Below are 270823 nucleotides of genomic sequence, written 5' to 3'. Positions count from 1 at the left end.
CTAACCTCAGTGTGCCCATGCTGAAAAGTTAATGTCACTTCCCCCCTTCTGCCAGACCAACAATTTGTTGTAAATTCAGACGAGGCAGAGGAGAGGCCCCCCAGGGAATGAGTGAGGGGCCCTGTGCCTGCCACGTGGTCCCCCTCGTGCCCTGCCCCCAGCCCAGCCACCCTTTCCTAACAACCAACATGAGCAAAGTGTTTACCAACACATTCCTTCATTCTCACTTGAGTTCTGTGGTTACCCCATGTCACCACGAGGAAAACGGGGCCCAGAGAAATAGATGGTTTCCCTGCCGGAGGCTACTGCCTGAAGGTCTTGAGCTAGGCGCCCAGTCATGGGCTTTGCAACCTCAGTGGTTTCTTGGCACAGAGAGCCATTTCCTATAAGATGGAAATAGGAAGGCTCTAGAGATACAGACTTACTAGAAGGCATGACAAAAATATTGAATCTCATATCTGGTTCCCTTTAAGAAACTGCTAAGCATGTTAAATAGAACTCTAAAAACAGAAGTAGATCTTAGGATATTTAGATTGTATTCACACTTATTCCTGTGGATCTGTAAGCTTCCTTTGAGATGCGGTGGAGTTCCCAGGTGGGGCTAGTGGTAAAGGCTGGCCGATGCAGGAGATACAGGAGGTGCGGGTTCTAGCCCTGGGTAGGGAAGATCCCCTGGAGAAGGGAATGGCAACCCACCACAGTACTCTTGCCTGGGGAAACCCATGGACAGAGGAGCCTGGCAGGCTGTAGTCTGTGGGGTCGCAAAGAGTTGGACACGACTGAGCGTCTGAGCGCAGCACAGAGATGGAGTATCAAGGACCCTTGCATTCAATGATTGTCTGACTTGAAAGCATCCACCTCTATTTTTGGAACATGATCCAGGGTCAAAGTTCCTTCCACATGTCACTGACATGACCAAATATACAGGTTTTTTTTTGTTTTAAGAATTTTTTGGGGGGGGGTACCATTTTCAAAACCTTTATTGAATTTGTCACAATATTGCTTATGTTCTATGTTTTGGTTTTTTGGCGTAGAGGCATGTGGGATCTTAGCTTCCTGACCAGGATTTGAACCTGTACCCCTGCATTGGAAGCATGGAGTCTTAACTACTGGACTGCCAGGGAAGTCCCTATATGTGGTTTTAAACTCCCATCTTCGCCTAGCTTCAGGCTCCCAAGAGTGCGTATTTTACTAATAGGAAATCAATACACACCTACCGGAGAATGCAGCAGGGGATGGGTTCTGAGATCTGAAATGTGTGCTTGGCCAACCCATTTAATTAACTGCTTAGTAGAAAAGAAAAGTCCAGGCCCCGTGGTGGCCTGGGGCGTGAGGAAGGAGGAGATGAAACCCCTGCCTGTGGCAAGGATGCCCTCAGAGACCTTGGGTGTCTTCTCCAGCGCCCGCCTGCAGATCCCTGCACTCGAGGGCCTGCGAGGCCCCAGCCACCCCTGTGGGGGATGCCCTGCGACCCTGGGCTTCGCTTGGAGCTGCGAGCATTTCAGACTTTACTCCCCGAGTGACCTGCCAGGGGTCTGCCAAGCTCAGGGAGCGAGGATCTGCTTTGCCGCCCTCTTAACATTATGTCTCAGAAGGACCTGGACCAGAGCCGTCAACAGAGAAGGTTGGCCAGGTGAGGACCGCAAGGCACGTGGTCCCCCTTAGGCCCCGGTCACCGCTCGGTGTGGCGGTAACTCAGAAGAGGCTCAAATGCCCCTCTAAGAAGGATGGATGGCGCTCTGATGGAGCAAGCGCGTAGTGAAGGCACACGGAGTCAAGACGGGCCTGGGGGCGCACTCATGTGAACTCTGCCCGGGAGGCGACTTGCTCCCTCCACGGCTCGTGGAGGCCCAAGGCGCGTTCAGTCCCTGCGCTCAGCCTTATGCTTACGATGCTCCCCATCTTATCCCTCGAAGAGGGTCGATAAAGCTGCCTCCTGGGACGTGGGGGAAATAACCTGGGGCAAAACCGAGAACGAGTAACAGGAATGATGACAGTGGACGGCCACGGCCTGCCCCGCTGGCTCAGAAGATCAGGAACCCGCCTGCCAGTGCAGGAGACCTGGGTTCGAAACCTGGAATGGGAAGATCCCCTGGAGAAAGGAATGGCAGCCCACTCCAGTATTCTTGCCTGGACAATTCCACGGGCCGAGGAGCCTGGCGGGCTACAGTCCATGGGGTCGCAAAGAGTCAGATACACTGAGCAACTAACACTTCCACTTTCATATTTGCCAAACACTCGCAGCCACGATGCGTTTGGCCTTTTAGCTGGACTGTGAGATGGGGAGGTTTCCCTGGTGGGAAGATGGAGCTTAGGAGGCTCTCGGACCCGCGTTTACAGGCTCGCTGGGGCGAGCGGGGGTGGGCCGGGGTCTCTGAGGGCAAACCCAGGGCACACCCTCTGGAGGGCGGCCCTGTACCCCGCCCTCCCCTCAGTCATGCGTCTCCTTTCTTCCAACCTCAAATCTGCGGACCTCCCCTAAGACACCAACCAATAATTAACACCTCACGGAAGCCTCACTAGGAGCTGGAAAATTCCAGGTGGTTGAAAAACGAGCCACTGTATCTCCTTTCCCCCAAGGGAAAGTGAATAATTGAGCATCTGCCTGCCCCCGGAGCCCTACTCTGCACCATGGAACCAGCATGTTGCTGCCAAGCGTCCCTCTCGGGTATCGGAGGTTCTAACTCAGTGGAAAGGAGGGTCTGTGTTCTGGGGCCGTCCCAGCACCTGGCATGCCGCCTGGCCGTGCTGGACAGAGCGGCTCTCTGAGGCCCAGGGTGCCTCGTCCCACTGCCCTGGACGCACGTGGTGGGAGCAGGGAGGGTCCCTCGCCCAGGGCAGCCCGTCGCGGCCGTGGCCGTGTCAGAGCCAGACAGAGACCAGGCCCACGCAGCCCACCTTGGCTGTCTGGGCCCTGGGCCTGGGCGATTGGGGCAGAGGGGTCGTGCCCCTTCCTGGACGTGTTTGGCAGCCAGCGAGTGCGTTTTGGTTGGTTTGCACGTGACAGGCTCACTGGCAGGTGGGTTGTTTACTGTCTCTAGGCACCGCTGACCCTGGGAGGGGTGGTCGCGCCAGGGTTATCAAGGTCTCAGAAAGCAAAGCGTCACATAGAGGATTAAAAGACACGATTAGTAAGAGACAGCTGCTGCTTCGTCTGCTCAGGGCTTTCTTCCCTTGAGGAGGGTCTTCCCTTCTCTGTCTTATGACGTGTCTTCTCAGATAATTGTCCACATGGTTTCAGTCATTGGCTAAGCGGCCTGACCTTAGGTGGGCAAGGTCCGTTTTCAGGATCTTCTAGCAGAGCTGGGGACCCGCTCTTAGGGGGCAGCAGGACAGCATGGGTCTACAGGTGGAGAGATCGGAGACGTGCAGAGAAGCAGAGAGGAGGGGAAGGAGAGAGCCTGGGGCTTGTGAACCCTGAACCAGCCGTCCTGAAGCCGACTCCATCTCTGTCCTCCGTTACAAGAGTCAGTCACTTGCTTTTTCACCTAAAATAGTTTGAATTGTATTTTCTTCATTTGAATTTTGTATTTTTAAAAGAGAAACTGTATGTGTTTTCATTTATTCTTGGAATGTTTCTTGCTTCCTTTCTAGTGATGCTTATACCCCCAAACAGTTCCTCTCGTGTAAGGTGGCATTTCGGTGATCTAATAACTAATAGGTTATGTTTTTTCTGAGGCACCCAGACAGAAATGAAGAGTAAACTCACAAGGCAAAGGATAAAACGGGCAGATTTTGTTAGACGCAGTCATCCCTATTTTACGAGTTTTTAACATAGCGGTGGGGGCTCGTCAGGTACGAATCCACACTTCACAGGACGGGGGTGTGACAAGGCACGTTCGCTGAGGTCCTCGGCCATCAGGGTAGTTTCAAGAGAGTGGCATTGCCAGCAATTAGGCAGATCATCTTCCGGCAAATGCCACTGTCGGGGAGCGCTTGGAGGGAGACGGGGTCACGGGAGGCGGTGTGTGCGGTCTGCTGAGGCTGGTAATTGAGACGCGGGGGGCCTGGGGGTGGAACAGAGGACTCCGTCAGCACTTGAACAGGACAGGCTGGCTGTCCGGTTTTCCAGTTCAAAGTCCGAGGCTATGGGCTGGCCCTCCCCACGCGGCCAGGCCCCACCTTCTCACCCGCTTACGTTTATCTTGCTTCTAATCTTGCTTGCTTAACTTTTGATGCCTCCTTCGCAGCTTGAAACGTTCAAGATTTTTAAAAAATATACACATTGTAGGCACTATGGCCCATGGGCCTCTTTCACAAAGGAACTTAATCTCCAAATAAAAGGCAGAAGGCTGCCCAGAGCCCTGGCCTCTTTGCAAAGAGGAGAACCTTCTATGCTTCCCTGTGATTCTAACCTGGAGGGCAGGGGAGGGTGGGTACCATCACTCAGCATAAACCAAGCTCTGTGTTCACTATTGACTTTAAAAGCACCACGTTGGAAATCCTTCTCCAAATATTTATGGGCTGAAAGAACAGCAGCGTCGCCAAACCAAGCCTCATTCTTTTCCTTGTTCTTTTCCTTCTTCTGAATGCCTGACGTCTTCCTGTGGCTTTTTTTTCTAACCCCTGACCAAACCCGTCCTTGGAACACAGGTGTTCCTATTTACACTTCTCAACCCACTTCCTGGAACCCTTCTGGGGAAAAGACAAATATTTAGAAAACTGCCAAGCAAATAAGGATCTCCTTTGATTTCCACATGCGTGGGTCCAGTTTGTGCCCAAAACTCTGCCCCTAGGCAGCAGTAGCCCTTTTTATTAACTATTTATTCATTCCTCCACTCAGCCACTCTTTCAACGAACATTTTTATCAAGTGCAATTACCTGTGAACAGGGCATTGTCTCTGCATTCCTGATGCTCTGTCTGTGTCCCCCTGAAATGTGAGTTCTAATCACAGAGATGGCTGGGAACACGTAGAGTGGGGTGCTGGTTTGCTGACTGTGTCTGGTCACCTCTGCTTATGTGAGGCTGTGAGAACGTCCTCTCCAGGAGGAGCAGACCTCAGGGAGGCCCACTGGTTCACACCCACCAGCTTGTGGGATCTCTCAACAAGCCTCTGGGGTGGTGGCGGGCTGGCAGGTCCTCATTTCCTCACGAGGACACTGGACTGATGGGGGCTAAGTCACATGCAAGATTGCTTGGGTAGGGATCGGACCCCTCGTCTACACTTGTGTTGTGACGGCATCTCCGCTGTTTGGGAAAAACAACAGCAACACCCTCTCTAGGTTTGGCATCTGCGACCCCACCCTCTCTGGTGTTTTCCTCTGGTTCCTTTCTGGCCTGGGAGGCTGCTCCAAGCCCCTCAGGGGCTTGCCCTTGGCCTTCATCTCAGTTTGCATGTTTTACTGGGTGAACGACTGCAATGCACACACTCCAAGAGCGCGCGGCGGAAAGGTGGGCTTATTCCCCCTTAATGTTTCTAAATTTGCCAAACGTGTAAACAAGGGCATCGTTGGGTTTTGCAGAATTTCCAGGCAGAATAGACTCTAACCCACGCTCTAGGCTCCATACATCACATGCACGGGGGCCAGCATAGTACACATCGGAGACGCCCACGTTCCAAGAAAAAGGACATCGGCTTTTGCAACGAAAGGCCTAAGTGCATGTTACGTCAGGGGAGAAGAGTCTTTGGCCGGGTCATGGGGCAGCATGGCCAGCAGAGGGCGTGACATCACAGGCACGCGTCCGAGGTCGGGAGAGCTTCCCGCACCTCCGGCGAAGGGTCGGTGTGCTGTGGTCCATGTTCTCTTTCGGGTTTAGCTACGTGTTTGGTCTGCCTTCCTTCAGGGAAGGGCCTGGGTTTTTGTTTTATTTTGTAACATATTTCTATAAACTCTGCAGTAGCCAGAATCGTGTTGTATATTTTCAGTGACTTGTCTGACCACCCACTCATCTCTTTTGCAAAATATCCCGTAGATCCTCACCTGCCACCCCTTCGGGCACTTTGTGGGGTTTCTCCGATAGCAGGGCACCCAGGGTCCCGCCAGGCAGCCCTGGGGTGGAGGTGGCCTCTCACGTCGGGTGGTGGGAAGCACCCCAGATCCCTGACGGCCGGCCCCAGACGGGCTGGATCGGGTGCACCAGGTGTGTTCTGGTGTTTCTCCCAAGACTGGCCCCGGGGACCCCTCAGCTCCTAGGACTTCTCTCCAGCCCCTGAGGGTCCCTCTTCACTTAGGCCAACACGGTGATGAGCTGGCTAAAAGACGGGCATTCTTGATGAGAAACACCCTTCTCTCCTGCTGGGCTGGCAGCTACCTTTCCAGGGCGGCGGGGGGCCACTCCCTCTCCAGGGCCAGGTACGGGGGGACTTTGTACCAGACTAGAGAGACAGGCAGAAAGGGTCGACCTCCCGGTGTCCCCAGGGCCACCACGGTTCCCAGTGCTCCGTTTCTGTCTGTTTTTATGGAAGACTGCAGGGTAGGGACAGGAGGGAGCAAGGAGGCTGGCCTCTGTTGTGGGGCTGCAGGTACAACGCAGGCTGCCCAGGTCGTTCTGAATTTTAGATAAACAGCAAAAGCATTTTAGCATTCGTGTATCCCCAGTGCCACCTGCATTCTTGTTTACTAAGCTTGGCAACCCTATGTGAGTACCCTAAGCTTCCTGCATCTCTCATCAAGGGGACCACTCCCCTCGCACAGCTTCCAGCAGTGACCCCACACCTCCCCAGAGTCTGGGGGCCTGCCGTCCCCCTGGCTCAGCTCCATCTGCACCTTAAACAAATCTGAGAGCAGCCCAGCCTGGCTGGTTTTCCCTGGGGGGTGATTTCAGAGTTGTTTCACTGGCATAGGGTTGTGAAAGTCCTGCGGGCTCCACTGGGAAGCCGTTTAAATCAGTGCTTCTTGAGTGTGAATCGTGTGTGAGTCATCTGGGGACCTGGGCAAAACCCAGATGCTGAGTCAGCGGTCTCTGGTGGGGCCTGCGGGTCTTTGTCTCTGACAGGCTCCCAGGGGACATCCACCAGCCGCTTAGAAATGGAGATAAGATGCGGTCAGACCTGGTCGTAGGGAATGGCCAGGCTCAGTTTTATCCCGTGGTCCCGGGAGGCTGGAGTCGCTTCAGACGGTGGGTTGTGACCCATCAGTGACTCATGAAATCTGGTTCATAGGTTGTGAGCTGTTTAAATTCCTGGACACTGTTTTTTAATAATAATCCAACATTTATTTAGAAGTGGTGGCAATTTTTACAAATAAATGTCATATGTTAATAACTTTTATGACCAAAATAAGGGATTTGTTACATGCATTCATTAGCGGTCATCTTCCAAGCCACATGATTCATTGGCACTCATAAGTAAGTTAAACTGCCTAAAATGTGGATAATAAAATAAATCACGTGTTTCAATAAAAAGCAAGAGGCTGTGCTGCCCTCGTCATTTTCATAATTCTTGCTGACTCGCACTGTCGACTCATGCGCCTGTCGACTGCCTGATCTCAGAGTCAGGGGCTGGCCGTGAACCCTGGTCTCACCCTAATTAGTCAGCGGAGAGAGACTCGGGGGACCACACCTTAGGAGGGGAGAGGGGCCTGAGAGTCAGCCTGGAACACCCAGGATCCCTGCCCAGCCTCGAGAGGAGCTGGGAGCCCCCAGGGAAGCAGCAAGGAGAGTGTCTTGATGTGCGGCCAACTCTTTCCCGCACCCTCGCCTCCGAAGAAACATGGGCACCTCCATGGATCCCAAAGGCCCAGGGGGCCCTGGACTCTGGCCAAGCCAGCCTGTTCTCCTGTCCTGGAGGCTGTCAGAGGGTGGGGAGGTGTGTACTTGCCTGGACTTTGGGTGAATCTCCATGGATCGTGGCTGCCTCGGCAGCAGTGGGCCCAGCATCTGTAGCACAGGAGTCCTCGTGGAAAGTGGCGGCTGACGCACGACCTCCGTGTCTCCCAGCGAGGCCTTGGCCGTCCCGGCACCTGGAAGCTCCCGGATGGACGGCCCTTGGTTCTGAGTCTGAAGCCATCACGGCAAGGCCTTAGGGTCTCTCCAGAGCGGCCCCTTGAAGATGTCCCTCCCAGGGCCCTCCCGTGCCAGCCTTGCTCTTTCCTCCTTCAGACGTGATGGGGAGCAGGGAGACCTCGGGGTCCCCGGTGTCAGGGGACACCCAGGCAGGCATCTCTCTCCCCAGCTCACTCAAAGCTTCCAAACAGTGACCCGAGGCTGAGACCCTGCCTCTGTGCTGAGAGGTTTGGCGAGAGCAACCCTCTGTGCGTGAAGACGAGAGAGCCGTCAGGCTAGACGCCGTTCTGACAACGAAGGAGGGCTCCCATCTGCTCTTCCATCGGGTTGTTTAAGGGCAAGAAGCCTAAACTCCGTTTTGTTAAAGCAGACGAGAAGCTAGAGCCTTTCTTCTCTTTCTTCTTCCTGAACAAGTAGGCACTAAGGGGGAACTTGTGAACTCGCCTCCCTCGAGACCTGCTTGTGTGTGAGAGCAGTGTGCCTTGGTACATTTCTGCTCACCGTCGCCTGTGTGGGGATCACACACTCGGCGGGCACACGGGCCCCGCTCTGCAGAGGCTCTGCTTGCTCATTTTTAAATGTTTTACTTGGGGTAGAGTTGATTTACAGTGTTGTGTTAGTTTCTGCTGCATGGCGAAGTGGGCCAACCATACGCGTAGGAACATCCACTCTCTTTTGACTCTGTTCCCATGCAGGTCCTGACAGAGCACCATACAGGGTTGCCCGTGCTCTGCGGTGTCGCCTCTGACCCTGACTTGTGGGATGGCAAAACCCAAGAAAATGAATGCTGAAGGAGCAAGTGTGCGGGAAACACCGGCTGCGCACGGCATCGCCCAGCTCCTGACCACAGCTCCCCTGTAAACGTCCTTGTCTTCTCAGCGGCCACGTCACAGCAGGGGGAGGGGCCACAGCAGGACCACGCTGTCCCCGCGTCAGTGATCCCCTCCAGCTGGTAGCCCGGACTCAGCCCCTTCCCTGGGCCCAGGTCCAGAACCTCCCTCCGGGTGCTCTGAGGCTGGTCGAGCTGGTTTCTCTGCTCCGGCTCCTCACAGCCCCATCTTTTGCTGTAGGGCAGTTGCGCCCACTTTTGGGTAATCCGGGTATTTAGGGAACTAGTCCTGAAGCCAGGCAGTGCTGCGGCTTTACCCCCGTCTACACGCCTTGGAATGAGCCTAAAGGCCCTTCCCGTCCTTCACTTTCTCTCCCTCTAGTCCTCAACGCTGAGCTCCTGCTGTTGCAGGTACCGCGTTGGGTGCTGGAAAATCACAGACAAGACACGGCTCTGGCCTCAGAGGACCCTTGGGTACCGGGAACACCACAGACCGTGGTCCTCAGTCAGCGCTTGGCCCAGCACGAGCCCGAGCCCCGCCCTTTAGCCGAGCTTGTGCAGGCGGGGCCTCGCATGGGAGGGCACCCCGTGCTTAGTCAGTGGGTGCCCCAGCAGCGGCCAGCTGCACTGGGAGGGACACAGCTGGCTTCAAGCTGAGGGATTAACCCGCTCATCCCAGGAGAGCAGCCTGGAGCCTGGGCACCACGGATTCAGGGTGCCCCCTAGGAAAGGCCGGAGGAGGCCTGGGAACGCTCCCCTTCTGCGTGTGCCCTGCAAGGCCCCGCAGCCACACTGCTGCTGGGCTGGGGGCCAGTGAATGTAGGGAGCTGCCTGGAGGTGTCCCGAGGAGGGACCTGGGGTCCAGGGCCAGGCTCGGTGGACAGGCCGGCTGAGGGTGTCAAGAACGTTCAGGGAGCTTCCGGCTTTGCCTTCTTTCTCCTCTCTCTTATTTCCCTATAACATCTCTTCACCCTCATTTTAATTTTATATCAAACTAATTCCCCCCCTCAAAAAAATCCACTCTTTTGTGGATACGAAATATTTTACGCTTAATTTTTTCCAAGATATGTTTCCTGAGTGTAAATCTTCTTTCCTTTCCCTTTTGCAGCTTCCAGCAAGTTCTTTCTCCTCCCCTCCGGTTCTTCTACAAGAGAAAGACAGGGCCTCAACCCTCTTCCCCTAAAACCTGGGACCCTTCCCCCTGAACTTTCCTCACCCAGGAAACGGCGGGCCCCCAGCACTCCCTGCCCTCCTCCGCAGAGGCTAGCGCCCACTTTGACGTCTGCCTCCTCTCCGGCCCCAGGGATGGAGCAGAGCCCAGAGCACCTCGGGTGAGGCAGTGGCCTCGCAGGCTGATGGGTCTGCGGCCCAGCCGGCTCTCGGAGGATAAGCTGCGGGCGCAGCCGGCGGTGCCCCCCCGCCCTCTTCGTCCCCCATGCTTTGACCGGGCTAAACAGGACACTGCAGGCATCATTAAAGAAGAAAAGCCAAGAGCTGCATTGGGAGGGGCTGCCCTCTCCCTGCTTAGCAGGAAGAGGGTGCCGGGCCGGCTCAGGGTGGGGCTGACTGTGGTCTCTTTGAGGTTCTTTCCTCAAGTGCCGCCCCCTTACTCTAGCCCATGCCCATGCCCCCACACCCTGCAGCTCGTCCTGGTGTGAGGATCCCCACGTGGAGACTGAGGACAGGTTTCCCGCATTTCAGGAGCTCCGGGGGTGACCCTAAGTGAGGACCAGAAAGCTCCAAGCGGGAGAGGTCACAGTACTTTTTAGAAGTGTGTCTGTCATGACTTCAAGCCAGAGGACGCGGGGTGGTGGGGGAACTGGGGCGTGGGACAGATGAAAGTGGAAAGGAGGCACGGGCAGCAGCCAGGAGGGAAGACTTCAGGGCTGGGCGCTCGCTGACCACGCACGTGCTCGCGTGGTGAGTGAGCGCCTGGTTTGCCAGAGGCTGCCCAATGGAGTGAGTTTCTGGCTGAAAGTGGTTGAATAAGTGCCCTGATGCGCTTGATGGCAGTGTCTCTGCTTTCATCCTGGAATGATTCACTGACAGTGTCCTGCCCGAGCGCTGGCCCGTCCTCTCCTGGAGGTCAGGCCCTGGGGTGAGTGACTGTGTAGATGCCACTGCGATGGGACCTGGCGATGAACAGAAGAGCCGGCCTCCCAGCTCAGGGCCCAGGGCGGCCCCCACGGCCCCCACCCCTTCCCACGGCCACGGCCACAGCGCCTCCTGTTGCCACAGCCCGTCTGGGTCTGGGTTCCGACCCGGCCCCCTTCCAGGGCGCTGACTCCAGCCCCGCTCTGAACCGAGCCCCCCTGGGGCTCAGTGACCCTCCTGGGGGCTCCCCAACCCGCTGCCCCTGTCGGCTCCCTCTGTTGCTCCTGCTGGCTCGAGGCCCGGCTTCCTTCCGCCACCATGGGCCACGCTTCTGGCCGGTGTGAAAGTCAGGCGTCAGCGCTCGGCCTCCCCGAGGCTCCCCAAGGACGGGCAGAAGGTGGGACCAGCACGCCACTGAGGGGCGCTCAGGCCAGCGGCCGGCCCCTGCTCTCCGCGGACGCTGAAGACCCCTCGCTCCAGGCTCACTCTTCCAGGGATGAGAGCGTCTGCTAACGACCAGACAGTGATGCGGTCCCTGGTTCTTTCTTAAAACCAGATACATGTCCCTAATCAAGGAAGATATTGAACCCATGAATGTCAAGTGCTTCTGAAATGGAGTTTTGCAGATTGTTGCCTCTCTTTACAAAAGAAGTTACATGTACGTTATAGAAACATCAGAAAATATAGGCGAGCAAATGAACCTTGTCCAACAGCTATCATGTAAATTATCTAGAGAAGATTGCTGAACTCTTGGAGAGTTCATTCTACGTCTGTCCACAGGCACCTAAGCATTTACACGTACACAGGGGTCTCTCGTATGCATACAAATATTTGAATGCATTGTATGTGCTTGCCTGTGCCTGCAGACATGCACATTCTCTGTGTCTTGTATATAAGCATATAAACACCTGCATCGTGTCTTCCACATGTGTGCAAACGTGTACATACCTCTGATGCTTCTTTCATATGCTTGCGGGTACACATGTACATTATGCGTGTCCTTCCCATGTACACACACACATGCATCACATGTGACTTTTACAGACACGAGCACAGGCATGTGATGTGTTTTAAAATACATACACAAGCACATATGAACACACACGCCTATCGTGTGAACCTCTGTGTGTGCATCTGTTATTTTTTAGAACATGATGCATAACTAACCTTCTGTGACTGACGTTTTCAGCTCTGTTTCTCACTTCTGGAGGGTTCCGCGTCTTTCCAGGCAATAGGTCCCCCTCTGCTGCGGCATCATCCGCCGTCGCTGTCTACTTTAATACCAGGCTGTGCAGGTGATTAGCAGTCTATCTAATTGCTCCCAGTGCCAGACATTCAGGTCACTCTCTGCACTGTTTCAGGGCAGCGTCCTCAGGTTTGCTGAAGTCTCGTCCAGAATTAATTGCTCACTTTACCAGCCGCTCAGGGAAGAGTCAGCTGTCATTTCTGCGGCACGTTTTGGCCCCAGAGTCTCTTGTGAGCAGTTCTGTCCACCCTCCTGTCTCTGTGGGGACGGGGATTTCACCCAGAGGGAGGGGCACCTGGGCCCCCCTGCCTCCTCTGCTCCACCAGCAACTCAGACCCTTCAGTTTAGCCCACGTTTCCTGGCCTTTGTCCCACAGTTTGTACATGGTCAGTTCTCAAGTAAAGTGTCGAATGGAAAGACGTTTCTACAGATGGAGCCTGGGAGAGAACCCGCGGCTACCACCCCCTTATCTGTGTTAGAGGCACTGCAGACCCAGGGTCAAGACGCACAAGACTTAAGATCTTGTAACTTAGCTCCTCAGGCCTTTGTCCCCTTGGATGGAGGTTAGGATGGCAGCTAATAAAACACGAAGGAGATTAACCACAAGCCCTTCCCCACGGGGCTGTGAAGACCGTCAGCACCACCGTCAAAGGCCCAGGGCCAGTGCGCACTCAGCGTCAGCTCTCATTACCCTTATGGGCTATGGTTTCCTGAATAAAATAAATGAAGGTTATAATTAAGTGCTAAGCTCTTAATGGGTGCCAAGTTGAATTGAATTAATTTCTCAGTTAGTATAACACAGAGATAAGCTCCAATACCTTGGCCACCTGATTTGAAAACCTGACTCATTGGAAAAGACCCTGATGCTGGGAAAGATTGAAGGCAGGAGGAGAAGGGGGCAGCAGAGGATGAGATGGTTGAATGGCATCACTGACTCAATGGACATGAGTTTGAGCAAGCTCCAGGAGCTGGTGATGGACAGGGAAGCCTGGCGCGCTGCAGTCCATGGGGTCGCAAGGAGTCGGACACGACTGCGCGACAGAACTGAACTGAACTGATAAGAAAGAGAAAAAAAGAACAAGAATTTCTTACTAATACAGTTTCCTGAGCCTCCGCAGGGCCTGTGCGTCCAAGATCACTGGCCTGGGTGTCTGGGGAACGAGTCTGAGAAACCTTCCCAGGGCCCGGGCTGTGACGGTGACCCGGGCCTCACTGACCACACTGTGTGCCGTGTCGAGGGGCTTGGACCAGGACTGTGTGGCCTGTGTGTGTGACTCTGATTTCCAGGTGGAGAAATTGCGAACCGTTTAAAAGTGCTGACTGGGTATTGCAGGAGGGACTGTACCCAGCCAGGAGCCAGCCCCAGGTCACTCTGGAAAACTGAGGAGGATCCCGCCGGGTGTGCTCAAAGCCACCACCCTTCTCCTCCGGCTGTTGCTACGCCTCCCCATCCGTGTCTGAGCAAGAATGTCCTCTGCCATGGGGCTCCGCGCTCCAGAAGTACCTCAGGAGATGTTTAAATGCATGCTCCCCAGCCCCCCTGGCCCCCAGACACTGACCTGAGGCACTGCAAGCAAGGGATCAGAAGTTTCCCGCTGCCTGGGGGCTTCTGACTTAGCTTTTCACGGAGCACACATTGAGAAGACATTTCCATGGGAGCCACACAGGTTCTCCATGTGAGACGGGATGCCTCCTGTTCCTTGAATCCAGTCTTTAATCACTGAGCTACACCCTCTTTTTAAACTCAACTAATTACATGATGTGAGGACACATCCGAGCTGGGGAAGCCCACATTTCAATAAAACCGCCTGTCCCAGCTCTGAAAAGCCAACCACTGGCTTCCCTCACTCCCTTTGTTCATCTTAGAGATTCCAGAGCTCCGAGAGATATGCAATTATTTTATTTAAGGCTTCAGACTACTCCTGCTGCCAAAATGTTTTGAAAATCACAAATCGCTGTCTGAGCTCTCAGTGGTGGTGTTGTACTAGATTTCCTGACAATAAAAATAAGGCTTTTCATTTTCATCATTTATAGTACGTGCAGCTAATATTAAGCATAATAAAAAGGCACTTCATTTTCTCAGAAAGAAAAGTTACTCAAGACCTGCTCAGGGAAGCTATTGAAAAATAAAAGAACAATGTTTTTCATCATTTGTGTTTACTATCAATTGCATTTTTCAGCCTGTGACACATTGCTAGTTGTAAGTTCATTTTATTTCCCATGGCTTATCTCGAGCAATTTTTATCAGTTATTTCTAATTAGCATAATGAAACTGATTGCTTGTTTTGAGTTATTCATCTCATTGAATGAAATGGCATGTAACCACCTTGCTGCCTTGTGTCAAAAAGGTTACAAGAACGCCAGCTGCTCCGGGGGCTACGCCTCACTTGCACACAAGTTCTAACACCCGTGTGGACATGTGTACACGTGTGCGCAGACTCAGAACAAGCCAGCGCTAACCCGAACCTTCAGCATGACCCTTCAGCACAAGGCCCAGAGCTTTGGACGCCAGGTCAACGCTGCGCAGAGGACAGAGGGCAGTGGGCTGGAGACTGTCCCAAAGGGAGAAACGAGGCCTGGGACCCACAGGGTCTCAGAACAGGCTCAGGGTACCCCGCCATCCCCAGCCTCCACAGGCAGGACCCAGCTCGCCTGGCTCAATGGTGGAGCTGACTTTGTAAGTCAAGGATGTCAAAGAAATGCATGAATAAAAACCCAATATCCTCACAACTTTCCAGGACTGTGTCTCCAGGCAGTGATTAAACTTGGAATTCAAAATCAAAAGAGAAGGCACTTCCATTACTGTCAAACCTGCGTTCTGAATCTCTTTGATGTGAACCAAGTGCATTTCCTGTCTCATTCATCACCGTGATGTTTCCTAAGAACTTTGCGAGCCACGCAGCGGAAGACAAGAGTCTAACGGGACGTGAGACACCCTCTGGGCTTTTCCCATCAACCGCAGGAATTTCTTAAAGCACATCTTTCAAGTCAGGCACAGTGGAGAGCCAAGCTCTGAGCATCTGTTTTCCCACCTGTGATGACATTAAGGCCCCATGGTGACTGGAGCTTGACAGAACAGCCTGGTGTCCACACCCGTGGGTAGGCGCACCCCCAGGCCACAGGCGTGTGAAGTCACCCTTCTCCTTTGTGTGACCACCTGGGCGTCTGTGGGCCCGGCCAAGAGGCATGAAGAAAGCAGGACATGGAAAGGGGTGTGGCCTCCAGCCACATGGGAAAGAGAGACCTCCATGAACCTTGGTGCCCAGCCCCAAGGTCCCACCCCTGTGTCCCCACCCCAGGGTCACGGTGGTGCCAGGCAGCTGTCCCCGAGGCTGACTTCCTGCGGATGAAGCACCGCCCGCCTGACCCAGCAGGACGCAGACCCGCAGCATCTGTGTGTGTTTCGACATTGAGCTTACAGCGTGACCCTTCTCATGAAAACAGACTCTGCCTGTAGTGTCTCCATCTTCAGGACAGATCGGATCCCAGGAGCCTGCTCTGCCGCACGGAGGCTCCAGGCGATTGGGCGGCCGGGGCGTCTTCCCCCAGGTGTGTCTGCTGGCTTCTCCTGCTTCTCGCTGGTCTTCCTCCTCCTCTGTCTCCGCAGATCGGGGCCTGGTCCCCAGTCCTGCCGGCAGTGAGGCATGGCTGGGGAGGCTGCCCTGGCAGGAACAGCCACCACGCCTGCAGCAGCCTCTCCTGCCCCCTGCTCTGACTTCAGGGAGACCAGTGTCCCTGTCACCCCGGCAGCGTGGTCGTAAGTCCCAGGAGGGCGTGGGTCACCTCAGGAAGGCCGTGTTTCTAAACCCATCACGCGTTAGCAGCTGATGTCAGCGGGGCCACCATGAAGGAGAACTTGTAGATGCTTTGCTGAGCAAGAAGCCTCAGCCCACTGCTGCTGCAGGAGCTGTTCCCTGTGAGTCAGAGGGGAACCCCCTGGGGGGCATCTGCCCTCCCACCCATTTCAGAAGATCCCACCAGGTTCCTCCTTCCATGCTCTCCATGGAGGGAGGCTGGCCAGACACCCCGCCCCAGCCCCAGCACGTACTCACTCGCCGCCCAGCCCCTCCTCCTCTGCTTCCTCCTTTCACGCTTTTTTACCTTAAAAATGTCCTTATTCAACAAAGCCCGCTGCTCAGCAGCCGCCTGGCTCCTGCTGCAGTGGAGTCTGTTTATCCCCTGATGGTCCTGACGACCCACAGCCACGCCTGCCCCCGAGCGCTCAGACAGACAGAAAGGGAAATGTGATGGGGCTTTTTTTCCCCCCTAGATTTTAAAAAGATAACATACCCAAACAGAAGCATGAGATCACATCCCGTTTTATCCTCTTTTAATGAACCGTTTACTTATTCAGACTCTACATCATGCAGACGCTATTCTGGGCACAAGGGAAAAAAGAGAGGAATGGTGTGTGAGTGGGGGGTGGGGGATGGTGACGAAAGTGAAAAAGGCAAAAGTGTTAGTCGCTCAGTCGTGTCTGACTCTTTGCGGCCCTGCCAGGCTCCTCTGTCCGTGGGATTTTCCAGGCAAGAACACTGGAGTGGGTTGCCATTACCTTCTCCAGGGGATCTTCCCCACCCAGGGATCGAACCTGCGTCTCCTGCATTGGCTGGCAGATTCTTTACCATCTGAGCCCCCAGGGAAGCCCTGGAGGGCAAATCTGGAAGGCAGACCTCTTCCTGTGACCCGTGAGTCCAAGGTGGCTCTGTTGGGGTCAGTCCTATCTGTGCAGTGTTAAGGCCCCTTCCCTGTCTACTGACGCCCTGAAAGCCCTCCCTGGGGTTCTGGAATAGCCCCCAAACCGGAGTCACCGTGTACCACGCATTATTTGGTCCATAAAAATAAACTCTCTAGGGGCAGGGCCCTCAACAGATTCTTTGTCATCTCTGCCTTACAGAAGGCGTCACCATGCAACGAGTGAGAAGACTCGTGTGAAGTCACAGGCTACGGTGGGAACACGGGAGGGGGTTCTCCCCGGCGACACTTTCCTTTCTCATTTTATGAAAGGTAAAAATTTCATCTTACCAAAAAAAGGCCTGTGTGAAGAAATTAAATCATTTTAATGTGCAGTACTTCTTTGGTATATTAAATATCATTTATTAAAATGCTTTTAATTCAAGAAATGTTAAAATGAAATGTGAGACCCCTTGCAAATAAAATTTAGGTAATTAATTCTGACGTTAGCGGAGAAGAATTGCCAGGGAGACGGTGTCATGTAACGTTTTTATCGCAAGAAGGGGCAGCAGCTGCGAGTGGAAGCAGGGAGGCTGAGAGAAGAGGTGGAAGACGGTCGGTGGAGGGGGTGGTCTCTGGGCAGAGAGAAAGCAGGCGGGCTGACCAGAGTGAGGGATACGCTCTGAACTCCTGCTGGCATCCGAGTGACCCACGGATGAGTCCTGGGTGCGGGAGGCTGCAGGGGACGAGGGTGGTGAGCGGCAAGCTGGAGGCCGAGCCGGTCTCCTCTTCCATGTTGCTGCCCCCAAATCACCCTCCAGGCCCAGCCGGACCACCCTGCAAACCCGAATGTCCCTCCTTATGTCACATGGCGGGTGACATCCTTATGAGCCAAATGGCCACTGGCCCGCTCCAGGCCTCTCTCAGCTCCATCCCCATCTGCTGGCTTCTCGGACCGTAGCCGCCCTGGGTTCTCTAAGGACCATGACCGCCACGGGCCCTGCCCTGGGAGTGCCTGGCCCGCAGCCTCCCTTCTCGCCAATGCCCCCTGCTTCTTTTCTGTCCTCCTCCTCCTCCTCCTCCTCCTAAGATTTCAGCTCTGACTCTGCTCCTCCAGACATAACTGCTTAGAGTGGGTCAACCCCCTGCCCTCGCGCCTCAGTCATCGCGACCTGGGGGTGAGGTGCATCTCTGGATCAACAGTGAGCCCCCGAGGGGAGGCATGTGCTCTCTGCTGGCTCCCCATCACCCCGGGCGTCCAGGCAGGACCTGGGTCCCGGCAGGTGCCCAGGCTGCGTTGAAGGAAGGCGGGGAGGAGCAGAGGAAGCCCCCTGGGTCCAGCCCCGTCCCCTGCCCTCGCAGCCCACACTTGCCCCGGGGCTGCAGCCCCAGCTTGAGAGGCAGGTGTCGCCTCCGCAATGGACTGGGCTTCTGGTGTCAGAATCCCAAGATTCCGGTCTTCTGCTTCCACCTGCTACCCGGTGACCTTGGTCTAGGAACAGAATTTCGTCCAAATTCAACTCACCGTCTGTGAAAAGGGATCCCAGTGCCTCCCTCACCTGGGCTCCATGCAAAACACTTAGCCACACAGACAAGCAACGTGGATGTTTACTGAGAATGCGCTATGTGCCAGGAACAGTTGTGGGTTTTCTAATGTATCGGCCCGTTCAATTCTCACCACACCAACCCCAGTAAGCACCTGGTAAAGGAATGAACAGGCAGGCAGCCCGAAGCTGCTCAGGGGGCCGTCTCTAACCCCGTGGGATCAGCGGGACTGCCCTGGGCGCCCGCACGCTCCTGCCCGAGGATGAGGCTCGCACACGGGTGCCTTTTCTGCTTTTCTTGGTGGGTCCTTCTCCATGAAGTTTACTTGCAACACGTCTTGCCTGACCCAGCGTCGTTTGTTAGCCAAATTCTGGTGACAGCTGGTCTTATTGGCTTAGTTTATACTCACCAGCATCAGGCTTATCAAGAGGAGAGTAGGATTTTCTTAAAAAAGCATCTGTGTGGCTTAGACTTATCTTTGAAGCTTGTTCTGGGAGGTAAACACACTTCAAGTGGAAGAAAGGCCAGTGTGCGGTCATCTTCCCTGAAACATTAAATGGTAGAAAGGCCAGTGCGCAGTCATCTTCCCTGAAACATTAAATGGTAAAAGACCCCACTCGCCAAAAGCGATCCTTGAGCAGCTGTCAGTCATTTCTCATATCAGGCTTTATTAAGCTCTATAATTCAGTGCCGTTTTCTCCTGAAGGAAGACTTACATTTTGTAGACTATGATGGATAAGGCAGTGGTTAAGAGACCCAAGCCCCGCACGGTACACTTACAACCTCGGGCAAATTACTTTACGTCCCTTACTCTTGGGTCTGCATCACCATGAGATATGAAACGAAGAAGTGTATCCGCGTCCCAGCGCCGTGTCGAGCATGTGAGAGACACACAGTAAATGGTGCTTGTTGTTATTTAACATCAGCTTTATTTTTCCATAAATTGGAAAACAGTGGGGAAATGATGGGGAATTTTTTATATCAACCTGATCGTGAAAATACTTTGGGTTTTTCTTCTTTTCTGGTCTCAGGAATTAAGAACTCATGGAGAACAAAGAAGTTAGGAGAGGAGATAACACTTTCCTTCAAATCTATAAATGCACCGATTCTCAGTAGATGGCTGTTGAAGTTAGGTTTACCATTTTCCCCAAGAAGTTCTGCTTCAGCTTTCTGAGAACGCAGAAGTCAAGGGCTCTGTGTCAATCCGCATGGAACGGTGTGGGTGTGACCGTGAGGGCGGTCGTTCTCCGATGGTGCCTCATCTTTCTGTGGGGTTTTGAACAGAATCCGCATCTATTACGGTACTCAGGCGGGAAACAGTCAGCTGGAGTCTCCCCAGACCCTCCCCAGACACTTCATTGTATTCTATGTGGGCTCAAGCCTAACTTCATGAATACAAATGAGAACAACTGAAAATCAGGGAAAAAATCTGCAGCATTTATTATGCTCATTAGGAAATATTTCTGCTTATGCCTTATCCTCAGGAGTATTTTGATTCCAGCTTCTGTTGAGTGCCCAGCATCTCTTTACCATCCACAGACCTCTGTGGGTACCTCCCACTGAATCAGCCCCATGCCTAATACGGCCGTGAAAAGACATGCATGACTCGGCCTCTCAGAGGAGGGTTATGGGCGCCAGTCTCCGAGGAGGTGACCCTCCCTGAGGCTGCTCCGGGTGTCTGCACGCCCGGGTGGTCCTTCCCACTCTGAGCTGGGGTTGGCCTGTGTGACCAACGGTGCAGAAGTGATGGTGAGTCAGAGGCCGGGTACTAGACGTGTCGGCTCTGTCTTGCTCTCTCGCTCTCACTCGTGGAAGGGGCTGCAGGGTACCCCATGGAGACCTCCACATCGTCAGGAACGGGGAGGATCTGAGGTCGTTGTGTCTCCCGTCGCATCCCGGGGACTGACCTGGGGAGCAGCTTCTCCAGCCCCCGGGGAGCCTTCAGACGATACAGTCTTGCTGACGGCTTGACGGCAACCTCGAGAGAAGCCGTGGGCCAGACTGTTTTCAGAGAGAGAGAGAACGCTGAGTACTAATAATTCTCCTTCCTCAGGGCTGACCCATGGGTTTCTTTTTGCAAATACATTTTGAGGTATCCTTTTCTGGCCCTGCCTTCACGACACATAGAGTTACACCGTGATTTTAAACAAAAAGTATTTACAAACGCATGCTCAAAAACAGAACCACGTCTGGCCCTCTGCCTGTCCTCAGCGGGGAATGAGAGTGGACATGCGGTCACAATAGCAGTTATGAAAACGAGGGAAAGATTGACTATGGAAAATAAAACGGAGAACAAACTGCAAATCGTCCCAAATCATTAAAGCTATTAACTCTGAGCAATTGAGATTTCTCTTAATTAAAAAGAAAAAAAGCCTGCTCAAGGAGGACCATGTCGAGCTGCCTTCTCAAGGAATCCAGCTCGAGGCCTAATACTGATGTCCTCCACGCGTGCATGGTGGCTCAGTCGCTGAGTCATGTCCGACTCTTTGCGACCCTTTGGACTGGAACCTGCCAGGCTCCTCTGTCCATGGAGTTTTCCAGACAGGAATACTGGAGTGGGTTGCCATTTCCTCCTCTAGGGGAACTTCCTGACCCAGGGACCGGACTCACGTCTCCTGTGTCCCCTGCATTGCAGGCAGATTCTTTACCAGCTGAGCCATCAGGGAGGCTCTGACATCCCCGGAGGCTGCTCTAAGCAGCAGAGAACGGTAGGTTTCCATGAGCCGCCCGCAGCTCAGATGGAGACGGGCGCTGAGACTAGGAGTGTTTCGTGGTTCCCGCGGTGGCTCTTGCATCGAGATGCGGGGGTGTTGTAAGGACACCTTCTCGGCCTGCCTGGCGGCGTCACCCCTGCCCCACACAACCGACAGCTCCTAACGTGTCACGGGAAACGGAAAGACCACGTTTGTAACCAAAATGAGGGCAGGCAGGCTCTGAGTGAGGCCCTCCCCTTGTACTGTCAGCCCTCAGAATCCGATGGGATTCCCACGTGTGCCGCAGTGGCCTTGGCAGCGCCTTCAGGCAGGTGGGCTGTGTGTACACAGAGCAGCCAGCCCCTGGGTCCTCAGTCTCCTCTGCCCTGGTGACCCGTCCTCCCCACACCTGCCCGTCCAGCTGCCGTCTGATGCTTGGGGAGGTGACGCTAGGGCTTCAGCCACAGAAGTCTGTTGACAGCCTGGCGTCAGCAGTAAGATCTGGTGAGACAGAAGCCTGCCTCAGCATCACACTGTACAAAGCTAGTTGATAAAAAAAAAGCAAAAGTTCACATTCATTCATTTGACAGCTATCTGGTGACCCCCCCACTGTGTGCAAATCCTTGAAAAGCAGAGATAAAATAAGCCTGGAGCCCGTCCCAGAAAAATGACGCGTGACGGGAACTTAGATACTAGAGATGGAAACACGCCAGGAAGAAGCAGAGGACCCTCCGTTACTCAGCCTCGCCCACCTGGTCTTGGGCCACTCATCCCGATGGGGTGTCTGTGTGTCCAGGAGGCCTTGGTCTTGTCCAAACCCCGCTGCGTGACTGTGGGCTGGGGAGAGGCGCCCCCAGCCCCGCTGACATCCTTTAAGGAACAGGAGTGTCCACTGGCTTCTTTTTTGGACTTCAGGTTTTGTTTTATAAAACACACACGTACGTACACATGCTCACCACTTCTCTGAATAGCAGCTGAATCTGTTAACCTGCTCCATGTGGGGAAAAAGAGGAAAAAAGCCGGGTTCACTGGCGTCTGCAGATCATAGAGCTGGGCTAACGGGGCTGCTTTCACCACTAGAGCAAAAATCGAGGGTCACCCATGGCGCTCCCACAGAGGAGGCCTTTAGCTTCCCAGCAGCGCCTAGAGCCCAGCAGCCTCCAGCTTCCTTCAAGGCTGGGAAACATCTCTGAATACAATTACCTGCATTCTGCCGAGCAGGGAAAGGTCACAGACAGTCGGACTGTGAATTCAGCATAACATCTTTTTAATGATGAGGATAAAGCAGACCACACGTCAGGGAACGGGAGAAGCCTGCAGATTTCAGCATCAGGTCATTGTTGCTGTTGTTCTGTCGTTAAGTCGTGTCCAACTCTGTGTGACCCCATGGATTGTGGCCCACCAGGCTCCTCTGTCCAAGGGATTCTCCAGGCAAGAAAACTGGAGTGGGTTGCCATTTCCTTCTCCAGGGAATCTTCCTGACACAAGGATCAAATCCACATCTTCTGCATTGGCAGGAGAATTCTTTACCACTGAGGCACCAGGGAAGCCCACCATGGATCTTAGATCCCACAAAAATATAGTAGTTAGAGCATAATAAGAGGAGATGAGCCTTCTTAAGACCCAAAAAGAGGAGATGGGTTTAGAAATTTGCATGTGTCTTCTCTAGGCCACTTAACGCCGATGGAGGGGTTTGTGCAGGAGAACAGGCTCTGGACATACCAGTGGCAATGGCGATGCAGCCTCTGGAGTCCTGCTGACAGGGTGGGGTCCCGACTCCACTCCTTACCAACTGGATGACATTTGAAATTACGTACTTTCTCTGTGACCCACATTCCCCTGTTAAGCGGGCATATCAGTCATGTTGTACAATGGTAGTGTTATGAGAAGTAAATGATGCCGTTTCTGGCAAGCACAGTACTGACTTTTATCAACTATGATGGAAGCAGAGTCCTCCCCATTCTCCCAGGTCCTTCCCCTCGCCTGGGTTATGTTTCGGAAGACAGCCATGCCACGTCTCCCCTCCTAAATGCTTTTTTGCCCTCTGACTACATTGCTAATTATTGCAGAGAACCAAATCGCCCTTTCCAAGCATTGTTTAGAAAAGCTACTCTCACTCCAACTTGGGATGCCAGGAAAACACTCATCCTGGTGCAGCGTCGGCAATAAATCCCGGACTCCCCCACCCGCTGCCCTCCAGGAACCCGGAGCAGCGGTGGTGGGGGGGGCGGCCAGGTGTTCTAGGAGTTGCCGAGAGGGGAGCGGATTTGCACATCTTGCACAGCTGTTCCCAGGTAGTAAGAATTTGTCCCAAGTGCCTCCAGAGGATTTGGGGAAGTCAGCTGAAGTAAGCATGGTAACAAAATGTAGGGTAGAAAAGCCACAGCACGAAAAATTCCGCTGCACATAGCTTAGAGGTGGCGTCTGACAGTCCAGGAGGACCGTGTCCTGAGCGACATAGCTTATTTCCAGCAGTGGCCACAGTGCAACCCAGGAAGTGATGACTGCAGGTGTGAAAGGTGAAACCACCTTACTCTGTATTAGTAATGCCAGCCTTGCCCTGGGTACTCCCTAGACAAGCCAGTGCCTTGACTTGATCACCCTGCCTGCCTGCCTGGGCACGACCCCACCTTGACCATGCCAACCTCCACCCGAGATGCAGTGGAACCGCTGAGCTGGCTCTGTTGGACTGATGGCGCCTACTACCTAATTAGAAACACATTCTTATAAATGTTAGCTTCTGAAGGCCATGTGTTACCAGCGGAATCTGCACTGAGATTTTCAGTGGCCATTCCTAACTCAAGAGCCATGGATTGGAAGAGCCATGTAGAGGCAGTTGCCAAGAGCAACCAGGTGAGGCTGGGAGAGGAGCCGGCTGCAGCTCTCTACCGGCCGCAGACAGCAGCTCAGTATTAAGCGCTTTAAAAGAAACTGCAGATGGGGCTTTCCTGGTGGTGCAGTGGTTAAGAATCTGCCTACCGATGCAGGAGATGTGGGTTCGATCTCTGGTCCAGGAAGACCCCACGTGCTGTGGGGTAACAAACCCGTGAGCCACAACCACTGAGCCCGAGCTCTACAGCCCGGGAGCCGAACGACTTAGCCCGGAGGCACAGCTGCTGAAGCCCGTGCGCCCTGGAGCCTGTGCTTCACAACACGAGACGCCACCACGGTGAGAGGCTGCCGCACCACAACTCCAGAGTAGCCTCTGCTCCCCGCAACTACAGAAGAAGCCTCGCAGCAACGAAGACCCAGCACAGCCAAAAACAAATAAGTAAATAAAAATTTTAAAACAGAATGATTAGATACTGCATTTACAAAGAGCAGCTGCAGATCGAGAAAATATGCACAGTGGGCAAGGCAACTTCTCAAAATACAGGGTGATTGACAGTGAAGACGTTTATCACCTGCTGAGTCATCCGCACCCAACCCCGAACACGATGCCCCGTGCTCACCGGCCGGTGAGGAGGATCTGGATTACTCACAGGACTTCTTTCTAATCACCTGGGCTTTCCATCCAGAAGACACGTGCTGGGACAGCTGTGACCCGAACACCAGCTCTGTGCCAGGCCCGGTCACTCCCTCCTCGTGAGATGGAGAGGAAACCAACCCTTGCATGAACCGAGGCTGTAGGCCAGCCCGAGTCCTGAGCAAGCTGCCTGGAGGAGGAAGTCCGCGTCTCCCAAGACAAACAGTGCTCCACCACGGGCCAGCCTTCATCCGGATGAACAAGTACCTACTGACCGGAACAAAACCCTTGTCATCAGTTCGAAGCAGCTGCACTTGGTTTAGTCCCCCTAATGAGCAGATGCTTTTCTCACACGACTAAGCGGCCTGAGTCTCTCAGTCGTGTCTGTCCATGGGATTGCCTGGCAAGAACACTGGAGCGGGTTGCCATTTCCTCCTCCAGGGAATTTTCCCAACCTTGGAACTGAACGCAAGTCTCCTGTGTCTCTTGCATTTCAGGCGGACGTTGTACCCGCTGAGCCATCAGGGAAGCCAACATGGCTAGAGGGTTCATTAAAACATACTTCCTGGATAAACAGCGGCACACACTCCAAAACCCTTTTCTTCCCAATCGTAAAACGTTGAAACAAACGCAATTGCCCCTCTTCACCATCACATGTAATGTTCACAGTTAATGAGTCTTAAACTATTTTTAAAGGAATGAATAAGAGAAGGAGAAATCTGAAGAAAATCCCGGAGTACTTAACAATAACCAGGTGATAAGAAGGGGGAGAGGGAAGTGAATGCATATTCAAATTCTTGGCAATGTGAAGGCTGGCGGTTATGAACAATGTCCAATTCTTCACTTTGATAGAAGAGTGCAGGATGAAAAATGTTTGTAATAATTTCAGGGTAACCACTATTGGGATAACATTTAGATGCGATTTTTCATACTCCTGGAGGAGAAAAGAAGACATAAAATGATCAAACGACAAAGAAGCAGGAAAGGCGAAAGAAAGGAAGTGACAAGAAATCACAATGAACATAAAGCATAAAATAAGGCAGCAGGAGGAAGACTGAACGTACCATTGATCACAGTGTGGGATGTGCACGATGGAATGATTCCCCTCGTCGTGTCTCACATTTGAGGAGAAAAGAATAGATTAAGTAAAAGAGCAAAAAATCAGCCAGATGCTACTTCTAAGGCACATTCCTGCAACTAATTATAGAGGGAAGGTGGAAATAGACTCGAGCAGGAGGAGCGGCCCCAGCCATCCAGAGGTTAAGACATCACCTTCCAGCGCAGGGGGTGCAGGTCTGATCCTGGTCGGGGAGCCAAGATCCCACCTGCTTCTCCACCAACAAACAAGCAAACAGGACTGAGCGAGAGTCTACCAGGAAAGTGCCAACCGTGACAGACGGCCAAAGTCCTTTAAAGTCAAGATATCAAATAAGGCTCAGAGGAATGTTACTGGAGAAAGATATCATCACCAAATTGCAGCAATCATCAACATTTCCACGCAGACTACATTGTGTGGAAATACTTGAAGCAAAAAAAGAAAAAAATTTAGGAATTCAAGGTAATTTTCACAACTTCACAATGAGCCCTAAAAATTTATATTTTTAAATTTAACAAATCCAGTAGAAAAAGAATATGACTATTCAAATTACAGAATAGGCTTTATTTAACACACATACTATTTTTGTATAAAACAAAATCTTTTTAACGTGTCCATGGACTGTTTGCAGAAACTACTTAGCGAGTCTCCTGGTGACCTACTGGTCAGGATTCCAGGCTGTCTCTGTGGTGGCCTGGGTTCAGTCGCTGGTTGGGGCACTGAGGGTGACGTGGCCAAGAGAAGAAAAGAGATTATAGACTGTGCCATAAAGCGAACCCTGGCAGACTCATATTCTGTCCCCTTTTCGAAAATCCATGCTGATGTCCTAGCACTCAGGACCTCAGAATGTCACTGTGATGGGACACAGAACCTTTAAGAGTTCAAGTTCAATGAGTCGGTCAGGGTGGTTTTTAAGCCGTTCTGACTGGTGTCCTTAGAAGAGGAGGTTCAGACACCACCTCCAGAGGGACGGCCATCGGAGGACACAGAGGCCTCGGAGAAACTGGCCCTGTGACACCTCGACCTTGGACGTCCGGCGCCTCGGCAGCGTCTTGGGCCGTGTGAGCCTCTCCCCAAACCCGCGGGGCTGCTGGAAGGTGCGTGTGGTTTACACAACTCTGCCCCCACAGAGAGCCACCCCTCCCCAGCACCCAGGCGGATGCCCGGACGTGAGGCCTGACAACAGAGGAAAGCGGTGTGTGTGGAGCTCACAGAGCCGGCGCTCTGCTCACTGCGCTCACGGGCCATTTCAGGGGCTTCCCGCGGACAGTTTCTCTGCGTGCGCTTTCAGAGCCTCATCTCCACCTCAGCCGCCGCTCGACGGCGGCCAGGGCATCGAGCTTGGAGCGGACAGAGAGGTGCACGCAAAGGTCCCCCAGAAACAGAAGTACACGCTCCATGCGTGTGCCGCGTGTGCGCTGTCGGCGCTCCATGCGTGTGCCGCGTGTGCGCTGTCGGCGCTCCATGCGTGTGCCGCGTGTGCGCTGTCGGCGCTCCCAGCCCCACCACTCGGCCCGGCTTCCCGGAGCTTCCTCCCCTCCCCCACCCCCAAATCTACACCCAGCTACTGAAGAAGCAAGCATCGCTAACCGAGTAAGGGGGGCTTGGTCCTCCTGCTGGCAGCCCTACCGGAGAGCCCACTGGACGGGGTCCACCTCGGCGATGCACAGCGCTGACCCCTGAGGACCACCTGCGAGCTGTTGCCCCCTCCCCAGGATGCTCGCGGACTGCCAGAGTGGAGACAGGGAGGGGAGGGGATGAGAGAGGGCCCGGAGCCCAGGAGGGAAGCCATGGCGGTGCTGGACCTGCAGATCCTGCCTACAAGAGCAGGACGGCTCAGCCAGGGGAGGGCCTGCAAGAGGCTCTTCCGTTGGTTCTCTTCCCCCCGGGGTTCTCTTACTGGCGCAGAAGAGGCACCTCTGCTCTCCCACCCACGAGGGCCGCGCCGTGAGCTCAGTGGTGAGACGGGTCTGATGTAGGAGGGGAGGGGGACAAGGGGAGAGGGGACCCCAGGGGTCAGAAGAGAGGTCTCACTTCTCTCTCCATCTTGGCTTCGGACCAGAGAGGAAGGCCGGCCTCGGGTCCAGGCAGCAGCCCAGAGCATGGTGGGCTTTGGCTCCTGCTGCCCTCTCGGTCTCCGGAAAGCGCTCAGGGCCTAGCTGCCACTGCCAACCTCGGGGAGGCCACATCTGCACGTGGACAGCCAGGCACGGCAGAGGTGGCCCTGGGTGGTCCAGTGTCAGAGGGCCATGGACACTGTAGGCCCGACCCCCCCAGGCCAGCCGCAGGCTGGTCACAGCCATGTACCATGACCCACCACAGAGCCCAGCTGCACGGCTGAGAGCCCAGGTGCAGAGAGAGCTCTGGGTCTGCAGACCTGGGTGCAGGCGAGGCTCCTCTGCCAGGCGGGCACCAGCGGGAGACTAGACGAGCCCGACCCCATGACAGTGTCCCCCGAGAGCAGCCACAGGAGGGGCGTGGGACGGCCCCCAGCAGATGACACGGTCCGGGAGTGCCAGGTCAACGCCAGCATCACCGGTGCCCCACTTTGCACCCGTCAGACAAGAGGAGAGGCAGGACGCGGGAGGGGAGGCAGCCAGTGTCTGGGCGTGTTTGCCCAGAAAAAGAGAATTATCCCAAGAAATTGTTTACATTTTAGGTCAAAATCTGAATCACAGTGGATGTGAATTTACACTTTTAATTAAAAATATAGCATAATTAAAAATGCTTCCCCTGATAACCAGTGGGCAGGGCTCGGAAGGAAGACCGAATTAGATGTGGATAAAGCCAAGAACCTAATTTTCTCAGCACCGCTGAGTTGCAGTATGATGCCCAGGCCTTTCCCTCTGGCAAGCAGGCCAGGTCCCAGGGAAGAAAGGCCCGAGGGCATGTGAGCTGAGGGCTGTTTTCCTTCCTACTTTGAATACCTTATTCTCTTTTTAAAAATTGTTTTATTTTATATTGAAGATAGATGGTTAGACGGCATTACCAACTTAACGGACATGAATTTGAGCAAACTCCTAGGAGACAGTGCGGGATGGGGAGCCTGGCGGCTGTAGTCCACGGGGCCACAGGGAGTTGGACACAACTTAGCAACTGAATAACAACATATCCGATTAATGCTGTGATATGTTCAGGTGAACAGTGAGAGAACTCAAACATATGTATGCGTATATCCAATCTCCCCCCGATTCCCCTCCCATCTAGGCTGCCACATAGCATTGGGCAGAGTCCCATGCGCCATACGTGGTTACTCGTGAATGCAGCAACTGTACACCATATACTCTTAAAATCACCGTCCAGATCCGGAGCCGTGACAAGAACCCCTGACGGCGGCTTGGGCAGGCGGGCTCACGCGCCTCCCTCGTTGCACACGTCCTGAGGCCTTACCAGTGCACCCTTCCACAGCCCTGTGATCACCAACCAAGGTCCAGTTTCCAGCTTTTTTCTCATTGATCAGTTAGACAAGAGACTGAAATTTCCGTTTTCCTCTCTTTATTTTTAAACTTTAATGTCTCCTTACTTTGAAAGTTTAAAAGTTTCTTGGAAAGTTCCTTTTGCACAAGAAACATCAGTTTTCCATGGCATTTCCTGATGTCTATCAGCCGTCTTCACCGGCAGCTGGTAACCGCGGAAAAGGCAGGGGAGTGTATTCCTGGCGGGAGGAGAAGGGGACGCAGAGGATGAGATGGCTGGATGGCATCACCGACTCGATGGACATGAGTCTGGGTGAACTCTGGGAGTTGGTGACGGACAGGGAGGCCTGGCGTGCTGCAGTCCATGGGGTCACAAAGAGTCAGACACGACTGAGCAACTGAACTGAGCTGATTCCTGTGTTGTCTGTACCCATTTTTTTGCCCCTGGCAATTGTTTATAGGGGAGAAAGCTTATTTAAAATGTATTTGGTGTAAAGGATGAAAATGAACAAGCGGGCCTCCCAGGCTCCCTGCCGCCCCACCTCCTGTCCTGGGTTTGGGCTGTGAGCCTGTGCCCTGCCCACTCTGGGGCTCCCTAGGAATTATGCAAGTCCGAGTGAGGAGGCTTCACACCCCACCCTGACCTTGGGTTCCAGAGGCCACTTGCTGAGAGGAAGGAAGACCAGCTGCTGCGGGACCTTGCCTTCTGCGCCCTCGCAGTCCTGAGTGCCCACGCCCCGCCAGCGCCAGCCTTGCCACATCCTCAGTGCTGCCCTAGGGCTGGGGCCCTTGGCGCACCCTCAGGTGGGGTCCTGAGGACCCTCTGGAATGGGGGGCTCCCCACTCTTGTCTGGAACCTCACGGACACCTCTGAGGACCATGGCTTCCCCTGGCCGTTTCACGTGGAGCTTTGGGATGATTCTACCTGTGTCTGAATGCCTCACTGATTCATTCATTCATTCACCTAGCACTCTGAACCCTTTATTCATTCAGCACATTTATGGAATCCCCAAGACTTCCCTGATGGCTTAGCGGGTAAAGAATCTGCCTGTCAGTAAAGGAAATGCGGGTTCAATCCCTGGGTCGGGAAGATCCTCTGGATGAGAAAGTAGCAACCCACTCCAGTATTCTTGCCTGGGAAACCCCATGGACAGAGGAGCCTGGTGGGCTATAGTCCACGGGGCCGCAGAGAGTCAGACATGACTGAGCACACACACGCACACACACACACATCACACACCAAGGTGCCCCTCTGTGTTTTGTTCTCTGCCCTCCGTAGATACTGCTCCAACGCCAAGGGTTAGACGTTAGGAAGAAGATGGGACATAGAAAAATATAAAACAACACATTTCCTCAAAGAGGCCAGAGAAGGGTTGTACTGTAAAAATCTGTATACACCCTGTAGAGAGAATGAGGAGCATTCTTCCTGCTCCTGCCTTTGAAAAAGGACCGCAAAGGAGTGAGGACCAAGACTCCCGGTTAGGACGAAGTCGTCCAGGCCAACCCTGTGGTCCAGGTGGTGAGGAGCAAGTTTCCCCGCGGCTGGGGAGGACACGGGTGCTCTGGAGCCCTGGGGCACCCAAAGTGGGTGTCTCCAGCAGTCTCCCGGGTCTGACAAGTGTCAGCCTCCACGGTGACAAGGGGTGCTCAGGAACCTGCCTTTTTACAACAGCTGTAAACATTTCACTTTGAAAATAAAGAAAAGGTGATTGTCACGACCCCTGAGCTCTAGTCTGGATCTGGCGCTGATACCGCAACCAGCTCCCCTGAGGCTAGCGTGCTCCCCACCCCGCAGCGGGGATGATGGTAACAGCAGCTAAGTGTGTGGGATCCCCCCATGTGCTAGTCCCAGCTTTCTGAGCTAGAAGCCACTGCTGCTCCCGTTAGACAGGAGGAGCCCAAGGCACAGAGAGGTGCGTTATCTTGCCGACGGTCCCACGGCAGGGCCAGGATTCTAACCCAGACGGGTTGTGTGCCTCTAAGAAAGAAAAAGGGCACTCAGTCGCCAGCTTCGGGCCCCTCTAAGATGCTCATAGGCCCCCGTGACCTGTGAGGTTGGGTTAATGGTAGAATAAAGCGCTACTCTGCAAGCCTGACCAAAGACTTCAGAATAGTTCTTGAGCTCACCTCCCAGATTTGCATGGAGGGACAGATTGGGTTGCAGCCATGGGAACCCTGGTGGCCGCCAGTAAGACGCGCACCTTACGAAGAGGGCGAACAGGGCACAATGAGTGTTAACGCACCTCCCATAAGCCAACTGCCTCCATAAGGCCTCTCGCAACGAGGAGGGTTCAGAGCAGTTGGTACAAAGCCTAGTTACTCTGAACTGAAACAAAATGAAGACTAAATTTTAGATCACCAAATAATGCTGACTGCTGGTAGAATTGGGGCCTGCCAGGGCAGAAGGTCATAAGCCCACCAAGTTCACGGCCACAGAGAGGAACGCAGGGCCGAGAGGGCTGTCTGTGGGCCTCTGGCAGTCTCCTGTGCCTGCAAACATTGGAGATGAAATGAGTTGCCTCTCGATGCTCCTAGCCTGTGGCCGCTCCAGAGCCAGGCTGACGTTCAGGTCATGCCGTGGGAAGAACTGATTCCTAGGCTTCAGAGTCTAACCTTTCTCAGCTGAATCCCCCGAAGACAGAGCCCCTACCTGGGTCGCCTCCAGGAACTGCCCACCGCTAAAGAAAGCAGCGTTGGCTGAGGTCACACCACGTCCTGGGGCAGCTGTGTACCACAGCTGGTCTCACCAACAGCTACCAAGGGCCGTGGGCTCCGGAGTCCCCGTGGGAACTAAGCATCCTGCAGTAACAGACACTCCTCACCACACACCGCCAGACTCTTCAGACTGTAGCTCTCTTTGTGACTCCATGGACTGTAGCCCTTGGGGCTCCTCTGTCCATGGGATTTCCCAGGCAATGGAGGGGGTTGCCATTCCCTTCTCTAGGGTATCACCCTTACCCAAGGGTCAAACGCAGGTCTCCTGCATCGCAGGCAGATTCTTTACCGTCTGAGCCACCAGGGATGCTTGTCAAGTCTGGCACTTTTCATAAAGACACAAGACAGTTTTGGCAGAAGTCAGAACTTCCATCATCCCTGTGTAACTCTGCTGGTGGCCTTCCACCGGGGACAACCTGTGGACGGCCAGTGACAGAAGCAGCCCAAACAGAGGCATCCTTGGAGGACAGCGACCTCGGACTCAGATACGCTTGCAAGACAAACCACCATGGTGTTGAGACTTTACTGCAGCCGTCCTTCAGTGAATTTCCCTGGCAAAAAAAAAATCTCCGTTTAGAATTGCCTTTGAAATTTACTTGGAATATTGGCAGTGCTATGAAACCATCATCCTTTGAATACGAATTAATTCACTGATCCGGGTCAGCTCTGCAAGTGTGGACTGCACAGCCGCACGTTCGGGGGGAACGCGGGGGCGGGGCGCGGGGGCGTGTGGGGGGCGGGGCCAGAGAGACAGCGCGGCAGCCTCTGCACCTGCTAGACCAGTGGGGACCAGACCGGTGGGTGTGGCCGGTGGGTGTGGCCGGTGGGTGTGGCTGGCAGAGGGCGTGGCCAGGAGGAGAGGGCTGGAGTTAAAAGCCACAAAGCTATTTCCTTAGAAAACGCCGTATTAAAATGAGAGACATTCAAACCACATTGTCAAACAGCCTATTCCCTGCCTGAGGGTTCCTGCTCCCCTGGCTTTGGGTGGGTGCCCACCATGTTCCCTGGGTCGGGAAGATCTCCTGGAGGAGGAAATAGCAACCTACTCCAGGATCCTTGCCTGGGGAATCCCATGGGCAGAGGAGCCTGGAGGGCTACAGTCCACAGGGTCACAGAGAGTCAGACACGACTCTCACGAGCGCACACCTGAGCACGGAGCACCGCAGACAGGCCGTGCAGCCCACGGGGGAACGTGGCGGCCCTAGACCCTTCCCGTCCCAGGAGGGCGTCTGCCGCCGAGCTGTTGGAACATGCAGTCGCTGGGCGGACGTTGGCCATGTTCGTGCCTCGGTTTCCCCGTGGCCGGGCCAAAGAGGAGGACAACCCACTTTCCGCTGTGTCATCAGGCCACGTAAGGGTACGATGGAGGGATGTCAGGTGAGGGCTCTGGGCTCAGAGGTTTGCTGTGATGAATAAATCATGGTGAGTATCGACGCCCTGACGGATGATGGCTGAGCTCCCAGCACTCACCGAACCGATTTTAAAAAAAATTCCTCCCAGCGAAGGTCATATTTATTTATTTATTTATTTAAGTGAATCTGTTTCTTTTATGTTTTTAAAAATATTGCTGCTAGAAGATTTAAAAGTACAGTTATAGCTGATTATTTTTATTGGACAGTGCTGGCCTAGATGATTCCAGTTTTTTTTTAATTTTATTTTGTATTGGGATATACCAGAGTCAGACCTGACTGAGCATGCATGCATCGCACGCATAGCCGATTATCAATGCTGTGATAGTTTCAGGTAAACAATGAAGGGACTCAGCCATGCATGTACATGTATCCATTTCCCCCCAAACTCCCTCCCAGATGGGCTGCCACGGAATATTGAACAGAGTTCCCTGTGCTGTTCTGTAGGTCAAAGGCCATATTTAGTATGAGCAAAAGATAAAACTCATAGTGAAATGGGGACACGTGAAAGCATAAACAAAACAGTTTACACAAGTAGAAAAACCCAGTGACCTCAGAGCCTGCTGTAGACGTGGCCCGAGGCAGCATGGCAGGCCCCGATGGCCAAGCAAGTGGACTGGCCCGGCTCTCTGTCTCACAAAGGCTCCTGCACATGGTGAGATCTGTAATCTCATAACTCCCGTTCTGGCCGCCAGGCGCCAACGCCATTCCCCTGCCCTCTCCCTGGAGGCAGGCAAGCTGAGACTTTCCGAGTTCCAGTCTCCTTGTTCCATGCAATATTTACATAAGAAAGGAGCAGACTGACCCTGAGTTTCCTTCCAGCTTAAGCATTCTAAAACTCCAGTCTTAAAGCTTGTAACTTTCACTCGCAATCACCTGTCAGCCTCACAGCCGGTTCTCCTTTCATTTCCATCTTACAGATGAGGAAACCATGGCACAGAGAGGTCAGGGGAGCCGAGAGGAGGCCACACAGCGTGTAAATAGCAGGAAAATTCAAACCTGTGTCTGAGTCCAGGATCTAAATTCTTGGCTATTATGCTGAATATTGGCTATGATGGTTCATCTGATCTGTCAACTTGACTGGGTCGCAAGTCGCCCCGGTATCTGGTTAAATGTTATTCTCAGTGTTTCTGTGAAGGTGTCTCCAGAAGAGGCTGGCATTTGAATCCATAAACTGAGTGGAGAAGGTAGTCCTCCCAGCGTGGGTGGGCCTCATCCAAACCTTTGGAGGCCTGAAGAGAAAAAACGGGGTGGGAGGAGGAGGAAGGGGTGTTCTCTCTCTCTCTGCCTGACTGTTGAGCTGGGACGTGCATCGTCTCCTGTCCTGGGACTTGGAAGGGGACTCACAGCACTTGTATCTCCCATTCTTAGGCCTTTGAGTTTATAGCACTTCTCCGTCTCCATCATCAGATGAGCTATTTTTTTTCATAATAAATCACTCTATAGACGATAGAACAAAAGAAGGAAGGAAAGAGAAAGAAAGGAAGGAAGAAAAGAAAGAGGGAAGGAGGGAGGGAGATAGAGAAAGAGGTATAGAGAAAATAGATACAGGTGTAGATTGTATAAAGATATAGACATAGATATAGACGTTGAAGCTGAAACTCTAATATTTTGGCCACCTGATGCGAAGAGTCAACTCATTGGAAAAGACCCTGATGCTGGGAAAGATTGAGGGCAGGAGGAGAAGGGGACGACAGAGGATGAGATGGTTGGATGGCATCACGGACTCAATGGACATGAGTTTGAGTAAACTCCGGGAGTTGGTGATGGACAGGGAGGCCTGGCGTGTTGCAGTCCGTGGGGTCGCAAGGAGTTGGACACGACTTAGCAACTGAAAACCAGCAACAACATAGACATTGACAAATAGATCTATAGATCCTATTGGTTCTGTTTCCCCAGAGACTCCTACTCCACTGCCTCTCCAGCAAAAATCATCCTTGGCGACCCTGTTCCTCTTTGCCACGTCCCTAGAATAAGGATGAGGGGATTGGAAGTCTGAGTGGCGGTGTCTTCATCCACGTACCCCATCAACATCGTTACTATTATTATCGTATTAGCTGCTATTTTATCAAACATCAGTTTAACATAAATTCACTATTAAAATGAGATGGACTTACAGAATTTCCCTTCCCAATTTTCAATACAAATAAGGAAAAAAAATTTAAACGGGCAAAAAACATAGGATTTCCCAACAGCCACCAAGGAGGAAAGAATATAACCCGAAAAAGTGCATTTAAAAACCAGAAACCAAGGGCAAGGGAAGATTCCAGGACAGAGTCCAGGGCACGGCCAGTCTTTGAGGCCCAGAAGCCACAAGGGAGGGTCCCCCCACCTGAGATGGGGGCTGTCTCTCTCCCTGACTGAGTGGGTGGAATCCCTTATGAGAAAGGGTAACGGACTGAGGAGGTGGGCGAGGGCTGCAGTCAGACTGCCACAGGGGAAGGCCCTGAATCCCGGAGCGTTTCCTGCAGGAGGCGGGTGCACCTGCTGTGAGGTGGAGCAGGTCCTGGTTCATGAAACAAAGTCCAGATTGCGTGACACGTAAACCCGATCAAGTCAAGTCCTTCCCTCTGCCGGGGCCATACTCTAAGGCACCAGGAAAACAGACTTTAAGCTGCTTGCAGAGAAAAACAACCCGGTTTCAAGGACGGAAGGAGTCATGTCAAGTTACCTCTTTCATTCAGAGCAGAGTGTTTGGAAGGAGCTCCTTAAGCAGGTGTCAGATGAAAAGAAAGGAGTGAGCAGCTAAGCAAGCATCCAGCACAGTGGGGGTGGGGGGAGGGCGCGTGGGAGGAGGGTGGGAAGGAAGCTGGGAAGTGGGATGGACTAGGGAGGAGGGAGGGGGAAGAAAGGGGGAGGGTAAGGGCAGGGGAGTGGGGAGGAGGGCCGGACCGCACCAAGAGTCCCAAGATGAGACGAAGTAACCGCTGAGAAAGGGAGCATGTGTGACCAAAGGCACAGGTAGTGAAGAGGGAGTCTGTTTAAAGATAAAGCGCAGGCCACACATCATCAGGGACCACTGTCACCAAGCAGACTGTGATTAACATAAAGCTGGACGGTGCATGACTGCACGGGTCGGCCGAGGCTGCTGTAACAAAGCACCCCAAATGGGGGGCGGCAGAGCTGAAGCCCACAGCCAAGGTGACGGCAGGGTGGGCTCCTTCTGGGGGCTCGCAGGGGGAACTGTTCCAGGCCCTCTCCCAGCTTCCAGGGTGTTCCAAGGCTTTAACCGTCCCACCTGAGTCTCAGTCTCTGTGTGTCTGTGTCAGAGTGTCCGTCTCCCTGTAAGGAGAGCAATCCCTGTCACCAGTATGGCCTCTTTCTAACCTGATCACACCTGCGAAGACCCTGTCTCAGAAGGCCTGTAGTCACAGGGCCCACGGTAGGAACATGCCTTGGGGGAAGCTCCATTCAAGCAGCAGTAGGACCCCAACAAGGTGAAGAGGAAGCAGGGAGGAAACGCAGGCGGCACGAGCACCCCGACATCCTCGTCTTCACTCGGAAGAGACAACTGATCTGTTCTCAAGTGGAGACAGGCAGTATCGATGTGGGCGTGTGTGTACGCTTACGTGCGTGTGTAAAATCCTGGCCCACTCATTTCTCTGTAGGGCTTCCCAGGTGGCCCAGTGGTAAAGAATCCGTCTGCCAATGCAGGAGACGTGTGTTCAGTGCCCGGGTGGGGAAGATGCCCTGGAGGAGGGCATGGCAACCCGCTCCAGTGTTCTTGCCTGGAGAATCCCATGCACAGAGAAGCCTGGTGGGCTACAGTCCATGGGGTCGCACAGAGTCAGACACGACTGAGTGACTAAATAACAATAACTCACTTTTCTGTAATCTCTGACACTAAGAGGAATAATCACTTTTATGGTAAAGAGACACTTGTCTCAAGAGTATAAAGTATAAAAATAAAGAGACACTTTATTTTTATCCTTCTATAAAATAAGTAAATGTTCAATGTAAAGATTCCTATTCTTTTAAAGACCCTGGTGACTACTTACAAGGTTGTTCCTTAAGCAGTTCTGATACTAACTTCCTCCCTGATGATCACCAGCAGCATCAGAAGTGCATGAATAAACCAGAGACCTGGTTATATTGAAAGTCCTGGCAGATAGCAGCATGCCCACTACAGAGCTGCTGCTTAATGTCGGCTAAATTGGATTATTTTGTTTCTAATTGCACAGGGTTGTACCAGATAACATACAACCAAGCTGGAGCTGATAAGCCCTCTGGGATCCTGCCCCACAGGAGGTGCATGGTGTCCAGTTTTCAAGGACTACATCTTTCGTTTCTCTTTCACACCCGGCAGCCTGACTCTGGGAGGTTATTTCCAGACAAAGCTGCGGGGGAGAGGGCACAGCAGTCTGCAGTTGGGCTGACCGTGTAAAGAATGGGAAGATGAGTCCCTTCTTTTTCTCTGGAGTGTATTTTACGCCCTTTGATCTAAAGTCACATTCTCCGGCTACACAGAGATCCCATCCTTGGACCACAGAATCCGCCGGTGGAAAGCCTGGGGTGACGCCGCCAGCTCTTGGGGCCCAGCCCCATTCCTGCACTCGTGTTGTTACACTTGGGGCCCAGCCCTGTTCCTGCACATGCATTGTTGTTCTTGGGGCCCAGCTCCTTCCCTGCACACGAGTTGTACTCTTGGGGCCCAGCCCCATTTCTGCACACGCGGCTTTGCCCTTGGGGCCCACCCCTTCCCTGCACACGAGTCGTTGCTCTGACAGACGCAGCTGCTCAGCAGTGAGCGGATGCTGGTGCAGACAGATGCTGCGGGGCGTGCAGGACGTCCACACTCCATCACCCACAGAGAGTCTGACGTCCCCCGCCCCCCGGCATGGCCCCCTCCAACCTGTTGGGAGGCCGCACAGAGGACTCAGGTTTAGCCCAGACCTGGCCTCTGCCTTCACTAACAGGCCCTTGGGGAGGCAGCAGGGGCTGCATCCATCCAGCCGGAGTGGCTCCCTCCCTCCCTCCGTGTGGTCGGCATTCCGCTCAGTCCAGACCTGGGGTCTCGCAGGGGCCCCCACTGTCCAGTCCTGTCCTGACCCATCATGGAGCCGGTCAGGGGCAGAAGCCACCCGTGGGGACGTCCGGCTCTGGGACCTTGGCTCTGGCTGCCCAGCTGGGCTGCTCTTTAATCTGGGCTGCCAAGAGCTAGGGATAATGACCTCGTGGAACTCGGGTCTAGTCCTGGCACCAGCAGGAACCCAGATGGGCCCCATTCCCAACTGCTCATGGTCTCTGTCAGACACACACACACACACACACACACACAGCACAGATGCACGCACACACTCCAGTTGCCTTCTGAGCACAGCACCAGAGCAGTCAGCAACGCTGGACCCCACTCACCAGGACTCTGGCCCAGATGGGGCCCCCGCCCCCTACTCGGGCCCACACCCTGTGCACATGGCCTCCCCCACCTCCCCCCGCAACCTCCCTCCTGTTCCTTCCGGCTCCCACCTCAGCGCCTCTGGGACCGACTGAAGAACAGCATCCGTTTTCTGAGCCCCATTTCCTTCTGTCCCTGACCCGAGCCTTCCTCTGCGCCCACAGGATGTATTTCTGTGTCCTTCCCAGAGCAGCGCTGTCTGTGTACAAACTCCCCAGAACCCCTGGCGGGGTTCTGGAGGCTGGGTTCTCGACCACCGAGGACTCCAGCTCCCTGAAGCCCTGGGCCGTGCTCTGTGAGGCCAGGAGTTATCCAGTCCCCAAGGCTGCTGCTGTTTCTCCCAGTTTTACTGTGGCCAGAGGCTGGTGGCCGGCGGGCACCTCACGAGCCCCAGCCAAGCAGCACCCACTGTTGTGGGGATGCCGTGGGGAGGAATCTGAGGACCACGTTCCAGGAGCCGCGCCAGCATCCAGCTGTAAGAACAGTACCAAGAATTCCCACATATTCTTTACCCAGTTCTCCATTGTTAACAATGACCACATTTACTTTACAACTCCTCCTGACAGTTATATGCATACCTATTTTTTGTGTGTGTGAACAATTTTAGAGTCAGTAGCAGGACGTTCTTTTCCCCTAAATGTTCCATCGTGCGTTTTACAAGAACAGGAGAGTTCCCTGACACACCGACAGTACGATGATGAGGTCAGATGATTTGACCTTGAAGAATACTGTGATCTAACCCACCGTGCGGACTCCGCCCTCAGTGGTCCCCTTTCCCGGACCCACACAGGGCGGCGCGGTGCCGTGGGTTAAAGGTCCTTGTCGTCTCTCTTCAGCTGGAGAAGGTGGCCATCCCTTCTTTGTCCGTAAGGACACTGAGCATCTTCAGTGCTATTGACGGAGAGTTGACGACCCTGGCATTGGTGAAGAGGACAGGCCCCTCTCTTGGGGATGCTCTCAGTTTGACTTTGCAGGCATGCCCTCTCACGGGATGAGATGTGGGATTTGCATTTTGGCGGGAGCAGCGCCTGAGAGATGTGGTCTCTGTGCATCCCCTAGGCTGTCGGTCTGCCTCATCACTGCCAGCAAAGGCTTTCCTCACCTGGCCACGTAGCGTCTGCCAGGTGTCTTTCTTTGCTTGTTTGTTCTCAGTGACAAAACCCAGGAACAAACTTGCTTCTTTAAAAATCTTTTTTTTTTTTTTTTCGGCCACACCGCATGGCTTGTGGGTTCTTGGTTCCCTGACCAGGCAGGGAACCCGTGCCCTTGGCGGTGAAAACACAGAGCCCCAGCCCCCAGACTGCCAGGGAAGCCCCAGATCGCTACGTGCTAAAGATGTGAGTCATCTATTAATAAGTGCATAGGTTTAATATAATCTCCCCAAATGACCTAAAGAGTTTCCTTCCTTCACAAACAGACAAGCAGATTCACTCAAAATAAACAAGTAAGCACAGTCCAGCAAGACTCTAAAGCAGGAGAGACAAACACAGAGGCATTTGTCTCCCCGGTCTTAAAACCTTCACAAGGCCTCGGTGATTAATACAGAATATGAATAGACACACGGCCCACTGGAACAGCAGAGAAAGTCCAGAAATAGCCCCGCGTGCCCATGGGACATTAATATATGACAAATGGGGGCAAAAGGGGATTTTGTGGCAAACAGCATAGGGAACAGTGGCTAGTTGTTGGGGGAAGGGAAGTGGTGACCACCCAGAGTCCATCCAGAGAGACCCCATGGCAAAGTTGTCAATGTGAAAATAAGCCCCGGCAAGTGCTGCCAGAGGGTCTGTAAGCGGGCCTGATCTATGCCCCCCGCGTCCACCACACAGAGTTCAGGCCCCTTGCTGCCTCATTCTGGGCCCTGGGCTGCTGCCCACGGGGACACTACCCGAGGCAGGCTTCTCCCAGCATGGAGCTACGGCCAGACAGGGGGTTGTGAGGAAAGTGAGGGTGGGGTGCTTGCTCCTGGTCCCCCCAGATGGGGGCCCCTCTCGGGCAGCCTGGTCTACAAGGCTCCCTCCCTCCAGGCTGCATGACTCCTCCCTCCCTGGGGGCCCAGGGTGATGGCCTCTCTGCTGCTGTGGGGTCCCCGTTCTCACCCTGCCCTTGGGCCCCCCCAAAACTTGCCCAAGCCCTTGTCATTAGTCCCTTGGTATGTAACCCCTCCTTGAGTCACCAGACTTTGGGTGTCCCCTGTAATTCCTGTTGGGACTCTGAATAGAATAACCTTGGAATTGACGGACATATGGAACTATGTCTCAAAATCCAGCAGCCAAAACACAGAGATGAATAATTGCAAGCATAGGGGCTCCTGGGTGGCCCGGTGGTTAAGGCTTTGCCTTCTAATGCTGAAGGTGCCTGTTCCATCCCCAGTCGGGGAGCTAAGACCCCATGATCCTCTCAGCCAAAGAGCCAAGAAACAGAAGCAATATTGTAACAGATTCAATAGGGACTTTGAAAATGGCCCACAGTTTTAAAAACCTGCAAATGTGAGCAACAGCCACTTCCATACAGAAAACCAAACCAAAGCAGAACACAGAAGGGAAAGCGCAGAGGGCAAGACCTGGGGAAAATAATGGCACCTCACGACACAGAGAAGTGTTTTTCTCCAAAATACACAAAGAGCTCTCGGAGATGAAAGCAAGAAAGACCACAAGACCAACAGAAAAACAGGCCGAGGTCACAGGCGGGTCACAGAACAAGAAATACACATGGTTCAAAACACGTGCAAGCCTGACAGTCAGAGACCCCTGCGGTAACAGTGCAGCAGGATCCAGGCTCTCATTGGCCAGCTGGGAGGACGGTGGGCGTCTGACTGAACTCTCTGGCATTGGGGGGCCGGGGTGCCCAGGCTGTTGTCCTTTCTTGGTGGATGTGCCTGCTTGCCTGTGAGGGGTATGGCCAGCAAGACGTCCAATGGCCTTTCCCTGACTCCGTGATCTGCTCCCGGGGCTACCCCTGACGCAGGGGCACTGACCTCTGACCAGGTGGCTCCCCGCAGGATCGTCTGTGATTCTAAAACATGTGCAAACCAGCAAGTGGCTGAACCCAAGGGCCAGGCTAGGCCACCTGATGACTTACCAGGGCCTTTCTCTGCGAGGGGGAAGAGGACGCTCCCTTGGAGCTAAAAGCCAAATATTCCCTGGGCACTTGGCTAGGGGAAAACAGAGTAAGTGCAAAAAGCATGGTGCATTTGGTGTGCCAACTCTGGGGTAAGAAGGTAGGAAATAAGAACATGCATGTCTTTCGTCTTGAGTTTGCACAGAGAAGGGAGACCGAAGGCACGAGGAAGTTGGGATGGACACAGGTGCAGGGTGAGGCCCAGGCCGGGTAGGAAGGAGGTGTCTCAGCACCGGCCTTCCCTACTGCTTCAGTCCATGAACGGGGTGCTTATGCCCAAGGATGGAGAATAAAGGTGACGAGGATGAAGGGGAGATGGAGAAATCGACCACGCTGCAGAGTTTGAGAGCACGGTGACTTCTCCTTGAGGGTGGCAGGGTCGCAGCCTCCAAGGCCAGTGGTGAAGAGCATGGGACTCAGGATAAAAGGGACCTCGGCTTGGATCTTGGTGTTTCTGCCTTCCTGCTGGACGCTGACCTGACCTCCCTGAGCTCAGTGTGCATGGCTGGGCAACGGGTCTCTCAGCCCTGATGTGACCGAGTTCTGAGCATGCATTATGTCATCAACGTCCTTGCAAAGTGCTGGCTCATAGGAAATACAAGACACTATTTTTTCTATAGCTTTTAGCAGATGTGTCAAGAGGTTAGAATTTAATTGCCCATGTAAACTCTTTTTACCAAAAATTCTCCCTCGAAAATGAAATTATCGTCTTCCAAATATACACTGAGACTTCTATTTTGAGAAGCGTGGCTGGGGGCTCTTTCCTCACTGTGGCTCCAACATTTAACAAGTGCACCCAGCATGGAAACATATACATGACCATGTGTAAAACAGACAGCTGGTGGGAAGTTGCAGTATGACACTGGGAGCTCAGACAGTGTGGGCGCCCGTGGTGGCTCAGCTGGTAAAGAATCCACCTGCAATGCAGGAGACCCCAGGTTGATTCCTGGGTCGGGAAAATCCACTGGAGAAGGGATAGGCTACCCACTCCAGTATTCTTGGGCTTCCCTTGTGGCTCAGCTGGTAAAAGAATCCTCCCTCAATGTGGGAGACCTGGGTTCGATCCCTGGGTTGGGAAGATCCCCTGGAGAAGGGAAAGGCTACCCACTCCAGTATTCTGGCCTGGAGAATTCCATGGACTCTATAGTCCATGGGGTCGCAAAGCTTCAGACACAACTGAACGACTTTCACTTCACTTTCACGGTTGATTCACATTGTTGCATGGCAGGAATCAACCCAACATTGTAAAGGAATTATCCTCGAATTGAAAATAAAATAATTATTAAAAAAAAAAACACCAAAAAAAAAAACCCACAAGCATGTCCTGGAGGCAGGAGGGGGCATACGGTGCCGGGCTCCCCTCCCCGCTCCCGCCCCCCAGGGTCCCCTCTTCACTTCATCCTCTCCTGTTTCTCCTGTCCTTTCCTCCCTCACGTCTGCCTCCCTTCCCCCAGGCCTCTGCGCCCACAGATAACCCGGCTCACGAGGCCTTCTGGTTGCCTGAGAGGTAGATGTGATTATCTCCGTTTCGCTAATGAGAACTTTTAAGTAACTTCCCTAAGGCTTCCCCAGTGGCTTAGATGGTAAGGAATCCGCCTGCAATGAGGGAGGACCTGGGTTTGATCCCTGGGTCAGGAAGATCCCCTGGAGAAGGGAATGACAACCCGCTCCAGTGTTCTTGCCTGGAGAATCCCATGGACGGAGGAGCCTGGCGGGCTGCAGTCCATGGGGTCACAGAGTCGGATGCGACTGAGGAATAACACTGAGACCCAGTAACTCTGACTTGAAGCCACTGAGGAGTCGTGCCTGACCACAGGGCTTACCGCCTTCTTCGTGAGGCTCGAGGGCCTCCCTGGGGACTTACCCGCCGACAGGGAGGAAAAAAGGAAGAACAGACGGCCGGCCAGGTCTTCCCAGGGGACCTCTGTGCGCCTCCAGCAAATCAGGACTCCAGACTGTCTGCTTTTTATTTTCTCTTTCTCTTCCTTAGGGAGAAGGTGAGTCCCCCGGGTAGATATGAATAAAAATCCAAGCTCCCTGAGGCCAGAGAACAGCATTTGAAGATCCTTTGGTTCCTCGGTGGAACCCAGTAAAGATGAGTGATGTGTAGAATGCATCCTGAAGGGACCGTGAGGGACTTCCTTCTCCTCGCGTGGTTCCAAGGTTGTATTTCAACTGCCCCGGGCACATGCCCACAGCCTCAGAGGCAGAAGGTACCCTGCTGGCCCCTTTGCTTTTGAAAAACAGATTTCTTTCTCTCTCTTTTAAAAATACTTCAAATATAGTTGATTTACAGTGTTGTGCCAATCTCTGCTGTGCAGCAAAGTGACTCAGTGATACATACATGCGTTCTTTTTTCATGTTCTTTTCCGTTATGGTTTATCACAGGATGTTGAGTTTCAATGTAACACAGGTGGACCTAGAGGTGTATCCATTCTATATGTAACAGTCTGCATCTGTCAACCCCAAATTCCCTGGCTCTCTCGATCTGCACCGCCCTCCCCCGGCATCTAGAGTCTGTTCTCTATGCCGATGGGTCTGTTTCAAAGACGGATTTCTTTTGAGGGTGACCTTGGCTTCCTTCATAGAAATCAAGGGGTAAGAAAGTCAACTGGGCCCTGTAGGTTTTCCCTTCAGACTGGGCATCCTTCTAGAGGACCCCAGCTCATCTGCCCACTGTGCATCCTTCTAGCGGACCCCAGCTCATCTGCCCACTGGGCATCCTTCTAGCGGACCCCAGCTCATCTGCGCATTTCCTTCCCAGTTTGACAGTGCGAAGGTGAATGAAGCGTTCCTGTTTCTGCGGTGATGCTGGTCCTCAGTGAAGAGAACTGTTCATGGCTGGAACAGAAATCTGCAGAGCAGAGGTAAATATTTCCCTGACAGAGACAGTCTTCAGTGGGATTCTCTTTCTGCAATGATGTTTTCTAGTTTAATGTCCTGGTTTTGCAACATAGTGATTAATACATTAAACCAATTAAGCTCTGAGTAACTGCTCACACTTGTTTGCATATGTTTTTTAGAAGCAAACACACAGAATTAGTCTGTAATTTATTTGTCTGAAATCTGAGTCACTAAGTTCCCTCAGGGTATCTTTGAACTTGTTCTATCTCCATTGAGTACTTTTTTTTCTCTTCCAAACATGTGGTTTCTTGAGACATTGAAAACAAATTCATGGTTACCAAAGGGGAAAGAGGGGAGGGATAAATTAGAAGTTAGGGATTAACAGATATACACTGCTGTTGCTGCTGCTAAGTCGCTTCAGTCGTGTCTGACTCTTGGCGACCCCGTGGACTGCAGCCTACCAGGCTCCTCCATCCATGGGATTTTCCAGGCAAGAGTACTGGAGTGGGGTGCCATTGCCTCCTAGATAAACACTACTATGTATAAAATAAACAACCGTCCTACCGTGTGGTACAGGGAACTACATTCAATATCTCGTAATAATCTATCAAGGAGAAGAACCTGTGTGTGTGAGTCACTTAGTCATGTCTGACTCTTTGCAAGCCCACCAGGCTGCTCTGTCCATGGAATTGTCCAGGCAAGAAAACTGGAGTGGTTGCCATTTCCTTCTCCAGGGGTTCTTCCGAACCCAGGGATTAAATCTGGGTCTCCTGCATTGCAGGCAGATCCTTTACTCTCTGAGCCACCAGGGAAGCCCATATATACATACATATTTGCATATATATGTGTGTATAACGGAATCACTTTGTTGTATACCTGAAACATTGTAAATTAAATATATTTCAATAAAAAATAAATACATAAATAATTAAAAGATTAAAAAAAAAAAAAAAAAACCCATGTGATTTGTTTAGAATCAGGCTCCCCAGCCCAGAACCCAGCCTGTTCTATGTTCTCTGTTTCAGAATTTGATCACATTACTTCAGAAATACTCAAACCGTGCGCTCTGTGCCTCTCCGGCTCTGAATCCGTGTGCAACAGTGGATATTGCTACCATGGCTGTTTATCGCATAAATTGGAAACAACCACCCTCCCTAGATACTGTCAATATTGGAGGGTTAGAGCAAGGAGAGAAGCATCGTTGGTGTCTCAGATGGTAAAGAATCTGCCTGCAATGCAGGAGACCCAGGTTCAATTCCTGGGTCAGTAAGATCCCCTGGAGAAGGAAATGGCAACCCACCCCAGTATTCTTGCCTGGAGAATCCCATGGACAGAGGAGCCCGGAGGGCTACAGTCCAGGGGGTCGCAGCGAGTCAGACACGACGGAGTGACTTTTATCTGTCTATCTAGAGCAAGGCGACAGCAGAGAGTGCTCACACACACCTTTCACCTCTCTTAAGCTCTAAGGCACTTATAGCGCCGCATGACGTTTTACCAACAACTCAAAAGAAATTCTCCTCCTAAACATTTTACATAGCTTTTAGCCTTTAGCTGAAAGATTTTCAGAGATCTATACAATTATTAGAACCCAGGTACAAGACTACAATTTTTTCAGGCCAATGACCCTTCTAGAATATTCGCGAAGCTCTGTGGTATGTGGTCAAGAAGACCACAGAGCCCAAGCTGCAAGCCGGCGACGTAGACCCAGGGACAGGGGCGGCTGACCTCCCTGGGCCTCGGCTTCCGCAGGCGCCACTCGGGGAAGCACCTGGTCGGCCCTCAGGAACTGTGTGTTTGCTTTCAGATGATGTCACGCCTGTGGAAGCCCTTTGTGGGCAGTGTGCGAGGCAGCCCTCCCACAGCGCCTCCTGCACGGCCCTTGCCTGGTCTCCACGGAGAAGTCTGCGAAGGGACCCGTGGTGGGGCGGGAAGGAAACGAGAGCGCCCGGGAGGCTCACTCCCCAGCTTTCGTCCCGTTTCTCCTCTGGGGGCATTTTGCAGGGGGTGCTGTGTGTCTGAGGGGACCCCGGCCGGCGCTGTCCCAGTCACCTTCCAGCGTGACTTCCATGCCTGCAGAGGCTGGAAGCCTCCGAACCCCCACTTCCCAGGCGCCTGGGGCTCGCTCCCAGTGGAGATGCTGCGTATTGATCGCGTTCAAGCTGCTGCCGGCTGGGAGCTGCTGTGTCCATCCTGATGCAGGGACCCAGGGACGTGCCTGAGTCGCCCGGCCTGGGCCTCCTGCCCGCCTCTGCCACCCCACCCCTCCTCCGTCACCCCCTCCCACTGCTGCCGGGGAAGCTTCCCATGAGCTGCCAGGCCTCCGGCTGGGGGATCAGCCCCGGATCCCGGGAGGGCAGCCCCTTCGTCAGGCCCAGGGCATTGCCCTGGTCTGGTGAGGAGAGAGGACCGAACAGCAGTTTGGAACAAGTGAACTTGCATAAAGCCCCTGCATCCACCACCAGACACGGTCATTAGTTCTAAAGTCACAGTCCCGCTGAATATTCTGTCACCGGAAGACTAAACGGTAAAGTCAGTCTGCGTGTGAGTTAACAGTGGAAAGAGAAGGGAAACGCTCCCGTCCGCACGCACGTCTGCACGCACGCACGCACAGAGACACAGGGAGGACGCACTCACATCCGAGCAGGGGGGACGCAGGCCAGGTTCTCGGCCTCCTGTGAGTGGCCGGGCGGGGACTTCCTTCCGCCCAGCGCCCACTCCAGGCTCCCGAGCCCCCAGTCAGAACGTCCACCGTCATTTGGGTCCCGAAGTGGTGAAACTACCCAAACCTTTATGTGCACAGTGGCCTGAGCCCTGAATCATCCGGCCTTTTCCTGTTTTTCTGGTTGCTGTAGTTTTCCATCGACCTTCCTATCAGGCAGGGAATACGCCGAGTTACCCTAGGAGCCCCCCGGGTTCCAGACGCAGTCTTTGCTGCCCGATTCACACTCTCCCCTGGGTTACCAGGGTTCGTCACTCCAGCCAGTGGCCTGACCCCTTTTTCTGCCCAGTGGTTCCGAGGCGTCAAGAGCCCAAGAGAGCCAGGTGGCAGGGTCATCTTCCAACTCCATGAGGCCATTGTTTTGCCTGGGGTGGGGAAGGTTGTCCCTGCTAAGATGTCCGGACCGGTGAGTTCAGAGCTGCTAGTTCAGAGCTGCTGGGAGCGAGCAGCAGCTCTGCGAGGGGTTGCTGCTGCTGATAGAGTGGGCCCTGCCCGCTGCCACCCCTGGCCTCCCAGATCCGAGGTCCTGGCACAGGAAGGGAGGGAGGAGGCAGGGAGGAGGGGCGATGCAGAGAGGGTGGGAAGGAGGAAAGAAGGAAGGAAGGAAACAGAAACGAAGGAGAGAGAAGAGGAAAAGGAGACACAAGCCCCTGGCACTGGAGCCCGCTGGGTTTCGCCACCTCGTGCAGAGCCCCTTCCCTCCCACAGACACAGCCTCCATCCAGGAAGCCTTTTCCAGCAGAGATCTATTGCTCTCGGGCTCGCTTTATGTAGAAGCAAGTAATTTAGGAGCACCATAAAAGCTTATTGATTACCAGTGGTCGGCCCTGTGGTAGGTACTTGGCAAGAGGGAAAAGGAAAGATAGAAATAAGCCCCGAGCTTCCTTCTGCAGAAATAGACCAAACATCAGCATGGCATCCTCCCAGCCCAGACCATTTCTTGAGCTCATTAAAATTCAACAGCAGTGACCGCATGTGTCCTGGAGGAGTCGTCCCAGCCTCCCCCAGACCTCTCGTATGCCTCTCCACCTCCAGCAAAGGCCTCCGTGGGACGAGGGGACAGGAAGGCAGTGGTTCTCAGGCCTGGGCACCAGGACCCGCTGGAGGGCCTGTGGGGTCCACCCAGAAGGTCTGGGCCAGCTCCCCGCAGGGCCAGGGGCTGCTCTCTGAGAACCAGTAGTTTTGAGGTGGTAAAGCAGAGAGGTGAAGAACATGGACTCTGAAAGTCAGACTGCCTGGGTCTAAATCCTGCTCCACCTTCACTGTGGGACCCTGGATGACCACTTACGGGTGCCTCGGTTTTCCCATCTCTAGAATGGGCATCATGGCAGTAGGTGCTTCACAGGGTTATCAAAGGGTTAACAAAACAAAGCACTGAGCCCAGCACTTGTCTCGGGCCAAGTGGGAGCCAATGCAAGCTGCTAGTTAGACGCTGTCTGTCTGGTGACCCAAGTCACGCCCTAGTGTCCTGTCCGGGAGCCGCTCCCCCCGCTGCCGAGACCCCTGCTCACAACTCGGCCTCAGTTTCCTCCCCGTGAGATAGGAGGACTGGCTAGTTGATGCTTAAGGTTCCTTCTCATAGAAGGACGAGGCGACCTCTGCAACTCGCAGGAAGCCCTCTGAGTCTCTGCGGGCTGTGACCACGCCCGGCACGTCTTCTGTTTTAACTTTCCAGTGTAGCAAGCATGTGAGCCCCAGCAGCTTGCTGAGTCAGAGCTGACGGTGTGACCTTGCCCTCCTCCCCACTCCGTCAGGGCTGGGCCGGGGGCTGCCCCCCCACTCACCTGGTCCTTGGGGCGGCCCTGGAGGGCCGTGACCTTGTCCCAATTTCCAGGCGAGGGAACCAAGCGCAGGAAGGTGACGAAACCTGCCCAAGGTGGGCGATGCAGTGGGACCTGAGCCCCACGCAGAGGTCACTGTGAGGCGCTGGGGGCCGAGGTCGGGGCACCAACAGACAGACCCAGGCCAGAAACCCCCAGCCAGAGGGGGTCCGAGGAGGCAGAGGGGCTTCTCCAAGTGAAGGGGCTGCCAAGCCGGGTCCCAGTCTGCCCAACATGAGCCCCAGGATTGCCCACCTCTGCTAGGACAGGCAGCCTGTCTCTGCCCAAAGCTGCCCAGGAGGGCGGGGCGGCCCACTGCCCCTCTGAGCTCCTCCACCCGGCCCTGGGCCCTTGGGAGAGCCTGCTCACCTGCAGAGGCCCAGCCTGCACTGCTGCGGGGCCCCTGGGACTCCTGCCCACCCTGCAGTGACCGCAACTCCAGGCCAACAGGTTTCTACCACGGCCTCTGGGGCATGGAAGCAACCTTTCACACCACGACCTGACCCCCTGTCGTGGGCTGAACTGTGTCCCCCGACCCGAAGATTCCCATGTTGAAGCGCCAACCCAGGAGGTTAAATGAGGTCACTGGGGTAGGACCTAGTCCAACATGATAGGTATCTTTACTTTTTTATTTTTCAATTTATGAAAATATAATAATACCCGTATAAGAGACTTGGAAAATACAGAACAAAGTTACATATAGTTCCACTATATATTATAATTATTCTTTTAAGTAGATAAATTAAGAGTCTTAGTTGGAGTTTCAATATCAAATTCTTAAAAATAGAACAAATAGAAAAGTAGAAGGACACAGTAGACCTGAAAAGCACCATGAACCAATTCAACATAAACAGTTAGTTGCTCACTCGTGTCCAACTCTTCTTGACCCTATGGGCTATAGCCCGCCAGACTCCTCTGTCCATGAGATTTTTCAGGTAAGAATACCGGAGTGGGTTGTCATTTCCTCCTCCAGGGGATCTTCCCGACCCAGGGATCAAATCTGTGTCTTCTGCATTGACAGGCAGGTTCTTTATTCAGTGCCCCGGCTCACCACTGAAAAATGCCTTTAAGAACCCTTGCTGCCATGGGAGGTTGGCCTGACTGCTGCTCACTGGACACCAGCCCCCAGCGTCACGGTAAGATGACTCAGAGCAAGAGCAAGACCATTTTATAATTTCATCTGTGCAGACAAAAACAAGGTCACTGTAACACCCACAAAAAACTTTTTTTTTGCTAAAATGAGTAACTGCTACTTTGCCAATTACAACTTTATCTTCGGTCTCTCCTTATTTATTGAGATGCCTGGTCGGGGAAGTGCCCCCATCTTCTGACAGCATCCAATTTCCCATCTAGACCCATGCCAGCTTCCTTAGGCCCTCCCCCAAGTCATCCAACCAAAGCCTGCATCTATAACAGGTGCTTCCCATGCCCCCTCCCCAGATACCCACAGTTCCCATGGTAATATGCTCCCTCCAGGCAGTGGGTCACGACTCCACCTGTCCAAGCACAGATGTGGCTGGGGGTCTCCAGCCACAACCCCTGGACAATGCTGTCCCCAGCTGCTGTTTGATGGAGCAGACTACAAACTGGATGTGAGAGCTGGATCATAAAGAAGGCTGAGCACCAAAAAACCGATGCTTTAGAACTGTGGTGCTGAGGAGAATCTTGAGAGTCCCCTGGACTGCAAGGAAGTCCAACCAGTCAATCCTAAAGGAAATCAACCCTGAATTCATTGGAAGGACTGATGCTGATGTTGAAGCTCCAATACTTTGGCCACCTGATGCGAAGAACCAACTTGTTGGAAAAGACCCTGATGCTGGGAAAGATTGAAGGCAGGAGAAGGGGACGACAGAGGATGAGATGGTTGGATGGCATTACCAGCTTGATGGACATGAGTTTGAGCAAGCTCCAGGAGATGGCGAAAGACAGGGAAGTCTGGCGTGCTGCAGTCCACGGGGTCACAGACTTAGACTTATTCCTTAGCTCCTGAATGACAGTGCCGACTGCCAGATCTGGGGGAGGGATGCCGAGAGGAGGATGAGGTGGGTGTTGAAGACTGAGAAGAGGCTTGGCAGTTTCCAAAGGGGAGAGGGGTTCACAGGTTCCAGTTGGCTGCCTCTGTGGGGGCAACGCAAGCCTCTCCTCCACCCCCAACAGAACCTTTAGTAACGACCGTGTCATTCACTGAGCTGTCCAAGTTGGGTTTGGGTCTGGGTTTGGGGCTGAGTGGGTCGGATCTCTAACTGGCTGAAGAGACTGGGCTGTGAGCAGACCCTCAGGAGAGGCGGGCTACCCCGCGGGACTCGCTGACCATCCTCGGGGGTTCCCTGAGTCCCGGGAGCTCAAGGCAGCGGTTCCGCACCCACCCAGCCGTTAAAACTCCCCAGGGTGCTCGAGAAAGGTCCTCAGGGCCCAGGTGAGTGTCACCACTTCCGCCTTCGGGAACCCTTCCCTGGGGTCCTGGAACCACATTCCAACAGGTGCGCTTGTGTAAAAAGTGGCTCGACTGTGAGAATCTCAACCATCAGTTTCGATGGTGGGAAAGTATTTGTGAACAGACACGTCTTTCGTTCTCTAAATAACAACAGAATGAGGTCACCTGGGGGCTCTGTAAGATCTTACCAGGAAGTGTGTGCGTGGGGCCATGGGCCGGGACATTCCTTACCGAGGACAGGGGACTGCTCCAGGGGAACCCCGTCCCACCCCGGTGACCCCTGGAGCCCTCAGGGGGCTCGTCATCAGGGCTTCTGCTGAACAAGGGCATCTAGAGCCGTCCTTCCGCCCCAGTCCTCTGCGTCCACACCCAGCAGGACATTCCCAAGAGCAGGTGCTTGAGAACCCTTGGGTCCATCCAGGAGGGAAGCAATCTGCTGGCTCCCGTGTGACCCCGAGGGCAAGACGCCTGGGAGCCTGCAAAACCAGAGACCGGCCTTCCTGTGATTCTACAAAGAGAGCTGTTTTTAAATCATAAAGAACTGGAAAAAGCCATCAGTTCAGTTCAGTTGCTCAGTCATGTCTAACTCTTTGTGATCCCATGAATCGCAGCACTCCAGGCCTCCCTGTCCATCACCAACTCCAGGAGTTCACCCAAACCCACGTCCATCGAGTCAGTGATGCCATCCAACCATCTCATCCTCTGTCGTCCCCTTCTCCTCCTGCCCACAATCCTTCCCAGCATCAGGGTCTTTCCCAATGAGTCAACTCTTCGCATGAGGTGGCCAAAGTATTGGAGTTTCAGCTTCAGTATCAGTCCTCCAGTGAACACCCAGGACTGATCTCCTTCAGAATGGACTGGTTGGATCTCCTTGCAGTCCAAGGGACTCTCAAGAATCTTCTCCAACACCGCAGTTCAAAAGCATCAATTCTTCGGCGCTCAGCTTTCTTCACCGTCCAACTCTCACATCCATATATGACTACTGGAAAAACCATAGCCTTGACTAGATGGACCTTTGTTGGCAAAGTAATGTCTCTGCTTTTCAATATGCTCCGGGAGTTGGTGATGGACAGGGAGGCCTGTCGTGCTGCGATTCATGGGGTCGCAAAGAGTCAGACACGACTGAGCGACTGATCTGATCTGATCTGATCAGATCTAGCTTGGTCATAACTTTCCTTCCAAGGAGTAAGCGTCTTTTAATTTCATGGCTGCAATCACCATCTGCAGTGATTTTGGAGCCCCCAAAAATAAAGTCTGACACTGTTTCCACTGTTTCCCCATCTATTTCCCATGAAGTGGTGGGACCGGAAGCCATGATCTTCGTTTTCTGAATGTTGAGCTTTAAGCCAACTTTTTCACTCTCCTCTTTCACTTTCATCAAGAGGCTCTTTAGCTCCTCTTCACTTTCTGCCAGAAGGGTGGTGTCATCTGCATATCTGAGATTATTGATATTTCTCCCGGCAATCTTGATTCCGGCTTGTGCTTCTTCCAGTCCAGCGTTTCTCATGATGTACTCTGCATATAAGTTAATTAAGCAGGGTGACAATATACAGCCTTGACGTACTCCTTTTCCTATTTGGAACCAGTCTGTTGTTCCATGTCCAGTTCTAACTGTTGCTTCCCGACCTGCATATAGGTTTCTCAAGAGGCAGGTCATGTGCCCCCATTAAAGAGGTTCTCGTTCCTCTGCTCAGGTATAACAGGTGAACCCCGGGTCCTCGGCACCTTGCTATCCGGAAAGCATGTCACACACCTTGATTGTCCCTGTCTGCGGTCCCCTCCCCCCACGCGAGCCCCTCCCCCACGCCAGCCCCTCCCCCACGCCAGCCCCTCCCCCAACACGAGCCCTTGCCTGCGCATCAGGGCCGGTCGGGGTCTAGACCAGGCCCTGCACACGGCGACATCACCGGTATGAGACATGGCATCAGCCCTGGGAGGGCTGGGAGCCTGGTCTGAAGGACTCACTCTCCCCCAGCACTTGGCACAGAGGGGCTCAAGCGCGGGTGATGTAAGAGCTTCAGAGCGGTGAGGATGGGCAAGTGAGGTTCCCCCCACCAAGGGACACGCCTGTGCCTTTTCAGACTTCCATCCCCCCAGACGGATGCAGCTTTAGTAGGAGGGGATGGGGACGGTGAGGGGGCCGTGGCAGGCCGGGGCATCTTTGACCTTGACCTTTCCTCCGTCCTGGAGACAGGCCGCCCCTGGCAACCCCTGCACCGCTGAGGTCTGAGAGCAGGATCCAAGCTGCCCTCATGCGGAGGCCGCTTCTTGGAGGTGGCAGACCTCTCTGCGCAGCACCCCTCTGTCTCACACCCTTCGGCTCCTTCCCACGCGGTTGCCAGGGGCCCCCAGCCCTGCCCTCAGGTGACCCGGGAGCTGCCTCCTCCCAAACACGGAGGCCTCGATCCTTTCTGCCTCTGGCAGATACCGCGGGCAGGACTGCACATCCTAAATAGCTTTAAAATAGCACAGCTGACATTTTGGAGACTGATTAGCAACCTGATGTTTGCTCGGCTCAGCTGCCTGAGTTGAAATCTATTCGTATCAATCGATTGGTGGCGGTGGAGCACCTGCTGGGAGCCGAAGGCAAAAACGGCGCAAAGTGGGCCTCGAGGGGATGCACTTCCTGCCTGCAGGGAGTCTCCGGGGATGCTGAGCGTGGCCACTGGGCTTCCAGGTGTGAGGGGTGCTGAAGGTGCAGCGGCGGGAGGCAGCTGTGGGCGGAGGCGGAGGGGGCACGGAGCGTGGGGTGACTGCGCGAGCAGAAGCTGCAGCAGCTGAGGGCCCAGGCAGGGGGCTGTGTGCAGGGACCACCGACAGACAGGGTCAAACAGTGGGCGGCTGCCGAGGGAGGCAGGTGATTCAGAGCTCAGCCTGTCGCAGCAGAACAGAACCCAGAGCAGAGGCTGTAGCAAAGCCGACAGAGAGGAGCTGGGGCACATGAGGTGTGGGCTGGCCTGGGGTCGCAGGATGTGGTCGGGAGAGGAAGGACAATCCCGGGGAAGATGGGCAGGAGGTGGGGACAGGCGGGAAGCAGATGGTGAAGAGCGGGCCTTTCAGGCCCCAGGAGGTGAGAAATATAAAAGGTTCAGGGCATGGGATTCACTGGAGAGCTTTCTTCTTTCTTTTCTCTTTTCTTAAAAAAATATTTTTATTATTAAAAAAAAAAAAACACTGTGAAATGTACACCACGACGTTCACCATTTTAACCATTTACGGGTCCCGTGCAGACCATCACATTCACAGGCGCCTCCACAGGGAGGTATGATGGTCCCCAGCAACCATCTCCCAAAGTGAGGCTCCGTCCCCGTTAAACCCTGACTCCGCCTTCCCGACCCTCGGCCCCGGGGGCCCCATGCTGCTTCCTGCTTCTGTGAACCGGATGGCTCGGGGAACCTCGCCTACGTGGACGTGTGAAGCATTTGTCCTTCTGTATCTGGCTTATTTCACCAGGCATCACGTCCTCAAGGTTCATCCACCATGTGGCCTGTGTCAGAATTTCCTTCCTCTTGTTGGGTAGACCATACTTCATTGTATATATGGACCACATCTGTTTATCCACCATCCATCAATGGCCACTTGGGTTGCTTCCACCTCTCAGCCACTGTGAAGGATGTGGCTGTGAGCACAGGTGTGCAAATCGTTGTTCCAGGCCCTGCTTTTTAATTTCTCTCGCTCTTCTCTCATTTTACACTAAGCAAATCGAGCTGCTCCTTCAAACTTGGGTTAGACATCGCCTGAGCTAAATATTCAAGTTCATCACACACAAGTTCCACCTTCTACTCAACCCTAGAACATAGTCAAGTTATTGTTTAACCAGGATTGCTTTCCTCCAGTTTCCAGTAACACACGCCTCATTTCCACATGAGCACCCACATTTGCACCACCTTCCCGAACACACGAAGCTTGTTCCCCCGCTCCACCCGGGCAGCGTGGCCCCCAGCCCGCCGTGTGGGCGGCTGCGATTCCTGGCATGAGCACGGGTCTCAGTCCCCCCACCCTGCCCCCATCCTGGCCCTGCCTCCCGGGGAAGCTGTCCCACCACGATGGTCTCAGCACTGTCGTGGGGGCTGGGGAGGGGCTCACAGGACCTTTCCGCAGGCTCCTCCCAAGGGTTAAACCAGCCGCCAGTGTGCAGGCCTCTCGGTGTCCTCACACCTAAGGATTTCCTGGCCGTAGCACTGACCTGTCGCCTGCTTGTAAGTGTGGGAGGCTGACGTTCTTTTTCTGGGGTGGCAGGCACTTTTAGAACAGAGACGTGTGCTCAGTCACTTCGGTCGTGTCTGACTCTTTGAAACCCCATGGACTGCAACCCACCAGGTTCCTCTGTCCACAGGATTCTCCAGGCAAGAATACTGGGGTGGGTTGCCATTTTCTCCTCCAGGGGATCTTCCCGACACAGAGAGCGAACCCCCATCCCCTGTGTCTCTTGCATCGCGGGTGGATTCGTTACCCGCTGAGCCACCACCAATGATGGCACATATTGGGCTCCAAAGGAGTCTCAGCTGCATCTGCTCTCGGGCTGAGAGGGTGATGGTGTCTACCAAGGGCAGGGGGTCAGGCCAGGCTGAACCCAGACCCCGGGGGTTCCAGAGACGGGTTCCAGGCTCTTGTTTTTCAGTTTTCTAAGCTCCGAGTAACGCGACCTCCCCCTCCAGTGTGGGAATCTGTTATCCAAAGACATGGAGCCAAGATGTCAGGAGGTGGTAAGGACCGTTTAATGATGAAACCAAACCCCACCACACCATCAATTCTCAGCATCCGCAGAAACGAGCAGGGACACCTCAGCAGGTGAGTGTTTGATGAGTGAATTCCTGCCCGCACGCACGAAGCACGCAGACCTCAGGCCTCCAGTGTCGTGCCCCGAATTACAAAGCAAACAGCACAGGAGACGGCCACAGCTCAGCCAAGACAAAGGCCACAATAATTAAACCGGTGACCAGCAGGCTGCCTGTGTCCCCCGAGTCTCCCACGCTGTGCTCTCATGGCCTGCCTTCTTCGGCACTGAGTCCTCCCCGCGTCGCAGTGACATTAATTCTGTTTCCCTCCCTGGAGAGTGAAGTCCTCGGGGTCCAGGCGCCCTGTTCAGTCTGTGCCGCCAGAGCGTGGCGTGTCCTCTGCAGACCTTGGAGATGCGTGTGGTCGAGCCCCCGGGCGGGAGGTGCCAGCCGTGCCATCCTGCTCTTGTTCCTTCCTCCCGCATCTCATCACCTGCGGGGACCAAAGCAGGCCCCCTTGATTTATTTTGGTCTCTGTGTCTGCAAACGCATACATTAGCTGGCTTGTGAGAAAGAGGTTGCTCTTCCACGGGCTGGAATTAGATGCTGTATTCGGCGTTTGCACAGCGACTTGGAGGATTAGAAAAACGCCTTGTCCCAAACAGGAACCGTGATGCTTCCCATTTTTTTGTGTGTAAAACATGAAGTAAACATAATTCACAGCCATTTTCAATGTCCTGGTGCATTCCAGAGACCCATTTCAGATAAATGACTCTCCAATGCCCTATGAGTCTAGTTTGATGGGCTATAACATGTCCAGATTGTTTTAAACCCAGGCCCTGCTTTGATATTTGTTTCTTGTGGTCACCATGGATGGAAAACAAAGACACCAGGAGCAGAAGCGGGGGATGAGGGAGAAGCGGGAAGGGAGGGTGCCTCTTTAAAAAATTCACAAGGCAGATACGCTGACGTCTGTAACATTGAGGTGGTACCGGCTTATATTATTGCCTGCACTTTTCTGAAGGTTTAAAACATTTCAGAGAGAGAGACTCTTCCAGCTGTCTGTACCCTGCTGTGCATCCCTGCCACCCTGAGCTACTCAAAGTGGGGTCACCAGCAGCTTCTCACAAATGCGGCTTCTCAGGCCCTGCCCGCCCTGGAGATTCAGAATCTGCATTTTAAGGAGACCCAGATGATTCCACCATGCGTGAAACTGGCCTCTTCCCTCCTGAGAAGCAACCCTGTGCATCACCTCCCGAACTCCTAAAGCACGGAAGCAGTTCAAGGATATTTTAAGATCTCTTTGAGCCCCTATCTGGGTCAGGAGTTCCCCAATGCCATGCACCCGCTTTTCCCAAAACATTCTGCGTTATTGCCAGATGCCCCCTGGACCATGAGCTCCCCATCCGGGCCTTCAGCCTCTGGGCGGTTGTCCTAACACAGTACCTCATGGCACGTGGCGTGAGGGTCAATGGAGGCTTTAAGCTCAAACAAGAATCCACATTTTTAGATACCTGTCAGGCCACCACTCACACTGACATTTCATCCGGGGAAGGGATGTACCTGGTTCTGGAGCACATTAATGCATGGGATGGCTTTCTCACTGTCTTTTATGGTTCTAGACCTAAAATAAATTAATTCACTGTAAAATTATCCACATTTTTTACAATTGCATGTTTAAAATTTTGTAGCAAAGTGGGATTGTTGATGGCACATGTCAGTGAATTGACATTAAAAAAATATCCCCACTTCATAAAGAATCCGCCTGCCAAATACAGGAGACACAGGTTTGATCCCTGACTGGGAACACCCCACATGCCTCGGAGCAGCTAAGCCTGTGGACCACAGCTACGGAGCCTGTGCTTAGAGCCTGGAAGCTATGACTGCAGAGTCCACGCGCTGCAACCACTGAAGCCCACAGCCCTGGAGGCTGTGCTCCACAGCCAGAGAGGCCACCGCAGTGAGGAGCGTGCACCACAGCGGGAGCATGGGCCCACTCACTGCAACCAGAGGAAAGCGTGCACAGCCACGAAGACCCTGCACAGCCACGAAGACCCAGCTCAGCCAAAACAAAGGAAAAATAAACTTTAAAAATTCAGGAATTTCAACTTTCAAGACAACTTGACCCCATATAAAAGCCCTAGGAGAGATGAGAACGTCTCCCCCAGATAGAGGAACACAATTGGTGTGTAACTCCAGGGGCACAGACCCCAAGCAAAGAGCCTCCACCCTAAGTCGGCAAGGCCGTGTATACTGCTCACCCGGCGTTGTCCTGAAGTTTCCCACAATCGTTGGACGCATCGGTGGACACTCTCCCCACGTGGCACTCGGGGCAGCCACCTCGTCTCTCTTATTATAAAAACAACCCCAGCAACACGCTGGAAACCACGACCACCTTGAAAATTCGTGTCATCATTGGCTGATTATATGATGTTTTGAAGGGTTTTAAGTTTGCAATAGGACTTCCCTGGTGGCTCAGTGGTAAAGAATCCACCTGTAATGCTGGAGACCTGGATTCGATCTCTGGGTTGGGAAGATCCCCTGGAGAAGGGAACAGCTACCCACTACTGTATTCTGGCCTAGAGAATTCCACGGACAAAGGAGCCCGGCAGGGTACAGTCTATGGGGTCGCAAAGAGTCGGACAGGACTGAGCGACTAAACAAATGTGCATTAATCCCACCAGTTCTCCTCATAGGTCTAGGAGGCAGGAAGCAGTCACAGGAATCAACTTACTGGGCAGACGCCGCCTTGGGGACCAGACAGTATTTTATCAAGTGGATTTTTTTTTTTTTTCTCCTTTAAGACAGAAAACGACCTTGGAAGCAGTCAGCAAAGCAGTGGAAATATTTTCCTCTATTCACAAGCGCCATCTAACCAGCACATGGTCTATGCGTGCAGAACAAGTAACGCCTGGAGGAACCGAGAGATGGGAGGAGCCATCCGCAGGAAGCCCTGGTGACGTGGGGAGCCCGGATCTCAGGGCTGCCCACGCCAGGGCAGCATGCATCCCCCAAAGAAAAGCCCAGTGCCCACCCCTCTTAGCAAGAGTCCCTTCAGGAGAAACACTGGCTTTTAGCAGCCATCTCCCCTGGCATTCAGTCACTGCACCCACGAGAATAACATTAATAGTTTAGTGGAATAATAGTGAGCAGTAATTCAGTGATAATTGAATGATATTCACCAAGAATGATAGCTTTGCATGGAAAGACCTGGACAAACTTTCTGGCCAACCCAGAAGTATGATGGGTATTTGCACTGCTTTTAACTTTGCAAAGCTCTTTCACTTTACATTGGTCCAGCAATTTAATTATGTTGCCAGAAAGAAAGAGGAACTTCCTCCTCCGTTCAGACCCATGGCCCCTGATGTGTCCACACACCCCTAAAAGCACCCACAGAAACCATGGAGCCTCAAGGCTGTGAGTGAGTGCTGAGCCTCGGAGGCTCTTCTTGCCTTATGAGTGTCTCCGGTGTTTGCAAAATGATTCGCCGTAAACAGAAGTCAGCTCCTCCTGGACTAAGTGCTTAGCAAGAGGTTGATTGAAAAAGACTCAGAAATTTTGAAAAAGGCTTAGAAATCTCAAGGAGGGCAAAGTGCATAAGAGAAGCTGGCCTTCCAGAAGAATCACCTTTCTTTGGGAGGCCTCATTTAATTAGGTTCAGGAGATAAAGTGAAACTTTGGGTGAGTGGCATTTTTATTTTGGATTTTAATTTATTTTAAATATTGCATTAATGTTTTTAAAAGAAGCCAACTTCTTCAAAATAATAGAGGGAAAGATGGTGAAAGTTGCTTAATGGCTGGTTAACCAAACTCATTGGCACCATCAGAAGGGTCAAAGGGGATTTGGGAGGTGATGCTTTGCCTGGTTTTATTCATCCCTTCATCCCCATTTATTGAGCCCCTGATACTGCTAAGTTGATTCAGTTGTGTCTGACTCTGTGCGACCCCAGAGACGGCAGCCCAACAGGCTCCCACATCCCTGGGATTCTCCAGGCAAGAGTACTGGAGTGGGGTGCCATTGCCTTCTCCAAATTGAGTCCCTACAAGGTTCAAAAGATGAAGGATACACAGTCATATCTTCAGAGAGCTTCATGCTTAAGAGAGCAACTCAGAAAGAACGTATTTGTTTCCGGAAAGCTGAGGTTGGAATGACGTGAGGGAAAGAGCCCCGTGGACTGTTTGCATGGCTGACCCTGGTCGTCCTCCACAGACACGGTTTCTGGGGAGCGGCATCCAGGGTGTGTTAACTGGGCTCCAGACCTGAGCTCTCGCCCTGGGCTGGCCTCCGATAGAATCTTTCCTTTAGGAGGAAGGATTGGATTTCCCTGGCCCTCAGGTTCCTCTCCCAGAAAGTGAGAGGCTGTCAGACAATGAGAGGGTCCGCTTAGCTTCCTCGTGTGTTACCAACAAAAACGGCATTTGCCCCCCGGGAAAGGGAGAAGTTACTGATTTTTTTGTTGTCTTGGAAGAAAACCAGCCACGAAGTCCAAGCAAACACACTAACCAGCTTGCCCCAGACTGGCCTCCAGGCCCAGGAGAGACAGTCCCTCCTTGCTGGGGGCAGGGGCCGGGGTGGCTGTTTACAAAACTTCTGAGAAAGGCCTTAATTAGTGAGTCTGCACTTGGGTTTAAAACAAAACAGCCTCTCTTGGCAACAGAGAGCTTCAAACGGTGAGCCCCGCGCCAGTGTAGACGCCACGGAGTCGATATGGATTCCAGAACCCCCAGGGTCTGGTGCCCAGAGAAGGGATGGACGCCACCTGATCCGTCTGCCCTCCCAGCCTGGCCAGGTGAGCCTGGAGCCACCGCAGGCCTCTCTCCTGCAGCCTTGATGAAGGCCATGTGTGTGGATCCTCTCCACGGCGGGACCGGCGGGACCTCACACCTGGAGATCTGATTGGGTGGGAACGGACGGGCGCCTGGCACATGCATTCTCCTTTGAAAGGGAGAAAACTAAAAATCAGAGGAGAGAGACCCCAGAGGAACCTTTCATCTCACCAGCCGGAAAGCGCAGCTGAGCGGGAGCAGCTGAGAAGCTGTCTTTCCATGGAGGACGCGGGGTGGGGAATGGGGGAAGGGGGAGGATGACGTTCTTTCCAGGGCGCCTCGGGGCCTGGACATGTTTCCGTCCTCATTAAATGGAAACGTGTGGGATGAACGCTCAGCTGAGATCAGAAGGGAGCGTGGTGCTTTCGAGTGAGCTCGGAACAGACGGGAGCCCAGCCTGTCACTCACTGTTACCGGCGCCGGTGTGAGGCCTCCTCTCCCCACAGCCTCCTGGGCCGCAGAAGAAATTCAGGACCCTCAGAGCCACGCAGGACAAGAAACCCACCTCCTTAAGCCATATGCAAGCTTATTTCAAGTCCCAGGTCATGCTTCTCAGCAACTTGGTTTCAACAGACTTTTAGCCGCTGAGAGTCAAGAGTCTAAAAAAATTTTTTTGCAACTGAGGAAATTCAAAGAATGTGGTGCAAACTCCAAAGGCAGTTTCAGGAGGCTGAAAGTTTTGAAGCGTAGCGATGCCGTCCTCACAGGCCCATTGTCTCCTGGGAAGAGGAGGAGCTCCTGGGCTCATATTCCGATCACTTAAACATACCTGTTCTCAGTGGGACCTGACTCAGCAAAAGCTCTTGTGCAGCAAAGGAAGCCACAAACAAAACTAAAAGACAACCCATAGAATGGGAGAAATATTTGCTTAGGGTATGACCTACAAGGGGTTAAATTTTCCAAATTTTCCAAAGTGCTCAACAACACTAATTTTTGGAGAAATGCAAATCAAAACTACAATGAGCATCCCCTCACGTCAGTCAGAACGGCCATCGTTAAGAAGCCCACAAACAAGAAATGCTGGAGAGGGAGTGGAGAAGAGGGAAGCCTCCTACACTCCCGGTGGGAATGGAAACGGGCGTGGCCACCGTGGAGAACAGCAAGAGGTTCCTTAAAAAACTGAAAACAGAATTACCATAGGTCCCAGCAATCCCACTACTGGGCATGTACTCTGAGAAAACCAAATTCAAAAAGACACTTACACCCAATGTTCACAGAAGTACACTTTACAGTCTATCCACAGACAGATGAATAGATAAAACGCACAGAGTGGGACACGACTGAAGCAACTTGGCGGCAGCAGCAGCAGCAGTACATATTTGCAATGAATATTACTCAGCCATTAAAAAAATGAAATAATGCTATTTGCGGCAACATGAATGGACCTGGAAATTATCATACTAAGTAAAGTCAGACACAGAAAGACAAATATGTATATCACTTACATGTGGGATCCAAAAAAAATTATACAAGTGAACTTAATTACCAAACAAACAGACTCACAGGCTTAGAGAACGAACTCGCGGTTACCAGCGGGCAAGGATGGGGTTGAAGGTAGATTGGGAGTTTGGGATGGACATGTATACACTACTACTACATTTAAAATGGATAACCATCAAGGACCTACTGTATAGCACAGGGAACTCTGCTCAATATTCTGCAATAACTTACATGGGAAAAGAATTTGAAAAAGAAGAGATACGTGTATATGTACAACTGAATCACTTTGCTATACGCCTGAAACTATCATAGCATTAGTAATCAGCTATACTTTTGGGGCTCCAAAATCACTGCAGATGGTGACTGCAGCCATGAAATTAAAAGACGCTTACTCCTTGGAAGGAAAGTTATGACCAACCTAGATAGCAAACACCCTCTTCCAACAACACAAGAGAAGACTCCACACATGGACATCACCAGATGGTCAACACCGAAATCAGATTGATTATATTCTTTGCAGCCAAAGATGGAGAAGCTCTATACAGTCAACAAAAACAAGACCAGGAGCTGACTGTGGCTCAGATCATGAACTCCTTATTGCCAAATTCAGACTGAAATTGAAGAAACTAGGGAAAACCACTAGACCATTCAGGTATGACCTAAATCAAATCCCTTATGATTATACAGTGGAAGTGAGAAATAGATTTAAGGGCCTAGATCTGATAGAGTGTTTGATGAACTGTGGTCGGAGGTTCGTGACATTGTATAGGAGACAGGGATCAAGACCATCCCCATGGAAAAGAAATGCAAAAAAGCAAAATGGCTGTCTGAGGAGGCCTTACAAATAGCTGTGAAAAGAAGAGAAGCAAAAAGCAAAGGAGAAAAGGAAAGATATAAGCATCTGAATGCAGAGTTCCAAAGAATAGCCAGAAGAGATAAGAAAGCCTTCCTCAGTGATCAATGCAAAGAGATAGAGGAAAACAACAGAATGGGAAAGACTAGAGATCTCTTCAAGAAAATGAGAGATACCAAGGGAACATTTCATGCAAAGATGGGCTCGATAAAGGACAGAAATCGTATGGACCTAACAGAAGCAGAAGATATTAAGAAGAGGTGGCAGGAATACACAGAACTATACAAAAAAGATCTTCACGACCAAGATAATCACAATGGTGTGGTCATTCACCTAGAGCCAGGCATCCTGGAATGTGAAGTCAAGTCGGCCTTAGAAAGCATCACTATGAACAAAGCTAGTGGAGGTGACAGAATTCCAGTTGAGCTATTTCAAATCCTGAAAGATGATGCTGTGAAAGTGCTGCACTCAATATGCCAGCAAATTTGGAAAACTCAGCAGTGGCCACAGGACTGGAAAAGGTCAGTTTTCATTCCAATCCCAAAGAAAGGCAATGCCAAAGAATACTCAAACTACCACACAATTGCACTCATCTCACACGCTAGTAAAGTAATGCTCAAAATTCTCCAAGCCAGGCTTCAGCAATACGTGAACTGTGAACTTCCAGATGTTTAAGCTGGTTTTAGAAAAGGCAGAGGAAGCAGAGATCAAATTGCCAACATCCGCTGGATCATCGAAAAATCAAGAGAGTTCCAGAAAAACATCTATTTCTGCTGTATTGACTATGCCAAAGCCTTTGACTGTGTGGATCACAATAAACTGTGGAAAATTCTGAAAGAGATGGGAATACCAGACCACCTGACCTGCCTCTTGAGAAACCTATATGCAGGTCGGGAAGCAACAGTTAGAACTGGACATGGAACAACAGACTGGTTCCAAATAGGAAAAGGTGTACATCAAGGCTGTATATTGTCACCCTGTTTATTTAACTTATGCAGAGTACATCATGAGAAACGCTGGGCTGGAAGAAGCACAAGCTGGAATCAGGATTGCTGGGAGAAATATCAATAATCTCAGATATGCAGATGACACCACCCTTCTGGCAGAAAGTGAAGAGGAACTAAAGAGCCTCTTGATGAAAGTGAAAGAGGAGAGTGAAAAAGTTGGCTTAAAGCTCAACATTCAGAAAACGAAGATCATGGCATCCGGTCCCACCACTTCATGGGAAATAGATGGGGAAACAGTGGAAACAGTGTCAGACTTTATTTTGGGGGGCTCCAAAATCACTGCAGATGGTGACTGCAGCCATGAAATTAAAAGACGCTTACTCCTTGGAAGAAAAGTTATGACCAACCTAGATAGCATATTGAAAAGCAGAGACATTACTTTGCCAACAAAGATCCGTCTAGTCAAGGCTATGGTTTTTCCAGTAGTCATGTATGGATGCGAGTTGGACTGTGAAGAAAGCTGAGCGCCGAAGAATTGATGCTTTTGAACTGTGGTGTTGGAGAAGACTCTTGAGAGTCCCTTGGACTGCAAGGAGGTCCAAACCAGTCCATCCTAAAGGAGATCAGTCCTGGGTGTTCATTGGAAGGACTGATGCTGAAGCTGAAACTCCAATACTTTGGCCACCTTATGAGTAGAGTTGACTCATTGGAAAAGACTCTGATGCTGGGAGGGATTGGGGGCAGGAGGAGAAGGGGACGACAGAGGATGAGATGGCTGGATGGCATCACCGACTCAATGGACGTGAGTTTGAGTGAACTCTGGGAGTTGGTGATGGACAGAGAGGCCTGGCGTGCTGTGATTCATGGGGTCACAAAGAGTCGGACACGACTGAGCAACTGAACTGAACTGATACTCCAAAATAAAATTAAAGCTTTTTAAATAAAATAAAAATGTCTATTTCTCTATGTAAAAGTCTCATCTGATACAAGGCATCAAGGTTGAGTTTTTTTTTTCTTTAATGATCTACGTGAAAAAAAAGGTAAACACGTAAAATAGAATCCTAGACAATGGAGTCTAGATTCTCACTTTTTGGATCTGTCTGCAGAAAGTGCCCCTGCACACCAGGGTGATCCCGGCTCCCATGACCACTCAGACCAGTTCAGGCTCCAGCCCAAGAGGGCCAGTCCCTCCGGGAGTGGGGAGGGGCTGAAGTTCCCCTGTGCTTCTCCGTAGCGCAGTGTCCGACAGGAAGACAGAAGGGACAACACAGAATTTTAGACTCCAGAGCCTTCTTGGTGGGAAAACAGTTCTGAGCCCAACACAAAGGGCCATCAAATCGGGCAGGTTTCCAAGAAGCCTTCCCTGTCTGGGGCTCTGTGTTGTTCACTGACCAAGGGATGCAGAGGTGAGTCTCCTGATTAGGTAGAGGACTCCAGAGAGCGTACAGGCTCAGTGGTGTCCCCGGGAGGGCAGGAGTCACAGAGCTGGCCTCAGGAGCTGGAGGTGCGTGCTTCCCTATGGGGAAGCACTTGGGTTTCCCAAGGTCTCCAGCCTTGGGGCAGAGAGCTAGGGGATGCAGGAGCGAGGCATTCTCGGAGTGAAGGAGCCCCCGGCACGACCTTCTGCTGGGAGGACGGGGTGGGCAGAGCCGCGCTGCAGGGCGGGCTGGTGTCCTGAGGCTGGCAGGGGACCCGGCCGAGGTCCGTCTGCGTCCTGGGCCAGGTACCATGCACCTTCGGGCGGGTGACTCAGCGCCGCCAAAGCTGCCCTCCTCACCTCCACCGTAGCCATCATGGGTGTGCAGGCACTTCAGGGAGCGACGCACCGGGCAGATCTGGGGGCCGGAATGGCTCTTGAGACGGTCAGGAGCATGGCCCATCCCTGGTTCTGCCAGAGATGCGGAGCGATGTGTTTGCACCAGGAGAGGGCGGGCAGAGGGCGATGGGGTCAGCTCAGCTGTTAGCTCCTCTGGGTGTCAAATCAGGGCTGGGGAAACCTGCCTGGGACTGCTCCAGGGCGCGACTGAGTCTGGCGGATGGGACACCGGACTGCAGGGTGTGGCGGTCCTTCACTCTTGATGTGGATTCAGCTCCGTAGATAAGATAGAGGGCTGTCTGGCCTGCCCCTGGGCAAAGGGGCCACCGGGGATTCGGGATGAAGAACAGAGGTCAAGGCCAGAGTGACTGCTACCAGGAAATCTGACCACAGGCAGCAAAGTCCAGCTCTGCGTCTGTTGGGGCTGGCTGCGGAATCACTTAGCAGAGCTAATAGAGTGGAACGTCCGGGGGATTCCAGCCTCTTTCCTCTGTTTGACTGATGCTGGAAGCTGACCCTGGTTGGCGGGGATGAGGAATCCTTTAAGCTCAGTCTGGGTCTCTTGAAGGGCTGGGGCTGGGACAACCACTTCTGACGGCACCTGAATGACCCTGGATATTGTACAGCTGTTCACCCACCCGAGTCCCCAGCTACCACGATCTCACGTTCCTCACAGCCGCCCCGTGTGCCGGGCGGTCGGTACTAAGGCAGGTGTGAAGATTATCTCCGCTTTACTGATGAGGAAGGGCTTCCCTGGTGGCTCAGTGGTCAAGAATCTGCCTGCCAATGGAGGCAATCTGTGGGTCGGGAAGATCCCCTGGAGGAGGAAATGGCAACCCACTCCAGTATTCAGGCCTGGGAAATCCCACTGACAGAGGAGCCTGGTGGGCTGCAGGCCATGGGGTCCCAAGGAGTTGGACACGACTTATCAACCAAACAACAACGACAACTCAAGAGGACAATAAGGTTCCAGAGCTAACGGGGCCAGTCCAAGGTCACAGAGCCGGAAGAAATCAGGAGGTCTGCCTCTAGACGCTCTGCTCTCCTTGACGACATCCTGCTGAGTGTTTGGGGGGCTTGAAATACTTCTCCTCCTGGACTTGGGCTGTGGTGTCTGGGAGCAGACTCTGGAATGAGGAAGCCGGCGAGGGGGCAGGGGCCTCCCTGTCCCAGGTGAAGGGGCACTGAATTCCAGGGCCTCCTGCTGCCCTGTCCGTGACCTCTCGGAATCCAGCGCTCTGAGACGTCTCCACTGGGGGCTGACGGGCTGAACGCCCCGTGGAGCTGGCCTCCATTTCCCAGCCCCCGGCCCTGGCCTCCCCACAGCGACAGCTGCTTGTGCCCTTCGGGGTCTGGGCAAAGCCGGGCTGCAGCCAGCAGGCCTGGAAGGTCCTGAGTCTTCACCTTGGGGTGACGACCTCGTGAGCAGCCCTCCCACCCCTGCTTCGGGGAAACGTGGAGTTCAGTACCTGAGCGTCACCGCTGTTTCATGGGCAGCAAGTCCTTCTTGTGTGTTTGCTGAGTTATCCCGAAAAGCGGAGGATTCCCTCCTGACAGCTTGTCACCAGTGTCTCATCTGTTTTCTCTCTGAGAGGAAGGGCCCTGGGTGACGTCGACATGGCACAGTTTGCACGACGTGTCTAACGAGCACAGAAATGGACGACATCGTTTCTGCTTCAGGAACCGCACCAGGGGACTCTGCTACCTGCCTCCCGCCCCACCAGGCTCGTGGTTCAGACCAGCCTTGGGCCCCCTCCCTGCACGTGACCAGGCCAGGACACAGCATCACAGCCCAGATGCCATGGTGACAGGCTCACAAGAGCACGGGGCCCTCCAGCCACCGTGAGAGCCGTGGAAACTGGCGGGGGACGCTGTTGGGAACTTTCGAGAAGAGCTGCTTCCTTCTGTGGGAGCTGCCAGGGTGGGTGAGCAGGGGACCCACCACGGGAGCCTGAGAACGAGGGCAGAGAAGACAGCAGCTCCGGGGAGAGAGGAAGGCTGCAGCGTGTCAGAAGCCAGCCCAGCCCTGCTCTCTCTGGTTACATAAGCTAGGGAAGTCCCTTTTTTTTTTTTTTGTATAAGTCAGTTTGCCTTAGGTCTATACTTTCTGTATGAAAAAAATACTAACGTACTCTCGGTATTGGTAACTTCCTGCCGACGTCTTGCTGTGTCAGCAAGTATGAGACCGTGCTATGCTGCCTAAAATAAGTCCATCTCCAGATACTGACGTGCCAATCACTCACGTCAGCTCAGACCACCAGCCGGCTTGTTCGGTGCCGTCTCCCCACGGCCACTTGTGTCCTCAAAGAATACGGGCATTGTCCGCATCTCCTGAGAACGCAAGCTGTTACGTGCCCGCTTGGATGACGCTCCACCCGGCCAGGGGCCTCTGCTCACACAGTGGCCGTTGGGACAGTTTTTGTGGGTTGGTGACCCAAAGTGTACTGTTTTCATGATGCTGCTCCTAGATCGTTACCCTAGAGAAACGAAAGAGAGTGTCTACACAGAGGACGTCTGTGGGACGTATCAGAGGGACCAGAGCAGCCTTATCCCAAGTGGCCAGTGAGCAGGGGGATGGATAACACGGTCACCAACAGAGCACCACTCAGCAGCAGACACAAAGGAGTGAGATACGGATGCGTGCAAAGATGCGGGGCCTCTCACGGGCGTCCTGCTGAGTGAAGGCAGACGGACACCGGGCCGCGGTGTCTGGCTCCACTTACACGCTGAGAACAGGAACGGAACGGGCCACTCACTGTCCGGGTGGGTTGGAGGGTGCGAACTGTTTGCAAAGAGGCACTGTGGAGCTTTTCCGGGTGACGGACGTGTCTGTACCTTGATGGGGGCGAGGGCTTCGCAGGTGTGTGCATCCTTCTTTAAATTTAAAACGTGCATGTATAAAATAGACCTCAATAAAGTCACTTTAAATTTATTATTGGAGCGTAAAGTCATTTTCTAAAGTGAGGATTTCCCCAGAATTCTCAAAACTCCTAATGTTTATATTTAACATAGTCTTTTGAAGAGTGCGCTTTCTCCTTCCCACGTCCCTCTGCCCCTGTGTCTTTCTGGCCTATGGATGGGTCTCCTCTGCTGCTCATGGAAAACACTTCGCTTCTGGTCACCACGTGCAGAGGGCTCTCAACCAGCAAGTCTCTGGGACGCCAGCATGGTGTCCTGAAATTTAATCCAGCTCTGACACCGTTGTCCCGGAGTTATATCAAAGCCCACGGATCAGGACTCAGTCCCACAAGACTGCCGTCCCCACTCCCACAGCAGACGCTTGTTACAAACCCAGCATCACTGGCGCTTCTGACCCAACAGCTGCAGCGCAGAGGTTGCAATGCCCTTTCTTGAGTGTGATTCACTCGATAGAGGGGCTCACAGAAGTGGTGGGAATGTTTACTCCCCTTTATCTGTTTATTACAGAGTGCATTACCAGCCCCTTCCCCCCACTGGAGATCTGGGGAGAGAGGTGCTGGCTTGTATTCTGGCCCCTCGCCTGCCTCCGGGAGCCACCCAGACTCGCCCCATTAGAACCAGGGATGCTCCTGGTGCTCTCTGCTTGCTTGGTGGTAAGATTTTTTTTCTTTTTGGATGTGGATCATTTTTAAACTCTTTGCTGAATTTGTTACAATATTATTTCTGCTTTATGTTTTGGTCTTTTGGCTACAAAGCATGTGAGATCGCCCACCAGCGATCAACCCCTCACCCCCTGTGTTGGAAGAGAAAGTCCCAACCACTGGACCACCGGGGAAGGCCCACCCCTGCTGCTGCTGCTGCTAAGTCACTTCAGTCGTGTCTGACTCTGTGCGACCCCTGAGACGGCAGCCCACCAGGCTCCCCCATCCCTGGGATTCTCCAGGCAAGAACACTGGAGTGGGTTGCCATTTCCTTCTCCAATGCACGAAAGTGAAAAGTGAAAGTGAAGTCGCTCAGTGGTGTCCGACTCTTAGTGACCCCATGGACTGCAGCCTACCAGGCTCCTCCATCCATGGGATTTTCCAGGCAAGAGTACTGGAGTGGGGTGCCAGTGCCTTCTCCTCACCTGGAAATCCCAAGCGATGTAGGAGCTCTGTGCCAGGAACCAGCGACGGAGGCTCACGTATATGTTTTTTGTTGATGTTGTTGTTGTTTAGTCGCTCAGTCGGGTCCGACTCTTTGCGACCGCATGGACTATAGCCTACCAGGCTCCTCTGTCCATGGGATCTCCCTGGCAAGAACACTGGAGAGGATTGCAATTTCCTCCTCTAATATATTTCTTATTATTTCACAACAGTGTTCTTCTTTACATGCCATAATTAAATCATCATGTAGAAATGCCATGAGGTTCCTAAACTTTCACGAACGGTGATTCTCCTTGTACCTCAGGGCCTTCCCCCCTGCTGTTCCTTCTACTGTTCCCTCTTCTCTTTCTGGCAAAATCCTTCCTACTGCCCCAGTCTTCCTCCATTCCAAAAATATTTATTGAGTGCCGGGCAGCGTGGCTACTGAGACATATAACCAGGGCTCTGCTCTGGCCTTCAGACATATACACTAGAAAAATGGAGTTTTCCTCGAACACCCTTAGATTTATATCCCAGCATTTTCTGAATGATGAAAAGATTCTGTCAAAGCCCATTAACCTGGAGGCTACAGCCGCTCCATCTCATCACCAAACAGCGGCTACTTCCTCCACACATGTATTCCCATCCTCCCCGAAGGCTCTGTTAACTCTAAAGAAATGGAGTCTTTGAGAAGGTTACCAAAGCAGGAGGAAAAAACTGCCAAAATGAAGGGAAAACTTGGGACAAGCACACTTCTGGGCTGATGACCAAAACACGGTACAAGATGGAAATGTAAACAAACGAGACGGGAGAATTTGAACACTGAGTTTGCTGGACTCTCAGGCTACCTTGAGGCTCACGCCCCACCCCCCAGCCTTTCGGACGGACCACAGCGGGAACCACAGCAGGCAGGTTTACTGCTGCTGGGGTCTTTGATATTTTGGAGTAGTTTAAACAATGTTCCTGGAACAGGCTTTTATTAAAATTTATTTTTCAGGCTTCCCTGGTGGCTCAGTGGTAAAGAATCCACCCATCAATGCAGAGGACCTGGGTTTGATACCTGTTCGGGAAGATCCCACAGGCCGTGGAGCAACTAAGCCTGTCTAAGCCCGTGCTCCCCAGCTGTTGAGTTTGTGCCCTGGATCCCGGGAGCCGCAACTCCTGAGCCACATGCTGGAGCTACTAAGGCCGGTGCGCCCTAGTGCCTGCGCTCTGCAGCAAGAGACGCTGCTGCAGTGAGAAGCCCTCGTGATGAAGAGGGGCCCCCGATTGCTGCAACCAGAGAAAAGTCCGTGCGGCAGCGAAGACGCAGCACAGCCAAAAGCAAATCAATAAAATTTATTCTTAAAGGTTTTATTTTTTTTCTGCTCCCCCATAAGCTTTGAGTTCTAAAACCAAATATTTACTTGATTAAAAATATCACACACTGTAAATCAACTATCAGTTCAGTTCAGTTCAGTCGCTCATTTGTGTCCAACTCTTTGCGACCCCATGAATTGCAGCACGCCAGGCCTCCCTGTCCATCACCAACTCCCAGAGTTCACCCAAACCCACGTCCATCGAGTCCATCCAGCCATTTCATCCTCTGTCGTCCCCTTCTCCTCCTGCCCCCAATCCCTCCCAGCATCAGAGTCTTTTCCAATGAGTCAACTCTTCGCATGAGGTCGCCAAAGTATTGGAGTTTCAGCTTCAGCATCAGTCCTTCCAAAGAAATCCCAGGGCTGATCTCCTTCAGAATGGACTGGTTGGATCTCCTTGCAGTCCAAGGGACTCTCAAGAGTCTTCTCCAACACCACAGTTCAAAAGCATCAATTCTTCGGTGCTCAGCTTTCTTCATAGTCCAACTCTCACATCCATACATGACTACTGGAAAAACCATAGCCTTGACTAGATGGACCTTTGTTGGCAAAGTAATGTCTCTGCTTTTCAATATGCTATCTAGGTTGGTCATAACTTTCCTTCCAAGGAGTAAGCGTCTTTTAATTTCATGGCTGCAATCACCATCTGCAGTGATTTTGGAGCCCCAAAAATAAAGTCTGACACTGTTTCCACTGTTTCCCCATCTATTTGCCATGAAGTGATGGGACCGGATGCCATGATCTTCGTTTTCTGAATGTTGAGCTTTAAGCCAACTTTTTCACTCTCCTCTTTCACTTTCATCAAGAGGCTCTTTAGTTCCTCTTCACTTTCTGCCAGAAGGGTGGTGTCATCTGCATATCTGAGATTATTGATATTTCTCCCAGCAATCCTGATTCCAGCTTGTGCTTCTTCCAGCCCAGCGTTTCTCATGATGTACTCTGCATATAAGTTAAATAAGCAGGGTGACAATATACAGCCTTGATGTACACCTTTTCCTATTTGGAACCAGTCTGTTGTTCCATGTCCAGTTCTAACTGTTGCTTCCCGACCTGCATATAGGTTTCTCAAGAGGCAGGTCAGGTGGTCTGGTATCCCCATCTCTTTCAGAATTTTTCATAGTTTATTGTGATCCACACAGTCAAAGGCTTTGGCATAGTCAATAAAGCAGAAATAGATGTTTTTCTGGAACTCTCTTGATTTTTTGATGATCCAGCGGATGTTGGCAATTTGTTCTCTGGTTCCTCTGCGTTTTCTAAAACCAGCCTGAAGATCTGGAAGTTCACGGTTCATGTATTGCTGAAGCCTGAAATTTTTTTTTTAATTTTAGAATATTTTGACACATAGAAAACAATTCCAAGGATAGTACAGTTTCCATATACCCTACACCTAACGCCCCTGCTGTTAACACCTTGCATTAGCATGGTATATGTGTCAGAATGAATGAGCCAATATTGATACATTTTTAACCACTAAAGTCTCTAGTTTGCTCAGTCCGGAAGTCCTTCTCTTCCAGGATCCCATCAGTTGTCACATGATGCTTGATCCTCACCTCTCCTTGGCTCCTCTGAGCTGTGACATCTCTCACACTTCCCTTGCTTTGGATGAGCCGGGCAGTTTTCTGTTCTGGTCAGGTATTTTGTAGGATCCCTCAGCCAGGATGTGCCTGTATTTCCCTCCTGGTTAGACAGGTTTTGGGTTTGGGGGAGGAAGATTCCAGAGGTAAGGGTCCTTCTCATCACACCAGGTCAAGGTTACATGCTCTCCGGCTGATCTGTCCTTGTTGTTGTTGAAGTGATGACCTTTGCTCTTCAGAAGGAAACACCATGGCCAGACGACACTCGACACTCGACTGAGTTACGCTCCACCTTCTCGAGGGCCATGTACCTACATGTACTGTCTGCAGTTCTTCCACGGGAGAGATTTCTCTCTTCTCCGTTTCTTTCTTGCTTCATTCAATCATTTTCTATATCACCATGGAACTGGGGATAGTTCTTTGATGTACTCAGGACTCAGTCGTGTCTGGCTGTTTTTCGACCCCATGGACTGCAGCCTGCCTGGTTCCTATGTCAGTGAGATTTCCCAGGCAAGAATACTGGAGTGGGTTGCCATTTCCTCCTCCAGGGCATCTTCCCAACCCAGGGATAGAACCTGCGTCTCCTGCATCTCCTGCCTCAGCAGGCAGATTCGTTACCACTGTGCTATCTGGAAAGCCCATAGTTCTTTTATACTTTGGGTTATTAACCAACATGACTTTATTTTGTTGCTCAAATCAGGAGCTTGTCTCTTTGACATATAGTTCTGCTGCTGTGTGTGTGACAATGAACATTCTGACATTCCATTCATTCCTTTTAAATTTTATTGAAGTATCTGCTGCTGCTAAGTCGCTTCAGTTGTGTCCGACTCTGTGCGACCCCATAGACGGCAGCCCACCAGGCTCCCCCGTCCCTGGGATTCTCCAGGCAAGAACACTGGAGTGGGTTGCCACTGCCTTCTCCAATGCATGAAAGTGAAACGGAAGTCGCTCAGTCATGTCCAACTCTTCGCGACCCCATGGACTGCAGCCTACCAGGCTCCTCCGTCCATGGGATTTTCCAGGCAAGAGTACTGGAGTGGGTTGCCGTGGCCTTCTTGATTTAAAATGTTGTGTTCATTTCTGTTGTAGAGCAGTGATGTGTTATATACATTCTTTTTCATATTATTTCCCATTGTAATTTAATCACAGGATCTTGAGTATAGTTCCCTGTCCTATCCAGTAGGACCTTGTTTGTTCATCCCATATATGATGGTTTTCACCTGCTCATCCCAGACTCCCAGACTCCCCTCCCCTAACACACGCCCACCCCCTTGGTAACCACCGGTCTGTTCTGTAGGCTGTGAGTCTCTTTCTTTTGTAGATATGTTGATCTGTATCATGTGTTAGTTTCTACATGTAAGTGATATCACACACTTAACCACAGGAAGGCAAACGTGACATCTGTGAGTTTTAGCAAACAATAGTAGCCCCCAGTTCTAGATCAATTTGTTATACTAATTGTTTTTAAACTCAATAAGAGTTCAAAATTAAATTTTAACCAAGCTTTTAATTGGGCCCTATCAATCAGATTTATAATTGAATTGCTTTTTGCATAGAAGTCTTATCTTCACTTTGCTACTTCTTTTCACTTCCCTTGATCAGGAACAATAAATTGGCATGTACTCCTCCAGTTTTTCTCAAGATATTCCCTGTAGGTTTTTTAAAGGATAGATTTTGTGACATTTTTATTACTTCCACAGAACAAAAGTAGCTGTTGCACTTTCATTTATGATAGGTTTTGTAAATGTCAAATTCCTTGTTAGTCAAAAGTTAACATTTCAAAAGTCAAAGGATGATGTAAATAAAGTTCAAATGTACACAGTAGACTTTGAAGTAATTTCATATCACTTTCTCCCATGCTCTAAAAATCAAGATAACCTACCTTTCAAATAGCTATTTGAAAGAAAGAAATCAGACAGTAGTAAAAAAAAAAAAAAAAAATTAGGACACGATGTTTTAAAATATATCTACCTGCATTTCAAGTATAAATAAAAAGCATGAACATACAGGTTCAAAAAAAAAAAAAAACAATGTGAAATCCATGTGGTATGATTGCTTTGTACATTTTAAGTTTATTAACCCTGATACCAATTCCTTGAAACTAACTCTTCCAGAATTTTGGAGGATTTAAAATTAGACTTTTATCAACTTTAGAAGTAAGCTAAATATTTTTTTTCCTCTTGCTATCTCCAAGGAAATAAAATTGTTCAAGTGTATTGGTGATTCAGTTGTGTCTTTTATTTCTTCTCATTATTTTCTCAATTTTAATAAAATTACAGACATTTTTGACATGCTTTCAAAGGAAGAGAAATGGAGATCAGAGAGCTCAGGATACTAACATAAATTTAGGGTCACAACCTCAGACGTTCTCTGGGGCCAGACAAGTGACGTGCACACACACATTGCAGTGTGCCCAGCAGAAACAAGATAAGCTGGAGAACCCCTGTCTGTTCACCGTCTTTCAAGGAAACGAGGATCACAAGGGCCAGGGCCTCTGCCATGTGCTTAAAAAATCTCCTGATTTTTCAGTTAGTAGTTATTTTTCTGGAAGCACAGTGTGTGGTCTGTGAGCTGCTTTTAACCCACAAATCATCGTCTGCAAACCCATTTGTTGTTGTCTCATTGCAAAGTCGTGTCCAACTCTTTGTGATTCCCTGGACTTCCCTGTTCTTCACTATCTCCCAGAGCTACTCAAACTCATGTCCATTGAGTCAGTGATGCCATCCAACCATCTCATCCTCTGTCATCCCCTTCTCCTCCTGCCCTCAATCTTTCCCAACATCAGGGTCTTTTCCAATGAGTCAGCTCTCCGCATCAGGTGGCCAAATTATTGGAGCTTCAGCTTCAGCATCAGTCCTTCCAATGAATATTCAGGACCGATTTCCTTTAGGATGGACTGGTTGATTCTTCTTGCAGTCCAAGGGACTCTCAAGAGTCTTCTCCAACACCACAGTTCAAAAGCATCAATTCCTCAGTACTCAGCTTTCTTTAGGGTCCAACTCTCACAACCCTACATGACAACTGGAAAAACCATAGCTTGGACTATACGGACCTTTCTCGGCAAAGCGGCGTCTCTGCTTTTTAATACTCCATCTAGGTTTCTCACAGCTTTTCTTCCAAGGAGCAAGCGTCTTTTAACTGCCCGGAAGAACTTTACACTGGGAGCTAACTGACTTAACCACAATAACTTAGCATAAGACATAGAATTGTCAGGACCATTTGAATTCTCCTACTGGCTGATCTGGGCACTATATTTGAGAGATTCAACAAACATGAAAAGGTTGCTGGGTGACTGAAGAATCAGAGAAAACAGAGACGAGGATCCTAGCAGACGACATCACCAACCGATGACCACGGGACACACTCATTTATTCAACGATACATCCTGTCTTGGGTATGCCAGGCAGCAGAAATACAGCTGAGTACAGGAATGTCTAGAGTCAGGCGGCAATAAATAAATAAGCAAACGAGAAAACTAGCCCTTAGTGATAACTACGGTGCAGGAAAGTAGAATTCAGTAATGTGATCGCAGGTGTCTGATAGGCTGCCCCAGACCAGCTAGTGATCCCGAACACTTCCACTTCTTTCTCCTGACTCATTTTGTTCTAGGTCCCTCTGTGAGGTCACTTGTGATATGTCTTAATAAATTAAAGAGGACTTTAATTGTTAACTTTTATTCTTCTTGACTAGATTTGGGGGGGGAGCATGTCGATCCAAGATGAATTTAGGAAAATCCTAATCTAATCGGTAACTTAATTACAACAACCAGGTCAGTGTGGTGCTGGCTAATTCCAAACATCTCAGGTGACTTCCTTTTAGTTTGATTTTTTTTTAATTTTAAATTTATTTTTCAATTGAAGAATAATTGCTTTACAGAGTTGTGTTGGTTTCTGCCAACCATCAACATGAATCAGCCACAGGCACATGTATGTCCCTCCCTGTTGGATCTCACTCCCCCCCCACCTCCCCTCGCCTCCCCTCTAGGTTGTTATAGAGCCGGGGTTTGAGTTCCCTGAGTCAAACAGCAAATTCCCGTTGGCTATCTATTCTATATATGGCAGCGTAAGTTTCCATGTTACTCTCTCCATATAGCTTGAATTTTAAGGGGTACCATTTCAAGTATGTCCCCCAATTCTGGAAATGTACCACTTGAGGGGTTTTGCTACCATTTTGAAACAAGAGCTAACAACAGTTGGCAATGAAACTCCTCCCCAAGGCCAGGGATTCTCCCACTTAAAAATCAGTTCAGTTCAGTCGCTTAGTCGCGTCTGACTCTTTGCCACCCCATGCATATTGACAAATATCTTTTAAAAGTCTTTCCTATGATTTTTTTTTCTTGATTTCCTTTTTGTTTGCTTTGTTGAGGTTTTGTTGTTTACCCTGCCTGTTGAAATGGAGGAAACCCCAGAGTGTAAAGTCAGAAGATCTGGTTCCAAGCTAGACGTTTGGCTCTGCCTGGCCTGGTATTCACCTAAGCCTGCAGCTTCATCTTGAGAACCTACCTCTTGGGGGTCCCAAGAGGACTGAGTGACCGGGTGTATCTGAAAGCCAACACTGCCAGGTTCAGTCTTTACTGAAACACTGAACACTAAGGAAGTGCTTGGTGTTTAGATATGTGCAGGGTTTGAGACCCATTTCTCCGAGGTCTGGCATTTCCTGCGGGCCCCTTGCTTATCTAATCTCCCCTTCTCAGGCTCACAGGAGACTCCAGGAGCTCCCTGCCCCCAAGGTCCCTGGAAGCCTTTAAAGAATTCTCACTCTCTCTCCGGGCAGGCGTGCTAGTATTTTATATAGAAAGTACGTATTGCCCATAACAAAGAGGAACCCAGGTTAAAAATGCAAGCAAATAATGGAAATCCAAGAGTACATTCTGTAAGCACAGCTTCTCTTGGAAAGCAAAAGCATTTCTTCCACTTTTTCCTCCCTAAACAAGGGTGGAAATTGACTACTCTATTTGAGACACTCATTAATAAACTTCCCAGAATGTCAAGTCAAGGGTCTGTATCATTGGGCAAGCCGGGTGCGGGAGGAAATGTGTGAATGCGGCCGTTTGCCGCAGGGCGGTGTTCTGTGTACCGCGCTGGCTACACCGGCGGCCCGGGAGCGCGGGAGGGGAGGGGAGGCCGGCCCCGCGGTGCCCCGTGCGCTCCGCCGGGATCGGAGTGCACCTCGGGGAGGGGGTGGGGGACGCCAGCACCTTCGCGATCCGGTGTTTATATTTACATGTAACTCCAGGTTGGCAATATATCCGTCCGGCATCGTGTTTAGACAGCATTCCTTTGGGAGTAGGGCGAGAAATGGCGACTCGGGAGTGGGTGCTGCGGTCTGTCTCGGGAGACCTGACGCTGCAGAAGACCCACGACCTGAAATGGGCAAATGCGCCCACTCCTGTCGTGTCTGCACCTCGAAACAGCGCCGGGGGGTGGGTTGCTCCCGAACGCTGGCGACCCTTGGGCTCGGGGCAGGGCGTGGGGTGCAGGTAGCTTGTGGCGGGCACTTGGGAAACGGATAGAGGTCACCGACAGCCGGCGCCCGCCGGAGCCGAGCCGAGGACCACCCGATCACCCGCCCGGCGCGCGCCGCCCCCTCCGAGCCTCGGACCCCACGCGCCCGCGGCGGCGCGCGCCGCCCCCTCGCCCTGCCGGGCGCCGAGCTGAGCCGGGCGGGGATCTTCGAGCCGGCGGCCGGGCGCCCGAGTCCCCGCCCCTCCCGCGGCGGCCGCGGCGGGCCGGAGGGGGCGCTCGCGCGCAGGAGCGGGCGCAGCAGGTGCCGCGTTACCTCCACCGCGCGGGGGGAGAGGGGGCGGGCCGGGGCGCGGGAGGCGGGGGGAAGCCGGGGAGCCGAGCCGGGGAGCGCGGCCGGCGCGGCAGGCTGGCACCGGGCTCGCGGCTTCCGGGAGGCGCCGGGGTGGGATAAATACATCCCGGGCGCGCGGGGATCGCCGAGCCGCCTGCACCGCTCGCGCCGCGCCCCGCAGAGCTCCACCGGCCGACCCCGGCACCGCGCCGCTCCTCCTCCTCGAGCGCGCCGCGCGCGGAGCCACGGAGAGCGGCGGGCTCGGCCGCCGGCGTCCGGGCCGCTGAGCCGATGAGCGGCAGCGGCTGAGGGCCGCGGCCTCCGCCCGCCCTCCGCCCGGCGCCCGCCGGGGCCGCAGCCGGGGCGCGGGTGGCCGGCCATGGGGGCGCAGTGACGCGCGCGGCGGCCGATCGTTCCTGCGAGCGGCGGGCCCTGCTCGGCGGCGGCGGCGGCGGCGGCGCCGGGCCCGCGCGCTCTGCCCGGGGCCCCGCGGGAGCCTCCGCCGCGCTCTATGCGCCTCTGCGGGCGCCGCGGGCCCGGGCCATGGCTATAGACCGGCGGCGCGAGGCGGCGGGCGGCGGGCCCGGGAGGCTGCCGCCCGCGGCCGAGGAGAACGGCGCCCTGCCGCCCGGGGACGCGGCGGCCTCGGCGCCCCTCGGGGGACGCGCGGGCCCCGGCAGCGGCGGTGACATCCAGCCGCTGCCCGCGCCGCACGCCGCCGGCGGCCCGCACCCGAGCCTCCTGTTGCTGGACTACGACGGGTCGGTGCTGCCCTTCCTCGGGGGCCTGGGCGGCGGCTACCAGAAGACCCTCGTGCTGCTCACCTGGATCCCCGCGCTGTTCATCGGCTTCAGCCAGTTCTCGGACTCCTTCCTCCTGGACCAGCCCAACTTCTGGTGCCGCGGGGCCGGCAAGGGCGCCGAGTCGGCGGGGGTCACGGCCACGGGCCGGTGGGGCGGCGGCGACCTGGCCAACGGCACCAGCCCCCCGACCACCCTCTTCCCCACCGCCGCCTGGGGGACAGCGGGCCCCCTCAGCAACGGCAGCGGCGCGGACGGGGGCGAGGCGCCGCCCCTCCCGTCCCCCCCGGACAAGGGGGACAACGCCTCCAACTGCGACTGCCACGCTTGGGACTACGGCATCCGCACAGGCCTGGTGCAAAACGTGGTCAGCAAGGTAAGGGCAGCGACCGCGCCGGCCCCGCGTCCCCCTCCCGAGCAAGCGCTGTGCCCTCCGCGGTCCCCGCGCACTCCCCCGCGCGCTCTGCAGACGGGGTCCTGCGGTGGTGCGCGCCCGCGTGTCCACGGCTTCCTGTGGGCTCGCCCTCCTTGCGTCCCCCAGACAGAGGTGCGGGTCCGGTTGCGCGGCCGGACTCCCGCAGCCCTCCGCGGTGACGCTGCCTCCCGACTCCAAGGGTCACCCAAACTCGTGTCCCTGCTGGCACACAGGAAAGGGGCGCCCCTCCCTCTGCGAGGGAGCGAGCTTCCCTCCCCCACCCTGGAGCTGTCACTTCGTCCGGGCAGGGATGGCCCGCGGAGGGCGAGAGGCTGATCTGTGAGCCACTGGCCCTAAGGACGCGCCTCTCTCAAGGTCTGCCCGCTGGATCCAGGCCCCGGGCTCAGCCCTTTGCCGGCCGACTGCCCCGAGTCTCCCACAGAGAACCAGCCCCTCCAGAATCGCTCCTATGCCCAGGCGTTCTTCCTGGCAGACCGCAGCCATCCCCCGCTGGCTCTGAAAACTGACTAAAGCTGAGGGAAGAGCCCAAGCGGTGGCCAGAGTAGCAAAAGGCTTTTGATATTTCCCTTTCCCTGTCCCCAAGTTCAGTCCTCCCCAGAGGCTGGGGTATTTATTTCCCGTTGGAGTTTGCCAGCCCCAGTGTTCCTGAGAAAGCAGACACCTCTGGAGTATAGGAAGGGTGCTGAGTTTGTGCTGTTCGGGGACAACCGGGCTCTCACACAGCAGCCCTCTTGTCCCAGCTTTGAGATCAGATCCTGGCCAGCCTCAGCTCAACATGGACTTGCTCCAGCCCAGGGGTCCCCTCTAGCCGAGGTCCTGCATCCTGGGAGACGGAACAGGAGTGTCTGCAAGAGATGCGTGGCCTGCACAAAGACAGAGAATGGGCACTGCTAGGAAATTAACACCCAAGACACCTACGTATTGTCTGGATTTCTTAACATGTCAGAGAGGTCATATGCCAGTGTGTCAAACAATTTGTGATATTTTGTTCCTTCTGTGTCTTTAAACAACTAATTTGCATTTCAAAGTAAATGTAGACCTTTCTCTCACTTCCATGCAGTTCTGGGCAGAGTTTGAAATGCTTTGTTTAAATGCAAGACTGAAATTTGATGGTTTATAATAATCCGTGGGCATGTATTCCCCCTTTCCCCGAAACGTGTGTTAGTAAACAATTGTGCCTCATGGATGTGTAAGATGAAACTCTTACATCATCATAACCATTGTCTTCAGCTTGTACCAGCCTGGTGAGAAGTGATCTGGCCTCTGGGAACTGTTGGATTACCTGTTAATAGGGAGAGCCTTCTAGCTTGTTCACCTTGAGCCCCCCGCCCCCCATCAGCCTATCCTCTGCCAAGGTGTTTCTGTGACTGTTTCCCATCCATGGAGGTCAATATCTGTCTTTTGTTTACCAGCAGGAAAAATGAAGAACATTGAGTATCTTAACACTGTTTGTATGTCTGTGAAAGTAAGGGTTTGCAACACTGTCGAATACTTTGAGCCTCTTTCTACAGAAGGGGAGGAATAACGGAGATCAAAGCAGATGCCTGTACAAGGTGGTCTGTCCCGGGGTGACAGGGGAGGCTAACTTGGAGTTAGGAGGTGGGACAGAGAATCGTTAGCCTAGCGGTGCTGTGGATGGTGGGAAGAGACAACTAGAACCGTCCTTGAAAGCAGGCTCTGCGGGCACCTCGGAGAGCTGGACAGGTGTTCCAGGCGAGAGATCAAGGGGCTCACGCATGCGCAGCATGGTTTGGGGCGCCTGTTGTGTCTGCTGTGTGCGGCTGACAGGGCAATCCAGGAGATGCAGACTTGCGGACAGTAGGGAGAGATGCACTTCCCTGTAAGACCAAGACTAAAAAGGACATATTGATTTTCATGCACAAATAGGATCTAAATAAAGGTCTGTCCTTCCACGGTGTTCCGTTCCATAACCGATGCTCTCAAGAGCGTCTTAAGCACATTCTGGCAGTGCTAACGCCGGCCGTCCCCTCTGTGGGCCGTGCCCCCTGGATCCTGAATCAGATGGACGGAGGCGGAGCGCATCCTGGGTGGGTGCCGACGCCAGGGGTCGGGGGCCTGTCAGCTTGGCTTACCCAAGGGTAGAGTTGGCAGCTTCTCCTCTCAGCAGGTGGAAGTGCGGGGTCTGAGGAGTGCCCTCTGGTGCCCTCCTCCCCAACGGAGTGCCAAGGTCTTCCCCACTCAAAGAAGCCCTGTGCAAGGTTTCTGTCATTCGGCTTCCCTCAGCGTGCGTGTGCCCCTCCCTGCCCCGGAGGCCCTGTCCTCTCCCCGGGTGTTAGGTGGGGAGGGGGCTCCTTGTTCTTCCTTTTATTGTTGTACACAGTGGTGTTGTTGGTCAGTTGCTCAGTCACATCCGACTCTTTGCAACCCCCTGGACTGCAGCACCCCAGCCTTCCCTGTCCTTCACCATCTCCTGGAGCTTGTTCAAACTCAAGTCCATCGAGTTGGTGATGCCATCCAACCATCTCATCCTCTGTCGTCCCCGGGTCTCCTCCTGCCTGCAATCTTTCTCAGCATCAGGGTCTGTTCCAATGAATCGGCTCTTCGAATCAGGTGGCCCAAGTATTGGAGCTTTGGCATCAGTCCTTCCAATGAATATATTACATTATATTAAATATATGTTTAGATGTATACCATTACTATATATATCATATATTGTCCCTTCTGTTACAGGGGCTCCCCACCTCTGTGCCACAGACCAGTACCCCCTCTCAGATCAGTAGCAGCACTAGATTAGTAATAAAGGGCCCAATGAATGCAATGCCCTTGAATCATCCCCAAACTATCCCCCTCACCCCCAGGTTGTGGAAAATTGTCTTCTACAGAATCAGTGCCCAGTGTGAAAAAGGCTGGGGACCACTGGGTTATTCAGGCTAGGATAGCCTCTGCACCCGTGAACCTGCCAGGCCAGGAAGAGCGAGCTCCGGGCTGTTAGAGTTCGGACAGACCTGCGTCCCCACCCGGTGGCGTCCCCAGCGGGGCCGTCCCTCGCTGAGAGCCCCGCGAGCCAGCAGCCCACTTCTCAGCTGCTCTTCCGACAGAAAGACGTGCTTTTTGGCAGCGACAAGGATCGTCTCATGCCTGTTTGTGCAGCATTCTCCGCCGAACAATTCTTCCTTCGTATCACACCTGCTCAGATAGATCTGAGGGTACAAGGGCTGGGTTCTTTCCTGGCTAGGAAATTTCCAGCTCCTTCAGTCCTTCCATAAGGAACAGAATTTGCCCTTCTGACGGCTCCACGCAGCCTGCGTGTCTCTTAAGCAGACCGCTCAGGACATGGCTGGCAGGCGCACACACCCTGATCTGTCCTGATCAGAATCTTCCACTCATGAAGTTCATAGTCAGTGTGTGAAGGCTTTCAGTAGACGCGTCATCTGTCTACCTTGAGGCCACGGTCACCAAAGCTCGATGGGATCCTGTTCAGGCAGGGCTTTTCTAAGCCAGTGCCCGTGTGACATGCTTGCTAGTTTAGGGTTGCTAGATCTCTCCTGTTAGGATCTTTTTTTATTTCTACTTTATTTCTGTTTTTGTAAATTTCTATTCTTTGCCTTGGTCCCTGGTGTTTCAGGATTTGCGGTGCCTTCAAAATAATGCAGTTGATGCCACTTTTGTGCTGCCATGTAAAGTCTTCAAAGCATTTTCAAGTGTTATTACTTTTGTTTAAGAATGTTGAGCCGTCCAAGACCAGTCTTAACACTGTGTGGTCTTGAGGTTTAAGTCGGCTCACCAGCCTTGAGTGGACCATGAAGTTGGTCCTCAACGTCCACACGCTGTTGACTGCTCTCCCTTTTATCCCCAGCCACGTGGGAAGATTGTCTTGCTTAACACAGCTCTGCTGAGTTTAAAACACTCCTCTCCATAGTTTGCATGAATCCTGTATTGTTCAGAGTGAACCCTTGTTGGTTTCTAATGCTCTCCACTTCCTTGAACAACCCTTAGAATTGTGCCTAAAATCAGTGTCAGTAACACTTCCTAAGCTTCTCTCGCTTTCTGTACGTGAAATTTAAGATGTTTGTTTATCTCGTGTTCTGATATTTTTTTCTATTTGCCAAGAATTCTCATAGATTGCTGGCATTTCTCCTGTGTAACCTGAGAGTTGTTTAAATATCCCAGGAAGTAACTTGACTTCTTTTTCTGGGGCTCAAGACTAGAAGTTCTTTAAAGGGGCCTGCACACCTGGGATGGAAACAATTGCAACATCATCACAATAGGACCAGTTTAAGAAGGAGCTCACCTGCGGTCCGCCCAGTGCGGCTGCGTTCCGTTTGCCTACTACATGCAGCGCAGCCGTGAACATCTCTTTGCCTGTTTTTTTTTTTTTTTTTTTTTTTTTTTAAGAAATTGACCATAATAAAAAAAAATGCACTCACATGGGACAGAACATAAAGAATAAAAGCAAGATTTCTCACCATCTCTGCCTCTAAGTTCCCTCTTCAAAAGCAACCATGGTTACAGTTTCTTATGTGTCCTTCCAAAAATATTCTATTTTCATTTATATCTATCTTCTCTCCTAAACCTTAACATATCCTAGGCACTGTTTCACGCTTCTTGACCACCTGTGTGGGGGGAGGGTGTGCATCAGAACCGGGAGCCTCCTCACTTCACTGTTTTTCTGTGTAACAAGGGAACAGGGCACCTTCTGGAGGGGCCTTTTGGTTATTATGCAACATATAGTGAAATTCCGGCACTCCTGAAACTTAGAAGTCAAGGCTGTGTTTTTATTTTGATAGATGTTGTCAAAGTGCTCTCCACAGAGATCTTATTACCAATTCACACTTCCACGGATTAGCTGGGAGGCCCGTTCCCACACTGTCCCCACCCGCGCCCACCCCTGGGGCATTGTCACTAAATGAGAAATTGTCTTTCGTCATTGTTGTCACTTGCATTCTCTTCTTAGGGAGCGAGGTTAAACATCTCTGAAAATTCTCAAGCCGTTTGTCTTTCCTTTTCTTTGGACTGCGTCTTCACATCCTTTTTGTGTATATCTTTGTGGGGAGGGGATTATCTTCTTGCTGATTTACAGAAGGACCTTATGCATAAAGTAAATGCAGGATTTGGGGTGTTTTGTAAATGTTTCTTCCCCCACAGTGTGCTGTTTGTCTTTTGATTTTGTTTATGGTGTTTTCATCACGCACAGACTTTTGGTTTGCATAGTGTCAAATGAATTTTTTATGGTTTCTGGGTTTTGTGTTAGATTTAGGGCTTCTATAATCCTGGAATATTAGGGAAAAAACATTGTCTTCTAATATTTTTATGATCTCAGTATTTTTTGATTTGGTGTTGTAGGGCCAGATTTGCTTCTTTTGAGCTGTTAGGGTAAATTACGGGGAAGGGAAACAAATGTTAGGTCAGCGGGTATAGCAGCTTTTCTTGAAGGCTTTGACTTGCTCGTGACAAGCTCCTCTGCGTAGAATCTGGCCTGGTCCTCCCTGATGGAGAGACTGGAGTTGCACAGTTACTAAGCAGCTCTTCCATCTTTTGGGGGACAGTGTTCATCCCAGATCTCACCTTTCCTTCATATTCTCAGTCTGGATCAGCTGCACAACCTCTTGTCTTCAGCGTTTTTTACAAGTCTCCGTTCATCTTGGCCTTCAGGCCCAGGTAGTACTGAGTCAACAGTTGATGTCATTTATGGGGTGGGGAGGGAGTTGGGAGGGGGGTTCAGGACGGGGGACACACGTACACCCATGGCTGATTCGTGTCGATGTATGGAAAAAACCACCACAGTATTGCAAAGTAATTAGCCTCCAATGAAAATAAATAAATTAATTTTAAAACAAAAGTTGATGTCATTTAAGAACAGAGGATGAGACGGATGGGTAGCATCATGGACTCAATGGACATGAATGTGAGCAAACTCCGGGAGATGGTGAAGGACAGGGAAGCCTGGCGTGCTGCAGTTCATGGGGTCAAAGAGTTCAGAGAGTCAGACACGACTGAGCGACGAACAACAACAAAATCATGTTGGACACTGAATGTCCGTCCTGGCTTGGAGCTGGCTGGACCACACGGTCAGGATGCAGGGCTGGTGGCTCAGAGCTGGCCGCGGTGACAGTGTTTGCCCCGGGGACATCTGCAAATACTGCACACCTGGGTTTATTTTTCTTCTTTGAAGCCGTTGTTAGGCAATCAGCAGGCCCCCGAGTGTGACCCTGGCCATTCCTCTCTTTTTTTCCCTAACCTCCCCAACCCCCGTCCTCCCTTCTGCAGACACGAGTGCGGATCCTGGGCCAGGCGTTGTGCTTTGAGTGGGGGATACAGCGCCAGGCAGAAATAGCGCAGGTCCCACCGAGCTGATAGGCTAACGAGCGAGGTGCACCTTAACTAATCATCATGACTTTTTAATTACAAACTGAGCTGAGTGCACAGAAAGAAAGGGAAGTGAGAGAGAGCGAGAGCAGAGCGCCTGGGCCAGGCGGCCTGGCCATGCGTTGAGACTGAGGCCTGAGGTGCTGAGAGGCAGAGGGCGGGTGTGAGCGCACGTGGGTCTTTCCCTTGGAGAGCGAGCGGCTTCTGCAAGGGCCCTGGGGCCTGCGGGAGCCTGGGTCTGCAGGGTGGCCCAGAGCACAGGCCGGGATGACTCACAGTCACAAGATGAGCTCAGCCGGGCGAGAGAGGGGCTGGAAAGGCAGGCGCCCAGGGAGGGCCTGTGGGGTCAGATGGGGGCTGGGGTCGACCCTGCTTGGGGCCCCGCGGATGAGGGGCAGGGAAGCCGGGCTTGCTTTTCCTGCCAGAGGGAGGCTGCTGACCCCAGGAGGGGCCTGAAGGAGAGCCGTGGAGAAGCCCCCTGGCCAGCAGGTCCACAGCAGGCCTTGGACAAGTGGGCCTGACCCAGGCCCAGCACTGTTGACAGGAGAAGCTCTGGCCTTGGAGAGTTCCAGCGTTTTCTCTTGCCCTCTGGCTCCAAACAGGAGGCTGCTAAGTAAATTTCCCCGAGGTTGAGGGCTCTGAAACAGGAAGCCACCGGCTAGCATGGGGTTCATTCAACCAGCTTCACCCATGCTGGGCGCTGGGCATGGGTGAAAGGCTGTCCTGGGCATGGCTGACTGTGGTGTTATCTACAAGTCTGAAGTTCAGTTCAGGGAGGAGGAGGCGGGCGGTCACTGGCATGTCCAGAGCTGGAGCCGCTGGGTTAGAATCTCTCATCGGCTCCCCGTGAGGGTGTGCCTGCCTCCGCCTGGGGCCCCACCTAGGCAACCGGGCTGATGGGGGGAGCCTGTGCTTTATCTTCTTCTTTACCGGCCAATCCGAGGTGGGGTCCTGCTGCCGCCCGAGTATGGGGTTGGCTGGGCGCTGTTACTGTGGCTTCCTGTAGCGGGCCGTGCAGACCTGCGAGCAGCTTCCCTGATCTTTGCTCCTTCTGCCTTCTGAGCCCGTTTCCTGGAACCCTTTCCTCCTCTGTCAGCCCGCCGGTCCCTGTTCATCCTTTAGATCTGCCCGGTCTGCACGCAATGCCCCCAGCACTGGCCATGTGTCTGTCCTTCTGCCCACTAGAGGGATACCTTTCACCCACTGAGTCCTCACCATGAGCATCAGCCCGCCTGAGCTGCTCTCTGGTTTGACAGGGAGGTTGTGACCCGTTCATCTGTAGGACCTTCACAGGTGGAGCGGGCTCAGGGCTGCCCACCCCACCAGGCTGCCATGGCACAGAATGGGAGCAAGCCCCCCACCCTCCGGGAGGCACCTGCAAGTCTCAGATTCCTTTCCTCCTCATCTGTGGGGTGAGGACTGGCTGAACAAGTCAGGTCAGAAATGCTTAGATGGGGAGGAGCTGATAGACCACACCTGGACGGGCAGTTGATTCTGCGGCAGTTCCAGCGCGTCTCTCGCCTCCGCCCGGAAACTGATGACACGGGGAGCCAGGTGCTCCTTTCAGACTGGCTGCCCCGGTCCAGGGGGCCGGAGCGGACCGGCCAAGAGGGACCTCCCGGGGGCTTGCCTCAAAGACCCCTGAAGGGGCTGGTTGTTATTTGTGGTTCTCATATGAAAACAGAGCAGGTCTCTGGCCACAGGGCCCAGGGATCTGACAAAGCAGAGGAGCTTCCTGGCCGCCTGGTGGGTGGAAGAGTGGGGAGGCTTCCTTGCCTCCACTGAGGCCCTGGGTCAGAAATCTGAGTCCATGCCCTTTGATGGAAGACGGTGTTCTGAGTTTGGAAGTCTGGTTGGGTGTGCTGGGTGGAAACGGATGGAGAGAAAGTGGAATTTTAAACAGGGGCAGAGGGTAACCTGAGCCCTGACCGCAAGGAAGATCAGGGGAGATGACTTCAGGGCAGGTGGAAGCAGGGGAAAGGCCAGGCTCCGCCTCGAGTGGTGTTCCTGGTTCTGTCTGTGGGAGGCCTTGACCTGATCTTGGTGGTCCACAGACCTGCGAGCTCTGCCTCTCTCAGTGTTTACCCGCCGCTGGGCACTATGTAGGGGCTGACCTCCCCCAGAGAAGTGACCTGGACATTCACAAGCCTGTGTTTCTGGGAAAGAGGGCAGGGTTATGGGCTGGTTGAAGTGGGTTTCCCCTACGACAAATCGTTGCTGTCCTAGAATACCACCAGTGGGCTCCTGGGTCCTCACTTGCACAGATGAAGTGCTGACAGACCCTCCCGTCTCAGGACTCGTCTGGTTGCAAGTAATGAAACAAATCTCCAATGACGTTAATTAACAAAACAGAGAAGAAATTGGTTGGAAAAATGCAGAAATGGCTGAGGAAACCCAGGGTGGGATCTGAGACCAGAAAGTGGGGCAGGGGGCTGTTTCAGGGGCCCTGCCACCACCTTCAGCCTTTCGGAAGCCACGTCAGCTTCTCCTGGAATTGGCTCCCCTCCACCCCCCCAAGACTGGATGTCGCTCACCTGGTCTTGGGTCAGGCAATGGCCAGCGTGGGCCTCTGTCCAACACCGGATTCCTGGGTGCAGTTCTTATGTCCACTCAGGGCCGAGGAGGCAGGTTTCGGAACACAGGGTGCAGTTACCCAGGCTGGGGGACCCCTCCAGACCTTGTGACAGGAGACTAGAGTGGCTGTTCTTTCTTGGGGTGAAAGAGACTAGAGATGGCTCTTTTTGGCAATGAATGGAGAATAAATGAATATTGATGCTTTCACCATTAAATGCTTCAGACAAAGTCGTCTTCTTCCCAGAGACTCAGGATGTAAATTACCTGGCTCCTTAAGCTTGGTGTGGAATTGGCAGGACCATGCTTCCTGAGGCTTTTTTCCTGGAAATAGGCAGCTGTTAGCTCCAGGTCAGAGGGGGCTTGGAGCAAGCCCCTGGACAGGCACTGGAATGTGTGGCCAAGTGTTGCCCCCGCCCTGAGGGGCAGGTCTGCAAACCTTTCTTCTACTCATGACCAGCCACGTAACTTGCGAGATGAAAACGCAGGGCCTCTTGTTCATATGGTTCCCAAGACGAAGATGGCAACCACGGAGCCGGAAGCCAGATGCGGCCCTCCTGGGCTGGCCCTGGGGGCCGCGCGCCCGTCCCTTTTCCCAGAGCCAGCGGTCAGCGCTGCGAAGCCCAGCAAACGTCCCCCTGCCTTCCCGCCTCTCGCCTCCCAGTTTCACGTCCTCCTGCTTCTGCTTTTCCTTCTCTGTTTGTGTCTTTTTCTTGCTGTCTTGCAGTTAAAGTATAACTCACTTTTGGGGGGCCTGTGTCTGGGGGCACGGCCCTAACCAGTTGAGCCCTGAGTGTCCAGCTAGGAGGGGGCCTGCAGCGCTCCGAGGGGCCGGGAGGCTCCCTGCACTGGAAGCCCGGCTCCTCAGAGAAGTGAGACAGTTTCCTTATCTGGGCAGCGGACCCACCGCTGAGTCACGGGAGCCCGTGGGGAGGACGCCGAGTCAGAGGAATGCTGGTTAAGTGTTTGTCAGCTTTTTTTTTTTAAGTGGGGAAGAGGGTCAGTCTTTGTATAACTTAATTCCTGCTGGCTGACGGTCGCATTTTACTTCTTAGCATCGTCTAAAGAATACGTGCAATGGCGACCATGCTGGTGTAAGCCAGCCGCCAGCCTCCCGGGGGTCATGTTAAATTATGGATGGTTATGCACTCAGCCCCGTAATTTGCGCTGCAGACTGTTTCCTCCCAGATTAGATTAAAAGCGGCTTTTTCTGTGTGTTTAAAAGATGCTTTACTTTGGGTAGTATAGTCATTTTCACAACAGTGACTCTTCCAATCCAAGGAAGCGGTATGTCTCCGTCTGTGCCATCTTTGGTTTCTTCCGTCAGCGTCTCATAGTTTTCTATATGCCGTCTCTTGTCTCGTTAGGTAGGTTTATCTCTAGGTATTTTACTCTTTTCGTTACAGGGGTGGATGGGTTTGTGTCCTTCACTTCTCTTTCTGATTTTTTATTGTTAGTATATAGGAATGCAAGGGGTTTCTGTGTGTTAATTTTATATCCTGCGACTTTGATATATTCATTGATTAGTTCTACTAATTTTCTGGTGGAGTCTTTAGGGTTTTCTATGTATAGTATCATGTCATCTGCAAATAGAGTTTTCCTTCTTCTTTTACAATCTGGATTCCTTTTATTCCTTTTTCTTCTCTGATTGCTGTGGCTCGGACTTCCAAAACTGTGTGGAATAATAGTGGCAAGAGCGGGCACCCTTGTCTTATTCCTGATCTTGGAGGAAATGCTTTCAGTTTTCACCATTGAGAATAATGTTTGCTGTGGGTTTGCTGTATGTGGCCTTTATCATACTGAGGTAGGTTCCTTCTTTGCCTGTACTACCCCAAGTAATCTATAGATTCAGTGCAATCCGTATCAAACTACCAATGGTATTTTTCACAGAAGTAAAACAAAAAATTTCACAATTTCTATGGAAACACACAGGACCCCGAATAGCCAAAGCAATCTTGAAAAATAAGAATGGACCTGGAGGAATCAACCTTCCTGACTTCTCTCTATACTGCAAAGCTACAGTTATTAAGAAAGTATGGTATTGGCACAAAAACAGAAATATAGACCTATGGAACAACATAGAAAGCCCAGAGATAAACCCATGCACCTATGGGCATCTTATCATTAACAAAGGAGGCAAGAGTATACAATGGAGAAAAGACAGCCTCTTCAATAAGTGGTGCTGGGTAAACTGGACAGCTACTTGTAAAAGAATGGAACTAGAACACTTCCTAACACCACACACAAAGATAAACTCAAATTGGATTAAAGATTTAAATGTAAGGCCAAAAACTATAAAGCTCTTAGAGGAAAACATAGGTACATTCTTTGACATATATCATAGCAAGATGCTCTCTGACCCACCTCCTAGAGTAATGGAAATAAAAACAAATAAACAAATGGGACTTAAAAGCTTTTGCAGCAAAGGAAACAATCAACAAGATTAAGAGATAACCCTCAAAATGGGAGAAAATATCTGCAAATGAAACAACTGACAAAGAATTAATCTCCAGAACATACAAGCAGCTTTATACCAAACAACCCAATCAAAAAATGGGCAGAAGACCTAAACAGACATTTCTCCAAAGAAGACAGACAGATGGCAACAAATACAGGAAAGATTCTAAGCACTGACCATTATTAGAGAAAGCAAATCAAAACTACAATGAGGTATTACTTCACCCCTGTCAGAATGACCATCATTAAAAAATCTACCAACAGTAAAAGCTGGACAGGATGTGGAGCAAAGGAACCCTGAATGTAACTTGATACAGCTACTATGGAGAACAGTACGGAGAGTCCTTAAAAAGCTAGAAAGGGAACTGTCATATGACCCAACAATCCCACTGCTGGGCATATACCCTGAGAAAACCATAATGGAAAGAGAGGCATGTACCGCCATGCTTGTCGCAACATGTTTAAATAGCTAGGACATGGAAGCAACCTACATGTCTGTTGATGGATAAATAGATACAGAAATTATGGTACATGTATACAAGGGAATATTACTCAGCTATAAAAAAGGATGCATTTGAGTTGGTCCTAATGAGGTGGATGAACCTAGAGCCTATTATATAGAGTGAATAAGTCATAAAGACAAATCTTGTGTGTATCAACACATGGATATGGAATCTAGAAAGATGGTTTGGACGAACCTATTTGCAGGGCAGCAGTGGAGACGCAGACACAGAGAACAGACCCGCAGACCCTGGGGGAGGGAAAGGCCAGGATGAATCGAGAGAGCGGCATGGAGACAAATACACACCATGTGTAAGAGGGAGAGCCCGTGCTGTGCTCCACGACAACCTAGAGGGGTGGGATGGGCTGGGAGGTGGGGGAGGCGCAAGAGGGAGGGGACACATGTACACCTGTGTCTGATTCATGCTGACTATGGCAGAAACCAGCACAATATGTAAAGCAATTATCCTCCACTTGGAGGATTATAAGAAAATTGTAAGTATGTATCGTGATCCCAATTATTGGTGTATGTGTTTATCAGCAGGAAGATGAATCAAAGTGTCTGCAGAGTGATGTCTGTGTGAGGAGATCATGAATGATCACGGTTTCCCTCTTTTCATCTCTATTAAAAATTATCTGGTCAATAGGGAATATTAAGTGTATATAATAAAGTGTGACTGTGTGCTTAAAAAACAAAAAACAAAAAACAAAAAAAGATGCTTTACAAATTGAGCACTCTTGGTGGCTTTTTCCTGAGGCATCCCACTATTCCCACATGGACATACATGAGCGTTTTCAGAAAACACAAAGTCCTTGTCCTACTTTAAAACTTTTTTCATAATTGTGGTGAAGCCTTCATAACATAAAGTTGGCCATTTGAGCCCTTGGTGAGTGCACAGTTTGACATCACTGAGGCCAGTCACCGTGTTGCGCGACCACACCTCCATCCCCCTCCAGAACTTTCTCGTCTTCCCAAACTGAACCTCTGTCCTCATCAAACACCAGCTCCCTATCCCCCAGTCCCTGGGCCCCACCCTCTACTTTCTGTCTCTGTGAATTGATTACTCAGCACCTCATGTAAGTGGAATCATTCTCTGTCCTCATGGGGGTGGGGGGTGAGCTGATTTAGTTCTCGGATGCAGAGGACGGAACCGCAGGTCAGCTCAGGCCCGACGTCCAGTTTCCAGGAGCTGCTGAGGACCGTGACGAGCCCTGAGATGCATCTGAACCAGCGGCTCATCACACTGGGCCCCATCCTGGGCCCTGGGCCCCATCCTGTCTTTAAGCCAGTGTTTTCCAGACCTGTTCATCAGAGTCTTTTCTTCCAATGAAAGGTCTGTGTGGACAGAGTTGGTCTTTCTGGATCTAGGATTGGGGGCGCACCTGGGGAGCTCTGGGGAACGCCTGCAGACCCCGGCATCTGCTGTTGCAAAGGTCCTCGGGTATCTCCACGTGGTGTGTTCTTCCCAGGGGACATGTGGGTATCACATCAGAGGACAGAGTGCCAGTGACTCCTGGGGGGCTGCTCTGTGTGGCTCAGCAAAGGGTGATCCGGCCCCAACGTCGAGGGCTCAGGTCCAGGCTAGTGTAGACATCCACCGTGTGGTGTAGACGCCCACCCAACAGATGCCCGGGAGCAGCCCAGCTGAGAAGATGGCTCCCCAGGAACGCGGGTCCGAGCTGCAGAGAGGCCGGGGAGGGGCATGTGCGGCTCTGAGAGCCATCAGCAAGGCTCGGTCCGCGGGCAGCCTGCCCTGGGGAAGCACGTTGTGAAACACCAGCTGGCCCAGTTTACCTGTAAACGGGTGTTGCCAACAAGTCCGCCCCTGATTAAACAGGCCCTTTAAACCTCTGCTTAGAATAGTGGTTAACTACTTGTAAAGGAAACATTTATTTGCAAGTAACAGGTATTTATTTTCAAAATGGCCCTAACTCAGACCAGTCTTTTCCGTAATTCCCATTGAGGTGGTTTGATAGTGTTTTCAGCGGCAGGAAAGGAGAGCTGCCCCCTCTGTGAGCAAGCGCTCGAGGCCGGAACCGGGCACGAACACCGTTCACGGCGTCAGAGCCGTAGATCGGGGTAACCCTCCCCACCCTGCCCCGAGCACGAGCATTGTTCACTGCGTCAGAGCCGCGATCAGGGTTAACCCCCCAACCCTGCCCCGAGCAGGAGCACTGTTCAGCGTCAGAGCCACGATCAGGGTGACCGCCCCCCCACCCCCCCAGCACAGGCAGTGAAGAGCACCGTTCACGGCATCAGAGCAGCGATCAGGGCGACCCCCCCCCCCCCCCACACACACACCCCCAGCACAGGCAGTGAACCTGCCGCGGTCCAGGTGTGACGTCGCCCACCACACGTGTGCCTCTGAGAGTCAGCCTTGGAGGGTCTCCAGAGCTGCTGGCGTGGGGCCCCTCCACTGACTGGAGCCCACTGCCCACTTCGGGGAGGCTCGGAGCCCAGGCTTTGCCAGCCGGTGAAATCTTTCCCTCCTTTGACGCTCACCGAGCCGTCCATTTGACCCGCTCGCTGTCCTCCTGAGGGCCTGTGCTCAGCGTCCTGATAGGAAGAACTATCCCGGGCTGCAGGCGTGGAGGCCTCGCGCAGCGTTCTGGGGCTGGAGCGCGTCTTCGCGCTCGTAGACGTAACTTTACAGTAGGAAACAGAGATGCCTCGGTCCGTGGTCACCCGGAGACAGAGTACAGAGAGACAGCGGCGCATCTGGAAGCTTCTGGAGCTGTCGCGTGGTGGGCGAACTGTCACGACTCCTAGGCTCCAGGGTAGGGTTTCTTATTATTTCATCGTGATAGAAGTTTTACTTTTAATGCTTTCTCTGGAAAGTCCCAGAAGAAGCCGCCTTTCAAAAATGGATATTATCAAGGTTATGAGGCTGTTTTGAGTTTTTTGGGGTTTTGTGTGTCTGTGGATAACAGGTCTGGATTGAACTGTGGTTTAGGCATGAGCAGTGGTTTCTCTCCTTAATGAATCTCTCACCTGCCAAATTATTTCCCCCCATTTGTAACTCTAGTCTTCCATTGACTGGAGTTTTGACTGGAGTCTCCGAGAAGTGATTACAGGAAGGCCAATGAAGAAAGAAATCCTTGAGGCTTGGTTACGGGTCTCAGTCCAGTAGCAATTTAGGGGACGCTGACGTGACCTGAGCAGGCGGGAGGGTGGGGTGACCAGGGTTTAAAGACCGTTTATGATACTGAGGGCCTCTCAGGTGGGGCTGGTGGGAAAGAACCAGCTGCCAATGCAGGAGACACTAGAGAGGTGGGTTTGATCCCTGGGTGGGGAAGATACCCTGGAGGAGGGCATGGCAACGCACTCCAGTATTCTTGCCTGGAGAATCCCATGGACAGAGGAGCCTGGCAGGCTACAGTCCATGGGGTCACAAAGAGTTGGACATGATTGAAGCAACTTAGCAGGCACGCCTGATACCTAGAGTAGGTTTTCAGTCTCCAAGAGACATTTTCCTTGCCAGCGCAAGGCCATGGTCTGCAGCCGCCCCTCCTTGGTGACCTGGTTGAGCCAGTAGGGCAGAGGCAGCAGATGAACCCCCTCAGGTTCCCATTCACACAGGGAGGGGACCCTGGGGGCAAAGTGCAGAGGGTGTGACGGTCGGGTGTTTGCTGGGCAGCTCTGTTTGCTCAGCGCCATGCTGAGAGCCCGTGAGTCATGCCCCGCGGACAGGGAGGGCCGGGAGAGGAGAATGGGAACAGCGTGGGTGGGGGAGCCTGAAGGTGGGGGTGTGCGGGGCAGGGCACCTGGGGGGGGGGCAGCAGGAAGTGGAAGGAAGCTCTTGTTTCATCCTGGGAGAGAGAAGACCCAGAGCTGTGAAGGTCTGAGCCCTTGCGTGTCCATAGGGATGCTGTCCACTTGCTGCCAAGGGCAGAAAACCACGGGTCACACTGAGTTTTGAGACGGGCAGAAGAACTTAGGGCGTCTCTGGGGTCCACAGTCTTTTATGCCTCTCTTCCCCGCCTTCCTCAGCAGAGGTTTGTCCTGATGCTGTGTAGGAGGCTGACACTGCTGGGGTGCTCGTATCGGAGCCCCAGAGGCTGGGGCTGAGGCAGCAGGACCGAGTCCCTCACAGGCTCGAGGCTGGACTCAGGGTCAAAGGCCGTGCAGGGTGGTTTCTCCCGAGGCCTCTCTCCCTGACTGGTAGGGGCCGCCTCCTCCCTGGGTCCTCACAGGTCTCTCCTCTGAGCATCTGTGTCCTGATTTCCTCCTCCGTAAGGACACCGTGGGACACCCCCGATGACCTCCTCTTGACGGCTTAATCACCTCTTGATGGCTCAGACGGTGAAGAATCTGCCTGCCAATGCAGGAGACGTGGGTTTGACCCCTGAGTCAGGAAGATCCCCTGGAGAAGGAAATGGCAACCCGCTCCAGTATTCTTGGCTGGAGAGTCCAACGGACAGAGGGTCCATGGGGTTGCAAAGAGTCGCACACGACTCAGAGACTAACACTGTCACCTCTTGAAAGCCTCGTTTCCAGATTCTGCCACATCTGAAGTGCTGGCAGGGCTTCCGCAGGTGGATTTTGAGGGGACAGATTCCATCCTTGTGTTGGCACGGTGACCCTCCCAACAACAGCTTTCCCTGCGTGTCTTCACCCCGCCCTCTGCCCCCTGTGTCTCTGTGTCCACCTGTCCCCTTTTCTAAGGACACCGGCCCCCCGGAATGGGGACCCACCCTGCTGACGTCACTTGATCTTGACCATCTCTGTGAAGCCCCTTCTCCACGTCCGGTTGTGTTCTGAGCCACCAGCTCGTGTTGGGGACACAGCTCAGCCCACGACAGGGAGCTCTCGGGGAGACGAGAGCACGTTCTTATCCTCGGGCTGGGGTGACGGATCTTCCCCGCCCGGGGGTCGAACCTGGGTTTCCGGCACTGCCGGCGGACTTTTTACCGTCTGAGCCCCCAGGGAAGCTCCCTCTGAACCTGAATTAAGCCGCAGCGCGCCCTGAGTGCGCAGCTCCGTCATCCCGCCCCGAGCAGGCGTGTCCGCCTCGGGCAGCGCAGCACTGCCCTGCGGCCCTGTGTCTGATGCTCTCCCGGCGTCTCCCGTGAGCCTCGTCTAAGTCCCCGTCACGTCGATGGCCGCTCCTGCTCCCACTTCTTCTAACCTGTCTTCCATCGCTCGTGCGCCGCGCTTGGGGTCCCCTGTCTCCTCCGGCCGTTACGTGCAGGCTCCGTGAACGTGAAGTTCAGAACTTCGTACGCCCTTCCTGATCCTCCTTACCTTTCAGTTCTGAGGCTTCCAAGCTGATTGACAGAATCAGAGCAGCCGGTGGGAGGCCTTGCCTTGCTTGTCATCTGGGTCAGCCTCCCTCTCTCTTCTTTCTGGGGGATGGAAGCAGGAGTGAGGGGGTGCCTGTGGGGGAGATGCTGCAGGCTCTGGGACACAGGGATCTACCTAGAGCTTCCCGGGTGAGCATCCTGGCCCACAGCTGCCCTGCACCCCTCGGGCGATGAGTGGGCCGGGGATGGTGCTGAGGTGGCCAGAGGAACCCCGTGGGGACCCGCTGGTCCCTTGACCACGGGGCGGGTACTATGTGTGCTGCGGTCTTCCACCCCACTCCGGGGACTCTGGGCTGCAGGCTCTCCAGCCACGTGAGAACTGTCCTGGGGACCCCCATCCCTCCTGGCTTAGGGAGACCTGGGTGAACCTGGTCCAGGCAGACAGCTCTGGTATTAAGTTTGGAGCAGGAGACCCAAAAAAACGGAGGGAGCATCCGCAGTCCACCAGCCACAACTGAAGGCAGAGCGGTGGCCCGTGGGTAGGGCCGGACCAGGGAAGTCTCTTCCCATGGACGTGCTCGCAGGGTCCAGCTTGTTCCCTTCAGGGCGAGGCAAGGGTTAGAAGAGGGTTTACCAGCAGGACTGGGGTGTGGGGAGGGGGTCGGTCCTCCCGATCTCTCCCCTCCGACTGCAGACCCTAAAGGAAGCCGCGAAGTGCAGGCAGACACGGCTCCTGCCAAGTTCGGAAGCCGTGGCGCTTTCCCTGGGGTTGTCCCGTTTTCAAGTCCCTGGGCCTTTTGTTGGGAAGCGTGTTTGTGCTGGTGCACACGCATCGTCCCCGGTGAACTCGACTCCTCTTGACTCAGGTGAAGGCAGCAGGGATGCGCTTGTCCTGAGACCCCAGTTTAGGGACGGGGGGCCCCCGTGCTCTGCAGAGGCTGAGTTTATCCTGAGGGTGGTGACGTTTCTGCGCCCGAGAGGAAAGCGTCTCTCCTGCGCTCAGGAAGGCAGTGCTCTGAATGGCAGTGTGTGCGGCAGCTGGGGGCTCGGTTCCTCCAGGTTTTGTAAAATCAGCCCCATGATTTGAAAGACCTTGTGAAACATGATTTTACGCGTGGCTTGTTCACAGTGTGGGCTTCGCCGCCGCACGCATGCGTGGTTGTGAGACCCAGACGTGGTCTGGCAGAGGCGCGGCTCAGCGCGCAGGCGCCGTGCTGAGCAGGGGGCGAGGGATGGTCTCCGGATCTTCACCTCCTTTCCGCTCAGTCCGCTGGCTCTGTGGGGACGCGTGCAGCTCCCCGTCCGCAGGGCGTGAGCTCGGAGACCTGTGTGTCGTCTGAGTCCTTTTCTCAAGGACCTGTCGGGGCTGGGAGGATTGCTGCTCTCAGGCATCCTACAGACCCTGGAGGATCTCATACAGACCCCGGAGGATCTCAGCTGTCCGCTGGGCACCTTTAGAACCAAACGTCTGGAAGGTCTTGGGACAAAATTAAGATCGGCCCTGGCAAATGAGCTTTTGTGACCCGTGGTAGCCAACTGAGCCACAGCCACACGTGGGGAGCCTGCTTCTTAGCTTAAGAAAACGTCTGGGCAGCTCAGCTCAGAGGCGTCACAGCAAGGGACACACGACACAGGGTTCATCCTTCTCCTTGGGGCTCATCGGTGTCCTTCACCCTGCTCCTCGGTGGCTGATCTGTATGTAGCCTGCACCCCCATGCCCACTGGTCACTGTGTCTCTAGAAAGGCTGGGGTGTGCCCACCCCCCCAACCTTCCCCTCTCTCTCCTCCCCCGTCCCCTGAATAGCAGGCCTGGGGGTCTGGTCCCCTCCCTCTGAAAGGCTGCCAGCCTGGATCAGGGTGTTTCTAACTAGAGCAGCTCGAGGTTTGATTTCAGCTGATGTTTGAACTGCATTGAAAAGTTGGTTGTGGTGGGTTTTCCCTCTGCACCGTGGGGCTCCAGGTCCTCCGGGGGCTGCCCCTGCCCCCCACCCTCACCTCTAGCCCCGTGTCTGGCCCACACCTCCTGACCCCCTGCCGGCCAAGGCTTCGAAGAGGTCAGAGGGGAAGTCCTGCCTCGTCGGGCCCTGGGGCTCTGACTGCACCTGGAGTTCACGGGAATCTCATTTCTTATTCACGGCCCGTTTCCAGCCTGAGGCTCGACCACAGGGACAGTGCTGTGCCCTGTTATTTCCTGGGCTCTGGCATGCAGTCATGACTGGCACGTCGCCATCAAACCCTGAAACTGTGCCACCCTCTGACCATGCAGAGGCCTGGACCAGGGCACTGCCCGAGGGTAGGCACACAGATGGAGGTTCCTGTGTGCAGGAGCACAGAAGCTAAGGGCTGGGAGCCTGGCTCGAGTGCAGCCCGGGGGGATGGACGGGGCCATCACGAGGGGCTTCCTCGTCTCCTGTGGATAGGAGGTGCGGTGCAGAGCGGCCTGGGCCGTGGGGACGCTTGTCCTGAGACTCTCGCCCATGAGACTGAGACTCTGCAGGCAGGAAGGGGCTGCCCCGCACTGCCTGCTCTTGGAGGGGCAGCCTCGGTGTGTGAGCCGAGCAGAACGCTGGCCAGTCATCGCAGGTTCATCTTTGTTAGAACTGGAACACAGTTTCATTTCACTTTTAAAAATTCTGATACAATATATATAAAGTAAAACGTGGCCGTGCCAACCATCTTCAGGCACATAGTTCACTGGCACAAGTGCATTCACGATATTGCACAACCATCATCACCATCATCGCTACAAGGTGTTCGTCTTCCTAAACTGAGACTCTGTCCCCATTAAACACTCATTCCCCATTCCCACTCCCCGCATCCCAGCACCCACCCTTCTACTCCATGGCTCTGACTCTAACAGCCTTGTGTAAGTGGAATCAAACGGTGTTTGTCCTTTTGTGGCTGGCTTATTTCATCGAGTGTAGTGTCCCCAAGGGTCATCCTTGGTGTCGCCTGTAGCAGAATCTCCTTCCTTTTCGGGGCTGAATAATATTCCATTGTGTGTGTGGACCACATTTCACATATCCATTCGTGTGTTTACGGACCCTTGGGTTGCTCCTACTTTGGGGCTGTTGTGCTTTGCACAAAGTGAAAGTGTTAGTTCGCACAGTCGTGTCCGACTCTTTGCAACTCCATGGACTGTAGCCCGCCAGGCTCCTCCGTCCATGGGATTTCCCCGGCAAACATACCGGAGCAGGTTGCCATTCCCTTCTCCAGGGGATTTTCCCGACCCAGGGATCGAACCCAGGTCTCCTGCATTGCAGGCAGATTCTTTACCGTCTGAGCCACCTGGGTTTGCACAGGGACATAGAAATACCTGTTTGTGCCCCTGTGTTCACTTCTGTTGTTGATGGACCTACTCCTTAGGGAATCCATAGGTGCCACTGGACTTGGCTGACCCAGTGTCCTCCTGCAAGAGGCAGTGACGTCCAGTGCAGGTTCCCACCCTTTCGAGGAGGCTGACCTGTGCATGGTGATTGCGTTCTGCCCGGGTGACCTTCTGCGTCTCTTCTAAGAGTAATGGGTGTTTGTTCATCCGTCACCAATTAGCCTTTATAGTCTTTACAGAGACACATAACCATGTTCTCGTTCTCATGTTCTCTGATCAAATGTAGAAAACATTCCTCTGCTTCCTTTGACTGTCCTTTGACCCATGCGAATAGCAGGCCCCCTCCCTCATGTAGGCGCAGGGGTGACAGAAGTTTTACCCCAGGCTCAAAATCCCAGAATTGCCATGTTATAATTTGCATCGTGATTGTATGTTAGGTCATAAGGCAAACAGAATGTACACGGCAACATCTCTTATTGTGCAGCTTGGAAAATATCCTTTACAAAGTGTAGGGTGGAGGGTTTCCACGGCCTCAGGTTTGGGAGGTGCCGTCACAGGATCTGTGGTGTGCAGTCTGGTAAAGGCTCTGAGAAGTCCTACAGGCAGACTCCAGCAACTGCATCACCTGTGGCTGCCCTTTCAAGCACCATCAGAAAATGCCTCCGCTGCTGTTAGAAGTGGATGCATCCTAAAGACATAGGCTGCAGGGGAGCACAGTCCAGCTGAAGGTTTCATTTATGGGCCATTCTCTTCCCATCAATTCATGGCAGATAGATAGGGAAACAATGGAAACAGTGACGGACTTTACTTTCTTGGGCTCCAAAATCACTGCAGATGGTGACTGCAGCAATGAAATTAAAAGACGCTTCCTCCTTGGAAGAAAAGCTATGACCAACCTGGACAGCATATTCAAAAGCAGAGACATTACTTTGCTGACAAACGTCTATCTAATGGATGTGAGAGTTGGACTATAAAGAAAGCTGAGCACAGAAGAATTGATGCTTTTGAACTCTGGTGTTGGAGAAGACTCTTTAGAGTCCCTTGGACTGCAAGGAGATCCAACCAGTCCATCCTAAAGGAGATGAGTCCTGAATATTCATTGGAAGGACTGATGCTGAAGCTGAAACTCCAATACGCTGGCCATCTGATGCAAAGAACTGACTCATTGGAAAAGACCCTGATGCTGGGAAAGACTGAAAGCAGAAGGAGAAGGGGACAACAGAGGATGAGATGGTTGGATGGCATCACCGACTCAATGGACATGAGTTTGAGTAAGCTCCAGGAGCTGGTGATGGACAGGGAGGCCTGGCGTGCTGTGGTCCATAGGGTCGCAAAGAGTTGGACATGACTGAGCGACTGAACTGAACTGAACACTTCTCTTAAGCTTCCTGTGTGCCTTAGACAGAGGGGATGGAGTGCCCAGAGGCTTGCTTTGGTGGCCCTGTGGCAAACTTTGTAAAATCTGCTCTCTTGAATCAGTGGGTGATGGAAGATTTTCCTCTGGTCATCTGTGAATTGCATGCTTTAAGAGCATGCCCAAGGCTAGGATATGGCACCCCACTCCAGTACTCTTGCCTGGAAAATCCCATGGATGGAGGAGCCTGGTGGGCTGCTGTCTATGGGGTCACACAGAGTTGGACACGACTGAAGCAACTTAGCAGCAGCAGCAGCAGCAAGGCTAGGATGGAATTCAGGTGCCCTGGCTTACTTAGCAAGGCCATGCCCACCAAGCCCCAACCCTGATGCAGTTAATACCATTACAAGAAAGAGCCCGGGTTTCCCAAGGTTCCCAAGTGCTGCAATTTCAAATGCATTCCCAGCAGAAGACTCCTCTTAGGAGTCCACTGTTCCCAGGCCTGTCCTCAGTAGTAAATAAAGCCCGTGTGATTCTGGCCAGCCTGGCAGGGGAGGAGGTGAGCGCACCCATGCAGCCTTGGGGGCCTGCAAAGGAGGCCACCTGAGGCCCAGCTTGGCCACTCGCAGCCACTTGGGCCTGAGGGGTGTCTGCCCCCGCCTCACCGCTCTGGCTGTCTGTCCATCTCCCTCACACACCTGGCCAGCCCGCCGCGGGTCCTGGGGGGTCTGTCCCTCCGGTTCTCAGCAGTGGGTGGTATTCCTCAGGGAGCTGGTTCTGGGGTTGGCTTAAGGATGCTTTTGCGTTTTATTTGAGGAAGATCTTGGAGAATTGTCTGTTAACTTGGTCCCTCACTGATCCCGAGGAAGGGGTGTCTTCCAGCCACGTGTCCTGTCTGTACAGCCAGTGCCGGAGACGACGCCCCCCAGGGACAGCCGTGTCTCCTGCTGGGGGTGGGGGCTTCAGGGGAGCAGGGGCCGTTCCTCGCGGGGGTCCCCCAGCCCCGCGGGATGTGGATGGCGGGGCCCCTCCTGCCTCTGTATCTGCACATCTGGGTCCCGCTGAGCCCTGGGCGGCAGGAGACAAAACGCTGTCACCTCCGCCGTCACGTTGCCAGTTCGGCTCAGCGGTTTGGAGATATTAATAGCTGGCTCAAGGGGGAGAATGTAAACACCCTTTTGGGTGTAATAGTGTTGTTAGCTTTTGAGAAGCAGCCTCCATCTCCTCCTTGGGGTCAGAGGGGCACTGTGTTTATACCTGTTTGTGGGATGTCTGGTTCACGAGGCCGGATCGCTGTCCCGTCTGCGGCTGCTGAAGCGAAGGGCATCTCATCTGAGCTCAGGGGAAGGGCGTGAGGGGTGCAGACCCCGTGGGGACCAGCGCCCACTGCCCTGCAGACCCTGCCCAGTGGCGGACACGGCTGTGCCCTGGGGGCATCGTCTCTGCCCGCCTTGCCCTGTCTCTTCTGGTACCACCCCTCCGCTGGGATCAGTTAGGGTGAGACTCTGTGAATGACACAGACTCTCAGTATCCAAACCTTTGCTGAAAGTAGCTTTACTAGCTCTCCTGCAAGTGTTCCCAGCAGACATAAGCCTTAAAGGAGCTGCTGAAATGGCAGACTGAATTAATGAGCGGTAATCACTTGTCCCAGTGACTACATAGGCACATGCTTTATATTAGTTTTGACTCATAACAAACCCATATTACAAGTTTTATGACCTTTATGTCATAGATGTTGCAACCCAGGCCCCTGAGAGGTGAGGTAACGCTCCCGGGTCACGTGACTAGAACCGAAACTCGGGGAACCTGTGCCCTCACCCAGGTGCCAGCTGCTCCCTGCCCAGCCTGCCACCGAGACGGTCTCTGAACTCCTGGGCTCCTCCAGGCTCTCGTTTATCTGATGGTGCTCTTCCTCGGAGACCCTGGTAAACTATCGCCTAGCCCAAGTGCAGCAAAGCAAAAGGCCAGATTGGTAAAAATTCCCCAAATCATGTTGCCCTAGAACTTTTGAGAGTTCAGCAGCTGAGGCTTCTGTGTAGCTTGTTTAGCAAGTTGGTGTTGGCAGTGCTCTTGGAAAAGGTCATCATTTAGATCCACAATCGCCCTGGTTTCTGGTTTGAGTCAGACGATGCAAACAGCATCCTCATCTGAAGACGCCACTTCACCTCATATCGTTCATGTTCTTTCAAGATGGTTAGACTGATGTTGAAACGGAGAGAACTGGTTTAGCTTCTCCTCTGTTCTGATTCATTTATTATTTAAAAAGTGACCATTTGACAAGAAGCCCAAGAGTTGGTCCCAATTAGAATGTTGAGTCAACTTTTGAAAATCCTTTGGACCACAGTAAAGGTGATGCAGACAGGTGACCTTGAGGTCAGGAGCTGGACCATGTGTCGCTGTCTTGCTCAGCAGTGATGGACCCGGACAGTTTGCATCGGGATCACCTGTCAGGAAGTGCGACTTTCCATGGCAGCCTGAGCTGGGATGACTGCAGTCCAGGAGCCCTGGCCCAGCCACAGGTGACTTGAATAAGTCACTTCACCTCTCTGGGTTTCAGGTTTCTCGTTTTCAAAATCAAGATGTTGACCTTGACTTTTCCCAGCATTTTGGTCCTAAAATTTTATGAAAAATAAGACACTGGGATATTATTTTTAATTACTGCCCTTGAGTACATCCTTGCTATTTGCAGGGACATTACCAGCTATCTTTGTTTACTCATCAAAACAATAAAGTAACAACAAAGCTTGTTCTGCTTCCGTGGTTATGCTTTCCTTCCATGTATCTGAAGTCTTCTGAATACCTGGCAAGACAGATGCTGTAACCTCTAACAACGTAGTATAAACCAGAGAATTGTTTGTGTTTGCATGGAGGAGGGCTGTCTCTTTGAGTTGATGGTTGAGGAAAGAGCATGAGTTTCAATCAGAGGCAGATTTATAACCTTGTGAGAAACAAGCAGACACGTCCGCTCTGGGTGGCGGCTCCAGCTGCCATCCTGCCCCTCCGAGGACATCAGCTTGGAGACTGAAGACGCAGTCCCTTTCTTCCAGGAACTGTTGGTCCAATCCCGGGGTCTGCAGACTGTCCCTGTGCAGGGCTGAATAACAGACATTCTCTGCTTTGCAGGCTGTGTGGTCTGTGTTGCCACCACACCGCTCTGTGCACACACTTGTGCACGAGCAGAATCAGGGGTAGACCAAGGCATGCGGCTGGATGCCCATCAGACTACGTGCAGAACAGGTGGCAGGGCTGTGCTGGGTCTGTGGGCTGTGGTATGCCAACCCCTGAGCTGGGGAAGGAAAGATCTGTAAACAGCAGACAAATGTAATACGTTCTGATGAGTGGTCTGGTTGTTTACCCTGAGTACAGGTTGCCATAGGAGTACAGACTGGGGCATGAGGAAGACGAGAGTGGCTCAGTTGTCTTTGTTAAATATACAGAAGTGTATTCATTGCATCTTTCTAATTTTTTACTCCTTGTAATTAACTGTGTGCTTACAAAGGTAATATGTGCCCGTTCAAAGGAAAAATGCCAGCGGTACAGAAAGGCTGCCATTCTCCAACACACAGGTGATGGTCCCTGTTAGACTGTGGTTGAAACGAGTTTTATGCTTTGAGTAGGCACTGAGAAAAGATTGGGTGTGCGTGGATGTGGGAGGAAGGGTGTGGGGAGCAGGTGGAGCCGGGGTGAGGCCGGGCCCTGGCCGGGCAGGGGCAGCCGTGGGCACAGAGGTGAGGGCGGCTCGGCCCAGAGGCCCCTCACAGGCAGAGAGGGGTCAGGGCACAGCCTACTGGGCATGCACCTTCACAGGTGAACAGTTCTCTTCCTTCTGCCTCTGAGTTCCTCCGGGGTTGGTCACCGGGGTCATCACGTTCTTCTCATTCCACGGCTTCTCTGACCCTCCTGTCCAGACGTCCCCACATTTGGCTCCTTTCCAGAATTAGGGAGGCTGTTTTAAATGATAGAGTCCAGTTTTGCTCCTGCTGGCGCTTCCCTAATAGCTCAGTTGGTAAAGAAACCGCCTGCAATGCAGGAGATCCCAGTTCAATTCCTGGGTTGGGAAGATCCACTGGAGAAGGGATAGGCTACCCACTCCAGTATTCTTGGGCTTCCCTGGTGGCTCAGCTGGTAAAGAATCCGCCTGCAATGCGGGAGACCTGGGTTCGATCCCTGGGTTGGGAAGATCCGCTGGAGAAGGGAAAGGCTACCTTCTCCAGTATTCTGGCCTGGAGAATTCCATGGACTGTCTGTGAGGTCACAAAGAGTCGGACATGACTGAGCGACTTTCACTTTCTTTCTTTCCTTTCACTTTCGCTCCTGCACTGTATTATACTGAGATCTCTTTTAGTAACACATGAGACAACTTTTTAATATCTAGGAGTCTTTCAGTTACAGTATCAGTTATGTGTTAGAAGCCGGTGTGTTGATTTCACTTAGGCCGCAAGTACCTCGGTGGGTTTAGTACTCTCAGTGGTGGCTTTTTCCCCCCTTTTTTTCTGGTTTTGCAGTAGCTCTTTTGAATATATAGTGTGTACTCTCAATTTCGTTTCTTGGAAGTAATAAAGTATGCACTGCCGCATTTGGAGAGACTCTCCGAGGTTTTGGCTGATAGAAGGTTGTTGCTCATCTGTCATCTCGGCTGCCTGCAGAATGTAGATTCAGCATCCCCCAGTGCCGTCGAGGGCATGATGGCAGCTTAATCAGAACATTCACTAACACAACCTCTGCTTAGACTGTACACCCCCTTGCTTCCTTTCAGAAAAAGTAAAGGAAAATTGAGTGTTACTGCCCAGGGCTGATCCTACATCCGCTACTCAGGGCCTGTTTAGGTAGATAATTTTCTGTTTCCTTTTTAAGTTCTTTTTTTTTTTTTTTTTTAAAGAAATTGGAAATACTCAGCTCAGTTCAGAGTCTCAGTTGTGTCCAACTCTTTGCGACCCCAGGGACCGCAGCATGCCAGGCCTCCCTGTCCATCACCAATTCCCGGAGTTTACTCAAACTCATGTCCATTGAGTCAGTGATGCCATCCAACCATCTCATCCTCTGTCGTCCCCTTCTCCTCCTGCCCTCAATCTTCCCCAGGATCAGTGTCTTTTCCAGTGAGTCAACTCTTCACATCAGGTGGCCAAAGTATTGGAGTTTCAGTTTCATCATCAGTCCTTCCCATGAGTATTCAGGGTTGATTTGTCTTAGGATTGACTGGTTTGATCTCCTTGCTGTCCAAGGAGATCAAATACATATATACTTTATATATACATTATATCATTGTATTCTTTTTAAAATTCTTTTCCATTATAGTTTATTACAAGATACTGAATATAGTTCTCTGCATTATGAATAAGAGGTTTTATTTTTCCAGAGCTTTAAAAAATGGTCAAATTCAGTCAGAACCAGGAAAGCCCCTGATGGCAACATTTGAAGGCAAAGGGCAGCAGGCTTTAGAGTCAACAGTGGAAGAAAAGAAGAGCAGGATGGATCACTGAGCAGAGGGTTACCATGACGCCACGATGAGTGCATTGGTCTGCAGTGGGCCGCACGAGGTGGAAGGCGCTTAGCAGCTTCGATGCTGTGGTTTTGGAACAGTGCCCCCCAACACACACACACACACACACACACAAGCGGGGAATTCAGGCTTGTTGGTCTCTTCCGTGCAGCACCAGCAAGCTCACAGTAAATAGGTTTTCGGTTCAAATGTTTCCTTTACTGTGCCGTGTTTGAGTTTTGGGCACCAAGTTAGGGGGGGAAACCACGTGAACAGCAATGAATGAAAAACAGAGAAGCAAAACTAAGAAGAAAAAAAATGAAAAACCTCCCGGAGTAGCTGGCAAGGTTGTTTGTTATGTCATTTAAGGAAGCTTCTGAGAGTGCCAGCCCTAATTGGCAGCTCTGCTGGCCACTGTCGACAGTAGCCAATCTCCTAAAACTGCAGAATGAGCTTAGAGGCGAAAAGCAGAGAATAGTTTGGGGTTTTCAAAACATGCAGTATTTCTTGAATTTTGACAGAATCTTTTAGGGAAAAATCCAAATACAGCTAGGTTAAAAAAAAAGAAGAAGAAAGAAAGAAAGAACCACTGAAAAACACAGACCGTTGAACAGCTGATTTTAGCTAACGTGCTTTATGGGTCCAGCTTACATGGCCAGCCTTCCAGGGTGGAGAGTGAGTGTGAGTGTGAGTGTGAGTGTGTGTGTTTGCCACTTCTGTTGTCTCCGGTTGAGAAACGCAGAGCAGGGCAAATCCTCAGAGTATGAAATGGTGGTTCACAGGCGACCGGTGAAATGCCGCTTCAGGGGGAGCACAGGTTGCAGAAGAATGCTGACCTTGCATTTCTCTAAATCCCTACAACTCAGTCAGGAATGCTGTTTTATCTAAGCTTTTGAAATTTTTAGCAGTGTTATCTGCTTTGTAGTCTGAACAGAAACGCTTCCTTTCATGTCCACTGACTCCTCAGTTCTAGAGCACATGGGTGTCGTGCCTGCTAAAGCCCTCGTGATTTCTAATGGGGATCTCCAGCTCTGAAGATGAAACTTGGGGGAAATTTTTCATTTAGTTCCCTAAAAAATGTTTTTGGTTTTAGTCGGTGAGCATTAATTAATATCACTTTACTGGCAGCTCAGTGGTAAAGAATCTGCCTTCCAGTGCAGGAGACGCGGGTTCGATCCCTGGGTCGGGAAGATCCCCTGGAGGAGGAAATGGCAACCCACTCCAGTATTCTTGCCTGGAGAATCCCGTGGACAGAAGAGCATAGTGGGCTACGGTCCATGGGGTCACAAAAGAGTCGGACACGACCGAGAGACTAAACAACGTTTAACATCACAGTAATCTTCCAAGTTCCTCTGTTTACAGTCACTTTCCTGACCAGCCTGAGTGTTTAGAGTGTTAAAATGCATATTCCTGAAAAGGTGAAAAGGTTTTGGTTGTTTTTTATTTTTAATGATTTTTGTCTCACCCTCACCACCATCTCTTCCACCTCCATGGGTGGGCACGAACATTACCTATATTTGTTCTCTCGTTATAAGGTTTATAGATTAATTGTAGAAACTTTGGAGAAGTCAAGAAAGGTATAAAATCGAAAATAAGGCTACAGTCCATGGGGCCGCAAAGAGTCAGAGAGGACTGAGTGACTGGCTCACTTTCACCCCGACACCTCCTGCATTCATGGCGTTCAGTCCATGGGGCCGCAAAGAGTCAGAGAGGACCGAGTGACGGCTCGCTTTCCCCCGACGCCTCCTGCATTCGTGGCATTCACGCTGAGGCATCCTCCCAGCGTTGTGTCGGGAGCATCTTTCTGGATCACTTGCTTTCAGACGCAAACGTGCCCATGCTGTTTAGTCTTGCTGGACGTCAGGCAGGGTCCCGTTTCTCACAAGTGACAGACACTGAGGATCATTGTACGGGGACATCTAACGGCTGCCCTCAAGGTCTCCTTGGGAAAAAGTTCCCAGAAAAGGAATTGCTGGGATAAAGAGTGGTCATGATTTCAAGTCACTGTGATGCGTGCTGCCAGACAGCCTTCCAGAAACTCGGTGCTTCACTTACATGCCCGGCAGACTGGATCTTCTGTTTCTTCTCCTGCATCTTTGGGAAACATAAAAAAAACGTAAAAAAAAAATATTAATGAAAGTATTGAGCTTTGAGTTTAATTGGGCCTCCTTGGTAGCTCAGTGGTAAAGAATCTGCCTGCCAATGCAGGAGACATGGGTTCAATCTCTGGGTCGGGAAGCTCCCCTGGAGAAGGAAATGGCAACCCACTCCAGGATTCTTGCCTGGAGAATCCCATGGACAGAGGAGCCTGGCGGGCTACAGTCCATGGGGTCACAAAGAGTTGGACACGACTGAATTGACATAGCACACAAACACACACAAAATTTTTTTTAGTTAATAAAGTACTGAGCTTTGATTTTCATTAGAGGAATGGAGTGTTTCCCAGGTGTCCTTTAACCATTTGTTTCATATTTTGTTAATTTTCTGGATGCTTGACCAGAAACGTAGAGTACCAGTCGATATTGTTATGGAAATACTGACTACAGATAGTAAGTGTTAATTGCTCAGTCGGGTCCGACTCTTTGTGACCCCATGGACTTTAGCCCGCCAGGCTCCCTGTCCTTGGAATTCTCCAGGCAAGCATGTTGGAGAGAATTGCCATTCCCTTCTCCAAAGGATAGTAGCCCTTTGGCTGTTGTAGGAGGAAATCTCTTTCTTCCACACTCCTAGGTTCTGTGGCTGGGGCCCTGGCAGCTAGACTGAGGGAAGGCGGCCGAACAAGGGAACCAGGGCTCACTGCCACGAGCAGCCCGGCATACGGAGCGCTCAGAAGGAAGGGCAGAGCTCAGGCTCGCGGAGCATCGTAGCAAAGGACAACAGGTCTGCAGAAAAGCGGGAGAAGGGTCCGGGCTTTTCGGGGCAGCAGACTTGGGAAGTAAATATATGGGGGGAACTAATGGAAGGTGATGGCAACCCACTCCAGTACTCTTGGCTGGAAAATCCCATGGACAGAGGAGCCTGTTGGGCTGCAGTCCATGGGGTCGCTAAGAGTCAGACACGACTGAGCTACTTCACTTTCACTTTTCTCTTTCATGCATTGGAGAAGGAAATAGCAACCCACTCCAGTGTTCTTGCCTGGAGAATCCCAGGGACAGGGGAGCCTGGTGGGCTGCCGTCTATGGAGTCGCACAGAGTTGGACATGACTGAAGTGACTTAGCAGCAATGGAAGGTGAGGGTTGTTTCCGTGAGGTTTTTCGACGTTTTAATTTTATATTGGAGCGTAGTTGACTTAGAATGCTGTGTTAGTGTGCCGCAAAACGATTCAGTTCCCTTCACACGTACACTTGTTCTCTTCACATTCTTCTCCCATTGAGTTGTTCCGGAACGTCGAGTAGCGCCCCGTGGTGCGCAGCAGGCCCTTGTCGATTGCTTTACGCGTAGCGGTGTCTCCAGTTGTCAGTCTCAGACTCCTAATCCGTCCGTGAGGTTGTTTGCAGACACATCTCAGCGCAGGCTGTGTCTTCACAGCCTCGGGCTTCCCCGGAGGCAGGGTTTATGGCCCTCTCCGCTCCTCCGGAGTTTCTGCTTTTCGGCAGGTGGAGGGGCTCTGACGAGGCTGCTTTCTGCATCTGCTGATCCTCCTTTGCCTCCAGATGATCACCCCTGTGCCAAAGTGGCCTTTCCAGGGGCTGGCAGACTCCTATCCCCTTCCAATGTATCCTAAAATTTAAGTCTTTATAATATTGCTTATGTTATTTTTGATGTGAGGAGATTTTAAATAAGTAATATGAATAATAACTCAGGAGTAACAGATCCACTTATAAAATCCATTATCTTTTCCTTGGGTAGTTTTCCCTCTTTGAGTTTTTATCTGTAGGGAGCCCCTCTTTACCTCAAAATTGGATAAGTAATCTGTTTCCGTCCGTCTTTATGTTCTTGTTTGCATTTCTCTTTATCAGAGTATTCATTACTGCTGAAAATAAGGTTCTTTTCCTCCCGTCCCATTTATTCTCCATCTTCTTTAGAAATTTCATTGGTTTCCTCCGTGAATATTCCTCTCCTCTGGCAAGTCAAGCAATTAGATTATTCCTCAGAAAGTAATATCAGTTTTCTTTCTTTTAGCTTATCCTTGAAATGTATAGGTAGGTAAACAGTTTACCAGATGTTCTGTAACTACTGCCTTTAAAAAAAAAAACAAAAACACGGGCAACTAAGATTGAGATCACATTCTGGGGTCAGTTCCCTAACTGAGGACCATCCCTGGTCCTGGAACAACAGCAAAGAAAGCAAGTGTCAGACTGTAAAACGGGCCATGACTTGTACACATGCACGGCCTTGGCAGACTCGCTGATGGAGTGATGAAGCGCTAAATTAGAGGACTGTTCCCACCTTTGTTGAGGCAGGGTGTGGGTCTGAAGAGTTAATGCGTGGAGACCCCGTGTGAGTTCGGGGGTGGGGGATGGTGATGTGCGGGCCCTGTCCCCGCGTCCCCAGGGAGATGGGTCATGAAACCAGCACTCAGATTCCCGGGCAGCTGAGGGCATGCTCCCATATTCCCCCACTTCACTCTCTTCCTAATTCAGTCACCCCGGAAGTCAGCTTCAGGTTACGCGCGGAAGGTTATTTTGAGGGGCAGATCACCGGCTGAACCCCAGCCACGTGGGAAAGCTTAGCAGTAAGGCAGTCCGGAAGCGGCGTTTTCCAGCTCTCCCCGCGGGCACCCACAGCAGAAGGGTGGCGTGTGGACCCCTGCAGGTCCCCGTGAAGCAGGCTGTCTGCAGAGCGGACGGGGTGGGGGCGGGTGCTGGCGCGCTGGGCACGGAGCGCCCTTGGGCATTGGTGACTGACTGGTGATTGGTGTGGGGGGCGTGAGAAGAGGCAGGTGACAGTGGATGACCTCAAGGGACAAAACCCACGCTCCTGAGTCCTGGTTTTGCACAGTTTAGACTTTTTGAACAAGCCTTTGCTTAGCGAAATGACTGATTGCTGTATCTTTTTTTTTCTTATAATTTTGTCTATTTTTGTATTTATTTCTGGCTGTGCTGGGTCTTAACTGCTACATGCAGACTCTCTCTAGCTGGGGTGAGCAATGGTCTCTCTTTTTGCACACTGCAGGCTGCAGGACCCGTGGGGCTTCAGTATTTGTGGCTTATGGCTCAGCACTTGCGGTTCCCGACCCTAGCGCCCCAGCTCAGTAATTATGGCTCATGGGCTCATAGCTCATGGGCCATGGCACGTGGGGACTTCCCAGACCAGGGATCAAGCCCGTGTCTGCCGCACTGGCAGGGGAAGTCTTTATCCCTAAGCCACCAGGGAAGCCCAGCCTTATCTTACTGGGAATGGGGCAAGTCTTGGAAGCTAAGTGATCTCCAGGGCTTCCTTACACTCCTGAAATCCTTCCAGAGATCGTAGCCCAGCTGAGTGTACTTTATTCTCATCAGATGTGGAGGTCAGACAAGAGATCCCGGTCCCACCTGCCTGGTATATGGAATGTGCCTCCAGGGGGGACTCCAGGCTTGGGGGTGTCCAGTAGACCCGAGGCGGGGGATCTTTATCTTGAGGAGCTTGCGGGGCTGTCTGGGGTGGTTTTCTTGTTGACTCAGAGATGCTGTCTGCCCTGGCGCCTGGTTGAGGGGGTTAGGGCGCCAGGTGGCCACCTTGTCCTGGATCCCGCCTGCAGTCCTGTCTGCTCGGCCGGTCAGTCTTCTGTTCCCGCCTTGCTAATTGACAGAGGTTGCCCTGGACATCTCTTTAGGTAGCAGCCAGATTGGGTGGTGGCTGCCCAGGGCTGGGTCCGGTTGTGGTTCGCAGGCCTGAGCGCACAGCAGTGTTGGCAGCCCCCAGCCCCCACCCTCTTTCCGAATGCTTTTGTCCTCTGATGCCTCCTGGCTGGCTCCTACAAGCAGAATGTGCCGCGGGCATCACTTGACCTCAGATCAGCTCCCAGTGGGACGTCTGGGTGGAGACTAAGGGCAGGGTGGGCACCCCCACCCTCCCCCTCCTCCAGCAGCACCTGGGACAGGGCGTGCCCTTCCCCTGCCAAGTGTGTGCCAGGCGGAGGTGCAGGGAGCTGCCATGGCACTGGGCTGCGATGATCACAGGGGCTGTCAGCCTCTCCTCGGCCCGCAGGGCCAGCTGGGCGGGGCGATGCAGCTGGTACCCTGAGGATTGGTTACCCTGCGGGCCATGAGGAGAGATGGGAAAACAGCAGGAGCAGTCTCAGAAGGTAGAAAGCGGGGCGGGGGGTACAGACTCCACACACGCTGGCGCATCCGGGGCTGTGACTCACAGGAGGGCAGAGAGGAGAGGAGACGGAGCAGCCTCTGAGTCGAAACCATGGGGGCAAAGAGTCGACACTCCTCTGCTTCTAATGCTGTGACTCACAGGAGCACTTCGGGCTGCGTGTCCCAGGTTAGACACAGGGTGTGCCGTGGAAGGTGTTTGTTGTTACGAATACGTTTGCTCCTAGAAGCCAGGTACACGTGAGTGTTGGTTTTCCAGGGTGGCCTCCAGAAGCCGCCTTAGCTGCCCATCCAGTCTTCTGAGCTGGCGTGGGCTGCACCGGCCAGCCCTGCCCGGTGTGTTCCCTGGAGCCTCTGACCGCCCCCTGTGCCCGGGGGTGGATTGTTTGAACCCCGGCCTGGGAAGCTCATTCACCGAATTCGAATGGGCAAGGACACGGCCGCCCTGGGCAGCCTCACGGTCACCTGGATGGCTTGTTAAACCGCCTCGCTGCGCTTCCTCCAAAAACTCCCGTGGGGTCTGGCCTGGGCCCGAGAATGCGCATTTCTGGCGACTTCCCAGGTGAGGCTGCTGCTGCTGCTGCCGCGGTCCCTGAGCGGACACAGGAGGACGGCAACCCCGGAAAGAAGCCCTGAACCTGCATCATTAGTGATGGGACTTGTGCGGCCAGCGGGGCCGCTCTCCGTGTGTCCCCCGGAGTCCAGCGGACGGTGTCACAGGCCGTGGTGCCTCCTCCACGGAGGCCGGTGCAGAGGCACGGCTCTGCCCGAAGCCCGTCGATGCGGAGACCCTGGTGCTTTGCCCCTTGGACCCAGCCATCAGCTGCCTGCAGACTGAGGGCCGGTGCCCACGTGTGCTCCACGTGGACACACGTCACTCGGAGGGAGCAGACGTGCGTCTCTTTCCCACTTCTGCCAAAGCAGGAGGGAAAGATTGGAGAGCTGTTTCTATTTTTTTTTTTTTAAATAATAAAGCTTAGTTGTAAAACTAGTCTAAAAGTTGTGTGCACCAACTGATTGGCTTTCTCTCCAAGTGGAGCAGGTGGCTTTAGCCTGGAATATGGGGAAACACGCTCGGCATTGACAAGGAAAATGTAAGACTGCTTCACGTGTATATTTCAGTATTGACCGCTAACCGTCTTAGCTATTAAGATGACTTGTGAAGTTTGGGGGTTTTCGGGCTGGAAGCACAGAGCTCGTGCTGTTGTGACATGCTGTGCAGAAGCTGGCGGGGGCTTCCCACTGCAGGGCGTGTGCCAGCTGTGTCGGTGCCCGGGGACGCCTGGCCTTGCCTCCCCGCCGGGATGGAGGGAGGAACCCCCCGCCCTGAGATGGCATCAGGGCACCAGACCCTGCGGACTTCTGTCCTCTGCCCCAGACGAAAGCATCACACTGCCTTCTGTGGCCAGGTGGTATTTCTCATTAGCGTCTCCAAACCACTGAGAGACCCCCAGTGGTGCGTGGGATACGCGTGATCAGCGCACTGTGATTGATGACACCGGCCTCCCTGTGCGTTTCTCTCTGACCTGTTTTCTATTTGCCCCTCTCTAGTGGGATCTTGTGTGTGATAATGCCTGGAAGGTCCATGTCGCTAAGTTCTCCTTACTGGTTGGATTAATCTTTGGCTACCTGATAACTGGATGCATTGCTGACTGGTAAGTACCCGCATGCCTGCCACGCCACACCCCTCGGAGCTGCAGCAGCCTCTGCGGCCTCCCCAGGCGAGGTCGGCCTGAGCTTGCCGCGACCGAGGCTCCCCCACCTCCCCCCGCCCTGGCACTGGGGCCAGAGCTGATGGGGGCAGCCGCCCCCTGCAGAGTTCAGACAGAGAGAGCTGCCAGTGCATAGAGCAGACCCTTTTGAAGTGAGAATTTAAATTCATTGCAATTCCCTGGCTGCTAGAATCTAGCAAAACCAGCCTGCAGCCAGCCACCCATCTCCTCCTGAGAGAGTGAGGTTAGAAAGAGCCTGGGAATGTGGCTTCAGGCTTTAAGCGCTGGGCCCTGAGTGGGCATAGACAGACCAGGGGCTTCAAAAGATGGGAAGAGGACAGCCAGACTCCTCACCCTCGAGAACTGGACAGATGCAGGCAGACCTCAGAGAGGAACCGTCCTTGTAAGTTGGCTTGGCCAGGAGATGCTTCTGCAGGTCCACAGGGAGCTGGGCTCTGAAAAGTGGCCGGCTATGGGTGGCAGCTGGGCAGGCCAGGCAGAGGGGTGGGGACCGGAGACAAGAATAAATGTGCTTTCCTTGGGTGGGTGCGGGGCCAGGTGAGTGTTCCGGGGGGAGCGAGATGGTGGTGGGAGTAACGGCGTTAACAACCCGCCCTCACTGACGCCTGTGTGGCCAGACTCCGTGCTGAGTGTCTCCATGGATTAAAAGAGCCCCTCCGCACAGCTCCCCTGTTTCCCAGTGGAAAACCGGCCTCACCCCTATCTCCTGGGGAAAAAACAGAAGCACAGACGTTTAAGTAATATCCCCGGATGCCCTTAGGTTGAAGAGCCAGCGTTTGAAACTAAGCTCCTAGCGGCCCCAGAGCCGGACTCCACAGGTGTGGACTGAGTCGCGGGGCTTGTGTCGGCAGTGGGGACTCGTCCGAATAGCATGGCCGTGGCCCAGTGCTGCTGGGGTTGGCGGGGAATGGGGGGCTGCCGAAGAAGAGAGGTGTGGGGACCCCTCCCCGCTTGACGTTCTTTCTCTTTAAGGGGCTTTATTTACAAATAAGGGCCTCTTGAATCCCAGACTTAGTAAAGCTGGCAGTGATTCGGAGCAGGCTCCTCGAGGCCGAGGCTATGCCCCGGGGTGCCCTCTGTCCTGGTCAGCTGAAACGGCTGGCTGTTGCTGTGGGAGTGCCCGCGGGGGGTGGGGGAGCACAGAGAGACCACTTTCAAGTTCTGGAAAGTTCTTCCCCAGAAGCTGGCATCTAATTGGGTGTTTCTTGCATTAACATGAAGTACGATTGCCTGTGTGTTCAGAATTTGCTGAATCATCATCTGTAAGTGCTTCTTAAGGGCATTCCCCCCCGCTCCGGGCAGGAGCAGAGATGCTGGGAGTGACCTGTGGAAACTCACACAGGCCCTCATGTGGGGTTTGGTGGTGGGCTTTTTGAGGGGGAGGGGAGGAACAGGATTGGGAAAGGACGAGGGTTTTGGGTTTTGTTTTGTTTTGTTTTTTTCCCAAACCAAATACTTGAACTTTTAAAGGTTTTCAGAGTGAGCTATACTGACCTAAAAGACCCTCCAATCCCAATGTTTTAACCACAAGGAATTTTGTTTCCCAGAAACCTAAACTGAAATAGGTTGGGAAAATAAGAGTAATATAACCACATCACTTCTTCCTAAAAACACGGACTTGACTAAAGTCTTAGTGTCCTGATTCAGTGATTTAATAGGGAAAGTAAATGCAGACTTCACCTAAGAGATCTACAGTGGTTTAAGCTGTTTACAGGTGGTTTTGTGGTTTCTTATGCCTTTCCCATCGATGGTGTTCGGCCTCCCTGATCACACACCAGCCCCGGGGACCAAGTCGGGAGAGAGTGGGGTCTTCCTTGGCAAGCAGCCAGGGTCTGAGCTGCAGCCACTTCTCCAAGTTTGTGGGTGGCGGGGAGTGGGCCAGGGGTGCCCAGAGGGTCGGGGCAGGCAGCTTGTGCTGCGGCTTTCTGAACATTCGGAGTAGGCCTCAGTTCCAGTTTGAAGGTTTGGTATTTTCCACCCTTGACTGATTTACTGTTAGCATTTTACTCCCTGCTGGAGCCTTGCTTCAAAGGAGATAAACACGTATAGAGGGAAGTCCGGGTCTCACAGCTGCTGGCACCATTCCACGGCCGTGTCAGGAAGCTGATCGGGCCGTAGGTTATGCCAAGACCCCAGTCGATGTCTCCTGAAACTTCAGCTGCCTGGCTTCTTGTTTGTGCTTTTTAAAGGTGACTGTTCTGCACACACGTTCAGTCTGGGCTGGACAGCATGTCCTGCAGGTAACGTGTTAGTTTAGGTGGAGGCTGGGGGCCAGCTGGGTCAGGGGCTCTGGCCAGATGACCTGGCTTCCTCTCTTGCTGGGTCTTTTGCTGGACTCTGCACCTTTCTCATACCACCGGTCCTGGGAGGCTGTGTATGGGCTGCCCTGCAGACCCCTTCCCTCTGGCTCTGGACTGAGCTTGGCCACTGGCGGCGAAGGAGTTTTTTTCCAACTTCCAGAGACTCTCCCGCGCTTCCCAGGTGGCTCAGTGGTGAAGAATCCGCCTGCCAGTGCAGGAGATGCAAGAGGCACAGGTTCGATCCTTGGGTCAGGAAGAACCCACTCCAGGATTCTTGCCTAGAGACTCCCATGGAGAGAGGAGCCTCGCGGGCTACAGTCCACGAGGTCAGACACGACTTGGCAATTAAACAGCAGCAGAGGCTCTCCTGTTCCTTGGCTCCTGGCCCCACTTCTAGTCTGAGCCCACCGTGGCTGGTCAGGTCCTTCTCATGAGACTGTCGCCTGGTTCCACGTAGCCAGGAGAGGCTCCCGGCACAGCCGCCTCACCTCGAGGCCCTTCACTCTGATGCCATCTGCAGAGTCCCTTGTGCCGTGAGAGGTGGCACAGCCTCAGGGGGTTAGGACAGGGACACCCCCAAGGCTGATATTCTGCCTGTCACAGGTCCTGGCTGACCGATGATGCCTCTGCATCGCAGATTTGAGAGTGCGAGTCTACTGATCATCTGATGGGAGACCTCTGCTCTGGGGAGAGCCAGGGCCCACTTGAACCCCAGGGGCTTCTAAACACGTGCACATATCTACACCGGATGGCCCTTCTTGAAGAGAGCCTGAGGCTCATGGGACCCAGAGGGTCTTGCTCAGGACCTCTGTCCCCAGGGAGCCTGGGACTGGGGCCAGGGCTCTGACTTTGAAGACCATGTTTGTCCCCCATTCCTAATACGAATTTTCACTTAATGACTTTAGCAGCCACTTTGGAGGGAAAGATTTAGAATTGTTTCTACAAGTTAAGCAGAAATCCAGGGTCTTCCCTAAAGGGTCAGGACAGAGGAACAGACTGTGTCCGGTGGGCGTCGGGGAGGCCGGACGTAGGAAGACCCGCGGCTACTTGGTGCCCGGTCTGTAGTCCTGTTAGTGATCTCGACACTGTGCGATGCAGGACAGATGGGGAAGCAGAGGGAAATAAAGAGGGATAAGTTAGACTCTGGTTTCCTCCATTTAATAGGCCAGCCGAGCCGTGTTTAAGTTCATTTCTGTAGACAAGTTGGAGTTGGACAGAACTTCCTGTAGTCATTCCTGGTAAGGGCTAAGTGACCCCAGCACAGGTGAAGGGAAGTAACGGCTAAAATCTCGACAAGAAAATCGACTTCCATTGCATCAAGCTCACAGCCTTGGCCCCATTTCTCTAACCCGGAGTGATGGACAGGGACGCTCAGAGGCCTCAGGAATCCTAAGTGAGACGGTATCTTGGGGGTCCCGCCCCCAGAGTGTGAGGAAATCACATCCGTCTCCTGCACAGGCAAGGCCAGATGCTACCGCGCCTTTTTAAAAAACAGAGTTAAATTGAGGGGTGGTTTGCACACCATGTAGCTCACACGTGTTAAGTGCACAGGTCAGTGAGTTCTGGTGTATTTGCAGAGTCACACATGTGGCCACTGGCACACACTGCGTTTAGAATGTTCCCCTCTTCTGCCCACTCCCATCTCTGCCGTTCTCACCCCAACCTCAGGCACCCCCAGACCTGCTCCTCGTTTCTATTTGCCCATCTGGACATTTCCCTTCCAGGTGGACGTCCAGGTGTTGGGGGTTCCGGGCGTGGACTTTGTTCCCTTGGCAAACAGCCCAGCCTCTCTGAGAGCTCTCCTTCTAGTCCACGCTGGCTGTGCCACGCTCATCCTCGTGCGTGTGAGGCTTGGTCCGGGAGGGGCGGCGAGCAAGGGCCACCCCAGGCCCGAGGGCCACCCCCCCCCGCCCCCCGCCACGCCTGGAAGCACATTCCTGGCGCTCCCCGAGCCCGCTTGGGCCGGCCCTGTGACCCCCTGCCCGGGGTGCCCTGGCCTTTCCCCAATGCAGGGGACGGGCCCCTGGGGACCTCCCTTCCAGGTCCACGTGCATCCTTACAGCTCAGGCCACCCCCGTTCAGTCTGTGCTCCCTTCTGGTCATTCCTCATCATGGAGCTGAAACCAGCCGGCCGCCGGCTCGGCCCTTGGCTCCACCAGGCCGAGGGTGAGGTCGAGGCCAGTCTAGTCAACAACTCAGAGAAACAGCTGGAAGCCGCTCGCTCACCCTGTGCCTATGTTAACTCTGGATCCAGTTCCAAAGGTCACAGCCTCCAAGCCGTTTTATACTGGGTGTGCCAAGGTTGAAGTTTGGGGAGTTACTGTTGGTTCTGTTGAATTACCCCCATAAACTCAGGAGTAGACTGGCCAACAGGAATTGGTTCCCGTCTCACGTCTGTCGCACAGCGGCTGTTGACCTGTATTCCCTTATCTACATGACGAGGGGTGGGTGTGCGTACCCTGAGGGCCCCCTACCCCTGGGCCTCCCCACGAGGGTCCAGGAGGGATGCAGACTCCGTGGGGTCCCCACCCAGCACCTGCTGGCCCCTGGGGAGGCCTGGCCCCCGGCCCCTGGACCCCAGCCTGTCCGGCGATGACTAACCGTGTCCCTATCCATGTGCAGGTTCGGCCGGCGGCCCGTGCTGCTCTTCTCCATCATCTTCATCCTCATCTTCGGACTGACCGTGGCGCTGTCTGTGAATGTGACCATGTTCAGCACACTCAGGTTCTTCGAAGGGTTCTGCCTGGCGGGAGTGACCCTCACCCTGTACGCGCTGCGTAAGTAGGGGCCTTCAGGGGGGCTTAGAGGAGGTGAGGGAGCGTGTGGCCACCGCGTGTGAGGTTCGGGCAGGCGTCCGCGTCCTGCAGCTCAGGAGCGCAGAGGACGGCATCTTCTGCGGCGAGGACTCTGCTCCCGGGCTGTGCGTCTCACCTGCCCTCCAGCCTGAGCTCCAGCTTGGAGCCCGTGGAGGGTTGCATCATGCTTGGAGAAATGGGGCTCGGCCCGCCGCAGGGGCCGGGGTCCTCCGTGTTGACGTCTCGTGCTCCTCCAAACCCAGACATACCCGGGCGTCCCCGCGCTTGGCTCCAGAGAGCAAACCAAGAGGCTCACATTTGGTGTGGGTTCCGTGTCCTTATGGATTTCTTAAGAGTTTTCTTTCTTTGTGTTTTTCGCTAAGGTCACGCAGGGTCCAAGTGTCCCACATTCCCGTGTGGCCTGAGTGTCTGGACTTGAACCCTGAGTGCTGGTGCTGGGAGAGTTAAGTGGCCATCTTCTCAGGGTGAAGAAACTGTCCTCTGTTGACCCGCCGTGTGGGCGCCATGTGGACTCCCCTGTCAAGGAAGCCTGTCTGGCTTCTTTGTGGTTGGTGTTTTCTAGCGCACGGCGAACACCCTCAAGGAGAAGGAAGGTTTCAGGTGTGGGTGTTTATTTTCCAGCTTTATATTTTTTAATCATGGTGCGGAAAGAACTGTAAGGAATAATATGATTATTTATAACACATTTCCTTTTTCTTTCCCTTTGACAACACGTGTAGGATCAGAGATTAAGTAGCAATTTCCAGAGGGGTCGATAAGGATAACTCTGATTATCTTAAGGTGCAGCTACCTTCGTTTAATGGATGATCCCTTTAATGACACTGTTAAATAAGCTGGATTTTGTTCCCTGTTGTAGAGGACAGAACTATAGTCGATCACAGCATGGTTTTATCCTCACAGAGAAGAAAAGGACTCCAGGTGTGTTCTCCAGAATCCGCAGTCGGCTGTTCTGTTTTCTTCTGACGTTGACTTGAGTTGTGGTTTCTTAGACATCGCCGTTTTGAGGTTATTTGCATTTATCCTGGAAGCCTTGCTCTGGGGGGTTCTTAGGAATGTACGTGTCCCCTGTCAGCGGGTCAGGGTGACCCTGTGGAGGGCTCGTCTCTCTGAACAGAGGTCTCAGGGGTGGGTTTTGAGTCTGAGCGCTTCCATAGGAGCTGTCTGGGCCCTCCTCCCTCCCTGCCCCCGTGGTCTGCACAGAGGAGCGGCCCCCTTTCTGGAGGAGACCCCAGCCCTCGTCTCGGGCCTGCAGGCCCCGGGTGTGTACCGGCGTGTGGGGTCTGCACCCCAGGGCCCCATCCCCACGGGGCTCCGGTTCTCACGGGCGGGGTGCCCTCTGTCCTGGTCAGCTGAGACGGCTGGCCGGCGCTGTGGGGGTGCCCGCGGGGGGGTGGGGGAGCCCAGAGAGACCACTTTCAAGTTCTGGAAAGTTCTTCCCCAAAAGCTGGCATTAGCATCTAATTGGGTGTTCTAGGGGCAGCTCTGCAGGCTGGCAGAATGGGACAGCAGGCTTCGGGAACTGAGCAGAGAAACGGCCTCCCTCTCACCACCCCGGTGCCTGTCAAACTCAGCATAGAGGACGTTCACAGAAAAGAGCCTTAAAGCAAAGCTGACATATCAGCTTTATCTCGCATGCCCACTGCTGCCAGCGACCGCAGGGAGGGCTCGGGGGAACCCTCGGGGCTCAGCGGGAGAGGAGCCCAACCAAGTAGCCCTGACGGCCTCTCATCAGGAGTGGGAGGACCCACACTGGCCATCTCTGCAGGCCCCCCTGCCTTCAGCAGACCTGGAGAAAAACTACCCCCCATGGCACCCTTTCAGCCTCACTTAGAATCGCCAATGGCCCTGTAAAGCCTATGACTGTTAAAAATGAAGCTAAGGATGTTTTTCAAGAGATTACACAGTGAGCTCTTGACAATGGAAAGTTCTCTGTACTTCAGAACCATACAGGGAGTGTGCTTATCCCAGGAAAGCTCTGCGGTTACCTGACGGGTGCAGAACCAAGTAACCCCGGGGTCTGCAGACTTTCTTTTCTAAAGAGCCAGGTGGTAAATGTTTTATTCCAGGGCAGGTACTCAGCTCTGCCGTGATATCCTATCATTGTTCAGTCACTAAGTCGTGTCTGACTCTTTGTGACCCATGGACTGCAGCATGCCAGGCTTCCCTGTCCTTCACCATCTCCCAGAGCTTGCTCAAATGCATGTCCATTGAGTCGGTGATACCACCCAACGGTCTCATCCTCTGTCGCCCCCTTCTCCTCCTGCCTTCAATCTTCCCCAGCATCAGGGTCTTTTCCAATGAGTCGGCTCTTTGCATCAAGTGGCCAAAGTATTGGAGTTTCAGCTTCAGCATCAGTCCTTCCAATGAATATTCAGGGTAGATTTCCTTTAAGCTAAGCTAAGTCACTTCAGTCGTGTCCGACTCTGTGCGACCCCATAGACATCAGCCCACCAGGCTCCCCCGCCCCTGGGATTCTCCAGGCAAGAACACTGGAGTGGGTTGCCATTTCCTTCTCCAATGCATGAAAGTGAAAAGTCAAAGTGAAGTCGCTCAGTCATGTCCAACTCTTAGCGATCCCATGGACCACAGCCTACCAGGCTCCTCCATCCATGGGATTTTCCAGGCAAGAGTACTGGAGTGGGGTGCCATTGCGTTCTCCAAGATTTCCTTTAGGATTGACAAATGGTTTCAGCTTGCTGTCCAAGGGACTCTCAAGAGTCTTCTCCAGCACTAAGAAGTAAGAAAGATGTAAATGATTGGGTGTGGCTGTGTCCCAGCAAGCCCTTGTTTACAGAGGCAGATGGTGGCTGATCTGACCAGCGGGCCGGTGTAGTTTTCCACCCATAAGTGATTCTCTTTCTGCTGACTGCTGGGGAGCTTGGAAAACTTTGAATCTTATCTAGCATGTGTGTGGGCTCGGCAAGCTGAGCTTTAAATGCTGGCCCCATTCCTAGTTTTATTTGAAATTTTTTGCTTTCATTTTTCCTTTGTCCCATTTTCATATCGCCATAAGTTCAGTGTTATTTTATTGTATGGACTTGTGTGAGCAGTCTTAAGTTTTCTCTGAAATGAAACAGGGAATAAATAAAGAGTTACATTTTCTTAGCTTGGAATTATAAACCAGATGTCACGGCGGATAACCACGTGGTGAGAATTTCCAAGTGTGCCCTAGTGACCCACTCTCACGTTGATATGGTATGTGATATAGCAAAATTAACGTAAAGAAGAAGAATGTAATTGATTGTCTGGAGTTCACTGAGATAATATTCGAACAGCGTGAATCAGGGGGTTGATTGAGAGACGGCAGGAGGACTAAGTTTGAGAGGCTCAAAAAAGCAAAGAAAGTTCTAAATGGACAGCGTCGGGCCGGGCGTGCTGTGCGTTGGGCGGGGCAGCCCCTCCCTCTGGCAGTCTTGGAGGAAACAGAGGCTGGTGATCGGCTGCAGATCCCGGCCCTCGGCCCTCGGGGCCCGTGACTGAACTTCCTGACCAGCGCGCTGGCTTCGTCCACAAGCGGCGCCCATGCTGGGTGAATGCGTGGCCATTTGTTTCACTCAAAGCAATTTCTTGCTACCCTGGTCACAGGCTTAAAATATTTCTCTGCCAAAGCTTTCACACCAGAGGCGTTGATGATTTGGGAGATAAATTTTAAACGGCCCTGGCGTTTTATCCCTCCCACCGGCAGGTTTCTGTCTCACTTCGTGCGTCTGCTGGAGAGCTCTGAACTTTCTCAGAAGAGACAGGATGTGGCTCTCTTTTCCATCTTGCAGGTGCCTGGCATTGTAAGTGGGGAGAGCCACGGTTTTGGCAGCTCTCGAGGCTTGCGGAGCTCGTCGTGAAGGTGGGCTCTGTTCTGAGATGTGCTGCTGGTGTGGGAAACTGCTCTTCTGTGCAGGGTTGCTTAAGGCTTTTTCTGCTTTGGAATTTTTCTATGGTGCATTCCAGCCAAAGACTCCCTCCTTTAAACTGTAGTTTCCTTAAGTTCACCAAAAGGAAACGAGGTTGCGTAATTAGGACATAAACCAGAGACCGCTGGCATCTTCCCCAGGAGCCTGTACCTGGAAGCCCGTTGGCAGGAGCCAGAGACGGAGCGATGCTGAACTGCGAGAGGTGGCTGCAGGCAGGGTCCGGCCGCCTCTGAGGCTGCGCAAGACACTCAAGTAATTTAACCCACCTGTACCGCCCTGGTGGCCTCCTTGTATCTCTTTAGCTCTGACCAAAGAAGAAAAAATAGAAAATCTTGACCTAGCCAGGCCAGGGGCAGGGAACCACAGACCAAGGAAAGAGGCGAGCATCCTGTTTCCTTATCTGTTTATGAAAATAAAGACTCGCCAGAGATGCAAGTCCTGCCCGTGTGCTCCTCAGAGTGGCCAGCCACAACTTGCCGTGTGATTTCTTTTTCCAGGGATGGTTCGCCTCACAGACAAGGTGATGCAGCTTTTGCAAGGATGTGTCCTTGTTGAAAAGAAGCACAGAGAGAAAATAGCTCTTGGAGCCGACTTGCTCCATGTCCTAAGCCCTGGGGGAGAGGAATGGTTTTCTCATACGTTTTCTGAATCTGTCCTCGTTTGCTCTCTGTCTCCATCTCCCCACTTTGAGCGACCTCCCCCGCCCCAAGTGGAGTGATGAAGCCTGCTTCTTGATGGCAGAGACCATACCTTAGTGACAGTGGGTGAATGAACATTCCTTGTTTTTGTTTTTTGGCCCAACAGCAGTGAGCCATTTCCTTGAAAAATTCTCTCAAAGCTTCATGTTCTCATTATAATAACCCTCCTCAAACCCAGACAGCTTAAATAATTGGACGAATTTTATACATAATCAAGGAGTGACCAGAGATTTCACAGGTGACTGAGTTACTGATTACTTTGCAAAATGAGAAGCCGAATCTTAACTGGTAAATAATCTCAGAAGAGCCTGAGTTTGCTCTGGGTGGGGTGATGTGGCTCACGAGAGAACGGGTCTGGCCTCTGGCTAAGTCGTTTCCAGTGTGCTGGGAGATGTTCCTCCTTGCTGTCGTGTGCCTTTCTTTTTTTGTTCAAATCTGGGACTTTGGTGCTCCAGCGTTCCTTACCTTTTTTTTTTTAATACAGTTTCTTTCTTTTATTTATTTTTGACTAAATAAAATAAATCTTCACTGCTTTTGCAAAGCCTTTCTCTGGTTGGGGGGAGCAGGGGCCGCTCCTGGTTGCAGCACTCACGCTCCTCCTTTGGGTGGCTTCTCTCACCGTGGAGCATGGGCTCCAGGAGCACGGACTCAGGAGTTGTGGCTCATGGGCTTTAGCTGCTCTGTGCTGTGTGGAATCTTCCCAAACCAGGGGTAGAACTGGTGTCTGCTGTTTGGACTGGCAGAGATTGGCAGGCAGATTCTTATCCACCAGGGAAGTCCTGTGTGTATTTCTGTAATCTGATGTTTTTCTGAATACTCCTTGGAATGTATTTCAGGATTTTTGAGCGTCAGAGCCGCCGTGCTTATGAGAAAACAATCCCCTGAACCATGCCTCCAGGTGGCGGGCGTGGTTGGGCTGTGGGGCCAGGCGTAGTGACTTCAGCTGGGCTAGGAAGTTAACATGTGCGTCGCATTTGGGTGAAGGGACAGTTTCTCGAGAACGTGCTCTCCGGCCACCGTGACCCATCGCCTGTTTGCGCCCCCTCCCCCCACCCCAGTCTTCAGCCACCCCGCCTTCTCAGCAGCCGCCCTGGGAGCCCCAGCCCTGCACTTCTGGTGGGACCGGACCTGCCAACAGGCTTTGTCAGCCAAGGCAGTGAGTCAGAGTTTACCCAAAGCCTTTGGCAAGCATTATTTTTTTTTTTTTAAAATTTCAGAAGAGTTTTTGTTTGATGCAGGTTCCAAATGATACGGTTGGGAAATCAGAATGGACTTGGGTTCTTATCTGTCCTTTCCTTCTCTGGAGACACTTTGCTAGCCCGGCAGACAGACTGTGACAAGTGAAGAGCAGATAGAGAAGAGGAAGGTGACAAGGCCTCTGGGCCTGCCTCTGGCCTCACCCGCTTGCCCGCCACCTCCCCGGAGCCCCAGCGCCGGCGCCCGTCTTCTGCTGGAAGTTAGGGCAGCCTGTGTGTGTGTGGGCTTCAGAGTGCATGTTTCTTTGGGTGTTTTGAACTTGGTGAAGATAGTCTGTCTCAAAACTGGCAGGAAAGAAGAGAAAACATTTAGCTATCTAGCGTTCTAAACTTACAGTATCTGGATGCCTTTTCCAGCATGCGTGTGTGCTTAATCGCTCAGTCGTGTCCGACTCCTTGTGACCCCAGGGACTGTAGCCCACCAGGCTCCCCTGTCCATGGGATTTCCCAGACAAGAATACTGGAGAGGGTAGCCATTCCCTTCTCCAGGGGATTTTCCTGGCCCAGGGATAGAAGCCTTGTCTCCTGTACTGCAGGCGGATTCTATACCACAGAACCTCCAAGGAAGCCCCCCACATTTTTAGCAATGGAGGATAATATTAATATTAACACCATGTCTGTCGTTAAGGACTAGGCGTTTCCAGACACAGTGATTTTAGCGGCGGGATGGTAGTGGTGGCCGAGAGCTTCATTTGAAACAAGGTGTTCACCCAGCAAGAGGGAAGCAGAACGATCTGGAAATCTGGAGACCCAGGTGTAGTGAGAGCTCTGTGGTGGACTGGGTGCACCTGCCACAAACCACCTTATCTCTGCGCCTCTGTCTCCATCTCTCTAAGGTCAGGGCACAGGTGTTCAGTGTGTGCCGTGGAACCACAGAACTATGGAGTCGCTTCTGGAACCATCGGTGGAGAAAATGAGTAGAAAACAAAAATCAATGGACTCCAGGTGTGGACACCGAATACTGCAGTCCAAATAAGAAAACAAGAAAACCAGGGGGAAACCCCCGCTGCCTTCTCACTTTGGAATTCTAGGCTCAACCAGGAGCCTCCTCCAGGTTGAGGGGGTCCTAGCCCCTGGGGCCGGGGAGGACAGGGAACCAGGGGTGCTGGGCTCTGAGCGGCGTCCCCCCTCCAGCCCGGGTGGGCAGCCGGGGTCACTGCCGTCCGGAGGCTGCCGTGCGTGGGGACTGGAGTCCAAGGTGACAAAGTGGGAGGAGGTGAGCGAGCGGCCGGTTTAACGGTCCCGGCTTCCGGAACGGCCCCCGTGGGCCAGGCCCTGCCCTCCCGCCACAGCGCCGTCCCTGCACCTCGACCCTCTGGGGAAGCCCGCCTCGTTGTCCGCACCCTCCTGTCCGCACGCTTGCCAGGCGGGCTCACAGGTCTGGTCTGGGAATCCCGTTAGACACTACGGGAGTTGCTTTTCTCATCTGGAAAGACGAGAAGGGACACGGGGCTGGAAGCCGGGCTGAGGAGAAGGGAGAGCGGCACAAGTCTGACTGTTTTCCACTCTTGAAACAGAAGAGAGAGGAAATAAACGTCACCTTGGGAGCAGGTGAAGACCAGGCTCCTTCAAAGAAATCCACATCCAAATGGATCTGGTGGGAGGTGAGGTCATGAGTGGTTTGCCGAGACTCCTATTGGCCAAAACAAAATGAAACAAAACACAGCTTTGGCTCTGAGACCAGAGAGAAATGTGACTCCCAGGGTGAGGAGCCATGAACGCTTGCTGTCAGCTCCGGTGTGACTGCGTCACGCCAGAGCAGCTGGGCTTCAGAGAGTCTCGGTTTCGCTTGGGGCGTCTTGTGAAAACAGGACGGCTCTCTTCCTCACTCAGCAAGAGTCTGAGGGCTTCCTGGGTACCGGGGGGGCAGGATGAACTTGAGTACTTGCTGTGCGCTGTTAGGGGCTGAGCATGCAAAGGCAACATACCTTTCTGCCCATCGACAGATGACTGGTTTCAGAAGACTCAGTGCGTGTGCACAATGGAATATTACTCGGCCTTAAAAAGAATGAAGCAGTGCCATTTGCAGCAACATGGATGGACCTGCTCATAGTGAAGTCAGTCAGACGAGACAGATATCATGATATCACCTCCATGTGGAATCTAAAAATAATACGAGGGAGTTTATTTACAAAAGAGAAACAGATTCTAAGACATAGGAAACAAACTGTGTGTACCAGAGGGAGAAAAGAAAGGGGGGTGGATAGACCAGGAGGCTGGGATCAACAGATACATTCTGCTGTATACAAAACAAACAATAAGGCCCTACTATATAGCACAGAGAGCTAGAGCCAGCATCTCGTAACAACCTAGAGTGGGAAAAAATGGAAAAAATATTTATAGCTGAATCACTCTGTGCCCCTGAAACTAAAGCAGCGGTGCAGATCAGCTACACGGTTACACCCGTCACCTCGTCCTCCTCAGTCTCTCCCGTCCACTCCTCAACAGCAGAGCACTGCGCGGCACCACGCCACACACGCACACACAGACACGCAAGGCGTGTGCACACACACACACGTGTGCACACACACACGCGCGCAGACACACACAGGCATGTGCACACACAGACACACCCCCCCCGCCTTCAGTGTGAGCAACGTAACATCCCTCAAAGGACCCAGCTGCCTCTCCAGCTCTACTGCAGTTCTGAATTCCCAGCGATCGAGCCAAGATAATGTGCTGTTTTAGGCGACTTCAAGAAAAAAATCTCATTATCCTCTTGCCTTGTAACTCGGTTTTTCCTGTCCAATGATAAGGAACATTTACCATTGTTATTTTCTTGCGCAACAGTGCAGATGCCCTTAAGCCCGTAACTTATACACTTAGAAATGGTGGCAATGGTAAATTTTATATTATATACATTTTACCAAAGTTTTTTCTAAAAGTTATTTCCTTCCTAAAATACCTGACATGAAGACAAGGTGGTATTTTTCTGGGGAACACAGGAATTGAAAGCTGTGCTTGAAACTATTTCGATCACATTGATCGCTGTATGGAAGTTGCTTTTGCCCCAGTCGCCTCTGACCTACTGGGTGACCATTGCTCCATCCTCGGCCTGCATTACTGGCCACTCTCACTGGCCCTTTCTTGGCGCCCTGGTTATCAGGCTGTCCTGGCTTCCCACTGGTCTCTCAGGCTACCGCTTCCCGCCTCCCTCCACCCACTTACTTCTCCTGTCACTCGGGCTCTTGGCACACTCAGCTCTTCGGAAGCCTGTGACTGCCCCCGAACTTCTGGACAGACGATCACCTGCTAAGTCAACCTCCTGGGGTACCCCTAAGGCGCCACCCACTCGTATCTGAACATGAAGCCGTCTGTCATCGCCCCCAGCAGCTCTGCCCGAGGAGGGAGAGGCCAGTGGCTTCAAAATCTTTAGGGTTTGGAGTCGGAATCCTGGGCTGCCTCCCTCGCCCCACCGTGTGGAGGAAAACCGGTCCAGGTGCCCCAGCTGGTTGCCGGGTCCTGCCCCCTCCCTCGTCCGCTCTCAATCACCTAGGAGCCGTCCCGCCTCCTCAAAGTCTCTCCTTTCCCGCGACCACAACCTTCACACAGGCTCTCCTTCTTCACCTGGACGCCGCAGCTGTCTGCAGCGTTCAGCTTGGCCTGAGCTCTCCCCTGCCCCAGCCTGAGCAGCCCCCCTGAAACGTGCATCTAAAACTCCGCCTTTCTTCTCTGAGACCCACAGGAGCCTGGCCTGTCCCATGGTCACGGAGGACAGAATCTCTGTGCATTGTCCTAGCCTCCTTCCCAGGCTCCCCTCCTCATGATTCTGGTTTCTGCCCAGCCCCCAACCACTCTCATTACCCACGATGCTGTAGGCTCAGGCTGGGTCCTAACCACTCTCATTACCCAAGGTGCTCTAGGCTCCAGCTGGGTCCTAACCACTCTCATTACCCACTATGCTCTAGGCTCCAGCTGGTCCCTAAGCACTTTACCTAGGATGCAGCAGGCTCCCCTGACCACTCACATTACCCAGGATGCACTAGGCTCAAGCTGGTCCCTCATCACCCACAGGACCCAGAATGCACTAAGCTCCTCTTGCCTCTGAGCATCCAGTGCAAATAGCAAACACCTACCCTTCCAACCCTACCAAACCCACAGTCCCTGATGCTCTGGTGGCCTTTCCATAGCCGGCTTCAGCCTGGTCACGCCCTGGAGTGCTGTCTACACGTGTGGAGACTCCGTTCTTCTGCTATTGTGTTCAAAGCACTATTAAGCCTGCATCTGTGTGGCCGGTTGGGGTGACCTTTGGCCTTTGTGAGTGTAAATTCAGACACAAACGTAGGCCTGAAGTCCTAGCTCCACTCTGGGTTCCTGGCTGCTCACCCAGACAATCAGGGTGACGCTTTTGTTAACGTATCAATAGATGAGTTTTCACTGACATGAGAACACAAAGCGTATGGCTTTGTGCAGATTGCTTGGAACGTGTCCGCAGGTGGCCGCAGGCCTCTCCCCAGTTCAGGAACCGTGTTCTAAAGTCCTGAGTCCAGCCCCACTTTGGGGCCCTCTCCTCGACCCCCTTCCCGCCACCCTCAGCTCCCCCTCCCCTGTCCCCAGGTTGATGGCTTGGCTTCTCCTGCCTTGACCCCCTCCCTTTCCAGGGTCCGCTTCCTCTCTGGCCTCGTCCAGCCGAGGGCCGGGCGCCTTCCCACAGTGTTCCTCCCTCTCACCCAGGAGCCTGACCAGCACGGGTAACTCCCCAGGGAGTCTCCATGGGGGAAGGAGAAGGTTCCCCCAAAGGGCTGGGGCCTCCCCGGGGCGTGGGTGCCGGGCGAGGTGTCCGAGCTTCGCTCTGCTGGCCGAGGACGGCCATTGCCGCCTCTGTGAAAAAGCATTTGCTCCGTTCCGTGTTTCGGGGAGGCGGTGCTGGGGGTCCTGCCTTCCCATCCCGTGGTGACCGTGCTGTTCTAGTTCTCCCTGGTTTTAACCGGTTTGAACCGAACTGTCTTCTGTCACAGAAGGTGTGCCCGGAAGGGGTTCAGTGGGAACGAGTGATTCAGATCTCTAGTTCTCAAGGATGAAGTTCACCCCAGCCTGCCTTCTCTTGGCAGTTTTGTCACAGACAAGACGGTCTCCTCCGAGATCACCCTTCAGCGGCTGTCCTGGTGTTTCCCTGGCTCATGGAGGGCGGGGATGTTGCTGGAACCTGGATGTCAGCCTGGAGCTGTTGGATATCAGCTTGCTCCAGGGTACTCGGGTCTTGTCCTTTAAGAGGGTGAAACTGAATCACTTGCTTCCCAGGTGGCTCAATGGTAAAGAATCCGCCTGCCAATGCAGGAGATGTGGGTTCGATCCCTGGGTTGGGAAGATCCCCTGGAGAAGGGCATGGCAACCCACTCCAGAATTCTTGCCTGGAGAATTTTTGACAGAGGAGCCTGGCAGGCTACAGTCCGTGGGGTCTCAAAAAAGTTGGATAGGACTGAGCGACTGAACAACAACTGCCATGGAGCATGCCCCCCAGCGGAGGCGGGGTTCACGGGATGCCCCGGAGGAGTATCACGGAGCCCAGACCTTGTTCTTCCTTTGTGATCGTCACCCTGGTGCTGGTCTCTGACCCGCGCATCTGTGGGGGGGGTGGTGTCTATTTTCTGCTTCTTTGTGGGGTCACTGTTGGGTCTTATTTCACGTTCTCTTCAGGGGATGATTGCTCTTTTGGTGCTTTTCCAGGCTCTCCTGTCTGGCATTTTTCCCATCTGCCTTGTGACCGTAGAAGCGAACGTTTGCACAGCTGGCTTTTCTGTCACTTCACCGCTGCTCGGCGTCCGTGTGGGGCTGGGGCGAGGGCGCGGGAGACGTCTGCTTTCAGCTGACGCAAGAGCGTCTCTTAGGCGCCCATCCTTTCTCAGGGCAGAGGAGGCAACCCCAGGTAAAAGGACAGTTGAGACCTCAGGCTAGTTACCTTCTGGACAGTCATGTAGACCTCTGCCCTCTGTGAATATTGGGAATTGTTGTGAGCAGTGTATAGACATGAACCTGAAGCGTGTGGGCGAGGGCATGAGAACACTGGTGGTTTGGGGTCCACATTACAGAAGAAGAAATAAAATTTAAAAATGATTTTCTCTCCCGATCTCTCTCACACCTTAGCTTGTGAGACAAAGCAAATCCATCATAATAAACCATCTCTAAAGAGGCTTACTCCTTGGAAGAAGAGTTATGACCAAGATAGATAGCATATTCAAAAGCAGAGACATTACTTTGCCAACAAAGGTCCGTCTGGTCAAGGCTATGGTTTTTCCTGTGGTCATGTATGGATGTGAGAGTTGGACTGTGAAGAAGGTTGAGCGCCGAAGAATTGATGCTTTTGAACTGTGGTGTTGGAGAAGACTCTTGAGAGTCCCTTGGACTGCAAGGAGATCCAACCAGTCCATCCTGAAGGAGATCAGCCCTGGGATTTCTTTGGAAGGAATGATGCTAAAGCTGAAACTCTAGTACTTTGGCCACCTCATGCGAAGAGTTGACTCATTGGAAAAGACTCTGATGCTGGGAGGGATTGGGGGCAGGAGGAGAAGGGGACGACAGAGGGTGAGATGGCTGGATGGCATCACTGACTCGATGGACGTGAGTCTGAGTGAACTCCGGGAGTTGGTGATGGACAGGGAGGCCTGGCGTGCTGCAATTCATGGGGTTGCAAAGAGTCGGACATGACTGAGTGACTGAACTGAACTGAAAGAGGCGTAGACCAGAGTGGTCGCAGAGACCTTCGGCTGTGCTGAGTGGGCTGTCTGCACCACCAGGGCTTTGGCGTCACCGCGGGGCCATTGAGCAGGGCAGCGTGGCTGTGACGTGATGAACTTTAATGAATTAAGTCTGTGCTGCTGGAACCACACAGCACGTCGTTCAGTCACACAGTCCTGTCCGACTCTTTTGCGGCCCCATAAACTGTAGCCCGCCAGGCTCCTCTGTCCATGGGATTTCCCAGGCAAGAACACTGGAGTGGGTAGCGTTTCCTTCTCCAGGGGACCCTCCCGACCCAGGCTGCCATGGGCAGGCGGGTTCTTTACCGCTGAGCCTCCTGGGAAGCCCGCGCTGCTGGAAACGCGGCGTTAAATCATCTGGGGGTGAGTTATTGCACCAGCTCGTACTTCCCTACTGAGTTCCACCCCCTCCGCCCCGCGGCCTGGAGGGTATTCGGTTTGGAGGCCTTTCGGGTGTCGTGTGGCTGAAACAGAGCCCTCATCACCCCGCCAGCCTCACGGCCTCACCCGCTCATCCTGCCGGCCTGTCGAGAACCACCGTCCGCCCCAGGGCTCCAGCCGGGTCTGAGACACTGTCTTCTTGATCATCAAATCCTGCAGATCACCTGCCCGGCTGCAGCCTCTGAGGCAAAGCCTTTCCATTTCTTGCCCAAATAACCGCAACAACTTCCTGAACCATCTTCCTGGTCAAGCCATGCAACCGATTCTTCTCTTACAACCAGGGCAATATTTATACAGCGTGAACCAGAACTTGTACCCATCCGCTTCAGACCCTCGGGGTTCGTCAGCAGCGGCTTCACTGTGAAATCAGGGAAACCCCAGATGACAGGGGTCTAAACAAAGTAGCTGTTCCTGCCTGTCATCACTGGAGTCGTCCAGGGCTGGTGTGGCCAGTCTCCTGACTCTGGGGCCCGGACTCTCCTTGTCTGCTAATTCTGCAGTCGCGTCCACATTCCGGCCAGCACAGTGGCGGGAGCGAGGAGGCGGGATGCTCCCCCATGAAGGTCACCTCTTGGAGGCTGAGGGCACCGCATCTTGCCTCCCCTTAGTGTCCTGGCCACAGCTGGTTGCTGGGGGCGAGGGGGTGGTGCTGGGCAACAGTGCTCCATCGTGAACGTCCGCAAGCCCACAGGAGACGGGGCAGAGGGTGTGGGCAGTGGCCCGCGGTCTTTGCCTCGCCCTCCAGTGGCTTTCATGGTGCAGCCCGAGCTCGTCACCACGGCCTGTGCCGTCCTGTGAGGCCTGCCTCCCGCTGACCTCAGTTTTCCAGCCAAACCGACCTTTCCATTCGCTATGTGCCGGGCTCTTCCTGCTTCCTTAGGTCATCCATACTGGCCTTGCCCTCTGCCTGAAGTGCTGCATCCTGGACCTCTGCAGGCTGGGCCACGTCTTGTCACCATTATTCTGTTCACATCACATCGGTGGCCACCACCCTAATTATTCCTTTAGGACTGTCTGCCTGTTTCCCAGCATCCACCACTCCCTGGAGATATACTGATTTATCTGCGTCTCCATCAGTACCACCCCCTGCTCTGGAGTAAACTCCACGGAGCAGGACCTCTCATCCTTCTTTCCCCCTGTATCTCTGATACCCAGGGCTGTACCTGGCACAGAAAGGGTGTCTGAATATGAGTTGAGTGACTGAAGGAATCCATGGCACTGTCAGAGTAGAAGTATGTGTGTGGAGCGGAAAGGCTGGAGTTCTCGTGGTCCATTTCTCATCCATGAAGGATGAGGGGAAGGGCACGTGATGGTGTCACGTAGCTGGTCATGAATGGTAGCGGCAATTAGCTGAGATTTCTCATGAAAGCCTCGTGGATTAGACAGATTCGGACTGGATGCGGAGAGAATTGGCTAGATTCAGAACCAATCGCTCAGCCCTCTGCTGCCACAACTGACCGACGATCTGGGGGCAATGGATGAAAGATGCCCAAGAGCTCGGTCTCGACTTTATCTTGCCCTCCACCTTCTGGCCCTCCTCAGAGAGGCTTCCTTGGCTACTCACATAGAATTCACCAGCTTGTTTCTCTTACTGCACCCTGATTCTCTGCGTGCACTTTTGAAGCATCGGTTAACCGTGGCATGAAGCTCGGATAGGAAGTCTCTACGTGGCTGTGCTGTGCTAAGTGCATTCACTTTGCTGTGCAGCCGACGCCACCATCCGTCTCCCGCTGAAACTGTGCCCCATGACACACTGGCCTCCCCTGCCCCTCGCCAGCCCCCACAGCCACGTTCTGCTTTCTGTCTGCATCTGAGGCCTCTGGGGACCTCAAGCCAGTGGCATCATGCCGTATTTATCCTGTCGTGCTGGTTTATTTAACGTATCATGTCTTCAGGATTCACCCATGTTGTAAATGTGTCCAGATTTCTGTTTTAAGCCCGAGTAGTATTCCAGTGGCTTCTAGGCCGTGTGTAGTGTATCTGTCCTTCTGCCCCTGGACACTTGGGTTGCACCCACCTCCTGGCTGATGAAGGGAGCAGGGGTGAGACCTTGCTTCCAGTTCTTTGGGGTGTGTACTCAGATGTGGGATTGCTGGATTATAAGGACTCACTTTTTCCATCTGCAAGATGAAAGTGTTGGCCCTGGGCCCCAGGCTGTCTCCAGCGTGGCATGGCCTGGCCCCCAGGAAGCAGGGCCTGCAGAGTGGCTGTGGCCAGTGGTGCCAGTCTCCTCCAGGCATCAAGAACAAGGCTGTCTCAGAAGAACTGGGAACCTCTCGCGGCTGCTTTATTCAGAGCCCCTCCCCTGATTTGACAAACAAGCGTACTCATTAAGGAGGACGGTGCCCCTTCCCAAGTGCACGGCTGGGGCTTCATCTGTGATCTCTGTGCAGCAAATGAGTTTCCCTTCTTCCTCCCTGTCCAGCGCTGAGGCCTGTCTGCCTTCCTGCAGGGCTCCCTCGGGGCAGCGTCCCCAAGCATCCCTTCCTGCCCCCCTCTTGTCTTCCCTCTGGTCCGTTTCTAAACTCCAGGGGAGCTTTCCGAGCTGGGGCGGCATCACTGGTATGTTTCTAGCTAATGGCGAGCCAGGTCATATAATAAATGCATTTGCAGGTAATTAAAGACCTGGGAGGAGCGTGTAAAGATGCAGTTTGAAGCCTCTGAGACCGCCTCTAGTGTCCAGCGGGGACTGAGGGTTTAAATGGGGAGATGGAGGGCTGCGTTGTTTCGAGTGCAGTGCGTCTGCTTTGGCGACGTCCGGCTTGAGTTCAGAGCCGAGGCGCTTGTCGAGGGATCTTAGTACCTAGTGGATCATTCTGCGGGTGTTCTTGGAGAAGGTGAGCTGAGAGACACTACAGGATCTGCCCTGCCGACAGGCAGCTGACAGACGCCTCTCCGTCCTGGTGGCAGAGGATTTTCTGAAGCTGGTTTGCTGTGAGGACGGGGGTGGTGTCGGGGGGCCAGCAGCAGGTAGGTGTGTTTGTTCCCAGCAGGGAGGACGCGGATGTCCTCATCTCCAGTCAGTGTTGTGCCCTCAGAGGACATCCCCGAGGAGCCCAGAGACCTTTAAGGAACCTGGGCCACTGAGGCCTCAGGGAAGGACAAGATGAGTCCATCTATAACAAATCACCAGTTGTGCGGCTCGATTAAGATACCTAGGTTTGGGACCTTTGTGTTTTATTGGGTAAAATACACATAACGTTAGGGCTTCCCAGGTGGCCCTAGTGGTAAAGAACCCTCCTGCCAATGCAGCAGATGTAAGAGACCTGGGTTTGATCCCTGGAGAAGGGAATGGCTACCCACGCCAATATCTTTGCCTGGAGAATCTTACTGACAAAGGAGCCTGGCGGGCTACAGTACATGGGGTTGCAAAGAGTTGGACACGACTGAAGCGACTTAGCACGCACACGTGTACATAACGTAAAAGCATCTCAGCCCTTTTAAACGGGTTGAAATGCGACCCAGTGGCGTTAAGTATGCTCATGTTATGAGCATCGCCACCATCCACCTTGGAGTGTTTTTCGTTTTGCAGAACTGAAAGCGTCCCCAGTAAACCACACCTACCCATGCCCTCCTCCAGACCTTCACACCCATATTCTCCCTCCTGTCTCTACGAATCCGATGACTCTGGGGACCTTATGTAAGGGGGATCACCAAGGATTTGTCTTTTGGGGCTTCGTTCACTGCGCGGAATGTTGTCAGGGTTCATCCACGCTGTGACCTGGGGCAGAATTCCTTCCTTTTTGAGGCTGAGTCGTGTTCCACCCTGTGGGGTGGTCACTCGGGAGGCTTCCTCTTCTGGACGGTTGTGGGCAGCGCTGCTGTAGAAGGTGAGCACAGCAGCCCGTCCAGGTCCCTGCTTCTAGTTCCTTTAGGGCACATGCTCTGAGGAGGAGTTGCTGGGTCATAGAGTTTTGAGGACTTTTGAAGTCACTGTGTTCTTTGGAGATGATGTGATCTAACTTTCTACAGCAGAATAAGAGTTAATGTTGACTTTTTTTTCAAATGGAATGAACAGGAGGCAAAAAATACAGTCATTATTTAGTAATCAAATTGCAAGTTTGAACTAGGTGATGTGCTGATGAAACCAGAGGCAGAGCTGGTTTTTTTACTTTTTATATAATAATAATAATTATTATTATATATGCATGTTTCTTCCTGCCTCTAGAGAAATGTGCTTTTGAACTGATTTTCCTACTGATATGATTTTAAAATGTTTACAGCATTCATAGTTTTCACTTGTCTATACTTTCAAAGAACAAAGGCGCATTTAGATGGAATGCTTGTTTAAAACGGGTCTGATGGATTAAAGCCTTTCATTGTAAAGTCGGTTTGTTTTAGAGAAGGAGCATCCGCTTTGCAAAGATTCACCGTTGGAATGTCTTTGTAAGTGTAACCTCTCCCAGTGCACTGATCTGTAAGTCAGTGTGCAAAAAAACATTGGTTTGCACAAACTGTTAGTGTTCCTGCTCGTAACAGTCCATGGTCAAAACCCATCAGCTGTGGGAACAAAGGGCCTCGCGGTTGTGGCCTGGCACCTTGGTGGTGTTTGTGGGACTGTTGGTGCGTGTCAGGGACACAGGGACCAGCATTGATCTGAAGCCTGCAGGACCCCGAGGGGCACATGCGCACAGCAGAATAAACTCATGCTGCCCAGAAGAGTCTTTTTGGAAAATGACTGACCGTGTCTGTTTACCCGACGGCTTCAGTCTTTCAATGACTCCCGCTGCCTCTCAGGGCGGCCGGGGGACCTTCCAGCCCCGCTTTCCCACTGCCCCCTCCCCTGCCCGTTCAGACCCTCGGAAACTTTGCCTCTGTGGCACCTGGATTCTGCACAGCGCTCTTTGCTGGAACACTCTCCTCCCCCCATTTTCTCTGGGTGAAAATTGCTCAGGTCCTCAAATGATAGTTGTGCCGTTTCTTGCAGTGGTTTTTCTCCTGGCCCCACCGCCCCCCAGCCCATCTGAGCTGGGGGCCTCTTCACTCGTCACAGTGACCGCTTTCAGACTTCAGTTTGGTTAGACAGTGAATAGATACAAAGGTATAATAAGTCAGACATGAAGGATCCCAACACGACGCACAGTGGAGGAACCCAACTGTTCTTTGACATCCCTGTGCGCCCCCCGCACCAGCCACCGTGTCACCCCGCCCTCCTGTCCCCTCGCCTCCTTCAGTCTCTGCGAGCCTGGCTTTTGCCTTCCCCTTCCCTTGCTCTTCTTTACACTTTTGCTGTGTCTGCAGGATTTGTAGACGATACCCGCTAGCTCGCATGTTTTGAACATCTAGGTCAGGATTGCGCACCTGATTCCCTGCCAACCCCTGCGATGGGAGCCTGGCTGGCCATTTGTGCAGACAACAGAGGGTCAAGCACTCAGAGTGTGTTTGAGGCCTAGGGGCGGGGGCGGGCGGAAACGCGGCCTCATGTTTTATGGAATCGGGCAGAGCGGCTTCTTTGAAGAGTTCCAGGTACAAGTAGGGGAACCGACCTTTCTGAGCTGTTTTCCTGACCCTTGTGTGTGCTTCTCACGGTATCAGGGCAAACTCGGGTAGATGGAGGCGAACGCTGGGTCGGCCTTGGTCTTTTTCTGGTTTAATGGTGATGCTTAGCTCCCAGGTTCCCTGAGGGAGGCGACTTGCTCTTTGTGGAACCGAGTCATTTGAAACAAATGTGGCCAAAGGGAGGTCTGGAGACGAGGACAGGAGAAAGACGAGTGGCTCCAGTGCTGTGGGGCTTGCCCTCACCTCTCGCTCACGGCGCAGAGCCCGGGGGCAAGGGGCCACCCCCAGCGCCACAGTGAGTGGGGGGACCGAGGCCGAGACGCAGGCCGCCTGGCTAGGGGCTGCCACTCATGGCCACGGGGCGGGTGCCTTGGATTGGCTGCTCCTCTCTGCCAAGGAGCTGGGCAGTGGTCCTGAAACCTTCGGTCCACCTGTCTGCTCTCCCACCTCAAGGATGCCCGACCTTTGGCAGAATAGACAGAAGCCGCCCTCGTGAGAGTCACCGAGTAAGAAGAGGGTGTGAAATGGGAGGGGCTGAGCCTGCACTGAGGTCTGGGGGCCGAAGTCCAGTGCTAAGCCGCTTCCTGGGATGCTGTGCTGCGTGGCGGGTGGAGACGACCCCGGCGGGGCCCCAAGTCAGTCTCCAGGACAGGCCTGGGCTCTGCGGGGGGCGATGGGGCTGGGGGCCTAGAGACAGCTCAGGACACAGAGCTCCCAGGAAGTCGGGGCCGCCTCTTCATGCGTGATGCGTGTTTGAAAGAATCAACTCCCTGCAGCAAGGTGTGAATGCCGCTGGTGCCTTTGGCCAGTATTTCCCTCGACCTTGGGCACGTCCCCATGTCTGGCCCTGATCCAAGAGCTGTGAACAGAAGCAACACGTCCCTCCTGGGCCAGAGCATTGAATTACTGGCGAGGGACCTGGGGTCCTTAACACATAACCGCTCTCTCCACCTGACCCTCAAGTGGCAGTGATAATCGGAGACCCAGCCAACCCACATGGGGCATGTGGTGTGAGTGAGAAGGGACCTTCTGGTGTTCTGAGCATCTGAAATTACAGAGAGTTTTGTTCCTGCAGCATAACATCGCCCCATGACCAACACACAAGCCAGTGTGGGCTTCTCTCTGTGCAGACCCCTGCTTGTACCATCTTTTAATGTCAGTGAACTAGGACGAACAGGAAAGAAAGTTAGCGTTGACTTTGGATAGAGTTTTATAAAGAATAAATAAGTTGCAAAAGTAGGGTCCACTTCCATAGGACTTTGGACGTGATGATGACCCTACTGAGAGTTCGGGGGTCGTGATGATGTCAGGAAGTGCTGCTTCCTGGGTCAAGCCATTGTTAGGAGCCCAGATGTGCAGAAACACCCTCCACTGATGCAGCCAGACCGGCCGCTCCCTCGAGTCCTCATGAGTGCTCCTGACTGTGGCCGGGACTCACTCACCGGAAGAGCCTCCCCTCACGTCTCACCCCGGATGTTGGACGTTCCAGGAGGGCAAGCCGGACAGGCATCGGGTCCAACAGCGTCCTCCCCAGGCACGCGCACAGGTGCCCACCCGCCTGAGACGCTCGTCCAAGCGTCTCCAACACCTGCCTCGCCCGCTGAGCCTGGGCCACTCGTCCAGCCGTGGGCCTGTTCACGTCGCGTGTGGGCCACACGTCAGGCCCTGGACGTGCTTCCTGCTGAGTGTCCTCAGTGGTCGTCAGTTTGGGGTTGCTCTTCTCTTCACCCCTCCCTCTTCTCCCTCATCGTGTCCTTCATGTTTTCTCTTGCTCACAAGTAGGTGTTTCCTCCTCTCTATCTGTCTCTCTCCCCTGACACCCCAAAGATTTAAATCGATGCTGTTCTGAGATCCCTGATTCTGGGGAAATGTTCCTTTTTCATCATCCCTTGTGACCAGAGCTGCGGGACTCCTAGGAAACCCCCGGCCGGGCACCGAGGGGCTCGGGCGAGCAGGGCGCGGGTCCTGAGCCCACCCGGCCGCTGTCTCCAGTCTGAGTCGTGTAGTTTCTGCCTTAAGCTCCAGGGGTGTCAGTTTTCAGCTTGTGTTCAGGGTGATGTGCAGCAGGGTAGAGTCAGTGGGAGAAATCTAGCCCCAAGGGAAAGGAAAGGGGGCCGCGCTCCAGGCCCCACGGGTGTGTTTTAGTGTCACATAAGCTGAAATTCCCAGCCAAGTGGAGACGCTGTGCATCCTCACCCCCGGGCCCTGCAGCGGCGATGCCGTGGATTTGCTCTGAGGTGTCCTTCCGTTCACACAGCATCCCACAGCGTGAGAAATAAATGTCATCTTTGACACTAAACTTTCTCAGGGAACATTTGGTAACTTCTAATATCTATAGTTGTCTCTGACTCTTTGCGACCCCCGTGGACCATAGCCCTGCAGGCTCCTCTGTCCGTGGGATTCTCCAGGCAGGAACCCTGGAGTGGGTTGCCATTTCCTTCTCGGGGGATCTTCCTGACCCGGGGGTCGAACCTGCGTCTTCTGCACTGCAGGTGGATTCTTCACCGTCTGAACCTCCGTGGAAGCCCCGAAGTTTATGGATTATCACTGGGGGGCCTTTCTCTCCGGGAGCTTCCCACCTTCTTGGTTGTAAGACTTTTTGATGGGGAAAAGTGAAAAAAGTGAAAGTCGCTCAGTCGTGTCTGACTCTTTGCAACCTCATGCAGTGCGTGGAGTTTTGGTGGGGAGGGCCCATCTGTTCTGAAGCCCCCACCCAGCCTCACTTCCGCGTCCTTACGGTCAGCGTCCTTCTCTCTCCTGCTGGCGTCCTCGGTGCACGTGTGTCCTGTCGAGTGCTGTCCTCATGACCCCTTGCTGCGCGTGTATGGTGACCTGCACCTGCCTGCGCTGAGCCGTATCAGCAGCTGCTGAGACGTTAGTGATGCATGTTAATCAACGAGGGATGGGTGGGGGTGGCTGGAAGTCACCGGCAATCCAGGAGAGAGCAGTGTGCATGTTGAGAGAGACAGGACGCCTTCCTGTGGGAGGGGGCCTGAAACGGAACGTTTCCTGACAAGGAGTCAAGAGGGCACGTTCTGCAGTGAGAGGAAGCGGGGTGGTCGAATGGGGCTGCAAGGGACGGGGAGGGGCACGGAGGGTGCTGGGGCTGGGGGGGCTCTTGTTTAGCCGCTGAGTCGTGTCCGACTCTTTGCAACCCCGTGGACTGCAGTCCCCCAGGCTCCTCTGTCCGTGGGATTTCCCAAGTAAGAATACTGGAGTGAGTACCCAGGGATCGAACCCTTGTCTCCTGCTTGGCAGGTGGGTTCTTTACCATGGAGGGAGAGGCTCTAATGTGGCCTGAAAGGTGGGCTTCAAGTGAGAGAAGAGGGGGGTTCACTTTGCAGCCTGGTTTGGTCTTGGCACAGCCATGGTTAAGGGACTTACTCAAATCCGACAGTGAAATCAGTGACGAGGGGGAGGAGGGGCCGGAGTCCCGTCTCTGGTCCAGCCTCTCCCTTGCGGTTCCCTCTGAGATGACAGCACAATGGGCGTTTGTGCCCTGAAGCCAGCGTTAGCATATACTGCTCGCGCTCACTGGCACGATTGTTTAATAAAATCTGCAGGGTGTTTATTACCCTGAGCGCAGCATGCTTTCCAGAGCATTGTTTGTGGCCGTAAAACATTCTGGGGTGGAACGTAGAGGAGGCTTCCCAGCGCCCACTAGAATGGGAACAGAAATACACATGGCACCAAACGAATTTATTTCTACTATTAAAATTCCTAGTGTATCAGCTACTTAAAAGGCAAGCCCGAATGAACAGAGGAGGCGTGTGGTTTCCTCTAAGGGGAATATTTTAATGAGCATAGAGCCAGCTGCTAGACGTTTGCATCTGCCTCCCTTCTTCCTGCCCCATTAAACCAGAAATCGGTCTTTGCCGGTGGTGACCTAGTGCATACACACGTGCTCACTCACTCAGTCGTGTCCGACTCTGTGACCCCGTGGACTGTAGCCCGCCAGGCTCCTCTGTCCGTGGGATTCTCCAGCAAGAACACTGGAGTGGGCTGCCATTTCCTCCTCCAGGGGCTCCTCCTGACCCAGGGATAGAACCTGAGTCTCCTGAGTCTCCTGCATTGGCAGGTTCTTTACCACTGAGCCACCTAGGAAGCCTCATGTACGTGTACAAGGCATGATAATTGATTGGAAGGAGCCAGCTGCAGAACTGCCTGAATACTCAGCATGCACGCATATAGCACACACATCAGGGGCTGAAGTCTCCCTCCCTGGAGAGAGGGACTGTGCACAGAGCAGGAAGCAGCCTCCACACCAGGACTGAGCAGCTTCTGCCCAGAACTGCTCCCTCCGCCCAGGGTCGTGGCCTTGGCGCTTGCCATGGGCCCACATTGGTCCCCAGGCAGAAATCTCGCTAGGGGGCACAGCCATCTGGGACATGAATGGTTTCGTCGGATGCCTGACTGTGCTCAAAAATGGAAAAGCAGTTAGCTTCCCGAGGGTCAGTGGCTGGTCCTCGTTCAAAACACAGAATGTGCTGGGAAACGATCCTGAGACTTAATCGGCTTCGACTGCAGCTGTCCGAGCAGCGTTTTGACAGGGGTGGTTTGTCTGAAGCTGCGGAGCTGGTGAATTAACTGGTGACCAGGCTGGAGGAAGCAGCCACCAGCGAGCCTGTCTTCTCTTAGGCTTGCTTTTCATTTTTTCCTCCTTTTTTCCATGTAGCTTGTTGTTATTGAGAGCCTCCCTTCTTGCCGCTGCTAAGATTGTTTCTTCCCTTAAACATGTTTTTCTGGTGAAGCGATGAAGGTCTTTGACTTTCTGCCCTGACTCCCTTACCACGTCAGTATCACCGGCATTCCCGCGGTCCTCCATGCTCGCTCTCGGGCCATCGTGGACACCCCGCCGCTGCTAGGGAGGCGCTGGAGGCCGTCAGTCCTCACTTCAGAAGTGGTTCTTAAGCCCACGGCTGCCAGCAGTTCCAGCCCAAGTCTATCAGGATCCTCAAAGGTTAGATTGGGAAGGGCCGGGACCATCAGCACCACCGTCAGCTCAGAGAGGTCGCGGCGGCCCGGGTCTCACTTGTCTCAGCAGGAGACCGGCCGTGGAACCCACCTCAGTCTAGCCTCTGCCTGCATGTTGCACAGGTTCACGTGGTGCTGAGACTCCATCAGCATCTTCTTAGCCCCTCCCCGTCCCCAGGCTCTGGCCCACGCCTCCCTCTGCCCCCGTAACTCTTAGCAACCGTCACTTCCTCCCTGGCTGCACTCCACTGTTACACTCGAGCGTTCCACGGAGGAGCCGTCAGTTTGACTTCTCTGCAGGCGGACCCATTATTCAGCGGGTTGTCTCCCAGGCCTGTCCGCTTCTCACAGTCATGGCCAGGTCCACCTCTTCCCCATGGGCTGCACGCTTTCCCTTCTGACTGTTGGGAACTCATCTCTGAGATCCCCCGTGTCCACACACTCCCTGAGACTGGATCACAGTTCTAGTTAGTGCTGACCCCCCAAGTCCCGAACGGTGACCCCCCTCCCATCTGTCTGCTCTAAGTGTTTGGTGCAAAGCGTGGTGCCGTAGAGGGACCCAGAGTCCACACTGCCACACCGCCGGAGGGTGACGCACACACACGTGTCCTGCTGAGGCCGGGATGTAACCCGCCTTGTGTCTCCTCAAGGGGAGGGTGGCATCAGGCCTATTGAGACCAGTGCATATTTCTCTCTGTGTCCAGAGAGGGACAGTTGGGCATGGTGGTGAGAACTCAGATTCTAAAGCCAAGGGATGTGTCCCCGAACCAGTGTGTGACGGCGGGCAGTGCTTAGCCATTCTGTGATCCGCGTCCTCATCACAAGATGGAGCCAACAGCAGCGCCCGCCTCCCAGGGTGGCTGAGCTGAGCTGATGCAGGAAGTGCCCACGGTGCCCAACAGGTCCCAGAAGGCATGCGCTGCTGTCACCTCCATCTCCGCCGTCACCGTCTCCCGCCACCATCTGTCTTCCACGCAAAGCACAGAAATCACGAGGTCACCTCTCCCAGCGGAGCGTGGACGGGGCAGTCTGCCCCCGAGCGAGACAGAGATCCTCCCCCGGCTTCTCGCAACCTCCGCTCCAGGGCCAGCGCAGACAGGGCCTCCGTCCAGCACCCGGCTTGGCGCCGTCTCTTGGGGACGGTGCCCTGAAATGAAACGGCTGGGCGTGTCTGTCGGAGCCCCCAGCCCACCCCGGGACTGAGGTGCTCAGGACTCCACATGTCGGCGTCCAGTCTGGCTGTGATTTATCACAGGAGAGGAAACAGTGAACTCAGCGCAGGGCAAAGTCCACAGAGGGCCAGGCCTGACTTCAGCGTCCACCCCCGGGGAGTCCCACGGAGGGGGCTTCATTCCCCAGCTACAGGCTGTGACCACACATGGGAGGCCGTGTGGCACACGTGGGTGCCACCAGGAGCTCATCAGAGACCCAGCACCTGGGGATTTGACCAGGGCTGGTCACACCAGCCTCCTCTGCCCGGCTTGGACCAGACTCCAGGCTCTCAGAAGGAAGCAGGTGCTTGGCGTGAACCACCCTGACCACACAGTGTAGTTCCCCAGGCCCATGCTGGTCGGCCGGGGCACCAAGGGACGCATCCTGAAGTCCCGGGCCCCAGACATCACGTCGCGTCCGCTCAGCATCTCGGTCCACCTCCCTGCGCTGGACAGGCTTCCCCATGCGGCCATCCAGGGGCCCTGCAGGTGAGATGCTGGTACAGCTGCCGTTTTTATCCTGCATCTGAGACTTGCGTTTGCTGTTACTTCCTCCTGCAATCACACCCTGCCTGGAAGTGCCCAGGGGACACGACTGGCCTGCCTGGGTATGTCCTCTCTGACCGAGGACAGGGCCCCTCTGTGCCCGACTCCCGGACCTTGCCATTTCCTACTCAGAGGTCCAGCTGTTTCAGCTTCCACCAGGCGTTCGTGCCTGAGGGTCTGAGCTCAGACGCTGCACTGTGCTGCCCATGCTCGACCCCAGCCATCTGACCACGTTCAGGCCGCTCCTCAGTTTCCCCTTCTGTAAAGTGGGGATAGGAGCACCCACCTCCTAGGATGCTCTCAGACTGCAAGGAGACGCGGTTTTTCATTGGTTCTAAGGTGCAGTCTTCCCCGCACCACCCTCCACAACACGTATTTTAGCATTTGTGAAATCTGGATGCACCTTACGATTGATGCTGTGTCGGAGGTTAGCTGGCGGCTTTCTCTGTCTCGGTGGTCCATTCGTTAACGATGCATCTTAAAAAATCGATGGCCTCGTAGATTAGATAAAATACTATAAAAAGCACGCAGCGCTCAACACCATGCTGGCAGCAGGCAAGTGTTCGGGAAGCTTAGCTGTTGCTGCCGCGACCAGCGAGGCCGCCCTTCCAGGAAGACCAGCTGGCGTTCGTCTAGTGCTTTCTACGTTTAGGTGCCTCATTGTTTGAACCCACGAGACAAAGATTCACCTCCTCGTTTTACAGATGAGGAAAGCGGGGCTCAGGACGTCCAGGCAGCTCACCCGCACCCAGCAAGAAAGGGGCAGACTCAGGAGTCTGCAGGCCATAGCCCCCGGCCACGCTCGGCCGGCTGCCCGTGCTGTGTGGTCACTGAGCTGTGAGTGGTTTTTATGCTCTTTTACGATTCATGACACATCATAGGAAGATGAGCATTTAGTGATGTGTGAAAACTGTAAGAAATTGGAGTTTCTGTGTCCGTCAGTAGAGTTCTTTAGAGCCGGCCCTGCCCTTGCAGTTCTGTGCTGGCTGGTGGCTTCTGCACTGCAGGCCAGCATCAGTCAGTCCCAACAGAAAGCCCGTGGCCCGAAGCACCAACACCTTCACCATTTGGCTTTTGATGGGAGAAGCTGCCGACGCGTGGCCTGGGTCTGGGCCCACCCATCTGTGTCCTCTGGAGGAGAATCTTGTTCATTTTTATCTCCCAGGCTTGGCAGCCGCTCAGCCAGCAGTGGCTACTTCAAATTTCTGAAATCGCTCCTGAGTCTTAACAGTAGATCTCGAGTCGTGCGGGTAACCCAGGTGCCAGACAAACGTCAAAATAAAAACGCTCATCGAGGAGGACCCTAGTTGCGGAGCCTCTCCAAGGCGCTTTTCCAAATCAGTTCATATTTGTGTTACAGCATCTCTTAAAGAGTAAATAAAATATAAACTGGTTCCCTTACAACAAGACCACATTCCCAGGAGCTGTGGAATTCATTAAAAAAAAAAAAGCCTGAGATCGGAGCTGTTTTAAGGAAGCTGAACACTTGACCTGTGCTGTCTGCCCTTGAAAGGCCTGCCATGTGGCTGGAGGACCCAGGGCAGGGCAGGGGCTCAGCAGGCAGGAGACCCTTTGGCCGGGGGGGACAGAGACGCGGGTTCCTGATGCCCTGCTTTGAAGGCCTTGCTGGTTTCAAGAGGTCAGTCGAGTTATTGACACATGACCAGGATCGATGTTCCCTCCCCGTTAAATGTGTACAAGGCAGACAGATGGAGGCACCAGCAAGGTCACGAGGAACTTGCTCAACCTGGAGTTTGATCGGGCATTTGGGCAGGTGGGCCCCCAGCCCAGTGAGCAAGGACCTCCACGGCCTCAGACCCCGTGGCCGCAGGGGCCGTGGGTCTGGACCAGCACAGCTGACCAGTGCCCTGGGCAGCCTGCCCATCCCGATGAGGCTTTCTCCCAAGTCAGGGTCCCGGGGAGAGTCCACGCTTCACACCTGTGCTGAGAGAGTTTCGTGGAGTCAGAATCAAGAGCTGGCCCCCTGCCCGCAGGAGTCCACACCCACCACCTCTGCCTGAGACTCCAAGTTCCTCGAGGACCCACTCGGGATTCTTCCACATGTGTTTAAGCATTTAAATCGTCTTGCTAAATAATTTCCGTGTAAGTCACTTCCCAAAAAGCTTAATTTTAAAGACTTCTTGCATCCCTGGATATGGTTAGCCACCTTTAGTTTTGTAAAAAAAAATCAGTGGAAAAGTTTGGGGGAAAGAATTACCAACCAAGGCATCCTTAAAAGTGGAAGCGTGGATCCCGTACAGTGACGTTCAGTGGTGCACACGAGTCCACACCGAGACGTCGTTCTCATCAGCTGGAGCTGTTTTCTTATACTTTGTCTCTTCCTTCTGAAACAAAGCTATGATGTTAACAAACAATAATTAGTGGTTACCATGAAGTGAGTTGTTCTTTTTCCTCTTGAATTTAGAGGTATATCTGTATGTAATGGAAATTTTCACAAGAAAAAATTTGCATTTAAAATATATTAGAAAACCATGTGTAATATCAAAGCAGTGTTGTTTCCGTACACAGACATTTTAAATAGGAAGCCTTTCAGCAGTCTTTGGGTTAAAATGCTTTGTGTAGACTGGGCCAGGGCCCCTAAAAATTGTGGCCTTGAATTGAGAACCTAAACGTACGTTCATACCATTATTTCTTTTTTTAATTGAAGTACAGTTAAAGTTACGTTGTGCTAATTTCTCCTATAGAACAGAGTGACTCGGTTATACACATTTTTTCTCACATTCTGCTCTGTCGTGGTTTACCACGGGGTTTTGACTAGAGCTCCCCGTGCTGTGCGGTAGGACCCTGTGCTCACCCGTCCTTGCATATTATTACATATAACCCTGCTAACCCCAGACTCCCTCTCCTTCCCTCCCCCACGCCTCTGCCCTGACCCACCACATGTCTGTCCCCTGTCTGTGAGTCTCCTTCTGTTTCATAGACGGTGCCTTTGTTTACGCCATTATCTCTAATAAGCAATTTATGCGTGAACTTTCGGGAAGCGCTCATAAAGGAGACCTATCGCTTTGAACCCGGGGCTGCAGGAGAATTACCAGGAGGTGATGGTGATGTTCAAAGCTCTCAGACTACAGTCCTTCTCGTCTTTTTGTTGTGGTGGCTCTTTTATTCTTAATTAGGGCCCCTGCAGGGTGGGAAGCAGAGGTTCACGTGGTCCTGGGCCCCTTCTGCCCGGAATGTCCCCATCTGTCTTCAGAAGACGCGCGTGGAGGAGACTTGAGAAACTGTCAGCAGGGCTAAATTATTCCTGGGACTATTAAAAAGGAAAAGGTATTTTCTTACCGAAAAGCAACATAAACCTCACCCTTTGTGACAGTCGGAATTGGGTTAAAAATAGAGCATCTCTGGGAAAGACCACAGAATCTTAATCAGCCTGTCTCTCCAAGCAGTTCTGACGTGTCAGCAGGTTGTCCCGGGGGTGGTGTCGGGGGGTGGGGGGTGGTCAGGACTTCTGTACTGCGCACACGCTTCCCAGTGGTTTAAATAAAGAGAGGAACCGGTGTGCCTGCTAAGCCAGCTGCCTGCGGCGCCCACCTGGGGGCGGACAGGAGGGCCCTGCGTGCACTTGGGGCTTCCGATGGCCCTTTCTCCTTCCTGACTCTGACCCCGCTTCCGTGGCCATCATTCGCCACCCGCCCCATTCTATCACAGGCCTTTCGCATATCGTATCTCGTCGCAGGATCTGTTTTAATTTCCTTGAAACCTTACAGATGAATTGCCCATCCTTGCCTTCTTTCCGCTTCTGATCGCCCTGATCCACTTTATGCTGAAATATGGCCAATTTGATAGAAATGAAGGCACCTTTTAAACTGGTGCTTCCAAGTTGTCTGAGTCTTTTTTTGGGTCAGAGACCCCTTCAAGAATTTGATGAAAACTATGGGTTCTTCTGCTGGAAAATGCCTGTTTTACACCCATGCAGTCGTATGTAAAACTACAGGAAATTTGCGGCTCCCCCCAGACACGCCTGTGCGTCCCAGCTGACGACTCCCCGGCTCTGGGTGGGCGTGGGGGGCGGGGGTCCCGGAGGAGCCTGACTTGTGGCGTCAGCGCTGGGACTGTGTGGGAGGCGTTCTAGGAGGAGCCGGGCAGGAAGCGTGTTCACAAGGCGTGGGTCTAGCAAGCACTGCATCAGAGAGAACCAAGGATTCGGGTTTGGGCCCAAACGCCCTGTTCCCAGAAAACATTAATGCTTTTTGTCCAAACGGGAGGAGGGTAAGTGGTTCCGACTCCCTCCCCCGGGAGGCCTCCTGGTGGCACTGATGATAGAGTAATAAGTTGTTTGTTGAGGCAGGAACCCTACTGGACAGTTTATACACACTAACCCGGCCCCCGCACGCCGACATCAATGGCACCCCACTCCAGTGCTCTTGCCTGGAGAATCCCATGGATGGAGGAGCCTGGTGGGCTGCAGTCCATGGGGTCGCGAAGAGTCGGACACGACAGAGCGACTTCCCTTTCACTTTTCACTTTCATGCATTGGAGAAGGAAATGGCAACCCACTCCAGTGTTCTTGCCTGGAGAATCCCAGGGACGGGGGAGCCTGGTGGGCTGATGTCTATGGGATCACACAGAGTCGGACACGACTGAAGTGACTTAGCAGCAGCAGCTGCTCGCCAACAGTGTGAGTTAAAAGTTTACCACCACTTAGCTGATGTCTCCAGAAGAAATCAGGATACAGACACTGGCCTTACAGACCCGACTGCTAACGCTTTAATGCTTTAAAATTTTCAGGGAGAAGAAAATGAATACAGGGCCCAACCTTGTCTCAGGATTGTGACAGAAAAGGGTATTTCAAGTGGGATTATTCTGGTAAAATCCCTGGTGGGTCGTTTCCACGGTTGTTGGTCCCACCTGTGTCCTTTCCTGTTTATTCCTCGCGGGAAGCATCCCCCACCGTGCCACCGGCTTCTTCTGATCCTGCACCCTCCGCGGGGGAACAGGTGCCCAGTGTGCGCCCAGCAGAGGCCCCCTGGGCAGATGGAGAGGCCGGCGCTTCAGAGGCCCTGGCCCTTCCTCAGAGCGCTGGCCGAGATGGGTTTGATGGAGAAGCTGGCGCTTCAGAGGCCCTGGCCCTGTCTCAGAGCGCTGGCCGAGATGGGTTTGTTGTGTCCTGTCCCCCGTTTTCCCGAACCCGCTAAGGATCGAGCACATGGCATCTCCCACCTCCGTGGCTGCAGCGGCACCCGCCCTTCAGCCTCTCCTTCCTCTCGTCCCCCCTCGAGGGGCTTGGCTGCTCCCGGGGGCTCTGTGCACCCGTATGCCCCTCCAACTCCTCTCCACTCCACAGTGACCCCTCTCAGCCCAAGCCCATCACGTCACTCCCCTGCCTCAGATCCCTTCAGCAACCTCGGACTCAGCCCACATGTCCCTGATGGCGGGCTGGCCACACACATCTCCTGCCGCTCCCTGCATGGCACCCCCGATGGGCCCAGGAGTGGCATGGGCACCTCCTCCTCCCAGGGGCAGCGGGTGGGGGGTGCTTCATGGCCTGGAGTGACTCCCTCCCCTACCATCCCTTCCCATATGAGCGGCACAGGCTGACCTTGAAATGCGGCGGTGGGACCACCACCTGACCCCTTCCCTAACCTGTACCGAGTCTCCATGCCCTTCAGTGTGACCTCGGCCCAAGTGTGAGCAGGGCCGGGACAGGTGTGACCTCGCCCCGCAGGGCTTTGCCAGCTCAGGTCCCAAGCCCTGTCACACTCTTGTAAAGAAGGGGATGGATGAGCGCCATCCCCAGCCCGGGAGCCTGGAGTCTGGTCCTCCGGTGAGCACTTCATCAGCTACGCGACGTATGAACGGAATTAGCCCGTCCTGCTTTCCCTCCACTCCGGGGTCAAGTGCAGGAAAGGAGGTTGGTTCTGAGCCACAAACCCGGAGCGGGCAGTCAGTGGCACCGTTAGGGCACGGGCGTTCATTTCCAACGAGCCCCTCTTGCGGTTTGTGTGTGGGCTGGAGAGAGCCTCCTGTGTGCACACGGGTGTCCCCTCCCAGCGGGCCTTGGGGAGGGGCCCCAGGGGAGGGGTTTGGGGAGGGACTTGGGGAGGGGGCTCGGGGAGGGGCCCTGGGGGAGTCGGGGGTTTGTGCCTGCCTCGGTGCACGTGGGGACGCCAGAGAGCCCAGGGCAGGGAGAGCCGCGCTGCCCGGCCACCAGCAAGAGCAGGCCTGTGGCTGAGAGTCTGAGCCTGTCCTCGGGCTGTGCCTGCAGGTAGCCACTGCCTCATAGGGCCAGCCATCCCCTGGCTCTGCCCCAGGCCCCTGTGTCCTCTGGGAGGTGTAAAGCAGGGGTCCCCGCGGTGCCAGGTCAGGGGGGCGAGCGGCGGTGGCCCCATCTCAGCCAGGAGACCCGGATGGCCAGCCTCATGCAGGGCGGAGCCTGCAGCCGAGATCCTGCCCCTTCCTGTGCCCTCCTGCCCCTCGTCCTTCCGTGAACTGTGCACATGTGGGACGCGGGATGCTCCCGAGGCCTGGATGGAGGGTCCCCCAGCCCCGCGCTGCTCTGCTGTCCACCTGAGCTCCCTCTGAGCTGCCCGCTGTGTCCGCCCACACCTGGCCCGAGGCACCCCCTCCCTCCTCCCCCGGGAAGCCTGTGGTGGACGCGCCTCCTGGGGTTGTCTGCCCCTCTGTCTGGCGTGGTCACAAAGGCCTCAGCTCTCTCCTCGGGAACTGAGGCAGCATCTGAGCATAGGTGGCAGTGGACGCAGGAATAAGTGGAAATCTGGGGATGGGTGTGCGTACGGAGATGCCGGGGTGACCTCAGGAGGTGAGAAGGCCCTGAAGTGACCTCTCCCTGCTGCCGAGCAGGTCCCTGACGTCTGACCGTCAGGATGGGAGTCTCTATTTTAAGCCACACAGGATCCTTGCCCTGAGGATGGAACACAACACACTCCGGAGTCAGTTCCATGTCATGGTGACCGAGTTTATCTGATCTCCCAATGGGAAAGGGGACCTAAGGACCCTGGTGGGTGGGGCAGGTGGGCACGGGCAGGTCAGGGCTTCAGAGGCAATTATGCCTACTTTCTGTTGATTTTCTGTTGTAGTAAAAGACACATGATGTAAAATTTACCATTTTAACTATTTTTAAGTGTGTAATTCAGCAGCATTACGTACGTTTGCATTGTCATACTATCCACTTCCAGAACTTTTTCATCTTGCAAAATTGAAGCTCTATCCCGTTAAACACAGCATCCTGTCCCCTTGTCTCCAGCCTCTGAACTACCTGTGTGCTCTCTGTCTTTGTGAATTTGATGGCTCCAGGGGCCTCATAGGAGTGGCATCAAACACACCAGCCTATTGGCTGTCTGTAAATCTTCTTGGTTTCCCTTTTGTTTTAAACTCACACTCAGGATCCTTGTTTGAGTGAAGTCTCTGTGTGGGGGCTGAGAAGGCCATTTGGGGACGAGGGCCAGCCCCCGCCCACTGGCTCAGCACCATCTGTGTCTGCCGGGTGCTGGTGAGGCCTCTGGGAGGTGGGCCTTCCAGCCCTGTCTCCAAGTCAGCCGGGCCTCAGTTGGCGCCTTCCTGCCTCCCCTTCCCAGCGCCCGTGCTTTGCTCCACTGAGATGATCGTGGCTCTGGATGCTGTCTGTCTGGTCTGCCATCTCTGTGGCACTGAAGGAGTAAGACTTTCCCTCTCGGAGCGCCCCATCTTCCTGTTGTAGTAAATCACTGAGACCCACAGGGGTGGGGGCCAGGGGAGGGTAGACGTGCTGTGGAGGCATGCAGGCAGGCGGTGGAGGCCTGGTTCCGAGGCGCTGGGGCGCAGAGAGCAGAGGCTGCCCAGGACGTGGCCCGAGCATCTGTGAACCCACCGCGTCCCCACCCCTCCTGCCTCCCCACTGCAGCCCCTCCTCAGGACCCGTGGCCCCTTCTGGTGCTGTCCATGGTGATGAAGCAGACCCTCCTGGGGGCTCTCGACTGCTATTCCTGGGCTTGAGCTGAGCCCTGCCTTCAGCCCCACCTCCCTGTCCACCACAGGGCAGTTTCAGACACCCCTTCCTCTGCAGAGTCCTCCCCAGGGTCGCCTCCCGCCTCCCCCTCCCAAGGGTCTGACCTCAGAGCCCCGTGCTGCCTCCATCAGACTGTGGGCCCCTGAGGCCGGCAGGCCGCTCACTGACCCTGGCACCTGCCCCAGCGGAGCGCCTCTGCACAGCCCCTGCTGAATAAGCAGACGGGACGTGTTCATGGCGCATGACCAGCCTTCTGTTTTCCATGATTCACGGTTACTCAGGGTTTCCTCTGGGTCAAAAGCTGGACGTGGGACTTAGAACAGGAACTCAGCCCCTAAACTCAAGGAGCTTTTAATCTGGCCGCCAGAAAGGTCGAGTCTGGATTTTTATTTGTGATACATGTTTAGATGTCTCTTTGGTATTCTCTGGTGGCTCAGACAGTAAAGAATCCGCCTGTAATGCAGGAGACCCGGGTTCCATCCCTGGGTCGGGAAGATTCCCCTGGAGAAGGGAGTGGCACCCCACTGCAGTATTCTTGCCTGGAGCATCCCATGGACAGAGCAGCCTGGCGGGCTACAGGCCATGGGGTCACAAAGACTTGGACATGACTAAGCGACTAACACCTCCACTTTCTTGATACTTGGAGAGGTAAACAGCACGATGCATGGGGTTCGGTTTTTGAGGCAGTTAAGCTCTGGCTGATGCAGAGCGTGGGGAGCTGGGACACACACCCCTGTGTGGGCGCCGCCTCCTCCTGCTGCTTGGTTGGGGGGCTGGTCCCCACGCAGTCACCGGGCCGCCCGCCCGCCTGACTCAAGAAAGTCGTCTGGATGATCATTAGCACAGGCTTTCCGGAGGCCGAGACACATTCTCCAACCGGTTGTTTGCACTGGGAGTTAGTCCGTGCTTTCGACCTTTGCTTTTGAGGTAAGGGAGGGTTTGTTTGGCAAAAACAATGATAAATACTCCCCTGGCCTTTGCGGCCGCTGCACTTCTGAGACCCGGGGAGTGTGGTGTGGCCCCGCACAGGTGTTAGCATCTCGTGCGGACCTGCCTCGTGTCTGGTTTTTCGTGCTGCTGTGACCGTCTCCTCCAGGCTGGCTTGTCTGCTTAAAGAGGAGCCTCCGGGATGCCCACAGTGGGCGATCTATAAGCTTGGGTCTCTGGTGTATCCCCGTGTCGATGAACCAGCCTTTGAAGGTGTCATTTCTCATCTTAGAGATGGGCATGACACCTGATAGCCTTATTTATAGGGTTTACTGAGGCCTTACGAGGTCATGAGTCTAAAAACGCTCCAAAGGGCCCGGGCGTAATCGTGCGTCCTCCTCTGTTGACATCACGGGCCCGATTCCAAAAGCCGGCAGTCCAGGCCAGCAGTCCTCACTGCCCAGCAGAGGACGGAGTCATCAGCTACAACCCAGCTCCACACTGGGGGAGAGACACCCTGCCCAGATGGGGTCCTGGCCAGAAGGTTCGGTTCTAAAATAAACACTCTTCCCCTTGGCTAAGATCTGCCCAGTGAAACGGAGACGCTGACCGAGGGCAGCGTGGTGGCTCAGTTTAGGGTCAGCTGTATTTTCAGCAGCAGATGAGGAAGTAAGAGGCTGCCAAGGTCAGTCCTTGGAGGTGTCCCTTCCTGAGATGGCCACTGCCGTCTCCAAGACAGGGGCATGGCCCTTGACCCCGCTGCAGGTCAGCTGGATTTCATGCCCTGCTTTAGGGCTCAGTGCCGTCAGCTGTTGGCTTGCTCACCATTTCCTTCCAAACGTGCCAGGAGCCTCTGGTCCAACTCCTGAGAACGGGCAGGCACAGGGGAGCTGCTCAGAGGAGCGTGTGGACTTCGATTTCTTTCATCCACGGTCACTAGGAAACATTCCTGACGTCACCCAGCTATGCACCCCCTCCCCAGACTCAGAGACAAAGAATTATTGTGCAAAGTAGTATATACAGGATGGACGGACAAGGCCCTACTGCAGAGCACAGGGGACTATATGCAAGGTCCTGTGATAAACCAGAATGGAAAAGAATATGAAAAAGGATCAGGTCAGATCAGATCAGATCAGTCGCTCAGTCGTGTCCGACTCTCTGCGACCCCATGAATCTCAGCACGCCAGGCCTCCCTGTCCATCACCAACTCCCGGAGTTCACTCAGACTCACGTCCATCGAGTCAGTGATGCCATCCAGCCATCTCATCCTCCGTCGTCCCCTTCTCCTCCTGCCCCCAATCCCTCCCAGCATCAGGGTCTTTTCCAATGAGTCAACTCTTCGCATGAGGTGGCCAAAGTACTCGAGTTTCAGCTTTAGCATCATTCCTTCCAAAGAAATCCCAGGGCTGATCTCCTTCAGAATGGAAAAGTGTATGTGTGTGTATAACTGAGCCACTCTGTGCTATAGCAGAAATTAACACAACACTGAGGATCAACTGCACGTCAATAGAATTGTTTTAAAAAGAATCGCCTAGGCCTCCTGCCCCTCGGCTTTGTCCTTCCCACTTGTCTGGACCTCCCGTTGCTCTGTCACCCCATGAATTTCCTTTCATCTCGGCCCATCTGTCCTTGTCCCTAAGCCGTCTCTAGGGCACCACGTGGTACTGTGCTGTGTGCCAAGTTGCTTCATTCGCGTCCGACTCTTTGTGACCCCCTGGACTGTAGCCCACAAGGCTCCTCTGTCCACAGGATTCTCCAGGCAAGAACGCTGGAGTGGGTTGCCGTGCCCTCCTTCGGGGGATCTTCCTGATCCAGGGATCAAACCTTAGTGACCAAACAACTGCAAATGTATTTGCTCTCCTGAACTTCCTTTTTTCTTTTTGAAAACTCAGCACTGTGTTTGGGAGGTGCCTCCACATAGACAAGGGTGGAAGGGACAAACTAGAGCCGAGTCAGCTTTGATGGTTACGTTTGCTCAGGACTGAACTTGGGCCTTGACTTGAGAAATAGCAAACGGGTGCGGTGGAGGAGGCAGACAGTGACCTGCTTCTGTTTCCTCCGTGCTGAAATTGAATTTTGGAAGTCACGGGACGGTGGACAGGGCAGCTGGAGACTGAGCCTGCAGCCTGGGAGCGCGGTGATGGGGACGTGGGGTGCGAGGGCCCAGATCACACCCTGCTTTTCACGTCAGAGGTGTAACCTCGCTGGCGCTCTTCCTGCCCTTGGCCGTGGCCCTGGCCCCCTTTCTTTCCGTGGTACAAACAGTGAGAAGGAAAGATGGTCGTGTTGCCATAGGTCATGAGGAATCAGTGAGCAGGAAACTGGGCTTCCTCTTATTTTTTTTTAAGGTCAAAGGCTTCTTACCAGACACAGTAAGTTCATCTCTTTTCTCTGATACTTTGATTTTCAGCCTGAAGGTGGGGAAAGTGATGGTAACAGGGCCTCTGCTCATCCTCTTTTATTTCCACAGTGGAAAGCTGCAGAGATGGAGAAGGCACTGGCGCCCCACTCCAGTGCTCTTGCCTGGAAACTCCCATGGGCGGAGGAGCCTGGAAGGCTGCAGTCCATGGGGTCGCTAGGAGTCAGACACGACTGAGCGACTTCACTTTCACTTTTCACTTTCATGCATCAGAGAAGGAAATGGCAACCCACTCCAGTGGTCTTGCCTGGAGAATCCCAGGGACGGGGGAGCCTGGTGGGCTGCCGTCTATGGGGTCGCACAGAGTCGGACACGACTGACGTGACTTAGCAACTTAGCAACAAAGGTGCAGAGATGCTAGTCGGGTCTGGAGGGAGGCCCCTTTTGCTTTGACTGGCGAGGGCGCAGCTGCGCAGGGTGGGTGGAGGATGGGCACCGCAGACAAGGTGCGGACGCTGGTCGGCCTAGAGGGGGCGCTGTTCTCCTGTCTGTTGTCGGCTCACGTTTGCCAACTCAGAGGCTTTCCCGCTTCCCATTTGAAAGGATAAGGAGGCATCCAGACACGCGACGCTTTTAGGGGCAGAACTAGAGCTGTAACCTCTGACCCTCAGATCACTGCTCTCCCACGGGCCCCTCTTCCCTGGGAATTGGCGCAGCTCCCTGCCACGGGAGGACACGTGCTCACGAAGGTGAGCTGTGATGCTCAGCGGCCACGGCCACTTGGCCCAGGGCGGCTCCCTCCCTGCGGACGTCTGCTGATGACTCGATGGACTGGCGGGAAGTCAGCGGCGGTGCGGAGGACTGAAACCTGTGCGGCCTGTCCCCCCAGCTCCTCGTCTCCCACCGACACTCGTGAGGGGTCGTCTACCAAGGACTTCCCTGGGGGCTCAGACGGTAAGGCGTCTGCCTACAGGGCAGGAGACCTGGGTCGGGAAGATCCTCTGGAGGAGGAAATGGCACCCCACTCCAGTACTCTTGCCTGGAAAATCCCATGGACGGAGGAGCCTGGTGGGCTACAGTCCGTGAGGTCACAAAGAGTCGGACAAGGCCGAGTGACTTCACCCTACCTTACCTTACTGAGAGATCGAGACAGAGTTTCCCTTCTTCCACTGCCGAGCGGCCCATCCGTCACTTACTGAGGGACGGCCCGATGCCGGGTTCCGAGGGCGAGAGGACTGCGGTTCAGGGGCTTGGGGTGACCGAGGAGTCTGGCCACACGGGGGACTCACGTGATGAGGCACAGGCCGGGTGCGGTGGGGTGCAGGACTGAGGGACTCCCAGCCTCTCTGGAATCTTCTCCCCTCCCCGACCCGCCCTCACCTGGAGGCAGGAGAACGCGGGGCTCAGGGCCTCACTTACCAGTTTCCAGGCAAACGTGCATCTCCCGCTGAACCTCCCATGGAGGGTCCTGAGGGCAGGGTCCGGTTCTTCCCGCCAGCTGAGCACTCTGTGTGTCTCTGGCCTGGACTCTCACACGGCTCACCTTGGCCGCGCCAACTTGAAGGGGAAACGCCTGAGATCGTGGAAACCCCCTCGAGCCACGCCAGGTGCCCAGGAGGATCGCCTCGTGGAAAGGTGGTTTCGCCACCGGTCACCCTGGAGAACACAGGGAGAACTTAGTCAGCCCGGCCCAGGAATGGGGTTTCCCCCTGCGGCTCCCTCAAAAAAGCAAAGCGGCCCGCCTGTAAGAGACGGAGAAAATCCAGGGCCGGGACTCGGAGCCCCTGCCCGTGTCATGGTCGGGGTTGGCTGGGGTCCTGGGGAAAGTCCCCGGGGGAGGAGAGGGAAGGACAGAGACTCACCCACGTCAGTTGTCAGTGACAGAGACAGCGCACAGCCTCCCCTTCCACCCGGGAAGGAGGCACGCGACAGCTCTGGTGATTGAGGACCAAAGTCCCATCACCCTCGTCTTCTGTGTTCAGTTGAACCTTTTTCCTGATGTTTAACTCTATGATCTTTTAAAGGGTCGTAAAGTCCTAATCTGGCTCAGAGGTAAAGAATCCACCTGCAATGCAGGAGACATGTGGGTTCGATCCCTGGATCTGGAAGATCCCCTGGAGAAGGAAATGGCAACCCACTCCAGTGTTCTTGCCTGGAGAACCCCATGGAGAGAGGAGCCTGGCGGGCCACAGTCCATGCGGGTGTTGAGAGTCAGACACGACTGAGTGACCACGCAAGAACAACAAAGCACAGTAATCGTTCTCAGGACACAGAAAAACGTGTGGCTTAGCCTCGGAAGTTTTCCCCTGAGGTGAGAATATGGTGGAAGGACCCAGGGGATTCTGTTTTCCGGGACTCGGGGGAGTGTAATAGAGGTTTCTTATTAAAAGTGGAAAAACGAGCCTGAGACAGAGGCAAAGGTCAGCGCCTCGGAAACCAGCCCCTCAGGCGGCTGCTCCTTCCCTGCTGTTGTGGACCATTGTTGCAGCCGAGGCCTGGTGCTCCATCCCCGTGTGTGTGCCTGGTATGCGTGCGTGTGTGTGTGGTGTGTGCCTGGTGTGCGTGTGTGACTTTCGCGCTGCCTGTCCCAAAGCCCCCTTCTCCGTGGTCCCCGAGGCCTGGCTGGGGGCCCTGTCCCCTGGTTGCCCACAGGCCCACAGCCCTGCCCAGTGCCGGGAGGCTGTGCCTTTGCCGTGACTCGAGTTCGGAGTCGAGTGCTGCCAGCCAGGCACTGGGCGCCGGAGCCTCGAGCTGTGTCCTCCTCTCCTCCTGCTGGCCCTGCCATCTGTGGGGCGTGGACGGGCCTTGGCCCCTTGGCTCTGGACCCTGCCGGCAGGGGTGGGGAGTGTGTGTGTGACGTGACCACCGAGGTCCTTCGAGCCTGGGTCTCTGGCCCACTTTGCAAGGAAGCACTGAGTCCCTTAGCCACCGTTTTGGTTCCAAATGACAGAAGGGTAGCCTCCCCGGGTCCGGCTACCATGGGCACTGTGGGGCGGGGCCGGCTGGGGGGCCAAGAGGGGCTGCGAGCCATCCAAGTGGCCCCGGCCCGGCCAGAGGCCAAGGCCAGGAGGGGCGAGGTGGGGGCGCTGGAGCTGCTGGGGGTTGGGGCAGGAGGGGAGCACCAGAGGGTCCCTTATGGGGCGGCCTCTGATGGTGCACACAGGCTGAATGTGCCCGCGGACACACCCTCAGACAAAGCCCGGGGCGCGGCTCACCGCCCCCAGCTCCCCAACGACTCAGCCATGGTCGGGTTCCTCCCCCTCCCACTGTTCCTTCCCCCTCCTTGGTCCACCCCAGAGGCCAACCCCAGGCGTCTCCGCGTCCCCAGAGGACACTGCACCAAGGCCCACAGGCGGCAGGGCTGGTGGGAGCCTTCTCTCCTCTCCCGGGAGGGCCTCGCAGAAGCCGCGCCGCCCCAGCCCGCGCTCTCCCTTTCCTGCACGCCCGGCCTCTGCACGCCCGGCCTCTGCACATCTCTGCACGCCCGGCCTCAGCCACAGCGGGCCTTTGCAGTCATTCCGATGGCTTGAATGTTAAGAGAAATTTGGTCTAATCAGCCTGGTGTTCCCTCATGTGCAGAAAATGCAGGCTCGTAGTTATAAGTTCTGAAAGGGATGGTGTTTAACACCATCCTTTTCTTCCACCACAAATTAAATGCCCTAGTGAGAGAAGAGCATTAAAAATTAAACCGCTCTTGGATGACAAGCTCACTGCCCTTGGAATCCACGGTAAGGGCCCTCCCCGCACCCCACACCCAAGAAACTCCAAGGAATCTGTTCTCATAATAAAAATCACCTCGCTCTTCAAGTGATCTTACTGGTCATTCTGTTACAAACGAAAGTGAAACGGAAATATCCCAACTCTGGGACTTCCCTGGCGGTCCACGGGTGAGGGCTCCACACGCCCACTGCAGGGGCGCGGGTTTGATCCCTGGTGGGGAACTAAGATCCTGCGTGCTGCATGGACCATAAATGCACATGTCTCCTAACTCTGGCACCCCACTTGCCTGACTGACCAGGTGGTCCAGTCTGCGCCTGTCAGAGCTCCGCGGCCCTCAGCAAAGCTTTTCTGTGAAGGACCGGAAGTTCTGTCTTTCCGGTCTGCAGGCCATTGGTCTGTGCCCTGGTGTGAGAATAACTCAGCCATGCTGGGACTGAGCGAGCGTCGCCCTGCAGGACGCTGTTGGCTGACGCAAATTCAAATTTCACATACATTTCTCACAAGAAGCTTTATTCTTCCCGTGACTGTTGGGAGCCCTTTGAAAATGTAGAAACCACGTGTAGTTCATGGACTGAATACAAGTAGGTGGCAGGTGGTAGAAAAGCAGGCAGTGGGCTGGATGAGTCGGGGTCCCAGCTCTCAGAGGCCCCTGGACACGTGCTTCTAAAGCGATCTGAACCCTCCCTGAAGCAGTTACCCTGAACCCTACCCTTGAAACTGCAGTTTGTAATACTTTAGGGGGTTACCGAGTCCATTTGGGGGACTCCTTCTTGGTATTTTAAAAGGGAAAACATAGAATTTAGTGCAAACACATAATATGGCCTAAGTACTATGTCATGAGGGCTTCCTAGGCGGTTTGGTGGTAAAGAATTCACCTGCCAATGCAGGAGGCTTGGGTTTGATCCTGGTTCAGAAAGATCCCCTGGAGAAGGAAGTGGCAACCCACTCCAGTATTCTTGCCTGGAGAATTCCATGGAGAGAGGAGCGTGGCGGGTTATAGTCTGTGAGATCACAGAGTCGGACACGACTTAGCGACTAAACGACAACTGTGTTGTGAACCTGTGTGTGTGCTGGGCTGGTGCTGTCAAGTTCTTGGACAGAATTTTATATCAGCATGGCCCTCCCCACCCCCACCCCCAGACTTTGTGTACCCCAGGAGATGCAAAGACTCTGAATTGGTGGAGCGCTGAGGTTGGAAGCAAGGGGGGACCAGGGCGTGTGGTTCCCCTCTTCCCTGTACCCCAGGAGTCAGGATGCTTAGCACACATACATCTGTCTCCTGGGTCGTAGCCTGAGAGACAGGAGTAACGAGCACATATTCGTCCTTACGACACTGGGTGGTCTGGGGCACTGCCCGCTGAACGTGATCCTGCCTTCGCGTTGTGCTCATTTCTGCGTAGCTCCAAGGAGCCCTCTTCGTCTCTCCGCTGTCTCCCCAGACTGAGTGATATTTAAAGCGTTGGTCGGGTATTCACTGTCCTTCGCCAACAGAAACGCAATCCTGCGTGGGAAGAGGGATGATACAGTCTAATCTGATAAAAACAAGTCATGCCAAGTGTGGCTGTTTGCCAGGCCATGAGGAACTGGAGGCGGAGGAAGGAATATTTGGCGTTGTAATGATTCAGGGCCCACAGGGATGCCCTGGGGGTGATCCACAACCTGGGGAAGGTTCCAGAGACCCCAGGGGTCCCAGGGCTCCTCTGGGCCTTCAGCTGTGTGTGCTGGTGGTCGAGTCTGTGGGGCCGAAGTGTCTCCAGGAGATGTTGGTGGTGATGGGTGCGGGGTGGACAAAGGGAGAGACAGCCCCTTAGGTTCCTGCCTTGGACTGGACTGCTGGGGTGGGGCGGGGGAGGGGACGTAGGGCCAGAAAGAGGTCAGGTTCCTGCCGAGCAGCCCTGTGCCTCCTGGTGGTGGAGGGCCAGGGTCTGCGGACTCGAAGGCCTTGGGGCACCCCCGGCCCCATGAGCGGGGCGCTCCTGCTCAGAGCTGCCAGGAGAAAGGCCTGCTGCCAGGCTCCTCTGTTCTTCTGCTCAGATGGTGCCCGACTTGTTTACCCAGAGGGAGAAATGTTTACTTTGCTGACGAGATAATGGAAGATTAGCTTCCATTTCCAGGGTGGTGCTGGCGGCGGAAATGAGGTGGGGAGGCAAGGGGGCTCAGCCACTTCCTCCCCAGAGCGGAATCTGCATTGCACAGGCATCCCTGGTCCAGGCCTGGCCCCCGGGGACGGCTTGGGGAGGTTGGCCGGAGCTCCTCTCAGGCCGTGTACAGATGAGAGGTCTCAGCCAAATTGTCCCTGCGCAGTCCTCTGGGGCTCTGAGTGAGTGACCGCGGCCGTGGGGAGCACCCAGCTCAGTGTCCAGAATGGGGTGGACACCCTGCGATGGCCGGGTTACTCAGGGCAGGACTGCAGGACGCAGCATCCCGTCCCCAGGGCCCACGTCCACACGTGCACGCAGGGGTGCACAGAGCCAGGGCCTGCGTCCACACGTGCATGCAGAGGTGCACAGAGCCAGGGCCCAGGCGGCGGCCTCGCTGAATGAGGGACCCACGTGTCTGGTCCGGGGCCCAGGGTGCTCACCACTTGCCGGGCACCATCACAGGCCTCCTCTGGACTTTCAGTAAGGCTTTCACTGGGCTTGTTGACGGGGTCCCCTGGGGCTCTCAGTGAATCTCTTATAGTTTCTTATCTTCACTAAAGAAGGCAAGTGGGGGAGTATGGTAAACGTAAAGATTTGACCAAGCCAAGTGTGGGCAAACAAGTATCTTCTGTTACTTCTTATACTTTTCCACTGTATACTTGAAATATTTCACAATTTAATGACCATCTCTTAAGTTGTCCCCCCTCCTTCCTACTTACATATTCTTGAGAATGTTGAAATATCCTTATTTCGACACTGACGTCAGATTCTAGATCAGCGCTGTCCAATAGAACATGTGAAATGTGGCTAGCCCAACTCTGACAAATGAGTTTTTTATTTTATTTAACTTTACTTAAATTTTAAAAGTCTTAGTTGGTCATCTTATTGGACATGTGCAGTTCTGGAAGGAAAAGCTGTATAAACCAGAATATTCCTCCAGGGCTATCAGAGACAGGGCCGAACACTCTAATTTGTGTTCTCAGAGAGCCTCAGAGTTTGTTGCTCAGTCGTGTCCAACTCTTTGCAGCCCCAGGGACTGTAGCCCACCAGGCTCCTCTGTCCATGGGATTTTCTAGGCAAGAATACTGGAGTGGGTTGCCATGGCCTTCTCCAGGGGATTTTCCCAATCCAGGGATCAAACCTAAATCTCCTACATTTCAGGCAGATTCTTTACCATCTGAGCCACCAGGGAAGCCCCATTTGTGTTCTATACCTGAGCAAGAATCCTAACAGTCTTAGGAAGTAATGAACCAAATGTAAGATTTCCTGAAGGAAGTGACATCCTCAGTGTCTGCGTAGGATGTAGATTCCTCCTTCTGCAGCCTTCTGGCTTCCACTTGTCCTTTTCTAAGTAAGACGCACCCTTCCTCCTCGCGTGTGAGAGCTGCCCACTGGTTGGCACTGCTGTTTGACAATTATTAGCTCCTCTCTAGGCCAGATTCCACCCAGTCCCTGAGGTCATCAATCAGTGTCTTTCTGTTTGGAAGCAGATGGACAACTCAGGAGCCAGTGATGGGCCCTTAGACATTTGGCTGGTTGCTGAGTGTTTAATTATGTCTCAGCAAACACAGGAGGGAGCCCTCGTGGATATGTTTAGCTTTTTAAGGGCTGGTCTTGTTAATGGCCCTGGTGATAAATTGGGTGAGTCTTATTGGAAGGAGACAATTGACAGGAAGACAGTGTGTCTAAATGGGATCTGAGTTTGCGTTTGGAGGGCGGTGTTCTTCGCTTTGTTCTCAGAGGACACATCTGCTGTTTAAAATCTAAAGGTCTGGGCTCAAGTTCTAGGTGCTATAACCCTGGAAGCCTGCTTGGCCACCTGCCTCTTGCCACCTGTGAAGTGGGAAGGCTCTTACTTGCAGGACAGGCGTGTGGTTGGGAACAGAGGCGGCGATGCAGGCCACTGCGTCTGCCCCGGGAGGGTCTAGGAGCTGCCACGGTGGCATGAGGGTTACTGGGAGACAAAGACACATGCGAGTTGACAGGTGCGGGAAGAGGTGTTATCTGCGCCCCCCTTACTGCCCCAAAGGAGGCTTTTCTAAAAGAATTCAACTTCCATAAATCCCCCTTTATGGGAAGCTTTGAGGGGGGAGGGGGCACATCAGGAAGGATAGCTCCTGTCGCCCGAGATGGGAAACTGCACAGACTTTTCTAGAGCTGGCCTTACTTCCCAGTAGCTTCTTTCATCTATGCTTGTGGCATTCGTTTCTCCCTACTCACTGTTCCTTGAAATCCTCACTTTTTCCTCACGTTAAGATGGTGCATAAGCCCCACATTCTGTATAAACCGCAGATGTTTCTGGGAGGTCTGACAGTCATCGAACTAAAAATGAGCTTCAAGCGTGCCCTCAAAGCTTCACCTTGAAACAGCCTCTTGCCCCATATAAACAGTTGGTGTTCAGTCGCTAAAGCATGTCTGACTCTGCAAACCCATGGACTATAGCCCATCAGGCTTCCCTGTCCTTCACTGTCTCCTGGAGCTTACTCAAACTCACATCCGTCGAGTCGGTGATGCCATCCAACCATCTCTCCTCTGTCGTCCCCTTCTCCTCCCACCTTCAATCTTTCTCAGCATCAGGGTCTTTTCCAGTGAGTCAGTTCTTTGCATCAGGTGGCCAAAGTATTGGAGCTTCAGCATCAGTGCTTCCAATGAATATTCAGGACTGATTTCCTTTAGGATGGACTGGCTGGATCTCCTTGCAGTATAAAAAGTAGGCTTTTGGAAGAAAATCTTAAACAAATGAAAAAGCTATAACTTGATGGCAGAACTTTCCCAAACTTTCGGTCTCTGTCCTATACCTGACATGTCCTCCCAGCCCGAGAGGAGGGCTGCTCACTGGGAATCTCCTTCCGCTGCAGCTCACAGAGGCCCTTGGACGGGTGGGCCTGCCTGGGGCCTGGACACGGGGTCTCGCTCTTCACAAAGAGCTGGAACTCGCGGGCACTGTATGACCCCTGACTGCACAGCAGGCTGTTTTGAAGGGTATGAAATGGTCAGAACGGGTGTGTGTGTGTGTGTGTGTGTGTGTGTGAGAGAGAGAGATGAGAAGCCCTGTGCTCACAGAGAGCGTGAAAGATGGGGCTCCCAGCCATTCACTGTTGTCCCTGAAGAAGGAACATGGTCTGAAGACGCTGCTCTGTTAAGTAGCATTGCTGAGAATCAGGCTCCCCTGGTGGTCCAGTGGTTAAGAATCCGCCTTGCAATGCAGGGGAGATGGGTTCGATCTCTGAGCTGGGAAGACCCCACCTGCTGCGGAGCACCTAGCCCGGGGCTGCTGAAGCCTGTGGGCCCTGGAGCTCACGCTCCACGAGCACCCTCGCACCGCAGCTAGAGGGGACCCACACTCGCCACCGCTGGAGAAAGCCCACGGGCTGCAGCGAAGACCCAGTGCCACCAAAAGAGAAACAAAACTTTTTATTAAACTTAAAAAAAAATTACAAAGAATCTACAGTGCCTCCCCACTGCCTTTAAAAATATTAGATGTGTCCCTTCCAGGTGGATCCCATCAAACCCACAGACAGGCCCCGGGACCTCTCCCACCCTCTCATCCTGGGGCCGTCCTTTCCCCAAGGCCCATCTGTGTCCACGAGGCCTGCATCTGCTGTGAGAGGTGCCTCTTTTCTTTTCACGTGGGCCCTGGGAAACCTTCGTCACCTTTAAACAATGGATCACTTAGAAAGGCCCTTCCTCATGCTGCAGGTAAAATTCTCGGCTCTTAAGAAGTTGCCATTCTTTGAAAAGTCCCCAACTTTCACAAGAGGTAGGAGTTTTTCCAGAGGTTGGTTTGTTTTGCGGTTACCTGGAACTAAGGGGGCATTTGGGAGCAGCCTCCACCACCCTGGGGCTATTGGGCCACGTCCCGGAGTGGCTGTTAGTCGGAGGTGCTGCGCTGGGTGCTGGGGAAGGTGCTGGGAGCCCGCCTCAGTCACCCGGCCGGCCAGCACATCCTGCGCCTTCACACCGGTAGCATGAGCGTGTTGGGTACCCAGCTCCAGGCCACCAGGCTGGTCTGGAGGGTGGAGAGTCCAACCATGTCCTCGCTTGTTCCCCCCACCACCGCCTGTCCTGGACAACACTGTTCCCGTGGGGAAGGAGTGGCCGGCAGGCGGACTCGCGGATACAGGCCTGTGTAATCTCAGGCCTACAGACGGAGGCTGGCTTCGGGGCGGGTGTCCCCCAAGGTCCTGAGCTGGAAAAGCTGAGGCTTGGCCCCAGAGGACTGGGGCTGGGGCTTGGGAAGCCGGTGCGCCTGGCGAGGGACGGTCAGCATCTCCCCAGGACCTGGTGCCAGGTCACACGTCGGGGAGAGGAGGGCAGGGGAAGGAATGCTGGCTTTGTTTTTATAAAACCAGGGCAGGACCCTGGTTGGCAGGAGGCTGACTTGGATTTTAGTCGTGGTGGGAAGGAGGGCCACACAGCCGTCCTGGCACCTTGGGGTGACTGGACACTCTGTCCCGTGAGCCTTCTGGCCCCTCTGTGGGCGTGCTGGCGGGGCAGGCCTGGGTCGGTGGTGAACACTGCCCTCCACATCCTGGCCGCAGCCCCTGAAGGCACTGCCTCGGGTAGCCGATGCCTGCTGGGAGCTATGGGGTGGCAAGGGGGCAGCCGTGACGAGTAGGCTGCCAGCTCCTCTGTGGTCAGGGGTCCTTGCATCTATAGGACCCTCCTGCCCACGTGGGAAGGGGCTCAGCAGACGCTGCAGGCCCTGGTGTACCAGGTCCTGGGCTCCCGTGGAAATGTGCGCCTCCTTCCTTTTGTGGTTTTATCTCTGCGTTTGCTGAGCATCTGCTCGGTGCCGGATGCAGTGCTGGACGTGAAGAGGGGCCAGACGGGAGCGGGCTGGTTGCTCCCAATCTCTGCAACCTGACTTTCCCCGTGAATTACTCCAGCTGGCTGGCAGCACGCGGCAGACCCAGCCCAGCTGCGTTCCCAGTGACCCAGACAGGGATTTATTTCCTAATTGAATTTAAAGGCCTTTGAACAGAGAGGGCAAGCTGCGATCTGCCACAGGCCCACCCTCACACCAGGCCAGTTTTGCACGTTTCTTACCTGCCTGGCATTTGGCTCCGCCCGCCCTGGTGGGTGTTCTCTGAGCTTCCTTTCATCTGAAATAGGCTGACGGTTGAACTTCTTTGCAACCCCAGGTCTTTTATGCCTCTGCCTGCCTTGCCCTTGGGATACTGGGAGAACTCTTTTCTTCAGTGGGAAAAAAAATCACACGTATGGCGAGGGGAAGAAGAAGCACCCAGTCTCCCCGAGGCCTGCGGGCCACCTGGTGCTGTAAGTCGTATGCAGCCTTGGTCTGTGTTATTTTCCATGTGCCAGGGCTGCGGTGTTGTTGTTTGTTGTTCTTCAGTCGCTAAGTTGTGTCCAACTCTTTGCAACCCCATGGACTGCAGCACAGCAGGCTTCCCTGTCCTTCACCATCTCCTGGAGTTTGCGCAAACTCATGTCCATCAAGTCAGTGATGCCATCCAACCATCGCATCCTCTGTCGCCCCCTTTTCCTCCTGCCTTCACACTTTCCCAGCATCACGGCCTTTTCCAATGAGCCAGCTATTCACACAGGCAGCCAAAGTATTGGAGCTTCAGCTTCAGCATCAGTCCTTCCAACGGGTTTTCAGTGTTGATCTCCTTTAGGATGGACTGGTGGCATCTCCTTGCCATCCAGGGGACTCTCAAGAGCCTTCTCTAGCACCGCAATTTGAAAGCATCAGTTCTTCGGCACTCAGCCTTCTTCATGAACCATCTCTCACATCTGTACGTGACTACTAGAAAAACCATAGCTTTAAATAACTATACAGACCTTTGTCGGCAAAGTGATGTCTCTGCTTTTTAGTATGCTCTCCAGGTTTGTCATAGTTTTCCTTCCAAGAAGCAAGTGTCTTTTAATTTCGTGGCTGCAGTCACCATCTGCAGTGATTTTGGAGTCCAAGAAAAGAAAATCTGTCTCTGTTTTCACTTTATCCCCATGTATTTGCCGTGAAGTGATGGGACTGGATGCCATGATCTTAGTTTTTTGAATCCTGAGTTTCAAGCCAGCTTTTTCACTCTCCTCTTTCACCCTTAACCAGAGGCTCCTTAGTTCCTCTTTGCTTTCTGCCATTAGAGTGGTATCATTTGCATATCTGAGGTTGTTGATATTTGTCCCAGCAAAATGCTGCAAAGGGGCCTGCACTTAATCTCAGGGCTGAGATGTGTAAGCCCCCCCTCCAGTGTTCAGAACGCCGGGTTTTCAAGTGTGCTCCCTGAGCCAGCAGCGCCTGCATCGCCTGGGAATGTGTTAGAAACAGAATATTGAATATTAAATATATTCAGTAAATTCAATAAATTCAATAAAGACTTTAAACATGGTCTACATAAAAAAATTGTTTAAAAATGTAGACATAAGAGAAATGGGAAGGTAAGAAGAAGAGAAAAATAAAAAAGGAAGAACTTGTTTAGAAAGACTACCTTGCTAAGAATTCTTCCCTATTTAGGAAGAGTATGCCAAAGAGTAGAGGACATTCATTGTTACCAGGTATTATACAGCAATGATACTGTGACCTCAGGTTGAGCTATCTTTACCGTAAACCCAACCCGCTAATTTCCTGATTGCTTGTCAAGCTCATAAAGGGACAAAGCCAACAATGCTGATGAAGAGAAATAAAAGCTGGGTGATCCTCCCGGGGAGCTGTGTGCCACTGATATGGGGCAGGGTTGGACCTATTAACTTAGGACTCCTCTCTTCGGCCACATTCCTCTGAGGTTCCAAATCTGATGCCTCTGGGGCCTCTGTTTGCTTGGATGTCTCGTCTAATTATGGAAACATGATTGGTCCACAAGTGTGGCTTTGACCCATGGAATGGATGGTACAAAACAGCATAAGCATTGAGGATATCACTTTGGAACCGGCAGCTGGAAGCCTGGGTGGTGGTTCCTGAACTCTGTTCTGGACGTGAAAATCACCCATTCCGTTTCTGCTCCTTCCCTCAGCTTGAAAACACTCAGCAGACCCGAAACGCCAGGATTTCAACGCACTCGAACCCATTCTGCTGTTTCAAGTCACTTCTCTTCTTGGGTTATTTTCCTTTTATTAAAGAACTTGTGGCCTGGTATTCATTGAAATGCTTACACGTGTACGCTGAACAGCAGCCACTGGTTTTAAACAGAAGCGTTCCTTGAGCAGAACACTAGTGAACACTTAAATCCTTCTCCCTCCTTTTGAGTAATTATAATGTTCATTCAAAGAAGCATAAGGTGGTGGAAAGAACCCGTTATCTGGGAAGGACACTGGGCTCTGTGGCTCATGCCTTGCAGCTGGCTTTGTGGCGGTGTCTCCTGCACCTGTGATCAGCGTGTGGCTCTGTGAGCCTCATGAGATCCCGCATGAGACCGGCTTCTGCGGGTTGACTGGTGTGTCTCAGCCCCTGTGACCCTGACAGGCTCCGTCGCGGGGCTCTAAGACGCGGGGAGCGCAGGCATTGCCGCTGGACCCTCCAGGAAGAGCCTGCCCTGCCGTCCTCACATGACAGACGCCCCAGCCCCGGGCCGGCTCCTTCCCAGGCTCTGGGCCAGGGCCGTGGGCATCTTCAGGTGGACCCAGCCCCAGGAGCTGAGATCCTGGCAGGTCCCACTGAGAGGCCAGAGCCACCAGGGACTCTGCTTGGAGGCCTCCCTGCAGCCCAGAGCAGGGGCGGACACACAGGGGCAGGGGACACCTGGCTTCAGTTCCTACTTTGTTCCCTCTTTACCATGTGATCCTGGACAAGCCACTTCATCACCCTGGGCTTTAGGGTCCTCTTGTGTAAAGTGAAAGTCACTCAGTCGTGTCTTATCTTTGCGACCCCATGGATTATACAGTCCATGGAATTCTCCAGGCCAGAATACTGGAGTAGGTAGCCTGTCCCTTCTCCAGCAGATCTTCCCAGCCCAGGGATAGAAAAACGATTATTAAAAACAGCACTTAAACTAGTTCATGCTGAGTCACATACATGACTCTTCGTGACCCCGTGGACTGTAGCCCTCCAGACTCCTCTGTCCATGGGATTCTCCAGGCAAGAATACTGGAGAGGGTTGCCATTTCCTTCTCCAGGGGATCTTCCTGACCCGGGGATCGAACCCACATCTCTTACATCTTCTGCGTTGGCAGGGTTCTTTACCACTAGCACCAGCTGGGAAGCCCACTTACACTAGAGCTCAATATAAAGTAAAAAGTTTTTTAAAAAATAAACTTCATTCGTAATATTACACTAGGAATGTGTGTTATAAATGACTTAGTTTCATATTGTCTGTCATTGAATATTTGATGGGAGTCCAAATAGTGAACACTTAATTGAATTTAAGGAACAAATCATTGTGTACTGACTATAACAATTTTGTGGCTTGATAAAAATAATTTATTTAATTACTATCTTTTGAACAACAGTGTCTGTAAGATACTGTGCTGGACACCATAAAATTGACAAACCAGGTGTCCTTCTGAAAAACAGAACAAAATCAGTACCATCAGAGAGTTGAGCAGATCAAGTGAGTTTAATACGTGAAAAATGCCCACCTACGCATTCAGCCCCAGGAAAGGGGAGCCTGCCTCAGCCCAGCGCTGAAGATCCTGCGCCTGGCGGGTGAGCTGTGTGGTTCTTCCGCATTTGAGCATTAAACGTCTGCATCAGCGCGTCTGGCAGACACTGGAACGTGATTTGTAGGAAATATTGGTGTTTCTATGTTTTTTATTTTCTTTTCCTCTAAATGGAGGCAGTTTTAACCATTCCACTGGGTTGGCAGGTCCTAAATTGAGAGGAAAAGCAAGTTTTCCGGGGGCAGGGAAGATAATCGCAGCCTTCTGCGCTCACGCCCTCGAGTGCTATTTGAGTCCCCATGACTGGCGATTTCGGACGCTCCTGCTATAATAAGGAATTCCACAATGACATGTGGCGGGTCTGTCTTTCGCGGCTCTGGGGGCCCCGTGTCCTCAGCCGGGATGGTAATTAGTGAGTGGAGTGTCCCCTTCCGGGCCAGCACGGTGAGCGGCAGGAAGCAAGGGAGAGGAGAGGGGCCCGCAGGTGTCCGGGGGCAGCGGCCAGAGAGCGACACCCTTTGGTGGGACACGGGGAGGAGCCCAGCTCCAGGGGGGCAGCAGCACCCCAAGGCTGGGGGCCAGGCGGGGGGCCGGGGCCGCTCCCTGGGCCGCCGTCCTCCTCCTCTGGGTGGTTTCTCTCCAGCAGCTCCTGAGCTGCTGGGCTGGTAAGAGGCGGCTGGAGGACGGGGCGCAGGGTGGAGGACCCGCGTCTGCACGCGTGGCCTCTGAGCGGCTGCACCAGGCCCGGTGGCCCTTGGCCGGCTCGCCCCTCCGTGGGTACGGCCGAGCGCTCCACAGCGCCCTGTGCTTTGACGGACTTCTCGTTCCATGCCCGGTCTGAGCCTGCGGTCTGCAGGGACGACAGCCTGGTGCGGCAGCTAGACGTGCATCACTGTGCGGCTGACAGATGTCACCGACTTCGTGGGCCAGGAGAGGGGGTAGCACGGAGAGGCCGGGCGACTTCGCGCCGCCGTGGGCTGTATGGGCCCCGCCTCCCCTGCCAGGCCCCGGCCTCCTCCTCCTGCACAGGCGCACTCCTGCGTTAGTGCCGACCCCCGCCCGGAAAAACCCCGAAGATTCATTCCAGAGAAGCCGGGAACACTGCGTGATCTCAGGAAAACGTCGACCCCCTGCCTTCCTGCAGTAAATGCACAGGAAGTCTATTTACAATATATTTAAGAGAGAATGAGGGTCCGGAGCGCCCATATGCAGCCCTGGGCCCGGCCTCTCTCGGGAGAACCGTCCACCGGAACCCCCACTGGCTGCAGGGACTCGGGGACTCACGCTCTGCAGAACGCCTTCCTCTCCTCACCTCAGAAAAGCTGATTTCTCATCGTCCAAAAGGAATATGTGATTAATGGAAAACCTGAAGTGCCTGCGGTTCTTTGATAATTGCTTTTTTAAAAAACATCTTTACAGCCACGCTTCAGAGCAGAGCTGCTTTCGGGCAGTTTGGAAGCAGTCCCGGTGAGTCAAGGCGGAAGGTCGTTGTCTGCAGGTGTCATCCGCGTGTCCTTACATCAGATCGCTGTGTTTTTCCACTGCCCCAGCAGGAAGGCTAAAATACCGTGGACCTGCTGGGATGCTCTACGTTTTGCTACCTGGGAGAAAGTAAAACCTCTGCTAGCGTTCGTAGCGAACAGCAGCCCTGGAGAGGTCCGGAAATGATGTTACTTATTCAGCTCTCGTCGATGTGTGTCTGGGAGGCAAAAACATTTCTCCCGCTGGGGGTGATGCTTAACGGTTTGGGGGAAACGGTGAGCCAGCGCCTCTCCCTGAGGCAGCTGGGGATCTAGTTAAAGTGCAGACGTGCTCGTGCGGGTCTGGGCGGAGCCCGGGGCTCTGTGTCTCTTACGAGCTCCCAGGTGGTGCTGCTGCTTCCGGCCCAGGTAGCCAGGAGTTAGAGGCCCTCGGGCCACTCAGGGAGAGCAAGGAGAGACCCTCTAGAAGGCACACCCTGGCAATGTAACCCTAATAGAGGAGCCTGCCGCAGCGAGGGGAGAGGGCGGAGTCAGATTGTGGAATCACACACGTGGAGGGGCAAAGCGCCTTTGTCATCCACAAACCTCGACCCAGGTTCGGGTCGTTACCTGTGACCCTGGGTGTGTCAGCACGTAATGCAGATTGGTATGTGGGACCAGACGTCCCCAAGTGATCCGGGGGAACCACGGCAGCTGCAGATGTTTGCTTACTGCATGGTGAAATTAAAGAGCCGGGCAGGGAAGGGGAAAGCTGCCAGCTGCGTGCAGGGCCCCAGGACGTGAAGCCGTGGTTACCTCTCTGGCTTTGTTTGTAGGTTACCCGGGTGGCCAGGTGCTCGATTTTCTCATCTGGCCCAAGCCAATGCTGAGCCTCAGAGCATCACACTTGGCCTGGCTGATGCTGAGTTCTGGTTCCCATAGCAACACATCCTCTGCTCCTGCTTAGTACATGAAAACTGGAACTTGCCACTTACTGTCAGTCTTTTCTAAAAGACCCTGATCTCTTTCTTATTTTTAAGCTCAGAAATGCCAGATCTGGGGTGAATACCCAAGCCATGCTAAGAAGTAATCCTTTACTGAACCTGACCCGGGCACTGAAAGTCACGGCATCACAGTAAATGGCCAGGAGAGGGCTGTTTAGTCCCGTTTTCTTCATTAAATGGCAAAGGTTCTTTATCAGCAAGGCCAGGTTTCTCTCACCCACGGACAGCTGTGAGGGTGACCTGTTTGTCTGTGGCAGGGCGGAGGTCGAGACTCTGATGACTCTGGTTTCTTCTGTGTGTGAGCTGGTGGAGGTGTTGGCTGGCATACCGCGTGATCCTTGTTAGCACAGATTCCATCCTTGTGACCAAATGTGATTCTCCTGTTCCCCCCTCATCTGCTTCCCTTCTTGCTACGTTTTTACCTCTGACCTCTGCTCTGAGCTCTGGACAACCGGCAGGGGGTTCTGTAGCCACTGACCCACCATCTGGGGACAGAGGCATGAGAAGGAGTATCTCCTGAGGGTCTTACTTCTGCTTTTTCAAAAATTCATTTTAACGACACTTTTTAAAGAAAAAATAAATAAAAGCACACTTGAGGGAATCCTGCAAATTGTTGACAAAGAATAGCAAACAGACTACGTGCTCTATAGGGGCAACATGTATGAAACCCAGCTGCGTGTTCTAGTATTGGGGACTTTTATTACAAGAGTTCATGCAGTGGGTGGACACCAGCTGTCACTTGGATGCTACAGTTCAAGGTTTGAGGACCATCTTCTTTACTCAAGGTCAGATTAAGAGCATAGATTCTTGTAAACAGGAGGGACTGTGATGACCTTGACATTTATTGAAGGCAGACACTGTGTTTTTGGAGCTCCGAAATTTATTGAAGGCAGGCACTGTGTTTTTGGAGCTTCAAATGTGAATCAGACCTGCCCCTGCTGGCAGAGCCGGCATCTGAGAGGGCTGCGTGGGAAGCCCAGGGCGAGGGGCGGGGGGCAGTGGAGTTCCAAGGGCGGTGGGGAGCGGGGGGCTCCAGTGAGTTCTACCCTTAGGAGATGCAGTCTGCTTCCTGGTCTGCTTCCTGTCTGGTTCAGAAGAAAGGCTGGGTGTGGCTAATCTGACTTGGGCTCATGTGTGAGCAGGTTGCCTGGAACTCAGGGTCCAGGGGGAACTGGGACACACGGCGGGGCTGTGAAGGGGGGCCTGGAGGACTTCCTGCGCCCTGAGCGGAGGTGGGGAGGGTGCAGGGCACAGGCAGAGGAAGGGCAGCAGAGGGCCTGGGGGCTGCGAGTGAAGTCACGCTCCGTCTTCGTCTGAAGCAGCGTCTCCTATCCTGGCTGCTCTCCGTCCCTGTGTTCTTCTGCCAGGACTTGCCCTGCGACCCTTCACGCTGGGGACCCAAGCTCATCCAGCTGTTAAAAAACAAGCATCTCGGCCGGAAAGGGGGCAGGCAGGCTGGGCGCTCATGGCTCTCTCGTCCCTTCTGTGTTCCAGGAATAGAGCTGTGCCCCCCAGGGAAGCGATTCATGATCACAATGGTGGCGAGCCTCGTGGCCACGGCGGGGCAGTTCCTCATGCCGGGGCTGGCCGCCCTGTGCCGGGACTGGCAGGTGCTGCAGGCGCTCATCATCTGCCCCTTCCTGCTCATGCTGCTGTACTGGTCGTGAGTACCCACCCCGCCCGCCCCGGCCCCAGACGGCCCCCAGGTTCAGCCTGTGGCTCCTAATGAGGGAGTTTCTCTCTCTCTTTTTTTAAAAACTTCCTCTTCTAAATGTTTCACCTTGCAAAACATTCTAACATACATGAACGTAGACGGAGGAGCAGGACGAGCCCTGGGCGCCCCCTCTGTCCCCATCATCTGGCTGGGCTCCCCCGATGCCGGACATTCTGACATAGCTGTCCCTAATGGGCTTCCGAAGGGCAGGGTCCCATGTTGGAAGGAGGAAACCTGTTTGACAATGTTCAGGAGAGGTTTGGCAGAGCCCCTCTCCGTCTCCTCTGGGTGAGGGTTGGGCAGACTCCGGCCCGCTGTCCGTGTCTGTAAATAAAGTTTTATTGGAACACGGCCGTGTTCACGTGTTTCCACCTCTGTCATCCATGACCGCTCTCACGCCATGCTGTCAGAGTTGAGCAGGTAAGACCAAGACGATGTGGCAAAGTCAGGAACATTTAGTCTGTGGTCTCTTGCAGGGGTTTGACCACCCCTTGTCCTGGACGAGTCCACTAGGGCTTTTAGAACTGCGTGTAACTTTTAGTGTTTGGCTTGCTGATTTTAGGGGAAAAAAGCAAGTGAACACACTGGCCTGGGGGTATGACCTGTCAACTAGAGGCTTTTAAACTCCTCAGGGGATTAATGTTTAGCCAAAGTTGAAAAACCACCGCCCTTCTATAGAGGTGTTTACGCAGAAAGTGAGCGTTGTACCCGTTCCGGAAAAGCCTCTTTTCTCTCTTTCCTTCCCTCCCATCCCACTTATGTGCCAAACTCCACCCCCGCCCCAGCCCCGAGTATGAGACACCAGAGAGGTTTTTACCAGCTCCGCTGTGTTCCTGTTATTTAGTCACTAATGAAAACCAGTTTCTGGCCGGAAGTCAATTGTGTCTTTGCTTTTAAGTGTTCACTGTGGCCGAGACAGGTATTAATCGGGCTTCCTTTTCTAAGCTGCCGGAGAGGGGAAGAAAGCGGCCAACTTTCAGCTTAGTAGGCGGGCCCGTCTTCACCTGCCAGTGGAGCCCCGGCAGAGCGGTCGTGTGGCCTGGACTCAGGTGGCTTTCCTCAAGAGCTGGGTTCCCGCTCAGGGTGTCCGCAGAGTCGGGCAGCAGTGGGGAGGAGGCCAGATGAGGTAAGGGCCACCCGCCAGGAGGCCGCCCTCGGGCCAAGGCCGGCCTCCCCAGCCGGCCCAGGGCTGGACGGCTCTGCTCCCGCAGGAGCCCGCATGTCTCAGGACGTCCTGGTCTTTCCAGCAGGGCTGTGAGAGGCGAAGAAAGAAACCGTTCCCCAAGGCAGGATGGAGTGGGCAGCCCTTCCTTTTATCACCTAAGGAGGCCTTTTCTGGTCACTCTCTTGCTGAGCCCAGGGCTTGGCTTCACTTGGCTTGGAATTCCGGGACATTTCCTTACTTAACACTTGCTCGCATCACATTTCTGCCAACACAAATGGCAAGCCCTGTACACACAGTAGGTGCGTCAGGCTGGGCATCTCACGGCCCCAGTGCACAGAGGGCAAAACTGGGGACACCCGCGGGCCCTCAAGCCAAGCGCTGTGCTGTCTACTGCCCTCAGCCTCGGTGCCTCATCCCTGACCTCCCCACTGCTGAGAGGAGCCTGCCGCCCCGGCACATCCACCCTGCTGTCAGGAACACCCTGCCCCCCCACATTGGAGGCTTCCCTGCCTCCACAGCTCCCAGGGGCAGTGGTGCTATCTGCCACCCCTGGGGGGCTGGAGGCCCAGGCATCCACACGGCCTCTCGGAGACTCAGACGCCTGTGAGGACAGGCAGCGGCGTCTCCATCAGCGCCAGGCTCCGAGGCTCTGCCCAGGCTCTGCTCCCACCTGTCGCAGGTAGGACGGCGCCTGATGGGGAGAAGTGGCCCGGAGGGGTTTCCTGGAGCGGGTCTGGGGGCCCGGCTCCCATGCCAAGTGCTAGAGGATTTATCTTATTTTTTATTTTCAATTTTAAAAATACATCAAGATTTAATGACAGGCAAGGTTAAAAAAAATTCGTTTATGTGAATACATTATAAAACCTAAAGATGTTCTTTGAAACACACAAATGTAAAAACAAAACTGATGGGGAAAAGGGCACCTGGGGTGCTTTGATAAGTGAGGAGTGTGTGCGGACAGACAGATGGGCGGCGTCCGGACACACGGACGCCGTGTGGCTCCCGCCTGGGCGCCCCGGCTTTGAGGTGGACCCGCTCCACCCCAGTCAGCTGCTCTCGTCGACGTCGGGCCCCCCGAGGCGCCTGGCACGCGTCTGGCCTGCGCAGCGCTGGCGGATCGCAGCTCTCGCTGTTACCGTCGGCACAGCCCCTCCCAGGGCTGCAGGCCCGCAGGCATGGGGGCCAGTCGAGGCAACCGCGGTCCACCGCTGCCCACAGCCGTCCGCAGCTCCGGGGGCATCACTGGCTTTTAAAGGCCACTGAAGTGCCCCCTCTTTTTTGTCCCCTGATGAGCACCCTTCCACCCTCTGCTGCAGGAGGAGCTTCCTCACTCCTGAAGCATGAACTGGCCTCTGGGGAGGGCAGGAGCTGCAGCCAGCCAGCACGCCCGGCTGTTGGTGACCAAAATATTGAAAGTCACTCTAATTTAAGAACCACTATTTATATGCGGTCTGGGTGCCTGGCAGCGTGCCTGTGCTTTGGAACAACTCTGAGGAGCAGGTGTGTGAACAGAGGCCATAAACCAGAGTCCATCCTAAAGGAAATCCACTGAATATTCATTGGAAGGACTGATGCTGAAGCTGAACCTTCAAAACTCTGGCCACCTGATGCGAAGAGCTAACTCATTGGAAAAGACCCTGATGCTGGGACAGATTGAAGGCAGGAGGAGAAGGGGACGACAGAGGATGAGATGGTTGGATGGCGTCACTGACTCAATGGACATGGGTTTGAGCAAACTCCGGGAGATGGTGAAGGACGGGGAAGCCTGACATGCTGTAGTCCATGGGGTCGCAGAGTTGGACACAACTGAGTGACTGAACAACAACAAAAGCAGAGCACACGATACAGAGTCCCCGGAACTCGGGGTGAGCATGGCGCACGGAGGCAAAGTGCAGATGAAGGTCTGGTCCAGATGGAGGCTGGGAGCTGCCAGACACACACTAGGTAAGAGGCTGCTTCAACTGATTACGGACACAGTGTTGACCTCCAGGGCAGGAAAGAGGGTACCGGGGCCCGCGCCCGGGACAGCATGCAAGCAGGAGTGACACAGAGGCCACCGCAGGGCATCTGAGCCAGAAAGGGGCCCAGGGCTCTGGGTGAGCCCCCGCACAGGGCTGAGGTCTCAGGCCCTGTCTGAACCTAGAACTGAGGCCCCAGGAGGAAGCCGGCCCTCGGAGCGTCAGTGGTGACAGGACCGGGAGGTCTCCGCACCGGCAGGGCCTCACTCAGCTCCACACCTGGCTGACTGCCCCGGGCCCTGCGCGGGGAGACTTCACCCTTGAGACGCTGGCACCTGGAAGTTTGCACTACACGGGCCGGAGCGTTCCTCCAAATTCCTATCGCTCTTCACGGCTGGAAGCTGATGGAGAAACCACAGATGCTCACTGGACTCTCGGGGTCAGACATGAAAGTCCCACGGGGAATTGCTGGATCCAAGACCCACGTGGAAGGAGATTCTCACCAAGGGGACCCATCACCGAGGCCAGACAGTATACATCAGGGAGTCTGCATCTTGCGAAGTCTGAAACAGAGCACTCTGACCGAGAAGTGAATTCACCTCCTGTGCTAACCGGTCGCCCTTCCCTGCCCGCACCGAATGTGGTTCCAGGCACGAGGGCCTCTGAGTACAGCCTGTGCTCATGCTTGTTGGGGGGTGAGGAGGGCCACGGCCCGAAAAGCAGTTAACGAGCCAACGGCACACTTTCTAATAAGCAGCACGAGGAGAAGTGGGACAAAGCCACGGGAAGAAGGAGCTTGGGGTAGCCTCTCTGAGGAAATGGGCCTTGCTGAGATTAAGTGATCAGAAAGAGGAGATAGGACCAAGTTCTGGGTGGAGACGTGGTCCCGGCAGATGGGAGCTGGGCAGAAGCTGGCTCCATGTGGCTGGCCAGGCTGCAGCCTCTGAGCATGCGGGTCGTGTAACCAGAGTCTGGGGGCTGAGCATGCTCCAGAGGGCGGCTGTATTCGGGGGTCCAGGTGTGCGCTCACTGAGCATGTTGGGGAGAGTGTGGGGTACACAATCAGGAAGGTGTGCACAGAAGACGTGGCCTTGGCTGGCCTGGGGGGGTCTCCCTGCGGAGAGTGACCCGGGACCGAGAAGGTGCCGGCGAAGGCTGGCTGTGCGGCATCTCTGCCTGCAGGGCTGGGGGGAAACCCAGGAGGAAGGGTTCCCAGAGACGGTGGAGATGCTTTGTCACGCTTCCGAAATGTCGCTGCTCGCTGTCGCCCCCTGAAGAGCATCTCTGCAGGAGCTGAGCCCCCAGGATGGTTTGTGAGCAGGAGCATGGGCACATCCGTCTGCCTCGGACCCTGTGTGCGCTGGGGCGTCCCACTCTGTGCGACGCTATGGACTGTTGCCTGTCAGGCTCCTCTGTCCACAGGATTCTCCAGGCAAGAAGACTGGAGTGGGCTTCCATTTCCTTCTCCAGGGGATCTTCCCAATCCAGGGATTGAACCCGAGCCTCTTGCACCTCCTGCGTTGGCAAGTGGGTTCCTTACCACAGGCGCAGCAATTCAGCGAGGTCCCCGGGGAGGCCTCTGCTGAAACAGAACACCCGCGCTTCTTCAGGGAGTATCTGCCAGGTGTTGGGCCCACTGTCCACACACACACACACACACACACACACACACACACACGCTCCCGCCTCGTGGAGAAGCAGCTTGTCAAGGAGGGCAGCCTCGGGTGCCTCCTGTGTGCGCACACACACACACACACACGCTCCTGCCTCGTGGAGAAGCAGCTTGTCAGGGAGGGCAGCCTCGGGTGCCTCCTGCGAGGCAGGTGCGCCATCAGGTCTGGCAACTTGAACGTGTCTTCAAGTTTTCAGGAAGCGCTTTTCCCGAGATCAGTCCTAGGCTCCTGTCTGCGAGGCTGTGTTAACCTGATATTCTCGGATTAGGTCCAAGCTGGTGGTTGGTGGGATTACCTCTGGTTTTCGCCAGGGAAACCAGGACATCAAAAAGCTGCCCTAAAAACACTCACAAGTGTGGAGAGCCATTAAAAGCTGGTTTGCGAGCGTCAGTGGTTCTCAGAGTGCGGCCTGGACCGTCACCACCACGGGGCCCACCCCAGACCTCCTGGGTCCGAATGTCCAAGGGTGGTTTAGGAAGCCCCCCAGGGAGGCTGTCGGCTCGAGTCCCAGGGGGCTGCTGCGTGCCAGGCTGCCCCGTGAGAAGGAACAGCCAGCCGTCTGCTTACGGGACGAGGGGCCTGGTCCAACGAAGATGCTGACAAGGTGTGAAAGGAGACACGTGTCGGCTGTGGACAGCACACCCTTCTTGTAGGAAGGGGTTCTTGGTTCTGCCGGGACGTGAGCAGGTGCCAGCCTTGGGGTCTGCAAGATGCCATGCATGACCTGCTGCCCAGTGCAGTCCCTGTGGGTCATCTCAGACGGCGGAAGTTGCAGGCATTCCTGGAACCGGTAGACGACACAGAAGCCTCGGTACCGAATCCAGTGATTTTATCTGCTCTGTGAGAACGTATCCTCACGTGCAGGCATGTCTGGGAGTCTCCAGCTGTGGCCCATGGTGGCATCTGCTGGGAGGGCAAGGCCCCACCTTGCCCACCTGCCCTGGCACCCATGTGTCCCTCACCCCACAGGGAACCTGGGCATGGTCTCCCTTCATGACCCCCAGGCTCCCAGCCAACTCCCTGCATCGAACAGGGTCTCCCCGAGACTCGCCTGTTGGACGCGTGGCGTCAGCTGCCTTGAGAAGGTTCACGACGTGTGAAGGTCCGGGATTACCGACCGAGCGCTGCCGGCGCTCAGCGAGACCTGGGACGCGTCCAGGAGAGCAGGAGGGAGTCACCCCCACGGGAACACAGAGGCCTGAGAGGAGGCTCTCGCGGCCCTGGGAACAGCGGAGAACAAGCAGTCTGTCCATCCCTCAGAGGGAAGGTGAACCTTGACACCGCAGCCATCCGAGCGGGCTGGCCTGGGGACTCACTGGAGGAGAAGCACTTACAACCCTTGGGCACGTGGTGTGTGCTGCAAGCAACCTTAATTTTTAAAAATTTCAAGAAACAAGCCATTGTAAAGCATTTGAAGGGCCTCATGTTAGATAAATATCCTGAAAAAAATGATTAACAATTCCAATAGATAAGCACTCCTAAATATTACTTGGCTCTTTTAAATACCGCCAGAACCACTCTGACCAGAATAATACTGATTTTTAACATTTCTTGAGGGTCTGCTCAGAGTCAGATGCTGCCCGGCACTTTCTGTGACTCAGACCCTCTGGAGGAGGTTCAAGGGCAGATGGAGAAACTGAGGCAGAGAGAGATTGGCCCAGTTCTGGTCTGCCGGCCGAGGTCAAGGCCCGCAGTGACTCCCGAGCCAGCATGAGGACCGTACATGTGCATCCCAGCGTTTGTTTGTCTTGCCCACTCTCAACGGGAACAAAACACCTTCCTGCATCAAGAGGAAATTTATTTCAACGTGTGTGTTGGTCTCTCGGCCGTGTCCGACTCCACGACCCCACGGACTGTAGCCCGCCAGGCTCCTCTGTCCATGGGATTCTCCAGGCAAGAATACTGGAGTGGATTGCCATTCCCTTCTCCAGAGGATCTTCCCAACCCAGGGATGGAACCCTGGTCTCCTGCACTGCAGGCAGATTCTTTACAACAGGGGGTCAAAATAACACTATGGAGACGTAAAACAAGGGCCTCAGGACGCCCTGCACCCCATGAAGGAAACCCGACTCAGTTACACCGTCACCAGAGGTTAGGCCCCACGGGACAACGTTTTCCTCCCAGGAAAGTGGAAGAAGTGAGTCATAAAAGACACATCGCCTCTGGGAGCTCGATTGACTGCAGTGATTATTTGTACAGCTTGTCAGATAGTTAATTTAAGGAGAGTTTCAGGAAACTTGCAACGAAAACAACAAAAAATGTTTTAGTCAAATCCCACGTGTGCTCAGTCACTCAGTTCTGTCCGACTCTTTCGACCCCGTGGACCGTAGCCCCCCAGGCTCCTCTGTTCATGGGGTTTCCCAGGCAGGAACACTGGAGTGGGTTGCCATGTCCTTCTCCAGGAAATCATCCTGGCCCAGGAATTGAACCCACCGCGTCTCTTGCATCTCCTGCATTATCGGCAGGTGGCTTCTTTACCCCTGTGTCGCCTGGGACACCCATCAAATCCTGTGTATGTATGTGAAAGTCACTCAGTTGTGTCCGACTCTTTGAGACCCCGTGGACTATACAGTCCATGGAATTCTCCAGGTCAGAATACCGGAGTGGGCAGCCGTTCCTTTCTCCAGGGGATCTTCCCAACCCAGGGATGGAACCCAGGTCTCCCACATTGCAGGCAGATTCTTTACTGTCTGAGCCACCAGGGAAGCCCCATGAAATCCTGATTGTCTATAAGTTATCTGGATGGGGAAGATCAGGTAACGCTGACAAAGGCAAACACAGACGCGAGAGCGGTGGCCACGTGTCAGTCATAAGCACCCGATGAGCAGATCGGAATGCTCTCTAAATTGGGGTTAGGGGGATTTGCTGATGGGTGGAATTTTCAGGAGCCCTCAGGCTAGAGGCAGTGCCATTTTTGCCTTCTGAGTAGGCAGAGATTATGTAAAATAGTAGGAAGCCCTGCAGTCAACTGAAACGTTTCCAAGTGGATGTGGAGAGAGGCGCCAGTCAGAAGTGAGGCGCCACCGCCGGGTCTGGCCTCGGCTCCAAAGGCCGGCGGTGCTGACCCCGGAGCCACACCGAGGCCCAGTGCCTGGCCTGTGCTCCAGTATCCGCCCCGATACCCTGCCCACCACGGGGAAGCCAGGGGTCGCTTAAGACCAGCTTGGGAATCTCGGAGGCTGGGGGCCAGGCCGAGCTCAGGCGGTGCGCGTGCATGCGTGTGCTGCGTGCGTGTGTGTGTTGTGTGGTGTGTTACGTGTGCATGTGTGTTGTGGGAGCGGCAGGGTGGAGCTGTTGGCGGCCGGCAGGTATTAGGGAAGTGGCCTTCTGGCAACAGCTGCTGATTGCCTGCCCGGCTGGCAACTGGCAAGAATCCCTGGACGGATCGAGTGGCCGGGTCCAAGCCTCCTTCGGTTGCTGAAGGCCCTCCAGCAAAGCCCACAACAGCCCCACGTGAGGGTGGGTCCTGGCAGGAGGTGGGAGGCCTCTCCGGTCCTTGTGACTGTTCCTTTGGGGTCGGCCGAGGTGTGACACAACAGGCCGCCTCCCGGAGTTGGGTCTGCAGTCACGGTGAGCCATCGGGGTTCCGTTTGTGGCCTCGATGATCATCCCGAGGGGATTGAGATTGCAGCCACAGGCCGGGGGGCGAGGGGATGCTCCCCACGGGGTCCACGAGGCTCCCTGTAACAGGCGGCTTGTTCAGAGGAGCTGATGGAATTCCAGTTAGAAAAAGAAGCACACAGAGGCTCTGCTCCTTCTGCCCACTTACCTCCTCACATCGTTTCTCAGCACATTTTATTTTTATCGTTGGCAAAAATGCCAAATTAATTCCCCTGCAGTATTACGTTTGAATGCCCACGTGTCTATCACTTTCTGCGTCCTGATCACCTTTCGCGTGAATCAATTAGTAAAAGGAGCCGAAAGAAGGGAGGCCAAGGAAGTGGAGGAAATGAGTCCAGATGAATTCCAAGTAACCCCTGTCTTGAGCGGGAACTGAGGAACGTTTTAAATATATCCCAGCTGTTCCACGCTGCGGTCCATTCAGAGCTGCCGAACCTTTAAAAGCCCAGCTGCGAAGGCGTCTTAGGGACTGACTCCACCCATCCTGGCAGAACCTAAAGCAGCATTGGAATATCTGTTCCGTGCACTGCATGAGCAACACCTTTTTTAACTTCCAGAAAGAGGCAACAGTCGCCACAAGCCCCCTTGAAATGAATTAGAATGTTGGGGCTGGGGGAGCCTTGGTGTCACGACACACCCTCACCCCATTCCACAGATGGGGAAACAGAGGCCTGGGGGTGAGGTGACTTGCCCAAGGTCACAAAACTGGTCTATGAGACTGGGCCTGCTGATAAATCTCCCCCACAGTTTTGCCGTAGAGGAAGAATTCTGGAGCTTATGTGTGCATCATGTTGAAAACCAATAAAGGTTCTGCGTTCCGAATTTATGTAACTATCAGCTCATGGGATGCAATTTAATTATGAAAAAATTCCTTGTTCCACAGAAATTTACAGGAAGGGTTCATTTGTCTTAGGAAGACTGGGGTTTAACCATCCTGAGAGCCAAATTTTCTTTAATTTTGTACTTGTCCCTTCTCCCTAATTTACTAAATTTAAATCATGAACTTAACTTTTTTTTCAAAGAGCTAATTCATATCCATTTGCTCTACCCTGAACTGAGCCTCCTTGCCTAATTTTTTCAATACCAAACAGAACGAAAGTTTAAAAGAAAAAATTCAGGTGAAAGCTTATCTACTGGAGCAAAGTGTATATTTTTATAAGAGCTTTGACTCAAAGACTTAGAATATCCTTCCAACTGGTGTTTCATTCAATTCTAGTCTTTGATTTTTTTTCTTTTCATTTTGAGAGCCTTTTCAGAATGTCATACGTGTGATGCTTGGTAATACTCCAGAGCTAGAATCACCTCTTTAAATCAGAGCACCCTTAGAACAACCATCTACGACCCTTTTCTCAGCCACGTTCAGGGAAACTCCATCCTCAAAGCCTTTCACGGTTCTGCTCCTCCATCCTCACCCGTGCTTCCCTCTAACCTGTTTGATCGAAGGCCCTCCCCGCAAGGCGTCACTGGTTTCCGTGTTTCCCCCCGGATTGACCGTGTCCAGTTCACATTTATCCCGTGAGTGTGGTGATGTCGCATCACCAGCATGCGAGCACGTCTGCCAGCAGGCACGTCACCCACACTGAGTGCCTCGGGATCACAGACAGAACAACTCGAGGATAGAGTTAGTTTTGCAGAGCATCAACGTCATAGTATTATGAAAGGATCACAGAATTAAGTGTTAATTTCTGAGGGATATTTCAGGTGACGGGGATGCAGAACAGACCATGAGGACAAGTCTGGCTTGCTTCTTGTTTAGCAGCTCAGCCCTGTCTGACTCATCTGCGACCCCATGGACTGTAGCCTCCAAGCCCCTCTGCCCGTGGGACCCTCCAGGCAGGAATACCGGAGCGGCTGCCGTTTTAGTGTTGGTCCCACGCGTGAGTCCCACAGCAGATGTGGCTCCAGCCGCCCACCAGGCTCTTTCCTTTCCTGAGGCTCAGCTGCATTCCTGCCAGACCCTGGGCCGCTGGCCGGCTTTTTAATTTCCATGGTGTTATTACATTATGTACTTGTTGGGAGACATTTCATTAAGTTCCCATAATGTGGCCACACCGCACATGACCCAGGCTGCAGTGGCCATCCTGGGCTTTCTCACAGGCGGACAGCTCAGCGAGTCCTTTATGACCGCAGCAGATTGAAACACCCGGGGCTGGGGGGCGCCGTGGCGTCTGGAGGGCCCGAGGGGGTGTCGCTGGATCCGTATCTGTCTCCCATCCCCCATCATCGGAGCACGTCCCCGCACTCGGACTGGGCGTCTTTGCCGTGACCCCTGAGGTCCTGGACGTGGGTCCTGGGTCGGAGTGCCTGGGCTCTGATCCAACTCTGCCTTTAACCCCCTGGAAGCTGGACGATGCCCCTGAACTTTGTTCACCTGAGTCTTCCCGTCTGTGCAGTAGGGAGAATGTTACTTCCACATGACGAGTTTGAAAGGCTTAAACTCGTGGGAAACGTGTGGCAGGGTGCCTAGTGAGTGTAGACCCAGTCGTGGGGAGGTGGTTTGCAGTGCTATCTGCCACCGGAGACGGATCGTGTGGCTAACAGAGCCTGCCTGTCACCTGTGCCCAGGTCTCCTGGGAGAGCAGTTTCTTTACTTGGGTTCATTCTGGTCCGAGGGCCGCTGCTCCCCCATAACCTCAGGGGCCCCCCTCCCTGGGCCCTCCCTCTCCTCTCCATCTCTCCTCTTGGATCCAGGGTTCTGGTTGTGCCAGCTTGCAGGAACACAGACTGTTTTCTCAACATGATTTTAAAAAACTGAAAATCAATGAAACAAGATTGCAACTCTACCACTACCCTCCTCTCAAACCCTGTGTGTTTGTAAATGTGTATATATATAGATATATATGTAACATGTACACATATGTTTATATATACATATATATGTAACATTTACATTTGTAAAATATATACAAGGTTTGTCATAGGTAAGGAAAAATCCTGAGAGAATCACAAAATATTTAGAATCAAATCTCAGCAAGAACTCCTTATCAAAAACTGTAAAGTGTAGCTAAAACAGTAGGTAGAATTTTGAAGTCCAAAATGCACATATTAGAAAAGAAGAATTAAAGTTAATGATCTGTGTGTCTCTCTCAAGAAATGAGAACGTGGCACTAAACTCAAATAAATCAGAAAGATGGATGGGAGAGGGCGTTGAGAACTATAAGGGTGAGAATTTGTGTTAGGTTATTTCATAACAAAGAAAAGCTCTGATAAAATATGGCAAGATGTTAATGTCTATTTAATATGATTCTGAGTGCTTCTCTTTGCTTGACATACATTATTCAGAGTTATTTGTAAAAAGTAGAGGCCAGTAAAACATTAACTTTTATTATTTAAAAAAAAAAAAAAGATCTGTACCTCCAGTTTGAAACCTGTGTTATCAGCTTTCTGAGGGGCTCCCAGGGGAGAAGACATGGGGCTCCCTGAGCCCAGCTTCCGGCTTGGACCGTGCCTCCCTGGGGAGGGTCCTCCTGCAGCTCCATGGGAGGGGAGCTCTGACTCTTGGTGACGACCCAGGTCTCCCAGCTCAGATTAACACTCAGAGATTAGCCCAGTGTACCCAATGTACCGCTGACGTCAGCTCTTTCTGCAGAATAATCATGAACGTTTAGAAATTTGATTTTTGCTCAAACAGGAAAGGGGGTGGCAGTTGCTACATCATGAGTGACGTGACTTTGAAACAAGATTCGACATGACAGCTTTTCTGGCTTCTGGCTTACTCTTAATTGGAGGCTCCCCAGAGCTGGCAGGGCAGGTGCCGGGCAGCAGCAAAGATAACTGCTTATCAGCATCGGTCACGCTTCCCGGACACCCTGCAAGCGACAGGGGGCAAGGTGACACTGGAGCGCGGGACGTAGGGTCTGTGCTGCCGTCCCCGTCTCCCACCCAGGGGCGCCGCCAGCCTCAGAGGCAAGTCCTGGGGGGACAGCCCGCCCCTGGGCATGTGGCAGTCAGTGGTTTATGAAGAGACCTCGCGGCCCGCAGGCAAAGTCTAAAATATTGACTGTTTGGGCTTTTACAGAAAAAGCAAGCTGACCCTGCTCCAAACAGGCACGCTGTTCTCTTCGGCCGACTTGCAAATATCGTTATAAATGTAAAATTACAAAATGCATTGATGATAATACACAACTTTGGGTGGTTTTTTTTTTCCTCCCACTGGGAATCCTCATCACATTTCATCCTAAACACAAACCAGCAAGGACTCTGTTGCCAATAACCCTTGAAAACCATCCTCTCAGGGAGGAGTCCCAGGTATCAGCAGCAAGGTGGACATAGCTCTGCAGGCGAGGCCGGGAAAGTGCCGTCAGGTTGCTAGAATGGGGGCATTTTTTTAAAACTTAAAATCGTTCTATGAACATTTGTATTTTGAAACAGATCTGTCCATGGGATTTCCTAGGCTAGAATGCTGGAGTGGGTGGCCATTTCCTCCCCCAGGGGATCTTCCCGATCAGGGATGGAACCCAAGCTCCTGCATTCTTTACCGTCTGAGCCACCAGGGAAGCCCCTCTTTTGAGACAGACTGTCACAAAAGCACTCAGTGAGTTGCTGGAACGGGCTTTAGAAACGCAGGGCTGTGCTCAACAGTCTACATGGGTTTCTTGACACAGCTGGGAGGATACTGCTCCTTTCTGCCATATTTTTAAAACCTGCAACTTTATACTTTCTAAAGAAAACTAGGAACATCCAGGGCCACAGTCTTCTCTCGGCCGGTGGTACTACATGAATCCCGAGCCCCCACTGGCCTCCACAGTCACGGACAGAAACCCAGACGGACCTGCCTGCACGCTCCCAGCCCCTGACAGAGCGTCTTCTCGCCCCACGCAATGCAAAGACCCTCACCCGTGCCCCGTCTCTCTGCAGGATCTTCCCTGAGTCCCTGAGGTGGCTCATGGCCACCCACCAGTTTGAGTCGGCAAAGAAGCTGATCCTGCACTTCACGCAGAAGAACCACATGAATCCCGAGAGTGACATCAAAGGCGTCATGCCCGGTGAGCACGTCTTCCCTTCAACCCCAAGGCCCCACCAGGCGTGGGGGACCCGCCAGCCACCCCTCCAGAACAGGGAGTCACCCCACAACACGCCCCTGGTGCCTGTGAGGGCACTGCCAGGCAGTGGCCCCATCCAGGGGTCTCACTTCCTGTGATGGTCGGTCCCCAGCTCGACTAGGAACGTGATCAGGTCCAAGTCCGGACGGAGGCGTGACCTCAGGTGCCCCTGCTCCTCAGGGGAAGCTCGAGGGCTTAGCTGGCTCCTGGCACTCAGCCCTGCCTGCCTGCCTGCAGGGTGTGGTGCCAGCAGTCATGGCCAGGGACGCTGGCCTGGGGGTGGCCCTGGCCTTCAAGCCATCTCTCCCAAGAAGGACCTTCAGGCAGATACCCCGTTGTCTGTATCAGTCAGGACCTATTGACTGGGCGTCGGAAGAAGCAGGAAAGTTCAGATCCATAGAATTTATCAGGAACGTCAGCACAAGCTGGACCAGACCCATGGCCCCCTCCCGGCACCCCGAGCTCTGATCCAGTAGATCTTGGAAGGAACCCAGAACGCTGTGGGTTCAGTAAGCACTAGAAGTGACTGGCGCGTGCTGAGGTCTTTCACAGCAGCTATGTACAGGGCCCTGTAACTGTCCCCGTTTGCAGGTGAGGGGACAGGCACAGAGAGGATGAGCATCTCGCCAGGGGTCACACAGCTAGTGAGCAGTAGCGCCGGGACGCGGGCCCTGGAAGCCCAGTGGCAGTGGCTTCGGTACTGCTGCAGGAGAGGGGGACGGGGGCAGGCCCGGTGGGGCGGCGGGGCGGGAGGGCTGGGTGGACCGGGTGGACCGCACGATGGTCCGGCCCTCGTCCCCAGTCTTGCCCAAGCCTGTGCATTAGCACATCAGCGCTCTTAAGTCAAAGTGCCTTGTTTCTGGCGTTTCCCCACTTTCATCGCCTCCTCTGCTGCTTCCGGGTTACAACCCGTCTGGGAGGAGCTTGTTGTCTGCATCCTCATTGCACAGATTCATTTCCCTCCTGTTTTTGGAAGGCGGTGCTCAGCCTTCCTCCCACTTCCCTGCCGGAGACTTGGGTAGTGCTGGGTTCAGCCCGGGGTCGCGGGGGACGCGGCTGTCCCCGCCCCTGGGTCTCCCTCCGAGGCAGCACCCGGGCACAGCTGGGGAACGGCGGGTGTCCGGGCTCCAGACCTGCCCCCTGCACTGCCTGCGTGGACGCTCCTTCCCAGCATCTAATCCAGGCCCCTCCCGGCTGTCTCCCGCCCTGACTCCACCCCCGCCAGGCGGGGCTGAGCCGCGCCATGTGCGTTTGACCCTCCTCAGAACCTGTTCTGTCAATCAGATCATCCCCCTCTACCTCTGGGAAAGGGGCCCCAAGAGGCTGGGGCTGGGGCAGGGCTCCCCACTCCCGGCGTTCCCTCCTGAGCCAGTCAGGGCGGTCCGCTGTCCCCCTGCAGCAGGCCCTCTCTGGGCAGCCTGACGCCGAGGGAAGCGCCTGGCCCAGGTCAGATGGGTAACGCTCTGAGGTTCAAGGGTCCCCGCATCAGGCCAAGGGGGCTTTGCCTGAGCTCTGCTCGGTAATGGAGTGTTGACCCGGCCTCGTGTGCCTCGCTCTGCCTTGTCCGTCTGTCCTGGACCCCGAGTGAGGAGCAGGTCCCCGTGTCAGGCCCCCTCCCTGCCCCCAGCACCCCGCCTCTGACCTTGCGCATAAGCTTCCTGCTCCTTCGGGGTCCTCAGGCCGCTGGGGCCTCGGGCAGAGAGGCCACCTCAAGGGTCAGCCTCAGGGGTCAGCGGGGGTCCCCCAGGCCCAGGAAGGAGTCCCTTCGCTGGTCGGGGAGAAGCCGGGAAGGTCTGGGTCAGCTGAGCCCGGGGCCAGGGAGGCCGCTGCACCCTGGGGGCCAGGCAGCCCCACAGCGGCTTCAGTCTGGTCATTAACCCATCCCTTCATCAGACGGGAAGCCGAGGCACAGAGCAGGAAGCCTCAGCCAGAGGGCGAGAGCTGGGGTTCCATCAGGCCCCTCGCCCCCCAGCTGAGGACAGCTGTCACCTGCCTGGCCAGGGCCGGCTCCCCTGTGGCCCATCGCGGGGAGCAGGGCAGAGTGGGGAGCGGGTGGAGCAGGGGAGGCCTGGAGCCCCAGAGGCTCGACTTAGCTTTCTTCTTGGAATCTCGATTCTGGCTCCAAGAGGTTGGAAGAGGCGCAGGGAGAGGGGAAGCATCTCCCCATCGACTCGCGGGTGCTCAGAGTCCACTCTCGGCGCCCCTTGTCACTCCTCCTGTTCCCCCATGTGAGGACCTCAGGGAGTCCCAAGAGTTCTGGAGAGACCGAATGGCCTCCGGTGTCCATCCCGAGGGCCTCACCAGAGGAGACCTGGGAAGTTCTGCGTTGCTGTGAGCGGCCGGGGACGTGCAAGATACCAGCAGCCCCGACGGGTCAATGTGTTTCCACCCAGAATAACGCAGCTACCTCTGCAGACCACAGCCAACTTGGGCTCCAGAGTTTAATGCTTAGGAAAAAAACAAACTCGGGTCGTAATTACAATTGCTACAGCTTCTTAACAACCTCTATTTCATATACTAGAAAGTATCAGGAATTCAGTTTGGGCCACAGTACAGAAAAATTTAGATCTATACAGCTGCACTAATGGACGTTTAGTTTTTCTTCTTGGAAGATTTCCATGGTGAGCAAGTGTGGCCGTGACGGCAGGTTCACGAGCAGTTTTCCAACAGTGAGGATGCTCATATCGCTGGATCAGTGTTAGGTGTTAGGAGCACATGTCCATGCTCTTTAAAAGTCTTCCAGTGTTTTGACCATGGGGAAAGTGTGTCTGTAACCCTAATAAGCCTGTTTCTGCAGAGGGGATGATAAAGGTCAGAAGGACCTCAGGAGCATCTATGGCCGGACGGCTGGATGGCCCGCTGTTCCTGCTGGGGTACAGGCCTCCAGTCTGGGCCTGAACAGTGAGAAGGAAGAAGGTTCTGGAGACAGGGGGGCTGGTATCCCTCAGATGTAGGAGAGGTTTCCCTTCTCCCTTCCGGGCCCCAGTTGGTGAGGCTGATCTGGACTTCTTTCTTTTTTGGCTGCACTGGGTCTCCCGTGCAGTGCGGGGGTTGCAGCAGCTGTGGATGGCTTCATTGCCTGTAGCCTGTGGGCTCTTGGTTCCCCAACCAGGGATCGAACCCACATCCCCTGCATTGGAAGGCAGATTCCTAACCACTGGGCCACCAGGAAAGTCCCCAAACATTTTTAGAAGAGAAAACCTCGTAAGCCCTTGTGGTTAAGCAGCCTGTTTTTCCCCCCAGCTGTCACTAGTGAGTTGGTGACCCTCTCCCGTGGGATGGCAGGGAGGAGGCAGGGCGTCCTGGGGTCGTACGGGAGGGGAACATACCCCCAAGACCCCATCTCGCGAGAGGGCTGCCACTCCCAGGCCCCTCCAGAGGCGACCCCACTTCCCCCAGGCCTTCGTACCCCACTGCAGGCTTTATTTTTAGTACAGTTGTTTAGGATTCATCCCAGGTTTATGGTAAAGTTGCAGAGACAGAATTCTGAAACCTCCCCATCAGTCTCCCCGTTGTAACGTCCCACGTCCCCTGACCGCGTCACGGCTGGGAAACCGCACGGCTGTGCTGCGGGCAGCCCAGCGACAGCCTGGGCCCGACATCCCCACCAGGGCTGCCCGCGCCTCAGGCCCCCAGCCGCCGCCGGTCGGTGCACTTTCAGTCTTTACTCACTTCCCCAGCTTCCACAGTCTTGCTTGCTTAAGTCTCCTTTTCCTTTTCTGGCCCCTGAAAAGGGCGTCTGTGGTTGTTCAGTCACTCAGTCGTGTCGGACTCTTTGTGACCCCATGGACTGCAGCACACCAGGCCTCCCTGTCCATCGCTATCTCCCGGAGCTTGCTCACACTCGTGTCCATCGAGTCGGTGATGCCATCCAATCATCTCGTCCTCTGTCCCCCTTCTCCTCCTGCCTTCCATCTTTCCCAGCATCAGGGTCTTTTCCAGTGAGTCAGCTCTTCGTGTCAGGTGGCCAAAGTATTGGAGTTTCAGCTTCAGCATCAGTCCTTCCAATGAATTTTTCAGGACTGATCTCCTTTAGGATGGACTGGTTGGATCTCCTTGTCCATTTGGTCACTTTCTTTCTAAGATGCGGGCACTGTACCTGCCCAGCTTGTTGTGCCCACAGGGGTGGCCTGGGGACCAGGGCAGTGCGGGCGTCTCCCAGTCCCTGAGCAGAGGGAGACGCAGACCAATCAGACTTCGCAAGGAGGAGAACCCCTGCCAGAGCCTAAGCAGGGCCTCCGTGCCCCCAGCAGCCCCTGCAGACAGAGCCCACTTGGGTGGCTGCTTCGTGCATCCTGCCAGCTCTGGGAAAGGCCTGCTTCCCTGCAGCCCCGTGGCAGCTGCACCTGCAAAGTCAGTGTTCTTCCCCAAGAGCCAGGCCCTCCACGCCTTAGCAGAAACCACTCTGCTCCTGATGCCCCAGTTCACCCCCGGCCGTCAGTGGGGCCCCTGCCCGCCGGCCTGGCGAGTGTGGCTCATGGGCCTTTTCCCGCAGAGCTGGAGAAGGAGCTCTCCCGGAGGCCCAGGAAGGTCTGCATCGTGAAGGTGGTGGGGACCCGGAACCTGTGGAAGAACATAGTGGTGCTGTGTGTGAACTCGTGAGTGCCGGGGCTGGGCAGGCGGGCGGTGGGCGGGGTGCCCAGGAGCTGCCGAGAGGCCTGGCTGAGCTTCTGAATCGGCGTCTGGAGGGAACAGTGCTGGTGGACACAGACCCCCAGCCTCGGGAAAGCGGGGCGCACCGGGAGCACCCCTGCGCGGCGGCCCCGCCCCCGGGACCCCCTGGCCCACGCGCCATGTGCCCGCAGGCTGACCGGCTTCGGGATCCACCACTGCTTCGCCCGCAGCATGATGGGCCACGAGGTGAAGGTGCCGCTGCTCGAGGACTTCTACGCCGACTACTACGCGGCGGCTGGCATCGCCCTGGCGTCCTGCCTGGCCATGTGCCTGGCGGTGCGTGTCCTGGGCCGCCGGGGCGGCCTGCTGCTCTTCATGATCCTCACCGCCCTGGCCTCGCTCCTGCAGCTTGGGCTGCTCAACCGTGAGTGGGCGGGGCCGGGGGCGGCGGTGGGCGGGGCCGGGGGCAGTGGGGGCGCCCAGGGGCCCCGCTGTCCTCCCAGAACCCCTGCACTGAGCAGCTGCCGGATGAGTTTCCCTTAGAACGCGCGGCCACTGCCCCAAGGGTGTGGGGTCTCTTCTCCTGACCCCGAGCCTCCCCGGGTCTCCCCTCCTCCCGCCCTGACTCCAAGCCTCCAGGGGTTTTTCCTCCTCCCACCCTGACCCCGAGCCTCCTCACTGCCCCAAGAGTATGGGGTCTCTTCTCCTCCCAGCCTGACCTGGAACATCCCCAATGTCCAAGGGTGTGGGGTCTTCCCTCCTCCTGCCCTGACCCCAAGTCTCCCGCGGTTTCTCCTCCTCCCAGCCTGACCCCGAGCCTCCTCACTGCCCCAGGGGTGTGGGGTCTCTTCTCCTGCCATGACCCCGAGCCTCCCTGGGTCTCCCCTCCTCCCGCCCTGACCCCAAGTCTCCCGCAGTTTCTCCTCCTCCCAGCCTGACCCCGAGCCTCCTCACTGCCCCAAGAGTATGGGGTCTCTTATCCTCCTGCCCTGACCCCGAACGTCCCCAATGTCCCAAGGGTGTGGGGTCTCTCCTCCTCCCGCCCTGACCCCGAGCCTCCCAGGGTCTCCCCTCCTCCCGCCCTGACCCTGAGCCTCCCGGTGCCTCCCCTCCTCCTGCTCTGACCCCGAGCCTCCCGGGCACCCCGGGCCTCTGCAGTCCTGGTGGACATGACCCCCTGGTGGCCACACTGTCCCTTTGTGACCCATCATCACCTGGGAAGGAACAAAGGCCTTTTCTCTCGTGTGAAATCAAGGGAAAGATAAATACTCGGGGACGCCCTTGCCCTGGGATACTGCTTTCCAGTTTGTGTTCCCGAGTTTATTAGCTGCTCTTGGGGCCAGAGAACTTCTCAGTAAATGTTAAAAATAATGTAAAGAAAAGCTAGACCATCTGTGTAGCCCATTCGGCTCTAAGAGTCAAACTCAGTGCGGCTCCCGGTGAACTGAAGCCGCTCCCACGCGGGGACGAGGCCCAGGGTATCTGACCACCCGGAGCGAGGCAAGAGCCGGGCACCCGAGCCCCCTCCACCCAGGACGGTCCCCCCGACGGACTCGGGCGCCACAGCGACTAGATGCCTCTGATGGCCGCCCCTCCCTCCCGAGGTGTCGGAGTTGGGCCAGAGCCGCCGAGAAAGTCAGACGCCTGCTGGTGCCCCAGGCCTGTGTGACATCCAGGCGAGAGCGCGTGTCCAGGAGAGAAGGAAGAGAAGGAAAAGACTGAGGACTTCCTCAGCCTTGTTGTGCAAACTGGATTCTAGAACAGCCAGTGTTGGACTCCGGAGCAGTTCTAGACTCAGTCCAACAGAGTGTTGGACTCAGTTTTCCGACTTGGGCAAGTCTGCATGCGTTCAGCATCTTGCTGGGAGACTGATCTTATTTTCAGCTGTGGCCACATGGGGTCCGTCCCCTGCTGGGGCCTCCCAAGTTGCCCTTGGGGGAGCCTTCCTCGGCACCCCTGGATTGGGTGGGCATGCAGGCAAGGGGCACCCCAGGCTCACAGCCACCCCCTCGGTCCCTGAGCCGGGGTGCCCAGGGGACCAGGCTTCGAGGGCACAGTGATGCTGTCTGGTCTAACCTGAGCTTGGTACCCCAGCACAGACCGCAGGGACCTGAGCAGCTTTGGACACAGTGAGAGTCACCCTTAGGCTTGAGGGGGTGAGGGGTGCTGCGCTGGACCCCTCCTCTCAGAGCCGCACCCCCCTCAGGCCCCAGAGCCAGAGGGGCCCCAGACCTCCCTGCTGAACAGGTGGCGCTCTGTTTAGTGGAACGCCCACTCGGAGGTCCTGGGCCCTCGCCCACCTCCGCACCGTGTCCCTCCCACTCTCTGGCCGTATCAACCGTGCTGCCCACGTGGGCCTGGCAGGTGGGCAGAGAGGCCGCCCCACTGCCCCTGGACACACGAGGTCATAACAGCCGCCCTGACCTGCTCTCTTTCTCCCCTGTCTGCCCGCCTTCATCCGCCTCCACTGCGGTTCCGCGGCCCAGTGATCGGGAAATACAGCCAGCATCCAGACTCAGGTGAGCCCCGGGTGCGCGCGGCTTTTGCGCTTTTTATTGCACCAGAAGGGCGTTTTCAGAGCGACTCACGGACCTGTGGTTTCCCTTTCCTCTCTCTCCCCTCCCCTTTCGCCCCAAGAGTTGCAGCTGAAGTTGGCCGTAGGTTGGACACCACACACATACACTTGTCCTCTGTCCCTCCCGCCTCTAGAAAGCCTGGCTGCCCCCCTCCCGTTTGTACCCAGCTTGCACGCTGCCCTCGCCCCTTCCCCTGGCAGTAGCCGGCAGCGTGGCCCAGCCCAGCCATGCCTGCTGGGATGCAGGGCCTCGGGGACGCAGCCCCGGAGCGCTGGAGGCCTGGCTGGCTGCCGCCAGGGGAAGCTGCCCACCCTGCATGTGACCCCCGCGAGCCCGCCGCCCTGGCCGCGGGACTGCCGGGCCGCTGTCCCTGCACGCGACACGGCTGCGCGCACGCATGAGCCACGCCTGCGTGCAGCACGGCTGCGCGCACGCACGAGCCCGGCCTACCGAGCCGAGCCCCAGGGGCTCCCCACCATCCTCATGGGGAACGGGGTGCACCCCGCGTCCGACCCCAGCAGCTTGCCTGCCGTCCCCCGCCTGACGCCGCCTGGGTGTGAGGTCAGACCCCGAGCCACGGCCAAGATGCCTGACTCGGTCCGGCACGTTCCCTCCAGGCCCCCGGTTCCTCTCTCGGGGTTATCTGAGTTTCTGTTCCCGTAAATCAAGCTTGGGGCTCCTGTCTCTCGTCTTCGTCATGCCTGAGGCCAGGCTGGCCAGGCTCTCCGTAGCTGATACCGTTCTCTGGGGTTGACCCTGAAGACCGGACAGGAGGGTGCAGCCCCCGGCCAGGGAGCCCCCCAGCCTCCGTCCATGCCGGTCGCTCTGGTGCTCAGCTTCCGGCAGAGTCAGCCTGGGCCCCGCTCTCCAGACCCCCGGGGCCTCGGGGGAACCTGCCAGGAGGGCTCTGACCTCCCACGCCTGGACTCGCTGCAGGTCTCCCGGGTCTACACCTCACCCCGGGCAGAGGGGAGGAGGGGAGACCGCCATCAGGCCCCCTCCCCCCCGCCCGTCCCCCGCGCCCTCCAGCCCCTCACCGCCCCGGTTCTCCCCCAGGAATGAGCGACAAAGTCAAGGACAAGTTCTCCATCACCTTCTCCATCGTGGGCATGTTCGCCTCCCACGCAGTGGGGAGCCTCAGCGTGTTCTTCTGTGCGGAGATCACCCCCACGGTCATCAGGTGCGTGTGGGCTGCCCACGGGGCAGGCAGGGGGGTCTTCCAAGGACACTGGGGTTGTGGTGGGCACTGCCTGGCAAAGCTGGTGAATGACCCACCAGCTCTAGCCCGGGTCTCTGGACAAGGTGCGGCCTGCACTGGGCGTCCACTTGGGATGGACTGCTGTTCCACCCTGACCCCCAGGGATCCCCGAATCAGGGGAGAACTGAAGCCTGGGTCCCATCCAGGCGGCTGGAGGGACGGGGAGCGGGGCTTTGGGGGTACAAGCCACACAAAAGGACCTGGTAAAGGAGGGGTGTCGGGGTCCCTGGATATATGCCTGGCTTCAGCCCCGCCAAGTGCTGCCCACTCTCCTAGGAGGATTCAGGGAAAAGCTGGTCTCAGAAAGGAGAGTAGAAAGGGCCTTGGTTTTCTGCTGGCTGAGAAGCTGGTGTCTCCAGTCCAAAGAAAGGCCTCAGAGAGAGAAAGCCCAGCGGGTTACGTCACTAATTTGTCTGACAAATACTTGTTGGGAACCACCCCACCCCCGTGTGCCTGCCCGGCAGAGGCTGCGCTCAAAGACCGAGTGGCGGCCTGTTTTCTGAAAAGGCGGGGGACCTGCCCTTTCCTTGGGGGGCGGGGGGCGCGTGCACGGGCTTCGGTGCTGAGGCTGTAGCAACATGGAGGGGTGCCCTGCTGTCAAGGGTGTCACTTGGGTTCAGTGAAGGGATGACTTTCGGCCAAGCTCCTGAACTTGGTGTGTGAATGTCATTAACCTTCTGAGCACTTTGTTGAATGTAATTGTGAGCGTGGCAGTTATTCGGCCGTGAGATAAGAGCCCAGGCCGCCAGCACGCGACACCCTGCCAGCCTCCCTTTCCCACGTGGGAGACACGTGAAGCCAAGCCCATTCAAGGCAGGGTGTGCGGGATAGACTGTCTTGCCCCTGGGCTCTGGGTGGAGGCAGGCAGGTCCGTGGGCATCACTCTGATTCCTCCTTCTGGGTTCTCACACACGCGCCAAGCCTGAAGGCTGCCCCATCCTGGAATACGATGCCAGGAGCTTATTCCAGGCAGAGAGCAGCCCTCTGTGTCTCTCTGCGGGTTAAACGTCCCCTCTTCACAAAGGCGCCCAGCAGGAGGGCTCCTGCAGAGGCAGGAGGTGCGGTCAGACGTGTGTGGTTGTCCCTCCCGGGCGGGCCATCCTCCACCCTGGCGGTCAACAGACCGCACTCATCACGGTTAGGTTCTGCTGTCCGGGAGTTGGTGATGGACAGGGAGGCCTGGTGTGCTGCGATTCATGGGGTCACAAAGAGTCGGACACGACTGAGCGACTGATCTGATCTGATCTGATCTGAACAAGCTGAACTGAAGGAAACGCAGTCATCCTTCTCCTCGGAGGCAGGCCTGGCAAGATTATTGGGGACGGAAATTCAGCGAATGTTCTCGGGGTCACCTTACCCCGACAGGATACCTAACTGACCCTGGGTGATGCGTTTATAGTTGCAGAGGAAGGAGGTGAGGTCAGGGGTCTCCTGGTGAGGACGCTTCCCGCGGGACACCTCGCGCCCTGGCCCTTGCTGGCGTGTCCCCTTGGGGGCAGTTCCTGAGCCGCTGGGAGGAAATGGGCTTCCTGCCCCATCTCACAGGGGAACCCTGGAGCAGCTGGGAGCGGCCGCTCGGGCCTGCAAGCTTCATGTGTGCTGGTACAGAACTAGCCTTCTGTCCACCACTGTTACACACACACCCTCTCAACAAGCAGAGCAGCGAAGGTCAGGGACTGACTATCGCGCGGCAGACAGAAGGCTCCGGGGCACCGGCTGTCACGTCCACGGGTGACAGGTGTGCTTGAGGGCCTCCAGGTGCAGCAGGGGCTTCTCGGGCGCCGCAGGCCCCCGCCCCTTGGGCTTCAGCAGGACTAGGGGATCTGGCTAGTGAAGAGGCGGCGGTGGCTTTGGTGTGACAGGCCCCGTGTCACCTGCAAGCTGCGGGCAGGCACCCTGAAACTGCACGGGGAGGAGGCAGGCGCCGGCGGCGGGGACAAGCCGCTTCAGCTCCCAGCATTTCCTGGCTGCCTGCGCACCAGGGCCTGGCTGTGGGGCTTTTCTTTTTGGACAGTCGACACACAATGTGAGTTTCAGGGGCACCGCGCAGTGACTCAGTGTTTGAAGGTTACCATGTATATTAATTTAAAAGTAAATTATAAAGTACTGGCTCTGTTCCACGTGCTGTACAATACATCCTGTGCTTATTTTACACTGGCTGGTTTGTACCTCTTATCCCCACCCTGTCATGCCCCTCCGTGCTCTCCCCCTACTGGGAACCACTACCTAGTCCTTCCCGTATCTGTGAGTCTGTTTCCTTTCTGTTATATTCCCTAGTTCATTGTCTTTAGATTCCACCTGTAAGTGATACCATACAGCATTTGTCTTTCTCTGACTTGTTGCACTGAGCATAACACCTTCCAAGTCCATCCACGTTGCAAATGCCACAGTCTTGTTGTTTTTCATGGCTAATATTCCATCGCTTGTGTGTGCTGCGTCTTCTTGATCTGTCCGTGGACACTTGGGGCGCTTCCCTGTTTTGGCTGCTGTAAATAATGCGGCTCTGAACACTGAGGAGCATGTCTGGTCTTGGTGTTTTTGGCTTTCCTTGGACCCAGAAGTGGGATCTGGATCATGTTGCAGTTGCAGGGCTAGTTGCTGAGAAACCTCACCGTGGCCTCCGCGCGGCTGCAGCACTTCACGCCCCCGCCAGCAGCGCACCAAGGCTCTCTTCTCCTCGTCCTAGTCGACGTGGGGGTTGTGTTCTTTTCCATGGTGGCCGTCTTGACGGGTGTGAAGCGGCGCCTCGCTGTGGTTCTGATCTGCTTTGCCCTGGTGGCTGGTGATGCAGAGCACCTTTTCCTGTGCCTGTCGCCATCTGCACTTCTTCTTGGGAAACATGCATGTTCAGTTCTTCTGCCGTCGTTTCAGTCAGGGTCTTCTGGTTTTTGGCGTTCAGTTGTATCAGCTGTTTGTATATTTTGGATGTTGACTCCGTATCGGTCGTACCACTTGCAGATACTGTCTCCCATTCGGTAGGCTGGCTTTTCATTTTGTTGACGGTTTCCATTACTGTGCAAAACCTTTAACTTCAGGCAGTTTAATTAGGTCCCGTTTATTTTTGCTTTTGTTTCCTTCACCTGAGATGAGCAGCGTCACCTGCCTATACCTCCTCACAGTCTCTGGGGGCGCCGGGGCCTGGCTGCGCCCTGCCTCCATCTGAGCTCACCCCACCCTCCCCCAGCATCTTCCTCTGGGACCCGCTCCTCCCCGGCCACCACCCCCGCTGGATGGAACCTGCCGCGTCCCTGCTCCAGGCGCACCTCAAGACTGGGCACCAGGGAGGGGCAAAGACGGCCTGCACATGAGACACGCGGAGCGGCCGCTTACATTATATACAAGTGTGTGTAGCACAGGCTCCCCCGGGGGGCTGACCCAAGACTCGGGCCCTTTGCCGCAAGTGGGCGGAGCTCACCTCTGCCCTCTGCCCTCTGCCCCGAGAGACTCATGCTGATGGCCCCATCTGCAGGGAGGGGTGGAGACAGAGTGCATGCAGAGGGTCTCATGCCAGGGACGTGGTGTTATCAGTGATTCCTGCCTGAGTATTTCTGGCAGTGATACTTACGCAGAGATTGGAAGAATATTTGTTCATCTCTGACTTCACAGAAAGGCAGTGAAAAGTAACACAATGGAGGAAGCGAAAAACAGGAGGTTTGTTTTCTGTGTTCAAGATGCCGGGTTCATGGCTTTAAAAGGATAATTTGAAGATTCTTTGTTTTTTCTTTTTCTTTAATCTTTTTTTGCACCCCCCCCAAAAGATCCCAGAATACTTAGTTCAAGCTTGCTACTTGTAAGAAATCTGCCTGCACACCTACCTTTCTATCGTTAGAGTAACTTAGAGGTTATTCAGTTCAGTTCAGTTCAGTCGCTCAGTCGTGTCCGACTCTTTGCGACCCCATGAATCGCAGCACGCCAGGCCTCCCTGTCCATCACCAACTCCCGGAGTTCACCCAGACTCACGTCCATCGAGTCAGTGATGCCATCCAGCCATCTCATCCTCTGTCGTCCCCTTCTCCTCCCGCCCCCAATCCCTCCCAGCATCAGAGTCTTTTCCAAGGAGTCAACTCTTCGCATGAGGTGGCCAAAGTACTGGAGCTTCAGCTTTAGCATCATTCCTTCCAAAGAAATCCCAGGGCTGATCTCCTTCAGAATGGACTGGTTGGATCTCCTTGCAGTCCAAGGGACTCTCAAGAGTCTTCTCCAACACCACAGTTCAAAAGCATCAATTCTTCGGCGCTCAGCTTTCTTCACAGTCCAACTCTCGCATCCATACATGACCACTGGAAAAACCATAGCCTTGACTAGATGGACCTTTGTTGGCAAAGTAATGTCTCTGCTTTTGAACATGCTATCTAGGTTGGTCATAACTTTTCTTCCAAGGAGTAAGCATCTTTTAATTTCATGGCTACAGTCACCATCTGCAGTGATTTTGGAGCCCCAGAAAATAAATTCTGACACTGTTTCCACTGTTTTCCCATGTATTTCCCATGAAGTGATGGGACCAGATGCCATGACCTTCGTTTTCTGAATGTTGCGCTTTAAGCCAACTTTTTCACTCTCCACTTTCACCTTCATCAAGAGGCTTTTTAGTTCCTCTTCACTTTCTGCCATAAGGGTGGTGTCATCTGCATATCTGAGGTTATTGATATTTCTCCCAGCAATCTTGATTCCAGATTGTGCTTCCTCCAGCCCAGCGTTTCTCATGATGTACTCTGCATAGAAGTTAAAAAAGCAGGGTGACAATATACAGCCTTGACATACTCCTTTTCCTATTTGGAACCAGTCTGTTGTTCCATGTCCAGTTCTAACTGTTGCTTCTTGACCTGCATACAAATTTCTCAAGAGGCAGGTCAGGTGATCTGGTATTCCCATCACTTTCAGAATTTTCCACAGTTTATTGTGGTCTGCACAGTCAAAGGCTTTGGCATAGTCAATAAAGCAGAAATAGATGTCTTCTGGAACTCTCTTACTTTTTCGATGATCCAGCGGATGTTGGCAATTTGATCTCTGGTTCCTCTGCCTTTTCTAAAACCAGCTTGAACATCTGGTGTTATTACTAGCAAAAAATAAGGGCCCTTTGGCTCAGATGCTAAAGAATCTGCCTGCAATGCAGGAGACCTGGGTTTGATCCCTGGGTGGGGAAGATTCCCCTGGGGAAGGGAAAGGCTACCCACTCCAGTATTCTTGCCTGGAGATGTCCATGGACAGAGGAGCCTGGTGGGCTACAGTCCTTGGGTCGCAGAGTCAGACACGACTGAGCGACTAATGCATCACCATCACATCATCACTAGTAAAACAGATATCCAGTGCCTATTGAACCTGGGTCGTCCTTTCTCTGTAAATCTACTCCTTAAACATGGGCAGGTGCTGCCCTCTCGTGACAAGCTGGAGAAAAGCAGAAACATTCGCCAGGCGGGGTAGAGCCTCAGAACCGACCACGGTAATCATCCCATTCTCTGAACTGAGATTTCTGAAACACAAGAGCCAAAAATGGAATACCAGATTCTGACACAGCTGTTCCCAATCTTACTAATTTCAAGGGATCCTTGATAGGAAATCAACAGAAAATGGCTTTTGTGGGAAAAAATATGTAAAGACATATTGCATAGTACAGATGCATGCATATATGTATTGCATTTAAATGTATGCATTTGTAGACACAGAGGCACTTTTAAAAAACGAGTCCAAAGTTCTACCGTAAATCAAATACATTTCATTTGATAGACCTCCCAGGTGGTGCTAGCGGTAAAGAACCCGCCTGCCAGTGGTAGCTCAAGTGATCAAGAATCCACCTGCAATGTGGGAGACCTGAGTTCAGTCCCTGGTTTGGGAAGATCCCATGGAGAAGGGAAAGTCTACCCACTCCAGTATTCTGGCCTGGAGAATCCCATGGAGAGAGGAGCCTGGCAGGCTACATCCATGGGGTCACAAAGAGTCAGACACGACTGAAGCGACGTAGCATGCATGCACGCTAACCTAATACCTTACCATGACAAGTTCACCTGGACTCTGATGGGAGCCCAGCTCCTTGACCAGGACAGGACTCCCTTGGGGGCTGTGTGCCCACCTCCCTCAGCACCACCCACTCAGACACGGGAAGGTCACCCAGGTGGTTTTGGAGAAAATGACGGCTCACTGGTGTCCAGAGCCTGAGAAACGCGCCCTGTATCCCCAGCGCTGCACACGGCTCTGCTGCGCCCTGTATCCCCAGCGCCGCACATGGCCCTGCCGCGCCCTGTATCCCCAGCGCTGCACAGAGCCCCCGCCGCGCACTGTATCCCCAGCGCCGCACACGGCCCTGCCGTGCCCTCTGGCTTCCGGGAGCGACCAGACGCGTGAGGACCAGTTATTTCCGGTTCTCGTCTATCCATCTTCGGGTGGCTCAGTCACGCCACTCTTTGCAGGGTCGTCATGTTCGCTCTGCTGCGTTCACTTGGCCAGTGGCCCTCCTGCTGAGGACCAGGGTGATCTGATCTGCAGCGTCCCAGTGTTCACACAGCACAGTGTCTGCTTTGGACCTTCCAGAAGAGGATCCTTGACTGTCTTTTCCCCACTGCACGTTCTTGCCTCCTCTGTCACAGGCTAACTGACCATGAGGGTGTGGGTTTATTTCTGGGCTTTCTATTCTCGGTCAGTCTGTGGGTCAATTTCTGTGCCAGCACCATGCTGCTCTGATTACTGTAGCTTTGTAGTGTAGTCTGGAGTCAGGGAGCTTGCTTCCTCCAGCTCTGTTCTTCTTTCTCAAGGTTGTTTTGGCTATTAGAGGTCTTCTGTGTTTCTGTAAGTTTCTAAAATACTTGTAGTTCTGTGGGAAATGTCATGGGTATTCTGATAAGGACTGCACTGAATCTGTAGATTGCCTTGTGTGGTGGTGATTTTAAGAACATTAATTCTCCCAATCCAAAAACAGTGTATATTTCCATTTGTTTTTGTCATTTTCTGTTTCTTTCATCAGCATCATAGTTTTCAGAGTCCGAGTCTTTTACCTCCTTAGGTAGGTTGATTCGTAAGTATTTTACTCTCTTTGATGTGATGGCAAATGAGATTGTTTCCTTAATTTCTCTCACTGAGAGTCTCTTGTTAGCATACAGAAATGCAACAGACTTGTTTATTAATTTTTTATCTTGCAGTTTGACCGAATTCACTGATGAGCTCGTTTTCTGGTGGCATCTTTAGGATTTTCTATATAGTATCATGTCATCTGCAAACAGTGACAGTTTCACGTCTTTCCAGTTTGGATTCTTCTTCTCTGACTGCTGTGGCTAGGACTTTTATTCAAAACTACACTGAATAAAAATGGGGAGAGTGCGCAGCTTGTTCTCGTTCCTGACCGCAGAGGAAACGCTTGTTGCTTTTCACCATCGAGTATGTTAGCTGTGGTCTGTGATCATGCTCTTGCTCAATCACTAAGTCGTGTCCAGCTCTTTGTGACCCCATGGACTGTAGTCCCCCAGGCTCCTCTGTCCATGGGATTTCCCAGGCAAGAATACTGGAGTGGGTTGCCATCTGCTCCTCCAGGGGATCTCCCCTGGAGGGGAATCAAACCTGCGTCTCCTGCACTAGCTAGCAGGCAGATTCTTTCCCACTGCTCCACCGGGCGGCCTGGGTTTGTCATATACAGCCTTTATTGTGCTGAGGTGTGTTTCTTCTTGGTGCAGGACCCCCAAGCTGGGGAGCCCGACTTGGGGCTCAGAACTCGCTTCTGCAGGAGATCCTCTGGAACATATTCCCAGTGTGTGGGTCAGCGGTCCAGTGGGGGTCATGAGACTTTACACTGTGCGTCTAGCCCTCCTCCCCATCTTGTCGTGGCTCCTTCTCTACATCTTTAGCTGTGGGTCTGTTTGGCAGTTTCTGGTCCTTTTCATCAGTGGTTGTTCCACAGACAGCTGTGATTCGGGGGGGGGGGGGGGGGGGCGTGAGAAGAGGTGAGCACGGGGTCTTTATGCTTCACTGTCTTGGCAGCTTTCCTCTTGATGTGTTTTTAATGCCTTCATTAATCCGTGGCCACCCTCCTCTCTTCTAAGCGAAGAGCAAGCCTCTGGACAACAGCGTAAGATAGTAACACTTGGCTTCTCGACACCCTATACCATGTACGGCAAGTGAGGCTGGTTTTCCTCCTTATGCTGGTGTTTATTATAGAGTCACCTTTGAAAGTGAACGGAGAAGCCACCTGGGCTGACGGGGGCGGTCGGGGGTCGGGGGGTGGACGCGGGACGGGACAGGGCAGGGGTGGAGCCCGGCCCGCCCCGCTGACCCCTGCGCCCCGCAGGTGCGGCGGGCTGGGGCTGGTGCTGGCCAGCGCGGGCTTCGGTATGCTGACGGCGCCCATCATCGAGCTGCACAACCAGAAGGGCTACTTCCTGCACCACGTCATCTTCGCCTGCTGCACGCTTATCTGCATCATCTGCCTCCTGCTGCTGCCCGAGAGCCGGGGCCAGAGTCTCCCCGAAAGCATCCCGGACGGCGAGCACTACACGCGCCAGCCCCTCCTGCCGCCCCGGCGCGGGGAACAGCCGCTGCTGCCCACCCACGCCGAGCTCAAGGACTACTCGGGGCTGCACGACGCAGCTGCCGCGGGCGACGGGCTGCCTGACGGTGCCACAGCCAACGGCGGGCGGCCCATGTAGCCGGGCACGGCCGTGGGAGACCCGCTCCGCCGAGGCTGGGGACCCTAGGGTGGGGGGGAACCCTGCGAAACTCTCGAGGACCGCGCGCGTCTGAGGGAGCGGACCTAGCAGACGATCCTTCGGAGACTTTCTTTTCTGCCATGAAATGTTTGTATTTATTTTGGTCATTTTTACAAGAAGCACTTTATTCCCTTCCCTTCACTGATCTCAAAACGGAGCCCCCTCCTCGGGAAGGACACGCGCGTGCGCAGGGACCGCGCAGCCCGGCTCCCCGGGGGCTCCCCGGGGGCCCCCCCCCGCCCCCGCGCATTCCCACGGCTGCACTTTGCTCCGACTGAGATGTGAATGGTTAGGGTTTTGCTCAAGTCTCTGTGATGGTTTGTAAAGGTCTTTTCTGTAAGGGAAGAGCTTCCGCTCTGTGTTAAGGAAAAGCAGCTCACAATATCATTAAAACCAGCTTCGTCTCTACTTGGAGATCATCCTTTTATACTTGATCCGGAAGCTGTTTCGGGGGAAAAGCATCACCATCTCACCGGAAGTCGTACGTGATGAGTGGTGGCGTCGCCAAGTCTTCCAGCGCAGGTCTGCCCGCTCCGCTCCCCAGCAGCCAGCGCCTGGCCTCCACGAGTCACTGCTCTCGCCCTGCTCCCGGTGCAGCTCCGGCAGGAAAGGCCCGCCCCGCCCCGCCTCGAAGTCAGCGTTTCTGCAACACGACTTGAATACCCCCTCCTTCCTGATCTAACACCGCACGGAAATCACCAGCCTGGAGGCCCCGGGGAGCCTGCGGGGGACCGGTGTGCCCTCTGCTTCCCCCGGCCAGGAGCAGCCCCAGGCGGGGCCTGACCGCAGCCTCGGAGGGCATCGAGGCCGACTGAGAGAAGCAATAACCCACCGGAGCTCGCCCTGGCCCCATCCGGCTGTGCTAGGGTGCGCGTCGCGTTCCTCGCCTCGGCCTCCTGCCCGTCCAGGTTAGGCCCTCAGCTCCCCTCTGCGGCTGTTTCAGAAGCGGCGCAGGGAGGCCAAGAAGCTACCCTCGCAGGCCAGGCGGGCACTGTCTTGCCGCAGCACTGGCACCCATCTGGGGGCAGCCTGGGCTGCTCTGGAAGGCCCAGCCCGCAGCTCTGGGGCACGTCTTTGCTGTGGGCTGTTCTTCCAGTCCTGGGTCTGTGTGAAGCAGCAAGTCAACTTTCAGCCCCTGGTCGCGCAGCCCCCGCAGCAGCGGGAGAGGTGGGCACAAGCCCCACGCTCCCTGCCTGACCCTCCGGCCTGTGTCTTCCCCCCGCCCCCCACTGCGCCCCTACAGGCTGGCCGACCCTGGCAGGGGCCAAGGGCTCGGGAGAACTTTGTGGGGAAGCAAGCAAACTCGCAGGCCTGCGTTCCAGCCCCTCCTGAACCTCCTGTCTCTCGTCACTTCTGTTCTGTTTCCACGGGCGGGTCACACTCACCTTCACCTGCAGGCCTGTCTGTCTACTGCGCAGCTCGAGTGCCAAACTGGGAGGTGCCTCAGCCCTTCTCACGTGCTGGGTGCAGGGCCCCCCAGTCCAGGACAGGCCTGCAGGGCGGGGGTCGGGACAGCAAGCAGGGTCCCCGGACCCCACCCGCCAGGTGTCCCCGCACCTGTGACACCAGGCCCCAAGCCCTGCGTGGCCTCCCGCTGGCGGTGTAGACCTCTGGGGAACGCGTGAAGCCGCAGGGTGTCCCCGCACACCACTCCTAGGCTGTCCGTCTTAGGTGACCGCAGTAGATGCCGGTCCTATGGGGTCAGCACTGTCCCGTCACGGTCAGGCCTGGCTCCTGGACTGGAGAAGCAGCTGGCTGAGGCTGGGCTTCTGCGGGCATGAGGGCGGCACCACCCAGCAGAGGCCTGTGGCAGGGCAGGCTCGGGTTCCACGAGCGACAGCTGAGAAGCAGGGCCAAAGCAGAAAAGCCTCCCGTGGGCCACCCGCGTGGGCAAGGCAGCAGGGCCCCACCTGCTTGCCCAGGCACTGGTCATGCCTGGACCCCCGGCCCATGTCCTCTGCACTCAGTAGGGAGATGCTGCTCAGGTACCTGAATGCCCACTGCCCGGGAGACCAGCGCCGCCTCCAGCGCCACCCTGCACACCCCCATCCCGACCCCAGGAAGCCGAGACCCCCTTCCAACAAGTCAGGCACACAAGCAACCCTTCTGCTTTCTGTTCTTTTCCAGAAACCAGTAACAACTCACCCAATATCCCACATTTTAGCACCCAAAACAAAGAGTAAAAGGGTTTAAATGTCTCATTTTCTAAGAGCGTAATCGCTTGCGACTAGGGCGAAGGGGCTTGCAAGCTGGTTTGACCACAGAACAGCAAGAATGAGGCCTCGCAGCGGAAGTACTGCCCCAGGTACCACTTCCTAGAGCCAAACAAGGGGGCCGAGGGGCCACAAGACCGTGGGACCCTGGCCAGGACGCAGCCCCGGGCCGGGGGGGACGCAGTGCACCGGCCTTGCTGGGGGGCCCTCCCTGCCCTGCAGCCCCGACCCAGAGGCTCCTGGGCGGGACCCGTGGAGTGCCTGCTGGCAGCACAGAGCTGTGCCAGCCCTGGCCCGGCCTTCCATGCTGCCTGCTTGCCATCACGGCTGTTGTACCCCGGGGGAGACGTGTGTAAATGTACAGAAATAAAGACGTTGCCCCATTAACAAACCTCCTCTGGAATGTCTTCCCTACCTCATCAGATGGGATCCCCTGCAGGGCATTTCACGACCACTGGCTACAAGGAATAAATTCTGCTGGTTCAGGTCTCACTGTGTCCCTGCCTCAGCACCCATGTGACCCCAGCCCCCACCCTGCCCCAGGACGGGGGCTCCCGGCCGGCAGGTCCTCGTCCTCCGCGCAGGCGGAGGCGGGGCGGGGTGACCGCCCACCGCATGCTGAGTGCCGCCCTCAAACCCCCAAGGAGGGGGTGGCAGGTTTCCAAGCTCGCTCCTCTCGTGTGGACGTCCTGCCGACCTCACCCGGGGCCTGGAGCCTCCCAAGGAGGGAACGACTCTCACACTGTGACTGTCAGGGAAGACTGAGCACCCAGAGCTCTCTTTAATGTAGTGGTTTTTTTTTAACAAGAAAGCAATATTTCTTTAATAAAGTATTTATACCAAACTCTCCTCTCCATAGCCCTGATTTTGTTACCTACTCTGCCCAGAGAGGTGCCCACCGTACCTCCAAGCCGTGACCGGCTGGGGCCCGCAGGTTAGCGGTTTAGCCCAGGACCCGGTCCCTGGAAGGGCCTTTCATCCCGGCTGTCCCAGCTCCGCTGCAGGCATCGGCCCGAAACGACACCTGCCACCACGTGAAACGTGCTCCAGGTCCCAAACCCCCGCCTCCCGGGACAAAAGGGGCCCACGTGGACCCCAAGCGTCAGAGAGTCCCTGTGCCGGCCTTGGCTGTGCTGAGAAGCACGTGGGGCGCTCTCCAGCCCCACAAAGCGGGGGCCGCCCGACTCTGGGGAGGAAGCTGTAAAAACTCCCCAGGGACGCGACTGGAAGCCAAGTGAGGAACCACCGACCCAGGAACGCTGGCTTCCGGAGAGCAGCACATGTCCCAGAGAGACTGATGGCACCGCGAGCAGCAGGAAAGCCGAGGATTAAGACGCAGGCCGGAGGGGACGTGGGCGGGAGGGGCCTGGGCCGTGGAGGAGAGAGCAGACAGGAGGAAAGACGGGCTGGCGGAAGCATGGGGAGGGGCTGACGCTGGGATCTGTTCAGCAAAGCAGGTAAACCCGGGACCCAGGTCCTATGGACCCCAGCACCCAGGGTTTGCAGAGCATTTCTGGTGATAACCCAGCCCGGTGAGACAGTTCCCACCTACCAGGTGAGGGGACAGGGCCCAGCGGAGTGAGACCCTGGGGATGGAGCCGGCAGGACGGCCTGACAGTCGTGGCCCGCGCCCTCTCTGGGGCCCGGCGGCCCCCCATCTTCACACGCCCTGCAGGAGCCCTCCTCCCAGGACCCTCAGGTGCAGCCCTGGGACTCCACCCCGGCGACAGGAGGGAGGAGACTGGCCCTTTACAAACAGACAGGAACACGTGGACCTGCTGCAGCGGCGGATCCGGCCGTTTATTCAAGCGTCCCCTGTGCCCGAGTCTCCGGCTAGAACTTCTCTGGAAAGGCCTGCATTTCCTCCTTGATCCGGCTTTCTACCAGCAACTCGAAGCTGCTGCTGGTGTTTGGAAGGTTATAGCTGACGAAGACCTGCTTGCTGGTCTTCCTGGCTGGAAGAGAGAGACCACAGGGACACGTGTGACCCCACGCCTGCCCACAGTGGAGAAAGGCCTGGGAAAGGCAGGCTTTTCGAGAGCGAAGAAAGCTCTGATTCCGACAACATCACGGGCAACTGCTGCAAAACAGACCAGTTGCCAGAGCCTCCCCTCATCGGGAAGAGCAGTTCTGAGCCACGGCGCCAGGACCCGGTGACGCGCACCCCCAGAACCCGGGTCCGTTCACAGACCCGGTGTCTGCGACCCCCTGCGCTACACACAGGGCTGGCTGGTTGCTCTGCTTCTTCCAAAACCACAGATGATGTCCACAGATTTAAAATATTAAGGTCCTTCAGTACCACCCTCTCCCCCAACCCCACCACCCTCCTCCCAGAGGAGATGACACCCCTACATGAACGAATGTGCAGGCGCACACACACGCACACACAGGGGTGTGGTTTTCAATTGGATGCTGAATACACGTCTGAGCCCCTTTCTACAGAACCACCCAGGGCAGGTGGGAGCGGCTCCAACCGTGAAAACCAAGCTCAGCTGTACCCCCAGGTCCTGAGGACTAAGCAGGTGGTACCAGCCCCTCACCCGGTCGCACCCCCAGGGGGCAGGGGCAAAGCGCTCCTCCCTGCAGGCCACAGAGACAGGTGAGTCCCACCGTCAGAGGCGAACAGTGGGCGGAGGGGGAACTGGGCCCTTCACATCACAGCGGCTCCGCGTTCAGTGGCAGAAAGTCCCTGTCCCCAGGGGCTGCTGACTCCCATCCCTTCACGAGCCAAGACTCGAGCCCACCTGCATCGTCTGCCCAGCAGCCCCTCTGCCCTCCAGAGCTGCATGGAGCAAGGGGTCCCCATCCACGGGAAGCCCCCAGGGCCCCAGGTCGCTCATCTCTCCCACATGAGACAGTCTCGGGACACCGGTCTCTTCAGCACTGTCCAGACGGCCAACAACAGTTAATAACACCTTCCGCTGTGGGGTCCTGACCCCAGCTCCAGAGGACGACGGAGCAGGGCGTCACAGGCCGGCCGGCCGCGACCTCAGCAGGCATGTCACCCACCCCGGGGGGGGGCGCTGGCATCTCACCACGTGCGCCCGACCCTACTGGGCGGTGGCCAACGGCTGCCAGGCTTGTGGTTATCAGTAGGTAGGAGCCCCCATCACATCTGACTTAAGTTACAGAGAACGTCTGTATTCAGTTTCAGATCACGCTGTTCGTACACGGATGTAAACCATGTGAAAGAAAAATGCTAATTTAAAAATGCCCCAACATTTGCACAAGATGCAAAAAAAAAATTAAAAGAGCCCCGGTTTTTGCTCACAGAGTGCTTTCAGGCCTCACCCTGAGGATACGGGGAGCCAGCCTCACTTCACTGAAGAGCCAGCTCATTCATGTCTCCTCAAACGAGCTCCCGCCGCCTCCTCTCCCGGACTCTGTCCACACTCAGGGACCCCCAGTCCCAGCTCCACACACCAGCAGGCTCCCGCCCTCCTCCCCCAGGCCCGGCACACGGGGGTCTGCCTGCTGAGGGGGTGGTGTTACCCTGAAATGCAGGCACACACACAGTGAAGCGAAAGGGCATCAGGCTTCCAACCTATTTTCACTAAAAACTAGCAACTGGCGAAGGCAGAGAAGGAACGGCAGCACCTGGGAACCCAGATGAAGGCTAAACAGGAAGCTTTCCTATTTCTCCTGTTGGTTTTCTGTAGATTCAAAATTGCTTCCTGTTAAGAGGTCACCAAGATAACTTACTACTCGGGTTCCTATACCTTCAAACTAAAGCACAAGTGTGGTGGATGCTCCTGAGACGCGGCCACTGGCCCTGTGGTCTCCAACCCGCCTGGTGCGGCCTGTAGGCGCCGTGACAACCCCGCCCCTAGAAAGCCGGCCATGCCTGGGCTCCGTGTGACTATGGGGTGTCCCAGAGTGACCACCACAGACATGCCCACTCCCCAGGGACCAGACTGACAGATCTGTGAACACAACCACAGCACCTCAAAACCATGGCAGGGGCCCCATCGCCGCACCCCGGCCAGGACACCAGGCTCCGCACATGGCTGGGACACGCAGGCCAGATGGGGGCGAGGCTGCTCTGCCCATCGCAGGGACCACTGGGCACAGGCATCCTCACCTGGACCAGCGAGCTTACCTGCGGGATGTGTGCTCAGGGTGCAGTGGGGGCTGGAGCCCCCAACCTCACCAGGCCCTCTCCCCTCGAGCTCTGAGCAGCATCACGTGCAATGAAGGGCAGGCCATGGATGCTACCTGGAGCCGCTGCCACTGGGCACCGTGGTCGTCACTCGCCCTTGCCTCCCACGAGGACGAAGAGCAAAATCACCTGTCACTCATCAGCTTGGAGGCAACCAAGGGCATCAGAGCCGGTGGGGAGCAGGCCCCTGGAGAGGGTGCTGGTATCACCTCCTGAGACCCGTGCGCAAGGCCTGGGCTTCCTGCAGCAACCAGGGGGTTCACCTCCCAGACGGAGACCCTTCCTCCTCCGCTAACTCACCTCCCTGCTCCACTGAACAGCGAGGTCCCCACCTGGGCACTCCGGCAGCTGAGCTGCGGAACCTACCTAAGCGCTGGGCGAGACCAGTGGACATGGTGTCAGACGTGTCCCCGAGGAGGGCGGTGGACAGGGGGATGGAGTCCTGCAAGGAAAAGAGAGCGGTACTGGTTCCTCTGCGAGGTCCAGCCCTCCTGGATCACCTGGGCCCCCCTTCCTGCTGCAGGCCAGCCTCCCCCTGCGGTGGGCCTGTGTCGCCCCAGTTCTGCAGCCTCTCCCAGCAGCAGACAAGCCTGACGGTGAAGGGCTGGAGCAGCTCAGAGGGGCAAGTGGGTGCAAAGTCAGAGGGGTGGGGACACCGCAGCCGTGATGGGGCCTGGAGGTCCATGCAGGCTCTGAACTCTTGGGGGTCTGAGCGGAGGGATGACAACGCTGATGCTGTCAGCGCCAGGCTAAGCCACGTCCTGCAAGAGGAATGTCCAGGTCCTATCGTTCTGACCCCAGCACCTGTGAAGGTGACTTGATTTGGAAACAGGATCTCTGCAGATGTAGTTGAGATGGAAGCAAGGGGACGCGGACTCTTCCTCTAACAGGACTGGTGTCTTCCGAAGAAAGGGAGAGATTGAGATGCACAGAGGTGGCCTGGGACACTGGAGCAGGACTGGGGTGACGAGGCTGCCAGACTAGGGGCCCCAAGGTGTCAGCAGCACCGCAAGCCCAGAGACCGGAGGAAGCAGCCCGCTGACACCTCGATTCCGCCCTCTCTGCTGTTCTCAGCCCCCCGGTCTGCGGCCTTGGGTAACAGCAGCTCTGACACACGGTGGCAAAGGGGACCTCGGAGGGCAGCGACGGTGCGGGGCCCAGGTGACAGGTGGAGGTGAGAAGTGGCTGGATTCTGCGTCCCTGCGTCTCCAGGGACGGCCCTGGAGGAGCGGCCTGGGGTCTGGCGCATCCAGTGGGACACCAGTTACACCCCGATGGGACAGCGGAGGGAAAGGGCGGGAGAGAGATCCGTGCGGGAGACGTAAGCAAAAGCAGTCAGAGAGGAGCCGGCAGAAAACCAGGGGGTCACGCTACCCCCGGCCCAGGGAGGGTGAGAGCGGACAGCAGAGGTCCCATGGGGACCCCGACACTCCAACCAGAGACGTGGGGTGGGGGGGAACCAGCTGTGCGGCGGGACAGAGCCCGGCGGTGGGCTGCGCAGCCCCCGGCCGCCCCTCGCCCCTCCCCCACCCGCCCCCTCCGGGACCCCGGGGCCCCTCCCCCTTCCTCCATCCCCTCCTCTTCCCTCCCCGCCCCCCGCCGCACTCACGTAGCGCGTGCACATGGCCACGGCGAGGTTGCGCAGGTGCGGCGTGGCCCCCACCCAGAGGAAGAGCGAGTCCGTCAGCCGCATCACGTGGAAGTGGACGAGCTGCTCCCAAAGCCGCGCGCTGAAGTTGTGCAGGGACACGTCCCCGCCCGCGGCAGCCGCCGGCCGCTCCATCAGCCCGGAGCCCGGCCGCGCCAATCCGCCCGCCGCCACCAGACGCGGGCAGAAAAGCACCGAAAGGCCTAGTGGGCGGGGCCTTCCGGGAAGGCGGGGCCTGGATGGGAAGTTGAGGGGCGGGCCGGGAGTGGGCGGGGCGGGCCGGGAGTGGGCGGGGCGGGCCGGGAGTGGGCGGGGCGGGCCGGGAGTGGGCGGGGCGGGCCGGGAGTGGGCGGGGCGGGCCGGCGTCTCCATTGGGCGCAGTGTAGACGCGCAGGAGCACCTTCCCGGGTGTAGACGCGTGATCCCGCGCTGTTTGGTCGGTGCCACGAGCGCTCAGCGCAGCCGCCTGTGTCCCGCGAGCTGGGTTACACTTTGTAAAACCCTCCTGCTGCCAGCAGCCCCGTAACTGCAGGAGGCCCTTGAGAATGGCAGCGATGTTGGAGGAGCTCTCAAAAGGAGAGCTGCGTGGACTGAGTTAGGGTCGTGGGCTGGCGCGCCTTTGATCCGAGACCCCAGAGCTGATCCCTGTACAAGCGTGGGCCTCGGCTAACGGTTCAGCCCGAGACTCAGTCTCCCCGTCTGCCTCAGAGAAGGGGACGGGGGCCACTGTCAGCCCTGCTGGGGAGCTTGACTTGAGTCACTCTGGGACCCTCAGAGTTGACACAGGGACCCTGCAGTGTGTTGAGAGAGAGTCTTTGTAGTAAAAAGAACACAGTGCCCATTCTTGTCAGATTCTGTTGCAACTAACTTGGGTTTAAGGACAGAGCTATCAGTTCTGCCTTTTAAATCTCTAATAGGCCTACATTAAACTGACAGTTAAGAAGGTAAGTTTTGTGAAAAAGTTTGCTCTGTTCGCTAATGATTCAATTTATAATTTTCAGGTCAATATTATAATAGATTAACAGCTTTATTAAATAAACTACAGTAACTGCACTGATCAAAGCATACAAACTGAAGCTGTAACATGTAACCCATACAACCATCACCACAATCAAGAGGGTACATGTCCATCACCCCCAGAGGCTTCCCCAAGGCCCGGGAGCCCTTCCTGACCCCCACCCGAGACACTGTGCTGCACTCAGTCACAGACCACAATCAAGAGGGTACATGTGCATCACCCCCAGAGGCTTCCCCAAGGCCCGGGAGCCCTTCCTGACCCCCACCCGAGACACTGTGCTGCACTCAGTCACAGACCACAATCAAGAGGGTACATGTCCATCACCCCCAGAGGCTTCCCCAAGGCCCGGGAGCCCTTCCTGACCCCCACCCGAGACACTGTACAGCACTCAGTCACAGAGTAGTTTGCATTTTCTAGAGTTTTATGTAAATGGAACGTACAGTGTGTACAATTTTTTGTCTGCCTTTTCTCTCCTCACAGTTATTTTGAGATTCACACAGGTTGTTGCGTGAGTCAGTTGCTCCTTCCTTTGTGTTGATGATCGGGGTTCACTGGCTGGGCATATCGCTATGTAAATAGCCCTCATGCAGTGGTGTCCACTTGGGCAGTTTTCAGTTTGGGCATATTGCAGTCAAGCTGCTGCAAACACGTGTGAACAAGTAAGTCTCTGTATGAACATGTGCTTTCATTTCTTGTAGTTAAAGACCTGGAGCAGAACGGTTGTACCACGTGTAACTTCTCAAGAACCTGACAGGCTGTTTCCTCAGTGACTGTACCACCGTACGTTCCCAGTCTGTTTCATTTAGCCATCCTAAGGAGTATCTCAATGTAATTTTAATTTGCATTTCCTTAATTATTAATGAACTTCAATTTATACTTTACATCATACACAAAGTGAAGTCGGACACGACTGAGCGACTTCACTTTCACTTTTCACTTTCATGCATTGGAGAAGGAAATGGCAACCCACTCCAGTGTTCTTGCCTGGAGAATCCCAGGGACGGGGGAGCCTGGTGGGTTGCTATCTGTCAGGTCGCACAGAGTCGGACACGACTGAAGCGACTTAGCAGCAGCAGCAGCAAAGTGAAGTCAAAATGGTTCAGAGACATAAATGGGAAACCCAAAAACTGTCAGACTTGCAGAAGACATAGGAGAAAGTCTGTGACCTTTAATCAGACCAAGATTTCACAACAAAATACCAAGTGTGACCCGTGAAAAACAAATCAATAAACTGGACTGCCACAGCAGGTGACGTCCCCCCACGGTAACCCTAATACCCTCTTAACGCCTTGTCCCCTTAGAAGACAAACGCCATTTTCAAAGCAAGAGTTTCTCTCTCTGAAGAATCCTGAAGAGCTGTCTGTGAACCTAAGGCAGCTAGCTAAGCCCCTGTTCCTTGCCTCCTCCCGAGTCCAGCCCTAGCACAGGTGGGATCGTGCTCCTCTCTGTTCCTCCCACTGGGTTCATATAACCACCAGGGAAGTCACATGACCCAGCAGGCAGGCTTACAACCTCTAGCCACCCCATCAGCTGCTGCCCCTTAACACACTGCCTTGAGGGCCCCAGGATTGCACCCTCTCATTTGCCTCACGGACGCTTCCCCTCAAGCCCTAACCCCACCAAGCCCAAGTTCAGCAGATGACCCAGCTTCTGCATTTAGAAAGAAAATCGAGCTTGTCAGGCTCAATTTTCCCAAGGCCTTGTCCCTCCACTCAAACCCATACCTTCGGGTGGCCTCATTCTCACCTCCTTCTCCCCCTCATTAAGCAGAGATGCCCCCTCCCTGCCTCCGAGGTTGATTCTTCCCCCTGTGCTCTGACCCTGTCCTCCTGCATGTCCTCAGGAACCCACCCCATCAACCATGCCAGTTCTGCAAACACTGTGGTGCCCTCTGAGATGTGCTGCCCAGACCCCCTTCAAAAGAGGACTGGCTGTCCCAGCCGCTGGAACTGCCCAGAATGGACAGCCTCCCACTGTGGACTCCTTCGGGGTCTGCACCCCCTCCCCAGGCAGCCCACACCCAGTGACTGACAGAAGCAGCTGCAGAAAGGCCAGGCCATTTCAGCCCAAGCAGAACAACTGCAGGGGCCGTCCTCATTCCAGAGTGATGCTCTGCAGACACTGAGCTCCACAAGGAGGCCCGACCCTACCCCCACCGCCTGCCCTGTGCTCCCCTGCCCTCCCTGACTTCCCTGCAGGAGAAACCCCTGGTCCGGAGGTTCGCCCTGACTCTGCCCTGTGGGGAGCCTCTCCTTGCCTGCCTTTTTACGTGGCACAGAGCAATCATTGGTGCAATGGCCTTTTTCCTGCCCACCTTCCTTCTCAGGAAGCTCCTCGGGGCAGCTCCGGGGCCCCTCACCTTAGGGGAGGTAGCCGGCAGGGCCCTGCATGTCAGAGGCACAGGGAAGATGGACTGAGTGATTGGGGGAGTGAGGGAGCTAGAGGAACAGACAGGGACTTCCTGGAGCTGCAGGCTCCTGGCCTGGCCCAGCTCTCACTAGCGCTGTGTCCCTGCGCTGGGCCTCTGTTACCTTAGCTGGAAATGAGAAGACTGGCTTAGGTCATCTCCAAGGCGCCTTCCAGGGCTAGTACCCTGTGAAGATCAGATAAGCATGCAGACGGGTAACAGGATCCTTCCACTCCAGGACAGGCAGGAGCCTGTAATTCCGCAGGGGGCCACGGGGTGGCAGGTGGGAAGGAGGCGGGTCCTTGCAGAGCCGCCTTGGCTTTGCAGAGCAAAGAGAGGGCCTCGATCCTATCCTCACTCAGGGTCAGTCTTTTCTCTAAACTGTGCAATGTTAGAAGACTCAGGTGAAAGAGCAGGTCCCGCTTCCCAGGCTGCCTGCGGCCCCCAGATGCAAGGCCAGCAGCAGGAAGCTTCAGGAGAGATTGGCTGCCAGCTGTGGGCTTGAAGAGGGGACGGGCGGTGTTTCAACTCATCCCTCTCCTGCCACCCGTCTGGGTTGTGAGCCTCGGTCTGAATTTCATTAGGAACCAAGAACTACAGGCTTTAGATGATGGATAAGAGAACCGCCCATGGGGAGGACACCTATCAGCTTCCTCTCAGGTTCGTGATGGGCCCCACCTGGAGATGCAGCTGCCCCCAGCCATGTGTGCGGCGTGTTCACGGCACGAGAACACGAACATCCAGGATGTCAGCAGCATCACCAGTCTCTCATGAGATCCTTGGGCCTTTAATCCAAAGTCAAACCCAAATTCTGCTATATGCCCTGGTTGGTCAGGTGGTATCGGGTTAGTAATAGACCAGGTTACATGATGGTAATGTTTTAACCCTGAAACGGCAGTGCTGTGACGGAACCAACCCTTGTCTTTAGCTCATGATGTATTTCTAGCTTGGACAAGGGGGTAGGAGGTAGGGGAGTGGGGGTACTGGGCTCCAGGTGCCACCTCGGGTCACAGCGGCAGTCTGGGTCCAGCCTTTCAGTGCTCCGACCCAGAAGTGATGCATCACGCCCTCTTATAGCCCATTTGCTCAGATAGTCACTGTGGCTGGGCGTGGAGGGGTTCCAGGATGGGGGCAGATGGAGTGTTGGATGAGCACCACTTTTCTGCCACTGCAGCAGAACTGCACGATTTTCTAAGAGTGACCACAACCAGCGCAGTCCAGATTTTCCAGGGCCCAGGGTCAGGAGGCGTGGCCCAAATGGTTAAACCATTTGAGTCATTTTCTAAACCGAAGAGTATTCGATAATGCACACCCTGCCCCATATCTGTCCCACCCCCTACCCCAACCCGAAAAACCTTCTCCAACTGAGCCATTACATCCACTTCCATCCTGGGATTAAGTCCACTCCCTCACACACAGGCCCCGTCTCACGTCCAGGGCAGCACCCAGCAGGTCGTATCTCTCTCCTGCATCTTTGACCCTCCCCTCCCTACTAGACTACTTCTGTTGGCGTGCAGATGCATCTTTAAACAGATCCCTGTCTCCCCACTGACTCTGAGCGGCCCCACAACACGCCTGCCATTCCTCACCCTTGCCTTCCTGAACCCACTCCATCCAGCTGCCTTCCCGAGCCTGAGCGGGTCCCACCGATGCCACCGAAGACCTCGGCTGTGAGAGCCGTAGCCTGACACAGCCTCTCCCCTGCCACGGCTGCTACGGCTTCCAGCATGTCTCCTCCCTGCCGCCCCTTCTCAGGGTCCCCCCAGGTTCTGGGTCATGGTGGTCCCAGTCTCCCCAGCTCCAGGGCCCACTTGCTCCCTGAGCCGCTCTCCCTGCCAGGTGACCCCACCCCACAGCCCACACTGACCTCCCCCGAATTTGTGTCCCTGGAGGCAGCCTCCTTCCTGAGCTTCAACCCTATAAGGTCGCTGCCCACCCAGCATTTCCATCGAATGTGCCTAGAAACCTCTCATTTCCCAGGGGTCCCCTGGCAAGCCGGTCCCTCCAGTCTCCCAGTTCAGAATGTGGCCCCTGATTCTTAGGCATTCAGGCCTCTCCCTGCTGGCTCCGCCCATCGCCTCCATCTGGATGCAGACACTAACCTAAATACTTCCCCCACCGCACGCCTCCACCCTCATCTCAGCCCCTGGCCGGTACCTATTCTCAGAATAGCAGAGTGAGTCCTGTAAGCAGCTCTCATCTTCCCTCATTTTTAAAATAAGAGGATTCGATTCTCCAACCAAAATTACCTAATGTGAGGAGTCTGTTTTCAGGGAAGACTACTAAAATGTCCATCTTCCTTGGGGCTATCAGAACTGGTCCTATTTTTTTTTTAATTTCCCATCAGTCCTTGTGTGTGTGTGTGTGTGTGTGTGTGTGTGTGTGTGTGTGTTAGTTGCTCAGTCGTGCCCAACTCTTTGTGAACAACCCCATGGACAGTAACCCTCCAGGCAAGAATACTGGAATGGGTTGCTATTTCCTTATCCAGGAATCTTCCCAACCCAGGGACTGAACCCGAGTCTCCTGCACTGCAGGCAGACTCTTTGCCATCTGAGCTACCAGGGAAGCCCTCATCAGTCTTGGAAGTCCCCAAGGCTAGCGTTCCCAGCGCATCCACCTCTCCCCTCCTCAGGCCAGCTCCCCCACTCCCTCTCCACGAATGCAGACAAAATATTTTTGCTGGCACCAACTGTCCCAGAGCGTTCCTTAGCGCAGGCACAAAAGAAAAGCCCTGCCCAGGTTCTGACGTCATCAGGCTCAGGCATGAAAGGAAAACAAGATGACCCTGCTGGTGTGCTCCAGAGGAAGACCAGCCTTCAGGTAGGCAGGAGCAGGCTGAGCCGGCCCTGTTACCACAGACAGAACCATCTACCGTGAGATTTTTCTGTAACTGCTTTTAAAATGTTCGTTCAGTTTCTTTACCAATTACACTTCAACACAGCCCCACCCCACCCAGAGGTTAACCTGCTCAGCCTCTGCTGCGGACCAGCCGCCCCCCTCACTTCACCTCCACCCTGGGCCCAACAGGAGCCTCAGTTCCACCCGTGCATGGAGCAGGCCTCGCCTCTGGTTCTGGACGAACCACGCTGCTGCTAAGTTGCTTCATTCATGTCCGACTCTGTGCGACCCCATAGACATAGACGGAAGCCCACCAGGCTTCCCCGTTCCTGGGATTCTCCAGGAAAGAACACTGGAGTGGGTTGCCATTTCCTTCTCCAATGCATGAAAGAGAAAAGTGAAAGGGAAGTTGCTCAGTCGTGTCCAACTTTTCACGACCCCATGAACTGCAGCCTACCAGGCCCCTCCGTCCATGGGATTTTCCAGGCAAGAGTACTGGAGTGGGATGCCACTGCCTTCTCTGGGACGAACCATGAGTGATGAATAAAAAGGCTCCCCCAGTCTGGCTGGCCAGGGGAGCAGCCACATGGGTGCCCTCCCACAGTCCCAGGGCAGGGTGGACACAAGCCCAGGATTCAGGGGAGCAAAGCAGGAAAGGACATTCCAACAAGGGCAATGGCCAGGTGTCCTCAGCCTGCTGACCCCTGCAGCTTCTAGGGCTCACTGAGATCTGGGCTAGAGGATGGCGTCTGACCCCCAGGCAGGGCTACTGCTGCTGCTGCTACGTCGCTGCAGTCGTGTCCGACTCCGTGCGACCCCAGAGACGGCCTCCCACCAGGCTCCCCTGTCCCTGGGATTCTCCAGGCAAGAACACTGGAGTGGGGTGCCATTTCCTTCAATGCATGAAAGTGAAAAGAGAAAGTGAAGTCCCCCAGTCGAGCCCAACTCTTGGCGCCCCCATGGACTGCAGCCTACCAGGCTCCTCCGTCCATGGGATTTTCCAGGCAAGAGTACTGGAGTGGGGTGCCATTGCCTTCTCCGCCCCAGGCAGGGACCAGCCGATAATTAACAATGGGGGCAGGTGCCCGGCCACTTGGGGGAGACCCTCACAAGGATCCCATGAGTTGGCTGTTGACTCGAGTTTTCAAACAAGGAAATGAACAAGGAGGGACAAGGGACCCCGAAGACCCTTGGTCACTGCGGGCAGGGCTGGGCCTCTACCTACACAATGGGGCCTCTTCCCCCATCACCAGGGAGGAGGCCGCTAATGCCAGCCAGGGAGCGGGGATGCGGGGAGTGCACAGGCTGGGGCAGGGAGCCTGTTCCACACTGCATCCCTGTCGGCTTCCACGGCTGGACACCTGCCACGGCCCTGAAGGTGGGCAGGGACTCGGCCCGGGTCACCAAAGCCAGGGGGACTTCTATTCGTCTCTTATCCCAGACCTCAGAATTTCCCACCATCCCAGTTTTTAACCTTTCAGTTAGGTTGCTCTCAATGTGATTGTTTTGTGACTCAGCACTTTTCAGATGAGCAAACTCACACACCCACTTCACGGATGGGGTGGACCCCTTGGGGTGGAGACATGTGGCCGTCGTGGGTGTGTCGCTGTTGCGAAGGGCCCCCTGAAGGGGGGGGAGCCCGTGGGGTGCCCGTGGGGTGGCTGACACGAGGAGATGCGGGAGGAAGTGGAGACACAGCTGCCGGTGGAGGCTGGAGGAGCCGAAGCCCGGCCGGCTCCGGGCGCGGCCCCCCAGGCTTCGTCAGAATCCTGGCTGCCCTCGGAGCCGAGGACCCCCCAGGAGCGGACAAGGAGGACGAAGAACAAAAGCTGCTTCTCCCGCACACTGTGCGGCTCCTGGGGAAGGGTCACTTGACGCAGAGCTGCGCTCAGTCTGCAAGGCCCGGCGGGGGAGGGGGCGGGGACGGAGGGGGAGGGGAGGCGGCCGGCGGCTCAGAGCCCTAGGGGTCTGCAACAACGTCACAGCCCCTTCCTTGGCTCGGCCCCCGAGCCCCTCCCAGAGCGTAGACCTGCAGTGCCCAGACTGTGGCTGCCGGCCGGGTCCCTTCCTGGTGTTTTCTTGCCGGCCCTGAAGACGAGTCCAGCGGCCCAAGAACGAAAGACCGGCCCATCAAAGCAGCTGTTATTTCAAGGAGAGCGGGGAGCAAGCCAAGGGAAAAATGAAAAGATCCAGCGACAAAACGCCCTTTCATGGGCTCACTCGGCAAACATTTACTGAGGCCATCTGTGCTCCAGGCCCGCCCCGAGTGCTGGGGGCACAAAGATGCCCTTGAGCGCGCGCCCCGCCCCCGGCTGCCCAGCCCGTCGGCCCGGCGCGCGGGGAGGGCCGCACCCCTCCACACCCGAGGCTCAGCTTCCGGAGCGCGGCCGGATGAATGGACCTGCTCACGGTGCTGGGCGCAGGTGCATCCGTGGTGCCTCCGTGCTGCCGGATACCTGGTTACTCTCCGGGGCGGGAGATGGAGACCACCAAGGGGCCCAGGAAGGCGTGCAGTGCCCACCAGGAGAGTTGTGAAGCCGTCCCCTCTGATCTGAGCACTTTCTGAATCGATCCTTCAATAGCCTAAGAGTCTATGTGTCTATACATGTATTTATAGACTCAGAGAGCAGGAGGCCTTCCACGGCACCTTTTCCACTGCCTCTGCACAGAACCAGATCTAAACAGAACCGGCCCCTTCCCTATTTGCCCCAAACTTTATCGCATCTCCACCAAAAAGGTCTTTATCCCAGTCCATAAAATGCAATAATTAAGTCCATTGATCCTAATGATGGTTCCTGGTTTATATGAAAGGTGAGTTCACAGTTTTTCACTTAACCATGCATATGTTTATCCTACAAATTATTGAGTGACGACTGTGTACCAGGCACCAGGGGAACAAAAGAAAATGAAAACAAAGCTCTTTTTAACGAAAAGAATGGAAAAGCAAATAACTACAGTGCAGCACAGTGAGGGCGGGGCTAGAAGTAAAGTGGGTTGGGTGGGTCCATGGAGCGCAGATGGAGCCCTCATGAGGAGTTCCCGGAAGAGGCAGCGCCGAGCAGGAGGATGAGAGGAGTCAGATGGACCATGGGAGGCTGGGCACGGGTGGGGGAACGTGCGGGGTGATGAGCAGTTGGGGTCCGCCTGGAGAAGACACCTGGGGACACAGGGCAGAGAAGGTTCAGAGGCTGGTACACAGACGGGGAGAGAGATGAGCTGAGAAGGCACTGATGCAGACGGAAGGGGAGGACTACAGTCCGCAGGATTCTCCCGGCCAACCTGGCTCCATGAGAAACCCTCATCTGAACGTCTAGGACCCCGCTCAGAGTGGGGACTCTGCCTTGAAAATGGAGGAAGTTCTGCCACAGGCTGCAACATGAGGAACCCGAGGACACTGTGCTCAGTGGGATAAGCCAGGCACGGGGGACAGGAACCGGGAGTTAGTGTCTGATGGGGCAGAGTTTCAGATTTGCAAGATGAGGAGTCCTGTGGATGGATGGAGTGATGGCTACAAACAGTGTGAACGGACGTGACACCACAGGCCTTATACTCCAGAATGGGTAGAGGGGAAGCTGTGTGTTTTACCGTAATTGTTTTCTTTTATTTTTTTTTTTTTTAGAAAAAGAAAGGTGGCCTTAGCTTGGAAAGTCAACTACGTTCATATGATGTATTTAACCAGACCCCTAAGAAGGCTTCCCTGGTAGCTCAGACAGTAAAGAGTCTGCCTGCAATGCAGGAGACCCGAGTTTTATCCCTGGGTCAGGAAGATCCCCTGGAGAAGGAAACGGCAACCCACTCCAGTCTTCTTGCCTGGAAGATCACATGGATGGAGGAGCCTGGCAGGCAGCACCCCATGGGGTCGCAAAGAGCCAGACATGGCTCAGCAACCAACACACACACATACACACACACACGTCACCCTAAGAAGCCTCCACGCGCCCTGCTGTGCAAACTGTGCCAGGCCCTCAAGACAGTCCGGGCCCTGGGACCGGCCGCAGCAGTGCTTGTACCTGGACAGACGTCTCCTCGAGCAACAAAATACAAAGATACTGAAGGGCCGGGACTACAAATAGCTGCAGGCACGCCCAGCTGAGCAGATTATGAACAAGATACAAAAAGGGCACTTCCGAGGTGCCGGGAGCAAAGGCGGGTCCTGTGCATGGTCTCTGCGCACAGCGCCCCGGGGGTGGGGGGCAGACCCTCCAGTCTGCCCCCACTCTCACCCCATTTAAGGCGCCAGCCCGCCCTCCTCAGGGAACACCCAGGGCACCTGTTACTGGTCTTGGCTCCCTCGCGCTGCCAAGCCCCCAGTGACGATCTGCCTGGATTTCTGTCTGGCCTCCTATCAACTTCTAGAACAAGAGTCCAAGGACCTGAGCGGGGAACACTCTTCAAGAACCCAGAACAAACCCTGAATTGTTTGTTACTGATGCTTCAAAGGTCCTGGTTCACAATTCTCCTGTAAACTTCCAGGTCAACTTCATTTCCAAGAGCCCCTCTGGGTCAGTCGCCCCTTTCTGGACACTCTTCTCTAGAAGCTGCGGCTAAAAGCCCACCATGGCTTCCGGGCCCGGAGAAAGCATTGTGCAGCCCCTGCCAGCCACTCGCCCAGCCCGGCTCCGCAGCAGGCCCACGGGGGAGGCGGCAGGACCTCTGCCCGGCTGCAGAGGCTGAAGCTCAGTGGTGAGCTCCTTGCCCACAGGCCCTGGGCGCTGTGCTGAGGTGAGGAGCCAGCATTCCAGGCAAGCAGTCAGTGCATCACCCACTTGCACCTCCTCGCTCCTTGCACTTTGCTTCCAGTTGCAGCACAGAAGTGCAGACTCCGGGGCCCAGCTCTGCCACTTGGGTTTTTCCCACCCACTTGGCACCAGACCCTAACCCTGGTGTGCTCTCAGCTAGCAGTGCGGATGCTGGTTGCCCGCCAGGGTGCCCACTGGGGTGCCTGCTGCAAGCGGGGAGCCGCTGGCACGTCCTCATGTCCTCTCAGCCGCAACCCAGGGAGGCGTCCATGCGCTTCTGTTTCTCTGTTTAGGTCGCGGTTTGAGTTCAGACGGGGTGTTCTTCTCTCTCTGCTCGCCCACTTGGTCTGGGTGACCTGGGCTCCCCTTGCAAGTGTCTTTAAGGCCTCGCTCCGTGTTCAGAGGACGTCCCCACCGGTCTGTGTTCCTGACTCATCGGCTTGCACGTCTCGTCTCCTGTACCCCAGCCCTTCCCTGCCACAGGGCCCGGTTTCCAGTCCAACCACAGCAGCGAGAGCACTGCAACCCCAGCCTGGGGTTCGCTGGGGTGGCGGGGAGCGCTCCAGAGCCGCCAGATGCTACTGGGCCCGCAGGGTGGACCTGAGGCTTCGGGACCAGCACCCGGCGGGCCTCCACCCTCCTGCACAGATGCACCAGGAAAGCCTCAGCACCTTCAGCTCCTCCTCTTTCATCTTGAATCTTCATGGCCGGATGGGGCTCGGGGCAGAGAGAACGGGGCTCACCTGCCGGCCTCACGGGGTACCGTGGGTTCTGGAAACGCGCACCGCTGCCAAAGAGGTACAGAGACCACGGTCAGCCGGCGCAGTTCGGTCACTGTCTTCTCGCGGCTAAAATGAAATCCTCCAGAGCGCACAGGCCCAACTACCCTCCCTCAGCACCCCAGCACCCCGCCCCACGGCCCCTCTGCACACGCTTTCCGAACAGGCCTCTCCCTGGACCCTCACGTCACCGCATGGGCTCCTGGAGGTGCTCACCTCGTGGCCGCTGAGACCAGGGCCACATGACACCCTTCCCAGGTGGGTGCATGGGGGCCGGGAGAGAGTTCAGTCTGGGTGGCTGGTCTGGAGCAAAGAGGACCTCACAGAGACCGCAGAAAATAGGTTCACCTCTCTCTGCCTTTGGCAGGGGGTGTCACCTCTGTGATGACCCTGTAATTACTAAACACAGCAGTATTTAAGTGAGGGTTTGCCTTTTTTTTAAGTGAAATCCCAGAATCAGTCGCTTGTCTCCCACACCAGGTACTCTGCAAACATTCAGAGAGAGTGAGAGGAAGAGACGGAGGGAGGGAAGTGATGGGAGGGTGGGTTCACCACGACCGAGATCACCTCCGTGACTCACCTTGACGGCACCTCGTCTGCAAGCCGCCCAGACTCACCGTCACCCCGGCCTCTGCAGCCCTTAATTACTTGTCTGACCACACGCTCGATTTAGCAGAGAACAGAAAGGTTTGGGGAAGCATAAGAACGGGCTAAACAAAAGCAATGAGGGGAAGGAGATGAGGACGAAAAAAACATCAAAGACCCCAGGAACGGGGCTTCACTAACCTGAGCGCCTGGGCTGCGGCTCAGCTCCAGGAGGGCGGGGGTCCCGCCCGATCGTTTGCTTGTCTTTCTGGGCCTAGAACAGCGCCTGACACAGCAGACGTTTGCTGGGTGAACCCGGTGGGCTCTCACACCACTCTGAAGGATGATGTGAGGTGTGCTGGCTGGAAGATCACACTTCCAAGGCCCCGAGGAGCCCCCCGTGGGGCCCACCTGCTGTCCTGGGGAGGCCCCAGGCCTGGGGAAAGGCCAGCACCAGGGAAGCTTTGGGAAGTGAGCTCTGTTTCCTCACCCTCGCCCTCCGCTGTGACAGGACTCCCTCTCTCTGGGTCCTTCTGATCATGAGGACAGCGGAGCCTGCCGCGCTCGGGCACACGCCCGATTTCACTCAATGTCCAGGATGAAGACAGGGACTAGGACAAAGGGTCAGGCCCCTGCGGCCATTCCAGACCATCTGCTTCCGACCGAGGGAATCACTGCCATGCAGAGGGAGGTGGACACCACCTTGCTGCACTTCAGATTCGTGGTTTAGTCACTCAGTCATGTCCGACCCTTTGCGACCCCATGGACTGTAGCCCACCAGGCTCCTCTGTCCATGGGATTCTCCAGGCAAGGATACTGGAGTGGCTTGCCATGCCGTCCTCCAGGGGATCTTGCTGACCCAGGGCTCGAACTCGAGTCTCCCGTGGCTCCTGCTTGGCAGGCAAATTCTTTACCACTGAGCCATCAGGGAAATCCTGCACTTCAAATTACAGCGAGGTTTTTTCCTTTTCCATCTTAAAGTACCTTGACAACATTTTTAAACTTTGCAAATATTTTTTAAGGGTAGGTCATTTTCATCATATTTTCATTAATGTTTAAAATAATTTACTCGGATTACAGTAACAAAATAAAGCAGGTAATGCTGTGGGCAGCTGCATCTGCAGGGTCTCCTCTGTCTGGGGCTCAGCCTGGGTAAACAAGAGTCAGTACAAGAGAACAAGTGGAGTCCAACCAGTGGCCTGTTCACTGTCATGAGCCGGGTCAGGGAGAGGCCTGAGAGCCGTCCCAGGGGTCGCCAAGGCTCAGCTCTGGAGCCTGAAGACCTTGCCGAATCTTGCAAAAGGAGGCGGCAAGCAGTCCCCCGCTCCGGGGTGGGAGGACGGCAGGGAGGTCACTGAGGTCGGAGCAGAGTGCAGAGGGCCTGGGAGTCTGGAGGGGGGCCTCTCTGCAGGGCATCCCCCCACACGCGAGCATGCTAGGAGGAGGCAGTGTCCCCCAGGCCTGGAGGGGAGCCCAGCGGGAGCAAGGGGTGGGAGAGAGTGAAGACGCCCAGAGCCTGCCCCCTGCGAGGAAGTGTCCAAGCAGACCCTGTGGGCACCCTCGGTTGTCCTCCCTAAAGACCGAGTTCTCAGACCAGCGTCACCCGGGACGCTCGTCACTGCGGGAGGATGAGGTCTCTGTGTTTACTGATGACAGCGCCTAGGCAGATTTCGCCCCAGAAACCTCGTTTGATCCCCCTGGCCTGTCCACAGATCACTGGAGCCTATCTCTTCCCTAAAGAAGAAAAATCCAGAGCCGTGGGTACCGCGTCCTGTGGTGTGAGCAGAGCAGCGTGGAGAAGCCGCGGGTTTGGCCACCTTGGTTTCTGTCCCAGCCTGGCATATGTCACCCTCCGCCCTGGTGAGCGCAGCGGGCCAGCTGTCACGCGCCCCCAGGGGACAGCCTGGGGTTTTGTGAGCCCTCTCTGCTGCCATCCTGCACTCGGGGTATCTTCCTTCTTCTGCCCCCGAGCTTTCACTTCCTCTGCAGCTGGAGGCTTCTGGGTTTCTTTTCCTATTTATGCGCATTGTGGATCAGCTGCTTTTCCAGAACCCTGTATCGAGAAGGAGGGGTCATCACAGGTCTCGCTTTGTGCTGCAAGCCCAGCAGAAATTTTAGGTTAGATGTCATGCCCAACTGACCTCTCAGCCCTCAGCTTACGTTGGAAACAAAGGATTTAGCAGCCGTGTGTCTGTGAACCCTGCATCTTCCTCCTCTCTCTTTAAAATACTGTTGTTGCAGGGCCTGGCCTCCGCATCAGCTGCAAATGCAGTGATTCGAAACTTCGATTTCTTTCTGTCTGTGAGCAAGGCACCTCATACATCTTTCGAAGGGTTTCTACATAATTTTGTTAGTTCACGGAGCTCAGAGCGTTCCTAATTCCTCCATCACTGCTCCACGATCCTCTTACATCTGGTCATGTTCCTCATAAGCCTGATGGAGTTTAGACCTCATCTTTTGTTTACTAATTTAGCTTTATTACAGCTTAAAAAAAATTTTTTTTCTGCCTCTGTGGGTTTTTACAGAATTCCTTATAAAACACATGACATTTCCATAGAGTTTTGGCTTCCCAGAAGCTTGTCCTGTTTCTTTCCATGGCATTTATCCTTCGTCATCAAAGAAAGAAGCGGATTTTCTACTGCATTCTGGCTCCTCTCTTCAAGCCCCCGACAGTGTGTCTTGAAGCCCACTCACCTCCTCAGGCACACGCTTCCTTTGCATCCTGACTTCTAACATTGCCTTTGTTGCTTTGACTTCTGCCTGAAATCTTACTGTTTGTTGAGAATTTTATATTTTCACGGGACATCTTTAAACATCTGTGCATCTGTTGTTCCATCATTTGAAATCTTCTACTCTTTGTAGCAGAGAAGCTTCCAGAATAAACTGGCAAACAACCAATTCCCTGTAAGGAGGTAATAATTCCAATTTCAGGGAACTTGATGACGATCTGGCAGCCTCAGGTCCTTGGCCAGCGTCTTAGAAAAGCATTTCCAGCATCCTTCACGAAGGAGCAGCTGAAGGACTCTGTGTCTGTCTCTGGGCTGTGTTCAGAGGGACCTTTATCTTTAGGTCACGTGCTGTCAAACAGCCAACCTTTCCAAGATCTAGCTCTACATTCTCTGAGACTCTCTTTCTTTTTTTCTTTCCAAAATGACTCGCAGAAGCTACATTTCCTCAGTTCTTTTATAATACCTATTACCTTTAAAATTAAAAGCAAATGTAACTGGGCATGCAAATATTAAGGCATATTTTCCTCAAAAATTGTATAGGAATTGTTCTATCATGTTCTAGCATTGACTGTTGCTTATGAACGTCTGGATAACTGGTTTTTTTCCACCTTTATAAGTGACCTGGTCTCTTTCTGTTTCTGACCTGCTTCTTCTGCGTGTGTTGGAAATAGCTCGGTTCTCTGGTTGCTGTATATTCGAGACATTTTATTTACTAGAGGAATATTTATTGTTTGCCTGCACTTAATTTCCAGCAATGTGGGAGATATAAAGGCTAATAAGACATGGTTCCTGCCATCAAGGGGTCAAAAACCAGCAGGAAACAGAGGCCTCAATGGAATGAACCCCATCCTCACGCAGAAATCTAGTCTGGAGGTGGGGCCGGCAAAGCAGCCATTGCAGTGTGGGAAGAAACTGTGAGAATTCATATTTATACTTATTTCCTATAGCTCCTCCATCCACGGGATTCTCCAGACAAGAATCCTCGAGTGGGTTGCCATGCCCTTCCCCGGGATCGAACCTGCATCTCCTGTGGCTCCTGCATTGCAGGTGGATTCTTTACCACTGGGCCACAGGGGAAGCCCTACCATAAAAATTAAGAAATTAATATAATAGTTGATGTTTTAAATAGTTAATGTTCCCAGTGATGCTGGGGCCTCACAGGATACTGTGCGTTGTGGCCACCTGTTGTGAGTCATTCCCTGGAGAGGAGGAAGGGTTGGCGGGTTGGCCACCACGTTATCTAGATTTTGCTCCACTGATCCTCACAGCTGGGCTTAAAACACTACAGAAAAGAAACTGCAAAGTGAAGATATTAGTGATGCAAACACATGAAAAATAAGGAGATGGCAGAGCTTAGACTCTACTCCTTCCACAAGCTCTTAGTCAAGCCCATTGACAGGTAAGAAAACCATGAGTAGCCCATGAGTTGGCCAAAATAAAATTAGAAGTTAGACAATGGTGTATTTGAAATGTTGACTACCTTCTGATGTCACTCAGGATAATATGGTACCTCGAGACACTGGCTTGTAAAAATAAATGTATACAATTTATGGATAAATACCTTGGGCATAAATAAATAATAAATATGTTGGGGTTGTGGGGCTTCCCAGGTGGGGCTTCCCAGATGGTTCTAGCGGTAAAGAATCTGCCTCCCAACGCAGGAGACATAAAAGGTGCAGGTTTGATTCCTGGGTCAGGAAGATCTCCTGCAGAAGGGAATGGCTACCCACTTCAGTATTCTTGCCTGGGAAATCCCAACAGACAGAGGAGCCTGATGGGCTACAGTCCATAGGTTAACAAAGAGTCGGACACGACTGAAACGACTGAGTACATACTGGGCGTGTATCCTCAACTCTTTTTTTTAATGGGTAGAGGTGTACAATGAACAAGTGGGATGATCACTGCTTTTAGGTAATAAATGTAAGCCCGACGCTAACCAGAGAAGAAGCCTCTGGGAGCAGAGCATCACCAGCTCATTGTTCCAGGTGACCTGCTGGGGTGGGGGTGGGGAGGGTCACAGGCAGTTGCATTGCAGCAGGAAGAACCATGGAAATGTCACCAGTAAAGAAGAGGAGAGGCTTCTCCAGTCAATGGAGCAGACGGAGACTCAGAGACTGGAGAACACATCCTGAAAAGGAGCTGGGTGGGCAGGTTCAAGTCTCCTGGGAAGCACTGTGGAGGCAGAAAGGGGCGGGTAACACTGGGAAGGTAGACCTCCTGGGTTGGAGTGGCCTCAGTGCTGTGCTAAGAATTTGGACCAGAGACTGAACCACAGGGCATTGGTGGAGATGTAAGAACAAGGAGAGCCATCAGCCAATCAGTGTTGAGATGCCTCTGACCCTTTGGTGCAGAGTAAGGCACAATAAATGATGAAATTGACATTAGTATTTAAAATATCTGTCTACTGTCTCTGTGCCTATCACCTATCTATCTATCTATCCACCACTGAGAAACTTGGGGCACCATATTAGCATCAAGACAAAAAAATGCCTCTATATATTTCACAGAGAGTAATAAACTATTTTTAATTGTGGTAAAATGCACACAAACATGAAATCTGCGCTCTCGATCGTTTTTACAATCGCATCTCATTGGCATTAAGCACATTCACACTGCGGTACAGCCACCGCCGCAGGCCTCTCCGGGGCTCTTTTCATCTTGCAAAACTGAAAGTCTGTCCTCAATAAATACTTGCTCCCCATCCCCCTCCCCTAGGCCCTGGGCAGCCCCCTCACCCTCTCTGCCTCAGCAAACTTGACTGCTCTCGGTGCCTGGTATGTTATATCATACAATTTTTGTCTTCTTACCACGGGCTTATTTCACCAAGTACAGTATCCTCAAGGTTCGTCCGCGTTCCAGCTGGTGTCAAAACATCCTTCCTTTTAAAGGCTGAATAGTACTCCATGCGTGTGTGTGGACCACACATGTGGATGGATGTGTTAATACATCCGTCTATCACTGGACACTCAGGTTGCTTCCACTTTGGGCTATTGTGAATAATGCCGCTGTGGACCTGAGTGTGCAAAGATCTCTACAAAATTCTTTCAGTTCTTTTGAGTATATGTGAGAAACCAAATGTCTTGATAAATTGTCTCTCTAGAGATTACTTGGGAAGAGTGAAATTCTCCCCGAGGTTCTCTTAAGGAATTATTTTCTTGAAAATGGACCTTGAATGTGCAGCGGCCAGTGACAAGAAGGCTGGGCAGGTCAAGCCAAGAGTCCCTGCTCAGAGGGTGACCTGCTTCTGCGGTGAAGACATCAGTGACCAGGTTAATGGTTAATGGTGACCAGACATCTAAATGCCAGAGGCAAAGGGTAGACAGTCACAAACACTCTGTGGACTTGTGTGCCTCTGTCTATCTGAATACACAGGTTTTAATTTTATTTAAGTGTCAGGCAAAGGTCTGGGCAGATCTAGAAGAGAAGTGGTGAGCTGCCTGGATCTCCATGTGCCCAGTGGCTGGAGGACCCGTTTCTACTGGGAGGGGGCAGCCGCGGAATCACATTAATATCACACTACTACAGCGACCGCAATGAAGCTTAAAATTCACCCCCATACATTCCTGAGTGTAGCATTCATTTCATAAATTTATTTCTACCTTTGTGACTTCATGGATTGCACCTGCCGGTCTTAGTATTCCGGAAGGCTCCCATTCAAGGGTATTTTCTACCTTGAATATTTCTCTGCTTGCCTTTTCCGCACAATCTGGCTCGGTCACGAGCTGTGCTTCACCAAGGATTCACAGAGTCCGCATCCTCTGGCCTGCCCTCCCCCAGCCCGCGAATCTTAGGGGCTCCGACGGTGTGGGGGAGGGGACGTGCATAAAAGGGCGCGGGGGGGTCCGGAGTTCGTGGACTCCCTCTGCCGACCTGCAGGACAAAGAAGGCAACGCTCTGCGCGAAGAGCCCAGCGCTCTCAGGCTGGCCTGAGGCCACTTTCACTCCAGTTCCGAGGCCGGTCATGGGAAAACCGCCGGCTTGAAGGAGGAACAAAAGGAAAGGTCGCCGCCCCCTCCCCCACCCGCACTCCCGGCCTCAGCATCGTCCGGCTCGGTCCCATCCTTTGTTACCTGGGCCAACTGCTCCCTCAGGGCCCCACGGCCGCGGAAGACAGGCTCCGAGCCTCCCACCCGGCCCTTTGATTAGAGGGCCTGGGGCAGCCCTGCGGGAGCGGTGGCTTCCCATGAGGGGAGGAAAGGGGGCAATCCACAGGGGCAGTGACAGCCGAGAAAGCCCCCGTCCTGGCAGGTCCCAGGAGCCTCCCACCCCCAGTCACAGTGAATGGCTGGACCCCTTCCTAGTCCGGGTTCTGTGGCCATTGACTCCTTTACGTAAATGTTAGGGCTGGTAGCTTTCCAATATGTCTAGCTGGAGCGCATTGAGACGAGTGGAAAAAGGAAATAATGATGGATTTGCAGTCGCTTTCTTTCAATTCCTCTTCATTCATTGGCTAAGTGTCGGTTGCCCAGGAAACCGCGGGCATCTCGACTGCAGAGTCGTCTGTCAGGCTACCCGCGCCGCGAGCTGGGTGTTAAGTAGTGAATGCAGGCAGGCAGTGGGAAAACCGGAAAGCTCTAAGCTTTGCAATTTCAGTCTATGCAAAAGCACACACCTTGGTTTAAGAAAATAATGCTGTAATGATTCACTACTCATTCGACTATGCAATGCCCCACCCCAATCAGACTTCTTCAGTTGATTAACACAATGACTCTCTGTGTTACAGATGAATGCAAAATCACTTGAGAATTTGTCCTTGAAAATACTCTGAAAAGTGTGAGAGCAAATAGAATTTTAGTAGCTTAAGGGGTATCTTACTCGCCTCGGCCACAGAATGTTATGCATAAAATAAAGGTTGGATTTTATTTTACAGTGTTATTTCTACAATGGTCGAGGGAGGGGACAATTTAGAAATGTTAATGCATTATTTAAATTAATAGCATGTAAAGGACGGTAAAATATATTGCTCTAACACCTTCACGTCTGATACACAGTGACCTAGATGGAGAGGAATTGTGTGTAATAAACAGGCAAAAAGAAACGCTGTGATGTTGGGAGAGGGAACTGAGATGAATTTTTTTTTTTTTTTTTTTTTGGTTTGAAAGCCCCTCGCCAGCCTCTTCTCTGGCAGCTACCCCAATAAGGGTGACAAGGGTTGGTAGACAAACTGAAAACTTCAGGGGAGGGCGGGCTGGCTTCAAGACTCACCCTTGCCACGCAAAACCAGCTCCTTGTGAAAATTAAGATATGCAGTATCGTGCTTCCAAATTGAGGAGGGGGCGTGCAGCGGCCAACGAGGCTGGCAGCTCAGTGGAGGCGGGGGCGCGGGACGGTGCCCGGCAAACGGAAGGAGAGGAAAGCGGTTCTGGGGCCTAAAATGCTGCGTCCCTGAGGGCATCGGGCTTTCCGAAGGACGAGTTCCAGCCTCACCCCGTCCTAAGCCCCGTTCCTGAGAGAAAGCCCGGGGAAAGGGCGTTTTCCCCATATCTTCTTGGACACGAGTGTCCACCCAGGGCCCTCCGCGGAGACCTGGCCGTGAGACAGGGGCCGACCGGGCTCAGCCGCGGGGCGTGGGGCGGATCCCGGCGGGCGGCGGCACTCTGCCCCGGCCGGCTGGAAGCGAGCCGGCGCTTCTGCTCTGGCTGCGCGGGTGTGGCCCTCGCTTGCCTCCTTCCCGCGCGGTTCGGTCCCGCCTGAGCCGTCACCCCGGGTCCAACACAGCCCTTTCTGCCTGGCCGCGATCCCTTTCCTGAGGGCTGGGCCTGAGCCGACTCTGACTTGGGGCGTGACCTGGGGCATCCTTTTCCCTGGACGCTTTTGCATCTGCAGGAGAGGACTAGCGCTAACTCGGGGTCAGGACTCGGTCCTTGGAGCCCCGCAAGCGGGCACGTGGGCGACCTTCTGCCGCTCTGCTCCTCGGCCGGCCCCTCCCCACCCGGACTCCGGCAGCCGCGCCTGGGGACCGCCATCCCGAGCTGGGGGTGTCTGGGGGCGCCTAGCTTTTGTTCTCTCTGTCTCTCTTTGTGCGCTGGAATTGGGCTGAAAGCCCCCCTTCCGCCCGCAGCGGGAAGGGAGGCGATGACAGCTTGCTCTTACTTGGGGGGCGGGGGGGGGGGCGGGTCTCACTCGACAGCTGCTGGCTGCGCTCCGCAGGGGGAACCCGGGTCATTCGACCCCTCTGGCCTGAGGATGAAAAGGGGTCACGTCACCTTGCAGACGACCCGTCAAGGGTCGGGGTGGGGGACAGGAAGCTTCGCCCACGGAATTGCGGGGACCAGGTTCCAGCGCGCTCTCTCTTACACACACACACACACACACACACACACACACACACACACACACATATACACACGAAAAGTAACAAAGAGATCTGCTCCTTCTTGGACTCCCTAGAAATTGTAGGTTTGAAGGCGTGTCGGGGCCGCGTCCACGCACTCTCGCCGTGGACCGTCAGGGTCGCGGGCGGCCCCCGCCCGCCCGTGCTGCAGTCTCCAGGCGGGCCCCTCGCCCTCATCGGCAGCACCAAGATTGGGGACCTCGTGGCCGCCTCGGCTTCCGGCGCCTGATGGATGATGAGAATGTCAGCGGTGGGGCAGGGGGCGATCTCCCTGGGGACCCGTCCCCTTAGTGGACAAAAGATGAACGGAACCCAGTGTGACTGTCAAACGCTCGGTCGTGGGAGGTGGCCCACGCGTTTTCCAGCTCTTTGTTCTGCCGCAGCCCCGCCTCCGAACCCCACCCTCTTCTGATCGCTGGACCGTCCACCCTGCGCGGCCAGCCAGCCACACCCACCCCACAGGCTCCCAAGGAACAAAAGCCGCGGGGAGGAGGGGTCCTGGGTACCAGCCGGGGAGCTGTGGACTCTTGGACAGGGTCGGGCAGGGCGGTGGAGGCACCGAGGTGGCCCGGTCCCCCCGGATGCCGCAGACACAGAGAAAGGGAGCAAGCGGCCCTTGGCGGAGACAAAAGAGGGGACGCACGTATCCTGGGGGCGGGGCGGAGGGCACCCTGGGGCCCTTGGGCCTTAAGTGTCTAGGGTCAGGGCCCTTCGGCCCCAACAAGCTGTCACAAGGACGTCCTCCCGGGGCCGAGGTTCGGCCGCCGCACCGCCGTTGGACTGGGGAAAGGGGCAGCCGTCTCCCCGGGGATGGTGGCTCAGGGGGCTCTGGCCGAGGGTGGGAGAGGCGCCGCTGTCAGCGGTGGTAGCGAAACCCAGGCCACCGTCGCTACCACCGGCCGGCGCCCCAGCACAGCGCGCTCCTTTCCGGAGCACCTGGCAGCCCCTCCACCTGTTCCAGCCTGCCACCCCCACCCACCCGGTGCCCGCTCTCCCCCCACACCCGGCCTTCCATGCTGGTCACCCTCGCGTCTCCACCCTCCCGCCCTCGGTTCCTTCACCCACCCCCAGTTCTCGGTGCCCAGCTTTTCCACAACCCTCCCCCCTCCCAGGTCCTAGACAATGCGCACGCCCCCCACCCGGCTCCCCGCGGCCCCAGGCCGAGCCCGGCCCGCAAGCCTCTGCCGATTGGCCGCGGGCCCGTGGTCCAGCCCCCTGGACGGTCCCTGGGGCCCGGAGCATTACGTCAGCGGGGCCTGGAGAGCGCTAGCGCGAAGGGGACTGGGGGGCTCGGGCTGGGGGCGCGGCCTGCGCGGGCCGCCCCACCCTCCTCGTATAAAAGGCCGAACCCGCGGGGCCGGCGCTCTCAGCCGGCTGGTTCCCGAGCGCGTTCCCGGTGACCCCGCAGTGGGTGTGCAGGGGGACCGACAGACAGACCAGACGCCGACCCGGGCCAGAAGAAGCGAGCCGGCACCATGCGCGAGATCGTGCACATCCAGGCGGGCCAGTGCGGCAACCAGATCGGCGCCAAGGTGGGCGCGGCGCGCGGGCGGGGTCGGGGGAGGACGGGGCCCAGCCTGACGCCCCTCGGGGTTCCGGGCGCGAACGTCGTCCTGAGCGGGCCTGCGGCTCCGCAAGCGCAGACCTTCCCGCGGCTCTGTACTGCGGAGCCGGGCGTGACTTTCAGCGGGAGTGGGGGCAACTCCGCAGCTTGATGCTGTGGCTCGTCTGGCCCCTAGGTCCCCGGCCGCCCCTCCCTTCTCTAAACCTCGCACGCTGGCCCGGAGCGCGCTCGGGGTGTCCGCGGCTGTGCGCCACTTTGCGGGCGGGGCCCGGACTCCGGGAGAATCGGTTTCACTCGCTCGAACTCCAGTCGAGTGGCGGGGGGAGGGGCGGAGGACGAGCATCTCGTGGTCCCCGGACATGCCTTGAATCTAACCACCCCCCTCCTTCAGCCCCTCAGGTCCCCGACCCCTTCCCGCCTCCCCCCTCCCCCCCTCCCCGCGCCGCTGGGCGCCCCACGCGCCCGCCGTCCAGTTGCTAGTCCCTCCCCTCCCCGAGACCGAGACCCCCGCCTCCCGCCTCGAGCAGCTGTTCGCCCAGGAAACGCCCAGTTTCAACTCGGTGACCCTGCAAAATTCAAGCTCTGCCGCTGTGCGGGTCTGACTGCCCTAAAGCTGCGGAGACGCTGGGCTGTCGGAACCGAGTTTTTCATTGTGTGTCGCGGGCCTCTTGGCGGTGGGGCGTGGCCTAATGCAGGTTTTTCTGTGTCTTAGTTTTGGGAAGTCATCAGTGATGAGCATGGCATCGACCCCACTGGCAGTTACCACGGAGACAGTGACTTGCAGCTGGAGAGAATCAATGTGTACTACAATGAGGCCACCGGTAATCGCCTTTACCCCGCCCGCCTCCCCAAGGGTCTGACCCCAGAAGTGGCAGGGTGGTTTCGCGGATGTAGGATTCCTATTTTTCCCTGAGTTTTTTTTTTTTTTTTTTTTTGGAGGATGGGGGGAACTGAGGTGGTGGGGGTGTGAGTGGTCCTTTGAGAATCTTGTGAGAATCCCGTCCTGTGTCCTTTGTTGGGGATACAAGCAGCTCTGCAAGGAAGGAAGCTGGTACCAGGGGCCCCTCTTCTGAGATCTCTGCCCGCAGGTCTGAGTCCTGCTGTGTCCCCTCAGGTAACAAGTATGTGCCTCGGGCCATCCTGGTGGACCTGGAGCCGGGCACCATGGACTCCGTCAGGTCTGGACCCTTTGGCCAGATCTTCAGGCCTGACAACTTCGTGTTTGGTGAGTGACTGGCATGGCTGATAGCCTGGGAGCTAAACTTATGGTGGACAGCTCAAGGTGGAGGGGTGTGACCGCCCTAGAGAAAGTAGGGAGCTGTGTGCTCATTTTGTCTTAATATATAACCTAAAACAAAAGGTCTTTCAACCTCTAATAGCCAGGTCCCTAACCTTCCTTATTTATAATTATGTCCATGACCAAATATTTTAATGTTTGGTCATTTTAATGATAACCTGAAATCTTATCTGAACTCTGACTCACTGAGCTCTGTTAAAGGGTTTAAGGTGAAAAAGAATTTAATGCAATCATCAGTGACTTATGAAGACTCTCTCCCTCTGGCAGGCCAGAGCGGTGCCGGGAACAACTGGGCCAAGGGCCACTACACAGAGGGCGCCGAGCTGGTGGACTCGGTCCTGGATGTGGTCAGGAAGGAGTCCGAGAGCTGTGACTGTCTGCAGGGCTTCCAGCTGACCCACTCGCTGGGGGGCGGCACGGGGTCTGGGATGGGGACCCTTCTCATTAGTAAGATCCGCGAGGAGTACCCCGACCGCATCATGAACACCTTCAGCGTCATGCCCTCGCCCAAGGTGTCCGACACGGTGGTGGAGCCCTACAACGCCACCCTATCCGTGCACCAGCTGGTGGAGAACACGGACGAGACCTACTGCATCGACAACGAGGCGCTGTATGACATCTGCTTCCGCACCCTGAAACTGACCACCCCCACCTACGGGGACCTGAACCACCTGGTGTCGGCCACCATGAGCGGGGTCACCACCTGCCTGCGCTTCCCGGGCCAGCTCAACGCCGACCTGCGCAAGCTGGCCGTGAACATGGTGCCCTTCCCGCGCCTGCACTTCTTCATGCCCGGCTTCGCGCCGCTCACCAGCCGGGGCAGCCAGCAGTACCGGGCGCTGACGGTGCCCGAGCTGACCCAGCAGATGTTCGACTCCAAGAACATGATGGCCGCGTGCGACCCGCGCCACGGCCGCTACCTGACCGTGGCCGCCATCTTCCGGGGCCGCATGTCCATGAAGGAGGTGGACGAGCAGATGCTCAACGTGCAGAACAAGAACAGCAGCTACTTCGTGGAGTGGATCCCCAACAACGTGAAGACGGCCGTGTGCGACATCCCGCCCCGCGGCCTGAAGATGTCGGCCACGTTCATCGGCAACAGCACGGCCATCCAGGAGCTGTTCAAGCGCATCTCGGAGCAGTTCACGGCCATGTTCCGGCGCAAGGCCTTCCTGCACTGGTACACGGGCGAGGGCATGGACGAGATGGAGTTCACCGAGGCCGAGAGCAACATGAACGACCTGGTGTCCGAGTACCAGCAGTACCAGGACGCCACGGCCGACGAGCAGGGCGAGTTCGAGGAGGAGGAGGGCGAGGACGAGGCCTGAGCCGGCTGGAGGCGGAGCGGAGGCCGGGTAGGGAGGCCGGGAGGAGACGCGGGGAGGGGGGCTCGCGGAAGCAGACAAGCACGGCCTGGGCTCACTGGCGGCGGGCGCTGGGGCTCTCTGGTGCTCTTCACTGTTGCCTGTCCCTTTTTTTTCTTTTTGTAACATTGATGACATCCATGTAACGTTTGAGATCTTTCTGAACTACTGTTGTAATGGAGAAAATCACATAAACGTTTGTGTCCTAACGGTGTCCTCTTTCCTGTCTCCTCTTTATTATCAATTTAAATGTCACTTTCAGAACACATTCTACTGAGTCCTTCCTTCAGCAAGCGAAGGGATGGGTAAATGCTCAGATGAATTTACTCTTCAGCTTCAGAAGGATAAAATCAAACCAACCACAGGCATAAAATCAAACCAACCAATTTAGGAAGGGCAATGAATCCGACTTTTAAGATCCCTTTTTCTTTTATTGGCTGCGAGGTGGGGCTAGTGGGGAATTCCCCCAGCAGGGGTGGAACCCTGTCCCACTGCCCAAGTGGAAGTGGACAGGGAATTCCCTTAAGATGCTTTTAAGTAAATATTTTATTAGCTGAGAGATGCCTGCTTGAAAGCACACTGACTCTTCTCATGGAGAAATCCTACTCTACCTTTATTTCCTACAAAAAAAAAAAAAAAGAAAAACTTGGAATTGTTACTGTACGCACAGGCATAACATTCCGAGCACAGAGTGGAAAGTCCGCCTGTCTTCAGTCCTGCCTCTTGCGCCCTTCCCTACCCCGGAGGGCAGGCGTTCTATTGTTCTGCTTCTTGCGTCCTTGCAGAGGTATTGTGTCTTCACACCTATGCAGGTTAGTCCCCGTTTTCTTTCTTCACACCTTATGATACTAATACTGTTCTCTGCCTGTTTTTTCAGTAAACAGTGTATCTTTAAAATATAGATATCTGCCTCCTTTAAAGGATGCATAGTCTCCATTCTATAGCTGTGCTGTATTTTATTTAACCAACTCCCACACATGCGTGTTGTTAAGACTTCTATCTTATAGTGCCTTAATGAATACTTTTGTGTGAATTTCCCTAAGTGGAATTTTGTGTCAAAGGGTATATGATACTGTGCCACTTGAAGTTAATGAAATCCCCTGTACTTAGGTATAGCCATAGATTTACACATCATTAATACAGTAACATTCTCAAGCAACTTTTCCTTTCAGCAGTTATGTTTATACATGTTAACTACCTTTCAATTTATATGAAATTATAAATTCTGGATTATTGGAGAATTTTACTTTAAATAGGTAGGCCACTGCAATGCTCAGTTTGTTGTGGTCTTACCATGCTGGTTTGGAATTTGAACCCAAGCCTGCCTCTAGACGTTCCCTCAGTCATTAAAGAAGCTGTGGGTTTTTAACATGTGATTTTTCAGTTATGATTATATGGTTCTATGGGATCAATTATACTTTGTCAGAAAGGTGCCAATGCTCTGCCTTAAGGCAGAGTCAATTAAGCTGGGCTAGATAGTTTCATATTTTGGGAAGAGGAGTGGAGAATAAGTAAATGAATGTGCAAAACATTTACATACCACTTCAGGAAGAAAAAAAAACACCAAGGAAACTAGATTTATGATTTTTTTCTAATTTTCAGACAAACTGAAAATTAGAGGAAATATTACTTTAAATCTGACCCTGTATTTATTTGATTCTACTTGGTTCTACTCCTACGTGTGTGTGTGTGTGTGTGTGTGTGTGTGTGTGTGTGTGTGTTTAAAGAAAAAGGAGGAAGGGGAGGGGCACGAGGATGAGGAGAAAGATGAGGGTGGATAAAGGGTTCACAGATTAAAGAGGCTGAAGCATGGAGACAGTTTCAAAGAAAAGGTGTGAGCAGTGTCTTTCTAAGTAGTGTGGAAATAAGTTCGTTTACCAGATGCCCCCCCCACCATGGAAATGAGCAGCCGTTCACTTGATGATATTACACATCCTAAAACCCAGACCGGTGCTGAGGATTGTCAAACAGGTGAGGAACCAGTGGCTTCTGCTTTCATTTTCTACATTTAACAGTGAACTGGCAGGTGCCTTTCCTGCTGAGCTGGTGGAAAGCCTCTACCAATCTCACCGAAGGGGAACGTTGGACCGAAGCGCCCGGAGCACTTGGGCAGCTGCCAGGGCGCCCAGGCCTGCCCTTGGGCAGGCCTTCCCGCAGCTGGTCAGACACAGCATGCAGAGCTCCGGAGGTGGGCGGGGGGGGGATCCTGCCGGTGTCCCTCGGCACGCTGGAAGAGCCCTGCTTCTCCTTCCACTTGGGAGAAAGCAGTGGACAGGCGGCGCCCAGCAGGCGGGCTGCTAGCCTGTCAGCAAACCTGCGTGGGCACCGCGAGGGCTCACTTCAGCGTGATTACAACGGGGGTGCCAGACTGAGCGTCAAGCTGACACTCCAGGGCGAGGCTGTAAAAGCCCAGCAGTGTAAAGGGGCTGGAAATGCTGCTTAGGAGAAGCCTTGGGAAGTAGGGACACGTGGACTAACGCCTGGGAGCCTGGGTTACCAGACACCTGAAGCTGCTGGTTCCTTTGTCACGTTAGTGTTGTGTGATGGGATTTGTTAGTAGGGGGATGGTATGTGTTTCCAACACCATTTCCACAAAGGAATTATTCCATCCCTCCCCCCGACCCCGAGATTCCAGCAGGAGGACATTCACTTCTGGGCAGGCGTGGGACCTGAATGACAAGACCCGCTGAGATACGATGTGGATTCAGAAGCTGTGGTTAGGGATGGGGGGCTGGAGTCACCCCAGGAGTCTGAGAAGGAATGGGAACCCCAGCATGCTGCAGATTTCCTGCATCTCTGCATCGGCCCCAGAGATGACCAGAGACGAGCTCCCATTTCGTCACTGATAGGAACTTGAACTAAAAGTAACCTGAAGAGGTCAGCTAGTCAGACCTCCTCATCTTGTAACTAAGGAGATGGAGGGCCAGAGAACTTTGTCTCAATTCACAGGACGCTCTGTGCAAATCAGATTTTGGCCTCTTATCTTTTTCCCACCTGAAGAGCACCTCTCAGGCCCATTGTTACAAGGCCACACGAGGATTGTGAAGACCAGAAAGAGACGCATCCTGGTTTCAAGGAAAAACCCAAAGCTACCCTGGGTCCACACCCTGCCAGCCGGCCTGGAGCGTTCTGTCTCTGCTGGGGTCGTAGTCAGACTGTGCGGAATCTCCGGGTTAAATCACCACATGCGAGTCCTAATGCAATTCCGGTTGCAAGAATTTTCCACTGGGGGTCCTTCTTGTGAAAATGAGTGGGAAGTTCATGAGTATCCTTTTACACTCACCCATTTTAGCTGTGACTCATGTCCTGCAGAACAGAACTTGACAACTACTATCTGCTGTTTCTTTCCAGTGTGTAAGGGAAATTCTCTTACAAGGTCATGCTTTTATCAGACATGAATGCTTGATATTCACTTGAATGTTCAGACATTCACTTGAAAACAGACTCACTTGTTCCTTTATTTCTCAGAGGCTTTTGCTCTCCATCTCCACCACCGTTCATGCTTTTCCTAAGGCTTGCTCGCCTGCCCAGGAAGACACTGGTAGAGGCCAGGGAAGCAAGTCAGTAGTGGGCTGGAGAGCCAGCGGGGCGGGGAAGCTGGGGGGTGGCCACCTCCACGTGCAGCTGAGACCCTGGGGTACCGCTGAGAAGGGACAGCCTTCAGGGGCTAAGACAGGAAGAGTCAAGCCTTGGCTTTAAACAATTACAATTTAAAGAGATTAATAAAACCAGATTTATCCACAATGTTTACCAATTCAGGCTACTTCCCTCTTTTGGGGTGGATCACTTTTCCTTCTGCCTGAAAAACTTCCTTTAACATTTCTTATAGCGCAGATCTGCTGGCCATAAATCTCTCAGCTTTTGTTTGGCTGAAAAAAGTATTTTGCCTCATTTTTGAAAGGTATTTTCTTGGATATGGAATTCTCAGTGGACAACTTGTTTTCTGTCAGCACTTTAAAGACATAATTCTCTGGTTCCCTGACTTACGCTATATGAGACATCATCAGTACTTATCAGCTTCGTCTCCCTCTATGTTTTTTCTGTCCAACTACTTTTAATATGATCTGCTCAAGATAATCACTGTTTTCCTGTTTTAATCTGATGTCCCTTGGGGTAGTTTCCTCTTTTTTTGTTCTACTTGGCTTTGAACTTATAGTTTCATCAAATTCATAAAGATTTCCACCATAATTTATTCAATTATATTTCTATCCTCCCCATTTTATTCTGGGATTCCAATTATGTGCATTTTAGACTTCTTGACTTTTCAGTCTTTTCTCTGGGCCTCGGCTTTTAACTGCCCCACCTTCAGTTCACTGTCCTCTGCAGTGTCTAAGCTGCTGTTATTCTTATACAAGTATTTTTCATCTAAGATGTTATAGCAATGTATTTAATTTTTAGCAGCTCTGTTTGTGTCTTCTGAAAATTTTCCATTCTCTCCTTTTCACGTCATGCTTTCCTCTAATTTCTTGAATGTATAGATCATGTACTGGCCACTTTACAACCCTTGTCTGTCATTTCCAGGTCTATGGCTATAATTGATCTTTTTCAAGGACATGAATTTGAGCAAACTCCGGGAGACAGTGAAGGATAGGGAAGCCTGGTGTGCTGCAGTCCGTGGGGTCGCAAAGAGTTGGACATGACTTAGCAACTGAACAATCACAATGGTTGTGAATCATATTCTCCTACTTCTTTGTATCTTATTTTCTTAAGATTTTTTTTTTTTTTTGATGTGGACCATTAAAAAAAAATCTTTATAGCTCCCTCACCAGGGATTGAACCCGCACGCCCTGCATTGGAAGATGAAGTCCTCTCCACTGGACCACCAGGGCAGTCCCTTTTTTGTATCTTTGGCCAGACATTGCAAGTTTTATGTTGCTGACTATCCATTTTGTTACAGTCCTTTAAATGTCGTAGGACCTTGTTCTGGCCCACAGTGACATTACTCGGAACTAGAAGGACCTTTTGAAACGTGCTTCTCGGCTTTACTAGGGTGAGTCCAAAGTTAGTCTTTGACCCAGGGATAATCTCACCCCAGTAAGGTCAAGAACCCACCTGCCAATGCAGGAGAGCCGGGTTCCACCCCTGGATTGGGAAAATCCCCTGGAGGAGGGCATGGCAACCCACTCCAGTACTCTTGCCTGGAGAATCCCACGGACAGAGCAGCCTGGCAGGCTACAGTCCACGGGGTCACAGAGAGTTGGACACGACTGAGCCCACATCACAGCCATGCCTGTGCATGAGGAGTGCTTCCGTTCTATCTAACAGGAACGCGGGTCGTCCCCAGGCCCGGGTGAGCTCTGGGGCTTGTTTGGTCTCCTGCTTTGCAGTAGTTTCCCTCTGTTCTTTTTAAAAATATTTATGCACTTGCTTATTTTGGGTGTGCCGGGTCTTCGTGGCTGCGCACGGGCTTTCTCTAGTTGTGGCCTGTGGGGTTCTTCTCCGTTGAGGTTCGCAGGCTTCTCATCACAGTGGCTTCTCTTGTCGCAGCGTAGGTTCTGGGTACGTGGCCTTCAGCAGTTGTGTCTCACGGGCTCCAGAGCTCAGGCTCAGCAGATGTGGGGCACAGGCTTAGCTGCCCCTCTGCCCGTGGGAGCTTCCCAGACCAGGGGTCAAAGCCGTGGGCCCTGCGCTGGCGGGCGGGCTTTTAACCGCCGGGCCAGCAGGGAAGTCCGCTCCTGTTCTCAAGCAGTAGCTTCTGTCCTTTTCCTTGACTTTTACCACAGTGTCGCTGTGGTAAAGCGACAGTGCTGAGCAGCAGTTTCTGACTTGTCTGGGCATGTAGTTCAGCCAAGGACCCGAGAGGATGCTCTGTGAAGCCCCTCCCTCTTCCGTTGTCTGCCCTGTCCCTCCCTCAGCCCGACTTGGGCCCTCTGAGTCCTGATGTCTTGCTCTGACACAGAGACCCCAAACCCTGTGTGGGCTCCACCCCCCACCCCACCGCCACTGCAGCCTGGAATCTGCCTCCCAACGGCTGGCTGGGGCATCACACGCTACCTTCCTTTCCCTTTCCTCAGCGGCGGCCACTCATCGCCTGGTGGCCAGGACCTTGAGAATCGTTGCTTCATGCATCTCACTCAGTTTTTTATTTGTTTCACTCAGGAGGGTGAATCTAATTCTTATTGGCCCATCTTGGCTGGAAGTAGAATTCCTCCCTTCATTTCCTTTTGATTAAAATGGTTTTTTTGCCCTTCTGCCTACTAATTATCTCCAGCAGTACCTGTCCTGTGTGTTTGCTCTTGGATTCCTTTTAGTCTGGACTTCATTTATGCTCTTCCTTTCTTCTTACTTCTTCCACCTCGTAGTAGCCACGCGTTCTGGGAAACGAATGCACTCAGAAGGACAGTGCAGACAGCGGGGTGCAGTTTATTACAGCGGCGGGCCCAACACAGCGTCTCCTCTTAGCCAAGGACCCAGACCAGTTTCCGTGAAAACCTTATATACCCTAGGCATTCGTGCCCAAACCCACCTCCCCAAATTCCCTGAAACTAGTCTGAACAAAGGAGAAATAAAGATACAATCAAAGTTAACCCGTGATTCACATGCCTTAAGCCTAGGTAGTTAACAGTGGACAATTAATAGGCCTGTGGTCATACCCCAATAAGCATAATAGAATGTATGATTCTATTCGGTTACACAGATAATTAGGGTATTCCTCTCTTCCTTCTGGGGGCCTGGTTTTCCAGTTGGTTTGTGGTTTCCATGGATGCTGGACGTAGAGCTCAAAGCCCACAGTCCGGCCCAAGGTGGAGCCTGCTTTCAAGATGGAGCCTGTTCTGTTTCCTCCTTCAACCTATTCACAAATCCCGCCCCCCTCAAAACAAAATCTCATTTTATAGTTTTTCTAATTTTAATGTATTTTTCTTTCAGGTCTCTTATATTTTGCCTTTTTTTTTTTTCAGATATTTTGGAATTTTAGGTTGCAGTTTTCACCCATTTGGATCTGTTGTCTTTTAGCCGTACTTCCATTATCTGCAGAGACATTATTGTAGTTCTTCTTACTTTCATGGATAATTCTGTATGGGATTTGATCATGATCTTTTCCTGTTGCTCTTTTTAAAGCAAAACACCTTTCCCTGCAGTCTTAGGAGTAACAGAAAGGCCAGGGTAGTTCTCAGAGCTGCACGTCTATAGCTCCCCACCATGCTGCTCTCCCAAAGTGAATTTTTAACAGCTTACTTGCTGAGGTCTGCTTCAGTCCCACTCCCTACCCCATTTTCACCCTGGACTTCTTGTTCCTTTGCTGCTGTCAATCCCTTATTCCATATTATGGATTCCGAAACGGAGCTTGGTTTGATTTCTTTGTTTGTTTTGGCCACGTGGTGTAGCGCGTGGGATCTTAGTCCCCGACCAGGGATGGAACCCATGGCCCTGCAGTGGGGGCTCAGAGACTTGACCACCGGACCCCCAGGGAAGTGCGTGAGCGGGAGTTTTGACTTTTCAGTTTGACAGGGTTAGTTTCTTGGCCTGTTTTTTGGCAGGGGGTCGGGAGTGGGGGGGGCGGCTCTAGAGGAAGATGATTGACAGAGACTCAGGGCTGTGATCCCACCGCCACTGCCTTCCAAGGGTCCTGGAACCAGTCACTTCTAAAGTCTCAGTCTTCACGCTTCAAGCTCACTCTCCGTTTACGTCAGAAAGTATTCATCAGGCACCTGCCCCATCCATGACACCGTGCTGAGAACCCAAACGAGCGAACACACCCCAGCCTTCAAGGAGTTTCCAAGCCGGGGTGGGGCTGGGAGTCGGGGCGGAGAGAAGCAAACACAGCCCAGGCAGATGCTATGGAGACAGTCACGCTGCCTCCCTGGTTTGAAATCAGGCCAGCTTCCACAGAACAGCAACATGCACATCCCCTCAGACCGGAAGGTCTGCTGTGATTCACATATTAATGAGAACCAGGGTTCTTGTAGGAGGATGATGGTCTGGTTTGAACAACAGCTCTTCAAACAGGCACGCTGTTATTAAGGAAAAGGCGGCTGTGTAATTAGCGCGCCCCCTTCATGGAGCTGGGCGCTGCTCACCATCCTCGTCAGCTGGATCTCCTTTGTCTTGATCTGTTTTCCTCTCCCCGCTGGCAATCCTGACAGGTCTCTGGGAGGAGGCAGGACAGCTGGGCTTGCTGCAGATTCTAGCTCCTTCTCTTCGGGGGAGACACCCCACTGTAGTTTTCCATCCTTCTGCAGAAAAAGCTGCACTGTGCTGTCTACATTCCTGACTCTCCTCCCTCCTGCAGTTCGCATCATGCCCCTTTGTCTGGACGTCCCTCCTGAAAGGCCAGCGGGTGCTGTGTGCTGGCCCGGGGCGAGGGCAGAGGCTGCCATCCGCCTGGCCCCACCCAGAGCCACCTTGTGGGCAGCACCGCATGTGCGCCTTGCTTCTGTTCATAACAGTGAACTTTTGTCTCCTCGTGTAGAACCCGTCATCCAGCTGTGCAAAGCTTACGTTAGAGATTGTAAAGAGATGTGGGAGGTGTGGGCATCCCCGGGGACAAGTAGCATCTCCTCGGTCCATCTGTGACGTCTCCCTGCAGATCCGGGGGCTCGGAAGGGAGCCCTGAAGCCAGAGGAAGATGGTGTGAGAGAGGCCCACCCCGCGTCAGCCCCACATCGGCCCCGTGGGAGCCCGCCCGCAGCAGGCACGGTGCGAGGCTGCCGAGCAGAGGAGGGGCACACAGGGGCTGGGAGTCAGGACGGTCACCGCTGCCCCTGAAGTAGGCACAGGCCTCACACCTGCCCCGAGGGCACCTGCAGACGCAGCCCTGGAAGAACGCCTGGGCTCTGCGGCGCCCGGTAGCATTACCAGTGGGTGAGAACTGCACCTCCTGAACTCAGCACCCTTTGAGGGAAGCCCCGTCCCCCTCTCAGGAGGCATGGCCGGTGCCCAGGGCAGCAAGCAGGAGCTGGCGACTCCTTGGAGACTGAGGAGGGGGCTGTGGACACCCTCTGGAACCTCTCCCAAAGTGTAAGCCTGCACCCTGTGAAATGACTGGGGTCTGGAGAGAAAACCCCAGATTCCAGTTAATGTGGCTGCAAGTCTGTCCCCAGGCAGTGGGGTCTCAGGCTGCTAGCTTCCCTCCCGGGTCGTCCTGATGACCCAGCACAGGGACCAGACCCTGCTCTGCCCCGGGGACCTTGGGAAAGGCCGACTCTGACTCAGGCTGTCTGGGGTGGGGCCTGAAGTCAGACCTCTCTAGCCAGCGCCCAGGGATGTGCTGCTGAGCCGCTGGCCTGGGAGGGGCAGGCATGTGGGCGATGTCGGTGGGCTTGAGGTCTAGCTCCAGAGGGCCCGGGATAAAGGTTTTCTTTGCGGCATCAGATGTGAACACAGGATAAAACAAGGGGCCGCGGAGCCTCTAACGCCCGAGCGGAGTTCCCACAGCCCCCGGCCTGGAGGGTCCGTAGTCTACCGTTTTCGCTGCCAGCCCACGAAGCCTGTCCGAAATGATGCTTTTCTGGGCTTCCTTGGCTATCCAGTGGTTAAGACTCTGTGCTCCCAATGCAGGGGACACCAGTTCAAGCCCTGGTCAAGGAACTAAGACCCTGCATGCTGCATGGTACAGCCTTTTTTTAAAAAAAGTTTTATTTAATATAAAAATTTTTTTAAATAATGCTTTTCTTCCCTTTCTTCACTCACTGAACAGATGCTCAGTAAGTGCCTCCACGGAAAGAGGCTGGGTGCCGAGTGTGGGAAAACATCGTCAGCCGTCAACGCCTTTTTGCTGAGCCGGGTTTGGGCGTGAGCTCCCCGCCCCCTGGCAGGGACTCCTGCCTGTGGAGATGCCCGTGGAGGTGCCCTGCTGCCAGGCCCTTCGCCCTGGCTGCCCTGCCCGGGTTAGAGACGGCTGAGGACTAAAAATGCTCCAGGGGCCCGGGCATCATCCTTGTCCAGCCCAGCTGTCAGGACAAGGGCGCGGGCAGGCAGAGGTGGGGATGGGGCAGGCAGCCCACCCACACCAGAGGGGCCCGCTCGGGACCTCAGATCCACTTCTCCCTGGAAGCCCTCAGCTTCGGGCTGATGAGGTGAAAAGGCAGTTCAGATGCTCTGCGGCTTCTGAAACAAGCTCTGTCTTGCTTCATCTCCTGTCTGGAACAGCTGATCCTTTCTCATTTGGCAGCTTTGTAACCATTTCACTTTTGCCATTAAATTGCTTTTGAAAAAGAAAAGTCCGTTCTTTCCATGGGAAAAGGATTTTGGAAAATATTTTATTTTCTCGCGCTTTTCTTGAAATCCTCCATTCACACCCTCCTGCTCAGATAACTAGGGATATTTTTCTTTGACATACACCAAAAACTTAATAATTGGTAGTTCTTCAAAGGTTATTTCTGATGTAGAATCTAAGATTATCTCCAAAAATGTTTTATGCTCTATTAAAGGGCCAGATGGGCTTCCCAGCTGGCAGCAGCGGTGAAGGACCTGCTGCCCGTGCAGGAGGCAGATGCAGGTTCGATTCTTGGGTCGGGGAGAGCCCCTTGAGGAGGAAATGGCCACCCACTCCGGTATTCTTGCCTGGGAAACCCCATGGACAGAGGAGCCTGAGGGGCTACAGTCCACAGGGTCGCAGAGTCGGACACAACTGGGATGACTTAGCACAGCACCGAGGGCCAGGTAGTAAATGTTTTCCCCTTTGCAGGCCATGCAGTTTCTGTCACAGCCGCTCAGCTCTGCCAGGCTGTCACAGAAGCAGCAAAAGACTTAAACAAGTGTGACTGTGTCAAAAATTGACAGAACCTTTTTGTAATAAACTTTTTGTAAGTAACTGCTGACTTCTCCTCCATTACATTAAAATCCGCTGGTCTGTCCTGCACTTGGAATGAATGATTTTGATGATGCAAGTGCCCTGGAGGGGTTTTAGGGACCTCCCGGGGCTCACTAGACCACACTTGGAGAACTGCGGCTCTGATATTCTTGTTATACAAGGTAATAAGCCTCTTAATAGGAAAGCTACTTTCAGCTGGAGCTTCTGTTTCTTGCAGCCAAAAGCATCTTAGCTGATGAACTCCCGGGTGGCTTCTCAAGTCAGAAATCAACACCAGCTTCTGTCTTGGGCCCTGGGAAGTTGCGAACTGACCACATTCCCTCCACCAGTTTACGTGCCAGCAGGAGAGGAGAAACAGCAGATGCATGTCCAGACCTGAGAGCCCCTGAGAGGCCCCAGCAACCTCGCTGGGCCCCAGAACATTGTAAGAGAGCTTCAGGAAGCGTCAGTGTCTGTCCTGGGAGGGGCACGATCAGCAGGGAGAGGGCCAGGGGAACCAAAGCGACATTGTGTAGACAGCAGGTGTATTAGCGGGCATCCTCCAGAGAAACAGAACCAACAAAGAGATTGGTCAGCAGGAACTGGGAGCCGGGGAAGCCCCACCACCCTCCATCCACAAGCTCCGGGAGCAGGGGAGCCACTGAGGTGGCTGCAGTCTGAGCCCCGAGGCCTGAGAATCTGGAGAGTGGGTGGTGAGTGTCCCAGGCTGAGGGCGGAAGACTGAGGCTCCAGCTCAAACAGTCAGGCAGAGACAGCAGGTTCTCCTTCTTCCGTCTTTCTGTTCTACTCGGGCCTCAATGCATCAGGGGATGCCCAGCACACTGGGAAAAGCAACTGCTTCACTAGGTTTGCTGATTCAAGTGCCAACCTCACCCAGGATCACCACTACAGACCCTCCTGGAATCACAGCTACCAACCATCTGGGCCCGCCATGGTCCAGTCAAGGGGACCCATACAGCGCACACACCCAGAGAACCATCTCAACGGGGCCAGGCAGGGTGAGTCAGCACCAACTCTCTCCTGGGAGACGACAGGGGGTGCGGGTACCGAGAGGTGTGAGCTCCGGTGGATGATGGTGAAGGGGGTGAGAGCCCCTCTCTCGGATGCTCTGGTATCACATCCACCGCCTCTAACTTAGAACCAGCCTTGGGGAGGAGAGGGGAGGGTGAAACCCCGAGTTGACAGATGGGCTTCTGAATTGACAAAGATGAACCCACACTGACTAAGTTGAGGTGGTTGTTCCAGCCAAAAAAACAGGGGGCTCTTGAGATAGAATTTAAGGTTGACTTTTAGAAAACTTAGGACATTTTAAAAATTTTAATAAATGTACATTTTAATTTATGTGCTAAAAATTCATCTTCTCTAACAATGGACAAATTCAAAAATTTTGCCACCCTGAAGAAAAAGGATGTATAGTGATCATTTTACTTCTATTTCCTAATTATCACTGAGGATAAGTATCATTTGTATGTTGTTGGGAGCATTATTTTCGACTGCACCACAGTGCTTTTGAATGATGTGCAATTAACGTTCACAAAATAGAACACTGTAGGGTCTGAGGAGGAACCCATGGCACAGACATGGGTGCCACTGTTTTTACCCTTAAACTGAGGTTTACAGTTTGTCCAGCACTAAACAGATCCACATAAGGAAGGAGCTCCTCTCGTTCAAGTGGCCCTCCTGCCTTTCCACGAGCGTGCGCTGTTCGCAAGGACACTGCAGTCTGCTCTAACGCACACACCCTTTTGCCTTTTCATGAGCGTGCGCTGCTCACACGGACACTGCAGTCCGCTCTAACGCACACACCCTCCTGCCTTTTCACGAGCGTGCGCTGTTCGCATGGACACCGCAGTCTGCTCTCATGCGCACACCCTCCTGCTCATCCCATCAGCAGCTGCTGGAGCCAAGGCCAGGCATCAGGCTGAGTGTCCTCAGGACTCTGTACTTCCGGCCTCTCTCTTCTCTCTCCTGATAGTCTCATAAGGTCAACCGGCACATCTTAGGATCTAGATCCCACACAGGCCGAGGCTCGTAGTTCTCCATGTTCTATTTCTTTTCTGTTAAACAGCTTTGGTTTGCACGCCTGCGGGGGTCATCAGCATTTATAAGTCACTTTTATTAAAAACCAGATGGAACACGGGATAAAGAAGGCTGCCTCAAATCTCACCATGCTAAAGCAAGAGCGTCTTCCTCTTTTTTCTTTTAATGAGTGTCTGATCCTTCCTCAACAGCACAGACTTACATACGATGGTGCTGTGTCATTACCTAAGCTCCTCCCCTGGAGCACGGCACATCCATCTGCTACAAACATGATAAATCATGAAAACAAAGGTATTACGGATTTGCATAATCCTTGGCTGTTGTAGATTCAGATATCATCACATCTCTTTCTCCTGTTTTCACTTCTTTATTCGTTTATTTATGGGTGAATATTTATAGTGCTGGGCAGTGGGGATCACATATTAATAAGACAGACACGGTCCTGCCCTTACGAACCTCACAGTCCAGGAGGAGAGGCAGATCCGTTGTGCATTTACCCTTCTGAGCCAGGCACTCATCTCTGCATGAGCATCAAAACAGAGGATACTTGCTTTTTAAAATGGTTCATGAGTTATGTGCCGGTGGCCAGCTGTGCAGCAGTTCCGCATGTGTTCGGTTGATGGAGTTGTTTCCTCGAGGCGATACAAGCAGAGCCACGAGGAGAACTGGAAGACTCGCCCTCCACTCTCGGGCAGTCTCCAGACACCACTCCCCACTCTGCCTGCTGCAGGACAGCCAGTGGATACAAACGCTCTTTTGAAAGAAGAAAACAATTAAGCATTGAAAATGCAAGGACAAGAAAGCCCACGATAAAAATAGAACTCCCCAGCCCGCTCTGTGAGCCGCATTTCTCACGGCTGGGTTTGAAGGCAGAGTTCTCACCAGAGTGCATCCTGTCTGGACTCTTCTTCCTTAATAAGGAGGAAGTCACCAAAACAGTAAGAAACCACCACTTTTCCTAGGGTGTCACTCTAGGCCCGTTACGAGGAAATCTGTTTCATGTTTCACTGTTGTTTAGCTGCTTGTCATGTCCAACTCTTTTGCTCCCCCATGGATTGTAGCCCGCCAGGCTCCTCTGTCCATGGGATTTTGCAGGCAAGAATACTGGAGTGAGTGGCCATTCCGTTCTCCAGGGGATATTCCCGACCCAGGGAGTGAACCCACGTCTCCTGTGCAAAAGGCATCTCCTGAATTGCAGGTGGATTCTATATCACTGAGCTACCAGGGAAGCCCCAGAACTAATCATTGGTCCTTAAAGTAACTTATTTATAAAATAAAACTTGAAACCTACAAGTTGAAAGAATAGCAGCCAACATGTCGTCCTCAAATTTCAACAGCCATTAACATTTTGCCCGTTGTGTAGCCTTGACGTGTGTGTGTGTGTGTGTGTGTGTGTGTGTGTATGTGCTTTGGGTGAATTATTTGAATGTAGACCACGGACGTCACAACGCTGAGTCAGAGCACAGCTTCTGAGGACAAAGACACCCTCTCCCAGGGCCGCAAAGCTGCTCCCACACCCAGGAAGCATGTCGTTAATGCACAGGACCCCCTAGCATCCCGCTGCATCACTCAGGGGTTGTGCGCCAGCTGGACCTGGTGCCAGTTTGGCGGCCGGGCACCGAGCCCCGCCCCTGCTCTGCCCCTTGCTGTCCAGGATGAAAAGCCTGACTTGGGGAGGACACCGTCCAGAGAAGCGCCAGGCACCTTCTCCCAGCAGCTCAGACCCCTGATGCAGGCACCTTCTCACAGAGGCCACGGCCCTGAGCCTGCGGACCACCCAGGGCCAGGCTGACGCCTGCCCATCCCGCCCGGGGCCCAGCTGCAGCTGTGGGTGTTTCCAACGGCTGGTGAAGATGTCAATCGAACATCACGGGACTGGACTCAGGCATTCCGACTCATTCCTGCACAAGACCCTGCCACGAAAAATGGCTCCCAGCAGCAACGTGCGGGAGCTTGCCTTTCATTAATATTTATGTGAGAAGAGAGCTGCTCGTAACAGCAAATGCACTTCAGCTTCTCAGAAAAGCGCAGGAGATGCTCTGGAGGCAGCGAGATCAAACCACTGCAGGTGGGGAGAAGGGTCTGCTCTGGCTCCTGCCCCTCGCCCAAGCCCTCCTCCCCAAGCCTGCCTCGGGGTCAGGGCAGGGGTCAGACTCCTGAGGTCCCCGCAGCTGCCCGCAGGGACCACCGTGGGGCAGACGATGACGAAGACAGAGCCCCAGGTTGGCCGGGCCCCACGGCACAGACGCTCGCTGGCCCCAGACCCTGTCGCGGTCACGAGAAGGGCAGGGTAGGACGGGCTTTGCAGAGCCTCTGCCCATGGGGAAGAGGGCCTGGGGTCAAGGGCACAGGCTCCTGGAGTAGGGGTTCTCAGGCTGCAGTACCTTGAAGGGAGCCTGCCGTGAAGACAGAGAGCCTGCGGGAAAGGGAGAGGCGGGGGGAGGTGGGGAACAAACAGAAAAGGGCTCACTGCTCTGACCGGAGAGAGGCTCCGTGAACCTGGTCCTTCAGTGAGCACAAACATCTCGCTGGAAATGTAATCCCAGCGGCAAGCTCTGGGCATTCTGTTTTCGCCACATTAACGCCCTGACAAAGGGCCGCAGCGTCACTGATGCAGGAAAAGAGGGAAAGCGTGGACCCTGATGGACCACCCCCTTCTTTCATGCAGACAGTCCTGTGTGCCGTGTGATGGTTTCCTAGGAAACAGCATGGATGCGGAGCTCAAGGAAACGTGCAGGCAGGCAGCAGGAGACGCAGCAGCTGATTTCTTTAGCTGGTGCTGTGTGATTCTCGGCCATCTTCTTACCCCTCTGCAGCAGTTTCCCTGTGCCCGAAGGGGAGATCTGATCTACCTCACATGTGTGTGCGCACGTGTGTGTAAGCGCCTTGGCTGGCTGGAAGACACGGGGGCGTTCAGTGTGGATCTTCTCCTCCTTCTATGCCCACTCAGCAGGCATCACTGAATAACTGGGGTGCAGATCTGATAGAGCAGCAGCTTAGGCGATGAACGTGAAGAGAGGCCTGTGCACGGGGGCCTGCCCTCTCCACCGCGGGGGACCTTGGGCCACCACATGCAGGAGCATGACTAACCTGATGGATGACTTCAAGCCAACAGCCAGATGGATGGTGAGTCCTTCACTGGACCAACACACCTACCCACCACTGGCCCTCAGAAAGCTGCCCGGGACATGGAGCCCCAGAGAGGCTGGTCCTAGAAAAAATGCACTCACCCAGCCCTCGCATCTGTGCTTAATAATAAATGCTTTGTCTTAATCAAATTTTGGGGGTTTACATAGCATAAGATGGCAAAATAATCACTCTGTTAGGGCTTTCTTCCCGAGATGACCATATTCCCCACAATACCCTCACCCATATCCTGCTCCCCACTCCAAGAACCGAGGAGAAGCCTGGTGGTTTCAGCTTCAGAGTAAATGCTCAACATGTCCCCTGAATAAGGCTTCCCCCACAGCTCAGTGATAAAGAATCCACCTGCAGTGCAGGAGACGCCTCTTGACAACAGACACAGGTTTGATCCCTGGGTTGGGAAGATCCCCTAGCGAAGGAAATGGCAACCCATTTCAGTATTCTTGCCTGGAAAATCCCGTGGACAGAGGAGCCTGGTGGGCTATAGTTCATGGCGTTGCAAAGAGTCAGACACAACTGAGCGACCTACCTACCGACCTACCCCTGCATTCAAGAGGGCTGACTACAAGGTTTGGGGGTCCTAGATCCACACAGAAGACCGCCCTCACTTCGGCACAAGCTTGAGGGGGTCCCCGATCCACCCTCAGTCTCGGTAATTCGCCGGAAGGACTCAGAGAACTCACTACAAGCTGTTATACTCTGCTTATGGTCTATTGCAGGGAAAGGGCGTGGGTTAAAATCAGGCAAGGGAGGAGCAGCTCAGGGAGGCGTCCAGGAGGCCCCAGCAGAGGCCTGAGTCGTCCTCTCCCCGCGTCACGCTGACCCCCGCATCGACGTGTGATGGCACGCACGCAGCGCTGCCAGTGGAGACGACACTCCGAGTTCTTCCTGCGGCCTGGCCACCCGCCGTCCACACACAGCCTCTAGTGCCGGCTCCTCCTGCACGCCCAGGCCTTGGGCCTCCGGTTCCTGGGAGGTCACTCCTGGCGCCTCGTGACCCACAGCTCCAGCCACAAACCCCGCTAGAGACGGCTGGCGCTCAAAGTCAGACCTGCCGTACCTGACGGCTGTGGACAGCGTCTCTCCCTGCAGCCACCACCCCGGCCACCTGCTCCCTCGGTCCTTCTGTGAGCAGACTGTACCAGCCTCAAGACAAACAGGTCTTGAGCCGGCCCTTCTCTGCGCGGCTGTGGTGCCCACACGTCCACCGAGTCCATGGACCCCAGAGGCCGCCCCGAAGGGGCCACTTGCCAACTCCAGCCCCTCCCAATCCCAGAACGAGTTCTTCTTGTGGCAGAGAAGGGCCCCATGTCAATGCACCTCTCAGATCCCCAGACCGGCTTCCACAAGGCTGTGCCCCATGCGGGCACCCCTTTAACAGCCCAGTCTTCACTGCCCATCTGCCTGGCCTCAGGGCCAGGCCATTGCCCACAACCTATGAGTCATTGAAAGCCCAAACACAGAGGCAAATAGCTTGCATTCCAGTCCACTGAGCTGACTGCTTTCTACCTCCTTCAATAAGGGTGGCTGCTCTCCAGGCAGTATGCCAGCCACAAACCAGGCCGCTCTCCTGGTCAATAGAGCGGTTTCTGCAGCAAAACCCAGGCAGCTGCAGGGCCCAGGGGCTCCTCAAATGTTCCAGAACTGGTCCACCTCCAGAAGACTGAAGGCCCTCAAGGTGGGGGGACCGGCAGGGGCTCCCATGGGACCCCCGACTTCAGAGAGCGCCACAGGAAGACCTTCGTTCTGATCCCATTGGTGTCTGCTTTATTTATCCACTAACAACTGCTCCCAGATTTGAACCCCACTGGACTTACCCTGGAGTCTCATGGATCTTGGCTATCTGTGCCTTGCCTTGACTATCCCCCTCGGTGGCATCCCTGTGTCAGTTCAGGGCAGCCTGAACGCAAGCTTGGCTCAGTTCAAGCTCCATCCTAACACGCTGCCTTCACTTCGTTCATTACAGACAGCCACCACCCAGGGACCGCCCAGGGACAGACAGTCGCCTGTTACTCTGCATTTTCTTAGGTGTCCAGGGAGCGGGCTCCTTGGGAGCTGGGGCCATCATTTCAAAATTCCCTTGGTGACTTTGACCTCCAATAGCTAACGGCAGCATGGCTCCAGTTCCACACCCTAGCTGACCTGTGGCCCCCTAGGAACCACAGGTTCATCACCCGCACCCTGTCACCTCCTCTTACCTTTTACTGAGTCAGGGGCACTCGAGCAAATGCCACTGCCGGCACCAACCGTGAAGCCTCTGGGCCAACCGTGAGGTCAGAGGCAATGGTCTCCAGGACTAGTCTTACTTCTGATCCCAACTGCAGGGGCAGAGGTCCCTAAGACAGTTCTTAGGCTGGACGGTTCACCGGGAGGACTCGCGGAACTGGCTGAATGCTGTTGCGCTCCCAGTTCTGTTTGTTTATAGGGAAAGGACGTAGACTGAAATCAGCCAAGGGGAGCGGGCAAAGGGCCGAGCCTGGAGAAGGACCTGGCGCCGTCTCTGTGGTCGTCCCATGGGGTCGGGACATGCATCCATGTGTGACAACGGGCACGGAGAACGGCCGGCCCGGGCGCTCACCTGAGTCCTGCGCTCAGAGCGCCTCTTGGGCACATTTGAGGATGGCCCTGCCCACACACCCGACCCCGTCATACCCTCACCACATGCTGCAGGTCTCCTTTCGCACTAAGTTCAATCACTTGCCCTCAGGGAGACCCCGGGGGAGAGGCTGGAAGTGGGCCTGGAGCAGCTGGGGCAGGAAACTCAGACACCCTAGGATCTGGGACGTGGGGCCAGGTTTGGGCCATACGACCTCTTGGTTCTACAAGGTCTTCCCTCAGGCAGGGCATGGCCAACACAGGGAAGACCATGCCTGTACATGGAACAGACCCTGTCACTCCGCCGATCTTCTTTATTGGCCCTTACCTAATCTTTAACCAAACGGCCTTCTTTTATCAGCAGGACCACTGTTAACCTCTGATTTCGGTTCCCAGGCACTAGACAACTGGAAAGCTCTCTGTGGCCGTCTTTGTGGAACTCAAGCACACTACAGCTATGAGCCGACGTGCAGAATCAGGCCGCAGGAACAGGCTTCGACCTTCCTTCTTTGCCAGGTTCTCAAGAAGCTTTGGAACAAGAGACTAAGGGATCTGCGGACTTGTCTGGTGGTCCAGCGGCTAAGACTGCAGGCTCCTAGTGCAGGGGGCCCAGGTTCGGTCCCTAGTCAGGGAACCAAATCCCACAGGCCATGACCAAGAGTTCCCATGCCACAGCTAAGACCTGGTGTAGCACCAAATAAAATGATTTTAAGAGAGAGACTAAGGGCTCTGGGGGCTCTCACGTGAACACCCGTGTCTGGAGCCACTCAGCCGAGTGCCAGAAGCCCACACCTTCCACACACTCTGCTTCAGGACGCGACCAGCACAGAGGACAATCTCACCAGACATTCACGTCATCACCAGAGACTCCAGGGACTCAGCAAACGGCCCTCCACAGCTGGCCGGCACTGGACGTGGTCCCGGCTGACCACAGGGGCCCTGGAGCAGAGGTCAGGAGTAACGAGCATGCGGGCGTTCTCATACATGTCTGTGCCACCGCCCGAAGCACTTCCTGCAAACTGAGAGATCATCACATCGCCACTGTCCTTCTCACTCTGCCTTTGAAATATGCTTCAGGCCCAATATCTCAGAGTCTTCTCAACAGCTCCCTTCCTGTGTTTTCCTCCCTAATTTACCTAGAATATTTGTTAAAATAACATTCCTGAGCACACCTCTGGTGAAAGCCCCAGTCTCTAAGACCCTCTAACAGCATCGGTTTAGGAACTTGCTCAGCAGATGACAACAGGGCCAACAAGAAACTGGAAGTCCTCCCAGCCCTGAAAACCAATCAACCCATATCAACCTCACACTGACCGTAACTCGTCCCTCGGAGCGTCTGACCACAGACTGGATCTGTATGAACCAGCAGGAGCAACGGGTAGGTCTTCACAGCTGCCCATGTCTTACCAGACAGTGGCTGGCCTCCCTGCACGGGCCGCAGGCTGAAACAAGCGCCCAGGTGAAGACGGTACCCTTGACGGTTCAGGCTGCTGGGCTGCTAACGTCAGAGAACACTTTCCTGCCACAGCCAGCTGATTTTACACTGGCTTGCTCTCCCTGCCTTGCTCCCTGGAGTGGTCCCAGCTCTGGCCACTGCCCCCAGAGGTGACCGTCCATCCGCTGAGATGCTGACGCTCAGCTCTGCCTGTGGGCCCAGCCTCCTGAGCAACCGCAGCTGTGCCCCTCTCCTCTTCCTCCAGGGCCCCTCCCAGCTTCCCAGTCTGTCTCCCTGACATGGCTCCGCAGAAGCTGCTGGAGGAGCAGGGTGGCAGCTGCGGGACTGTCTGCGGCTCCCTGCCTGTCTGCCCACACTGCCACTGTTCCAAGGACAGGAGAGGAAGGGAAGGGCCATCGTGCTGATACCTAGGATGCCAGACCATCACGTACTTCTTTCTCTGTCTCCAGTTTTGGGAAGTCATCAGCGATGAGCATGGCATCGACCCCACTGGCAGTTACCATGGAGACAGTGACTTGCAGCTGGAGAGAATCAACGTGTACTACAACGAGGCTGCTGGTGAGGACTGCCTCGTGCTCGGCCCCCTCTCCTGTGTTCTGTTCTCTGGCAGCCCCAGTGTAGCAGGAACACACACACACGACAAAGAAATGTTCCCTGCATGCATTTAAATGTCAGCTGCTCAGAAATACCCTCAGAGCCCCTGAAGTTCCCTGCATTCGGGTCATGACCGGGCAGGCCCTCACCTCCCTTTGTAGAGCAGAAACCTCCTCTAATCTGCTCTTTGCATCTTGCTGGAATTTTCTGGGATGAGCTCTGCCCATAGAGGCCGGAGAGCAGGGCGTTGTCTGATTGCTCTGCAAGCGCCAGGTCTGAGTCCTGCTGTGTCCCCGCAGGTAACAAGTATGTGCCTCGGGCCATCCTGGTGGACCTGGAGCCGGGCACCATGGACTCTGTCAGGCCTGGACCCTTCGGCCAGATCTTCAGGCCCGACAACTTCGTGTTTGGTACGTAGGGGTGATGCGTGGGCCCTGGCTCAGTGGGTCCCCTTCCTCCTGACCCCGTGGGGGTCACTGCTGAGTGCCTGGGGGAGGCTGTGTGTCCACAGAGGCCCCGGTCCTGGCCTCATTGTACCTGGTCCATGGGCTGTCAGCCCTCTGGCCCCTGTCCACACAACTCAAAGGCCAGGGTCAGCCTGCAGAGGCTGCCGCAGCCCTCCCACTGCAGAGCAGAACAAAGAGTAAAGGAAAGCTTTCAGCAGCAGTTCACAGGCCACCAGTCATTTCGGAGTACCGGTGACAACAGGCAAGCCCTTCAAGGAGCCGAGGCCAAAGGCGCAGGTTGTGAGCAGAAGCTGAGCTGGCCCTCTGACCACAGGCGCCTCCACCCTTCCATCTGCTTGCAGCTGATTTAAGGGTTTTAGATACTGAACAAAGGCCTGAGCAAACTGGCCATGAACACGGGGCCCTTCCTTCAGAACCAGGTCCGGGCTCAGGCAGTCATGTAACGCCTTCCCCTGTCGTCCCAGCTCTAGGAGCAGTGAGGCAGGAAGGGCACGGTGCCTCTCCACAAAGACACAGCCTCACGTGAGTCAGCAGAGTGAGGCGGCCGCCAGGAGGCTGACGCGGCCGGAGCACAGGCTCGTTACAGCTCTCGACCAGAACCATCGACCCAGGGTCCCCCACACCCAAACAGTGAAGGACCCGGCGTCCTGGGTCCTGGGTCCGGGACAGTGTGGACTTGTTTGTTCAGTGAAGAGAACTCCTGGGTGGTATGAAAACGGCGAGGGTCTGATGAGCATGAGGAGCAGGGCCCCCAGCTTAGGGGCCGAACCAGGACCCCGGGCTCCATGGCTCATGTCACCCGACGGGGGGAGAGTCCTAACGAGCATCCCTGCAGCTGACACCGTCCCTTCAGGCCCCCTCATATGTCCCTCTGGAAGGAGGACCAGCCAAGGACACGCTGGGGACTTAAGAACCCAGCTTCCCAGACTCGGGCCTCCCTGATAGCTCAGTTGGTAAAGAATCTGCCTGCAATGCAGGAGTCCCTGGTTCCATTTCTGGGTCAGGAAGATCCACTGGAGAAGGGATGGGCTACCCACTCCACTATTCTTGGGCTTCCCTTGTGGCTCAGCTGGTAAAGAATCCACCTGCAATGTGGGAGACCTGGGTTCAATCCCTGGGTCAGGAAGATCCCCTGAAGAAGGGAAAGGCTACCCACTCCAGTATTCTGGCCTAGAGAATTCCATGGACTGTATAGTCCATGCGGTCGCAAAGGTTGGACATGACTGAGCCACTTACCTTGACTCGGGGCGGGGAAGCCCAGGTGAGGGGCTCTCAGACCCCGGGAGGAACTCAGCTTCCTTCCTTCCCCGCTCAGGCCCCACTGCCTGGGATCAGCACCCAACAAACTTCCACTCAAATCCTCGTCGCAGGCCCAGAAATAAATCCCCTCTCCTACAGTCAGTTAGCCCCCAACAAAAGAGGAAAGAATATACGACGGAGTCAGGACAGTCTCTTCAGCAGGTGGTTCTGGGAAAGCTTGGCTGCTGCTGCTGCTAAGTCGCTTCAGTTGCATCCGACTGTGTGTGACCCCACAGACGGCAGCCCACCAGGCTCCCCCGTCCCTGGGATTCTCCAGGCAAGAACACTGGAGTGGGTTGCCATTGCCTTCTCCAATGCATGAAGGTGAAAAGTGAAAGTGAAGTTGCTCAGTCATGTCCGACTCTTAGCGACCCCATGGACTGCAGCCCACCAGGCTCCTCCGTCCATGGGATTTTCCAGGCAAGAGTACTGGAGTGGGGTGCCAGTGCCTTCTCCAGGGAAAGCTTGGCAACCGCGTATAAATCAATGAAGTCAGCACAATCCCTCACATCACTCACCAGGTAAACTCAAAACGGCTTAAAGGCTCAAATGTGAGACGCGACACCATAAAACTCCTAGATGAGAACACAGGCAAAACATTCTCTGACGTAAATCGTAGAAATATTTTCTTAGGTCTCCCAAGGCAATAGAAATGAAAGGAAAAACAAACAAATGGGACCTAATCAAGCTTAAAAGCTTTTTCACAGCAAAGGAACCCATAAACAAAATGAAAAGACAATCTACGGACTGGAAGAAAATATATGCAAATAATATAATTGACAAGGGGTTAATTTCCAAAATATATAATCTCTCTTATAGCTCAACATCAAAAAAACAAACAACAAAAAATACAACTCAATCAAAAAATGGGCAGAAAATCTAAAGAGACATTTCTCCAAAGAAGGTATACAGATGGCCAACAGGCACAGGAAAAGATGCTTAACATCATTAATTACTAGAAAAATGCAGGCGGTATCACCTCTCACTGGTCAGAATGGCATCATCAAAAAGTCTACAAATAATAAATGCCGGAGAGGCTGTGGAGAAATGGGAAATCCTGTACCCTGCTGATGGGAATGTAAGTTGGTGCAGCCGCTATAGAAAACAGCTTGCTATACACCTGAAGCGATGCTATAAATCAGTGACACTTCAATAAATAAACTAGATATTTAAAAACAGCATATTATAATTAAACACTAACACAATCCTCGCCTCAGGCCCGGGGGACTGACCTCAGACCCAAGGGGAGGCAGTGTGCACTCTTCTACTGCAGAGTGTGTGACACGCTGCTCCCGGCCCAGAGAGGTGGCCTCCGTGACACGCTCACGACGTCAAGCAGGGCACGGCAGGCCCTCTGCCCAGGGCTGTGCACAGCTGACCATCCCGGCCGCTCCATCCCCAGCTCAGGGCCCTCGCGGCCCCCCAGGAGGTCATCTGTGCGGTTCCTTAAAGTCCTGGCTCTGAGCTCCCTATTGGCCGGAGGCCGTTCTGGGCTCCGAGGTGCCTGCCGACCCCACCACGAGGCCCCCTGCATGGCAGTCTGCAGAAGGTCTCCACGGAGGCTTCTGCCACCAGCTGGAGAAAATTCCCTCCTTGGGGGGCTCGCGTGATTAGGGAAGGCCTGCCCTTCCTCAAGTCAGGTGAGCTCCTGATTTCAAGGGGAACGGATCCAGGCCCTTCCTGACACCTGCGGAGCCCCTTCCCGCTGCACTGACATTGGGGCTTCATTGAACAGCTGGGCACAGGTGCGTGCAGCCCGGGCCGGCGAGCCTTGGGCCCTAGCGTTCTGCCTGCCACCAGTGGGCAGCTGGGGAGTGAGCAGACGCGGCCTCTGGATGCTCTGGTTCCGACACCTGGACCTGTGCTCCGAGGATGTGGTTTTCTGTTTACCTGCTGTGTGGCTTTGGGCAAGACTTCGTCTCTCTGGGCCTTAGTCCATCAGGACAGGCTCCGTGGCTTGTCAGGAGTCCCGCACGGGGCCAAGACAGGCCAGTGTATGGGCGCCTTTCACTGTGCATGTTGGATTTTCAGATCCCTGTGACCACAGGGGTCGGTGCCTCTCTGGGGTCATGGCTTGGAGGAGTTAACCCACTTGCTTATCAGAGTAAGGCCGCCTTTGACTGGTATTAAGATATCTCCTGGGCCCCGATTTTCATGAGCGGTGGGGACTGTGTGCTCAAGTTGGTGGAAGAGTCCCAAGAGGTGGGAAAAGTGAAAAAGGAAGCTGAGTCACCCTTGCAACTTCCCTCGACTGGCTCCGACTCAGTGGTTTAAGTCTGCAAGTGCAGGAAGTCGGAATGAAAATTTCTGTCTCCCAAAGAAAGGCTGGACTGGGAGCAGCAGCAGCCCTGCAGGGGGAGGCCCCACTCACACTCACTGCTGAGCTTCCTGGTTCTGCTTTCCCAGCCCGTCCTCCCAGCCCGGCAGTGAGGCTGGATACAAGGTCTGGACCCATGCGAGCATTGTCTCTGGTGGACCTGCAGCTGACTTGTGGGCTTCTGTGCTCCCCACCAGGGCCAGCCTCGGCCTGCACCCCAGCCTTACTTCATTCCTCTGACCTCGGTCCCGGCATCTCAGTTCAGTTCAGTTCAGTCGCTCAGTCATGTCCGGCTCTTTGCGACCCCATGAATTGCAGCATGCCAGGCCTCCCTGTCCATCGCAACTCCCGGAGTTCACTCAAACTCATGTCCATCGAGTCAGTGATGCCATCCAGCCATCTCATCCTCTGTTGTCCCCTTCTCCTCCTGCCTCCAATCCCTCCCAGCATCAGAGTCTTTTCCAATGAGTCAGCTCTTCGCATCAGGTGGCCAAAGTATTGGAGTTTCAGCTTTAGCATCAGTCCTTCCAAAGAAATCCCAGGACTGATCTCCTTTAGGATGGACTGGTTTGGACCTCCTTGCAGTCCAAGGGACTCTCAAGAGTCTTCTCCAACACCACAGTTCAAAAGCATCAATTCTTCGGTGCTCAGCTTTCTTCACAGTCCAACTCTCGCATCCATACATGACCACTGGAAAAACCATAGACTTGACTAGACGGACCTTTGTTGGCAAAGTAGTGTCTCTGCTTTTCACTATGCTATCTAGGTTGGTCATAACTTTCCTTCCAAGGAGTAAGCGTCTTTTAATTTCATGGCTGCAGTCACCATCTGCAGTGATTTTGGAGCCCAGAAAAATAAAGTCTGACACTGTTTCCCCATCTATTTCCCATGAAGTGATGGGACCAGATGCCATGATCTTCGTTTTCTGAATGTTGAGCTTTAAGCCAACTTTTTCACTCTCCACTTTCACTTTCGTCAAGAGGTTTTTTAGTTCCTCTTCACTTTCTGCCATAAGGGTGGTGTCATCTGCATATCTGAGGTTATTGATATTTCTCCCGGCGATCTTGATTCCAGCTTGTGCTTCTTCCAGCCTAGCGTTTCTCATGATATACTCTGCATAGAAGTTAAATAAGCAGGGTGACAATATACAGCTTTGATGTCATCTCAGGGGGACCCAAATGCCACGTGACTTATAAAACTACCCAGTTTTCAGAGTCAGCTGAGAACCTGCACGGTATTCACGCCTCCCATGAGTTAACAGAAGCCTGACTGTGGACGCCCAGCACACAGAAGTGCTGGCTGCCTGCCGGTCCTGTAATTCACGCCTCCTTCCCGAACACTCAGCAACCAGGCGGGCCTCGGCCAGCCGCCCCCTGCTGGCCAGCGCGGGGAAAGGACTGGCCCAGGACCTCTGGTTTCCTCCGCGGCCGGTGCACACGCGTGCTTCCCTCCCTGGCAGAATTCACGGCTCTGTTAAACCTTCTCGGACCACCCCTTTCCTATCCGTCTCCATCTTCTTTAACCTCCTTCTCCCTTCTCCTTACCAAAAAGGTTTAAATTATTTCTTTGTATCCAGACAGCGATACTGCTTGTGAGGGATGGGTGAAGCCAATTTAAGAGTTTTGTAGATAGAAAATACTCCTGCTTCTGGAGGCACCACTCACATCATATCAAAAATATTTAAATTTCTATCTCGTAAAATGTTTACTTCATTGTAATTTGTGTTACGCTGTAAATGCTAAGCCGCATTTGGCTAATCGATGTAGGTTTAATTTAATTAAACATGTGTTAATTTCACTATTGCAGGTTTCTCTTCATATTTTGGCCTTGTCAGCCCTACCGCTCATTTTCTTAGGTCCTGAAAACCAGCAAGGGCTACGCTTAGAGTGCCCAGTGGTAGACTGGCCTTGCTGATAAAAGAGTGAACCTAACAGATATTTCTTCTAATTAAGAAAAACAAGAGAACACCAGCAGCAAGGTGCACAGCATCAGCCTAAGAGTGTGCAGCAAAGTTTGTATAATTGAAGAATAAATTTAACAAAATTAATCCACCCTGTGTTTGAAATGATCCTCATTACTGTTTTTCTAGCACATGACAATCAGGCATAGATAAAAACAGATTATAAACAAGTAGAAATATTCCTTCACGATCAGATCAAGTATGTCTGGGACTTGGTCAGCAAAGACGGGCACCGTGAACAGGAGACGATCTGGGGTTTCTCTCCAGACTCCTGGCTGCGCAGCTGACAAGGCCCTGGGACCTGGATTTTTCCAGAACTTTAGACCTTCAGGTTGTGAGACAGATGGACGTGCTGCCCGCTGCATCAGGAGGGCAGGTCGTGTTCTTCCATAGCTCGAATGCTCAAAGGCCCAATAAACACTTTTAAAATGTGCCTCGGTGTGATTTTTATAGTTAAAAAGGCGCTTCATGTTTTAGTCACATCTTCCTTGGTGGATTTTACAAGTTGGGTGGTAGGTTGTTGTTGCTCCCACTGCAAAGACTATTCTAGAGCAAGCTGTGCAGACCACAGGTGGGGGGATAGCAGGGGGGTTCCTCTGTCACAGGTGAGAGTCCTGGCAGTGGGGAGGGGGCGCTGGCGAGCCAGGGAGTCCCTGGAGGGCAGAGTGTGGTGGTGGGGAAGTGGACCGGGCAGCTGGCTGGATGCCAGCCCACTTGCTCCACCTCTGCCCTGCACACTTGCAGCAGAAGACAGTCCGAGGCTCCACGGGAACTCCTGGCTTCCTCACCTCGGGGAGGGGAACATCGACGGCAATCTTTCCACGTTTGCCCTAAAAGAGAAACAGCAAAGCTTGAGCCCTGGAGCTTCCGGGAAAGTGACCAGCACCCTTTCCGTGCCCTGCTTGGCCCGGTGGTCATCAGTAGGCTGGCCTCACCCCAAGTCTCTGGCCATTCAGATTTTGGTGCAAGAAATCCTGCCTTCAGAAGACAGGTGTGAGGGGGCCAGGAAGCTGGGAAGTGGCGGGAACAGCTCTCTTGGGTCCTAGCCTCCAGCCCAGTCTGTGCCCTGCTCTCAGGGTGCTCAGGCTCAGAACCGTCCTGCACGGTGCTGGGACCCCAGCTGACCTCCAGACCCTCAGTGGGGCGTCAGCTCACTTAGGAGCTCTGCGGCTCCCCTTCCCACGGCCCCTTCCTGGCTGTGGGCAGCTTCGTGGACTAGGGGCCAGGACGGCAGCATGGAGGTGAGACAGTGTACTGTGAGGCACGAAGGAGGGGGCATCACGGACCCGGGGCACCAGCACTGAGCCCCGATTTACAGGGAAGAGCTCCCTGGAAGAGGGAACAGCGATGCGCATGTCAGCAGCTGATAGAACACTTACCCCCACTTTACAGATGGTACAGCTGAGGCACACAGAGGCTAAGCGCCTTGCCCTAGGTCACACAGCGGGCAAGCGGTGGAGTCAGGATCCGCACCCACTCCAACCATGTGGGCCTGTGGCGTTAACCCCTCAGGGAATGTAGGGGCGGGCTGAGCGGGGGGACATTCAGCCCGGTCACGTGAATAGCCTTGGCCATAGGAAGCAGAGTTTGTTCAGAGAACTTAGTATGATCCAGGGATGCTAGGTTACAGGGAAAATGGTAGCAGTTGCAAGAAGATAACATGTATTTGATAATTTGTGGGTCTATGTCTCATTTAAGTCATAGTGTAAAAATAACAGTATTTTTCATTCTTAATGTCCAAGGCAAAAATGATTGAAACCATGATGAAAAGGAACAAAAATATCTAAATAACCCATGAAAGGAGGGAAAAAGGAAAACATCAAACATCAAAAATAGAACTAGAGGAGAGTGGGAAGACATACTTCTGTTTAGCATTTTATAAACTTTAAAGTTTTATACTCAGAAAATATGTGCATATGAAAGACATCCTTACCACAATAACATATATAATGTGTATGCATATTACACACACACATTATACTATATATTTTTTTCAGTTAAGAAAGGACCAGATTGACAATTCTAGTAAAAATAATTCATACCGGGACATGAAACATTCCAGAAAGTAGTTGAAAAACATTATTATACATTGACTCCAAATTATTATTCTTCAAAAATTTATAAACTTCGGTTGAGCTGACTATCTTCAAACTGGGGTTCAGACTCTATGTTTTAGGCAATCGTACTTCAAATGATTTAAGCAAAATTCCTCCATCTTCATAAAGAGACACTTTTATTAAAAACCTGAATGTGTGTGTATAAAGGAGCAGACAGGGCTGTTATTGAGGAGCTGGTCTCCTGGGCCTCCTCTGAGGTCACAAAGAGGGTGAGAGAGACTGTTCCAGAATAACTGAGACGCTTCTCCTGCCCGATGGCTCTCGGGTTCTCGTTCTTCTACAGAGGAAGCTGATGCTTGACATACATTTCCCCTGGACCACGTCTGTCCCTTACTGATGCGCCCGCCAAGGGCAGTGGCCGCTGTCACAGGACCAGGGATGAGGGCAGGTCCGCTGAAAGGCTCGCAGGGAGGCGGGAGCAGCAGGGGAAGGCAGAGCTTTTAGGAAGACGCACGCCCAGCCTAGCGCAGGGAGTTCGCATCTTCCCTCCCCGCCTGAGTTTTGTCTTGTCACCCGAAGGGCCTTAGGGGTGAGGGCGGCTCGAACACCGGTGACATCAGCCCAAGACAGGAACCGACTTGGGGCTGGAGGAGGTTGGCTCCCCGCCCCCGTCGCCCTGTCCAGGCCCAGAGGAGCCCTTCTTCTCTAACACAGGAAGACGTGGGGAGAAGCCACCTTCTCCCAAGGCCTCGTCAAAGCCCGTCCCGGCGGGGGGGAGGCTCAGCGGGCCCCACTTCCTCCTGCAGTCTCTTGGGTGCCGTGTCCACATGGCCGACTCCAGCTGGCACGGAGTCCCCGGGTGAGTCACCTGCGGTCGGGCAGGCGTCCTTTCTGCACTGGTGCGCCTCTGACTGCCCGGCTCAGACATGGGCGGGGCTGGGACAGGCGGGCCGGGGGCACGCTGGGTGCGGGGGAGACAGCCTTTGCTGCCAGGGACGCCCACAGCCTGGGCCTGCTGGAAGCAGCGCTGCCACTCACTCACTGCTCCCAGACACCCTCTCTCGTCTTCACAGTGTAATGAAGCCAGTTTCCAGGTTTCCGTACGGGGGCCTGAGCACTCAGATGACCGCTTAACTGCCTGACTACGATGCAGGAGAGTGGGCCACCCCTCGCAGGAGATGCCCACCTGTTACCCAGCACCAGCCCTTCTAGGTCTCATCTGCTTGGCTCCCAGCCCCCACCTTGAATGAAACAACAAAGGCCGAGAGGCAGCCATCTCCAGAAACCTTCTGGGAACCAAGCGATCGCAGAAGCTATGGGGAGCAGGCCTGTCCTCTGCCAGGTTTTGGAAAGGTCCCCCTGGTTGTGAAGAGCCCAGGGCACGGAAGCTGGGGTCAGCGCTCGTGAGAAGGTGGAGGCCACGCCCTCGGCATGTGGGTGCAGTACCAGCCAGGGGGGGCTGAATGGTGGGTGCCCCGCAGACGCCCCTCCCCCAAGGGGGCACCAGGCACCTGCCTGGGCAGGGCGGGACCCTGAGGACTGGCTTCCTGGAGCAGGGGTGACAGAGCCATGACTTTGCCCGCCATTAACATGGCAAATGGGCTTAATATTTGTAACGACAGCATCACCCTGGCTTTTACAGCGGCCTTTTTGCTCCATAAACTCGACCCGCTTTCATATAGAGCCTCTCATTTCCTACTCACAAAGCTGGCTGCAGGGCACCTGTAATTACCACTTTAAAGCTGGAGGAACTGGCCCCAGAGAGGAAAAGAAGCAGTCCCTGGTCTCTGCTGCCCTGGCCCCCAGGTCAGGACGGTCCTGAGGAACAATGAAGGCTGGGTCTTAACGTCGTCCTGGCCAAGCCTTTAAAACCCCCCTGCCCTTTTTCTTTGTAGAAAGAAACCATGCCTTCACTTACAAGCTTGTGGCTGCTCAGCTATGAGCCTCCTTTCTGAAGCTGTTAACTTGGGATGGTAATAATGCTTACTCCAGAACTGTGGAAATGCGCGGTGAGCCACGGAGGCCATTGAAAAGTTTCCGGTAGTCGCCATGAGTGTAGCGGTCATTAAAAACAGAAACAAGTGAAATTAACTTCAAAAATATATCCAAGATATTATATTGATCAGTAATCAATATACAAAATTAGTGATGGAATCTTTTCCTTTCTTTTAATTTCCTGAGTCCATGGAACCGGATGAGCATTCACATCAAAGCACATCTCAACGCAGACTCCCTGGGCTCAGCGGCCACACGTGGCTGCTGACCTGGAGCAGGACGCCCACCTCCATAAGGAGGGCACGGGGATGAGGCAACATAACACGCAGGAGGCAGGAGACACAAGCGCCACCCCCCACACACAGACACACACACAGACACA

General features: G+C 54.2%; 3 protein-coding genes and 2 long non-coding RNA genes across 13 annotated transcripts; 2 read left to right on the top strand and 3 right to left on the bottom strand.

The window, feature by feature from the left end:
- Window positions 1-30629: 30629 nt before the first annotated feature.
- Window positions 30630-35890, bottom strand: LOC123328678. The gene is made up of 2 exons (XR_006543681.1): window positions 35800-35890; window positions 30630-32270 (listed from the first exon to the last, which is right to left on the bottom strand). It is a non-coding gene; the product is annotated as an uncharacterized LOC123328678 (long non-coding RNA).
- A 43485-nt stretch (window positions 35891-79375) lies between these two features.
- Window positions 79376-206188, top strand: SLC22A23 (solute carrier family 22 member 23). Of its 7 annotated transcripts, none has more exons than XM_025264998.3 (11): window positions 79376-80008; window positions 115124-115227; window positions 120228-120382; window positions 175277-175445; window positions 188771-188898; window positions 193451-193553; window positions 193761-193993; window positions 196056-196088; window positions 196207-196230; window positions 197202-197325; window positions 205673-206188. In XM_025264998.3, the coding sequence occupies exons 1-11, from the start codon at window positions 79376-79378 to the stop codon at window positions 206028-206030; spliced, it is 2064 nt and encodes a 687-aa protein (XP_025120783.2). In that variant the 3' UTR covers window positions 206031-206188. The 7 variants fall into 7 exon arrangements, 6 of the variants coding, with proteins under 6 accessions (XP_025120783.2, XP_044782489.1, XP_025120789.2 ...); XM_044926554.2 differs by lacking the exon at window positions 205673-206188 and adding an exon at window positions 205366-205538; XM_025265004.3 differs by lacking the exon at window positions 196207-196230.
- On the bottom strand, window positions 126445-129590 carry LOC123328677. 3 transcript variants are annotated; one of them, XR_006543679.2, is made up of 4 exons: window positions 129452-129590; window positions 128212-128386; window positions 127824-127916; window positions 126445-126568 (listed from the first exon to the last, which is right to left on the bottom strand). It is a non-coding gene; the product is annotated as an uncharacterized LOC123328677 (long non-coding RNA). The 3 variants fall into 3 exon arrangements; XR_006543680.2 differs by lacking the exon at window positions 126445-126568 and adding an exon at window positions 127067-127175; XR_006639839.1 differs by lacking the exon at window positions 126445-126568 and adding an exon at window positions 127582-127709.
- A 3889-nt stretch (window positions 206189-210077) lies between the features above and the next one.
- On the bottom strand, window positions 210078-214334 carry PSMG4 (proteasome assembly chaperone 4). Its single transcript, XM_006080131.4, has 3 exons — window positions 214072-214334; window positions 212829-212904; window positions 210078-210258 (listed from the first exon to the last, which is right to left on the bottom strand). The coding sequence occupies exons 1-3, from the start codon at window positions 214243-214245 to the stop codon at window positions 210137-210139; spliced, it is 372 nt and encodes a 123-aa protein (XP_006080193.1). The 5' UTR covers window positions 214246-214334; the 3' UTR covers window positions 210078-210136.
- Window positions 214335-236891: 22557 nt separating this feature from the next.
- On the top strand, window positions 236892-239973 carry LOC102411164 (tubulin beta-2B chain). Its single transcript, XM_025264976.3, has 4 exons — window positions 236892-237071; window positions 237816-237924; window positions 238218-238328; window positions 238668-239973. Exons 1-4 carry the CDS (start codon window positions 237015-237017, stop codon window positions 239726-239728), a joined length of 1338 nt encoding a protein of 445 aa, XP_025120761.1. The 5' UTR covers window positions 236892-237014; the 3' UTR covers window positions 239729-239973.
- The last annotated feature ends 30850 nt before the right edge of the window (window positions 239974-270823 follow it).

Source organism: Bubalus bubalis, chromosome 2, assembly GCF_019923935.1.
Source record: "Bubalus bubalis isolate 160015118507 breed Murrah chromosome 2, NDDB_SH_1, whole genome shotgun sequence".
Lineage (NCBI taxonomy): Eukaryota > Metazoa > Chordata > Mammalia > Artiodactyla > Bovidae > Bubalus > Bubalus bubalis.
Note: the sequence above shows the minus strand (reverse complement) of the source record. Positions and strands in the feature narration are given on the sequence as shown.

Coding starts and splice junctions, on each gene's coding strand:
- SLC22A23 (XM_025264998.3), top strand. CDS start 79,376: ATGGCTATAGACCGGCGGCGCGAGGCGGCGGGCGGCGGGCCCGGGAGG. Junction 175,446..188,770: donor CTCATGCTGCTGTACTGGTC/GTGAGTACCCAC, acceptor GTCTCTCTGCAG/GATCTTCCCTGAGTCCCTGA. Junction 197,326..205,672: donor ATCACCCCCACGGTCATCAG/GTGCGTGTGGGC, acceptor TGCGCCCCGCAG/GTGCGGCGGGCTGGGGCTGG.
- PSMG4 (XM_006080131.4), bottom strand. CDS start 214,245: ATGGAGCGGCCGGCGGCTGCCGCGGGCGGGGACGTGTCCCTGCACAAC. Junction 212,905..214,071: donor TGGCCATGTGCACGCGCTAC/GTGAGTGCGGCG, acceptor TTTTCCTTGCAG/GACTCCATCCCCCTGTCCAC. Junction 210,259..212,828: donor TGGTCTCGCCCAGCGCTTAG/GTAGGTTCCGCA, acceptor TCTCTCTTCCAG/CCAGGAAGACCAGCAAGCAG.
- LOC102411164 (XM_025264976.3), top strand. CDS start 237,015: ATGCGCGAGATCGTGCACATCCAGGCGGGCCAGTGCGGCAACCAGATC. Junction 237,072..237,815: donor GCAACCAGATCGGCGCCAAG/GTGGGCGCGGCG, acceptor TCTGTGTCTTAG/TTTTGGGAAGTCATCAGTGA. Junction 238,329..238,667: donor GCCTGACAACTTCGTGTTTG/GTGAGTGACTGG, acceptor TCCCTCTGGCAG/GCCAGAGCGGTGCCGGGAAC.